Source organism: Plectrocnemia conspersa, unplaced genomic scaffold (assembly GCF_051122295.1).
Source record: "Plectrocnemia conspersa isolate PC_06_02 unplaced genomic scaffold, ASM5112229v1 ptg000005l, whole genome shotgun sequence".
In the NCBI taxonomy this organism is placed as follows: Eukaryota; Metazoa; Arthropoda; class Insecta; order Trichoptera; family Polycentropodidae; genus Plectrocnemia; species Plectrocnemia conspersa.
In genome coordinates, this window is record NW_028277169.1 from 6,363,379 (window position 1) to 6,623,099 (window position 259,721).

The 259,721-nt window shown below is 31.5% G+C and overlaps 10 protein-coding genes across 39 annotated transcripts; 5 read left to right on the forward strand and 5 right to left on the reverse strand.

The window, feature by feature from the left end:
- Positions 1 to 9,159: 9,159 nt before the first annotated feature.
- LOC148234713 (uncharacterized) lies at positions 9,160 to 11,155 on the reverse strand. The gene has a single exon (XM_088186001.1). It carries the CDS (start codon positions 11,041 to 11,043, stop codon positions 9,349 to 9,351), a length of 1,695 nt encoding a protein of 564 aa, XP_088042127.1. The 5' UTR covers positions 11,044 to 11,155; the 3' UTR covers positions 9,160 to 9,348.
- Positions 11,156 to 13,406: 2,251 nt separating this feature from the next.
- On the reverse strand, positions 13,407 to 15,306 carry LOC148234714 (protein FAM185A). The gene has a single exon (XM_088185915.1). The coding sequence runs from the start codon at positions 15,136 to 15,138 to the stop codon at positions 14,020 to 14,022; it is 1,119 nt and encodes a 372-aa protein (XP_088042041.1). The 5' UTR covers positions 15,139 to 15,306; the 3' UTR covers positions 13,407 to 14,019.
- A 1,694-nt stretch (positions 15,307 to 17,000) lies between these two features.
- On the forward strand, positions 17,001 to 32,893 carry Tti1 (Telo2 interacting protein 1). The gene is made up of 13 exons (XM_088187201.1): positions 17,001 to 17,471; positions 17,534 to 17,673; positions 21,586 to 21,760; positions 21,832 to 22,027; positions 22,093 to 22,451; positions 25,494 to 25,900; positions 25,968 to 26,615; positions 26,684 to 26,826; positions 29,401 to 29,496; positions 29,999 to 30,332; positions 30,393 to 30,711; positions 30,767 to 30,995; positions 32,658 to 32,893. Exons 1-13 carry the CDS (start codon positions 17,275 to 17,277, stop codon positions 32,886 to 32,888), a joined length of 3,474 nt encoding a protein of 1,157 aa, XP_088043327.1. The 5' UTR covers positions 17,001 to 17,274; the 3' UTR covers positions 32,889 to 32,893.
- Positions 32,894 to 32,922: 29 nt separating this feature from the next.
- Positions 32,923 to 41,617, reverse strand: EMC1 (ER membrane protein complex subunit 1). Of its 2 annotated transcripts, XM_088187202.1 has the most exons (13): positions 41,459 to 41,617; positions 41,244 to 41,359; positions 40,845 to 41,181; positions 40,449 to 40,776; positions 40,074 to 40,383; positions 39,963 to 39,980; positions 35,357 to 35,718; positions 35,022 to 35,294; positions 34,753 to 34,957; positions 34,121 to 34,273; positions 33,876 to 34,052; positions 33,575 to 33,811; positions 32,923 to 33,499 (listed from the first exon to the last, which is right to left on the reverse strand). In XM_088187202.1, the coding sequence occupies exons 1-13, from the start codon at positions 41,569 to 41,571 to the stop codon at positions 33,339 to 33,341; spliced, it is 2,790 nt and encodes a 929-aa protein (XP_088043328.1). In that variant the 5' UTR covers positions 41,572 to 41,617; the 3' UTR covers positions 32,923 to 33,338. The 2 variants fall into 2 exon arrangements, with proteins under 2 accessions (XP_088043328.1, XP_088043329.1); XM_088187203.1 differs by lacking the exon at positions 39,963 to 39,980.
- Positions 41,618 to 41,634: 17 nt separating this feature from the next.
- Positions 41,635 to 45,763, forward strand: LOC148234717 (serine hydrolase BPHL). Of its 2 annotated transcripts, none has more exons than XM_088187206.1 (5): positions 41,635 to 43,957; positions 44,027 to 44,284; positions 44,963 to 45,116; positions 45,178 to 45,433; positions 45,501 to 45,763. In XM_088187206.1, exons 2-5 carry the CDS (start codon positions 44,051 to 44,053, stop codon positions 45,601 to 45,603), a joined length of 747 nt encoding a protein of 248 aa, XP_088043332.1. In that variant the 5' UTR covers positions 41,635 to 43,957; positions 44,027 to 44,050; the 3' UTR covers positions 45,604 to 45,763. The 2 variants fall into 2 exon arrangements, with proteins under 2 accessions (XP_088043332.1, XP_088043331.1); XM_088187205.1 differs by having other exon boundaries at positions 43,503 to 43,914.
- Positions 45,731 to 53,302, reverse strand: CCT1 (chaperonin containing TCP1 subunit 1). Its single transcript, XM_088187204.1, has 10 exons — positions 53,111 to 53,302; positions 52,776 to 52,899; positions 48,482 to 48,599; positions 48,197 to 48,378; positions 47,850 to 48,114; positions 47,533 to 47,785; positions 47,362 to 47,452; positions 47,105 to 47,297; positions 46,892 to 47,032; positions 45,731 to 46,195 (listed from the first exon to the last, which is right to left on the reverse strand). Exons 1-10 carry the CDS (start codon positions 53,178 to 53,180, stop codon positions 45,962 to 45,964), a joined length of 1,671 nt encoding a protein of 556 aa, XP_088043330.1. The 5' UTR covers positions 53,181 to 53,302; the 3' UTR covers positions 45,731 to 45,961.
- Positions 53,303 to 62,455: 9,153 nt separating this feature from the next.
- Positions 62,456 to 178,433, forward strand: LOC148234719 (cubilin). 6 transcript variants are annotated; one of them, XM_088187208.1, is made up of 18 exons: positions 62,456 to 62,866; positions 84,951 to 85,010; positions 104,461 to 104,556; positions 164,036 to 164,146; positions 169,989 to 170,163; positions 173,828 to 173,854; positions 173,927 to 174,138; positions 174,414 to 174,621; positions 174,705 to 174,913; positions 176,049 to 176,184; positions 176,262 to 176,357; positions 176,429 to 176,634; positions 176,700 to 176,928; positions 176,998 to 177,193; positions 177,271 to 177,475; positions 177,550 to 177,679; positions 177,746 to 177,936; positions 178,059 to 178,433. In XM_088187208.1, exons 3-18 carry the CDS (start codon positions 104,469 to 104,471, stop codon positions 178,361 to 178,363), a joined length of 2,724 nt encoding a protein of 907 aa, XP_088043334.1. In that variant the 5' UTR covers positions 62,456 to 62,866; positions 84,951 to 85,010; positions 104,461 to 104,468; the 3' UTR covers positions 178,364 to 178,433. The 6 variants fall into 6 exon arrangements, with proteins under 6 accessions (XP_088043334.1, XP_088043333.1, XP_088043337.1 ...); XM_088187207.1 differs by having other exon boundaries at positions 62,456 to 62,610; XM_088187209.1 differs by lacking the exon at positions 62,456 to 62,866 and adding an exon at positions 80,220 to 80,310.
- LOC148234720 (uncharacterized) lies at positions 153,384 to 170,130 on the forward strand. The gene is made up of 2 exons (XM_088187237.1): positions 153,384 to 153,519; positions 169,989 to 170,130. Exon 1 carries the CDS (start codon positions 153,403 to 153,405, stop codon positions 153,505 to 153,507), a length of 105 nt encoding a protein of 34 aa, XP_088043363.1. The 5' UTR covers positions 153,384 to 153,402; the 3' UTR covers positions 153,508 to 153,519; positions 169,989 to 170,130.
- LOC148234721 (heterogeneous nuclear ribonucleoprotein Q-like) lies at positions 178,416 to 216,776 on the reverse strand. 23 transcript variants are annotated; one of them, XM_088187217.1, is made up of 15 exons: positions 199,999 to 201,225; positions 186,746 to 186,858; positions 186,459 to 186,652; positions 186,279 to 186,394; positions 184,996 to 185,237; positions 183,432 to 183,567; positions 182,469 to 182,602; positions 182,317 to 182,388; positions 182,104 to 182,253; positions 181,888 to 182,033; positions 181,738 to 181,817; positions 180,809 to 180,951; positions 179,967 to 180,132; positions 179,819 to 179,888; positions 179,481 to 179,723 (listed from the first exon to the last, which is right to left on the reverse strand). In XM_088187217.1, exons 1-14 carry the CDS (start codon positions 200,231 to 200,233, stop codon positions 179,866 to 179,868), a joined length of 1,950 nt encoding a protein of 649 aa, XP_088043343.1. In that variant the 5' UTR covers positions 200,234 to 201,225; the 3' UTR covers positions 179,481 to 179,723; positions 179,819 to 179,865. The 23 variants fall into 23 exon arrangements, 22 of the variants coding, with proteins under 22 accessions (XP_088043349.1, XP_088043346.1, XP_088043342.1 ...); XM_088187223.1 differs by lacking the exons at positions 179,819 to 179,888; positions 183,432 to 183,567; positions 199,999 to 201,225 and adding exons at positions 182,841 to 182,976; positions 216,700 to 216,776 and having other exon boundaries at positions 178,416 to 179,723; XM_088187220.1 differs by lacking the exons at positions 179,819 to 179,888; positions 199,999 to 201,225 and adding an exon at positions 216,700 to 216,776 and having other exon boundaries at positions 178,416 to 179,723.
- A 6,095-nt stretch (positions 216,777 to 222,871) lies between these two features.
- Positions 222,872 to 229,653, forward strand: LOC148234722 (uncharacterized). The gene is made up of 7 exons (XM_088187238.1): positions 222,872 to 223,882; positions 223,945 to 224,074; positions 225,787 to 225,952; positions 226,018 to 226,198; positions 226,264 to 226,911; positions 228,448 to 228,565; positions 228,631 to 229,653. Exons 1-7 carry the CDS (start codon positions 222,984 to 222,986, stop codon positions 228,892 to 228,894), a joined length of 2,406 nt encoding a protein of 801 aa, XP_088043364.1. The 5' UTR covers positions 222,872 to 222,983; the 3' UTR covers positions 228,895 to 229,653.
- Positions 229,654 to 259,721: the final 30,068 nt, after the last annotated feature.

Genomic DNA, 259,721 nt, shown 5'->3' on the forward strand with positions numbered 1-259,721 from the left:
CTTCAGATAAATTATTTATCAAATATAATGGTTAATTTTTTTTAATTATTGAGCTGTTTTTTAAATATGTTTCGGTGATAGAAAAATTCGTAAAACGGGCAATAAAAATCCATACCAAAAAATACCTAGCAAGAATTTATATATATACATAATATATAATTGATTACCAAAGAGATCAAAGACAAAATTTTGGACATAGTGTAAGAGCATTTTTCATTCAATGTCATTCTTTAAATCTTCATTATTGATGCTGTAAATAAAACAATTGAAATTTTTTTTTTAAAACATTCAAATTATTTAAAAAAAATTGGATCGGCAAAGCGTTGGCAAATTTTTCAGTCCATGAGTTGTAAATTAACAGTGAAATCATTGAGGGACTAGATTTTAAGGCATTTATCCTGCTTTAAAAAACACTTTTATAAGACAAAAGCACCTGCTATAGATGCAGATCGCCATATAAGAAGATTGAACTTCTTTGCCAAAAAACCTTCTGATACAAAAATAAAATTTAAAACATATTTTTTAATGTGTTCTCAATAGTAATTGTTTCGATTAAAAAGCGTGTCGAATTATTTAAAAATACTCTGGAATCTTTGATTTTTTGTTTAAAATCAAGCAATATGCTAAAGTGGAAGAAGAGTAATACAAAGAAAAATGTAAATCATTAGAAAAAGTATCGATTTTTAAAGAAAAACAAAAGAGGAAATTAAAACGGAATTTAAATTTTTATCTCATAAAATTAATAATTAATTAAAGAAATCAATTCTAAAATGGATTAGCGACTCTAATTATTTCCAAATGTATTAATCGCTAATTAGTTTGTGAAAAGTACTGTGTGGGGCCTCACTTTATCCAAATGGTCGTTAGAATAACCTCTAAATCATAACAAATTACGCAGGTAATTGAAACACATCTTAATAAACAATACTATATTTTAACGGTCTATTTAAATATAAACAAAAACCTGTTATTTAGTATTAACTCACGTTTTATCGTTTTTTTTCACGTTTTTTCCTTATGCCATACGAGTGATAAATTTCTTAAAAAAATCTCACGCAATACTTTTCGAACATTGTGTTACCAAAGTACAAAAATGGTGTAAAGTTCCATAGTTTTTCGGCGCAAATCGAGCGAACTTTGAGTCATCTTAAACTCGATCAGATTTAAATTAGTATAATATTTATTTTCGAGTACATTACAACCAGTTATAACTACCGCGTGTTTACACTGTGACCATAGTGATAACGCTTTTGTTTATTTACCAGATACACCTACCGTTCGACCCGGATATAAAGGTTTGTTTTAAAAGCCACAGTTAGGACTAATTCCGTTAGAACACGCACCGAAAACTATATAGGACACAATTAATCCAAAAAGCCACGTAGCAACTTTGATGACATATAATTTCGAATACAATATTATAGCTTTCAAATTTTGATGGAAAATCGTCAGGCCTTTCCTGTTTAGAAAATATCTTCATATTGTATAATTTATGACGTCATTGCCCGTAAATTGATGGCATTTTGTGCATATTTCACTGATTACTTGGAAAGTTATGGTTGTATTAATATTATATCGAAGATTAAAGACGTTTCAAGGTCGAAATAATATTCGGCTCGCTACTCGTTGACCGATAATAGTGTTTATCCTTGAAATTTAGCGCCTAATCACTTGCAAGAAGGCAACTGTAATATTCATATTTTATTTTAAATTATTATTCGTATTTCTTCATCTAATTTACACTGATCTTTGTTCTGTAATAATATCGGGAAAAGCGATCACAATCTTTTTTATCCCTTAAATCATCACATTGGCTTGAACGTTAAGAGTAGAAAAAACAAAAGCACCTTATCTATTTAAAAATTATACATTATATTTCACCAAAAACACACTCGCATCATGCTGAGCTACGGCGAACATCAACCGAGATTAAGATGACCGAAGAAGCAGCCGCTTTCCTCTTCACATCCAGTCACAGTCTAAAATTCAAAGCTCAACCCGCTTTCAAAGACAATTAGATTATCAAAGACGCAAATAACAAGAATTTATAGTATGTATTACACAAATTGTTGCAAATTTAGTAATAATAATTTATGGTTAAATAACCATGTGCGGTCGAACGCGATTATGAACGCAAAGTTCTGGTTTGAATATCAGGGACGTTATTCACTGAGAGGGGGGGGGGCAAAAGTTGGCAAGTCGGTGATAGTTTTTTTTTTTAATATTTCCATTTTATTAAAATTCATAGTATTTTATTGAATGATATGCATTTTTCTGGTCGAATTCAAATGTCAAAGTCAAAAGCAATAAAATCGTGCCGTCACATTAAAATCGCTTGGTTATCTAACGTACATTATAAAACGTGAAACATGTGTATGCCAATTTCCCCGCGGACGTGTAAATCCGCGCGTTATGGTATTATGGTCATTTTAGCTTTTTCCTATTTTAATGTTTCGATTTTATTAAGATTGTTGGTATTTCATTAAATGATATGCATTTTTCTGGTTAAATTCAATGTTAAAGAATCCACGTCAAAAGCAATAAAATCGCGCCGTCGCAGTAGAAAATAAGTGAGAATTAAATGAAGCATATATTAACTAAATTAAAAAAAAAACAATTATCACCTCTCAGAAGTTAAAAATCCACGTCAAAAGCAATTCAATCGTATCTTCGCCGTCTTCTGGCATTCATACTACGACTTTTAAAATACTATTAAAAATTAAATTAGGAAAGAGAGCGCAAAAAACAATTATCCCTTCTTAGAAGTCAAAAATCCACGTCAAAAGTAATAAAATCTCGTCCCCATTGCGATGGCACTAACTTTGAATATACTTTGACCAATATTCTATCAAAAGTACGTAGTAATATTCAAGTGCAGACTAACTATAGAGCAATATACGAGATGCGACGATTGTCTTTACTTCTTATTCCGCTTATTTTCCCTTGAGAGATGGCTTGGCTTAGATTTTTCTAAAAATATAATTAATTTTAGAAAATTTATAAAGCAGCGTCTTAGCACCTATCAATTAAGAAATATGTTTCTACTGGTGAAAATATAAATATTATACTTTACTAGTAACAATATAATTTCACAGAAAAATACACATTCACTGTAACATGCATATATCGCATGTGATTAAATAATGATAAAAAATATGAAATCATATAATTTTACTTCACCTGCCAGATATATTTTTACTGGTAAAAATGTATATCTACCCGTAAAAATATATTCAGATATGATTTCACTGAAATTACATATTTAAAAAATAGTTTTTGAATAGATTTTTGACTGTTTTTTTTAGATTTTCATTGAGGATCAAAGAATCTGGTTTAGAACTAGGGATTTTAAAAATCAAGGGGGGGAGCAAATACCAACACTTGCCCCCCCCCCGCTTCTAAATGATGTCCCTGTTGTACATAATTAAGGATCGTTTCAAGTGTAGTCCTCAATCCTTTGATCTAAGCACTAGATTTAGAGCAGAACCAGAGAATGTTTTTGTATATGTACAGATCTTATCAGATAATTTGGCCTATGTAAAGCCTCTGGAATCGGTATGTACCTTCTAAGTCTGAAAATTCGGGACTGACAACTTTTTGTTAAAATACGGTACAACGATTTTAGTGCAAATTGCTTTAGACGTTAATGAACAGTAAATGTTTCTTTTTGTTAAATACAAAATACTTAAATTAATGATTATGATTGATCCTGATATTTAAAATCTAGAAATTTATAAATTTAAAAAATCAAAAATACATTAATTATGAAAAAGGGTCTATTTATAAATATTTTTTTCATCCTAATATTTAAACTATTTTAAGTATTTATTTAATTTAAATATGGAATTTTAACAACAAATAATGATATCTTTATTAGGCTAACATTATACTTATCTTTGAAATTTAAATAACATAAAACGTATCTAAAATTGTATCCATAAATTAACATATGCATCATTAAAAAAGATATTGCACTTGATCGAAGGCCTTTTCAAAATCAAACTCAAAATTTTATAAAACTTCTTTACCATTATAAGATATTCATTAAAACAATTGGAAGCAAAATGTAATGCTTAAATTTGTTTTCGTATCATGGCCTAATCTAATTTAATTAAACACCTAACAAAACCTTGACCCAATTGATGATAATTTATAAATTACGGTAAATAATTAAAATAAATATTAGAATGTGACGTTTTTATATAAAATATCCTTATCGCTATTTTTTATTTATTTAATAAATAACCCCAATATCGAATTCACCTACCATTATAAAATTTCACGTCAAAACATATTTATTATGTAAGTATTTTTTGCTTAATTAATTTTGACCTATGATTTGTATCTAACACTATACAAAGAATGTTTATTTTAAAAAATGTCAACTGTTTTAAAAGATAAGATTTTAGATGTGCCTACCAAAATAATAAAATTCTAAAATGTACGAAACACGAGACTCGACATTGATTCTTGTTTTATCATTATTTTTAACTTATTTTTTAAAATGTCATATTTGATAGCAATAAATAGTTACACTAATAAACACATTATGGGGGCAATTTAGTGCGAATTTATGAGCGCGTAATGTGAAATTAATTTTTATGATGCAATAAAATAAAATTGTAATTAGCTTCTGATTCTCATTATATGTAAGGTTTTATGTATTACATTTAAAATGATCCATTAATTCTGTTAATATGTAACGTAAACATGAAAAACTTGAATATATCAGAAGGCAATTCTTCAGAAAGAGAACACAAATATAATAACTGTGTTTGATGTACTTTAGAATTTTTAAAATCGATTGCAATTGATTTAATACACTTTAAGCAGGGTCCTAAAGTGTAACCATGTAACGATATAATTATATATGGCAATGGGTTGATACACATACTTCATACTGATTAATGTAGTGATTAAAATAAACTTTATCATTTAAGTATATAATAAACAGGCAATACTCTAAGCAGGATCTTGTTAGTTGCTAATTTAAGATGTTTTGAACAAATCTTTTGGGTCAACGAGTTGAGAAACGATGTCAAAAGTGTGCTGATAAGCGAAGGTGAGAGTAAAGACGATTCGAAGCTTCAGCCTTGATCTTTGTAGTTCACACGAGTTTTGTATTTATACCGATTTACGGATATGGATAAGACAAGATTATTCTTCTCGTGTTTGTCGGTTTAAGAAAATATCTTCTTATAATGAGAACTTTTTAAAGGTTCATTGCATCATTTGCGATTTTGCCATGTTTGGTAAACATTGAAGATAAAAATATATTTAAAAATATTTTTGTTTTGAATTTTTTTATTATTTATATACAATTAAATCTATTTTTTTCAATTGTGTAATAAAATAAAAATGCTTTACAATATTTTTCGCTGATTTTTTTAACAATAATTTTGTAATTGAAAACGACGACCGTGTAACCGTTGCATTGACGTCACAATCACAGTGTCAATAAACTCGGTCATCGTGTGAAAGTCAAAGTGTATTGTCATCTACTTTTTTCCTTTTATTTCCAAGTGTATTGTCACAGAAAAATAAAACAATTAAAATTTTCTCAAGCTGCAATAGCGACGTAAAATATCCTGCATTATTTTTACCCTATAATATATGGAAAATAATCATACTATTAAATTTCCATTAAAATCAGATATCTTTGATTCATAAAAAAATTCAAGAACCCAAATATTCTTAATTTATTTTAAAATATATATATTGATAGATAAAATTTCTTTCTACGCGGCTTATGATTTTAAAGAATTGCTCTTTTTAGTAACGAAAAGACAATATGTGCATACAATTGGATATATTATAATATCATGGTTTTTAGTTATTTGCGGAAGAGCGCGGTCGTACGTGTTGTTCCAGAAGTGTTGTCAGACGAAATAATCAAATGAGTTGCAACACTAAAAAACGTCACGTTCGTTGTTGCTGCAATTGTGGCTTATACAATTCAGCCTGTAGCGGTCTTAAAGGTGTCTTGATGTGCTTGAGAGGAGGTACATCTTATTTATTTATTTATTTAGCTGTTTATACACTAAGCAAATAAATTCAGAACATATATGTATATGAAACCTAATATAAAAATTTATTTATTAATCCACAATTAATGCACGAAGAAGTTGCTTTATTGCAATTTTTCTTTTGCCGATTGTCGTAGGATTATACAAACTCACACCACCATACAATATTCCCCTGGCCGCACTCGTTTTCTAGTACCTATCTATCATTAAATGTTCTCTATTTATGCTATTAAATATATGGACATCTTTATTTATTATTTAATACTTATCAAAATATTCTGGTAAACTAATATTTTACAATTTATATATAAGTACTTATAAATAAAATATTCATCATTTCAATCTCGTAATTTTTGCAACATCATTTTATCTTATCTATTAAGCATATATAATATTTGCACAATAATTGAATTTGGGCAATATAATACTATCGTAGATTATTTTTTTGTATTTATACTTAACATATTTCTCACCTTAGATAATATTATATCTATTTTTCTGTTCCTGAAAATCTTACTCTTAAATATTTTATAATATCACCAATTTATATAATATAAATATTTTTATACAGTACTACCTCTACTTACGAGTGACTTGAGTAACGAGTAATTAGCATTTTTTTATAAATTCGACTCGACATACGAGCAATGTCTCGAAATACGAGTAAAAAAATGTATTGCGTAACTTAAAAATAAATTTGATAATTTATTATAGTATCTAATGTGCTTTGCAGTTCCTAGACCATAGTCTTTTACCTGCTTAACTATTTTTGGTGTATGTTTGTATTGACAAAAATCACCTTTGAGTGTATTTTTTCTCTTCCTTCTTTTACAATTTTTAAAAAAATATTTATACATACATATACATACACACAAATATGTACATATACATAGTAACCAGAATTTATTTTAGTATGTTTTTTATTATTTTTACGGGATATATTGTAAAATTAAAAAAAAATATTCATTCAATGCACCAGAAAATCCTTGCGTGCTATTTTTGGGAAACCTTTGTTTTCTAGTCGTAACGAGGGCTTTGTGTGGTCTCATCCCTATACTTATTAATAAATGATCATTTTTGGTCACAGTCATTAATGCGAGTTTTAAGAATGAGATCATGTACATTTTTTTATTACGTAACTGTGTTCAGTTAGTATATTCATTTTTAAAATAAAAAAATGGGGGACTCCAGCAGATAAGGATCTGGAAGTTGACAAATAATTTTCAATTTTAATTTGAAAGACTCGAGAAAAAACGAGTTAATTAATTTAACTAAAGCTACTGGATTTTTTTATATAGTTAGTTTATATGTAACACCTAAATGCTAAACGCGATCGAAAGCTTTATCAATATTCAAAAACACTGCTCATGTAGTCATTTTTCTGGCAAAGACGTTTTAAATATATCTCACAACCAAATTGCTCATCACGCAAGATATTATTATTATTATTATTAACATATTCTAAAACTAAATTATGAATTATCTTTTGCTCGCGAAAGGCAGCAACTTTATATGGTCCGTACCCAGTTTTCGAATAACTTATCATTGTTATAAGTAGTAAGTATTTTCGAATAAATTGTCATAGATTAATGACAATCAAATTCATTTCAGATTTGACATACGAGTAATTTGAATCACGAGCGAATTTAACTCGTAAATAAAGGCATTATATTACATAGCTTCTTAATTAATAAACATACATTTACTTCAAGTTCAATATTTATAAACCATATTTATATTATACTTAATTCGTTATTTAAGTTATCACAACTTCTTTAACATATGCAGTAAATTAAAGTGTCGTCTGCAAACAGATGTATTTTATATTTTTGTATATATAAATCTTGGGACCGCTCCGAGCGGCACAAGCTCTAGCTACGCCACCGCTTAAATTAATCAGTGATGCTGGAGACCATCAATATTTTTGTGTCGGGTTTTACACACCTCTCGAAGACCAGGGAGGTGGTGTTGTGACAAGGATGATACGCAATGCAGGCCAACCAACGAGAGCACGTTTCCCCGTGCGCTCGGGAGAAATACTATTGAAACTCCAATAAAATATATTATACTACAAGGGTGGGTCTCGCTCATCCGGCCGTCACAAGCTGGGTGTCCGCCCATAAGGGTTGGCTTCGTAAGGCCTTAGTACTGGTAGCGGCAGTGGTGCACGCAATGGAAAGAGTAGTTAAACTTCTGTTAAGGAATCTTATAATTTATGAAACCACTGAATGAACTTTTCAAAGACAAATATGTTTTCAGCCAAAGCTACGAGGAGCTGGAATAATTTATTTTAAATAGTACACGTCTCTTTTTAGTGTGTATGAAATGTTTGAATATTTTTATTAAGATCATTATGGCGCATTGGAACACCCTGTTAATGGTTTTTAATAAATAAATATTTATATATTTATTTACTTTATCGTTCAACAGTATTCTAACTATAGATATTATTAATTACGCCTATAACAGTCGTCATTTCTGGATTATACCAGATTTATTTAATATTATTTACTGAGTTATTTTTGTATTATAAAATCATTTCGTATTAAATTAAAATTAATAAACACGTGTCGATTTAACTATGAGCGATCTATACTTTAAAGTAAAACAAATATTTTATTTTTTTAAATATTGCAATGAACTTTGAACCCAGTTTATCGTGCGAACGTATAAATATGAAATAAAAATCGGAACTCGCATTGAGAAGCGCTGCTATCTCTCCATCTCAATTATCTACAATGCTTTTGTTTTGATATAGCAAGCGGAGCGAGAAAAATAAAACGGCGTCTCGTCTGGTGGACTCTGGATTTTGAACGAAGATCTCGCAACATTTGCGAGAGCAGCTCTTCCATTGACGCGCACGCAGTTCACCTCCGTCTTTATCTACCCGATCGATCACGACCCTCTGACCTCCTCCATTGTTTTCAGATTTTATTACTTTATTTTCGGGGATTATCTCGAGAAAATATTTATTAAAAAAAAAACAGCGATAGCCTTTCGGAGGTCAATCTCTATATATATGTATCGAAAATTTGTATAGTCGATATGCTAAGGTCTTCTAACAAAAATTACAGTTACGCAACACGCGATTTTGGCGATGTCTCTGGCTTATGTCTCGTTTAATTAAACCACCTTTTCCTTATCATTTTCACTTTTATTATATCATAATAATACGCATAGTCTTAAAAATACGTTTGTACTGTACAATCTTATGACTAGTTACATTAATAAGTAGTTATAAATAAAGATTCGGTGAGGTTTTAAATGCTGGCAGAGCTGCTCAAAGTCTGGACTCTCTCTCCTTGATGGTCTACGGTCAAGATCAAGAGCAAGCGGTCACCATCTTGGCCGTCGGAGAGCATTTTTGAATGTAGTCAGTGTTGGAACATCCGGAACTGCCGCTCAATCTCCTCTCTCTAGTCTGAATGTACTCTAACAGACTGGAAAAAGGAAGCTGCATCTGATAGTAGACGCAGTAAGGCAAAGGATCCCAATACGCGAAGAGAGCCTCTCTTTTATCCAGCACGTTACCGATGATCTTAGACACTACTTCTATTCCGGGATGCTGCAAAATAGCCTCCTTCATCCACATGTTTTCAGATTTTTTATAATGAGGGCAAGGCCTCCACAGTAATTTTGAATGAGCACTAGTGTAGCATATGTAAGGCAGAGACACTCCAATCTTAGCGCCCAGAGGTAAGATCAAACCGGTCACTTCGTCTCTTACGAATCTGAAAGTCACGTGTCCCGTGACCGGAGTCTGCACGCAGAGCTCTGCGAAGAACTGCTTCAGCCAAATGTCTATCTCTTTATTGTGCTCGTGAGTCAGCCCTCTGTTCTTGGGGTCGATCTTACAGGTCACGTTAGCCAACACTTTGGATTCTTTGACCGTCGTGCACGTTAAAAAATGATCGCCTCTCATGTCTTGCACTACTACCCACGGCTTAGTGTCGCTGATCTCTCTGGTCAGATGAAACTTGTTCTTATCCGACGGCATGATGAACTTGATCCTCTCCTTTATGCCCATGAGACCGGCGCTCGCCATGAAGTGCTTCTTTCCTTTAGGCATCTCTACGTCGTACCAAGCGTCGATTTCTTCTTTCGAAGTGACCGTAGTGTACAGAGGAGTAGGTTTGGTCATAGCCTGGCATCGATGCATCACTTCAGCAATATCATCCAAGAGCGTGACTTCCTTCAGATTAGGCACGAAACACGAACATCCCATCATCTCTAGATGAGGTTTAGCTATTGCGTCGAAGTACGCCGAAGAAGTGGCGCACACTGGTATATAATAATTGACCTTCTCCAGCTTGACTATCTCGCATAGAGATTTAACATATTTATGAGGATTGTCAGGATTCGGTTTCGCTATGGTGTAGTATTTGTCCACCGACGATGAGAATTTCGACAGATTGAAGCATCCTTGAAGCTCTACGACGACTACGCGAGCACCGGAGCTGTAGAAGTTTCTCGCTAGATGCAAGGCTTGGATCGTAGATCCGCCGCTGATCAAGACTGTGCGCTGCTTCTTGCGTTTTTCGCCAATGGGCAAGGTGATGAGCTCGATGATCCACTTTAAAACGTTCAAGGGGATTTGGATGAACTTCCAGAAGATCCAGAGCCAAGCCGCAATCCAGAGCGTGGGCACTACGACTAGCATCTGTCCCCAGGCCGGTTGGAATATGGCGTTGATCGTCGAGCGCATCGCGTTGAGCAGCAAGAAGGGGAACCAGGTGAAGAGTTTGTACAGAGTAGATCTGCTCTTCTCGCGTTCTATGGATTCTAACTCTTCTTCCGGTATGAGCGAGAAAGTGCTGGATAGACTCCTGCGCAGCGTGGACATCGGAGGCGAAGATCTCGGCGATAGGTTCATAGGAGACGAAGGCGATTGGGGAGTGGAGCCGTGAGAGACGCTGCAGCATCTGCTCCTGGCGTCCATCTTAAAGTCCATGTTACCGCATAGGTCCGTGTTGGAGCGGATGAACTGGGAGAAGTTGTCTGTGGCTGAAGCCGGCATGTTGATTGTGCTTTTCGCAATGTCAAACTCGCACTGGCAATTGTGGCCGATCGGACATGTTACGTCCACTGAGATATCTTGCGAATGAGAGGTCGCCGCCGCGACCGCCGCTTATGTACCGACTATCGTCGGGTGTACTATGACCCCGGCCTAATCTCGACCGGCGTGGGCTTAGAATATATTTTTTTATAGTAAGTAAAATGCAGAAATGGCTTCAGTCGTAATATTAATGATGTAAAATAAATATGCAATAAAATATATTTGATAAAAAGTCTGAAATCAACTATATTTGTTATTGATTCACCGGTGATATTTATCAAACCATATAGTATTGTAAAAAAGGTAATCAATTATCTTTGATGAAAATACTTTTATTTCATTATTGTCATCAATGAGCTAGCTAATTTTGAGTAAATGGCCAAAATAGGTGAAATTTTATAATGAAGTTTAGTCACTAAATTTCAACTCAATATTTTTTTAACTGTGTATCACATGTATTATTAAATATTTTTTTAGCGTAATGATAATACATTTTATAATAATTGGAATAGATTAAAGTATGAGGAAAAAGTTTTTTTGCTAATTTGATTTATTAATATATTTATTATACAATAAATTGTCATTTTTTTAATACGTTTATTTCACTAATATAAATAGTTCTATAGACATACTAATTATTTATATAATATACAGGTTACTGGCTTATAACCATTTTCATGTTTACATGTTAGTTCTTAGCTACATTTAATAAAAAATAAGAACATAAAACAATTTAAGCAAAAATATAGCAATAAATTAAGTGATAAGTTGAGTACATTTCATTAGACAACTGGAATTATTGATATGTCTTTAGCATCTAAAGCAATATGTGTTTTGTCATTTTGTGCTTATATTTAATTTAAGGTTGTTTTTATCGTAGTTACCGAAACACGAGATTAGTGGGTTAGTGCGGTTTCGCAAGATATTTTTATAATGTTTTCTGTTATAAAAATGACAGTGTTCCTTAATTGTTTTATTTTAAATTAGTATAAAAAGGTGTACTATATATTATTTTTACAGCTTTGTTTTGAATGACTTATAATTTATAAAAAATATTACTTAACGCTTGTTTTCCATTTTTTGTCATTGCCCTAGTCATTTAAGAGAGGTGGCGCCAAAGTTTGTCTATGCTTTGTAAAAATATTTGCTTCCGTTTTTATTCGGTAGATTTTAATTTTCTACCTCTCAAAATATTTACTTAAGAGTCCAAAAGATTTTTGTTATTTAGCGATTGGTTTAAGACCGTAAGAACTAAACGCGTATTTATTTATTATTGAGTTATCGTTCGTATCGAGATAAAGAGGAACGGCCTAAGAAAACTTCCTTGAGTAGCTCCAGCTGAAATTTTACGCGGGATTAACAACATAGCTTCTAATTTTTAGGTTCATGCCTAAAAATGAGGTAAATCCTATTAATCCGTATCTTTTTCTTTTGTAGCATTCGTAACCGAAATAACTGTATCTTTCATTTTTTTAATTGAGTCCAAATGAGTCGCCCCTTATCTCGCATTACTTAAAATTTTAGTTTTGCCGTAGCACATACCAATAATTTAAAAATCACACAAAAATTTATCTGATTATGGCCAAAATTTTGGCTATAGTAAAATTTGACAGTTGATCATGACATAAAAAAAAGATATATGTATGTAGGTATATATTTATGAAAATCTAGTTGAAAAAAGCAAAAAATCATGATTAAAAGTTTCTCCCAAGCTAATATGACAAATAATAATTACATACATAGATTTTCTTCAAAATATCTACATACATATGTATATTATCATTGTGTATTTAATTTGTTGATAGTTGTATTGAAAATATTACGTAGGGGTTAAAGTTTTTTGAAAGCAATCTGAATTTATGAATATTAATATATACATAATAGAATACTGCGTAAAGTAATAATTGCTTAAATTTAAATGTGGGTTCTAAAATTGGAGCTTAAAATGGTCGTCCAAAGAAAATTTTGATAGAAATTCAGATTGTGTAATTATTGTTCATAATTTTATATGTTTTTAATACATATTCTAACAGTTTATGCAAAATATCCTATAAACTTATTCCAATCTAATCATTTATTAATTTTGAAGTCAAACTGGTATTGTTTTTAAAAATTATTATGGCCTAAATATTGACCATAAACAAAAGGAGAGATTTATTAAAGTATGGGAGTCAGAAAAAAATGTAAATTTTACTTTTTTATGTTAATTTAAATTATTTATTTTAAATATGTATATTTATTTTTAAATTGTATTTATTACTTTATTGTGTGAGGAATACAAAGTAACGTAAGAGTCTGAATGTCTTATAAAGTAAAAAGTCAAATTGAAAATAGTTAAAACGTTTAATCACAACTGACTGTCTACATTTATCCAATACATAACACATATTTTTAGACATAACATCTTCGTAACAATTCAATACAATATGTCAGTGATGTAATATATTATTCCTTGTAAGAAAAATGCTTCGGAGCAATATAAAACAATAACAAAAACATTTTGCACGATCATGATAACGCATTTATTTCTTAGATATAATAACAAATAATATATAATACAACAAATGAAATGTTTTCTTCTGTACAACGCCTACAATGTTAATTTAACATTTGCTACAAAAATATGTACAAATTAAATCTTACTGTCTTACTGTTTTATTTTAAAACGTAGCTTATGTTCGACTACGATCTATGAGAAAAAAATAATAAATATACATTTTAACCGAATCGAATCTTATGTACAATACTAGTAAAGAGTAATATTGGCTTTGTAAAAATTACAAACATTGAATTTATTGTCAACGAACACTATGCCTTATAAATTAGATATCTCCCGCGAGAGACACATTGACGATACTTATCGAATAAGCAAAAAAAGTGTTATTAAGAAGCGACCTACAGTTGCTACGAGAAAACCGCAAAAAAGCAAAAACCCGTTTAAGACTTGTCTAATTCTATTCCTTTTCTAATCAACATCTCCTTCCAAGACGACAGTTTCAGTTCGATGTTTCCGTTCCGACACTCCACGTACAATTCGTGCTCGTCTGGGCGTTCGGTTTCGTCTTCGAATCGAAACTTCTGATGTTGCGGATCTTCGATTATCTTACCCAGCTTTAAAATCTCCTCGTCTACCGTCAATTTCTTAGCTATCAATTCGATCAGAGTCATATCGTCTTTCACGTTGGATAGATTGACTTCCACCAGGCCGGATTCGTGGACGAATATGCTGTTTTTGTCCGCCAATTTAGACGCTTGTATGTAAACGTTTCCTCGCTTCAGAATAGCTTTGATAGTTCCGTCGAAGCCGGTGACGCTTAAATCGCCCCTTTCTAATATTTCTATAACGCAATTCCTATGAAGGTTGCCTAATTTGAGACTTCCGACTACGGTAGTGAAGTGCGATTCGTCCGAGTAGCACGAATCTGTAGATATATCGCCTCCGTTGGTCGAAACCTTCAAGTTCGACGATCTGATATGTTGAAATGCGACGTCTCCGTGCGAATCCGTCCGAATGTCGACTTTCTCGGCAAAGATGGTTCCTTCGCATACGACGGGGCCTTCGTTGCTGACGACTTTGATACTTTTTCCTTTCATGTCTTTGAGTTTCACCATTCCGGATGTGGTTTTCAAGTTACACTCTTCGGAGTGCATCTTGTCGATCAAAATGCTAGAATTGCCGCTAGCCTGAATGTCAAAACTGGCGTTAACGGGAGCTTGAATGATACACACGGCGTCCGAGTCGGGCTGGGCGTTGTTGCCGACCACGTCCACTCTCTTGGCCGTCTGTTTGATGGTGAAAGCTGATGACGTTTCTTTGACGTGACTGTACAGATTGAGAATCAAGCGGTCGCCTTCGGGGTGCTTTTCGTAGTCTATCGGCTCGATCTTGACGTTCATTGGCGTCTCTAGGTATATCTTGGAAGACGGGTCGACGGTCTTGTCGAAAGTTTTGATTATCTGCATGTTTTGGAGGTTGAAGGGGTCGGAAAAATTGTGACTTAACCTCACAAAACGGAGGACCTTTTTGACGGCGAATCGGCTCCTTCCGATTAACATTTTCGAAGCGGGCGACGTACCGTTATATATACATTGAAGGCGGATCGGTTCGAAGCGCGAGAGCGATCGACAATATTTTACATTTAATTGAATTAAAGTGACAGTTCGCGTTTAGGAGACATTTAAAAGTAGCGCCAAAACGCTCGTTTCGCGGCCATGAACTATTATAAAATATATTTAACATAAATAATAATATTATAGTTTAACATGAGCTTAAAAATATTTAATTCAGAGCTACAGAAAACGTCAGTAGCAACAAAATGCTCAAGTTTTATTTTCAGTGCAACGTGTAAATTTGGAATGTATTACACTTCTACTTTGTATTAAATTATTTTGCTAATGTTACAATGTAAGACAAGGCTCCGTTAGCCATATACACAGAATAATATTAGAAATTAATCACAAAAACACTGTCTGCTTCACTGGTACTTCAGTTTAAGTTTCAATACCACGCAAAAATCCTCTATGAGGAGCAATACTAACAAACAATATAGAAAAATAATTGTACAAAGCGGCTGTGGAAAAGAACTTAAGGTGATAACCGACACACTGACCAACTGATCAAAAATAACTACCTGACCAGATTGATATTTGCATTGTCAAAGGAATATATGTAAAACGAATTCTAGGTAGATGATTCTGCTTGGCTTAAATTTAGCAAATAATATAAATCACAATTAAATCAAAATATTAAATAATGACCACTGACTAGAACATTTTTGCCACAAGCCCGTTGCTTCGTTCATAAATTAAACAAATTATCTACAGAATGTATACATTACGCCAATGAGATAGTTGCGATTCGGTAATGTTTCTTGGAACTAAATGCCATTTTTTACTAATTTCTAAATGCGAAATGTCATATTCTAATTTTCTAGGGTCTAATTTTTTCTCTTGTAAAGTGTATGAATAGCATTGCCGTTAAAAATAGTGGTCCATGTATTTGTATTTTATTTGGTTGTGTAACTGATGCCGGAGGATTAGCGGATATATTGTAATTTAATGAAATTTTAGCGAACGAGTGGTGATGGGTGGCAATTAGACACAGATTTCGCCACTGCATTACTATTTATTTAGAAGTATTTAGTTTACATGTTAAAATGCTGGTGGAAATGATTGACGGACGAGGCACCGCCGGCCATTGATCTTCCGTCAACTTCTCCAATAATATGCTGCCCTCTGCCGCCTACACATCAGTGTTATTAGAGTGCCGTCAACATTTGTCATAATAAAATAAATATTATACATGAATAGGCCCTCACAAAATAAAATAAATGTTAACTATTCTAACAGTAGCGTAACGGACACTCTTCTTGTGGCAGCCCTGGAACGTTCGCACGATGGTGCGTGCCTCGTACACCGTCCGCTCACACTTGTAAATAAACATGTAACTATTGTACTAACCGTCAATAAAATACTACTGCAGCGGCTCAATCTGTGTCTAAGTGCCACCCGTCACCTCCCGTCACCAAACTATAACAAGTTTTTCATATAACCAAGTCAGAAAATGAATAAATCTCTGCAACGAAGCATAGGGTGTTTACTATTCTGTCCAACAGCTACAACACTATAAGAGATCAAGAATTGACCATATACCTGCTATATAAGTCGTGAAATTGTTGTAGACTTTTTGGGCGTTCTACAACTACATGAATATAAAAATGATTTATTTTTATATAATGAAATGACATTTAGGCGACTTCTTTGTTTCACAGTGTGACTATTGCCTACTTTGCTAAATAATTAAGCAGGTTTTTTCATAAATGACGAATGAAGTTAATGTTTTTTTAATAGCGTTCGGTATGACCCCACGTGCGAAAACGCAGTCGGTAAAAAATATTTTGTAACCGATTAAATTTGGCATTACAAGAGCGCGTCCCTAAGGTGAGGTGGTGCGCGGCGAGTGGTCATTTAAAAAATGACAGATAAACATGCAAGGTGCGACAGTGCGGCGGTCGTTTCGCGGTTTTCGCGGCGCCGAGCTCTCGTGAGCGCCCGTTGAGGGAAGAGCCGCGGAGGAACCGCCGCCGCCGTCGCCGTCGCCGTCGTCGTTTGACGGCCGGGAATAAGTGTGGTTATACACCGCCCCGAATCGCGTACATAACGACTTTGAACAGTAGACTTTGTGTGCGAGAGATGGATCCGTCTCAAGTGAAAGCCGCGTTCATTCGGCTCAAGCCGCTGTGCGACGCCTTCCTCAACTCGCCCTCCAAGACTAGTCTCATGAACCTGGCCAAGGAATACAAGGGGCTGAAGCCGTGCATCCTCCAAGAGGTGTACGCGTTCATTCTCTTCCCGTTCACGGTGCACCTGAGAAAACACCACCTCATCAAGTAACTATACTGCAAAATATTATACATACAAACAGTCTTTATTACGTTCCGCTTCTCCTCAGATCCATGGAGCTCCGCATGGCCATGGTGTGCGTGGTCAACGATATTTTCTCCAGGACGCACGTCGATAGTGTAGAAATGTATTTTAAGTATTTTTATTTAATGATCTTTCAAATCTTCGATAAAGATTCGTTAGAAACGAGTGAGTACCGACCAGATTCTGGATTCATATGTCAAATTACACAGCGATATTTCTCGACAAAATTGTCTTTATATTTATATTTACAACCACCTCGCGTTTCAAAACAATAAATGCAAAAAATTCACAATAATGTACTTCTAAAACTGTAACGGACCATTCCGTTCGTTTGTTTCACTTTGTAAAACAAACGAATGTTTTTTTGTACCGGCATAGTCTGCTAATTATTTTTACATATGTATTTAGTCGAATTATAATTATTTAATGTCACCCTAGAAAAAGCTAGCAAAACATAATTTGTCATCATTGTTAACCCTTACGTCACGGTGCCTCGAAATGAAAAACGACATCCGATGGGGTCGCTCAACTCCCCCAAACATTTCAAGTCAAAATATTGATGAATTCTTCATCAAATATATTTAAAAATGGATAATTCTAAGTATAAAATTTGTTATTCATGATAAGCTTCATCATCTGGTCAATATTTAGGATTTTTAAATTAATCATTACAACGCAAAAAGTGACGACGTAAACGCCGAGATTTCGCTGCAGACTAGCTTTGCAGGTATACGAGTGACTGCCGCGCGCTCGGTACATAAAACTACGGAGTAACCCAAAAAAAGAAACAAGTATTTTATTTATTTATTATTTCAATTTTTGAAATAAAAAATTGTTGCAACATTTATGTTGTTATTATACAAAAAAAGTCAATATATAAATACTATTTTGAAATTAAAATAAAAATTTGAAAAAATAAAACAAATTTATTTTATAAACACAAAAAAATTCAAGTGTAACACTAAAAAATATGTTTATTTTATACATATATATTAACATTTTATATTAATTTCAAATTTATAAAAACTTTTTTCAAGCACACCTTTCTTTCGAATTGTGATATTTTGTGCAAATGATTATCTACAAAAGTGAGAAATGACATTTTTGCTAATATGAGTTTATTGATATATAATTCAATTGCAATCAAATATTCACTCACCGTTGTAATTTTCTCCACAGTAATGGGAAATCTTCCAGGCAAACTGAATTCATATCCATAAGATTTTATGTGTATCGTGCTAATAATTTTAAAATAATAACTCGAAAAAATTCCCATTTTCTAAAAAAATGTGTCATTTCTGAGATTCGGTACTTCCAGTGAGCCAGTAATATCTGACGGGAGATAATATTTACTCAAAAAAAATATGTTATGATTTCCTTATAACAGGATAGAAAAAAATACAATATAATCTTACTAATCTGACAATCTTTAAATTCTCAGTAATCACATATTATCTAATGGTTAATGGTAAGATACATTTTTAGTGTCTTGTACTTTTTATTTATGTACATCGTATTTTTATTTTCTGTAATTTGACTTCATTTCTAAATAAACCCTTTTACATTGGCATGCGTGTCCTTGCCAACAGTTAGAGGGCGAAATATTTCCCTGATTGCGGCTATAAAAATTGAAGGAATTGGCTAGCGAATCATTCAAATCGATTAAATTTGGTGGACGTTATGCATGTATATGTAAACGAGTATGTAGCCACAGTTACTTCGGCAAATTGTAATAAATATTATATGAATACATATAATAAATAACCTGCAGCTGCTCGGAAAAATAAACTATAAATTGTGATTATGTACACGTGAGTACAATAAAATGCATTTATTAAAAAATATCTTCTCTGGTCAAACGATCATCAAATCTGAGCACCGAAAATCTATCTCTAGATATGGCTGCTGAATAAAAATATTGTTTGAACAGTTCGTTTGTTGTCCATAATTCTTTGAACTGTATTTTACCCCCATTTAATCCTCCAAAAGATAATAGGATGCCTATAAACGCTTCAACTTCGATACGATTTACGGGAGAAATGTCTTTTTTGAAATGTATTATCAATATCGATATCGCTATCGTATTCGCTACCACTCTCGTCAGAATCTTGCAAAATTCTTAGCAACTCTTCGGCAGTTACAAGCCGATCAGCCATTTTTCAATTTTAAAAGTAACGTGAGAAATAAATTAACAATAACTATCGAATTTGGCGGTTCAATTCGTACTGTATGTTTTTTTGGGTAACGGTGTAGTTTGCGATAAAGCGTTGAAGAAACCGCGTGGAGGGGGCGCCGCGCGAAATTCTTAGTAGGCGAATTTCTCTAAAAACTGACTCAGGTATACAAATCACACGGCGACAGTAGCGATTAGAGTTGATTTTATTTTTTTCTCGCGATTGGAAATAATAAAGTACAATGATTATTTTTAATATTTATTCTTTAAACTATTTTTGACAAATACAAAAAGTTTGGGACAAATAGGATTTATATTAAATAAGTTATTTGAGAAAAACCAAAAACTTGGGGGAGTCAATAGACCCCACAGGCACGGATGGGTTAAGAGTAAGATTTAAAATATTTCTCATTTCTGAGACACGATTGATATTAAACAACCAGAAAACAGGATACTAGTTATGATAGACATACCTGTGTCGCAGCTCAACCAAACGCTTTTTTATTGAAAATCTTAAACGATAAACTTATTCTGTAGGCGTTTTTGCAATTTAATTCGCTGAGGAATACGCATTTTCTAAGCAAAACGTTTGAATAAAATTTCACAGAAAACAAGCGTGCATACGTTTATTTATTTATTTATATAAATAATTTTTTTAATGATGTTTTTATTAAGCACTTCATTAACTTTTTCACCACGGATGGCTCTTATAAAAGTCATCAAGAAAATCGCCAATACTCATTGTACCATAAACCTTTGAACCTAATAATATGCTTATTTAGTATAATTTAAGGCTGTAAATCGCTCAAACTTATTGAACCATAATATTTAAAAAATATATAGCATGAATATGTGTCCCCCACAAATTTAAAAATGGCACTCAAAAATATCAGCCACGGTGAAAGGATTAAAGTGTCCAAATCGTATTGAAGATCGAGTTGAACTTTTAATTTTCAAATCGAAAACGAAGCTGTAGTTCTGAATAGTACAGCAGTGTTCTGCTTTATACACTGCTATGAATAAGTCTTCCAACGGTCTATTCTTCTTTGAATAAATGCTGGTAATTAATCAATGAAAAATGATTTAAAAAATAAAAAAGGCATTATTTGGTCACATTTACGTTTAATACAAATCAATTTTCTAATAAACAACTACATTAACACGTTGACTGCCAACTACGAGTTATCTCGTCCCTCCATTACTTTCCATATTTGTACAGCTACCAGGAAACTCTTAGCATAACAGTGTAAATATGAATAGACGGCTTCAGGAAAGAAAATAAAATATCAGGTTTGGCTTAAATTAACAGAAAATACAATTATTCAAAGTTTATACAAGAATATTATATTATTAAAGTTTTTATTATTATTTTTTTATTTTATTTCAATACATAATAATATATGTATATTTTTAAATAGCCATAAGATATTCTCTATGAGCTGAAAATAGATCATTATACAATGAATTTTCAATACCAGATGTGTACGGCTCAATTTTAATTAATCATCACGATATTTTCAAAACAAGTGTAGACTAACTATGGAGCAATATGCGAGATGCGACATCTGTCCGTACTTCTTCCGCTTATTTTCCCCTGAGAGAAATATTTTGGAACTTTTTCGTGGTTACAAAAAAATGGATTCAAATGAATGAAATATCTGCATCATTTCTAAAAGAAGTTGATAACATACTACTTCTACTGTACTAGGCATCCTAATCAATCATAAAACTGTAATTAAAAATGATTTTATTTTATTAGTATATTTTGTCAAAGCAAAAGTGTTTAAAAAACATGCATTTTATGGGAAAGATATCCAAGTTTTTTTATATATGAATCTAGTGACGAATATCTTATTATTCAATCTAATATTCGCTTATTTATTAATGTAATTTTACAATTTTAGCTGCGATAGATGAAGACTTTACGTTGAACGTAGTCAGAACTATCACTACTCTTACAGTCCGAATTCCAAACGAGCTACGTTTTAAGTTATACACCAGATCGAACGCCACCAAGTTGGGTCAAGGTATATTCGTTTGCGTACAGTTGGCGAGAAAAGTCCAATATAGAGCATTAAGGTACAGTATAGATTCGACAACGAGGCGATTATCGCATCTATACAATTACAAAATATTTTTACGACTTGCAGATTAGCGTCCATTCATTGCATTTTGGCGATTTGTACGTTACACGATGATCTCATAGACGAGTTGCATACGCCGTTCTTCAATAAGCAATTGGCGGAATGCGTCGGCGACGTGCTCATGTTCTTCCTGCCGGGTCTGTTGGGAGCGATGCAAGACATCGCTCACGGGGAGCAAAAACAAGGCCACGCCATAACTTGCGTAAGTGAAAGAAATATACGATGCGGTGTGAATTCTGCTATTTTTATATACGTATATAATTTCAGTTGGCGATCAGAACCATCAGTCGAGTGTTGTGCTTGACGATGATGGACCAGAACGACGGAATCAGCAAACCGGTGAAGGCTGACGACTTTTTGAAGCTCATCGAGTATCACAAGATGAAAAAATCAAAGCCTCCGGTGGAGAAACCCGATCCATTCGGAATCAAATTGCGAGCCAAAGGAGTCGAAGGTATGAAGAAGCATCTGGAGAAGGCTCAGAGGAACAGAGACTGGTACGATACCGCCGGCGAGAAGCTGACGTTGCTAATGAAGAGGCTGCTTCCGGTTCAGTATCACCCGCACGAGAAAGTGCGCAGAGAGGCAGCTTTGATGTGCTCGGAGATAGTCAATTATTGTCCAAGGTATTTTATATTGTGATCAGATTTTTACACTAGAATAGAATATTCCTGGCAAAAATTTTTTATTTTTAATTATAAATAAAAAATGTTCATCGTGCAATTATAATAAAATGAACTTTCAATTTTAAAATTTGAACATCTGAATTTTCAATGTGCGAAAATTCATTCTATCAATTAATTTGAATTAATAATTAAAAGAAATGAATCGTTTTTATTAATTTTTTAAAAAAACGCAAAAACTGTTTGTTGGAGTTTTGATATGAACACTACTAACGGGTCGAGTAATTTCTTCCCGCTTAGTCCGCTGCTGGTAATCCACGGGACGGGTTGTGACTATTAGGGCCGCCGAGCAATGGCGTAGCCAGGATTTTGTCAAGGGGGGGGTTTTGTCAAGAAAAAAGGCAAGATAATTTTTGTAATTTATATTTAATTAACATAAAATCACCGGCTGATCTCCGCAAGGAGGGGTCCAGACCCCCCGGACACCTCTTCGCTACTCCACTGCGCATGTATTTTATGAGAGCAAATCCTGACCCTGGGAAAATAATGATTCCGGGCTTAATTACAAAAATGGGATTTAATATATTTTTTAGTATTGCAATATAATTTATTGAATAAATAATAACGGGTACGAATTAACCCTTTCTATGCTACATATAAATATAAAAATTAGCCACCGTTGCGACATATTTTATGCGAAATATTTTAATTAGGCATTAAAAATTATTAAAAATATTTACTAATATTACAATATTACGAGTGAGAATCGAATAAAGCATATCTAAACCGAATTTTGCCCAATAGGAGAGCGCAAAAAACAATTATCCCTTCTCAGAAGTAAAAAAATCACGTCAAAAGCAATAAAATCGTTCCGCCGCCATCGCAGTGGGAACGCTCGTTACCGAGCGTTCCCACTGCAATGGCGCCGACACGATTTTATTGCTTTTGACGTGAATTTTTGACTTCTGAGAAGTGATAATTGTTTTTGCACTCTTCTATTGACCAAAATTTGGTTTGAATTTACTTTGATCAGCCCTCTTATATTAGAAGTGAATTGTAATATCGGTAAGGATAGCTATCATATTCTTAAAACATAGTATAATATCGTAATGCAGACAAACTATGGAGCAATATGTGAGATGCGATGTCTTTCCGTTCTTATTCCCCTGAGAGATGAGTTGGCTTCGTATGTATTTTGGACTTAATGAAAGTTCTAAAACTATAATTATTTTTAGAATCTTCATTATGTTAGGTTTGGGTTTGAACAGAAAATGTGCGTTTCGTAACTGTCAAATTGAGCTTCATAGACATTTTAGAGCAGTATATTAGCGCCTATCAGTTAAATTATATTTTCGCTAGTAGAAATATATATCTACTGGTGAAAATATATTTGGACTTGACTAGTGAAAATATAACTTTACCAAAAAATACACATTCACTGTAACATTTATACATTAGATGTAAATAAATAATGATAAGTATGTTAATATATATATTACTACATATACAAAAGTTGAAATCATATGATGTTACTAGCACCCGCCTGATAATTTATATTTTCACTGGTAAAAATGTATTCCGATATGATTTTAAATGACATATTTAAAAAAATATTTTCGGGATAGATTTGAGACTGTTTTTTCTAAATTTTCTTTTAGGAATAATCACATGAGACTGAATATTTTATTTATTTATTTTGCTGCATTAAATCTAATTGTCAAATTGCCAATAATACAATCAAGTTTTATGTTCAGCTGGTGCTGTTGTTGATTTTTCGTTATTTCTTTGCTTCTTCCTTAGTTATTCGATCTGAATTTTCAGACAGAATACCTAAATTTACTGCTACTAATTTACATTCGTAGAATATTTCCTCTCATGTCTAATATTTTTTAAACGTTCAAAAAGCAAGATTGTCAACAATAATTTGCAAACAAATTTTAACACAAACGGAGCCACGTAAAAAAACTACAATCTGTCCCTTTGAATAATAATGTTTATTGTGAAAGTACTACTTAGAAAAAGTGTGCTTTTGAAGGCAATGTTCCGCTCCTTTTATTTCTTGTATAATATGTATAAAAAAGGGCTAAAGGAACTTATACCTGAAATACATCAGTATGTAGGTACATCTCATACAACTGTAGTTTCCTCTCCCCCAATCTTAGCAGACCTGATGACTACATTTTACAAATTCTGATGTTGAACGATGGGCTCGGTAGTATCTATCCACAAAAACTAAAGCGTTTTGTGCTGCCGTATATGAATTAATGTTTATACTTTAAGAAAAAAAATATTTCAAGGCATAATTCTTTTTAGCCATATATTTACCATCAAAGAGCTCTTTGTTTAAACAGAAGATGATAGTATAATTTGATCGTGAATTATTTCTAAAGAAAGTTTAAAAGAAACATTATTATTTATTATTTATAATCTTCACAATTTTTAATTTTAACCCCTTTGAGTGGTGTCACCGTACGTGTACGGTTGTCGATCCTTCACTGTTTTAAGATACACAGATAATAATATATTTACATATACGTATAACTAAAACAATAATAAATAAAAAACATTATATTTATGTAATATTTTTTTAAATTTGATTTAATATAAATGATTTTTATAGAAAATAATACCAATAAATTATAGAGTACGAAATGAATAAAAAATATTGAGAGCCTCTGAATTTCTATTGAAAAGTCCACAAAAACCGAATAATATGTAAAATAAATGATTAAAGCATGCTAATACAAAAAGTAGTAAAATCTAAGTAATAAATGAGGGAGGAGTTGTAACTAGATAATATTTTTTTAAATTAAAAATGTGTGAAAATATTGTTTTTTTTTTATTAAAGGTGTTTAGAAACTACAAAAATATGAAAAATAATATTTGGTTCAATTATTTTGTCACACCCCTGTATATATAAAACAAATTCATAAGTTTTAACATTTTTAACAACCTTCCTTTTACTTGTAAAAATAATCAAAGTCGAAATGTAATAATTAATATAATTTTGTATATAATATATATATATTTTTTTATTCAATCCAGAAACATGAATCCATCTATGAAGTACTTACTGGAGATGCTCGTAGCCCTGTCCGAAGACGACGCCATTGAGATATCGTCCGTGAGCAAAGGCGGCCTGCTGCACTTCAGCGACAACAATTACAAGACGAGCCGGAAACCCCTTCTCGACGTCCTAGAGGAAAACTTTAACACGGTGCTGACCAAGTTGCCGCGTTACCTCAACAAACTGGACGCTGACCTCCAACTGTGCGGCCTCCATCTGCTCAAGGGATACTTGAGACTTATGACGGACTCGCGCACCTCCCCGCAGAGACTGACGCAGCTGCTCACGTGCAGGCACATCATGAACCGATTCGCTATCATCCTCGTGGAGATATTCAAATTGGAGTGCAGCAACATCAAGCTATTGGAGAAGTGCACATTACGAGGTATGATTCGTAGTCAAATTGAACTATCTTCTGACACATATTCCTGCATTTATTTATTTTTATATAGACGTAGAAACGCTAGCGTCCGATGCTTACTTTTACAACATCCACTATACATATCTACAAAACGAAGCATGCATAAACAACGCCTTGGACATCTGCAAGATCTTAGGCGTGTGCGAGTGTGTCGAGCTCATCATAGACTACCTTCTGGACCAATACAGACTGGACAACGAGTACAGGAAGGAGATCATCTTCATCCTGAACGAGATACTAACGGCTCCAAATGCCAGCAGTCTTAAGATGGAGCATCTTATCAAAAACATCATCAACACGTATATAGACCACGAGAACTGGTACTTGCCGACGACGGTCAACAAGAAAGAGAAGTCTCCCAGCAAATCGGAGACGTACGACGTCTCCGTTTACAATCCTCACGAGTGGATCAAGACGAGGACTTATGATCTGTACGAAGGAGCTACCGAGGTCAGATACACCGATATCAGCTACAGACAGCCGACGGGCAAAGATAACGACGATGACGACTCCGAATCGGAAGACGATAAAGATAATTGTCAGACGTTGTCGCAAGCTCAGAATAACGTCATACAGATATGTCTCATGACGGAGGGCATCGGTAAAATTGCCATTTGCATGAAAGATAACTTTCAACCGTATCTACTGAAGACTCTGTACTTAATTTTGGAGCGAGCCGGTTCGTAGACATTTTTTTTATCATAAATAGACCATTTTAGCTATTGCTTAAATTTGTTCAAATCGTAGGTAGTAGTATTGAAATGATACACTACGCCGGAATGAGAGCTTTGGGTGATATTACGGAGGCTTTCAAGTTAAAGAATATCACTGAACTGATTAAATCTAACGCTGATTATTTCACTCATCACGTCAATATGAAGTTAAAGAAGGTGAGATGATCATTTTTTTCATATGCATTTTATTGGTTTAACTACTTATTTTTCAAACGATATTATTTTCTTCTCGTTTTTTTAGGTAAATAATAAATATATTTTAGAGAACAGGGGGGGGGGTATTTGCCACCTCTTGAATTTGGCCAGAAAAATGTATGTCATTTAATGAAATCGAAATATTAAAAATACAACCACCGATTGGCCAACTTTTGCCCCTCCCCTCTTGAAAAAGCCAAAATTTCGTCCCTGATTATTAACCAGAAATTTTCAAGTTATCCCTTATAACGAATCTATCCTGAAAAATATTTTTTAAAAATGTCATTTCAGTGAAATCATATTGGAATACATTTTCACCGGTAGATATATAATTTTACCAGTGAAAATATAATTTATCTTGCAGGTGCTGGTAAAATTATGTTATTTCAACTTTTCCGTACATAGTAATATATACATTTATGTACTTAACGTTATTTATTCACATGCGATGTATAAATGTTGCAGTGAATGTGTATTTTTCAGTGAAGTTACATTTTCACTAGTGAAGTGCAAATACATTTTCACCAGTGAATATACATATTATATTTCTACTGCCGAAAATATAGTTTAACTGATGGACGCTAGTGAAATTATATGCTGCTCTATAATGTCTATGAAATTCAATTTGACAGTTTGCTGTTCAAACCCAAACCTAATGAAAGTTCTAAAACTAATTATAGCTTTAGAGCTTTCATTTGGCCAGAAAAATGCATGTCACTTAATGAAACACCATGTAACTTAATGAAATTGAAATATTAAAAATCGACCACTTACTGGGAAACTTTTGGTCCCCCCCCCCCCCTTGAAAATAGCTGAAATCACTCCCTGCATAAAACGAATTGTTTGTGTATTACTATTGGACAGATTAGGTGCGAGCGAACATTATTCAAAACAGTGAACACCCCATGACTAACTCTGCAACGAATCCTATTCCAAAGAAATAATCCGGAATTTTACCTTGCATAAATGCACAAAGAATGTATTTAAACATCTCTTAAAATAATTCCCTGTTAAACTTCACACCCGTTTTTTATAATATAATAACCAATAAAATTGAACAATAAAAACAGGGACATCATTTAATTTCTTTAATATTTTGATTTCATTAAATTAATTTTTCAGGCTAAATTCATAGGTGGGGGGGGGGGGCAATTTCTACTATCTGCCCCCCCCTTTCAAATTACGTCAAGCAATAAAATTGTACCATCGCAGTAAACACACTTTATTATCTAGACTTTTATAACAATATTACGATTTACACAAGTGAGAATCGTATGAAGCATATCTAAACCGAATTTTGACCAATAGGAGGGCGCAAAAAACAATTATCACTTCTCAGAAGTCAAAAATCCACGTCAAAAGCAATAAAATCATGTCGACACCGTCGCAGTGTGAACGCTCGTCACCGAGCGTTCCTACTGCGACGTCATCGACACGATTTTATTGCTTTTGACGTGAATTTTTGACTTCTGAGAAGTGATAATTGTTTTTGCACCCTCTTATTGACCAAAATTTGGTTTGAATATACTTTAACCGATACTCTCACATCAGAAGTGCTTAGTAATATCAATAAGGATATCTATTATATTGTCAAAACAAGTGCAGATTAACTATGGAGAAATATGTGAGATGTGTCTGTCTGTGTTATGCACTCGACCTAATGAAAGTTGGGTATGGTTAATTTGTTTCGCAACTGTCAAATTGACTTTCATTGACATTTTAAAGCAGCATATAATTTCACTAGTGCATAACAGTTAAATTATATTTTCACTAGTAAAAATATGTGTCTATTGGTAAAAATGTATTTGGACTTCACTAGGGAAAATTTTACTTTACTGAAAAATTCACATTTATATAAAGCATGTAAATAAATAACGGTGAGTATATAAATGTAGATAAAGATGAAATCATATAATTTTGCTAGCATCTGCCAGATAAATTATATTTTCACTGGTAAAAATATATATCTACCAGTGAAAATGTATTCCTGATGAAATGACACGTTTAAAAATATATTTTTAGAATAGATTTGAGACTGTTTTCTTTACATTTTATTTGAGGGATAACCAGAGAATTTCTGTTTTAGAATCAAGGACGCCAATTTAGCTTTTTCCAGGTGGAATGGGGGGGGGGGCAAAGATTGCCCAGTCAGTTTTTTTTCAATATTTCGATTTCATTTATATTCATATTTTTTTATTAAACAGCATTAATTTTTTTGGCCAAATTCAAGGGGGGAGGCAAATGCCCTTACTTGCCCCTCTCAAATGACATCCTTGAATGAAAATAATGATTCATAATACATAATACCATCTTTGCTGGATTGTTTTGAATTCTGAGAAATTAAACAAAATACGCATTGGAGAAATATAGTTTTACTAGAATAAATTACTAAACGTAAAGAAAATAAAACACCTAATGGTCATATGAAAGATTTGCACCTATGTGACTCCTTGGTGTAACGCCAAGCGAAATCCCGCATATGTGCGGGACCTATCCTTAAGCTGTTAATATTAATATTTTCATAAATGGTTGCAGATCACTGATAATGCTGGAGTTTTGGATGTTTTGTTGGTAGTGATGCGTTACAGTGAAGCCGAAGTTCTGCCATGCCTGTACAACATTGTCGGAAATGTATGTATTATATTTTATTTGCAAGTTTAACTGTTCTTATAATAATTCGGATTCGGCGTAGCTTCACTTGGTGTAAGTTCGAATAAAGTTTTATAAATTCCAAGTTGGAAGTTTGGAAGTCGAGTTCCGGATGAAAGTGAAAAAGTATGGCTGCGTTCTGACTCGTATATCATCGGGGAAAGGGAGGAGTCCAATGTCCCCAATATATCTAGATCCTTTGAACAACCCAGATGATGTAAAGCGGAACTAGAATCTTTGTTTTAGTCTAATACATATCTTGGCAGCGATAATTGAACTCTATCTACTCGTGACAATGTCCGGAGCAACCTTTCTTTATTCATGTAGGATCCAACAATTTTGATGCAAGCGCTTCAGTCACTATTAATGGACATCTGCACGGTTACGCATGCTTGTTACGCCGACACAAACTTCTCATACGCTACTTGCAATTTATAATTTTAAGATATATATTATTTATTTTTAATATCTTTTGTGTTTATAGGTCTTGGATCAACGCCGCAAATCATACTCGCATACAAATGTGGTATTGTTTCTAAAACTCTTTTACGCGTTCATCATATACATAAGTTCGAAGTTTCCCGTCAAAGAAGATCCTTCGCCGAAAGAAGACGAGGAGCCGGCGGTCAAAGTGGTCGAGAGAGTTGAAACCCCCGCTTCCGACGACTCTTCCGTGGATGTGAAATTCGACAACGTCTTGTACAACTTGAAAGAATACGAGAAACTGCTCAACATCGTCGACACCATGGACGATTCGACGACACACGTGAATAAGAGCACTCAATGTGAATGCAAATGCCAACCCGAAGAATACGAAGGTATTTATAATTGTGCATAATTTATATTGTGAACGAGCCCAATGTAATATTGTTTCATAGACGAAGAAGAATCGAGCAACGATGGAAAACCACCTCCGTCTCACGTTACTATGGTTGTGTCCGTGCTGAAGCGGACCCTAAATTTTCTACCGTCAAACGACCGCGACCAAAAGCTCTTAGCCATTGACATAATCAACGAGGGAATATTCTTCATAAGAGAGTATGAAGATGAAGTTTTACCGTTGGTTCATCAGATCTGGGGACCTTTGGTTAATAGATTCAAAGAGACGTCTCAACCGTTGATAATCAACCGAGCTTTCAAACTCTTGGTGACGTTCGCTTACGTCACTAAAGATTTTATTCGCAAGAGAACTTTCGAGTATGTTGCATTTATATTGTTTTTTGATTATATATTAATTCGACGATAATTTCAGTGAAGTGATACCGTCGCTCTGCGATTTCCTGGTAAAATCGGCGAAAGACAGCAGCATGAAAGACGTCGGAGCAGCTTACCGTTTCACTCAAGCGTATAAATTACAGTTAACGATCCTGGAGTACATCGGAGACGTTAGCGTGCTGCTCAATCTTCAAGAACGAGGAATATACGATCTGATGAATGCAGCTCACCGGTATTTGAGCGCTAAGCAACCGAAGCCACTGCAAGTAAGTTGAAATTGACATTCGATAATCTCAATCTTAAAGCTCCTCGATTATTATCGTCTATCTCTTTTATGGAAAAAATGAAATTATTGATACATTCCGGATCTTAGTATTTGTGGTGTGCCAAAGAAGACACAATTATAGTTTTTGTATCAATATATTTATTTATTATTATTAATGCAGCCACTATCTGTCTGTCCTCAGCTACGATAATGATTCGAATTCGTCATGGATGTCATCGAACAGATGAGACGGAGTCTCAGAACCCAAACTTAAGAGTTTAGATGACTTCTTGAAATTTCCATCAATGAGTCACCCCTTATCTCGCATTGCCTAAAATTTATATTTACCTATCTCTGTATTTTCGATTGGTTTGGTATCCAGATACAACCAAAAATCCTCCAGATATATTTTTTAAGTAATCGATAGTCTGATTAAACCGAGAGTTTCATTTCAGTAAAATTACTGGAATACACCTTGGCACGTGGTTTAGTAACCATAAATCACCTGCTAGCATAAATACTCCATCATACTAAACATATGTCCATTACCTGGGTTCAAATCTTATATATAGACCCTAGTGTTATTCAATTTCTATCGTGTCTGGGAGATCTGATTTAATGATTAATATATAATTATAATTCCATTCGATAATCATAGTTTCAAGTTTTCCTAGATTTTCTTAATCTCTCACAGATGAATATTGTGATAATTAAGATAAAATAAGCTGGGTCGTGCATAGTGACATTGATTGTAAGCTGTAATAATAGTTTATAATTAATAAAAAAGTCACGGTTGCTGATTGTGTTTACCTTGTTGTAACGTATGCCATGTTGCGATGGAAGATTTCAATAAATAAATAAAATATGCATTTTCAATGTTCTGCTTGTGACACCGAGACATCAAATTGATCACGAGAAAAGCATTCATTTCTCAAGTCGGTTCGTTATATTGAGCACATGTTTTTGTTACTTATTTATTGTCGCGGCAAATGAGAATTTAAGATACACAAATCTATATAAAATAGGGTTAAACTTTTTTAAAATGACTCAAAAACGTCTGGCACGGACCCACCCTTTCCTATGCAGCTGTTGTAAAACATTTAAAAATATTCGTTTTATTTTTTTCAACAAATTTCCGAGTATTTTAATTTTCAACAAATATCCGAGTAAACTCGGGCATACCGGGAAGGAGTTAAATGTGTCAGTCAATATTGTTCATATCTTCAATGCATTCACACGACCCACACATTTCATTGTAGCTTTGGTGAATCTAAATCACACAGCAGAATAATACACCTACCAACTTTGAGGTGTTGTTCTATGGTAATTTACTCAATTAGTAACATTTTTTAATTAATATTTTTTAACAATGAAAGATAATTTTTATTGACAATTAAAAAGAGCAATATATAAGATAATTATTTCATAAAACGAATTGTTTGTGTATTACTGTTGGACAGATTAAGTGCGAGCGAGCATTAGAACAGTGAACACCTTATGAAGGACTCTAACGAACCCTTTTTCGAAAAAAAATCAAAATATTTACCTTACAAACAATTTGTTTTATGGAACAAAGCATATATTTTAATGCACATATCTCTCAAATTAATTCCGTTAAATAGCACACATTTTTATTGACTAAATGTTTTTAATTAATTTTTAGATGGCTTGCGTGGAAATGTTCAAAAGTCTAAGTTCGCACAACATTGGCATGGTTTGGATTCACCTGAATGGATTGTGGAACAACAATCAGATAAACTCGACAATCAAGAGTCTCAAGTCGTTCAATCTGAAAGAATTCAAGTGTCCCGCGGTCGATCAGTCGGAGACCATGGACTATAGATATAATGTATGTGCTTTACTAGACTATTTTAAAAATAAAAATAACGAATAAATTAACATCAGTCTTTCCATTAAAACGCTGTGCGTTGAAATAAATATTTTATTCCAAAAATACATAAATTACGGACACTCCTGATACACATATCTATTTCTCGACACTCGAATACGTCCGCATGCATATATACAAGAGATGTGCTTGCATATATATGTTAAACGGAATATAGACGTAACCGCGAAGTGTATATAATACGCTAACAACTGTGGTAATCTTATAAAAAACACCAAAACGTTCGTTAGAGTTGAACTCTGTTTTAAAATAATTATACAAAAAAATCATAGTCTTTTGCACAGTTTTATAATAATACGAGATAGCAATAAATAATAGTGATTTATAAAGTGATAACAAAGTCAAAAGAAAAAACTCTCAACAAAACAATTCGCTATGAATACTTAAAAGTATCGTGTATCGCACTGGAAATTTGCACTACGTAAATGTCTCGATTTATTTCCACGCTTGTCTCAACACTTTGCGGGATGCGAACCTCTTGGCCGCATACGTCGACACAATCAATGCGATCAGCACGAGAATGATCAAGTTGTAGTCGAAGTCTTCTTTCAACAGATCGAAAGTCTTCGCTGGAGCGACACGTGTGTAAAATATATCTGAAAAAGTATTAGATTCACAAAATATTTTAAGCATAAGAGATCGATCGAAGAAGTATAAATGATAATACTAACCGAGTCCATAAACGAACACCAAACACGTCGACTCAAGGCCACTCGGAGATGTATGCATATTCTTAACGTTTATAACCGTCTGATTATAATTTATGGCCGCTTCCGAAGGCAGCGGAAGCTCCGGCGTGTATTGTAATAATCCTTCTTCTCTCATATCGTTTGTCATAGGCACTGTGGGCCTCCTTGGATCCAGCAAGACCCACGGAAGTTCTACGATGGATCCAGTGCTCAAAGAAACTGTTTACAAAAAAAGAAAAGTTAGAACCGTAGTTACGAATAAATATAAAAGTTACGATCGTACTCAAAATGTCTTTGGGAGTTATCCCTCTATCGGTGATCGTGGCGGCTAGACCCAGAGGCGGAGCCGGCGACGGCAGAACGTAAGCTTGACGGGCTATTTCCGGCGGCCATCTGCCGGTCTGTAAAGAGCTGAATGCTCCACCGGATCTCTTCGGTCCTTCGTACAACTCAATTGCAGCTGAAAATGATTGATTAATATATTAACGATACGGTACGCATCGATGACGTTGTTTAAAATATTCTTACCCATTTCTGGTCTCCTACTTTTCTCACTATAATAGCTGTATACAACCCAATTTTCAGCATGGACGATTCTAACGGGTCCTCTGGCTCTACGGTGACTCTGCACCATGACTATTGCGCCAGATACTGCGTCCACGAGGTATAAGCTTAATATATCTGCAATGGATTGGAAATAATGTTAATCACTTGCGAATGTTTTGAAATGCAAAACACGTGTTCTACTTCCCCACGAACGTATATATCTGTTTTATTTATAAAAAATATATTAAATAAAAAATGGGAAAAAAGTTTGAAAGATTTGCTGATTTCGTTAAATTCACAAAATTCAGTTGAAAGAACCTAACCTTAAATTTTGTATGGCCTAGTCCCCCCTATAATGTAGTATTCCTATAACGAAGTACCAATCTCTACGCTATACGGGGTCGACTGAATTTATTTAATGATATTAGCTATTTTTAAGAAAGTTGAAATAGCTATTTATATTCAACACTATCGTTTTTGCCGATTGTAAAAAATTACTTTTTAATTTTTGAATGAATTGATTATAATAATGATAGGGACGTCGAGGAATCCGCCCTCAGGCGCAGAATGCAATATAATTAGCCTGAATTAAAAATAAAATAATAAATGCATACCTTTATGTACAGGATCTGGTCCCTCAGTGGTGAAGGCGACTAAATTAGGATTTATATATTTGTACAACACACTCCTATCTCCCATGACTTTTCCTTGCGAGTGCACCCTCTCGATCGGATTCTTCATGGCCACGTTTGTGATTCGATGACCGCTCGAAGCGGAACCACCTAATCTGATCGACCAGGTCTTTGCGGCGACGACGTTCTACAACCATAATCGTAAATAGATTTATATAGTTTCATAAATCAATCAAGAGTGTCATACTTACACCGTTATTGTTTTTCAAAACGTATCCTTGAACTACGGCCGTCGCCGGATCGGCCACGAAGATGAACGTAGTGCCTATGTATTGAGTGCACGACTGAGGATAGACGTGGACGACGTCGTGCTCGTCCATTATTACAATTCCTTTCAAGAATTCGCCGTTCACTTGATGTAGGAGACTGGCTTGTTTGATTCTATAGCCCAGATTTGCAATGCCGAGGTCGACTCCGGCTCCAGTTATGGGATTGAACATGAAGACCAAACCTTCGCCAGTGAACTATGACACAAAATTGTACCATTAAGATTTGTTTTAACAATAACAAAAAAATCTTAACATACCTTATGTCTGGCTATGATGGCACATTGAGCGTCATACGGAAGATGTCTAGTAGTTCTTTGAGTGTACAGCAGAACGTGTCCGTCACCGTCTACTGCATTAAAAGGTGCCATAAATGGAATATAACGCTTCCATATAATGCCTCCTGAGAGATTGTCGATGGCAAAGACTTTTCCAGACTCGGTGACGACTATGATAATCTTGTGAAGACCGAACTCGTCTCTGACCAACAGGTTCTCTTCTACTCCGTCGTCGCTGTGGTGGCCCAAATGTGGCACCAACGTGTGCAATATGGTGTTGGATAGTGACTTCAACTGGGCAAATTGGCTTTTTAATCTTCTGAAGAGCATTCCCAGGAGGTCGCCTAGAATTTTAATATTTTTTTTAGATGAATTGTTATATTATAAAAATAGTTTCTTATAAAGGATATGATTTTTGACTGAAAACTATTGAGAGGATTTCTATATATTATTAAACACATAGTTAAAAACCATTGTTTTAATTTTAAATAATAATATTGTGCAGCCTGATAACTACGCTCGATCTCGGGAGCCAAAACCACATATGAAGACACATTTCTTTTGTTATTAGTATACCCAAAAAATATTTAAGGGGTTCCGTAAAGTTATAGAACATATAAAAAGGTTACCTGACTAAATGATCTTATTAAAAAATTCTATCCAATAATTTGTGGGTGTTCAAAAACGATAATAAACAAAATATAGCTCATTTACGAAATACACCCAGATAGCCGATGATAGTGTTTTTTTTTGTGTTAGGTTTTAGGGAAAATTCACTAGAAATACTACCATTTTAAAGGTGCATTAGAAAGAGATTTTTTAAATCCTGTGAAAATTCTACAATTCTTGCAAGATATGCAAGATGAAGACTAGTGTCAATTTTAATGAATAATATCATATTACAGTAAAGCAAATATTACTTGTGAATATTATAGATTTGTACTCACATTTTAAAAATACAGGGGAGCAGGTAAAAACATTTGCCCCCCCCCCCCTTGAATTTTGACAGAAAAATGCACGTCATTTGTTGAAAAAATATAATAAAAAAATTCTCCTCCCTCACTGAAAAAAAGCTAAAATGACGCCCCTGATTCTAAACTAGAAATTCTCAGATTATCCCTCAAAGAAAATTAAAAAAAAAATAGTCTCGAATCTATTCCGAAAATATTTTTAAAAATATGTTATTTCAGTGAAATCATATCGAAATACAGTTCAACCAGTAGACATATATTTTTGCTAGTGAAAATATAATTTATCTGGCAGGTGCAAGTCAAATTATATGATCTCAATTTTTCCATACATATATACATACTGATTATTATTTATTACATGTGATGTAGAAATGTTACAGTGAATGTGTATTTTCACTAGTGAAGTCCAAATACATTTTTACTAGTAGATATATATTTCTACTAGCAAAAATATAATTTAACTGATAGGCGCTAATATGCTGCTCTAAAATGGCTATGAAACTCAATTTGACAGTTGCAAAACATACATTTACTGTTCAAACCCAAACCTAACCTACACAAATTAACCAAACCCAACTTTCATTACGTCAAATGCAAAATACAAACTTAGACAACTCATCTCTCAGGGGAAAATAAGCAGAAGTACAGACACGTTGCATCTCGCATATTGCTCCATAGTTAGTCTGCACTTGTTTTAAAGATATAATAGATATCATTACCAATATTACTATGGAATTTTAATATGAAAGTATTGGTCAAAATGTATTCAAACAGAATTTTGGTCAATAGGAGAGTGCAAAACAATTATCACTTCTCAGAAGTAAAAAATCACATCAAAAGCAATAAAATCGCAACGTCGCTGACACGATTTTATTGCTTTTGACATGAATTTTTACTTCTAAAAAGGGATAATTGTTTTTTGTGTTCTTCTATTGGTCAAAAATCGGTTAAGTGTGCATCAGTCGCAATATTGTTATAGTCTCAATATGAATGCTAGATAACTGAGCGTTTCCACTGCGACGGTACCATTTTATTCCTTAACATCATTTGAAAGTGGGAGGGGGAGCAGGTAGTAAAAGTTGCTCTCCCACCCCCCTATGAATTTAGCCGGAAAATTTTTGTTTTATTTCTGCGAATTTAAAACAATCTAGCAAAGATTGAATTATGTATTATGAATCATTATTTCTATTCAGGGACGTTAAGGGCATTTGCCTGCCCTTGATTTTGGTCAGAAAAATGCATGTCATTGAATGAAATACAATGAATCTAAATGAAATCAAAATATCAATAAAAACGAAATGACATCCGTTTCTATTGTTCAATTTTATTATTATTATTATTTAACAGGAAATTATTTTAGAGTGTGTATTTAAATAATATATACTTTGTTCCATAAAATGAATTCTTTGTGAATTTATGTAAGGTAAATCTTCAGAAAACGATTCGTTGGAGAGTTATTTATGGGGTGTTCACTATTCTGACTAATGCTCGCTTGCACCTATGTGCAAACAATTTGTTTTATATAGGGACATGATTTCAGTTTTTTAAGGGGGTTGGGGAGCAAAAGTTGGCCAATCAGTGGTTTTTAATATTTCATAGCAAAACTCATATTTTATGAGTCAGTTGAAGTCAAAAAATACAGTCCATTTTCCATTATTATATAAATTCAATAGGGACAAGAAACATTTTTCTAAATAGCGCAAGAAATAACTAATTTATTACGAGAAGTTCAGGATTGTTTTATGTTTAAAGAATTACGAGAATATGTTCAATATATGTTTTGTCCATTTGACATTGTTGTGGAATCAGATGGAGTTATCAGACCTCTAGTCATCCTCTGAATTGAAATATATGTTTGAGGCTAAACATCAGCATAAAACAAACGATGAAGAAACTCCGATCTATATGTACATCAAATTCGTTCCAAAAATTATATACAACAGATAGTAAGTTATTGAACATAAATTCGAATAAAATTATGTATTTAAATTAATTTTGTTTCTCACAAACTTTAATTGAAAAATAAATGTGTTTTTTTCACATTGTTAAAGGAAAACGCGGAGAATTAAAATGTTCGTTTTGCTGAGATTCAATATGACTGTTGAATTAGCCATTAGTGAAAGTGCACTTTTGGTAAAACATACGATAGGTATGGTTTATTCTTTATCATTATGGATCTTAAATTTTGTTACTGTTTAATAAATTAAGTACATGATGAATCTTCACATTTATTAATTTTGTGACACAGGGACATCATTTGGAGAAGGGGTGCATTTGCTTATCCTAAATGTTGCCATAAGCATGTGTCATTTGTTAAAATAATGAAACATATCCTAAAAATTCTGTATTTGAGTTATAATAAAATTTATTTGAAAAATTTGAATCATAGAAGTATCTGTCAAAAACCTAACATTTAATTAAAATATATTTGATATTACTGAATTTTTTTTGTCTGCAGTGCAGTTTTTTTTAAATGTAGCAACATTGAGGATATAGAACCAAAGCAATAAAGAAACATGGACGATTTTCAAAATGGTTGTAATTTAATATATAAATTCACAAGCCGGCTAACTTGTTCCACCCTGGAAAAAACTGAAATGACGTCCCTGATCAAAAATTATTTAAAATAATAAATCGAGTATTTTCCTTTTGACCCCCCACAGCATTGTGTCATGCATATTTTATAAAATTCAAAATTTAAAAATTAAGAAGGTAATTAATGATTCATTTAAGTAAATATTATTAATCAATAATTATTTTTTAATTAAATATTATTTCACAGGCACTTAATTGATTTTTTGCACTAATTGATTAAATAAATTAATATCGCTAAAAAGTGATAAAAACATTAAAAATACTTTATAATTTTGTATTCAATATTCGAACACAGTAGATGCCCCCTCCCCCCCCCCAATAACACGGTAAATTGGAGACGTGCTATTTGTGTGCAGTTACTTTAAATGGAGGATATCTCACCACACGCGCCTGATTCGTACGTACGTATTGCAAAAATTGTACGAGTATTTTTTAGTCCTGTGTTATTAGGGGGGTCTACTGTAGTTGAAAACTACGAATAATTAAGAACCTAGTCGAAATAGATTGTACAACGTCGAAAATACCTGTAAATATTAAAATTAAAGTGAGAAAATAGGAAAACAAACTCACATTAAAATATTACTATATTATAAATATTATCTTTTGACCAGAAAATGCAAGTCATTTAATGAAATACTATGAATCTAATAATATAAATCGAAATATAAAAATGACTCCCCTAGTAACATCTTATTTTCATAAATATGTGTCACAAATGCTTCTTTAAAATTAAGGAAAACACATAAAAACTGGATTATTCCTGGGTCAAATGTATACAGAACTGATCAGATTTTATTTACTATAAGACCACGATCTATTTAAAAATCAAAACCGTTAAATTTTATATAGATGCTTATTTTAGTGACAAACAAAACAGTCAAGTATTATAAAAGGTTTTTAAATTAGTTCTGCACATAGAAATTTGACATTCTAATCTGATAAACGATACAGTTAGTAGAAAATCACATTTTCGATTAAAGATAACGAAACACAAAAAAACCTAAGCTACCACACAATTTTACCTGATTCGCCAATGTCTGCTATAATGAAAGAATAAGTTTTTAATAAACATTTCCTTAAAAAAAATAGTAATCGATAAGTAGGTATATCTCGAAACGGTTAAAAACATTTACCTTCTTTATTATCAAACTCGGTCTCGATCACAGCTTCTAATTCCGACACGGGCAAATCCATCATTTCGACTCCGACTATCCTAGCTAGCGCTTCTTCTCTGGTCCATATGGTCTTTCCCGGATTTTGGAGAAGATACAGAGAGCTATCCTCTCCTATGACTAGAAGTCTACAAGCTAATGTATTTTTTGGTGTTTTGGCACACATAGAAGACTCGATCTTGGGATAATTGGCTCCAGGTAACGGAATAGAGTTGGTGTACTCGAGCATCGGTGCTCCGTCTTCGATATCGTTAGCGGTAACTTGCAAACTCTAAAAATTTTCAAGTACACATATCAAAGTTTAGAATAGTTAAAATCGATATAAAATAATCTCACCTCTCCGGCGTAGTGGGATTGCAAAAATGTCAATCTATCGTTGATTTTAACTATAAAAGTACTAGTAGTTTCATCCTTCAACTGCACGTTAGTCAGATGAAAACCGTCGGATTTTAGTAACAAAACTTGATTGTTGACTGCGACGCCCGGAAGCTTTCCGGGTAGACTTTTTAATTCTAAATGACTAGCGTCGTTCAAATTCGGAATGATGCTCGATATCGGCTTTGTGAATACTTTGACGGCATTGGACGTAACGTCCAACGTGATCAATTGATTGTTGGTGTTTACGTTAGATATGCACGTATAGAAAGGTGCAGAAAGGACACATCTGAAAATTGAAAAGCAAGCAAGCAGCATTAAAATACGCATTGCAGTTGTATACTTATAATTTGTTACTTATGATTGATCCATTGAGCTGGCATTTTGCTGGTAGCGCCTCTGTTGTGTCCTGATTTATAATTATAAGACGTCAACTCGAGATGAACGCCAGAAACGGGCAACAGATGATGCAGAAAGCTGTTTTCTATCCACCAATGACTATTAGCGATGGAATGTTGATTGGCGCCGGGCAGCCACAAGGACCACTCCCATAAATTATAACCGTTGTTCAAATCCCATCCTCGTATCACAGTGGGATTGCTTCCGGACACCGTGACTACTTCGTCGGCCACGTCTAACATTTGAACGGTGCCTTGGGAACCGGTTTCTAGCACTTGTCGCCATAATATTTGACCTAAATATCAATTAGCCGCGATTATTTCAATTAAAGTCGAGCATAAACGATAAAACACGAACCAGTTTTGATATTGAGGGCTGCCACTACATTCTCTTCCGTCGCTACTATGACTTTCTTAACCGAAGATAAAGAGTCAAAATGAGCATATTTGATTTTGCCTACATAAGTTTGCCTCCTGTAACAAAGTGAAATCGTTTAATCGTTTAAAGGTCGGTAGAAGTGAATAATTGTCAGGTGAAATAAAGGTGGTTTTTTATTAATAAAAAAGACTCACCAGTCGAACTTGCCGACTTGGTCCTCGTAAATGGCGTGCACCGAAGCCAAGAACAGGAATAGTGCGACCAGACGAAGTGGCTGAAGGAGCTGAAGAAGCCCTTTGGGATTCATCGCGCTCCTCAACACGCTCGCACGACCCGGCTCATTTGGTCTTAACGATAAAGATGGTGACTATGTTTTTGACGTTTCGCTTATTTTTTTCTTACATTTTAACTAAAATGTAAATAATTATTTATACAAATTTAATGAAATATATTTATTTTAAATATCAAGTGGCAGAATAGATAAAATTGTGTGAATATGACAAAATATCCCAATTTAACGAATTTGCAATGTGCTGTAAATTTTCATTTATTCCATTAAAAATTGTTGAATTAATCTCTTATGATCTAATTCCGTATGGGATCTTGCATTATCACGTTGGAAACTATTCTATTTTATAAAATAGCCCTTTTTGTTTTTAATGCAACACTTGAACTCTCGAGCTGATTAAAATAAACCTCAGCCGTTATTGTACGACCATATTCAAGTATCTTATAATTTATGATTCCATTACAATCTCTTCTCAGTTAGTTTTTGTTTAGCAGTTGGCTTTGCTACTTACCCTTTTGAAAGCTAATATTTTTGCGGCTATAGTTATAGTACATCACTCACTTCTCGTCCCCAGCTACAAGATTTTGAATAAACGGCAACCTTTATTCTAATTCAGGAAAGTTCTGCCATGTTTAACAATTTTGCGATTTTTTAATGTTATTGCACGCTTGACCATAAGTATCAGCAACCTGTTGGATAAATTTGATTGAATTTGCCACGATTTCACCACGTAAAATGTCATATTGCAAAATGCAATTTTCAGTAAATAAACTAAAGAAGAAAAAAATATATATTATTATTTAAATACCGTTATAAAAATGTGTGCTAACCGATAAAATACAAAGTACATGTTTACAACTAGACAGCCGAAGCACAACTAGTGATAAAAAACTATGAAAAACAGTGTATTTATGATAATAGTGTAATATGAACAAGTGGGCCACATGTATAAATTATAGATTTTGTTTAAGACTACTGAGATTTGGTTTTACAGCGGTTTTTAGCAATCACAAAAATTAACTAAGCCGCCTTGAACAATGTTTCACGTAAATTAAATAGCTCAACATTGCGTAAATCAGATGTGTTAAACTTATGTATAAGCAATTACGTTTCATAATACTAATTACTCGGAAGCGTAACCAGGTGATATATTTTATTTATTGTTAATCTTCCGTTGCAGCAGGACAGGCGTTAATTCAATGCGCTACAACTATATAAACTTAATCAACAACTACTAGTTAAGGCTTGTAGGTGGGGGAACTGCGCCCTCATTGAATTTGCTAAGAAAAATGCATGTCTTTTAATGAAATACACAATGATACTTAATGAAATCTAAATATTAAAAAACGACTACTTACTTGCTAACTTTTGCCCCCCCCCCCCCCCATAGAAAATACTAAAATGACGTCCCTGTTACTCATCTGATTAATATGAACTGGAAAAAACAATCTTAAGCGATGACATACGTGGTCAATTTACTGTGCTGACGTAAATGGTTTACGGAGTCATTTTCGGCCAAAGCGATACATTTTTCAGATTAATTACAGTATAAAAATTCTACGATCACTAGATTTTGAAAATGTCAAAGAAAGGCACTAAAAATAGAAAGACCATTTCAGTTTTTTTTTGTTTAAAGTGGACGAAGAATAACAATAAACGCCTGGTCATCTTACAAAAATTGTAGATCTGAAATTAACTTATTGGTCTTAGCCAACGAAGTATCGGCTATGATCCACAAATATTTATCCGTCTTTTACATATTTTTTCTTTTAAATTATTATACTATATGAATAAATAAATATGTTTAAGTTTGACGCGAATATGAATCGGAAAAAAATTAATTGAAGATTGAATTAGTTCTGATTGAATTATTTTGATCACTTTCGGACGTTCTATGACCTTGAATGTGTTGACAAGTGCAAAGATTAAAAAATGCAGCGTGAGCCCATACACATTCATGATTTTACATAAAACTACTGACGAAACTTTTAGTGTTGCTTAAATAAATAGTTTTTCAATATATTCGTATCAATTTTAGTTTAAATATCGTTAGTGTCAATACTTTTTATGTTTTTTTTGTATCAATTATGTAGTTTAAATGTATTTTTCGCGTTAAACAAATATTGCGCAATACGATAAAATTTTCAGCATCGAACGTGTATACATGATAAAAATACGAAAGTTGGGTAAGTATTGCGCCGGCAGTGTACGGCCGATAACCTTATTGTGAATTACTATAAAATATAACATAGACACAATATGAATCACCTCAAGAGATGCTTTTCGGTCAGCATCGTCAACATGAAGCTCTCGTTTCCACTGTCTGGGAGGAATTATTGCGTCAAAAGTGAAGAATACAAAGTGAAGTTACCTATTTTGCATATTCGCATATATCAAATTTACTGTTAATGCACTTTCATATCGTTAGATACTCACCTTTTTGTCTCACTGACATTTTAAAAACGCGTTTCAGGAGAACAAGATCAAAGTGGACGACATGGAAATAAACTATTTGAAAGTCGGAACCGGTCCGTGTAATATCTTATTGATGCCCGGTGCTTTGGGTTCTATATGGACCGATTTTGAGCCCCAAATCAAGGGCTTGAGCAAAGCACTGTTTACAATAGTGGCTTGGGATCCGCCCGGTTACGGAAAGAGCATTCCTCCGATCAGAGACTATCCCGTAAACTTCTTTGAGAGAGACGCAGACCACGCTATACGTCTAATGAGAGTATGTGTGTATATATATATTTGTTTAAAAACTCCATGTTATCCATAGCCCTTAGATTATTTAATTTTTTTACAGCATAATTTTACTATAATAAGTGTTCCAAACCTTCCAAAATTTTCGGAAAGTTTGTATATACAGAATTAGTACCCGAGAGCAAGTTTATCATTTTTACAAAAATTATCAATAAATTTGGTTATTACTTTTTAAGCCAATTTGATTTAAATGAACTTTTTCTATAATGCTTGAGAACGGAAAGTACATTATGAATGTTCTACCCAATCCATTGAATGTCATATATATTATTTAGGGGTGGGAATAATGTACATGTTATTAAATTATTTAACTTCTCAAAAATATCGACTTACTTAATTTTTAATTTATTTGTGTCGAAAAAGATAACATTTTTTATATCTAACATTGATTACTGTAGTTTTCGTTGGTAACAATTATTAAAGATTGGTTAATTTCTTCTTATCTTATTTTTTATCGCAAAGTTTATCAGTATTCTAATATCATTTATACTTGAAAAATATGATAACTATAATAATAAATTAATGCATGTTTGTGTAATATACACTCAAAAAATTTGGAAGGCTTGGAAGACTCAAAGCTAGTTGATTAATTACACTAATATCTGATATTTCAAATTGCTTTTAATGATTAATTGTGATCTGATAGGCGTTGGATTTACCTAAATTTTCACTGCTCGGTTGGAGCGACGGTGGAATATCTTCGCTCATCTTGGCCGCTAAGCATCCGATTAATATTGAAAAGCTGGTCATCTGGGGCGCCAATTCGCATATAAAACCTACCGAATTGAAGATTTACGAGGGTATCAATTTTCAAGTATCGCACTTGAGCTTTATTTAACATTTTAAATAATGTTATTTTAGATATGAGAGATTTGAGTAAATGGTCCAAGAGGATGAAGCTGCCTTTCATCGGATTGTATGGTGAGAAATATTTCGAAGAGACTTGGAACAAATGGTGCGACGGCATGAAGAATATATACGAAGAGAACCGCGGGGATATTTGCATGAGATGTTTAGAGAAGATCGAATGTCCAACGTTCGTAATCCACGGAGAGAAAGATCCGATGATACACAAAGAACACTTTCCAATTCTTCATAGCAATATACCCAATACGACGTAAAGAAAATAAATATTAAATATGAACGGACGATTTAAAAAATAATTTTATATGATTTTTTTTTAGAAAACATGTATATGTTGATGGAAAACACAATATTCATTTGAAGTACGCCGAAGACTTCAATAGAAGAGTGACGGAATTCTTGATGCTGCAGCGATCTAATTAAAATGATTATAATACGAATCAGTATCGTTTATATTGCTAGGGGAAGCGTCCGGTTGATTATTAAGGGCAGGTCTTTTGTATATTTTTTTTATTAAGCCACCGATTATAACCAAATGAAACCATTAATATGATGTTATTATAAAATTTTATTGTATATTAAATTAAACATTTTTTATTGTTGAATATTCGTATTATGTTGTGAAAGAAACAAAGCGAAATGTGACCGACTTATTAAAATACAGTATTAAATACATATTTCATATAATAAAGCATCATCGGAATCGTTAAGTAAATAAAATATCAAAAAATGATATTTGCATAAGTTTGTTAAAAAGTTTGCAAGTAATACAAAATGGTGTTTAATCGTCTAGTTCTCCTGCGTGACACGCGTCCGCGTAGCTCTTGCCGCCTGCTTTTTCAGCGTCCAGCCTGATCATGTCGTCGATGCGAAGAATCGTAATAGCGGCTTCTGTTGCGAACTTGAGTGCCTTTATTTTGGACATCTCAGGTTCGAGAACCCCGGCTTGCTTGTTATCGATTACTGTGCCTTGGTAAAGATCCAGACCGACCCACTTTTGGTTCACTTGTTCCACCTGAAACAAAAGGAATTCCCGAAGTCAGCGTATGATATAACATGTCTCCATTACTGTCACTTTAGACCATTGCCTAATCTAAAAGCTGTTAACGATGTTGATAAGGGAGAAAGGTCAAAACCAAAAGGAGCGCCTCCTTGTAGATTGTGTGCATTAACTACTGAATTGATCTTCAATATGCGAGTTCATGTTTGAAGATTAAGAAATATGAGGCATACCGTTGCTATACTTTCTTGCAGTTTATAAGAAGCTTTAGCTTCGACGATCGCAGTCTTGAACTCATTCTTGATTTTCAAATACTGGGGGAGAGTTATGTTAAGCCGTCTTTCAGGACAAGAGTTTTGGAGCTTCCGTTTGGCTTTTACAACACTTCTCTTGAGTAGAGCAAGTTCGTTATTCCACCACAGACTAGATTTTTTAGCATCTTTCTGGTTGTCGATGACGGGTATTGGCAGGATAACTAATTCTGTCGACGAGTCTGTGACGTCATTTTCAGTAGCCTTCGTCTCCGTGTATTGCTTAAGATTAGATACAATAAGCAGATTGATAATGTCTATATTTTAAATTATACGAGTGCTCAAAATTTAATTTAAATTCTTTGGTTTTCTAAATATTTGTCTAGTTTGGTTTTGGATATGTTAAAGAGAGATTGAATCTATCAGAAATGAACAAGACAAAATAAGCTAAAGCAATTACCTTAGTTTGGCTGGCATTATGATAAGCCCTCAACTTTGCCACAAGATCCGTAGCATCCAGAGCAGCGTTCACGGCCAACGTTTTCGGTATAACCAACAATGAGTGCGCAAACTGAGCGACGGCCAACAATTCACGAGATACCTATAAAACAAATTAACGTAAATATAATATAGGAAGCAGCGAATCTAGATTTGTTAATTGCACTACACTTACTAATGTGTGAGCAAAGTTTTCCAAGTAAATCGAGAGGGCAGCTTCGACGCATCCGCCTCCGGGTACAACTCGTTTTCCTTCGCAGACTCGCTTCACGACGCAGAGCGAATCATGGATGGATCTTTCCATTTCGTCGCAGTAAATATCGGAAGGACCTCTCAGAATAATAGACGCTGCTGTCTGAGCTTTGGGTCTGTTAATAGAACGGAGCGTAAATTTATATTGATTAAGAAAGGGATTGTATTTTTGTTACATACCCTTTGACAAGGATCAGTTCTTCGTCGCAGATCATTTCTTGGATTACTTCAGCTGCTTCTCCGATCATCTTGACATCGAAAGATTCTTCGCCTATTAAAATACAATGTAGAATTTAATCCAAGCTCTGGTGCAAAGAACAATTCAAAACCATAAATATAAATATACAATACCTTCCAAGTTTGACAATGAAGTTAGATATTTAGCTCCGGTGGCTCTGGCGATTCTCTTTAAATCGGCAGACTTGCATCTCCTCACAGCCATAGCGCCGGCTTCGATGAAGTACTTCAAACACAAATCGTCAATGCCTCCAGTGCACAATACGACGTTAACTCCCGTAGACAAAATCTTCTCGATCCTCTCTTTAGTGATATCCAACTCTCTGGTTCTGATAGCTTCTAATTTTTCTGGATCGGTGATCAAAACCTACACAACAACATTATAAAAATATGATCTACAAATTCTATATAATAAATATTAAAATAAATACCTGAACGCCCATCTTCATCTTAGCCTTCTGCAGTGAAAAGTCTAAGCATGCAATCTTGGCGTCTACGATTTTCTTGACCATGGCTTGCGAAGCTACAGTGCAGTTCAGGGCGTATCCGTTAACTAAGATGCTGTCGCGGACGCTCTTTCCGTGCGCTTTCAAGATGTTGACGGCTTTGATCGGATACATGACGTTTCCTTTCGAATCTGTCGTTTTAATGGCGTTCGCCGCATCTACTACCATATCTGAGAAAAAGTCTTTATCTCTGTTTTATTATTTAGTTAAAGGAAATATTCATCCAAAACTAGAAAAGATCATCGTATAAAATATTTTTACAAAAAGGATACGCTCCGATGATTTTTGAAGACATGGAAGTTTTCGCACAATTGATCAAACATTCTCTTCCGAGTTGTTCGGTCGGAATGGATAGATTGTCTGTGATGTATTTACACGCTTCTTTGCAAGCTAATCGGTAACCTGTGATAATACTGGTGGGGTGAATCTTTTGTCTGACCATTTCATCAGCGTTCTGCAATAAAATTAACGATTTAATAACATTATAATAAAATTTCCCAAAAGGTTTAATACTTCAAAATAAATATTGTAAATGTAAGTGAGATGATTAAAATCACCTTCAAAAGCTCGGCGGCCAAAATCACAACTGAGGTAGTACCATCTCCAACTTCTTCGTCTTGGAGCTGAGCCAACTCGACTAAAACCTTCGCAGCCGGATGTTCGACTTCCAAAAGCCTGAAAAAACAAACAAAATCAGTTTAAATTTAAAGCAGTAATTTATTATAATAAACAAGATTTACAGGTGTAGCACTTGAAGTTAGCTGCGAGTACAATATTAACACGTAAGATCAAACTTGGCATTATTATGCGCGGAATTATTTAATCGCATAGTATGACGATATTATGGATAAAAATCTTGAAATATAATTGTGAATCACTGTGTTGTAAAATTTTGTCATCGATTAAAGATGTAATGGATACTGTAAATTATATTTTAAAGTTGCAAGATAAGAAAAATTAATGAAGGAAAAACAGCCACAAGTCACATTAGAGAAAGAAACATTAACTTTTTGAACGTGTTTTAAAAAATTCGACATAGGAGTTTAAAGGGTTCATTGTCGATTGTTTTAAAAAAAAATTTGCAATATACACATTAGTCATCATAATTAATACCCCCTTTCATATACAAATCACAACCTGTGTCTTTTCCAACATAATAATTGACAAAATCACTGACAAGTTGCTGAAAAACTTGTGAATAAGCTTTGGAGTGTAAAGGGTTAAACAATACTTCATTTAGTTTTTACTTCTGTGAACATAATTTTTAAATTTATTTCATTCGATCTCGCACTTGTCTAAATATTTTAAAATATATATATTATTATATTGAATTATTTTTTACACTTTCTACATCACGAGTTCCAAACCAGTGGGTTTTTCGCAAAGGGTTTTCTGTGGGGTAACCGGATTAAAAGTAAACTAGAAAAATATATATTAGCTATTAGGGAAAATTTTTAACTTCACAGATAATTTTCTTGTGCAAAATTAATGGTCAGTGAGGATTTTTTTTACTTCGCAGCTAATTTTATTGAGCAAAATCAGAGGTTTCTAAAGGAAAAATCCTAAAAAATGTCACTTTACACATTCGCGTCGGGTTACTCATGGGTGCGTCTTTGAGTTCCCATCCGTGGTCACGGGATACGCTCCTGTGCGTCTTTTGCCATGTGACACTTAGGCACTAAAAAACCAGGTCAACCGCGATAAATATTTCAACTTCACCCAACAGATGTCATAACAAGCCTTGAGTAGATTACTAAAATACTAAATTATAGTTTTTAAAAAAAAAGCGATTTTCATAGGATTTTTTTTCGACTTTTCTATTGAACATATAAGTGTAACTATTTTGTTTTTAGCCTTGCTCAGTTATTAAACAATATATACTAACATAAAATATGAAAAGGTTTGCTTCTTCGACAAATTTCGTGGAATGTTTCTTATTGCGAACATCTGGTTGAAATTTCTAGAAATATGATACATCCTTCTTTCTTTTCGAACTTTAGTATTTTACTGCGTTTTGCCGTGTTCGTTAGTGTTTTTAGCCATCAAGTTCTTTGTGATCAGTGATAATTGATGTTCCATAAATTGAGCGATTTTCAAACCCTTCAAAACGGAAGACGAGTCATTTTTGCTGAAATATGTGAAGACACTTTATCTGATACAGCAAGTGATCATGAAGAAGACAGTGAAGAAAGTTCGTCTGATATTGTAGGACAGAGTCGAGTATGTGTAATGCATGTACCTACATCATCTTCATCCAGCAACACAGAACAAGAAGATTTAAATATTGATTGGACAGATTTTGATCCAGCGAGAAATAATGAAAATTTCGAAGGTGTTGCTAGAGTCAAAATTTTTCCAAATGATCCTGAAAGCCTTAGCGAAATAACAGCGTTATTTATCGGCGATCACTTATTTGAAAAAATAGTTCGTGAAACGAATTCTTATCAACAAAGAAATAGCCATAGATACAAAACCCCAGCTCATGGTCTAAAGTGGTCGGATGTTACATTACCGGAAATAAAAAAATGTTTGGACTAATTATAATTATGGGTTTGGTGAGGAAAAACTCGATTTGTTAAAATGATGAGCAGAGATCGATTTAGGCAAATTATGTCTTTTTGGCATTTCTCTGACAATGCAAATATACCTCCAGATGCCAACAAACTGATAAAAGTGCAAGATTTTATTGATTATTTTTTAAGTAAGTTCAAAACGGCGTATGAGCCAGAACAAAATTTATCCTTCGACGAAGGTATAATACCATTTCGAGGAAGGCTTGGCTTTCGGGTTTGCAACCCAAGTAAAATAATTAAATACGGAATTCTAAATAGAATAGTATGCGAAGCAAAAACTGGCTGTATTTGCAATTTTGTTATATATTCTGGAAAAGGCATGACTTTAGAAAATACCATTACGAAAATAATGGATCCATTTTTAAATAAATGGCATCACCTCTACGCTGATAACTTTTACAATAGTGTAAAACTAGCGTCTACTCTACTAACGAAAAAAACTAGTTTGTGGTACAATTAGATCGAACTGTGGATTGCCAATTTCCCTAAAAAATGACAGACTACAGCGTTCAGAAGCCAGGTATAAGAGAAAAGAAATGGACGAAGAAAGTCTTTTTTTATCTTTTACATTGTGCTTTATTCAATTCGTTTCGTATGTTCCAAAAATTGAATACAACTTCAAAGATGAAATTTAACAACTTCATGTTGAATACGGCAAAAGCTTGGTTGGACACTCCTCATACAATGACTGAAAGTGAAGAAATACCCACGACAAGCCAACCTTCAACTCCCCGAGAAGGTTTTCTGGAGAATTTAAACAACACCAACCAGTAAAAATTATTCGTGACAATAAAAGCATTAGAAGAAAATGTCGAATGTGTTCCTTACATAAAATACGTCGAGAAACATTTTTTATGTGCAAAGAGTGCAACGTTCCTCTACACGTTGGCGAATGTTTCCATGCGTACCACTCAAAAAATAAATATTGACAAATATACAATTGTGTTAGTTTTTACACAAGTTTTAATAATAATAATTATGAACATTTTTAGAATGGAAAACATTATAAAGTGCCTATTTGAGAAGATGAAGAAATTTCGAATTGTAAGTGAAAAATTGACTTATTTTTGTTTTTGGATATAGTTTAGTATGATTCGTTTTATTGACTTGTATTCCGCAAATTTCACCCTTCATATGGTCACATTGTGCAACTAGTCGAGTAAACTTGGGGTTACTTGGTTTCAGAAATGACGCGTATAAAATACAGCTCAACATTTGCAAATATAATCCGCGTAAAAAATGAAAACTGTGCGTAAAATTGCGTAGAAGTGAATATTCACATAAAAATTTGCATAAAATGAGGACATGTTTTGAATTACGTATGTATGGTTAAATATCACAAAAATTCGATAATGCTATAAATTGAGTTAAAATACTTAAATTTTTTAAATACAAAAATGTTTAAGAACCACTGATTCTCGCATGTAAAAAAATTAATTATTGTAGAGCTAGAGAGTATTCTATCACCTAACTTAAATTTATTATAAAATATAACTATTAGTTGAAAAGTTTCATCATTTTTTCTGAAACATATTTTTTTGCAACACAATAGAGATGGACATGAAAACGACTCGATACGAATAAAAAAGGATTGAGAACCACTTATGAATTTTGTTTAATTTTTTGGAATGTATGTATACTTTCAAGTATGTATGTCCACATATAAGCCAAATTAAAGTTTAATTATAAAATTATTTGCTATGCAAATGACTTGGTTTAAATAAAAATATATAAAATTGAGAGCCACTGGTAATTTTTTTATGAATTAAAAATTAATAAAAAATAATAACTAAAAGTCCAAAGAAATACAATAAAAAAAAAGAAGTTTTTTACCGTTTTTGGCAAAAATATCGCGTGTGAAGTGGTAATTGGTTTTAATACTGGATTAATTTATTAAATAATTATTTAAAAAAATCTAATAGGATAATAACAATATTTTATTGTTTCATAAAATATAGAATTAGCATTTATGTATAGCTCGACGTAGTGTTCTCCATTTCATTGATTAAAACATCTTACAATCACAGTCTCGAACGGTAGGTATTTCTTAATATCGTTTGATGGTACAGAAGACAATAAATCATAGGAATTAGTAATCATAATAGTCAAATTTAATACTTTCATAGTCTATTTATATTAATCATACAACATAAAATGGTAATTATATTTTTGATTTTATAAAGGAAACGATACTATACTATAATTTATTATATAGTTATTGTGTAAATTGACCACTCACAGGTTAGGAGTCATTATAGTGTTGCGCAAAATGACTTACTTTAAAATGGTAGCACCATCGTTAGTGACGGTGACATCGCCGATATCGTCGATCAGCATCTTGTCCAATCCGACTGGTCCGAGCGAACTTTTCACGATATTGGCTATCGCGCAAGCCGCCATTACTGAAACATAACAAATGAAACTTTGACATAACCTCAAAAAGTCATATGTGATTATGGCCGACTATTACTCTAGTTGAGCATGCATGACCTAAACGAGAGTCACAAAACTTATGAACTATGAATGAAAATGATAATTTAGTGACGAAAGGGTGGTGGTTTTGGACGAAATGAGGTACTTTGGGCGTGGGTGTATCCAGGTGTGGCGGCTTACCGTTTTGGGTCCTAACGGGGTTGCCCGACGTGCGGGTCCCGGCTAGGCATAGGGGTCCAGCCACCGACATTTTGCGACGATCTCGGTCGGAGCAGGCGTCGTATGTCGCAAGATAGGTTCTAGGAGCTGAACACTTCTAGAAGTGCGACCGGATAGACGTGAAGTTGGCCGTCGGACGCACGAGGTTTAAGTAACCTTAACAACATCATTTACGGCTATATACTAAAATTATTTATTAATAATTTTATTTATATTATATTAACAAAACAAATAGAAAATAAATGTTTCATTTTAAATACAATTTTAATGCATGTATTTTGTTTTAAAAAATACACGCATTAAAATAAATACTCTGTTTTACAATCAATATTTAGCATTAAAAATAATTATTTTTATTAATTTTTAGGTTAGATTTAACAGGGAATTATTTTAAGAGATATGTGCATTTAAATTAAAACTTCGTTCAATAAAACGAATTGTTTGTGCATTTATGTAAGGTAATTATTCGAAGTTTTTCTTTGGAAAAGAACTCGTTGCAGAGTTATTTATAAGGTGTTCCTTGTTCTGAGATTTTATTAAACTTAATTCATTTAATGGAACAAATATTTTATATGTTGCTCTTTTAAATTATCCTCTTATCTGTATACATTGACTTATTTGTGATGATATGATTACAATATGGCAATTTTCCAATACACAATTTTTTATTTAAATCTAATATTATTTATCATTTCTCTTTATTTTTTATTGAAAATAATATATTGTCCTCTTTATTATTTATCAAAAATAAAACTGACTAGATAAATCCTTGCAAAAAAATAGATTATAGGTCTTATAAACACAATTTGATTTTAATTATTGCGCATTTTATTTGTCGCATTGCAAGATCACAAACATAATCAATACTCGAATTAGTAGATAAGTCAAGTATTTATTCTAATAAATAAGTTGCTGTAAAAACAAGTGATCTTATGTTGCAAGTTCAAAACCAAGCGTTCCAATTACTACCGCGCAATTTTACGACTTCCAAGAAGTAAGAAAAATGAAAACAAAATTTTTGATTTCTTAGAAGTGCAAAATTCACGTCAAAAGTTACAGATTGTGACATGGCTGTTGTAACGTGAACGACAGGGTTTTTTAAAACCAAAATTGCTTCACAATCCTACAAAAATGATTTTTTTTTTATAATTATTTATGATATTGTTTTAATAAAAAAAAATACTAATTCATTATAGCATTTGCATATATTTCAGATGAAAGATATCAACCTTTTAACATATATAATATTCTAACATATTAGTAAAAGGCTAGGTAGTTATCTATATAATTCGAAAAATTATATTTATATTGGCGTTCTTTCTTTTAAGTGATAGAATAAACTGCTGCAGAAATTTATCATCTTATGGAAATGACACTATGAGCGAAAAACATTGTTGAACAATTGCTCTGTTCATAATTAAAAAGGAAATGAAGCGCCGTTCGTTGCTACTGATGAACTCATATTTGAACTTAAGTTTGGTTTAAATTAGACTTGCAGGTTGAATTGATTGTGAAGTGAGATATTTTTATATTTTTTTTATAAATGAAAAAAATATATGGCGTTGTCATGATAATAATTATAATTTTCTGGCCCTGTTTCCTAAAATACTAGATTTTTTTAATAGATAGTGTTTCAAGTGTACTGTTGATATATGTAAGTTTCATTCGCTGTTAGCCAAGGGAATGCCAGAATATTTTTCGCATATGTTGTGTGTTTCTAGTTGCTTAGTGTGTGTAAGTGCGCGCAGCCGCTGCACACTGTATATCGTAATAATTAATGTAAGCAACTAATTAAATAGTCAGAATTTTAATCAACTTTGGATCAGAATAAAAATCAAATCTCACTCAGAATTTTATTAACAGCCTGGTCATAATTATATTATTCAGAGCTAGAATAAATATCAAATGGCTCAAATAAAAATAGCATATGGTCAGAATAAAAATACAAGATGATCAGAATTAATATAAAGGATGATCATGTGAATTGAAACAAAAAAAATATTATAATATTTATAAATATAAATGGTCAATAAATTATTTATTTTAGAAGTATATTATAAAATATCCCGCTTGCAGCTAAATTGTTGGATATGTAAGGTGCGAGCTAGCGTTGCTGAAAACATTGAACACCCCATGAATAACTCTCAATGAATCTATTTAATTGTAGGTAGGACGCGAATGTATTCATAGTAAAAAACGAAACGGGAATAACGACAAAGCGGCGGTGCAGAGCACACATGGTTTGTTGTGTTGACATCTGACAATGCTGCTAGCCCAACCAAGTATGTTGGCTCTAAAACACCTTCATAATGATCATGCATTATTTATGAGGTTTAAATATATATTATATAATATAAATACTGACTATTCCTTATAAAACCTGATTAATGAACATATAAATTCTGACCATCTAATATTAATTCTGGCTGCTTATATTCTGACTTTTTAATATAAATTCTGACCCCAAAAATACGAACCAATAATGTATTGTGCTAGAATACAAACGATCCTAAATTTTCATATATTTTATGAAAAACTACTAATATGTACTGAATACATTGGATTGTTTCTAAACGTTTTAAAACGAGTTACGACATTTCACAAATCAAGAATAGGTAACACTTAATTGAAAAACTAAAAAGTTAGTCAAAAAATGATTACGTGCGTTTTAGTGTCGAATTAAGTTAAATTATACTATTTTTAGACTAACTCTTAATAACAAATTTTTTGCGCATTTGAAAAAATATATTACATAAAATTTTTTCTAAAATATATGTATAGTAAGTATACATATACCGACTAAAACCAATTGAATATTGTCTACGAGCATGAAAATTTTACTGAACCCTGTTCCAAATAATTAGCAACCATATTTCGTCTTTATTATTTGATTGATTTAATTTAAAATTATTTCACTCATTTACCTATATTTATTATTAGTTTAATATTTTTTAAATCAGCGAATCTGTTAATTGGCGGAGTCAATTGAACTTTGGCGCACTTTGACCTCGGACCGCATTCGCTCCTAATTTCGTCCCTTTCCCGCATCAAAACAAACCGCTAGACTTTAACCCTCGGAAAACTCATGGGGTTTTCCGACAGCAGCCGGGAAACAGATATTATTCACCGACTGACTTTCACGTATTACAAATCGCTATATTATATAAAATGCGGTTAGAGGATTTAATTTATAAATGTATGTAATTATATTTGACATTAAATGGTACTTATTTTGAATGTTTATTACTTAAGAATCTGAAATAAATTAAAATAAATCGGATAGTTTAGTTTTGAACTATAGCTGGAATTAACGCCATAAATGAGCTTATATATTTTTTTGAGTCAGGGTACCCTTCATACTCTCGAACGTCTGGCCAATGCATAGTTCGGGGAGGAAACAGACTGATTGTTATTGACTACTAAATATCTAGTTAAAAGTAAGGCTGTTATTTTTTCAAATATTAGTGAACCATTTGTTGACTTACTAGACACTAGACGATGCACTTAAAAAAAAATTTATAATGTGAAAATATTTTTTTACTTTATAAGCATACGTCGAATACGTTAAATATGTTGATATATCTGAAGAAAATGATAAATTACAAATCAAATCTGGGCTTAATATTTAAGCGTTAAAAATATGTATTTTAACTCGCTATTTTCTGAATTTTGTATATTCATTTTTCTTTATAATTTTTGTCTGTAACAGAGATAATATAACTCATTTAAAATTTTAGCTGTGTCATTAGTTTTATTCTTAAAGTTTTTATCATATTTGTCAATTTTGCTATTTAAAACATAACATTTTTTAACATATTCGTTTTGACAATATATTTAAAAAATAATTTAAATTTCATTGCAATTATTAATTTTCATGAAAATTTTGTTCACTTTAATGTAATTATAAATTTTATATTTATTTGTATTACGTATTGGGCTCAATGCTATGATTTGTTTTTGCAAAGTTTAGTTTTTTCGTTATCGTAAACAGAAAAGCAGAGATTGAAGCCGAGTACGAATATAATAAAAAAATCAGCTTTTCGTTATTATAGAGCGCGAAACCTAACTTTTAATTAATACTTTATAAGCCGTTCACGCCATAATGAGTCACATAGCGTCAAGTAGCGTATAGTTATCAGCCACTAACGCCATTTGGCAGAAATAGTAATAATAAAAATACTATTAAAAATATTTTTTTATATTTTTTGAAAGTATATTTGTTGAAAAACAATGGATAGTGTGAAAATTTTCAAAAAACTACTATTTTAAAAATTAAATTAAATTTTTTTTTTCAAAATGGTGGTTTTAAAAAAAATTGTAGTTGAGTTAAACAAATCATTGAGAAAGGGTAATATGGTTAAAACAATATTATAAATAAAAAAATATTAAAAAAAATATTTATGGGATATGTAGATTATATAGACCGGACATGGTAACTGCCGAAATTTTATTCGCTATTAAGATTTTCTTTCAAATATACCTTGTAAACATCTTGGGTAAGTTCGTAAACCAGCCAAATCCTCCATCTTGTTTCAGAATGGCGCCATCTTGTTTGATAATCCGTTAAAAAATCCCATACAAAATACTAAGTAGAAAAGCAAAAAAAATTGAATTTAAAATAAATTTATTTTTAATAAGTGTACTTTTAATTATATTATTATTATTATTTTAAAAATAGTCTTTGCAAACATCTTGCTGAAGTTTTTTAAGAAGTCAAATCATTCACATTATTTTAAAATTATTTTTTGGGGTTTTCACCATGGAAAATCGCAATTTTTCCTTAAAGTTCGAAAGCCCATTGAATCACTATTGTACTATTATAGATAGCCAACGCACTTCACAACAGTATAGAAGTAAGGTGTATTTACCTTTATATTATATCTTTGCACAAGTTTTTAAGCGACCTAATTTTAATGGACTGGTTATGATGAAATTATAACTTTTGTAAAAAAAAATTGTTAAAAAGTTCATTGAATTTTTTTACAATTAAATAAAAATAATCAATGGATATGGGTTTTCCAGAAATTGTGTTGCAAAATGATATACATATTTTATCTTCATGTATATTATTTAATGTAACACATTGAACATATGCAATCAAATAAGAATTTCTAGCTTCATATGTTGCCATATATAATTGTATAGCAAATTTCAAAATGACCAGTTGAGAAACTAACTGATCACAAAGTGTATTTCATAAATTCTTTTTCAGCAAGCAGTATCTGTCGCAAATGTTTTGTACATGATTCGAAAAACATTATTTCAACAAAACCCATAGCTACTAGCAAAACAAGCTTTTCTTCTATTGTATGTGTTTTTTTATATTTTGAGACTCTCTAGGAACTTTGATACGATGCTAGCAATGTTTTTGCTAGGATAGAAACTATTTTTATGCACCTTTGCTTTTGATCATTAAACTCATCTAATTTTCTTTAAAAAAATCTATTGATTTACCAATGTACAATATTTAGAATGCATTCTTGCAATGTGTCGTTTTAATTTACATGGTTTCATAATATCTTAAGCAAAAACTACAAACCAATGTGTTTGATTTGCTCGAAAGCCATTTATCGTATTATTTGTGAATCCCATTGATTAATAATGTCGTTAGCCATAATGCGACAAGTTAATTCCTTGTCCATCGAAAAAAAAACCAGATTACAAAACAAAAAAAAGAGGCGAAGACTCATCTTGGAACGTAGAGCCTAAAAAATGATTAATAGGATATATCGTATTTTCTTTTTCTATTCCCACTATCCTGTAGCAGAATCTGTATCATCATTATTTGTGGATTTCCAATTGTAAATATATCCGACAAAAATTGTCTTCATGTATCAAAAAAGACGAAAGAAAAAAGCAATAGATTTTCTTGGGAGCTCCTTTCTTATCCACCGCATTCTTCAGACATTGCTCAAAATTACTATCATCTATTTAGATATTTGTAACAGTTTTTCGGTGGAATTTAATTTACAAAAACAGATGTAAAAACCTACATTTAAGAATTTATTGTTTCTAAAAATATATTATCTTTCAAATCAGGTATAAATAAATTGATTAACACGTGGATAATTAATGCCAAAAATCGCAAAAAAAAGTTTAAAAAGAAATAAAATCAATAATATTAACACAAATCCAAAAAAACCTCGGGATTTGACTTAAAATCAAGAAAATTACTTAAAGAATTATTGGAAAAAGAAATGAAAATTATCAAAATAATATTCATCACCATATTAAGGCTGGAATTCTTTTCCTCTTCCTAGAAAGTAACATATGTAATAATGATATTAAAACCAGGAAAACCATTTGAAGAAACAAAGTAGTATAGACCGATAAACCTGTTACATATGTAACAGGTTTATCGGTCCAGATCACCAATTTGGATTTAGAAATCGCCACTGGACTGGAGAAAGTCCATAGGATTATATAAAAAATCAGTAACGATTTTGAGGGCAAAAGGTACTGCACCGCTGCGTTCATAGGTATTAGTCAGGTTTTTGACAAAGTTTGGTACGATTAACTGCTCTATAAGATAAAAGTATACCTGCCGAAAAAATATATAAAATATTAGAATCATAGATACTTTCACGTAAAGGTCAACGCGGAGTGCAAGGAGCTGAATAAATTAAATCCGGAGCTCCACAGGAAAGTGTATCAGGACTGGTACTTTACCTAATTTATACAGCTGATCTCCCAAAGATATGTTCAAAAGCAATAACGACATTTGCGGAAGATACAGATGTGATCTCCTCTCATCATGATCCATTAAAAGCGTCAGAAAACTTCCAGAGAAACCTTCACGGAATCGAACAATGAAAGAAAATTTGGAGAATAGAATCAAATACGACAAAATCAACCCATGTAAGTTTTAGTAAAATAATTTAGATTCGGTAATAATAAATACGGAAAGGCATCCAATGGGATGTTGTCTTTACATGCCATTAGATGCCTTACAAAATATGGAGAATATGTAATATAGAACTTGTAAAACTTAATTTACTTACGAAAGTCAGAATAAAAATAGTTTTGACTTTGTGCATTTTTATTTGAAGCAGACATATTTTTTTAGAATTCGGTTGCTATAAAAATATGTAGTAATACTGATTTTTAAAGGTTTGAAGTAAGGGTTCATTTATAAAATACAAAAAAAACAGAAATTCAGAAAACTAGAACTGCACGAAAGGCCCCAATCAAAATTATTTTATGCACTTCAGTTCTCTTATTTTATATTTGTCACTTAATATTATTATTATTTAATAATCTCCTGATGTTTTTTTCCCAAGTACTTTAATTGTCCTTTCTTTCTTTTATTTTTCATGGACGCAAAGTTTTTTGTTACAGGGGCGACATTAGAATTTTAGAGACGCTATGGTTGGACAGACATGGCAAAAAATACCATTTGACATAACTGACAGACATGACAAATAATAAATGTAAATTAGTATAAACAAATAATTAGTATCCAATAAAATATATTAGTTTTTGTATTAATAAATATGGAGAGGCATTAGTGTTTCATCTCGAGAAAAATGGCAGCCTTATATAGAGTAGTGTAAGATAACCAACATCTTACGGATTAATGGAGAAAGAACTCAAAATATTTGAATCGACGGGTAAGAGAACAAATAACTTACAGTGCCTATTTGAAGTCTTGTTGTCGTTTAAATCAACGTCAACACAAAACAAGAGGAATTTTTTTAACAAAAACAAAAACGAAGATGTTTGATTCTACTTTAGATGGCATGTGTTTTTTAAAGGGTTTTTGTAAAAATAATATGTAAAAATGTATCTGCAATACTTTACTGTAATACATACATTTTTTCATTCATCAAAATTCTCATTTCTCGAGAAATGAAAATCATTGAGAAATCAGAATGCCTAAGAGGCATCCAATGGGACGTTTCTTTACATACTAATATCATATTAAAAAAATAATACTCACTGTTCATGTATACATGCCTGCCGAGAGAGAGGAGAGGGGAAAAGCACAAATACCCGAAGTCCGGAGGGGCCCGATTCTGGAAAAAAATATAATAAGAATAATTTATAAAAAAATAAAAATTTTCCTCAAACAATGAATCTGAACTTAGCTACAGCTGTTTGAGATGTATGATGTATAATATTTCAGATATAATTTCCTTCAGCTCTTTTTATACATACAATAAATAAAAAAGCCGAACATTGCCTTCAAAAGCACCAACTTTCTTGGTATTATTTTCACAATAAACATTATTATTCAAAGGGACAGATTGTATAATTTTAACGCAGCTTCGTTTGTGTTAAAATTTGTATTCAATCTGAATTTTCAGATCAAATACCTAAGGAAGAAGCTCAGAAATTACGAAAAATCAACAATAGCACCAGCTGAATTATATAAAGTTAATGTTTTTATAGATTGATTTATCGGTAATTTGACAACTGAATTTATGCAGTAAAATAAATAATTTAGTTTCATATGTCCAAAATACAAACTAAGCCAACTGGTCACTTAGGGGAAAATAAGCAAAAGAACAAGTATAAACAGATTGTAAAAAAAAGGTGGAAAATATGTAATTTTGTAAAAGTATTACACGTTTTAATTTTTAACTCATTTAATCCGCACCTTAAAAAGCTTATGAAACAACCTGATATATATTTTAATATGTATTAAGCCATATTAATTAATTAATAATAGGGGCATGTTAATAAATAAAAGACCTGTTCATCCATATCCGACTAAAAACTCAATAGTGTAATCAACTTCAAAACTATTATTTGGGCATTAGGTAGTTAACAATTTGATATCCTAAATATTAGTAGAGCAGATTCTCTTTTGAAAGACATAGCGCACTACTGCTCGTGATTTCTGAATCAAGACACGAAAATATATTGTTTGACTTTTGTACATTGTACACTCTCGAAACTATTAAAAGTATAATTTTGGTGATATTTAATGAACATTCGTGACATTACGTAACCGGAAAACGCCACCGCAAGTAATGCGGCTCAATGCAGTGGAGCGAAGGTCGCTATTTTCCGACCGTCGCTTTGAGGGTTGAAAAGGAAAATGACGCAACGTCGGCCGCGGGCGCCCAGCGCGCAGACGCCGCCCGCGCGACCGCTCCCACAAAACGGAATTGCCATGTCTGAAAAGAAAATTTTCTCGCGATATTTGAAAATATGCTGAAAATTCGATTCGTATCGGACTTCGATCGCGTACAAAATCGCGGAGCGGGGGTCGATCGCGTTTGCGAGTCGTCGGTTTTGTTTTTTTTTCAGGATATTTTCAAAGCGCGAAGTGGCAACACTGCGGGGGTGGAAAAGTGTGGCACACGCGTGCCGCCAGCGGCTGAGGTCGGGCGCGTCGGGGGTGGTCGCCGGCGCCGGTGTTCGCTCTCGCTGCCGCAGCATCAGCCCGCGGGCCCCCCGGGGCGCAGCGCTCAGCGGGGCTCGGCCCTCGTCCGCGCCATGGCCGCCGGCTCGGGGTAAGGTTCTCTTGCGCGCACCCCCACCCTCGCGGTTACATCACCGAAGTGGGCGTCCCGGCTCGCGGCGACGTTGCCGATCGGCCGAGGGGCGTGGTGCGCCGCTCCGTAAATACGCGGACGCCGCTCCGTAAATACGAACCGCTCGATAACGCGCGCCGTTTCCTTAAAAAATAATAATATCACCTTATTTATACTGTTACTGTACTCTCAAAAAGGGGCGTTGTTATTATACTCGTTTGACACGTGATACTCGGTGAGTATGGTGGCATTGTGTCGTGCAGCAAAAAGTGCAACCTTTTCGATTGATCGGTTGTAGTGTCCGATCTTTGAGCTGTCCATTTTATATCGCACGATCGTTTATGTTATTTAAAAAAACGCAAAACAAAATATTTTTCTTTTTCATTCAATTGTTATTTTATTATATTTTATTTTTCAAGTGTTTTGAATTTAAAAACCCATCCAACATTCATTTGATATTTCCAATCGAGACTCTGTTTATAAATTCTGCTTTTATTACTTTGACAAAATACACAACAACATTTTTATGATTCATTATATTGATTTGTAGTATAATAATAATTAAGATATTTTAAATAATAATAAGTTTAATTGCAATGCTAAAATTATTTGTTGTTCATAGTATAGATTATACTTATGTTTCTTCTCAATAATATAATATTTTTATTTATAAACATAAGGTTGCTAGGATAATAGTTAAATTTTTCGGTTATATCATTGTATATATTTTTTGCTTCAAATTGGGTTATTGACTATTTTGTGTTTGTGTTTGAAAACTGTGTTTTTGTTGTGCTTACTAAGAAACGTACGGTGTAAAAATGGCTGCAAAAATTTCGTGCTGAACTATGAGTAGTCTTCTTAGTTAAATCAGAACCACATAGTACATCAATACAAAAGTTTGCACAAACGAATTTGACCAGAAAAATGAATGTCGTTCAATTAAATACTATGAATCTTAATGAAATAAAAATTCTAAATTATGATTTTAAACCAGAAATACTCGTGTTATCTCTTGAAGAAAAATTTATAAAAAAACAGTTTTGAAGATATCCCGAAAATATGTCATTTCAGTGAATTTATATACATTTTCACCAATAGATATATATTTTTACCAGTAAAAATAAAATTTATTTGTCTGGTGACATGAAAGAGTTTTGTACTGTTTGATGAAAATTACTGAATGTGTTCATTATACAAAATAATAACTTTAGTAGATAGCCCCCACTTCCTAAAACGGGCCACACGCCCCTTTTTCAGGAACGAAATTTAAAAAAGGGATGGCAAGGCATTTCTTAATGTAATCAAAATTAAAAAAAAACGACTACTGACTGACCAAATTTTGCTACCTTCCCCCCCCCTTTCATGAAAAAGCTAAAATGACATCCCTGATTCTAAATCAGAAATTCTAAAGTTATCCCTTAAATAAAATGTAAAAAAAACAGTCTCGAATTTATCTATAACATATTTTTTTAAATATGTCATTTCAGTGAAATCATATCGGAATACATTTTCACCGGTAGATATATATATATTTTTAGCAATGAAATTATAATCTATTTTGCAGGTACTAGTAAAATTATATGATTTCAACTTTCCATATTGAGTAATAACATACATATGTATACTTATCATTATTTACTTACATGCGATGTAAAAATGTTACAGTGAATCTGTATTTTTCAGTGAATATATATTCACTTGTGAAGTCCAAATATATTTTCAACAAATATATTTTTACTAGAAAAAATATAATTTAACTGGTATGCACTAGTGAAATTATATGCTGCTCTAAGGTGTGTATGAAGCTCAATTTGCCGGTAAACCCAAATCTACGCGAATTAACCTAACCCAACTTTGTATTTTTCAATGAATTTATATTTTCGCCAGTAGTAATATATATCTACTGGTAAAAATGTATTTGAACTTTATTAGCGAAAATGTAAATTCACCGATAGTCACCAGTGAAATTAATTCTTAAATGTCTATGAAACTCAATTTTCTGGTTGCGAAACGTACATTTACTGTTCAAACCCAAACCTGACCAAAACTGTTTTAGAACTTTCGTTAAGTCAATTATAAAATACAAACTAAGCCAATTTATATTTTAGGGGAAAAAATAGAATAAGAAGTACAGACAAATGTCGCGTCTCGCATATTCCTCCCTAGTTAGTCTGCACTTCGATATTAAATTATGTTTTAGCTTTTTTTTTTACCAATATTACTACGAATTTCTGATATAAGAGTGTTGGTCAAAGTGTATTGAAACCGAATTTTGATCAATAGGAGGGCGCAAAAACAATTATCACTTCTCAGAAGTCAAAAATTAATGTCAAAAGCAATAAATTTATTTATTGCTTTTGCCGTGGATTTTTGACTTATAAGAAGGATATTGATCAAAATTTGGTTTAATGCATTTTTCGATTCTCACTTATTGTTAAGTAGTAATATTCATATAAAAGGTCTAAATATGAACGCTTTATAACCGAGCTTTTCTACTACGATTTTATTGCTTTTGACGTGGATTCTAAACTGGGACCCTTTTGAATTTGAATGAGATACTATGAATTTGAATGAAATAAAAATATTAAGAAAATGACCACTGACGTTCCCACTGCGACGGCACTAGCACGATTTTATTGCTTTTGACGTGGATTTTTAACTTCTGAGAAGGGACACATACTTGTTTTTTGCGCTCTCCATTTGGTCATTTAAATATAATTCATCCGATTTTCACTTCTTGTAAATCGAAATATCACTATAAAAAGTCTTAATATAAATTCTCGAAAATAGACGGCGACGGCACGATTTTATTGCTTTTGACGTGGATTTTAAACGGTCATTTAATGAAATACTATGAATCTTTATAAAATTAAAATATTTAAAACGACAACTGACCGGCGAACTTTTGATTCCTTCGGGAAAAATATAAAATAACGTCCTTTACAATTTTTTATTTTTATTATGTCAGTCATCGCCGGACAATACATAGACGAGGTTGTCGAAAAAAAAATTTTGACTATGACATATTATTTATTTTCACATTTATATTTATGAATATATTAACACTAGAATACTATGTGTACATTTACTTATGCTTATCAAGAAGAAAACATATTTTAAGGATGGTGTGTGGTAAAGTTGATCGCATAAAATGTGAACAACTTGAGTTTTAAGTGACTCACTAGGGGATTTATAATATGAAAAGTATATAAAGCATAAATCGAGTTTAGCGTGTATTCAAAATTGTTATCATTTTTCAAATGTGCTGATCCAGTCAACAGCAAACTTTTAATTGCTGCCAAAGAAGATACTTTTGCGTTTCAAAATGTCAGTCACAATATAAACTTTACGTCTGATTGCACTTCTAAGATAGTATCAAAGTTTTTCTAACAAGCTTAGCCACGCTAAAACGAAGGGCTAGATATCAATGGCAATATTTACCTACAAAGTTGTATACAAAAAATATAATCTACAAAATCAGATTGTTAAATAGCTTTGCATTTTTTATATATACATATGTAGACAAAATTATTTGATATTGAATAGATTTTTTTTGTTTTACATGAAACAGAATTTATTGAATCACTATATTCGTATTTTACAATTTTACAGAATTATTATTATTTAGCTACTTCAAAAAGTACTGTTTAATATTTATTTTACTGTTTAGTAAATTCATTTACATAAAATAATCCTAAATATATTTCTAAAAACAATATAACAAAATGGGATTTTTTTGTTAGTATATATTTTTTTACACAATTTTTGAATCTTTTATAAATTACCTTAAAACATTGTAGAACTTCTTTAGTAGTTGATAAATTATGTTTTATTCTCAAATCCTTCATATTTATTTTAACAGGTTTATTTGCTCTCTTTAAATTGATCTTTACATTTGTCATCAATCTGTATTTTACAATCTAATTTTATACCACAAGTCAATAACTTGCATCATAATGCAAATTTTATTTGAAGTTTAGTGTTATAGATTTGAATCGGGTCTGAAAGTTTGCAATTAATAAATACTATATAATTACAGAATTTAACACGTATGGTTTCCCTAGATTTTCCTGATCCTACGGATGAATATTGTAATAAATATTCAAAATCGAACTACGTCTTGCATATATAATGTAAAAATTTATCAATTCATAAAAACGTCACATATGTATTCTAAAAATAGTGTATAACAACCTTTTAATATTTATAATATATAAATTAAAACTATATTCTGAGTACATGTTATTCAAACTTTTTAATTCATTGATTTTATAAAGGATATAATTAAATATAAAATATGCTTAATTATAAAATTTATAGAATATTTAAAACTGATTTATTTATTTAATTAGAATAATATTTATTATTATAGCGCTAATTGTTTATACAATAAACATCTTTAATCAAAACATACATATAAAAAAATAGTATAAACATAAACAGAATATTTTTTTATATATATTAAAATTTATTTCTTAATTCATGAGGTTGCTCCTTTATTATTTTTATTTTTACGTGTTGTCCTAAGAATATTATACAAATTCACACCTCCATACAATATTCCCCTGGCCGTACTCATTTTCTTTTACATTACTATCCTTAAATTGTCTCTATTTTTAGTATTAAATCTATGTATTTCTTACTAAATATTTATTGTAATACTCTGGTAACCTATTATTTTCTAACTTAAATATTAATAATAAAGCATTAATCTTCAATAGTTCTTAAATATTTTAATCATTCCAGTCTATAAATCATACTACAACCAATAAATATATTCTTATTTTTAACTACTCTCATTGTCCTATTTTGTAATTTTTGTAACATCGTTTTATCTAATTAAAATATATAAAATTCTTGCACAATAATTGAAATGGGGAAATATAATACAAGTGAAGTTTATTTTTTTTGTATTTATACTTAACATATTTCTCCTACTAGATACTATACCTATTTTTCTACTATTATTTTAAATATGTAATTACAATGCCTTTAAAATTTAATTTTTTATCTACAATTACTCCTAAATAATTAATAATATCAACTATTGTATTATTGATTATAAACAAAAATGGTCCCAATTTAGATCTTTGTGGTACACTGTGTGATATTTATTTTCTCCCTGCAATAAGCATAAGATATTTTAACTTTTTGCTTTCTCTTTTTTAAATAATTATTAAAATACAATTAATTTATTTCAAGGACTATATACGTTATAGAAAACTAAAAAATCATATTAAAAATTAAATGGGCGTAAGATGAGATCATTGCGGTACACCACTTATAGCATAATTCTTACTTTAATGACATCCTTTATTGGATGTTGGCAATACTTCTAGCTACATATATATTTTTTATTACTGTCCTAAATAATAAGGTTGTGCTCTATCCGAGTCCACTTATTCTTTGAATCTTTTCTTGAAAGATAATATGTAACAGTTCATATTTTTTTTAAATAAGAGAGTCTTAAAAGCGAGTTTAAAGAATCTTTTCAAACAGAATAACGTTGTCCTGGCTTTCTAAATTTGCGATTTTATATTTAGTCTTCGCCTATCTCAAGTTTATCTCAAATAAATGTACGTTTATGCATTATTTATTGAAACTCCGTTTATCAAGCAAATAGAGTCATTAATTGTGTATTATTCAGCCCAGCCACCGTACTGTTAAACCTTCTATAATGAAGCAGATATAGTCTACCGGGTTAGCCCTCATAAATTAAACCATTGTGGTCGCTTCCCGATGGCTATAAAATATTTGTCGCGTAAGACGATGCGTATTATTTTCTAGGCGACTAGCAAATATCATATTTATGTTGTTTTAATTATATGTTCGGAATATTACGATTTCTCTAATTTTTTTGTTTGGTTAAACACCTTTGTTCAATTGTTACTTTCTACTGATTATGTAAGATTTCTTACATGCGTATTACATTTTTTATATTTTTTGGCAAAAGTCACGTGATATTATTCATTCTAATAATTAATAATAAAATAAATATATTGGCCAATTATGATATTATTGTATCAAAATAGTGACATATTGCACAATATACTCTTTCTTAATGATGACTAGTTTAGAAGCATTGCTTATACTTTATACATTGACTTATTTGTGATGATTATGGCATTTTTTGAATTCGTAATTTTTTTACTGAAATCTGATGTTATTTATCTGTTATATTGACTGTCACTCAATTTGTATTCAAAGTAATTTACTTACTCTGTTATTTTGAATCGAAGGGCGGAGTATAGTTGCGTTATTTTAGTATGCCAAAAACGTTCAAACTTATCCCTAGTATCGAAAAAATATATGTCATTTTGGCATCGCGACACGCCCATTACTTCCCCAACATCTTCGCGTGCTATGTGTATTTCACATAACGACGTAAAGCCTTCGAATGTGTTCGAGATCACGTAGTTTTACAAAAGGGTTATACTTGTTTGTCTTGTTTTGTCTTGTAAACATTTAGTTAATTTTAATAATCTATTCGACATTATTTATAAATATTTTTCAGTACTACTTTTTTAATTTCATATGTAATTAATTCAGAAATTAAACTTTGTATTTCTCGTGCTATTAAATAAGCAGTATTGTTGTTTATTACAAACATAGCACGACCCGATTTATATCTGAAATTATTTTAATTCTAATAATTTTCACGCCATAAACTTGTCCACACACTATTATAAAAAAGGTTACATTTATTAAAATTGAAATAATGTAAGATTTTCGACAACCTCATTTATGTACCTACTGCTTAGCGATGACTCACATAACAATAAAAAAATGCAAGACATGACTAATGTCACTGGAATTATATACACGTCGTGATGCCGTCTCTCCATTAAGTAAACGATTTACATAAGTACTATAAATCACAAGCCAAACATCGTCAAACCGGGAAGCATGGTAAACCTTGTTATAGCTGTATGTTTTTAGATAGATAATTTATTATGATATTCATCTGCTAGATTAGGAGAATCTAGGTTAAACTAATCTGTGATGATCGATTAGCATTCTAATTATATAATAATCACTAATTTCGATCTTACAAGTACTATATGTATATGTATATATCGAAAAACACTCAAGGGATTCAAACCCAGGTATTTCATATATTAGTCACTAATATATCATGTTGGTGATATAATATAGCATTACATTATATTTGTAAAGACAAAGATCTATTTGAAAAATGTATTTACATCATGCGTCCAAATGTCGACGTGACGAATACACTTGTTCTGCTAATCGCAAATTTAATTATCACGTTTTTTTTCACGGTTTCATTTTTAATTTATTGATAAGTAAGGTTATGATTAAAAATGGGTTAGAACAATTTCATCAACCCTTTTTATATATTTTTAAAATCCATAAATATTTCTATAAATTAAATATTTTCCAGAAACACATTCTAATTATAAATATAATATCGGAAACTATTTGTAAAAAGTTGCGGGTTCGAACCCCGGCAGCGGCAACGATTTTTTTTTTTTTTTTTGAAAAAGCACTATTATTAAAAACAACGATTATAAATTGTATAGAACATAATAATTTATAATTAATAATATAGATGCCACCGATTCCCAGACTTTCAGTCTGGTGGTTAATACTTACTTGTAAGTATTCATTATGTCTGATTGACTTATTCAGTTGGTGTAGATTTGCCCGTTGTAACGCATTCGGCTTACGCCTGTTAGATTACAACGGAAGATTTAATAAAAATAAATAAATAAATTTTAGGTGATCTTATATCTAGAGTAAGATACGTATTCTTCTTGCAATCTCTCAGTAGTCTCCGCAGATCACGTTGCACTCCTTCTTAGTTAGCAAAATCGGTCTTGATTTCGGTACTCGGCGTAGCTCCACTTGATGCTGGTTTGGCAAAACTTTGTTTATTCCAAGTCAAAAGCGAAATGGTTGAAAAGTTCTGATTTGTGAAAAATTTTGGAAGGATTTTAATATTTGCACGTATTATAAGTATATGTCAGGTTTATAGCCACAATCTAAACTTCACTGAATATTAAAAGTTGAAATAGCGTTCTACGTAAGGTATAGATTAGTAATCCAGAGGCCACGGGTTCGAGCCACGGCAGCTGACTCGAATTTTTATTTATGAAAATGCACTATAATTAAAAACCAGCTGTAGCTACAAAGTCACAAAGGTGTTTATTGATTCAATTTATAATACATATAATAAAATTAGTTAATACTTGACAGATTGATTTGTCTAGTTTTATCAATACATATTTACCCCGTTGTAACGCATTGGACTTAAAAATAAAAATATATTAAAAAGTTACTGATTAATTATAAGCATTAACTTATCATAAAGTATTATTATTAATAACCGTTTTATTTATAAAAAAATGCCCATTATAATTATTCTCTTTTAATTTTTTTGTAATGATTTATATTTTATTTTCAGTCTTCAACTTAGTTTTTATTGTAGTAAGAAATAAGTCATACGAGAATTATTTACAATGATTGTGATATCAAAATTATCATTGAATATCATATTGTTATTAAACGTAAATTTGTTTATTCTAATCTACTACTTTCTTTGCATGTTTTAGATTTATATATTAGCACTGTGTCATCAGCATACAGCTGAATCCTTTCTTCACATATATTTTATTATATTAACAATTTTCACAGCTTACGATTAAAAGATACATGACATAGCTTAATTTTAATTTAAGAATTTATTATTATATTTGGCAAAGCAAATAAGAATTTATAAGAAAAACTCAAAAACATCCTATACATTTTTATAGTATAACTTAATTTAAGTCTTTCTTCTTACTTGAAAATTCTTATAATTACAAATTGTACCATTAATATATTTATATTAGGCATTTTTCTGTAAAACTGGACGTACAAGAAACTATTAATCTTATGTGTAATATTTCAAGTGAGACTATCCCTAGATACGATTATCTTATGGTCAACTGCAGTTACAATATAATTATGCTTAGAGCGTAATCAAGACGACGGTCAGTTAACTTTAATTGCTAGTCGGAGCAGTCGGGTTTCACCACAATTAACCTAATCTTATCCTTCTAGATTTTAAACTAATTTTCTCTCATTTGTCTTGGCAACTTTTCAGACCTCCGCGGTTTTAACGCATTTCAAAACATTCTCAAATTTAGATATCTGCAGCCGCGTTAAAGTTTTTGCCGATGCAAAATCGAAAAGTTGGCAAATTGGCGCAAAGCCTTCCGCCCCGCACCCTACCAGTGCATTTCAACTTTTAACGATCGGACTTTTGCCTCAGATTTGGACGTATTCACTCGCCGCAGCCTTCGTCCCTTTTTGATAACTTGGAACCCTAACTTCTCGTTTTAAAAACACATTCCATCACCCGCATTAAAACATTTATTTTTATTTCGTATTCTTTCATTTTTTCTTCAGTACTTTTATTAAAAAAAAGTTACTCGTAAACTGGGTACTGACCCTACGCTTCATTTTAATTATGTCAGTGGCAAGTCAAAAACTACTTAAACTTTTGCAGATGAACAATTGGGTCTGAAGAATCTTATTCTGCTACAACTTATAGAAACCAGTATTCTATCAACTTGTATATATTATTAACACTAATGACTCCTATTTAGAACACTGTGGTACACCGTGAGATGCTCTTATTTTTAAATTAACTTTTGCGTAATATTTATTAAATAATTATCAAACCAAAATAAAATTATTTCATTTATACTCATTTCCAGTAATTCAGATCTGTCTATGGTTTTAAATAATTATTAAAATTCAGTCGGTTTACTGACTATAAGAGGGGGCGGAGCAAGTTCTAGGGTCCATTGATAACTTAACGCAAATCCAAAAGACTTGTCGCTAATGACAAACGCCAACCCTTTCCGAGCCGTTCTTTTGTCAGAGTCCAAAGTTGCATGTTGTGTGCAAATTCGACCCTAAATTATTCACGGACCGCCATTGAAAAGAGGGCCTTTGCGGCCCGAGGGTCCGATTTACTCCTCCTGGCGTCTTTCAGTCTTATCGACGAGCGTGGCGTAATTGTTACCAAGTTTTTATCTCGACGCAGCTCCGCTCTGTTCGCTTCTCCCCTTCTCGCGATATGAAATTTAATATTAAGGGAGGAAATCGATCTTTTGGACTGTTGTTTCAGCTCGTTTCATGTGACAGTGAATGGTTGAGTAGATTCCAGACAATTTTTTCCGTATATAAATTAAATTTGTAAATGTATGTACATTTACTCTTTGTAATAAAATAAGTCTCCTAAAGTAGGAAAACAAGTTGAACAGTATACTTGATTATTTAACTATGTGTTCTAGCTTACAATGCTTTAACGTATTTTTTAAATGAATTTTCGAGTTATAAGCAGACATTTTTCCGAACGCTCCATTAATATTTATGCCTGCTACCCAACTTAAATTCACCTAAAAAGTAGTGCTTGTTACAGTAACTTATCAATTTAACATCTGGTAAATTATTGTACAGAATCATTCTCTAACCAGGGGACAGGAAGGAGGAATTTGCATCCCTTGAATTTGGCCTGAAAAATGTATGTCATTTAATGAAATACTATGAATCTTAATGAAGCCGAAATTTAAAAAAACGGCCACTGAATTTTGCCCCCTTCCCTGGAAAAAGCTGAAATGTCGTCTTAGATTTTAAACCAGAAATTCTCAGGTTATCCCACAAAGAAAATTTAAAAAAAGCAGTCTCAAATCTATTCTGAAAATATTTTTTAAAATGTGTCAATACAGTGAAATTATATCGAAATACATTTTCACTGGTAGATATATATTTTAACCAGGGAAAATATAATTTATCTGGTAGGTTCTTGTAAAATTATATGATTTTAACTTTTCTTTACGTTGTAATGTCTACATTTAAATACTTAAATACTAAGTTATATTTTTACGTGTCAAGTACAAATACATTTTCACGGGTAGATATATATTTCTACTAGCAAAAATTTAATTTAATTAATATGCGCTAGTAAAACTATATGCTGCTTTAAAATATCTATGAAACTCAATTTAGTAGTTGCGAAACGTACATTTGCTGTTCAAACCTAAACCTAATTTAATGCAAGTTCTAAAACTATAATTAATTTTAGAACTCTTTAGAACTTAGAAGTCCAAAATACAAATCAAGTCCAAAATACAAATTAAGCCAACTCAAATCTCAAGGTAAAAAAGTACAGAGACGTCACATATTGCATATTGCATCATAGTTAGTCTGCACTTGTTTTAAAAATATAATAGTTGTCCTCACCGGTATTAATACCGACTTATGATATGAGAACATTGGTTAAAGCATATTTAAATCGAATTTTGGTCAATAGGAGGACGCAAAAATAATTATCACTTCCCAGAAGTCAAAAATTCACGTCAAAAGCAATAAATTTTATTGCTTTTGACGTGGAATAAAAGGAATAATTGTTTTTTGCGCTATCCTATTGGTCAAAATTCGGTATAGATGAATTTAATTTGGGTTCTGACTTATTGTAAGTCGTAATATTGTTATGAAAAGTCTTAATATAAATGCTAGAAAACCGAACGTTTGTACTGCAACAGCGACGGCACGATTTTATTGCTTTTGACGTGGTTTTTTGACTTCTCAGAAATGTTTTTCGCTCAAGGCTTAGATTTGCTTCATTTGATTCTCACTTATTGTAAGTCGTAATATTGTTATAAAAATTCGGGCCCCTTGAATTTATCTCATTTATTAAAATACTATGAATCTTAATGAAGAAGAAATATTTAAAAAAATACAACCACTGATTGTCCAACTTTTCCTCTCCTTGGAAAAAGCTGAAATGACTAGGGATATTATAAAGTTTTTGATCTGTTTATATTAAGTCCTTAATAAATTGCCATCAATTTCCATAAATTTTAGGTACTTTAATTATTTATTCTTAGGTTTTCGTAAACAATTTTTTCTTTGGCATACCTTAATACTTTTTTCTCACAGTTCTCTATGGCTTTTTTCGTGATATGGACAATAAGAATCGTTGTCGTTTGCCTAATATTATGTTTTAAATTAACTGATACCAATCTTAGACATATACTTTATGAAAGATTTGAAAAGTTAGTCTCATATTGCTCACTAGCTATATTTAACCTATTTAGTATAACTTACCCACATAAATATGTTATTAAATAGTTAATGAATATTCGTATAATGCAATATATTTGACTATTTAACCTACCTGGAATGCCTTTATATAATATTCCAAGAGCGGAGGGTGCGAATTTCAATTAGCGGATGTTCTAATCGCAAAATATCATTTGCCAGCTCTGTCGTAGTTACGAGGTCTGTCAACTGATCCGGGGCGTGTAAACACGTCGACTTCGAGCGGGGGTGGGGGTGGATTTTTGCGAAGCTCTCTGAAAGTTTTCGGGTTTAGCTGTGTTTATGCGGTTTAAAGAGTCCCCGGGATCGGACCGGTTCAATTACTTTATGCAAATTGGCCGCGGTCGTGCATCAGAAATTCACGCTTAAGCATGGAGATATTTACCATCGATGCGATGCGACGTCGCTCTGAATAAACAATAATTTGCCGCTTATTTATATCGGCGCCAGTGTTGCCAGCGCTGAAAATAATTTCTGAGCAAACACGCCGCGAGCGCTTAATAGTCCGAGTCAACAGTGGCCCGGCACACTTCGTTAACCAATCGGGACGGATTGTGCCCCTCTTGATATTTTTTTAAGATTATCCACCCCTCGTCATTTTTATGTTTTATATTTTAAATATAAATGAATAATTGTTTAAGGTGAAGGTATAAGTAGACACTTATTTATATTGTTTACACGAAATGCTATTTATAAAATAGGGCATCAATATATTTATTTTTTTATTACATATATATAGATATTTACATAAAAAAATATTATAAAAACATAATCATTCGACCACTTTTAGACTTACCAATTCCCCAAAGTTTTGCAACACTTTCAAGCAATTCATGTTCTTTCTTTTTATATAAAAAACCTTGTTTCTATTCAGATTTGAGAGGAACTCACTTTCGTCTAGTTTAAAAATTCTCGCGGGATATTTCAGGATTAAGGTTTTTTGACATTTTAACTTTTACAAAAGTCACTAATAAAAAACCTATGCAGATTTCTTTAATTATAATTTTAATAAAAATATATTAACATGTAACGATTAACTGAACTGAAAAGTGTGAGAATAGTTTTATTTTTCATCTTCGAAATCAAAATATATTATATTTTTATTAATTTTTTTTTATTTTTAATAAAAATATAACATATAAAAAAAAATATAACATATAAAGTTGTGTAATAGATTTTTATCTTAACAGCTTAACGACCGGTATTTATTTGCCGAACTTTGCTTGGTGGCCGGGCGATCTCACGGAAAAATGGCAAACAATTATGTTTTTCAGTAAATTCCCTATAACTTGTAAACTAATTAAGATATTGTATTCAAATTTAATATGTAGCTTCCTTATGATTTTTCGCATAAATACCTGTCAAGTACGTTATTTAACCAGTGTTTCTAAACCTGTGAGTCCGATTTGTTTGAAATAATAGTTTCAAAAACAAATTTATTTCATTGGCAAACATCTTACAAATACAAAGTAAGTGAGACTCTTCAATAGATTAGTATTAATTACCTGATTTTTTATCACTTTTTAAATTTAAAAATAAAAATTTTGATTTGTTATTTCTGGGCCACCATGTCTGACCATTTGTATGCCCATACTCACGAAATGAATTTACGGTACACTTCACTAAAAATATATTGCTTATTGCACTTAAATAAATTAAAAGTAACATGTATGCTTTCAATATATTTTATATTCATCATTTTCATTCTTTCCATAACATTAATTTGGTATTATATAGGTGATATAAACAAAAAACCAAACATAAATTCTCAGAACAGTTTCTTTCTAATTATATTGTATGCCCCGCAATTTCTTTGAGCGAAGGCAAACACCCATTTCTAAAGGATTCATTGTTGACAATTTACTACCTGCACTTGCGATAGATAGATTGGCTCTAATCTTAGGAAAGATATTTTCTACTTAAATTTGTATTGGTTATTTACATGAAACACAAGTTAGATCAGCCCACAATATTCGCATACACTACAAGGTGTTTAGCAATTCACAAAAATATTATGATAATATTTTATTTAAGAAATTATTATTAAAAAAAATAGTTTACGATTTTATCTAATGTTATTGTTAATTTATTATTCTTAATCTTATAACACATCTAAGCACTATATTTTTTACCAGCTTAACGCCCGGTGTTTTTTGCCGAGCTTTCCTTGATGGCCGGGAGATTTCGCGGAATAATAGCAAAAATTCACCTTTTTTAGTAAATTCCCTATAACTTGTAAACCAAATAATATATTTTATTGAAATTTAATTTGTAGCTTCCTTATGATTTTTTGCATAAATATATTGTAATTACGTCATTTACCCAGTGTTTCTAAATCTATGGGCCGCATAATTAAGTGATTGAAAAACTTGCTTACAAATATAATATTAAATATTTGCTATAAATTACAATCAATGTTATTCTAAAAGGGTAAATCGCCACTACCTGTCCCGTCTTATCAGCTTACCTTGTGCATACCTTTTAAGAATTCATCTATTAGGGTATATGACACTTTTTTTATTGTGGAATTCCCAAATTCGGGAGCTCCACACAGATAAAAAAAATGCATTTTATAATCGAAGTAATGCAGTATATTTAGTCTCCTCTAAACTATCGGTCGAAACGTATCGCGAAAATAGCTCTTCTCTCTGTGATCTTTTGTGATTGTGATTTTGATTTAAAAATTTTATTTTCAATCACGGCAAAATGGACAAAAGAAATTAAACCTTTTTGGAAAATTTTAAAGACGCGTTGTCCAACGCCCCCCAGTCATTGTGAACATAGTGATGTGTGCGAAAGTAATTCTTATTCATGTGTACGTGAACATAGACCGCGTGTGACAAATTTGCACTCATTCAGTTCATTTTCTTCATAATGACAAATGTTTTTACACGTATCACTCAGTGTAATTATGAAAATAAATGTGTTCGAAACAGTTGTACGCAGAAAATGGACGCCAAAAAATTTAGTGAGTGCAAATTATTATTTATTATAAATGGATATTTTTTATAAATCGTTTATACAAAAAATTTTAGAAGCATTTAAACATACATGTTATTAATTTAATTATCACATTTTTAAGCTAATGTGGTGTTCAAAAAAATCGTGCACTAATCAACGTTGTCAAATTTCAAAAATTTCCTTAATGATTATTTAACTATTTTTGTAAATACGCCATTTACTGTTTTTATTATTATTAATTAACTTTTACTATAAATTATCACTTATTAATAACAGCAACAATAAATAAAAATATAATATTCCATAATGCAAAAAATATGGTCACTGTAAGTGGGAGCGGCTTGGAGAACCGTTACCAAACAACACACTAGCCCAAAAATATTAGAATATAACAAACTAAAATAGGCGACGACTCGTTGCATTGCGACGCAGTGGGATAAAACGACTCTTTTTACGAAAAATTAAAGTAAAATATAATTTATTTTATATTTTATATTAGGTAGATATAGTATACTACCATCTCGCATTATAATATAGGGGTAAACTGTATTGTATCATAGTGTATTTTTAATAAAAGAAGACGCGTGACGCAGGACGCATGGGCGAGTCCTCGGCCGCTGCAAAAGGTTCTCTCAGGACTCGTGGGTGAGTCCTCGGTCGTTAAGCTGTTAATTATAGCTCATAGATTTTGTATTGGAACGATAGTCTATAATTTTTTCACATATTTTTCTTGTTTATTAAAATATTTTATGAAGGTAATAATTTTATTTATTCTCATTTTTAATGATTTGGGCAAATTGATAATAAAAAATATTGATTATATTCATCCGATAAAAAAACATCTATTAAGTTTCAGTTCAAACTATTTATTTCATCGTGGGGATGAAAAAACGTATAAACCACTGCCTTCACTGTTTTCTCAATAATGTGGATACCTTACATTTCGAAATATAAGAAGCACCCCTAGATACATGTTTCGTCGTATCTTTCGAACATAGTGCTTCCCATCTTATTCGTATATATTAATTTTATCATCATCAGAGAGCATGACTCTTCTCCTGTCTCATTTCATGCATTTTTGACGCATCGATTTTGTCAATAATGTTTTTAGTAGTGCCTTCAGTAGTGGTGGACCTAAAGGGCAGGTCGTGGAAATCGGATAGTTTCCCTGGAGTATCAAGTTGTATTATTGTCGGCTGTGATTTCATGGAGCAACTACTTTTCGTTTCTTTGTGACAAAGTATCAGATATTTTATAATGTTGGTACTGACAGATAAATCATTGTTGCTGATAATGTTTGCAGAGCAACTGCATCGCTTTTTGAACACACATGAAATGTGTTCACGCCTTAATAAATAAGCAATTCAGATGAGCCCTCTGGCGATCGTTAACTGAGGGTAAAATAACAATAGTATAATGCGCAGGGTAGAATGTATTGTCTAGCTAGCATTCTTTTTCAGCGGTACTTTTGGGTGATCGCGGTACATGTACGGTTTTTTAGTACCCCAGATAGTTAAATATTTACATTATATAGCTATAGAAATAATAAATTAACAACATTTTATTTATAAATTATTTTTTAATTTGATTTAATGTAAACAATTTTTATAAAAAATACTAATAAGTTAGAAAGGACGATATAAATAAAAATATGAAAAAATATTTTATAATAATGTCATAAAACAGAGCCTCTGAATTTATATAAAAAATACCAAAATAGCCAAATAATTTTTAAAACATACTTATACGTTGAACATCACTGATTTTTTATAATTTAATAAAAATCAATAAAAAATAATATTAAATTTATAGCATCATAAATAGATATGGAAAAATGCGTAAAAAATTGACCCCCGCGTGTATGTATATTAACAAATTAACAAATATATATAGATTAATTTACTGCTCGAACGTTTTGGGACGATTGTGCTATGTTTCATATTATTAATGCAATTGTTTGGTCACGAGATCTCTCTTCCATTGTCACCAAAAATACTTTGTGTATCAAAACATTTTTTCGTTTGTTAGAAATGCTCGTTAGAATGACCTCTAAATTTTAACAAATTATGCATGTGGTTGAAACCCCCACACCAGGAACAACGCGATCATATTATACTAACAGTAATCTAAAATAAAAAGATTTTATTCAAATTTTACAGAACTGAATTATTAATAAGATATCAAGTAACATACATTTCTCTTTCATCAGATTAGTTGCTAAATTTTTATGACGCCACAATTCATCGCCCCAACAAAATTTTGATTTAAATTGATACGGAAATTAAGTATATATCATATTTTTATTGACTGCTTAAATATAATAATGTTGAAAATATTGAAGGTATCCTTGTAATTCTGACACAGATTGAATTGGTCGCGTAGTGTGCATCGATTTGGGATATCATCAATGAGTGTGATGAGTGCAATTGAGATATGTGAGAATGGAAGGGTTATGGCATGGCTATTACGACCGATCATGGGTATGTAATAGTCGTAAAGTGCAATCAGTCATCGCAGATCTGCGGATCAAAGTGGTCGACTGCTGCCGCGTTAGTTCCGTTCGCGTTTGTGATTTATCATTTCCGCGAGGCAATGAAACAGGTACGGATCTCAAATGGTATTAATAACTATGATCTCTATATGTATCAGAGGAAGTTAGGTTTCTCTTCTATCTGTGAGTCTGTGATTATATGATTATACTTAATATTATATGTACAACCGAGCTCGATTTTAATTAATCAGTGAGCTTAAGAAAATCTAGGAAAACCTAATCTGTGATAATCGATCTAAATTTTAATTATATAATAAATAATAATTCCGATCTCCCAGACACGATTTCTTATGTTGATTATTTATCTACTGTACTCACTATATTTTTAGTTAAAAATACGATCCCGATCAATTTTTCTAATTCACAATTGATTTAAAAGTAACTATTTTCGTAAAAAAAACATTTCTGTGTCATAGTCAGATCTTGAAAAAATATGTAGATTAATAAAACGTTTTACCTTAATTAGTTAAATATATTCTTTTACATACTATTATATTTATATTAGCAATTAAAGTGCAAAACAATAGATGACGCAAATGAGTGTTTCCCGGCTCTAAATATAATATATAAAAAAATTGTTTAATGAAAACTTTACTTATGCAGCATTCTTGTGCATTATACATTTTTTTAAATTAAAATATCTCTTAAATAAATTTTTTTAAATATGATAGTGGACGATACATGCCTTAATATTTGTATAAATATGGAGTTTTTATATGCGTTTAAAAAAATACAAATCCAGTTTGTGCAATAATGAGTGTCTGTTTTTTCGGACATTAGAGGGTCGTCTCGGTCGATTCGGCGGTGCTCTGATTGATGCGAATTAATCTGAACTCTCATTATTCTAAGTTAAAAATAAAAGTAGAGCTCGGCAGTGTTTGGGTCCTTAATAATTAGGATGGGAATAAAATTCTGCTTCCCTTCCAAGTAGCAATCCTCTTAGAAATGCGGGTAATTCGGGGCGGAAACAGACTCATTGCTTTCGTATAATACAGATCTCAAGCTCCTGATAAAAATAATTAAATACGATTATGTCTTATCTACTCTTGAAAAATTAAGATATCTTCAACGTCTCTCTTAATCCTTAATCCATTAACTAAAACTTATAATTGGGTAGAACCAGACTCTTTGTTTTTTTTCTAATACATATTTTATTATACTCTGGTGTATGTAACAGTAACAAAATCAGAAAATGTTCTATTGTAGCTATTTCTGGAATGTACTTTTCGGGTATGCAATATTGAGACTCTTCTTGGTAAAGTTAGATCCAACGGTTGTGACACAATATTGGCATTAAAAATAGGAACTTTTAATGGATATCCGCAAGGAAGTGCATATTTGTTTACGCTGATTAAAACTCTGATTTTTGATAAAAATATATTAATTCTATGACTTTTTTAACAATTATTTATGATTATTAGTATATATAAAATATATTATTATGCATTTGTATATATTAAATATAATAATTATAAATATACTCGATATATTAAATATAATTTTAAGTACGGTTTTAAGTTTTTGATGATGATAAGCACTACAATAAATATTTGTTTTAAAATATAATACGCGGAGAAAATATTTGGAATCGATTATAGTATAAGAAAACCAAAATGCGTACATATAAAGTATCAAAACAAGAATATTAATAATTGGTAAATAATGTTTTTTAACCAATATAAAAAAGTGCTTAAAAAATTGATAAGGAAAAATAATGTCAGACTATTGTAATATATTTGAATTATTTTGTTGCTTTTAATTTTAAAGTAGAATTTTTAGAGAGTTCTGCTGAATTTTTGTTATTCCAAGTCGAAAGCGAAGTGCGAATGAGAATATTTTAAATTTGTATATCTGGTAACGTTACCTGCTTATTTTCGGAATTTTTATTATTAAAGTAGGGTCCAACGGTTTATTTGTTACGCCGTTAATGCTGATGTCATAATTCTATGGACTGTGTAATCGAGACTGACCACTTATTATGTTAGTTTGTTTATGTTTATGAATTTTATTTTTTATTATTAATCACGATTATTATCCGTTTGATTAAAAAAATCTATGAAAACCTAATCTGTGATAATTGCTTAAAAATATAATTATATAAACATCTCTAATTCTGAATTCCTAGACGGAATATTTGGGTTTATTTAATTTGAAATATAGTTTGAATATCAGAACAAATCAAAAATAATATTTTATCCAAAAAAAATTGAGCGCCCGGTATTGGCACATTCGATAGCTGTGGTACCTCACGATAGTTAAAGACTGACGGATATTACAGTTATAGATAAATTGCTTTTTTTTCCTTCTATTTAATAATTAGGGCATTTTTATGTGAATTTAATTTAAAAATCAGATGGTATAAGCAATAAAAGATGAACCAATCAAAATTTTGAAAGTTAGTCTGCTTCCTTGGCAAAAATTTGTGCTGACCAGTTTGGGTACCCTTCACCCACGTTGCACGTGTAGGGCCAATGAGCAGAGTCGGTCAATCGTTGCGATGACGCGCTGTTTGCCAATTTAGAGGTGAGGCTCAGCATCCATCGGTTTTCCCCTCACGTTCCACCAATTGTAGCGCCCAGATGATGGATGGCGTTTCATCCTCTGTGATCCTCCGGCGGATTTCAGGAATAGGCGCACGCCGTTCATGGCTGGGCTATAAATCGGCAAACTTAATTAGCTGGGACCTACCTGCCCTTCGATTCCACTTTAGAACATCGCCACCAATACCAAATGATAGGTCTATACTATAAATTTTTTGCTACACTAAAAAAACACGATTTGTATGTAAAAAATTAGGCTGACAACAGCTGTATCAATAATTTATCACCAATAAGAGACCTTTTAGCTATCGTTTTTAACACTGATTTTGCCAAAATATTATTATAATTTATAGGCACAGTATATTTTGAGCTCAGTAGAAGTTAAGTTTCGTGGTTGAATATTTTTTTAAAGTTATTTTTGATATTGTATCTCTCTGATGATAGTTCGGGTATAATTCTTTTTTAATTTATACGCATGTTATACTTTATGAGCTACATTTAACTATCTCTAAAAATATAATCTGTATTAATCGATTGCTAACTCAGATATTTTAGGTGTTGTTCATCGACTGATTTATAGAGCTTTTCCTAGTTTTAGTTAGTTTATAAGTTTAAAAATAAACTTTTTATCAAAAAATGTAATGTTGCTTTTAAACCTAACATTTGTCACAGTGGCTCATTCTTCTTTAATTATTTAAATTAAAAACATTTTTAATTGCTAGGGGGGGAGTTTCAGGAGCATTTTCTATTAATCTCAGCTGATGTATTCAAACTTAAAAGCTCAACAAGAAAACGTAAATTATGATAAAATCCATTAAATCAGAAGTTTTTTTAGCATATAACCAATATTTTTTTACATAAAGAACATATTTTTTTCGATTCAAGTAAAAAAAATGATTTTCATTTATATCATAAAACTAAACATTAAATAAATGCAATGTTTAATATGCATTATTAAATTTCAAATAAAATAAAATTTTAGCTGTTTTTTTGATATACATGATTTGAAAAAAAAACTTTCACATTTTTGCAAATATATTTTTTCAATTAACTTACACTTAAAATAACAGTTATAAGAAAGAGAGTTTTGAAAAATATTTTCGGTACGCGTTAATTAACCCGGCGCTACGCTCAAAAAACACCAGTTGTTTTCCCCCGCTGCGTTTTCCATACTGTTCAAACCCATATTTAAACTATAAGTAACAATTATGCAGTGATTATATTCATTTAGTTTTTGTTTGGGTTTGAACAGAAAATATACGTTTCGCTACTGTCACATTTAAGTGTGGCGCAGTGCTAACTAACAAGTACCCTATTTTCTAATACATGTGTATCGGATTATTAAGATGTGAAATTCTTTCAAATTATTACTTAAATTTAATAAGAATATTAAAAACAACCATATCACAAAAACTATACTTGTGCTGTATATTTTAATTAAAGCTATATATTATTAACACTATCTCGATTAAAAAAAATATTTTTTAGTTTATAAAAAAAGTAATTATCATCTAGATACCAAAACTTAGTTTTTAATGTTATTTTGTATTTTTTTTTAAAATTAAATTAACAATATATCTTTACGAAAAAAAGAAAATATTTTGCAAATTATTTTTTTTAAGCAGAAACTTTTTATAGTTTGAACTAAACATTTGACGATATCATAGTATTTTAAATTGCTAGAGAGAAAATTTTAGGCACTGTATGTACTACATAATATGTATCAGATATTTTTTTTAAGAAAATCAACTATTACAATAACTTGTTCCTACTAACAAATAACTAAAAATAGCAATATATTATTTACATTTTATCAATAGAAAATTTTTTAATTTAACCTTAAATTACATGTGAATTATTTTATATATTTTATAATTAACTACAGTTTTTTTATTATTTTTATTAAAATAAGCGGCATGAAAAGCGATGATTTTTTTATATATAAATCGAGATCATCATTATTTTTATAAGTAGTATTTATAGTGACTTTGTTAAATCAAAAAACTTAAAGCAAACATTCGACATTGTCGCTCTTATTTTATATTGCTAGGGGGAGAGTTTTTAAGCCCATTTATTACTATTTGCACAACTGAAAACAAGTAATCATTTTTTTATTTTTATACTTAAATATGTTATTCTTTTTATTGCAGTTGATCCGCTCGGCGGGAAAAGTTCTTTTTACATAAAACGGCTCCGACACTGACGATATGGTGAGTACCCTATTTTATATATGTTGTCAATATTATCCAGTTTCCAATTTTTATAATAAATAAATAAGGAAAGCTGCATTTTAAGGCGGTCACCCACAAGGTTTTATCTTAGGTCCTCCATCCATTCTCCGCGAATTAAGCTTTCGCTTTGCGCTGCGAAAAACGCACGCACGCCTACTACTATCGACCCCTTCCACACGCGTGCTAAAGTTAATTAACGCCCTCGAGTGTAAATTTGATCATTCGGTGAAAAAAGTGCAAATTGCGCGTCGTAAAATTGTAAATGGGCCTTTTGGTTTTTTGCAAGCGCGACGTTTTGATTATGTGTAACGCTTCCCCTCTGATGCGTGGAAACTCAATATACGAGCGAAGCTCGTATATGGAGACACACACTAAAAAACTTTTACAATGTTTGTGTTCTATCTGTATATCCAAGATTTTTCCGTTGTTTGTATATTTATCTGAGGTTTATAAATAAACTTCGCATTTCTGCAGTTAGTTTTTAAACTCGCTGAAGAAATTCTACATATATGTATATATGTATGTATATCTTAAAAAGGCAGTCAAGTTTATTTTCTATTTTTAAATTTGTCAGATTTTTACGTGGCTTACTCTGTTTTATTTTAGTTACACATAAAACAAATATACATATAAAAAATATTACAAAATTAAATCTGTATGTCTACGATTTTTTTTTAAGAACAATAGTTTTATTTTCATACGGCGTTCTGAATTATTTTGTGTATTTCTTAGTAGGGTTGTAGCATTGATTTGTTGATTTGTATACTAATAAGAGCAAGTAATGTACTATCTTTAATTATCACAAAAGGTAGTTGAATTTATTTTATGCAATTTTAATCGGATTGTAGGTGTACATAATACATAAAAATTCAAGAATATTTAACGTCTGTATGTCCATGCATTACAGAAAAATCTGTCTTATGTATCTTTAGTTACATTAGCAAACCATGTATTTACCATGATTTCTTAAGAACGTATTTCTTGGATTTTACGCTACATTCTCCATAGCTTTGAACATCTCTTCGATAAGGTTTATAGCTGCTAATGATAATCCAGGAACACTATTTTTGAATTTGAATGGTATTTAATGTTTAACTATAAATTTTATGGAAAAAAAAAATATTAAAAAAAACAACCACTAAATGGCCAACTTTTACCCCCCTCCCCTTGAAAAAATCTATAATGATTTTTATCACATATATTTCTAAACTATTAAAATAATTTCAGTGAAATCGTATCGAAATACATTTTCCCTGTTAAATATATTTTTTCATCAGTGAAAATATAATTTATCTGGCTGGTGCTAGTAAAATTATATGATTTCATACCTAGTGAAGTGCAAAAACATTTTTACCAGTGGATATATATTTCTACTAGTGAAAATATAATTTATCTGGCAGGTGCTAGTAAAATTATATGTTTTTAAATTTTCCATATTTAGTAATATATGTATAATATATACATATATTTACACACTTTTCATTATTTAATAAATGTGTATTTTTCAGTGAAATTATATTTTCACTAATGAAATCCAAATACACTTTCACTAGTAGATATATATTTTACTGGCAAAAATATAATCTAATGGATTAATATTTTAAGCGCAATTTGACAGTTGCGAAACGTCTATTTGCCGTTCTTACCCAAACCTAATGAAAATTCTAAAGCAAATTATGGGTTTAAACTTTTATTAGGTCAAGTCTAAAATACGAACTAAACCAACTCATTTCTTAGAAATACAGACACACATCGCAGCCCGCATATTTCTCCATAGTTTGGCTGCACTTGACTATTACATTATGTTTTAAAAATATTATAGCTATCCTTACCAATATTATTATCGACTTCTGATTTGAGAGCATTGATAAAAATGTATTTTAACTGAATTTTGGTCAATAAGAGGGCGCAAAAACAATTATCACTTCTCAGAAGTCAAAAATTCACGTCAAAAGCAATAAAATTGTGACGGTGCCGTCGCAGTGGGAACGCTCGGTAACGAGCGTTCCCACTGCGCCGGCACCGACACGATTTTATTGCTTTTGACGTGAATTTTTGACTTCTGAGAAGGGATAATTGTTTTTTGCGCTCTCTTATTGGTCAAAATTCGGTTTTATGCTTCTTTCAATTATCACTTATTGTAAGTCCTAAGTATTTTTTATGTGTTCTTTTAAATCCAAGTAATTTTGAATGAATATAATTAATTATTATATAAATAAAAAAATGTTATATCTATCTATATTATATGAAAATAAATTATATTATGATAGAACTAACTTTCTAAGTTAAATTATTTATTATATAAAAAATATAATTAATTTTTTTAAATTAAATTTATTAATTTATATATTTATTTTGCAAAAATTTTAATATTTAAAAAATTTAATTTTTTTAATTGGATGGAAATAAATTGTAACTAACATTAATTTTATTAGATTATAAAAGTTTATTATTTACATGAATTATTTTACTGACTTATTCTTTTATTATTTTATAGATAGATATTTACATAATTAATTAAATGTTTAAAATACGTTTTAATACTTATTTTATGTATATTAAATAAAATATACAATTTTAAATAACCTTAGAAAAAATGTAGGAGCTGCCAGTAAAAAGCAGAGGTCCAATGCTGTGGACAAAAAATACTCCAAAGGGTTATTGAAATCAAAATATTAAAAAAAAGCTTTTGCCCTATCCCCTTGAAAAATGCTGAAATGACGTCCTTGTGTCAATCATTCTCCATCTTGCTTTGATATAAAATCTTTTACTTATTTAGATCTTTGCAGCATTATCTTGATTGATTTTTTGAATAGTTTTAGTAAAATAAAAATGGTTCTTACAGAGTATTTTACGTACATTTTTTTTACAACAGATGACGGAGGAAAGTCTCATCTGTAATATGTGTAAAGAATACATTATAGAATAATATTATGAAGGAAAATCAACCGATAGACATGAAGCTTATTAATATAATGTGAAACACCACCATGGGTTAGAAGCTAAAAGGGTGATTTATAATTGATTCGCTATGAAGTATTCAAATTAATAATTTACGAAGTATTCAAATCAACTTATTTTCAAAGCTTCTACGCCTTAGTAGGTACAATACATGTTTGCGTACATGTGCGTGTATGATTGTGTACAGAATTAGGTTGAATATCTCGGAGGAATGCGATGTCCCCACATCCACCCCCTCTAACCGACATGGCAAATATTGCATCTTTGATATTTACCCCCTAACCGACGAGCACCCTATCCTTATTTTACGGCATCTACGTTTTAATACTCTACCCCTAAGCCACCATTCTCTGAATTTTACCCACACACACACGCGCGCACATACAGGAGGGAGCAATTCATTTTTTATCAACGGTATAGCGTAATACGTGAGGCATCTGTTTTAAAATTGAAGGTATCCGTGTTGCCAAAGACATATGTCGATTTAAGTTATATATTGTTGTCTCTCATTAAATATTTAAAAATAAATAATTGCAATTTTCCAACTGCAATAAATTAATTGTTAATGCATTGTCTAATTCATATATGCATTATGATATTAATATGTAGGGGTTTCAATTATCTGCACAATTTAAAAATCATTTAAAACGTACAAAAATATGTTTTGAAAGCCACATACAGTATTTTACATAACGAAAGAGAGATCTCGTGACTAAACAATTGCGTTAATAATTTTAAATATTGCACGGAACTCCTCATAAAACATCCCGAGATGTTAATCAGCCATAAATAACGGTGAAAAAATACTCTTTGTTTGAAAAGGATGCGCGCTACAAAATGCGATGTACCATGCGCATTATAATATTGTACGCCGGAGTGTCCATCTGGACCGTTTCTATTTTAAGGCGTAAACATATTTCATGGGTGTGTCTAAATAGCGATGCAATTGACCAGCAAACATCCTCATCTGCGATTCGCCTGAGCTGTTTGAACCTGTATTAAAAAATAAAGTCACAATAGAAGCGTTTTTAAAAAAGTAATATATAAAGGATTTTTTTAATAATGTGTCATTAAATAAAAAATATTAAAATATTAATTCATTAAAAAAGTAAAACAATCTTTTGTGTCAACCTATATATTTTTATTATCAAACTAAACAGTGATGATAGTATTGCCCTGGGCGTCCATTTAAAGGGGTGCTAGGAAAATAAATCCAATCTAGTTTATCACAACGAGATATTTGATTGAGCGGAATGCGATTTAGAAAATTCGAAATTGAGTTTTAGAGTTTGATCCGCGAATCTTAAAAAAATAAATTCTTATATTAAATTCCACGTCAGATTAACGTGACAAACGAAGGTGGCGATTGAAGTTGATTAAAATCACATTATAGAATTTACGGGAACGATCTGGATTTACGATGGGAAGTTGGCGGCGCTGATAGTGACGCCCGGAAGTCACGTGATTTGCCCCCACCCTCTCACCCACCTACCCCTACTCCTATCGCCCCCGGCTCTAACGAGCTGTTATCGGATCTCTTTAGATTTACGTCGTTTTCACGGGGTGTAAATATATAACTGCACATTTCGACGTTTTCAGCTTTTCAGCCCTTCTCTTCACCCTTGTTATGTTTCAAAATTAATTAGAAAAACTGATAAATTGTTATCCCTGTGATACGATAGACAAATGGCATAAGTTGGTGGCTAATACATGAAAGACCTGGTTTCGAATAAAATTCCCATATGCACCCCAATATTTTTAATTTTTTTCCTTTCTAGGAAATGCTATTGAAATAATTATATTTATGATCGATCATCAATTGGAGCAAATTAATGCGTAAATTAAAATTATTAAAAAGCTTTCTTGCTTTGTCACTGACACATTTTTCTTAAAATCCATATTAGTATATTTTTATCGTATATGGCGTTAGCTTTTAGCGTTTTTATGTTACTTTGTATTGGTTATAAAATGTGTAAATGTTGCGGGATTTGTTTTTGATATGTATTAAATTATACTTTTTGCATGCATGCAATTGCAAAGCTATGCATGTTAGCCAACGAGAGCACTAAAAGTCGACCGCAACGCTCGAGAGAAATACTAATGAAACTCAAATAAAATATGTAGTACTACGGGGTCCCGCTCAACTGGCCGTCAAAAGCTGGGTGCCCGCCCATAGGGTTGGACTCGTAGGGCCCAAGTACTGGCAACGGCAGTGACGCACGCAACGGATGCTAAAGTAGTTATACCCCTATACTTTTTGAAAAACTGCAATCTTTACCTTCGAGTCTGTTTTTGTGATATTGTATTACATATTTTAGGTTTAAATTTAAATTTGGGTGGCTTTGTATTAGTAATTGTGTTATTGATATTAAAAATAAAAAGGTATATTTTAAGTAATAGAAAATTTGATAGCTGTAGAAAAAGTAATGAAGAAATTTATAATCAAGTTTTTTTAAATAATGGTAAAATAAAAACCAAAAAGCTAAATTTTAATTGAAACGATAAAATAATATTAAAGTATTTTAGTTTAAATTACTTGTTTAGCTCATGCTTTATTTTATTTTTTTTTAAATATAATGTCATATTGTAGTTTTTGGCAGAAATAATATTTTTCTAAGAAAGTATTAAGACACACTTAATTTTTTTATTCAAAGTAGACTTCTTCGCTTACATTTTATTATTGAAAAGTCAAGTCGTAGGACCATAATTCTGATTCAGAAGCCTAGATGAATTGTAATTAAACCTAAGTCAAGTTCACCCATAATATTCTTAAGCCTTTATATAGCTAATAGAGAAATTTTCAATTTAAAAATCTATAAATATTTGGAAAAACAGAAAAAATATGCAATAGAAAAGATTGGATATGTTATGTTTGATTATGAAAAATCAAGAAATTATATAAAATAAAATTTTAAAAATAAAATTATATTTAAAATAATGAAATTTAAGCAACAAAAAACTCAAAAAGTAACATAGATTTAATATTTCTAATGTAGCGCCGTATCTGACGAATTAATATTATAGAATAGTGAGGAGAGTAAAGATGCTCCGTGAATAATACGACTGTATGATCCTGTAGGTCCATTGACTGTTTTTTTTATTTAATTAATTATTCCATATTTATAGTTAAAATTTAATAACATGAATAATGCGTTACACGTGTACATAATGTGCTACACGTGTATATAATGATAATTACATAAAATTCGATTTATGCATTACACGTGTATATAATGATAATTTGATTAATGTATTACACGTGTACGTAATATGTTATGGTGACAACATATAATAATTTTCGTGTCAACAATTTAATCAGGTCAGTTGATGAACTACAGTCAATATATAAATTAGAAACTCAATGTTTAAATATTCTTTTTTGACTTATTTATTTTATTTCAATCATACTTCTACAACTAGTAAATCTATTTTTACTTGAAAGCACTCTCATTGCTCTATTTTGTAATTTTTGCAACATCATCTTATCTAATTTATTTGGCATATATAATATTGTTGCACAATAATTAAAATGGGGCAATATAATGGGGCACCAAAATTCTCTGAAAACATCATAAATATTTAGCGGCAAGCAAAGCGTAACCTGTAACTTTTTACAGGCAGAAGTGTTTATAGTCAAGAATATTAAAAAATACATAATTCAATAATTAAAGTTAATTTTTTAACATAAAAAAGTTGTAGATTTTCTGAATTTTCAGTCCTATCTGCGGCTGGTCAGCCCAAATGAGCTCGCGGGCCGGAGATTCCCTACCCCTGTTTTAGGTCTTAAATGCGTAAATTTATTGAATAATTATTTTACTACAAATAATCACTATGTAGTTAATTTGAATTAATATAAATGCTTATTAATAGCTAATTATAATTTATTATTGTATATTTGCTCACGTTTTGTATGTAATGGTTTGATCATTTTTCGAGCATTGTGACGCATTGGTGTAATCTGTTTGGTACGATGGTCTTAATTTAATTCAAATAAATAAATAATATATACATGGTGGGGGGCGCAACATATTTTTTTCTTGGGCGGCCCCGGCTATGTTGAAAACTAGTGGGTACAAAATGCGCAAAAGGCAAAGTGGCAAAAAGCTTGCAGTGACTCGTTTCGTCCCACTATAATCGGATAATACAAGTAAATGTTTGGGATGTTGAGAGTTGAGTTGCAGCTTCACTGAATCGTAGAACCACTGGAGAGCTTTGACAAGACAGATTTGGCCACGCGCCAATAGCGCTAAGACAAAAACTTCCCTTAATTAAAAATAATGAATACACAATAGAATAATGCGATTTTCTTCATGTGTATAATCCAAAATGTATCGACGAATACATAGGTACATATTAATTTATTGTTTGTTTTGCCGGGTGAGACCCAATCCGAATCCGAGAGTTGGGACCCTCGACTGTTCATCGGAGCGCACGGAATGGGACCTCTACAGTTTGAGATTTAGGGAGCTTCGCCGCCAAACTTTACACACAACTCATCACGATGGCATCGATAGTGTAATTAACAATGCTAAATTCTGAGAATCGCTCCAGAATCCACACACGCGAGTGGTATCTGCCGCCGGCAAGCTTCGCTGCTTGCGCTCAAAAATCTTATATTATCACTATAGTTTTTTAAGATAACTTAAATCAATCTCATTGCGAATGTTTTCCACAAAATCATATAAAAAAAAATATATTTTGATATGATTTTCGCAGTACCCATTAAAAATATACCTGTGCGTACACAAATAGCAGTAAAGGGTTGCACGCACACATCCATTATTTACGCTCACACTGCCAGGGGTAATAAAATTAAGACGACAATCGTCCGTCCCGGGGGTGAATTCCCGCTTTGTGGGGTCAAAAATTTTTGCCGAGAGAAAAACCAAGATCTGGCTGGTGAGGGTCGAGGGTCGAGTCCTCGCATACTGCAGGAGAGCAAAACAACCCGCATCACGCCCAACATGAAATATGCAGCGCAAAAGGAAGCAGCCGAGGGGATAGGGACAGGGGGATTACCGACTGAGGAGGCTCACCCTCCGATACGCGTATCTCTCTCTATGCTAGCGTGTTTTCCAGCTTCAGTTTTCAAAAGTGTGGCATTACGTTCGAAAGAAACATGTGCTCCTTTGAGAGAGCGGTCTTATCGAATGCACGCGTCGAAAGGGTTGTCTTTAATCGCCAAAAGGAATAGGAATATTAGAAAAATGTTTCGTATTAATATTTTTTTTATTTGCATATCAAACAAACAATCTTACGCGGTTTCATTTAGCAAATTTTTATTCATTTTTAAGAATAAAATATAGTAAACAAAGCTATATATTCCTGCAGTTTTACTTTTTTAAAGATCGTTAGTTTAAGTTCGATGAAAAACCAACGTGTGAAAACCAAAGGAAAAGGGCAGAGATTCTATATTTTATTCTACAAACAACAAACGCATATTTCTTATTTTTGCAGCTGTTTATACTTTTTAAGGTCTTACCAATTTATTTTAAATATTTTCCATAACCGTATTTCAAATAGTTTCATTGAACCAACAGTATAAAACAATGGTGTAAGGCAGGGATTAACACCTAAGAGACCTTGGTTCGAGTCTCATATGGAATCTAGTGTTCGTCAATTTTCATTGTATATGGGAGATCGAAATTAGTATGTAATTATAATTCTGATCGATCATCACAAATTTTTTTTTAATCTAACGACTCAATATCATGATTAATAATTACAAAAAATGCATGTTCTAGCTAGATTATATTTGTATTCATTAGCAATTTAAGGAACTCGCTTACTTAAAAAGTGCCACAAAAAATAAGCAATATATTTTATTGAATTTTTGAATATATAAAGATGATAATTTTATATTTATTAAAAAAAATTGCACTGAAATTTAAATGTATATTTGAAATGTTAGTTATACTTCGATTATATTATTGCCTCTTGGTATCCATATATTTTACTCTCTGCATCTCGTCGCTCTATCACGCAGACTTAATATACCGTTATATTCTTTGTTCTGTGGTTACCATACAGTTGTTCTTGTCGTTGTTTTCATGCGTTGATCTGGCATTGATCTTCTAGGTTAGGGGCGGGGAACCTTTTTAGTGCCAAAGGCTATTTGGATACACACAAACATTTTGGATATTTTACAAAGTTAATATTTGTTTGTCATGCATGAACACCAAAATTCTCTGAAAATATAATACATCTTAATAGGTTTTCCTAGATTTTTTTTAACTAAAGAATCAATATCATAGAAAATAATATATGTCTTTACGCATGACCTAGCTAAATTATATTCATATCCATTAGCGATTTAACCTTTTTATACGCCAGCGACTTTTTTGTGAGTCACCTGTTATTCCTCTTCAAGCGACAATCTCTTTCTTAAAATAAATATGAAATAATTGCTTTACTGATAAATTAAGCTAGTACAATAATCTTTAATAATTAAAAAAAATGTGAAAAGTTCATCAACTTGTTTTAAAAAAATTGCTTAAAAATGACTCATTGGTGAGTCGCTGGTATTTAAGTGGTTAAGGAAAATATAGGAAAACTTAGCTATAAAGATCGATCGGAAACATAATTCTAATTATTAATCACGATATGTATCCGTGAAATCAGAAAAATCTAGTAGAACCTGAGTTGTAATGATTTTTTAAAATTAAAACTAACTTTTATTTTTTGTAAAAAAATATTTTTGTTAAATTATTTTATCAAGTACATAACCCTTATCGGACATTTTTATTTAATCAAAAAATTAAGCTTGTTACCTATTATTTTGCATAATTTATTTAGGGTATATTCTGTACATGTTACAGATGTTGGGTCCACTACCTGATGAAAAAACCACACAAGAATTGTATTATAAATTTATTTCCCTTTTTGACGTGAGAATCTCGGCTTATTTAGAGACTTTAATTGTTAATCGCACAAAATTTTGCAGGTGCGCGCGTAGACGAAGGGCCAATTTGATACGGAAGAATATCTTCTTCGCTTATTTTGAATTAATATATGAGGATATTTGAAAATAGTTTTTGGCAATTGTTGATCTCCAAAATACTAATGGGTTAGTATTTTATTAGGTAATAGTCTAGAATAGTTTACTTTTGTATTGACACCAGTGTTTCGTCAAGGTTTAAATATTAGCTTAGTTTATTGTTTATAAGGTCTAATAAAATACTAATGGGTTGGTATTTTATTAGCTAATAGACTAGAATAGCTTAGTTCATTGTTTATAAGGTCTCATTGTAATTTTTTTTATAAAATAGAAGTTCAGTATAATATAACCCTCTAAAAACGTAACATAAATAAAATATACATCGTTTTTGCTTTTTATTTTAATGTAACTGTATGTTTAATCCAGCAGTCTGAAAAATATAGCAATCCCCTGTGTGTAAGTGTGCCAAATTTTACAAAAGCATCAGGGGAAAATTCAGCGTCAATCTTTCAGAAAAGAATCTTTAAAACTCAAGTGGTTTAAGATCCATCGGTGCCCAAGAGACCTCGATTGGTATTGAACCACTGTTACACTCGTGTCTAACCATATTTTTTATATTTTTATGACCGATTTTTAAATGTTTTAATTAGCCTAGTCGAAAGTATTAGTTTAAAGTACCTTTTAAGGTTTAAGACAAATCTTACTCCGCCTTGTCACATCTTTAATTAGCTCATATTGTTCAATATCATATTATATCTCTTATTTTATTTTATATATTGTTAAATACAACATATGTATATTGGTAAATACAACATTTTATATTCAACTTCACTCCCTCGAAGACAATTCAATGCTATACTTATGTGTGTGTGACTTTGAATCTAACGGGAAGGCCGTTTTATCGGGCATCGAAAGACCAGCGAAACACTCTTTTATTCCGTCTTTTCTACATGCTCTCCTCGCCTCTGATTTTCAAAGACGCCAATGGTATAAGAACGAGCGGAAAACTCGCGATTGGACTGGTCCTAGCATCTTGGCCATAATACAAATTATGCTAAGCATATCGCAAATAAATTTAAAATATATATTTATTATTCATATACATGGACTAACCAGTGTTTTTGATCTCAATTCGTATTTCTATTATATAATAAGAGCCACATTTTTCATGTGCAATTGCCAAATTACGCCAGATAGAAAGTTATCGTTATAAAGTTGGATATGGAATAAAATGGTAGCGTTGCTAATTCTGTTGATATGTCACCTCCACTGTCTGGCGTTATCGAACCGCCAACTACCGTCCGACTATTTTCGGAAACGTGTTAATATCGAAAACGAGACCACGGGGAAGCATTGACCTCCTTCCGGCTTTTAATCTTTAATCTAGTCTTCTAGTATCCTCCATTGCTCGTCGACGTTCTGCTTAATGTATAACGAGAATCACTCCTCCCCTAATCCCCGATGCATTACATGCGATTATGTTAAATTTCAAATACCATGCGACGCTTAAAATTATCTCAAAAGATACATAGTTTGATTGTTAAATAAATTAGCTCTCGAAAAATCTTTGTCAAAAACCTTGTCAATATCAGTCTATATCGATTTTTTAAGTGAATTTACTGCTATTGATACATATCGTTATTTGAATAATACATTATGGGTATAAGCATATTCTAGTTAATAAATAAAACCACAACGAATGCCGTAAGTTCGCTGTATAGTCGCTTTTATCGTTTATTTGAAGAAAATTAGGCAAGTCAAACAGGACACCCGGTCCTTGCTGGCACTGCGTTGTTTGGAACTTGACTCTTGTTAATTAATACTGACAAATATTTGCAGAACGAAGCTTGGACCTCAACGAGAATGATTAATTGACTACATCCATAATGAGAAAAAAGTAGCTATTATAATAAACCTACGGACAATGATGTACTTTTGATGTGCAAAAATAACAATTCATTGTCTATACACAAATTAATGACTTGATTCATTGACATTGTAAAATTTAATTATTTGCTTACTAAAAAAATATTACGCAATCAATTCACATGTATGCTCAATACTGAAATGATTCGAATTAAACAAAGCGAGTCACGCTTTGAATAAAAAAGCGAAGCTTATAAATATTTTTAAAATATGTATATTATGGTCATAAGTTGTCCCCGGGCGAACCTCGTCTAAGTGACACGAATAATATATAAAATATGAAAAATACATACATAAATGCGTCCAAGAAGACCTTGGATGCATTCCAAATTTGGTTGAAGTTGATACTTGTAAATCGGATATGTTTCGAAATACTTGTATTATTTTCATGCACCACTATTGATAAAGCTGCGCTGCGCGTTCAGATTAATTTGAGAGATATTCATATTTTAATTAATTTTTTTATGTATGTATAGTGTGAACGCTTCGAATAAAAAACTTTTATTTTATCACAAGTATAATTTATTTAATATTTACATAAAAAAACATTGTGTGTAACTAATCACAGAACACGTAATGTCATATTTGTAAAAAAAAGTAATAAAACAAACCGTTTAAGGCTTAGGAATGCAGCTCTTATTTATTCATCCAACATATAAAACGGAGGGCAAGATAAAGTGGGAGCCTAGGCGAATAAACGACAATAAAGCGATAAAAAATGCGTTCTCCAAGACTACACGAAACCAATTTGAAGAAAAAGTGTTTGCGTAGATAAATGCGGCCCGACCAATTAATTCACCCGTCAGACCTTCGAAGGGTGTTTCGTTTCGGATTTGCAAAACCGAGATATCTGGCAAAAAAGGCAATTAACGACGGTGACGCTTAGCCAACTAAACAGATTAACAAAATATCTGCTCATTTGAATTCAATAAAATTAAATGCTACCTACGATTAGATATTGAAAAGGCATTCGACACATTGCGACGTGGAAAATAAACGAGTCGGTCGTAAAGTGCTCTGCGTCATATTTAGGAGAGAGCATTGCGATCGTTAAGTCGAATCTGTCGTTTGAACGGTCTGAACATGAGCTCCTGAGGGTTGGGGAGGTCCTTTGCAGGGGTTATCAACCGTCTAGCGATGCACAAAGGTCACAGACACGCCGACAAACAGAAATTCCATAGAAGACACTGCTCTCGCTATTTCCACAAATAGAACCAAAAAAGTAAAGTTGTTTGCTCTCTCTCTCTCATTGGAAAAAAATGTTTTATAGCACCTTTTCCAATTCTCACTTCTTAAAATATGTAGAACTGTGCCGTCAGTCGATTAAACCAGGACTGCATCGGCATAATTTTATTATTTTTCACGCGAATCTATGACTTATGAATTTATTAAAAAATAAGAATTTATTTGTGCTCTCTCATGGGACAAAATTTAGCTTTTATTTGTTTTGTCTAATCTTTTTCTGATTCATTTTTTTTTGTTTTTTTGTTAAAGTAAAGTCCAACGGTTTTTAAACAATTGTTCGTAAATTTGAATGGATACCGTTATACGCATAATTGACGCAACGATTACGTATGGTAACGACTTTTATTATTATTTAGATGTCTTCTAAAAAGGCAAAAATGTATGATTTTCTAAGCAAAATTGCATTTAAAAGAAATAGTAGAATTTGCTTTTTATTGCTTTTAATATGCTTTAAAACAAGAGAGAAACATTTTTTTATTGTAAATTATCTATACGTATTAAAAAGTCACTTAAATGTATGTTTTAATTTATTTCTATTTTTTTTTTGGAATAATGTCTTTAAAAATTGCAGGTTGTGCAATAAACATTGATATGATCAAGGCGTTTATTAAATGAATTCAGTTAATACCTGTCATGTCGTGCCTTTTAAATTTAAAATATTTAAATTTATAGTTATACTTGCTTTTGCATTGAGCATAAAAATCTTCTGAGGTAAACCTGAAATCATATTGTTTTTTTGATGTATATATAATAGTAATGATTATTTATTTATATAAAAAAAAATGTTTATTACTCATTTTAAAATATTATTATTATGCCTTCTTGCGAGCGAGTAGCGCAGTATTCGATATTCCATTCGTTCAAACCCAAAAGTCTGTTATAAATTCGCTCGAATCTGACGGTCCGCGAATCCCTCGCCTAATATCACATTCTCAGTTTGTCCCCTATTTATGTGTTTCACGATCGTTACACAATCTGAGATGAACCCGAAATTGACAATTTATGTCCATAAAACGCTAAACCGTGAACAGAAAGGGTCACTGTGTGTACGCATTTTTTCTGAGCCTTCGTCTTGCATCTGGGAAACTGCGGATTCGGAAGGCAGGATTATTTACGAGGCCGGATAGCGTAATCCGCCTTTACTCCGGAGAAATTTAAATTCGCCGAGACGAGGTAGCCCAACTCGCGGCCAACAATTTCTATTAAAATTCTCGTCTCAGAGAAGACTTGGCTGAAAACTTCTCGGTACTCGGCCCTTTAGAAGAGCGGCCGATATAATTAATGCGCGATGACAATTTTCGCGACGTGAGAGCGTGAAAATGACACGTGATAATTTAATCAGGCGTGGATGTTACGTAATTGCGAGACGCGACCAACATCCGGCGTAAAATCGGTTATGGAGTTTTTGAAAATGTATTGCCATCTAGCGGTGAAACACAAAAGCTTTTGAAATATTAATATTATTATTTAGCAAAGCCTTAAACCATTTCATTTTTGAATAATATTTTAATACCTATTATAAATAATTATTTTTAAGCTTTTAAATTAAATTTATAATTTTATATTTTTATTGAAATAATATATAAATTCAAATTATGCAATAGTAAAATATTTATTCAAATTAATTTGTATTTTCACCGCTAGATGGCAATCAAGAAAATTTTTTTATATTTTCCCAAAACACATTATAGAGGATTGTTTTATATAATGTTTATATTAGCAATATATTTTTATTATTAGATTTATAAATACTACATCTTTGTGATGCAGTTGAGTCCTTTGTTAACACGAAATCGGTACCAGTAACATATATATTTATAAAATTATTTATATTATTAAAATAAACGTACTCAATTTTTTCTGAATAATATTTTAAAATATTCTTGATTTTATTTTTGAAAAACATTCTTACAATTTATTTAAATTAATAAACTTTAAATTTATTATAAATATGGACGTCAAAGTAGAAAACGTGAATTTTATTTTATGCTTCAGTAATATTTTAGTAAAACGTTTAATATAAATATTAAATGGTTAGCATTAGAATTTATTGATAAGTCAACTAGCATTAGTTTGGAAAACAGTACTTTATATGGATACTAAATTTGTTTTTATTTATTTGCATAACTTTAGCAAAAACGTTTTTAATTACATGCATAAGTTTTTCGTTAATTATTAGGAATTAATAAATTAATATGTCTTATATTTATATTAGTATTTTATAGAACATATATTTTTTTGCTGTAGTCGATTTATTGACGTTTTAAATCACTAGTTTTTTTTATATAAAGTAACGATCAGTATACATAATACACGTGAAATTGAGCTTTTCCTCTCGATGTTTCGACAAAAATGTCTTTCAGCATCTGTAAGAGATAAACTTGTATGCACATTTATCATCGTACAAATGAATATAATAAAAAAATACGATTTAAATGTTTAAAAAAAGTGATTCAGTACATTAGTGTTACTAAAACTATATAATTGCGTATACTATATAACTATACATTTTTTCTGATTTCGAACCTAGCGCAGGTTCGAAATCAGAAAAAATGTTGTTAAAGCTATGTTGGTATAAAATATAACGTGTTTTAAAAGAACATCATCAGAATCATAGAGTTAGTAAATAAGATTAAGATAAATGAAATTGTTTATTAAATTTAATGTGATATATTTTTCTATACAGATAATAACTTTAAAAAGTGAAGTAGTAATTAAGTTTTATATATAAAAATATTTTTTATTATTAATTCATATTGTAATAGAGTGACATTTTTCTACGTTAAACTAATAATTTTGCAACTAAATTAATCCTTTGTTTTTAAACAACTTGTTAAATGTTCTAAACTTATGCGAATGCAAATTAAAAAATGTATAAATTATCTTTGTGCCATATTCCTATAATATAAATTTGCAGTAAATGATATTTAGATTTACGACATCGTACAAACCGTAGTTCTGCCTAGAAACTTAGGTTAACTCTTGACGATTGAAAATGACGGCCCGATTGAACCAAATATGGTAGTCTAAGTGGAATAGATACCTTTAAACCGAGATTCCATGGTGTTGGCTTAAAGATTTTAGCTACAACTAAGTTTCTTGTGTTGATTTGGCATGAGCTCCACTAGTAACAAGCTAAGACTAAGACTCTCATGTATTTATAAGTGAAAAGTAAAGAGAGACTTTGAATTAAATTCTTTATGCAATATATTCTGTTCTTCCTATTCTTGTTTTTTCTTGCATTAAATTAGTTGTTATTTTTACAAAAAGCTGTGTCCGCAAATAGTATCATTAGTTCTTAACATGGGTAACATTCACTTCTTTTAGAGGTCCGTAGAAAAAATTCAGGTGGTCCGTGGTCAGTGATTCCAAAACAAATATCTTTATTTCAACTAAAACATGTTATAGAAGATGCTATCTGTTTATAGAAGAAGCAATATGTTTTAAAGGCGTTAATTGCGCCGAAAGGTAATTTTAGCGTCATACCACTAAGTCATTGGACTGAAAACTATTTCTAGCGGTATGCTAAATAGCCGTTGTATATGCACGTACGTAAAAATTTAGTTAAATCAATAATGTTTATGGCTTTAATTACAGTGGTCCCAATTACAAATATATTTTCTTTTTCTCAGGATAAAAAAAGATTATTAAACATTAATGAAAATTATATTTGTAAAATCATATTAATATATATGTGATATATTATTTACTTAAATATATATGTTTTTAGTAAAGCTAACAAAATAAATATTGACAAAAATATTTAATTTTATAAATTCAATTTTATACCTTGCATAAATATCATAGATGGACAGGTTTGATACTTTATAAGGAAAAGGCTCAAAAATTCAATATCCGCCAATCCTTCTATCATATCTGAATGTAATTAAATAAATATAAAAGTAGCAAAGAAAATCAATATTTTCTTACATATATTATTCGTAATTTATATTTCTCCCCATAAGAATTAACATTTTTAGAATTTTATATTTAGGTGAAAATTTATTAAATTTTTAGTTTTTTTGTTGAACTGTTCTTTTGTATAAATTAGCAACTTGAACAGCGTAAAGGAATGAAAATAAAAGAGCGTGTGAATTAATTGCAATTTGGTTTAAATTGTTTCTACATTTGTTGACGTCCATTTTCTGTTCAAACCAAAACCTAACTGAAACGAATTAACCAAATATAAAAAAATATAGCTCACGCTGCACGTGCTGTCTATTTTTATAATGCAAAGTATTACATTTATAGTGAAATGTATTCAAGTGCAAAGTATCACATTTATAGTGAAAACTATTAAATTTATAGTGCAAAGTATTCAATTTATAGTGGAAAATATTTAAACCAAATTGCAGATAATTCACTCTTTTTTTCCTTTACACTGTTAAAGTTGCTATAATATTTTTTGTAATATATTAATATACGTTTTAAGTAATACAAACTTGTACCGAATTAATCTACATGGCAAAATCATATGCACAATGAATTTAAAATTTTACAAATGTTTTTATTTATGTTGTTTAGAAAGTCATAAAAATTTTAAATATTAAAACTAAAGTACAATTATTGGTTTTCCAATAAAAAATATGATATAAATAGTTAATGACATAAACCATTGAACATATAATACTACAATTTATTTTTTTCAAGAGTCAGTGCATAAAAACAAATATACATAAAATTTACGTGATCACTGAGAACAGGACTAAATAAAAAAATATTAATAAATAATAGTAAGTGTATTAAATAATAAATAGAACATACATACCTATAAGAATAGCTGAATAGGTGTCAGAAACAAAAAAATTAATATGGCTGTGTGTACTTACACATGCCAGTACCGCTCCTCAAGGTGACCGACCAATAACAGTGCAAAAATTTTCTGTGGAAAAAAATATTTTTATAAGGCGAGATTTTTTTAGTAATCTGTCGGATAGTGTCGATCTGTTCTAATCCTAATGTTGTTAAGAATTAAATAAATAAATTATGCGTGTTCCTTAGCTTTATACGGATAATCGAGAGTAGATTGTACATACATACATACATATATATAATCATAATATAATATGCATGGCGTGGGATAAGTTGTCGAGTTTACGCATTGTTTTCTCGTCGAGTTAAGTTTTCCGCACATATTGCCGCTCGGAGATAAGGGAAACGCCCTTATCTCCCGGCTCTTGACACACTACCCTCGTCTGCTAAGGGGGCGCTTATAAATCTTTCCAGTCTGCCCCTGGAGAGACGGCTCTATTTTTTATTGCCGCCTCTCGGCGCCGAGCCGAATGACAAATACCGACACAGTTCCTACGCGATTAACCTATCGGAAGAAAATAACCTGCTTTGAATATTTTAATCACATCTACGTGTATAAAATGAAGTACGTGAGTATAGTGTTAACTCCTCTTTATATAAATAGTTCAATACAAATATAAATGCCAACACAGAAATCATCTGAATTAAGTCTAAGTGACTTAATTGGTTATTGACACTTCGATCAATACATTTGAACGAATAATGATTATTTTAAGTAATCAAACAGTGAAGTATGATGCCCCGTGGTTAGCTCTAGCTGCTGTCGATATAGAAAGATTGAGAAACATTGTTCGGACAAGTGTAAAATATGAATAAAATGGGTTCCGCAAAGGCAATAAAAACTCTGTTAAATATTGTAGAATGAATTTTCTATGATAACCAGAATATATTAGAAAAATTGTTAAATAGCAATTAGGCTTTGAATAATCGATCGCATCTTATTGATATTACTATTATTTTTAATACTGAGTCGTTATGTGGAACGTGTTCATATATAGAGAGAAGTAATATCTATAATTTTCAACAGTCGACGCATTCGAAAATTTTGTCGAGGCGGATATTTCCATATATAAAGCGTTTAGGGTGGATTTGCAATAAAAGAGTTTTCTGGTGTGGGGTGACCATAATGTATGCAAACCGGATGGCACCTACATTTGTGCGGTCCATTGTTCGCGTCGTCGGAAGTGCTGTTCGCGCTTCCTCTTCAATGCGGTTAAGCCCGGTGCACACACGTCGATCCTTTTGTGAGACACTTTTATATTTCGCTTAGCATTGTTTCGTCCCAAATTTATATAATTTTAATATCTACCCTTCGATAACGAATTGATCAGAAAAGAAACGTAAGAAGTATATATTTTGTATCGTTGTATAAAACTTTTTTTTTCTTCACAATCTGAAATTATTTGTTGTGAATTTGGAAACTTCGCCAGGCCCGTATTGGTTTAATTGGCACGTGACCAAGCAAAGTTTCTTATACACAACTTAAAAATTAGTTTTCTCGTGTCGATTTCCTGTATTCAAACATTTACCTTTGTAATTGATTTTCAGGACACAGTATGGCCCCAGAATATCGGCTCAACTCACACAGAAGCCTGTCTCTGTCTTTGCTGTGCTTGTTCGCTGCCTCTCTTCAAGTCACAAGCGGTAAGTTTATTTATTTATTTTTTGTGAAAAAAAAATGTAAAATAAAACACATGAGGTGAGTAGCGCGTTGTCACACTGCAAACAATTTTTGTGCATTTTTGTATTTTTATAATATACTCTTATATATTAATAATACTTTTCGAAAATGTGTCCGTCAGCAAATATTTTTTGTGTAGGGCTGGATCATAAATATTTTAAGTTCAGTGGGCCAAAATTAAAGTGAGCTTTAAAAAAAAATTTAAACGTAGTGTAAGTTTCACATATGAGCACTGTTTCGTTATAGTTCAGGATATTCGGCTTCTATTTCTGATAAGAAATAATCACAAAACTGACGACGGTAAAGTTCATGAAAGCGGATAAAGTTTACTGCTGACACAACTGGTTCAATAACACATGCTAGATTGAGATCTTTCCCATTAAATGCCTGTTTATAAATAATAAAATAAGAGGTTTTAAGCACCTTGCATTTTTGGAAGCTTTATATTTTTTTTACAACTGTTCCGCATATATTTTTACTTTTATTTTAATTTAATCGATTTTATAATATTTTATTTTAATCGATTTTACTTCAGAATGTATTTACTATTTTTGTATGTAGTTTTGTATTGACTTCTCAAATGAACAATATAGTGTATACCAGTAATTAACTTATGCTAAAAATGGTTACTTATTGGTACTATTTTTACAAAACCCATATTCGCTATTTCGTAAAAATAACTTGTTAACCTGGACAAAAGTCAAAAAAATTTGATAACCACTAGGTGAGGCTCAAAAATTTACTTAAAATCATTTGCTTTGCAATTTAATTGGCTGTTGTAAATATATTGCAATTTTTCGCAAAAATATACTTTTTGAAAATTAATCTATTATGCCTGCACTACACTTTCTGGAAGTTGGCCAATGTTGGCCAAGGACGGAGAATATAGTGGGTTACTTCGCTCGAGTACGGTTCTGCCTGCTCTAAAATTTCTCGGAAGTTGTCCGAGGTTACCGAGAACGGGACGTAAAGTGGGAGTAATTCAGTCGACTTGGCCAGCTTTGAGCGCTTCCGAACATTGTCGGCATATTTTCCGAGTCAAAGGGACCGAAGTCAGAGCTGCTCTTTCGAGCGCGAGCGGTGAGATACTTCTCCTTTCGCTCTCTCGCTTGTTAAGTGACGAGAGTGAGAGAGATAATGATATGGTGTTTCGCAAAATGAGATAGAATGAGTAACTCGCTTCAATTTCAGTATGCGCGTAGGCATCTTATGGTCAACACGCATGACGAGCGCTGCATCGTGGTCACGTGGTTAAGTTATAATACCACATGCTACAGTAACATGCATGTTAACATGCTTTTATGAAACTCGATCTTCAACAGACTCTTACTGACATCTTTGAATATTTTAGGGCACCAAAAGGGATTAATTATATTTTTGATAGTATATTCTTCTAACAGATATCGTTATTATATATTTTTTTCATATAAAATTGAATAATTAAAAAATAATTAGTGGTACTTGATTTTGTTAAAAAAATCGTTTCGAATAGATCGGTTTATATAAATGTCACACCATAACGAATTCTTATTTAGAATCGATGGCGACAATCTCTAGGATAGTCACACATGTGATGTTTGTATTCTAAACTATTATTTTTATGCCTTATGGCATTTTGCAAAAGCCGACAAAAATTTTGCGTAAATTGAATATTTACGAGCGAAAAGTTTTTATTGATATTGCATTGGTGAGTGCTCACATAAATTTTTATAATTATCAGTAGCGTAATTTTAATAATATGACAATTTAAAAATTGCGATTATTTGGCACTTTCTTCGATCGCGCTGGCTGTACGTGACAGCAGCCGCCGTCCGAACGTCATTCACGCGAAGCGCGCGGGTATATGAGATCCGCGACAGTGTGGTGCTTACTCGAAGTCGTAGATCTCGGCCGACTTCAGTGTAGCTTCGGTTCGGACAACTTCCAGAAAGTTGTGGAGGCATTAGAGTATATGACGCACCTCGAATTCGGGAATTCCACACAGATAAAAAAAATATCTTATAATAAAAGGAATGCAGTACTCTTCTCAATTATCGACCGAAACTAATCGCGAAAATTGCTCTTCTCTCAGTGATTTTTAGTGATTGTGATTTTAATTTAAAAAAATATTTTCAATCACCGCAAAATAGACGAAGAATATGAAACTTTTTTGTAAAAAAAGTAAGACAGAATGTCAAAAATATAAAATTAAGGCTCCCACAGATAAAACATGGCAGAAAAGGTAAGCCTTATCCAAATTTGGAAAACAAATAAGAAAAGAAGTTTCAAAATTATAACTACTTTTCATAACAGCCAGATGAGACACGGGAAAAAACCAGAACGACCGGATTACAATATATAACTGTAATAAATATATGAAATGTTGATCATGCCGATCAATACATAGTTACCTAATATTTAAAAAAAAACAACGGAATAAACAAACGAATGTTATTTTTTATTTATTTCAATGCGCATTGTTTTATTCGTTCAGTGTCTATCGAAATTTGAATCGTAACACCAAAATTAAATTCAAACATTTTCTTCTGAGTAAGGCCAAGGGATGGATGCAGAATTCAGTGGAATCTAAAGATTCTGAAGACATTTCACAAGTTTCTACCACATCTTACCGTGCTTGTGCTGTCGATCCATCAGAAAAGCTTTCGGATGAACTGAAAAACCATCAGCCAATAAAAATATGTGAGAAGAAAATGTCGTGTTTGTTCTGCACATGGAATAAGGAAAGATACACGTGCAGAAGTTGTGAAATTTCTCTACATATTGACAAATATTTTTATACGTTTAAAAAATATCGATATAGATAAAAAAAAGTGTAAATAATAAAAATAAATAGTGATATAGTGTGGTTTATAAGTATAATGGTGAAAATAAATGTGTCTGTGACAGTTGTAAGCCGAAAAAGGACGTCGAAATATTTGGTGAGTGCATATTACTATATTATATTATAAACGGATATTTTTCATAAACCGTTTATACAAAAAAATAGAGAAACATATAAACATACATATTATTAAATAATAAATAACTAATTCGTAAATATTGCAACCATTTTCAATTTACAAAAAAAAATATTAGGAATGAAAAATACATATTTATTCGTTCATGATTTTATTCCTCAGAAATTCTTTTAAGTCCAACAATATTTTTTTCTCAATTATTTTACAATAAGCTAATACGGCGATAATCTATCTAAATTGTAGCTTTTTTTCTCCTGATTTATTGCGGTTTTTCAAATGGTGAGGAAATTTCAAAATAACGAACACAGGGAAAAATGTTTGTTAGTTAATAAATTATATTTTTTGTACGTAATAATTAATAAATAATAATGTTTTATGGCACATAAAATACTAATTTTACCGGCTATATTACTTTTTTTCTTTGTAAACTTCTCACAATTTACTTATATTTTGTATACCAAATTATATTAGTTTTTTGCGGTCTTATGACGCGCTCTCTTTTTACAATCGCTCTTATGACTGTCAGCGCATTTGACGTACGCTATTTTGTTACACGCTCTTATGACGCAGCGCTCATATGACGGTACTCATTTGACCGGCCGCCGTACAACAATTTTGCAACAAAGAATAAATAACTTTAATTATATATGAAATTACAAATTAATTTTATTTGCATCATAAAAACTCGTAATTAAATAAAATCATTTACTTTAAATCTTTCTAAACTATTCAAAATTCAGCATTGACAAAAATGTAAAATTTTATAAAAGTCGCTAAAAAAAATTTTTTTTTTACAATTTTTTTTTTCGTATTATATTAATTGTATACTATATGTATACATATATTTAATTATATTTGAGTCAAATAGCTTAAGGAATTACTGAGGTTTTTTATAAATATTATACATTTGTTGTCACAAAGATTAAATTATTTGATTTATATTGAATATATTATTTTTAAACTTAAAAGTTTTTATATAAATATTTTTTTGATAAAACAAGTATATTTTGTGTAATATAGCTACTTATGCATTTTATTCTTATCTTAGAACTGCATCACATAATATGCAAGTTGTATCGAATACCGCGTTGAACTCTTGTCAGACGGTCGTTTTTTGGTCTTTAAATGTTGTTTCAGTGTAGCTCCAATTAGGAAAAAAATTCTGATTTTTACATACTTATATAATGTATAATAAACACACATATATAAATTTGATATATCAAATTTTAATAATGATGAAGGAAAGGAAGGAAACTATTATTGCATAAATTTATAAAGAAATATTAGTTATTTGCTCAATTATCGTTTTAAATACTAAATTATATCATTACTTAATTAAATGTTGATATTTTGTCAGAAATATAAAATTAAATTGAATACAAATTATTAAAAAATAATAGGGTCGTTATACCGGTAACTTTCGACACCATTGTTGCAAAAACGTTGCCGACCACTGACTCGTCAACTTTTAAATCAGCGCTGTTTGTGAAACTTTTTTTTAATAATCAAACACGGCGCCACTGCATCCGAGATAAAATGTTAAAAGCTCTCTCGCTCGCTTTTTTTAATTTTCCCCTTTAATGTGGTGTTTTCGCGAGCAAACAAAAAGCAAAGCCGGGAAAATGCTAAACAATGGCAACTGGAGTAAGCGGGGCAGGGAGAGACAAACACCCAACCCCCACCACATTCATTTACCTGACTAAAAGTTACCGTTGAAATAATCAAAGCTTAACAAAAAAAAACGCGATGAAATAAAAAGTAGACGATATCAATTTTTCGTTTATTATTATATAATATTTATAGACATTCATTACAACTATTTTATTTGACTAAATAGATTATTAATTGTAATTTAGTTGTATTGCCAGTTTAAAATACGAATTTCGACGAATGGTGAATGGGTTTATCTTGACCAATTAGGACTATTTTGGTACGCTTATTGCTAGTAAAAAACTTACTATAGAAAACTATTTTATCTACTGATTCCATATTAATAAAGATAATGATCTTGACTATAGCTATTATTTTTTATTTTAATGATTTGAGTGTAGCACTATAAATCGGTCACATATGTTTAGTTGGCGCAGAAAGGAAAAGTATGGGTGGAAAAGGGAGAAGGTGGTTCGATAAGATGGAAAGTTTTGCTGTGTGAGAAAAATACGAAACTTACTTTGTTGCTCCTAATATCTCACAGTATCGATTATAGCAATAAAACTATTAGTATATCGAAAAAATAAATGCTATGAATTATTCTGTAACAATATATGCACAGATACAAATTTTCTTCTGGTAATACATATAACAAATACTGTAGATTGAATGAGTAAACATAATTAGGCAGTTTAGGGTACTTGCAGTTTGTTTTGTTTTGCCATTTTGCCATAAAATTAGTTAATATATATGATGACAATGTATATAAATGTAATATCATATACTAATAAAAAATACCAATTTTTTTTGAAAATTGTTTGATGCGCTAGCTTTGACGCAATCTGTTTTAAGGCTCTCTGGTCTAGTATATCATAGTATGTATTTAAAATAAATATTGTGTATAAAAAAATAACATTTGGTCACGAGATCTATCTTACATTGTGTGACACGACTTTTGAATCTTTTAATTTGTCTTCTCGTTTGTTATAAATGGTCGTTAAAATGTTCGCCAAATTATAGCAAATTGAAACCCATACATTGCAAATAATAAATCAAAAGTGGAGTTAGTCAACTTTGCTGTGACGCCATCGATTTGTATATCACACACAATACATATCGTTTGTACAACTCAAATTCACGTTTGAGTGAAATATATAGTGTTTTTTGATACACGTTTGAAAGTGAAATAAAATAAATTTTGCTACGTGAGGCTACAACTAAACCGGCGATAAACATGTCAAATGCAAAGTATGTGTCGGTGAAGTTAGGGTTAAAATTGAGTTAGGGTACAAATTCGGGTCTTGTCCTCCTTATGTATGTTTAGTATGTTTTCGGACAGCTTGCGGTCGAAATTTTGAAGCAACTTTTGATTTGGTAATCCCGTCAGCTCGCAAAGTGTCAAAACCGTTCCTCCGTCCGACCCATGTCGAACTGGAAAATTCGATTTTCTGCAAAAGATACACTCCGGAAGGGTTGCTACTTCGTTACGAATACTAATTGGAGCAAAAGGCACTCTTTGGACTTTTATTTATACGTTTTTTTCTTCACCGACAGACTTTCTCGACGAATTCCCAAAAACTTTTTGTTTCGCCGGTTGGAAACTTTTTGATTGTAGCGTGTAAAATATTGTAATTTTTAAAGTTACTAATTGTATGTATTATATAATACAATGTAATCAATTAGAAGATCTCTTTTACAAAAGTCTTCAATTTAAATTTAATTGACATCTATAATTCATTATTATTGTGTCTTTAAAACCCGTTTTAATAGTCTAAGAAAGACTACATTGATTTTTTTTAAGTTGCGACATACTCATTGTTGGCAGGTTTTAGTTGATTAAAAATATAAAAATAGCTTTTAACACAAATAAATCAATTTCTTGTCAACAGTGTTGATGTGATAAAATATATTTAGATAATAAATATTTATTAAAATCCTCATCTCCCGCTTTTAACCAATAAGCGTCTACAGCGTACGAAATGTTAAACGGTTAAAAAGTACAAAAAATAAATTTATTATTTCATTAAAATATTATTACAACCACAAAGAGGATTCATTTCTAATCGAGCGTATAAATTTAACCTCTGTCACATTCTTTGCTAAAATAATGGTCGAAAAAATGACTAAACTACCTGATGAATTAAATTGGCTTGGTTAATAGTCCGGAAACGGTTCCGATTCCCCCGTATATAATAAAATTCTTTTTTTTTCTTAGGAAATGTCTTTTTGTTCGCGTCAGGAAAACTCCTTTTCCGTCAACCTGACTTTTTATCTTTCGCATTTGACAGATAATTAAAATTCAAACGGATTTGATTGCAAAATTTTTTTTTGTGCGCAGCAATAACGTCATAACTCACACATTTCTCCGCAATAGAAGTGATATAGTAGTGTGTGTCAAGTCTAAATCTCGTGGCGCTTTTTCATCTCGCAAAGTGCCAAGTGCGATTCGCTTAGGAAAGACGAATGTCGTCTATTTTTAGATTTATTGTATTAAACGTAAGAAGGCACTGGTGTGGTTCGTATAATTGACATGTTAACATCATATTTGGTATGTGATATTCAATTAAATTTTCATGAAAAATTATATCCAGTGTGGAACAGTGACATTGCGAATATGATAAGGGTGACTTTGATGAATGATATAAAAAATGATTATTCATTCAATGTAATGTTGTATTAAGTTACAAAAATATTATATGCACTGTAATAAAATAACATAACAATCACATTTTTGCCACGATGATAAGATATCTCGATTCATTAGTAAACTGACACTTTAGTTTTTTTTCTCAGATCGATTCATTCAAGTTACACTATATAATTTTTTCTCTCAAATTTATTTTATTAAACACAAGATTTTGTTAGATTAAGTTGTTTTACATTATGTTGTAAAATCACACTTTACAATATGTTTAAAAATAGTAACAGAAGATAAAAATTTTGATTTTAAAATTGTTTCACACACTTTTACAACACTGATAGATTATTTTTTTATTATAGTTGATATTAAATTATAATACAGAGCTTGTATTTCAATAATTTAATAAAGCTAAGTTTTTTTTTTTTTTTTGATATATTATCAATTTTAAAAGTGAATAAAATAAATAAATTGTAGTACTAAACTATAAATTTTTTCAACAGTATTATTTTATAACAATTATCATAATATTAGTATAAAAAATCTATGGCTTTTAATTAGGTTTTTTTTCTTAGAGACGATTTTATCGGAAAAATCAGGAGCTTTGTGAATACTTTATGAATATTTTGCCACAAAGATCTTGAGTATATCATTGTAGATATTAATTATATGCAATGTTATATTTTATATCTTATCAAAATTTAGTAGTTTTTCAATTTTATTGCCTGAGTAAAATACTCAAACTACATTTTTAAGTGCTTTTTTATTATTATTACATAAATATATTACATATTAAATTATTTTAAATTAGAGTAAAATGTACTACAAATTTTGAAATGCTTTGAAAAATAGTTATATTTTTGCTACCGTATGTAGCTTTTTTGTTATATTGTAGTTATTTTTTTAAAATTTTCTGTAATTACACTTTTCAGTGAATTTTGTACATATTAAATTAACTAAAAACAAAGCTTTAGGTTCTAAATTTTAATTATCAATTTTTAAAATAATAATAAACATTTTTCATACAATAATTTTTACATTTTATTTATATTAGTTAAAATGATGATAAATTATATGATACGTATATATTTATTTTTTATACGTTTAGTATTTTTTATTGTCTTGTAATGGCTAAATAAATTATTTTGCTTAGTTTGTATATGAAAACATTTTTTTAAATAATAATTCAATAACTGATTTGTTTGTTTTAGTCAATTATTTAATTTCTAATTTTGCTAAAATATAAAAATAAGTGTTTGAAAATATTTTTTAAATAAATACATAGTTTTACATATATTTAATAGATTATTAATTGTAAAGAATCATTAGAAAGTATAGCAAAAATTTAATAGTAATATTCTAAAATGTACGAAACACAATGCCCGATATTTTTTTAGTGTTTCTTATTTTATTACAATGTTTATTTGCCGAATATTTCCAATTTCTTAGAGCGCTTAAAATTCATTAAAAATATAGTAATAAAATATACCTGGATCACCCGTAATCGTTGTGCAAAATTAGTCGCAAGGACTTATGCAAATAAAATTTTACAATATCTTGATTTATCAGTGGCAATTTGTCTTAAAATATTTCTCTGAATCTTAAGAGTTCAACCCGGTCTTCGAGAAATATTTATAACATTTATTTGTCACTAAAATTTCATTTATTCTTCTTTAAAAATTCATTAATATTTACACTAAAAACTTAATTTAATGTGTACCATAAAATATGATTTTTAAGTATTGAAAGAAAATACATTTTACAGAATGTTTTTAGAAATGAAATCGTGATATAAAATTAAATTATAGTATCATTTAATACAATGATTTCTACTTTAATGAAACGTTTGCTTTCAAACATTCTTAACCAAAAAATATTTAATGTTACTTATATAAGTAACTGAGAATAGAGATGAATCATATCTCTAATAATTTTTCTCAACGAAGCATGCTTTTAAAATATAAATATAAATTATGATACACGCTTTTTATTATAAAAACAGTAAAATAATGGCCGCCAGAGGGTTAATTCAGCTCTGGATTAACGTCATCGCTGTTTATACACCCCAGGGCGTTAAAGGTGAAATATACCCCGTCATAATTCGCCGCCGCTTCAACAGGAAATTCAGTATGTCGCAGTGAAATATCGGTATAGGGAAACGTGTCCTGATTATAATGACACGAAAAAATATTACGTGATATCAAACTTCGTCACAGGCGGCAACTTTTAATATCTACTTCGACACTGGCAACAATCACATTGAAGACAGACGGCACTGCGTTTGATAAAAGACGTCAAACGTCGGCCATTTTAATTATCTTTCGCATCTGCGGAAGACTAGGGGCGTTTGTAATTAAACCCTTTCTACCATCGCCGAATTTAGAGGTGGCTGAGGGGGAGTCAATAATGTTTCATTGAAACTCGGAAATAATTTATGACGGGTTGTGATTGTTTCATAGACGTTCGCGTTTTAAATTTATATGGACCACTTAAATTAATATGTTTTTCATTAAACTTTATATCACTTTTAACAGATACATTTGTGAAAAAAAAGATTTTTTAACCATCCGACGCAATATGTTAATTTAACTTTTGAGAAACAATACATATTTTTTTCTTGGTTAATAACAAAGAAATTTCCCTGTTTTCTCGGATCAAGTTATTTTTTTTAAATAAAGTACAAATTAATTTAAAATACCATGATTTTTTAGTTAATTCTAAATAACCTTTATTACTTTTTTATATGATCAGTAGCAACTATATTTAAATTTCAAAGGGAAAAATATGCTATAGAAAAATGGCAATTTTTTTATTTATTTTAAATTTAACATTACGTTAAAATATTTAAAACTAAATTTTATTATAGAAATATACTTATGATTGAAAACAGTTTATTTTTAATAATATATAAAAAAGTTATTGCTCTTAATTTATTGCTTTTTTTAATGCAATGGTCAGGTTTTTTTAATAAATGTTAATTTTTTAAATAAATAAAACTTTTAGCAATATTAATATTATATAGCAAATTAAATTTATACATGGTTAGTAAATAGTTAAGTTAGCTTTTTAATAGATGGTCAGTAAAACTCTGATTACTGCTATTAAGCAGCTAATTTATTTTTTCACTACATTTATACTTTAAGTAATATTATTATTTGCATGATAATGGTATTTCATATTTTTACTACTTTATAGTAGAGTTTTACGAATTAATTTCACATTAACATTGTGTTATAATTTAATTACCATTTAATTTATAAACATAACATTTATTAATAATATTGACCATTTATTAAAACTGCTGAACGTTGATTTACATATTTGACTAAAAGCAAAAAATTGTAAGCAAATAAAAACAGGCCAATTTTTTTTATATATTATTGACTTGAAAAAGGTGATAGTGTAGGGACCACCCATGATCGTTGCAGCGAGATTTAGCTTAAACACTAATAATCTATTTAGATTTTCGCAAAACCAAGTTTTTTTGCATTGTAATAAAAATTAATTATTAAATCGTCTAAAAGCATCAAAAAAAGCTGAAGGGTCAGTGCAAAATACAAAGGAATGCGTTGCTTATCTTTTTCTATTGAACCCACATTGCGAATAATTTATTCATTGCCATTCTTACCGATTTTTAAGCTGCCGTTTCGTTTTTATAGAAACAAGATTCTCATAAGACAATATAAAATAGTTGGGTTCTGCTTAGACAGTCGATTTTAGATATGTCATTGTTATAACGGAATATTTCACAAGGGCTTGATTGAAATTAATAAAACCAATTTCTTCATTTAAATCTGAGCGGACATTAAACGCTATAAAAACAATCGAATAAAACCGAATGGTCGATGCCAAATACAAATAAATCCGTTGCATATTTTCTTTACATTCCGATGTTGCTGATTTTCGAACCAACAATAACACGTAATTTGTTTCAGCACCAAATCATTATTTTAAGAGAATTAAAAAAATACCTGAACAAAGCACAATGGTCGGTGCCAAATACTTAACTTATTTCGAACAATATTTTCATCAGAAAATAACAAATAATTTGTTTCCGTCCTGAACCATCTACTATCGAAAATTGGCTAATTATTTCCATAACTTCTAAAAATGCATATTTATTCCTATATCAGGAATAAACTTACAGTCATAATCACTTTTAGAAGAAGCATATATAAGCTTATAATCGAACTAAATTTACTTCCACTATAATAAATATGCTTCCTTAAATCGCTTTTGATTAGAACTTGTACTTTAATCACTTCGCTTCCGACTTGGAATAAATGCGAGCTCAGTCAAACTTGGATCGAGCTCAGCTAAGCAGAGTATCGACCGAGAATATTCTTAAAAGGCCGAGAAAACCCGCCGCTTTCCACTTTGATTAGGTCCAGCCATGTAGTCATTTAATTTCTCCAATAGTTCGTTACCGATCTTTTAGGTAAAATACGTGAATAATGGATAAACGCGTGCATCACTAAAATAATACATTATTATATTAAAAAAACTTTTTTTAGTTTAAAAATTTATAATAATGAAGAACTAAAAACCAGTTTAAATAAGTTAAAAATATTTTACGTACAATTGTTAAATGTAAAAAAAAATATTTTTGATTATTTTGTAAAATAAAACGAGTGTTAAAAAATGAAATCGAAGATATCTAAATTACAATACTTCATTGTACTTTATATATATAAATTGACGGTATATTATCTTTGATATATATATATATATTGTAATTGGGACATTGGTTATATTTATCTTTATAAGAAACAGAGCATCCTTATAAAATGTAAAATAAAAGCACAATATACGTATTGTTCTGTCAATCACGAGTCTGATTTTCTCCATATTATTGTTTGTGCGATAAAAGCTGTTGAAAAGTAGAAAATTGGAAACATTAGATAGAAATTCAGATTTTTCTTCCAACGCCTGAAAAATAAAATTAATTTACTCTCACCTTAAATTATAAAAAAATCAACTAATTATTCACATAGAATAATTTTATTTCGATATTTTATAAAAAATAAATTTGAAGAATAATAAATACAAATTTAATTTGAGTCTGCTGCTGTGGCTCGAACCCTCGGCCTTTGAATTACTAGTCTAAACCTTATTTAGAACTAAATATTATGTGTATTTTTTATATCGTCAAACCAATATACTTTTTGATACAGAAAGTTAATATATATGATTCTTAATCATTGTGTTCTCTTTAACTGATTTATTTACTCATATTGACTGGTTAGGAAAATATTCTAGGAAATCATAATGTATATAATCTTCTGGGATCAAAACATTCTTAAAAAATAATATCACGTAATAAATAAATTACCTGCAAGATCAAATTTCCCTCACTCGACCGAGTTAATTGGTTCCTTGGAGGAAATAGCGGCGATCCTTCGCCCCGAGGGATCGTTATTCCGTTAAAATTATCCCTAACGACCAGATTATACAGAGGGTCAGACGAATGTGCACATACACACACACACCTAAATTAATTTCTAACTCAATAAACATTTACAGCCGCGCGTAAAGCCCCCGGGTGTGTTATAGGGAACCGTAAAATATGACCCAGATTCAAAACTATTTTTCAGAGTGCACCCTTGAAATTCAAAAGCGCAGACCCTCGACGTCTGCACAATGCTTTTCCATCAACTCTACATGTGAAATGTGCTTTTTTTCATTCAATATAAAAAAACGGCAGTGGTGACACTTTTGCTTCTGCGCTTTTTTTACGAAAACCTAAGGTGTATTATAGTATAGTTATATTTTTTATGGATAGATTTTATTGTAAATAATCTAGAGGGCGCCTTTCAACAGTAAAGTGCACCATAAAATGGGTCATTCGGAGCTTTGGTGTAGTGTAAGCCGAGAATAATAGGAGAGTCCAATGTATTTTTTTAATTGTTGAAAGGTCTTAAAGTGAGGTGTTTTTGTTTAAATAGGTTTTACTGGACTTTTTTGTTACCATTATACTTACCCAATGAAATGTTTCTAATTTCAGTGTGAAAAAGTGAAAAGCACTACAATTTTGCGAGAACGTCATAATAGTCTTACTAAAAAAATAATTTTAAAATTGTATTTTCTTGAATTCCGTTAAATATTTCTATTTATTTACAACAACAAATAATGTATTTATAGAGAATTCTTAAGAAAACAATTGTTAATCCTATAATATATATATTCTCATTTAACTTAGAGATATTCATAATATGAAAATTAAATTAATACAAAAATTAAATCTATGAAGTACTTAAAGCACTCTATGTTATTTTAATTTAGTTTATCTAAAAAAAAAATATATTTTTCTATATGGGATCTACTTCAAAAGAATTAGATTTTTTTTATTGCTTTTAAAAAGTCTGTACAACATTTCTATTGCTACTTTGCAAATTCATTTTTGCGATCAAATGTAAATCTTGTCTTGTCAAAAATAAAAAACATATTTGATTTATATTACTTATAAGTTTTGATTCGCTCTAGATTGCTTCGTTAGTTTCATATTGCTCTATAGTTAGTTTGCGCTTCGATATTACACTCTAAAATGTCTATGGAACTCAATTTGACAGTTACGAAACGTCCATTTCCTGTTAAGGTCCAAACCTAACCTAATAAAAGTTCTAATACTAATTGCAGTTAGGTTAAGCCCAAATACAAACTTTGTCAACTCATCCCTCAGAGGAAAATAAACGAAAGAAGAAGTACAGATAGACGTCGCATCTAGCATATTGCTATATAGTTAGTCTGCACTTGGATATTACATTATGTTTTAAAAATATGATATTTTTATCGATATTACTATGAACTATTGATATGAAAGTATTGATCAAAGTGTATTCAAACCAAATTTTGGTCAATATGAGGGCGCAAAAACAATTATCACTTCTCAGAAGTCAAAAATTCACGTCAAAAGCAATAAAATCACGTCGGCGCCGTTGCAGTGGGAACGCTTGGTAACGAGCGTTCCCACTGCGACAACGACGGCACGATTTTATTGCTTTTGACGTGGATTTTTGACTTCTGAGAAGGGATAATTGTTTTTTGCGCTCCCTTATTGGTCAAAATTCGGTTTTATGCTTCTTTCAATTATCACTTATTGTAAGTCCTAAGTATTTTTTATAAGTGTTTTTCCAAATCCAAGTAATTTTGAATGAATATAATTAATTATTATATACATAAAAAAATGTTATATCTATCTTTATTATATGAAAAAAAATTATATTATGATAAAACTAACTTTCTAAGTTAAATTATATATTTATAATAATAATATTAATATATTAATTTAAAAAATATAAAATATTTTATAAAGTCAAAATTCAAAATAAAGTAAAAAATTCACGTCAAAAGCAATAAAATCGTGCTGGCACCGTTACAGATACGAGTGTTCCCACTGCGCACAAAAACAGGTATTTTATGATGCCGGTGATAATTTGTCCGCGTACCACAATTTTTTTGTATATTTCATACTAAACATATTTAAAATATATATATTTTCTTATTTAATACTTACAAATAGCCACACGCTACTTCAATATTTTATTATAATATAACACAATAAATAATATCATATAGTCTGTTTTAAAAAATAAAACAATACAATAACAACTCAACAAAAAACAGGTTGAGATTAATACCATCGGTTAATTTATAATACTTTTATGTACTCTCAGTTGATTTTTCAAAGGATACGATACAAGTATCTGCAATATATTATATATAATACACAGAATTGTAAAACTAGACTACATAAATAACAAAGAAAAAACATATTTTTCATCGATATTTATCACCGTGTTTTTCCGAAAAGGCATGTGTCACTTTCCAATTTCCCCCGTGAAAACGTTCGGTATTGCCCCACAATGCGTCATATTTCATTTTTAAATCTATATCTGTATTATTATTATTTTTTTAAATAATAAAAAATATATTTAATTAAAGCTTTGAAATTTATCTTGAAAAGTATTGCCAGTTGTCGCGCATAGGTAAGAGTTAGTCGCTTATGGGGAAAAAATAAAACAAAGCCCGACGCCCGAGCGATGGCTTCAAAATGGCGCTTTTACGTCCATTTCGCTTTGATGAAAACTTTTAAAAATAACATTCGCGTTGGCCGCTTATCGTCGCGTTATGTCCACGTTGCGAGAGGAATTTTAAATGTTGCCAGAGCACAGAGATATTTAAATAGTGTATAAAGTTTTTACAGCTCGAGCGAGCTATACGCGTTCGTTAAACCCGCAATTTTAATTAAGGGTCGTGAAGTTCAACAATACCTTTGGGTTACTTTTAAATGCAACGCACGTGTGCGATTTCATCTACAGACGTTTGAAACGATGTTGATAAAATCTATTAATTTTATTTATTTAATACCCACGAAAAATACAATTAATTACTTAAAATGGCGTTGGCCTTATGGGAGACAAGTCACTGTGGCGTAGCTTTAGGGCTACAGATTGCGCCCTCAGTGATGCGATATAACGGCCAAGGGCGAAGCCCTGGTGATAGGCCTCATAGGCGTAGGGCTTCTCAAGCTTTTAAATAGCGCTCTAAAATATTTTTGGGAGTCATATCGGCCAAGGGTAAACGAATCGACGGTGAGCCCGACCTATTCGTTTAGAGGCAATCATATACATTAAAATTCTGTTTTTCTTTTATTTGTGACAAGCATTAGCTGCGACATATTTTATATAATCGGACAGTATTTTATATATGGTTATATGTAATAAATATTAATACTTTCCGATTATATAAAATATGTGATTTCAGAATTTTAAGCGGAAGAAGAAGTACAGACAGACGTCGTATCTCGCATATTTCTTTAGTTAGTCTGCACTTGGATATTACATATTTAAAAAAAATATGATAGCTATTACTAAGTACTTATAATATAAGAGGGTCGATCAACGTATATTCAAACCGAATTTTAGTCAATAGGAGGGCGCAAAAGCTATTATCACTTCTCAGAAGTCAAAAATTCACGTCAAAGGCAATAAAATCGTGTTGGCGCCGTATGTATGATATTGTTTCAAAAGTCGCTGCGCCGCTTTCTTTTGCATTTTTGTCATCGGCATTTTTTTCCACTTTTGAATCAAGCATTAGTCCCAGTAATATATATATATTTTAAAAGCTGTTTGTCAGCCTATTTTTCTGATTTGTCAACATTTTGCTGTGATGCAGGCGTTAATTGTGTTAAATAATAGTATTTCAGGCACATAATCAATGAAACATCTATTTTTATTAAATAAAAAAATAATTTAAAAATATAATTTGAATTTATATAGACGTCTACAGGCGGCCCTCGACTTTCGCACATAATTGCTTCCTGAAAATGTGTGCGAATGTTGAATGTACGAAAGTTGAGGGAAGTAAAAAAATTGAAATTGTCTGTATTTTAAAATATTTATTTATCAAGTAAATATAAGATTTTTAAGAGGCGTTTAAGAGACATGTTTAAGTGTTGCGGGTGTTTCCTTCGAAAAGTTATCAAGAGTTAACTGTTTTCCACTATTCTTTTTCTCTTCTTCATATAGTATTTTATAACATGCTATGTCTTTATTGATCGCCCTACGCACTTGAGATAAGCGTTCTCCATTGGGATCACAATCTTCAATAATATTTAAAAATTTGTCAAGATGTGTTAATGCTTTATTCATATTTTTCATTGTTAAAGAGTTTTTCAAAATAAACCTATCTCATCTACATTAAATATTTGGCTAGAGGAATATTCTCCATCTTCATATTAGGAATATTTTCCATCTTTATATTCAAAAAGATAGTGAATATGTTTTAAGCATGGTCCTAAATCTAAAGGGTAACTATGCACAATTTTACTCACAGCTGTGAAAGTATGTAGGACTGTATAAATATTATGCTTTTGATGCATATAAATAGTATATATTTATATAAAAATACCAAATGAAAATAAATAGCAAATAATGATTAGCTATTTTTATTCTCATTAAGCTATTAACTTAATGTTACTACAATAAAAATGTTTTTATATCAATCGTTATTATAATACATACCTACGCGATACATTTATTAATTAGTGTGATTCTGTAAATGTTTCAACGAAAGCCTTTTAGGGCTGTAATGATAATCAATTTGCGTTTGTTTAATCCAGTGACAAACTTTAATTCGAATTTACAAAGCAAATTGAAACAGTCTCGAGCGATACCATAAATATTAATTTATCGTTCGATTCAATTGCTTTAGTTGAAACAGTTCCAGTGACTGCCTTTGCAAGATCATAACTTTAGGTAGGCCAATGTGACAGGTTTATAAAATGGGAATTGTGTAATGAATCGAGTGTGACTGTCTTTAAGTATTTCAAGAAACCGCAGGGAGTTAAGTGGCTTTGTCGAGTTAACTTTATACGAAAACTCTTCGAGTAAAATGCCGAAATTCGAGTTGGCCGTTATTGCTTGAGCAAAACACAAAAGACCGAGGACAAAAGGCGAAGAATGCTCTTAATATTAAAACTAATTTTGATAATAATTCCGCGAAAGACGGTAACTTTGCACAACTATGTGTCGAATTCAATTTTCGCTACTGATAAAGTTTATTGCAACTAATTAATTGCGGCATGAAGCTATACAAGTTATAATCTAATCGTTTTTATTTATTTAAAAGTAGTCCTTAAGGAATCTCAAGTATATAATGTTTATCGATGCATTAGTTTGCATTAGAATTCTAGATCAAATGTTGCCAAACAATTTACATAGTATACTATTAAGTATAGTGAGGACTTCTATTCATTTACTATCTGCCAGACGATGTTCAATTTCACAAGAAACTGAATGTTTTATTTATTAATTTTGCTGCATTAAATCCAGTTGGCAAATTACCAAAAATACAATTTATAAAAATATTAAATTTATATAATTCAGCCGGTCTTGTTGTTGATTTTTCGTTATTTCTTTGCTTCTTCTTTAGGAATTCGATTTGAAAATTCAGATCAAATACCTAAGTTTATTGCTACTAATTTACATGATAGAGAAAGTCTATATATTCAGCTTATATTTTTAATAAAAAGACAGTAAAGTTTACCGCTGACAAAACTGGCTCAACAACACATGCTAAATTGAGATATTTCCCACAAAGTGTCTCAGTAATACATTTCATATTTTTTAATTAAAATAAAAAAATACTAAAAGTGAATAACGCCTTTGACACGCTTAACGGAAAACTATGAAAGTTTTAACAGCCGGTAGGGTGGTATTTGGGCTGAATATCACACTGCCTGTAATACTGCATCACACGCGGGATAGAGGTAATAAAATTGCCGAATCGGAGGTATGTAGCATGTGTATGTCAGGTTTTTTCGATCCGGTGGCGCGAATCTGATTAGACCCGCGCGCGTTATTGGACCGGGGTGGGTGATTCACGGTCGGATTCGGATGTAGGATTGGTGAAATTGGTGGCGGGGGGTAGGTACTGACGCCCGCAGACGCCGACGCTCTCCGCGCCGGTCGGACGCGTCCTAAAGCACTTTGCACTCGCTTTCGAACGCCCTTTCGCTCGCGCCGGAAATGCTGCACGACGCCACATAGATCAAACGGTGATCATCACTTAAAATCAGTTTTTTTTTTAAATTAAAAGTGATATTTTTTTAAAAACAGTGATAAGTGTAAATAAATTTGCAGTGATCATATAGAAATACAACATTAAAAAAGAGCATGAAACAAATTAATATTAAATATATAAGCAGGGAATATATTATGTTTATTAAATAGTGGAAGGAGTAATTAAATAACAATTTAAAAAAAATCATCTATATATTTATCAGTTAAAATTATATTTTTTTATTTTCTGTAATTAAAAATATTATATATATTAACTATTTAATTAAAAAGTGCCGTTCAGTGGAAATATGTGTCAATTAAGAGTTGGTGAAAAAATTGTGTTTATAATAAGAATTCAGTGGATTTATTAAACTGTGTTTAAATCTGTTTTTAAAATAATAAAGTGTTATTTTAAATGTCGTTCTAAAAATCAATTGAAAATTCGATTATAAATCAGTGAATTATTAAGAGCAGTTAATTTATTATTATTTACAAATAAAATACATATATGAAAATTTAATCACCTACTTAATTAAACCTTTTTCTGGAACGATAAAATATGTTTCATGCTAATTAACAAGCTTTTACTGCTAATATATATTTATTTTACATTGCACATAAACTTCATTTCAATTGATTCTATAAGAAATCGATTAATATAGTTTATGGCCGTAAAAACCTATAAAATAAATAGCTATAATCGTAATTTTTCTCAAGATTAAATATTTAATGTTCTAATGTTCTCATTTAAAACATAATTAATATAAATTAAATAAGTTTTATTTAATCTCTCGGCTATATATATATATCAAATAAAATTCGCACTAGAGAGTTGTATATTATATAAGTATAAATTAGTGCAGTGTACAATTAAAATGCTAAAATATATATAACTTATTCAAAGGGTTTGTAATATTCCTTAACTTTCTGAAAATGTCAATTATTCTGTATATTATCATTTTCATGTTTATATTTGTTAAAGGTTTTTACACACATTTTCGTCTGAGATGTGTCGGATAATTTTGGAATGGGTGATCTTTATGTTTTAAAGGTTCAAAAGTTTATATATTTAAAAAAAGTATATCTTTGCAATTGTCACTTTATGTTTGATATTTCGGCAGTGATAGACCTACCATTGTCACAAATTAATAATTCATTGCGGTTTGTACTATCGAGTCTAGACTATGTGTCGAAATTTTATAAGAAAAAGAATAACAAACTATATTTTTTCCCTGTATGTATATATTTTTTAAAGGTTTTATATTCACACAAATTTTCGTCCGAGATGTAGTGGATATCTTCGGGTACTGATTTGTTATTTGAAGAAAAAGTTTTCCTTGCAAATGATTAACTAGTCATCAATTTGTGATCATGATCATAAATTGATTCATACTTTATATTGCTTAGCGTCTGTAATATGTCGCAATTTTCTGGAAAGTTTTAATGCAACAATAATACATTGGTTTCTTGATATTTTCTATTACTCTAGAAATGAAAATTCTTATATCAATTTTTCGATTTTCTGGAACATACTCGAGAAATTTTAATAAATATATGTAATATATAGTATTTAATTGTAATATATCTGTATATTTGTAAAATATTTTCATTGTCTTTATTTTTGAAATATTATTTAGACAATATTTAAACATGTAAATTTAATTATTTATATTAATTAAAATATAAAAGAACTTTAAAAATATAAAAACATTTATGAAAATATATTAGTAAATACATTGTAACACAATATTATTAAAATAACTTAAAAGCACATATTATTGGATGGAATCAGCCATCCCTATTCCTTATTTTATTAGCAAATTTTCAGTAGAAAAAAAGTCTGCGAAAAAATCCCACCCCCCATACATTTTTGCAATCTGCCGATAGCGACGAGGAGCGGTCTCTTCTTATCTAATTATTACTGTAGTTCTAGAGAAAATCGTAAACATTTGTTTGCTATTAAAATAATAACTTCCATTAAAAACTTCCTAGAAAGAATGTATATTTTTAAGCATCTAGCACGGACCTACCCTTTCTTATGCAATAGTATAAAGAAATGCAAAATGTCTTAATTGATAATAAATCTGGCTTTTAAATAAATAATAAAGATAAAAATATCATAAATATATTTTTATTTTTATCTTGAACCTACGTTAAATTTATAAAAAAAAACATATTTTTATATTACTATATAAAGTTTTTAACGGTTTTTTGTATATATCTATATTATAATTTAAATTGTGGTTTTCTATATGATGATCACTAACTTTTTAACGTTTCGAAAGTTATATATTAGCCATGGTCACAGAATATTCCTGCCAAAACTTTGTTAAGTTTTAAAATGACAGTTGCTCAAATTAAAAATCATGACTTCTGTAATAGTAATCCTATAAATACAGATGTCATTCCACATGTATATAAAACATACTATTTTTTACTAAAATCTGCCCGATTCTTACCACAGTTTTTTTTTAATATAGTGTTTGTAAAAATATTTTATGAATATTGCTGATATATTATATTTTAAAAGTTTTGTAAAACTTAAATTATTTTTGAGATAATAATTAATGTCGGGTTCGTGTTTCGTACATTTTAGAATTATATTGGAATTTATTATATTAATATTTTTAAATTAAAATATTTTTTACGAAACAGCATCCCTCACGAGCGTAAAGGGTTAACAACGCCTTAACGCACGGCGACACCTCTCGCCCGTGACACGTTCGCAAATTGTATTATGTTAATATGCAGAGCGTGTACGGACCTCTCGAGTTATGCAAATGTAGATAATAACGCGATTTACACCGGCTGTGGATCGCGTTAAAAGTTCAATGGCGCCGTGCCAAAATTGAAAATTAAATCGTATCGAATATTTTTTGTATGATTGTATGTCGGTTCCTTTATGTGTTTTCGAGCCGCTTGTTTTCCCAGGACAAACACGCGCGTGTGAGAACAGACAAACAAGCGATAGATTGCGATAGCGATACATCGGTAGGATCCCCTATCCTTTTTCTGTTTGTCGGCTGACCTATTTTCTTCCATTCCCTCGACTAGTCGTGACCTATAAATCACTAGAGTCGCATACCTGCACTCGATCGCTAAGGAATAAGTACACGACCGACATTGTTTTACTGCTGGTAATTAACGCTGGTAACGATTGGGCATGAAAAAATAAAGTACAATTGTAAAAATGTAGTTCATTATATTCTTTGTTAAAATGTTACATAACAGCCAATTAAATTAATTATTAGAAAAAGTTCCAAAGATTCCAAAGCAAGAACAAATTAACATTTTTGTTAAGAATAATCATGTCTAAAAAATATTGAACTAGCAGTTTAAAAATAAATCAGTCGCACCTTTTATTTGAAGCCATTATGGTTATATCTTAAAACATTTTTACTGATAATGGAGAACTTATATTATTTAACTTATTCATTAAAAAGTTGATAATTACTTTGGCAGACAACATCGTAGTATGTCTACGACTTGTTCAAAATAAATTTCCACTGGAGTGAGAACTTCTTAAATATTTATTTAAATATCAATATAAACTTCCGTTTATTAGTTATCCATATTTTATTTAAATATAAATTTACCATCAAATTTAGAATTTCTAGGGATTTTTCAAAAAAAAAAAAAATTAGGATATATTATGATATAAAATTAATCCTTACATATATAAAAAAATTCGCGTCACACATTTTTATAAATAAATTCTGTCTGTATGTCAGCGATTATTTTGAGAATAATTACAACAAATAAAATATGCCATCCATGTATTATTTATCTCTGAATAATAAAAATAAATTAAATTTGTATTTTGTCTGAAATATTTTGCTAAATTTTATATAAAAAAAAAACAAAAAATATGTGTTCCTATATTAAAAATAATTATAGGTCTACAATATAATTTAATATACATATATTTAATAAGCTAAAGAAGACACCATAATATATTATAGTAAAAAGGAGCAGGTGCAGTAGACGACCGTTTTCTCCTAAAGCCATTATTAATTGTACAAGCACTATAACGAAACAATTTATAGCCTGTTTTTATAAAATACAACAACAAGCGTTTTCAAACAATTTATGTAATATTGAAATTATATATTATTTAAAATAAATTTCAAACAATATATAATATTAATTAGTATCAATATATCTTTTATAAATAATATTTAATATTATTTTTCAATTCAAAGCAATACATTGAATAGTTTGGCCCTAGTTCGATGAATATGTGGTGTGAAATTGGATAGAATTTATCGGAATTGAGGCTTTACAAGACTAGTTTTCGAATTCCCACTATTATTCTCCCCAAAGACATGAGCTACGTGCGTAATTTTCTTTTTAACACCCCCCCCCCTCCCCCCATTTCCATCCTTTTCTCACATAGAAGTGAAAAATCTATATTCGCGTTGTGGCATGTTGGAGATCTGAACATAAATCTGTTTGAGCGTGGAAATTTAACGACAGGTAAGATAGGCTCCATTAAAGATAATGATTATAATATATATGCTGATTTTTCTAATACTAATATATATAAAAACCTAGTGTGTGTAATATAAATAATATTACTGATTGCATATTATAATTTTATGTATGTTTTTCATTGATGAACTTGTTCACTTTGTGATAAACGCGGTAATGTCATATGCATGATCTTGAAAGGGTTCACTGACTTACCATTAACCCAAAATTACCCTATTAAAGGGCTCTGAAAGCCAACCTTAGTACAGCTTTGAATAATTTATGAGAATCTTGTCTCCTCATACTTTCTTCGTATTCTTTTACATATATATTATTCTATCCTAAATTAAATTATGAGTCATTATTTCAATGTATTTTAAATGAATATATTCACATACATAATGTATGTATAAAATTTCATGCATAACCAAAATTTTTTTTTTCTTTTTAAAACAGATTATATTTTATCACATGTGTAGAATAGAACCAAATTCTGTAAATTTAAGTTAAATACAACGGTTAGTTTTGAAAGTGCGTTGGAATTGTAAATAGATAGTTAATGAACGTCCACTTGAATATTAAAAAATAGTTAAATTTTTATTTAAGTTATATTTAATAGTTTTAATGCAATTATTAATAAATATCGTTAATGGACATCCGTGCGGATACGAATAATGTTTTTATCTGTTTATGTCAACGAATTCTATAAGTAATCTATTATTTTTGTAGTTTTTTAATTAAGCGGTTAGTAATGTTATTAATATATGGTGTGATAATATTATTAATAATTAAGAATAATATTATTGATAATTGTAAATGTCACATTATTTTAATGGTTATATGTGATTGATTATAGAATACAAATATTCTATAGTGGTTTTTAAAAAACCGCATATAATCAATTATTATTTAATTAAAAAAATATATTTACAATAATACAAAAAAGATAAATATTAAACAAAATAATTGGCCCAATAAAATACTGAAAATATTCATTTTTTTATTTTTAATATTATTTTTTATTAGTATATTTAGAACAATAAATAGTTAAAATTAAAACAGCAAAATAAGTAAACAGCTACGTGAAACTTTCAGAGGATTATGATTTTACTGAGTCCTAAATAATTGACAAAAAAAGTCATTATAATTACAAACCAAGCACATTTGTAATATGTTTTATCAAAATTTATACGATTTTTTAATTTTCTTACGTATATCAAAAAATATTTTTTTGTCTTTCCCAATATTTATTTTATGCTAGTACACAGTTGGCAATACTGTCGTTTTTTAAAATGAACCTATATTATATTGTTTCTGAGCTGTAATAATAGTTTATAATGTCACTGAATTAATGTTTTCTTCAGTGAGGTATCTCACTACTTATTTAGTAGTTGATAATTGTTTTTAACCCGTTTTAACGTATTGAGCTAGCACCGGTCATTTTTCAACTCCAGATTTATAATAAATAAATAAAAAACTAACAAATATACAATTTAGGTTATATAAGAGGTACTTTGCTCTTTCCCAATTTCGACCGTCTGGCCGATGAAATACTTTGGGGTGGAAACAGACTATATTATTTTTTGTTAAATTTCATGAAGTACTATTTTGCGTAGCTATTTTTTATTTACACTAGAAAACTATGTATAAGCTTAGAAAATATGGACAAGGTGTACATTTTATTTTTGTAAAAGTCAGAATATTTACTGACGTACTCATATTTATAAAATTAGTATCTGAGGAACTTGACGGATATGTGTTTTTTTATGAATAAATAATAATAAATTATTTTAATATCAGTACAATTTTAGCAATAATGGGCTTCTAAGTGTCGTTTTAGTCGATTCAGCGTAACTTTGTTTGGTGTATGTTTGACTAAACTATCATTTTAAGTCAGAACTGCAATGTTCCGATCTGATTTTTTCCTAAACTCTCATAATTTCAATGTTCCTTATAGTCCTAGATGCTTTTGGATTTAAGTCAGAACCAGAATCTTTGTTTTTGTATGATACATATCTTGTTATTTTTGGGATGTGCAATTTAAATGTTGTGTTTTATACCTGCTTGATAGCAGAATTCGGTACAGACTTATTTTTTGTCAAAGTATGGTCCAACGGTTTTTTACTGCAAATTGTTTCAGAGGTATCAATCGATAGCGTTAAAAGATATTCGCAAGAATAAATATAAATACATGCTTTTTTTATTTGATACGCCGACAATACATCAATTCTTAGTAAATTCAAATTAATCATTTTAATCTAATAACCACTAAGAAAATTAGAAAATTACAAGCCATGCTTTGCAAACTTTAATCAAAATTTATACGATTTTTTTATTTTCTAACGCATATAAAAAAAGTATTTCTTTATATTTTCACATTTTAATGTGATTAGCATTTAATTTATTAAAATAATATTTAATTTAACACAGACCCTTAATACAAAGTGATCAAAAGCAAGCAAAATTATTGCGCTAATAAAAACAGGGCGTTAGTATAAATTATGTTTTCCATTAGTAAATAAAAAATGCATTATATTATGACATAAACATTAATGACGCATTTTATCAAAGAATAAAATAGTCTCAATGGCGTAGCTAGGGTATGTGCCGCCCAGGGCGAATCTTAAAATTGCCGCCGCCCCCCCATACATTTTTGCAGGGTCATAAAATCAGCATTTCTTAAAATAATAAATTGGTTATTATAAGCTCTTATTATTCGTGGATTTATATATGTTTTAGTGCATTCAGGGTTAGGAATCACACTAGACGATCACATCGCGAATATGCCACCCCCAAGCAAGTTCCGCCCGGGGCGGCCCCCCCTCCGCCCCCCCCATTGCTACGCCACTGGATAGACTTATTTATTTTTATCTAAAAAGCAACAATTTTGCCCTCTTTACTTTTTTAATAATTATTTAAATTATTTTTATTTATTTAAATTTAGCTTTTTATTGATTTTAACTAATTTTAAACTAGGTTTATTTTTATTATTTTTATAGCCGCCATTTTGGTGAATGGCGACTGAATTAGCTCGAATAACATATTTAAACCGAGATAGAATATTTATAAAAGCTATGTCAATATGACAAAATACTGATGCAGCCATCTTTTTTAAAATGGCGGTAGCCGATGATTACACTGCTTTATTTGGATAATATTAAGACAGATATATTAGCAGAAAATATAAAAGCAACATTTAATAAAATATAGTTTTATTTTACTTTTTTTAAGATTTTATTTAACAAAGTCAATATATTTTAATTTTTTAATAGTTTTGAAACAATAAGGCAGCTAAAATAACACTCCATTGAATTCTTATTCATATTAAATTAAAGTCACATTTTTTACAATAGGTATATTTTTTAATAAATCTACTGAAAAATACTGGTAATAAATACAATTTTTTTTTTAAATATTTTAATGTACTTGCTGATTTTTCTTATCGTGATTTTTATTAAAAATTATTATTAATTTAAAGAATGAGTTTAGAATAATATTTACATGTATTATAAATAGTTATATAAGTTAATTATAAATATATGTATACATCATAATCGTATGTAATTTTGTTGGAAATGCATTCACAAAAGCCTAAGCCGCCTAGCGAAAATCCTTTGATATTTTAATTTCCCCCGCGTTCTTTCGCACTATAATTATTAGGTTAAGCCCCAAATCCTCAAAAAGCGATATATTTACATAATTAATCCGCTCACTCCAGTGGTGCTCAAACAATGGCCATCGAGAGGCGCGCGTTCCAATTAGCCGACGGCCGTTTCCATAACCAGAGCCATGTTCCTTTTGTTCGCCGACATCGAGAGAAGTCTTTTGAAATATTGCCGCTGTAAAAAAATACGAAATGTACGAATAAGAAGAATAATAATGTCCCGGAGGCGGCGGCAAATTTTTTTTAATATCGAAAATAGAACGGAACGTGTGCGGCCTGCGTTGCGTTTAGACACTTTTCAATTTCACTTAAGCACACATACACATACATGCTGAATAAATCATAACCTTATTCCGGTACGTGGATGTTATTATTATTATTATTATTATTATTTTCAACATACAGGTACTCTGTCTTATTTTTTTGTAAGATGCTAAGAAATAATATCATCGTTACCAGCACCTTGGTGCGTTGCGGTAAAAATATTTTCTATTCAATAAAATATGGGCAAAAAATATATATTAAGTTAAGCGCAACTTGCTAAATCATACTCCATTCAGAAATCACAGTTAATAGGCAATATTTAACAAAAGTTTTTAATGGATTTTTTTATACTTTAATTTTTAACTGATACACATATTGTATAAATGTAATTATAAAGCGGAGAAAGCCTATAGAAGTCATCCAGAAAATCGCCAGTATGCATTGGGCACCTTTGAAACTTGTTATATGTTTTTTTTTTGTGTAATTTAAGGTAAAAAAACACTTTAATTAATTTAAATTTTTTTTAAATAACTTGTGACATAAATAGGTACTCCTCCGCATATTATCAAATTTCGAAATGACGCGCAAAAATATCAGCCGCGGTGAAAAGGTTAAATGTGCATTTGTATAAACAGTATGAATCTAATTTTATCATGAATGCTCAACTTTCTTGGCGCCGATTTTATTACTCTTTATAATACACAATGCATAAAATATGTGTATTTTGTGTAAACAAACAGATTATCACTATAACATCCGCCACTTTGATCTAAATCGATGTTTACACTACTCTTTATAAGCGTAGGCTGATTTCCAAATCGTACGCTATTGAAATTCTTAACACATCGCAATAATTGATATGAGTTGTATTGAACACATGTTCTATAAAGTATAATAATACACGTAATCTCAAATCATAAGTTAACAGTAAACTTGCCAAATTATTGAAGTTACAATAATATATCTGTCCGAATGTAAAAAGATTGATTAGGCGTGATCCATCACTATTTCTCGAAATGGAAGACGAATTATATATATATGTATCTAATATAAAGTAAATTTATTTTACAAAATACCTTCGGATAATGTATAAAAAAATGCTTTTACTAAAGCATGAAATAGAAATATAAAAACATACATTTAATCAAGACAGACATCAAAGTGCTTTAAGATAGCATTCGTGATTTTTCAGCGTTCATTTTTAAAAGAAATAATCAAAAGACCCTTGAAAGGCAATTTTATTTAAATGTGACTAGAAATGAACATTGTAAACATAAATGATAAATACGCGCTTATAATTTTGCGCATTTCGCTCATAAAGAGGCAACAATAATTTTAATTGAATTGCAATATTTAAAATTTTAATTAATAAAACACATGTCACTCAATTAATGATTTTTTTCAGTCAGTTTAGTAATTGATAATTGCGTTTAATCCATTGTAACGTATTGGGTTAACGCCAGTCACTTTTCAACTCACGATTTATAATATTCTTTTGTGGCTAACCGTATGAAAACAATTAAAATACATTTATTTTATTTTTTAAGTTCAAGTTTATGCATTTTCCTGTTTCCTATATATGAATAACATATTCACAAAATAAATACAATTATTTTAAAAGCTTTTGCCTGTTACTATCACCAATTATGCGAACCTCTTCGATGCATTATTACATTTCAGTCCCCTTGACAGTATAAGCTTCCCTATTAATATGATTACAGCATCTATTTTGCGTTTAGCTCAAGAGAAAGCAAAGCTATTAAGTTCATTAGGAAAACGCTTCTCAAACTTTTTGGTTCGCAACCCACTTTTAAAAATTATATTTTTTCTTAAGCTCACCTAATTTTTATTGATCCTGCTTCTGCCAAAATATTTATAGAATCTTATACATAATAGATTTTATAAATCATTAGGTAGTTGCTGGAAAAAATCTCTCCCGATTTATTCCCCTCAACCTTTGGCCTATTTCGGCCTTCGCCTTTGGATAAAGATTTGTTTCCGGCCCGAACCGGAACCATCAATCGCACCGTGCTCATGCACAGGGTGTTTCATAAATATTATGCCAAACTTTCGCCGGGTGCGATTTAATATTATATATATATATCTAGGAAAAACATAATATATTATTTATTCAGCTAGCTCGACTTTGGCCTGCTATTCGTAATGCAATGTAACGAATTGAATCCATAACCCGTTGGGAAGGTTCAAATTCATAAATCCACATAGTTTATATAAATATTATATTATATAATCAACTAAAACTGATATTAATCAAAATAAGGACGTGTTAATTTAAAAAAATACCAACTCAAAAATGAATTTTTTTTTATAAATATTCACCGCAATATAAATCTTGATGATCTTTCATCGTTTGTACAATTTAATCCGCTGAAGAATGCATACTTGTTAAGCCGAACACTTTTCTATCCGCTTTGCTTGTGACGTAGTTCTGTTTAATGTCATAATAACACCCACTTTAAAAAACCTAAATATAAATATCCCTACAAATCGTATCATTCTTGGGAAAGAATCAAATAATAATCTATGTTGGACATCGTCTTTCGTACACATCAAAATATTATTATTATATAGTAATTTTATTTTTAGTATCAAATCCAAAATCACATCCCAGCTATTATTTTTGTGCTCAGTGCAGAGTATAGGTATGCACACACATATAGAGAGTGGGATACATGGTACATTTTCCTTAATTAGACCTGAATATTTTTAGCATTTTCGATCTGCGCACTTACCCGTTTGTATATGAGGCCGAGCGTAAGCCGAAAAGCTAAGTAGAATTTAGCCAAAAACAACAAATTTAAACAACTGAGCGAAACCATATCTTTATTTCTGTTTTCCGCGCGTGCCATTAGTACGCTCGAATAAATTGAATGAGATAAGCAGACTCCTTCGGGATTATCAAATTACGGCACCCCGCTTTCCTGCCCGTCCGGTTTCGAAATCGATGGACCAATAATCATCCAAAAGCGGTTTTTATGTGACGCTAAATTAATAAATGAAATTGTTCACTGTTCGGCTAAATTAGTTTGACATACTTTCATACATAATATTTTTTGTTTTATATAAAATGTAAATAATATTTTAAAATATGTATTGTAGCGCTTCATATTTAAAAAAAAAAACATATTTTCATTACCAGTATTTTAAATATTAATCATTAGAAATCGGTGCTCATTTTTAAATTTCAACTCCTGTCGACTGAAAGTGACAAGTTGGCTGGATTAAATCTGACGATCGAAGTAGATAGACTACTTTTCTATGGTGTCGTCTGTGTCACTTTGGCTTTGGTTAGAAAGCACGTTCTATGTCGAACTATAGTGTATTTTGCATTTTCAATTAGAAAGTGATGTTAAAATATTTTTTTATTGTGTTTTTGTCAAACCTTTGATTATCTCAAAAATACGCAATTCTTTGATGTTTCAACATTCGGTAGCGCCGGATTTATTTTTGCGTCATATCGCTATTTCATTATAATGAAAAATTATTTCTTGCGGCACGTTTAATTGACGTAGTTTTCTCAGTACATGCAAAAAAATCAATTGTGTCGATTAGATAATTAAAATGGGCTATGGTGACTTTTTTAACTGTGTTTCTGCAAAAATCTGTATTCTTTTAAATAGAAGCATATTTTTGTTATTGGAACACGTGCCAGATTAAAAATAAATATCCGTTTTAAAAGAGTAGATTGTGTCAAAGAGGAAATTTTAGCGTCATATCGCAAATCTATTATACCCAAAATTCACTTCGCCGTTGTTTTCATCAGCATTTAAAAAACTGTATCATTGATAATTTTGTGGTGTTACTGCAAAGATGTCTGTTATTTCAAAAGATCGAATTTCTTTGTTATTCAATCACGTGCCAGAACAAAATCTGTTTTAAAAGCATTGATTGCGCTGTAAATGAAGTTTTAATGTCATATCTCTAGTATTTTTAGTGAAAAAATTATGAAATATTATTAATTTTATTAAAAATCTGTTTTAATGGAAATATATATTTCCTGATTTTCATGTGAATTAATCTTCAAATAACTAAATCACATAATATTTATTTAGTGCTGGCAAATATTCTGTAAATACTTTACTAAACACATCATTTAAGATTTAATTATTATTTTTAAAGAAATAAATAATGTTTTTATGAGTTGATTTTTCAACGAGTACATATCTTACGTTACAGTAAATGTGATTACCAGTGAATTTATAGCTTAATTAGTATAAATATAATTTTACTAACTTACAATATAATTACTCGGTATAAGTAAAACTGTATTTGATCATAAACGAATTAATTCACTTAAAGTACAAAAACTATAGTTAGGTTTAAAACTTTTTTCAGGTCATATTGTGTTTCGTTAATTTATTAAAACTAGGTTTAGGCTTAAACAGCAAACATACGTTTCGCAACTGTTTTTTTTTAATACGTGTATGATATTTTCTATGAGCTGAAAATTATTAAAAATAAAATATATCTAATATGTGCAACCTAGCACTAAAATTATTAAAAAAATATTTTTTTAATTTCTTACAATTTTTCTTAGTTGAATTTGGTAAATCATTCAAGATTTTAAATGCAATATATCATATTTTAAAAAATTGTGCAAAATTTCACAGGAAATGCTTGAGGGATGTGTAAATCATTGGCAGATCTAATTTCATATTTCACTAGCACCTATCAGATAAAATATATTTTTTCTAGTAGAAATATATGTTTAATATTTGGATATGATTCAAATTTACAAAAAAAACTTATTTTTAGTAAATTCGTACGCTTTTCAAACTATACGTGTTATTTTTTTTTACTAAGTTACACATACTAAATAAGCTAAATATATAGAAATATATTTAATATTCCGAACACAATATACAAAAACGTAAAGTTGGGGGGGGGTTAAAATGTGTCAAAAATCTAATTATAAAAAAAAGTGTTCCGGGTATTTTTCTCACAATTTTTTTTCATCGTCCAAATGAAATTTATTTTCTCCATTAAGGCCACTCAGCCATCATTTACTGGTGTACGTACCTGTGACACGTGTCAGCTTTTACAAAAATAAAAATATGTGCCTGTTTATGTTTTTACATTTTTCAACCATGAAATGCCAGTTTCAAAAATGTTTTTAATTAAAGTAGTAGTAGTGCCAGAAGGCTCGGTGTTAATTATTAATATCTAATTTAGTATAATAAATAAAAACTTGTGAGTCTACTTAGCAAGAAACAGATAGATAGAGAGCGCACATCCCTGAAAATCTCCATTAACTATGATTAATGACCTAGATAAGGGATGCTGCGTGATCTCGCTGGCAGACATGTCACTTTTAATACACGACCGCCTCCTACTTTTTCTCCTTCATGCCTCATATATCGAATGAGTCTCGCGAACGATAACAAGATAACGAAATTCGCATTTCGCCCCCGCCACTTACGCCCTTGAGTTGTTGAATAAATAATTAATTATCGCCCCGTGCAGATGGCTTCGAGGGCACTCTCGACAGTGGCGGGGGTGGTAAAAAAAAACAAGGGTCTAAGCGCCGTAAATCTCTCGCAGCATTATCGCGCGTGAGAGATATAATTTTGCGGCCGCGCAATAAAACGGTTGGCGACGCCTGCCTTTATGGTCCTTCATAACGCGCGGCCGTTATTAAAGCCCAAATTGTGTTATTGTATTATTACGTCGCGTTTAATTGAATCCGTCATTGGGCGTTACGCTTTTATTTTGAATCCGTTTTTATTGCCTTCAGGATTTAAGTGGGTGTTATTATTAATGGTTCCAGAATGTAAAATGTTAAAAATAGGAATTCAGAATTAAAAAAATACAACAACGCTTTAAATTAGCAATATGTAGTTCTGCGTAATATAATCTCCAAGTCGTATTGAGGATCGGGTTAAACTCTTAGCATAACTTGGACCAGATCGGACCTTCGAAGATTATTTTTCTTGATTTTCTAAGATATCACTATTATTAATCAATGTTTAGAATTATATTAAAAAGCTGCAGAATATTGCGATTTTGTATATATATTCTATATGAATTTATTTATTACATTATTTGACTTTTTTATTCAGTCCCGATTTTGACACACATTCTGGATTTAACAAAATATTGTTATTTGGACTTGTGTATTCATATTTGTCACATCTATATATTATTTGTCACAAATTTTTTTAGCACAATGTTTGTAATTTGTCAAAATCATTTATGAAATACAAACAAACTCGTGAATTCCTTATTGTAAACTCATATATAAATCAATAAGAAAACTTTATCTATAAATTTTGAGATTTCATTATACATTTATATACAGATTTTGCAATTTATACGCAAAGATTGATTCATCAATCTTATTTGAGCAGTTTAATTATGACTCAAATATATATTTTTTACCTGTATATGGTTTATATTTTATTACATCTAATATTATTTTTTACAAATTGTTTTATTAATTTGAACGGCAATAAATATTTATGCAAATATGTTATTAAAATTACACAATATAATTAGTAATTATGTTTAAAAATGTACGAAACACTAAATATTATGATTGAAATTATATTAGGGCCGCACATAATGTGAAGAATGATCGAGATAAACGATTTTATTTACGTTGCTTTTGCCCACTAGTCAATGGAAATAATAAAAGTAATGGTGGTATATCATGTTGCTGTTTAAGCGAATCTTAGCCCGTGCTATTGGATTCAATGCATCACCGGCGCACATAGCGGGGGTGCGTGTCTGGTTTTGTATTTTATTGCGTGTTGTCACCAATTGTATTTATTAAGTCTAACTAATAAATAGTGTAAGGTCATTATTTAATAAAATTGACTATTTTGTCAAAAAAAAATATAATTAAGGAAATCTTGTATTGTTCATATTTTATCAAATCTTTTAATATTAAGTCAAAAATTAACATATTTATATTTTGTCAAATACGAACATACAAAATTTAACTTTTTATTATAAAAAAATAAACTATATTTGTAATACTATTTTCGTAAACTTACGCAGTACAGTAGACTCCCCAATAACACAGTAAATTATGGACGTGCTATTCGGATGCGTGTAGTTGGGAGAATATAAAATACATACGAATAAGACGCGTTTGATGAGATATCCTCCCTTTGGCTAGCTAACACAAAGTGTTGTTGGAGGGGTCTACTGTATATATGTTTTACTTATAGAAATATTTTTTTATAATTTATAGATATTTTTTGCAAAAATTATTGTATTTTTGACAAAAATTATATTTTTTAAAACATATTTTTTTTGACAACTACCCATTTTTTATTAAAAACTCTGAATTTTTAACACAAATTTAATATATTTGTTACAAATACTAATTTTTGTGACAAATTTTCATATGCATTTTGTGAACGCAAACGTACGCATGATTTTGTTATTAATTTTTCCACACTTTCTCATAATTTCTCGACAATGTGAAAAACTTGCACAAGCTTGAAATTCGATTAAAATTTTCATAATTAAACTAAGTTTGTAACAAGAATTTGTAGAAACTTTCAAATGAAATTCTCGATTTAATTATTAATATGAGTGCATATATTTTGATATATAAATAAATATTTAATCAAAATTCTGGATTTAAAAATATGGCACATTTCATAAATTGCACTGTTATATAATTCTACTTTTGTGTGACCTTAATCTTCGTGGAAAGGCCATAATACCGGAGCTCAAAGGAGCAAAAATACACTTAAGATGGTTTTACGTAACAATATACGTAGGCTTACCACCGCGTCTGTACCGTACGGAAGTCAGTTGTACAAAAAAGATCGGGCGCGAGTTTCTCGACACGTTTGGGCCAAGGTTCTTTAATTAGAAAATCTCTAACAATTTAGAACAGTTGCGATTATAAAATATAATATGTACATTTGTTACGCCTTTATATACGTCAATGAATAATCTTTGTTATAGTAAAAAATTAAAAGTCTAGTCTCAACCCAAATAAACAGCATTGATCAAAATATCGAGGACTGGAAGGAACGTAGGACTTACTTTCAATTAGCATGGGCCAGAAAACTACCGTATTTTAAATCTTCCACTTCGCTTCCGACTTGGAACTTCTGCTAAGCTCGCACAAAGCGAAGAGTACAATTCAATATTCGATACGACTTGCACTGTTTAACTGTTCACATTAATTGAAAATGACTGTATGTGATTTATATTAAAAAAATTATAGGTTTATAACAAAAAAACACTTATCACAAGCGAATAGTAGCTAATACTGTTTTAATACCTAAAATTAATTAGAATAATTACACGACTCAGAATCCAGGGACTAATAAGTAACATTTTTTATAACTCACGAGACATTTTATTACGTTGATTTAGTACCCCACTGCGTTCCAAATAAAATTATTAAGCACCGGTATTAAAGGGGTTAAAATTGAATTTATTTCCAGACTACGATTTTTTTCGTTACATGAATTTAAATGAAATTCCCAAGTTTTGTCACTTTTGACTCACGTGAATAATTTCCCGCTCGTCTCTTCCGGAAAATCGTATATTTTAAACGATGAAGCCTTTCAGATTTGATTAATAAAATAAATCTATTCAAGTCTTAATTTTCCCACGCGCCTAAGTACATAAATACATACGTATCTATATCAAGTTTTTACCACCACAAAAGTTTAGCTGAAATAAATTATTACGATGCCGATCTGGAGCAGCATCCGGTATAAGATTTCGGCGACAAAGATAAGCTTTCGGGCTATCATACGCATATTTAATATACTCGAGCTGCTCAATAACAAACGTATCCTAAAGCAGCGGTCACCAATCATATAGAATCTCGCAAAACATGCTTTTTTTATATAAAAGTAACATTTTAAATATATAATTATACTTATTTTGCCGTAAGGGACACTTAGTGCTCGCCTACCTATTCCTGTCGGAACTGGGGATGTAATTGGATAATCCTGTTTTTTTACTGGATTTTTAAATTTATCTTAATATGAATGCTAGATAACCGAGCGATCCCACTGCGATGGCGACGATAATTGATATTTGTTTTATGCGCCCTCCTATTGGGAAAAATTCAGTTTAGATATGCTTCATTTGATTTTCAATTATTGTAAGTTATTATATTAGTATAAAAAGTCTTAATATGAATCATAGATAACCGGGCGTTTCCACTGCAACAACGACGGCACGATTTTATTGCTTTTGACGTGAATTATAAATAGAGGTTCCCATGAATTTGGCCATAAAAATGCATGTGATTCAATGAAATACAATAAAATAATATATATTAAAACCATAATGCGCGGATATACACGTCCAGGCGGAAATTGGTGTACGTGTGTTTTCAATTTTAAAATTATCTGCGAGGAGTAAGTGGTTAATGAATAGATGAAAGACGTCTTAACATGTCGCCGATTTCATTGCTATTGACGTCGATATTTTGCTTCTGAGAAGTGATAATTGTTTTTTGCGTCGTCTTTATTTTTTAATTTAATATTGTAATAAAAGTTTTAACGATAGATAACCAAGCGTTTCCACTGCTTTTTAATATCAATAAAATCTGACATACCTGACTGACATGATAAATATTAAATGTAAAATAGTAAATTAGTATGAACAAATAAATTATTATTATATAAAAAAAATAGATTTTATAATGATAAATACAATAATAAAACAATAAATAAATAAATAAAAAATGTATTAAATTCGTTATATTCCATATAATTTTATCATAAACGTTACGTCTAACAAAATTTTTCTCAGACAATAACAATTATATTGAATTGACCAGTGTTTCTTAAGCTTTTATTCCCAAAGAACCGGCTATTTTTATACTTTTTTGTGACCTACTAATTGTTACATATTTTGCTCTCTAAAAATAAAATTAAACAGACTCGAATGTTCATATTAAGCATTTACTTTTACAAAAAAAAATATTTTTCGTTTTCTTTTTTAGAGTTCACAATACAGTCTTTACATTTTTTATTGCAAAGTGCGATACTGTTTCATGGCAACTTACAACATCAGGTTTGAAGAAAAATAAATAAAGGAAATGTTTAAATACGTAATTCCGACAATTGACAACAATCAATTCCGTGCGAATAAAAATATGTTGAGAAGCATTTGTTGTGTGAATTACATTAACTAAATACTATTTACAAGGATAGAGCGAAACATTCTTTCTTTTGTCATTGCATTCTTTGGTGGTTTATTTTTTAGGTAGTGGTCCCAACATCTGGAACGGGTACAGAGTATACCCGAAATAAATTATATAAAATAATTGATAAGCTTTATTTTTGTGATTTAATAAATATTATATAAATTGCATCTCTTATACTAAATATTTGTATTAAATTAAAAATAGCATAAAATTAAATCAAAATTTAATGAAACATTTTATTAAGTATGTTTAAATTACATTTCTCACACAGACCACCTGTGGTTCGTAGATCACCGGTTGGCTAACACTGTTCTAGAGGGTTCGCGTATTTTTCTAAGGGCATAATCGATCGATCCCAGAAGAATTGCGGAAAATTACGCGCAAGGAATCCGGTAACAATGGCCATGTTTATCGAGAAACGAGATTATCCGAGGGAAAAAGATTCCCTGGACCGATAGATAAGCCTAATAGCATTTTCGACGAACAAACACACACACGAGTATCGAAAATTATATTTTTCCTAATACGAAAACATCTCTGAGAGATACTCCAACCATAAAATCACCTATTTTTATTTATGCTCGTACTATTTGCTCTTAAGGAGGCAATTGCAATAATCATATTTTTTGAACCTACATGCGAATTGATGGCATAATATTTTTAAGTCAAACTGTACCTATTAATTTTATCTGAGAAATAAATTTAAATTATACTCTTATTTCCATACAGTAGAGATTATCATGGTTTATAAAATCTGGGTAGATACAGGTGACATTGTTTTGACAAATTTCTGCTTAAATTCTTCTGGGGATGCTGCATTTTCGCAGTTCCATTGCGAGTTTTAAAGCTATTTCAAAATCAACTCTGCTAAATCAATATATCACGAGCGCTTAATTAACTGCGTTGCGTTGCTATCCATTTAGTTTTTTAATCCCTATTTCCTCTCTCCACCCACCTGGGGGTGTCAGTTGTCACGTGACAATGGAGCGCTTCTGCTTTATCACCTGAGCCTTTGTCGAGCATCGTTCCAAAGCATTTCCGCGGAGCCGAACAGCACACAATGGTAATTGTCTCGACATCAATCTCCCGGATAATTAACGAAACAGTCCAAGCATCGGACCCGTTCCCTATTATGCCCACTGTGTATCTTGATACGTATAAAAACATTTTTTGGAATTCCACAGCTACTGCACATGTATGCTGTATTTTGCAGAACAAACACGACATTTCTCCCCGCTTTTTATTTGTATTGGCTAATGATTTTTCAGCTTATTCGAAAGCCTTTCTAAAGGTGGATCGACATCACGGCAAGATGTAGTATAAGCTAGTGAAATGTCTTCAGAATCGATATACTTCACTGAATTCTGCATCAATCCTTTAACCTTACTCAAAATAAAATCTTCGAATTTAATTCTGCTGTTACGATTCAAATTATGATTAAACAATGCGCATTTAAATAAATAATAAGCAACATTGTTTATTTATTCCTTTGTTTTGCAAAATAATATGTAACTATGTATGTATTATAAATATATAAAAGGTGTTGATCGGCGCGATCAACACCTTTTATATATTTATAGTATTACAGTCCGTTATATATTAAGGCCGGTCGTTCTGATTTTTTTCCCATGTCTATCATCTGGCTGTCATGAAAGGTATATATCAACCTGAAATCGCTTTTCTTATTTGTTTTCCAAATTTAGATAAGCGTTTTACCTTCATTGTTATGTTTCATGTATAGGTGGATTAATTTTATAATTTTGAATACCTGGATTTTTCCGGATTGTTCCACAAAATTCTGTTTTCTGTGAAAATATTTCTCTTGCGAATAAAACACTTGTCAACATAAGATTTGAGTTTATTACATTTATTACCGCATTACTAATCTTTCTGCATTTAATCAAAAATAATATTTCACGGTGTATCACAGGGGCAAAATTAGGACCATTGCTGTTTATATTATATTTTAATGATGTAATTAATAATATAAAAAAATATGCATTTGTTTGCGGACAACACTTTATTGCATATATGATAATGTTAAAAAAGTTGTAGATAATTTAAATAATGAATTCAGTATAATAAAAATATGGTAAAAAAAGAATGTACTCAAATTAAATGAATGTTTATTGATTATAAAGATATGTTAGATAATACAAAATTTTTAGTTTAATTGTAGATAAAAAATTAAAATTTAAGGAGCATTGCAATTAGTAGAAAAATAGCTATATTATATAGGATAATAATTTTTTTTTTGTTAAAGTAAGGTCCATCATTTTTTTATTCAATTGTTTAACAGACGTTCGTCATAATTTTTTAAATGTAATAAATCACATGTCCGTGCCTGATCGTATCCATTATTATTACAGTTAAATTGGCAACGTTGTCATTTTATAAAATGCGCAATCCTTAGCGTATATAATTGTGCAACGGTAGATTTAACAGTAACTTATTTTGAGACATTTGTACTGATTCTTTTTTTTTGGTTAAAGTAAGGTCCAACGGTTTTATTAAATTTGTTTATGGAAACTAATGTATAATATAATATAATTAATTTTATGACCTGAAAATGTGGTCCTGAATTTTTTTGCGGCAAAACTGCATTAAAAATAATATTGTAAGTCATTGTGGATATATAAACATATAAAAAAAACAGCTACAGGAAATTTAATTTTACTGTTTGCCTTTTGATAAGGTTTATCGGTTTACATTAAGAGCCATAAAATTGGTTCACGTTATACGATAATGCAGCTTTGATTTCGCCATAAATAATAAAATATATATGAAACATTTATTTTTAGATTCGTGCTCGCGAACAATGCGATGCTCTCCGTCATAATTTAAGCTCGCGTTACATTATATATCATGAGTATTTAATAAAAAAATCACACAAACCTTTGAGCGTATATGGGTCGAAGTGGCCATAAAATAGATTCATTGCGAAACTTTAGAGAAGAGATGCAAATTATCTAATAGGCCAAAGATGCGAGTGTATGTATAATATATAATACAATTTTAACATATTGCGATCGTAAATAAATTCACAATCTTGCGCGGGTTAATGGGAATGAGTTATTTTTAGACATTTTAGACGAAGTAAGTGTTTCCCGCATCGCATAATTTCGCAACCGATAATGGAGTATTAAATGGTTTACGATGAAAGTTTTCGTAAATATATATATAGCGGAGTTTTATGTATGTTCTTAAGTGAACTTCTATTGTTGATATAAAAATACCAGAATTTCCATAATGGGTGTGAATCATAAAAAAAATATTTGCGTGCAGATTCTTTTTAAATTAATAATGACGCGTGAGAATAGCATTGTTGTATTTTATAAAATCAGATAGTGTTTTTATATAGAGTTTTAATTAATTAAATAACGAACACATATATTGATATAGATATATTTTTTAATTATTCTGTATTCATGCACGTCAAGTACTGCGGGTGGCGAACACTCATACCCTCTCGATACTCTCGCAAAGGCCGACTCACACTCATCGATACCGAATCTCGAAACGTCAGAAGGTCGCAAAGCCGCAACACTTCAAAGAGCCACCCTCTCTCAATACGCCTACGACCCCACAAATAAAAATAGATTTATTACAATGCACCGTCCGAGCTACTAATTCGCAAATTTCACCTAATTTATCGCCTGCAACTTCTACACACAACTAATTCCCTCTGGCCCGCGAAAGTTTAATAAGGCCACTCTCAACGAGTGTGTGATTATCTGGTTTTAGATTGCTAGGGGAATACGTTTCAGAGACCCGTTATCTACTCATATGCTTGAAATGTGTTCAGCAATTTGTATTCGTGTGCTTTCTAAATTATAATTTCCTTAATCACATTTCTGGCAACTGCTTAATGGCATTTTCATAAAAATTTAGAGACCTACTATAACTAATTCGTATCCTATTTTTTTAATTTCTTTGTTCAAGTGGTTTAGTTATTGCAATCAATACTGTAATGTTTTTTAGCTCAGGTAATCATTTCAGATGGTTGAAATAAAGCGACTGTTTTTTTCGGTTTTAAAAAAATCGTTTTTTACAAGTTGGAAGTGAAATAAAAGTTCTGTATGAAGTGTCAAAAATATGTCACTAAATCCAAGCCCCTTCCAGATCTCGATTTTCTGACCAATATTGTTGATTTGAGGCGGAACCAGACTGTTGATTTCTAATACAGGTATAAAATCAGTAATATTGCCAACCCTCTCATTCTATAGGATGCGTAATCCGGTTCACATCTCATTCATTCTCTATTGGAATCCTTTGCCTTTGTTAAAACTGTTTGAATGCCATAAAGACGCTGGTGTCGGCATACGAACGACGACATGAATGCCGCAAGAACGCGGGTGTCCACTCCTAATTTTGTCGCAAACCAATAATATAATAAATTAAATATAGAGACATCTCATGAGCATTACGAAATAAATATTGTGGTTCAAAATCACATTAAATATTTAATGTATATAGGTTTGTTCACATATCGAAAAAATTCGAAATGGAAACTTGTGTAATATTATGCGAATTAAATATAATTATATGCATGAATTCAATATTTATCAATTTTTTCTATTGAAAAATATGCGACATGTATTATTAACTACATAAAAATACTGCGGCATGAAAGTGCTTTGGAACTGGTAGTGGACGTCCGCTCGGATACGCATAATTCTCTGTCATTTAAGCCAATGAAAAAAAAAGTTTTAGGGACACAAATTAATTCGTTTTATTGCCCTTTTAGTGAAGCAACGATTACATATGGTCGCGACAGTATTTCATTTTAAAATATATATTAAAAAGTCATGTTTTTCTTAAATGATGCACGTTTTTTACTCATTATATAAATTACCTATTTCTGTTATATATTATTATTTTTTTAATGTTTTCCGAAATACGCATAATCATTTTACCCTTTTCACTCAGAACAAATTCCTAGTTTTTTTTTAAAAATAAAATATATTTTTTTGCATAAAAACGACATTATTTTCTATTACTCCTAATATTTCGTTATTATAACCGTATGTTTAATACATATATTTGATATATATTTAATCTTTACTGAAACATTGTAAATAGCTCTAGTAATTATATTTTAAATTTTTCATTCAAAAGCTTTCTAAAAACATTAAATATAATAGTTCAAAAATCTTTTAATGAAATTTCTCCATAACAGCCATTTTACCTAGGTGTAAAGTAATAATAATATATGGTCACTATGTGTTACATTTTAATAAAAATCAGTCACTGGGAGGCGCAGGCTCTCTGTTGTGACATTTTATAAGAAAAGTCTTGCATATCCGTTGGTCTCAGCGCGCCTTGTCTGGGGCTAAAAGTTTTCTCCCATTTGCAACCTGGGGTCCCGTGGGACGTACGGGCTTATACAAGAATATAGATACGACTCTCTAAGGCCGAACGTCACCGAGTATCGACGGGTTGTTGATTCCGTGAATATAAAACAAATTTCAGATAACTAGTTAACGGTTTACTGATTATTATGCAAATAAAAATTGCAAATTTAAAGCAACAAAGGTTATTTTAATTTAAAATTATCATATTTTACATATATATTAGTAATTTATAAATTATATTATACATATTAATTTATAATTATTAATGTAGATGTCAGTCTGGTGATTAATACTTACTTGTAGGCATTCATTATATCTGATTGACTTTCTCAGTTTTTTTATATTAGCGGGTTTTTTATAAATAAAAATTCAACTGCCGCTGCCGGGGTTCGACCCCGCAACCTCAAAATTACTAGTCTGAGACGTTGTGGACTACGCTATTCCGTCCTTAATTTTATATGGTATCAAAAATAAAGTCGTTCAGTTACAATAATAAGCTACTTCAGCTCATATAAAATATAATACATATGTATAAGAAAAAGGTTTAAATGGCTTTTGAAAGTCTGCGTGTCTATTGTGTAATTCTGGGCGTTTTGAAATTCCGATATCTAACGTTTTGTTACACCAACCTATTGTCGTGACAGATTTTAAATGTCATTGTTGAAAACCTTATTATATAGAGAGATAGAACATAGATTATTAAATTAAAATATGAATTGTACCCAAAAGTAAAATGGACGTTGAATGTTTTCAAATAATCATAAACCTACAGACAGAATATATTATTTATTTACTTATGATTTGCAAAATTTATATATATTTTTAATAGAATAAAAATTCTCGAAATAATCGCTGACATACAGACGTTCCTTTTATATATATTGATTTATTAACTATACGGTGTTAATAACACTTGTATTTACCATGTTCATCTCTTACTATTATCTTCAATCTAGCATCCGTTAATTACGGTCGAACTATTGTTGTCTTGCACAGGATTAATGGCGTTTTTTGCTCATTTTGAACATTACATAATTCAAGCTTCCGCCGCCTTTGTCGAAAACAACACGAATTCGCCACATTAACTACGTCCTCGCTATATGTATTACATATGTATAACGCTGAAAGTCACATCTTGCGAAAAGCGAGAGGTAAATCCCTCCGGTGTAGATAAATCCTGGCATTATATTGAATTGTAATAAGGGAAGATTAGACGAATCCTCCGCAGCCTCCGGGTGCATAATATCGAGTGTTCATTGTGTCGTGGGCGGAGGGGAGTGGAGGCAGTATCCCTGTCCCTACCTACCCGAGCCACCCTCTTCCTTTTCCTTCGCCTGATCCGATCGTATTGACGCCGAGATGAAGATCGTCCTCTGTATGGAAATGTAAACAAGTTCCTAAAAATCCATACAGCGAGTATACGATACGGATCAAAAGTGCGTGTTTGCAAAATTAAAGTGAAAAGTTTAGAAAAAAATTCACGGGTGGTCAAACTTGATACACCGTGTGCGAAAGAAGAAACTCATAATACACATAATAAAGTTGTTGTTTGCTTGTGTTTTTATAGAAACTTTGAGTGCCTTTATTAAAAATTAAATATTAAAGTGTGTTGTTTAAATCTTGTTGGTGGAAAGTTTGGTTCGCGTGTGTTTGAGGTTATACTTGTGGATATACGAGCATTAGTATGGCAACAACACATTACTAACATTATTGTGAGTGGAAAGATTAGATAAAAAATATATAAAAAACTTTTAGGTGAATAAACAATAATATTCCGTAACTGCATATTATTAAATTATTTTTTATTCATTTAAATTAATATAAGTTGCCCCGAAGTCTAAAGTATTGTTACACCACGCTGTTTTTACGCATCGCAACTCCTGTCATGTAAATATATAGGTATATAAATATACAAAATAACATCAAACGCCAGTGCCACGTGACATAAGAGACGTGCGAAAAGCTGGATATTGCGAATCGATATACGGTCCCCAGTTTCGGGGCCGATTGGGGAGCATTTCAAACATACGTACATAGGCCCGGGGAATTTTGACGTCGGCCCTAATTTATCAACAGTGTTGTGTTTGGGGAAAACGTCTGAATGGAATGCCTTTTTTTCACAGCGCTCGCAACGAGCTATCCTCGGGGGTAATTTGTAAAAAATCAACTAATGGCGGATAGACGTTCCCTGCTGCTTTTTCTTCTACTAAGACCCGTGTGCCGTCATTATGTCGGACGTGCTATACATTTTTTAACTTTAAACGAAACGAATCTGTAAACATTTCCATCTAATTATTATTATTATTTAAAAGGCGTTAGCCCGAATAATTCCTTCATGTTTAAATTATAATATTTTCATAATAATTCAATTTAAATAGTCAATTTATTTATATTATACTGATTACATAATCACCACAATCACTGAGTTAATTAATGTAACGATATTATCCGCCTAACAGCGAGATCTAAGCGCTGTATATCTGCTTTTATACACATGGTTCATTTGAATGTGTATTTAGATTTGTAGATTTTATCCGGTTTCTTTCAGAAATTTTCGTAATCGTTACAATTTAAACAATTTATAAAAGCACTTGTTATATATACTGGTTCTTAACGACCGTATGATGAATTTAAATATGCTTATTCTAAATAATATAGCATAATAGTAAATATCGACATACATATATTTTTTTATTATTATTTTCCCTATATTAAATATTTTTTCTATTTTCTTATTATTGTACTATTACTCTAAGACTTTTTAAACTGCATTAAAAATATAGATTTTAAAATAGATAATATTAATAAAAAAAATACTATTTTTACATGTTTGGATACAATGAAATTCGTGCATTTATTTATTAAAATTTTAAATTTTACGAAAAGTCAAATATAAATAAAATGTACTTTTTTTAGGAAATAGTTTATTATTTAAAAATGTTTTATTTTTTAAATGAAACCTAGAAAAATTAAGTAAAAACTATAAATATTTTGATAAAAATTAAATTTAGAAAAAATCATAAAAGTATAAAATATTTTCATTAACAGTAGTTGTTTTTACACTTTCCTATAAAACTGATCTTGTCAATATCTTAATCAGTACAATACTAAATTAATGCTGAACATAACATAACACGGTAAATTGGGGACGTGCTATTTGGGCGCGTGTAGTTGGGGACTGGAAAATACTCATACAATTTTTTGCAATACGTACGTACAAATCAGGCACCTCTCGCTGTGGGAGGTCTATTATACTCAATTAAATATCTGAATTGTTTTTGCCTTACTTTTTTCATAATTAAATTATAATTGTGAACGCAATTTATAAGTTCCGTATATTTTTTGATTAAGTTATGAATTCTATATTTTACTTAGAAATTATAAATATTTAACTTTTAAACTAAAGATTTTATCGCCAATACTCTCGATACAATTCTTTAGCTGCTTAGTTAACTATAGCTTTAGAATAAATTTTATTTAATATGAAGAGTGAACTTTTATTATGCTAATAAACTTTTAGTGACATGAGTATTTCTATAATTATAAAATTCACTGCTCAAACTCTAGATACAAAACCATTCAAGTTTACGACCATTGAAACTGCGCTATCTGTATATGCACTTAGACAATTTTCTAAAATTATGCAATATGATTTAAAGCATACATTGACTATTCCTTACCAGTGGCGTAGCTATGGGGGGGCGGGCCGCCCCGGGCGGCACTTGCTTGGGGGCGGCATAGTCGCGATGGGATCGTCTAGTGAAGTTCTTAACCCTGAATGTACTAAAACATATATAAATCTATGAATAACAAGATCTTAATAATAACCAATTTATTATTTTAAGAAATGCTGATTTTATGACCCTGCAAAAAATGTATGGGGGGCTGGCAATTTTAAGGATCGCCCTGGGCGGCACATATCCTAGCTACGCCACTGTTCCTTACAATGCCCAATTATTAAAATATAATAAAAATATAAAAAAAATATAATAAAAATATAAAAAAAAATATAATAAAAAAATTATATTAAAATTAAATTATATAAAAAAATTTTCATATAATTTTATTGAAAATAAAGTATGATTCATATACGAATCATTGCGCATTCATTGTGCATAATAAAAAAAATATTAAATTAAATTTTTAGAAGCAGTTTTTGTCCATATTGATACTAATGCTGTATTGCATTTTTACATACTACGTATGTTTGGGCTTTGCAATTAGGAAATTTGCATCTCAATCGAGTTTTATGTTATTCAGTTTTATCTCAATTGGTAAATGCAACAAATTCTTAACAAAAACAATTATGATGACCCAAATGTATTTTATTCACCACTTATCTCGATCATGATGAACTAAAAATATTTGATTTACCCAAACAAATAGTGTATGCTTCAATGATAGTCATCACTTGTTGTATTGTGTGTGTTCATTATACCTATACTCAACAGAAAGTTTATGTTTCAATGTTTGTTATTATATTTTAAATTAAATTCAAATACTTTTACTTGTAAAATAAGTGAAATGTAAGGGATGCAAATCTCTCTATATCTTCACTCAAATATCTCGCATATGGAATTCATTCATATCCATCCATTTCACACCATATCTATCAAACCAACGTACCAGAACATCGGTCAGATAATAGTATGCAATCATCAGATTTAATCGAGCGCAAATCCGTTCTAGATAACTACGCTTCTTTATTAGCATTATTGAGGAAACGTGACGTTCAAAATTGAAACGTCCTTGCTTATAACCGAATGATTCGGATTTACTTTAAGGAGGGGGTGTAAAGGAGGACTCGCAACGAGAAAATTTGTAAAGTAACCGAGCGAGCACGCGTCTCCTAATGTGATTAAGGGTGCTATCGCTCGTTTTCTTTGGATTCGTTCGTTCGCGGTCCAGAGGACCCCGCCAGCGGGACCGAAGGGTGGGTGTCCCGTGACGTCACGCTTCTACAAATCAATATGTCCATCCGTCGAAAATCATTTGCATGAGTTAACCCGCTCTGTTCGAATTCCGCGACCATTATGATTTTGATTAGAGTGCGAGGAATTCCGCAATCAAATGTGAGAGACAGGCGCGCTTTGATGTGCTCGTCTACAGACTTGAAGCACCCTTCAAACTCTGATTCAGCTGATTTTATACCAAATAGGATTTTGTCACAAATATAAGATAACTCGATTTATATGTAAAATTACACGCTGATTTCAGCGTATCATTAGTTTTTTTTAAATAAAATCTTTAAACGAATAGTCGTAAATGTACATTGTATATTTTTAGTAAAAATATTTTTTTTGCTGCCATATGTTTCTCTTAAAATATTTACCAAACCTATTTTTCAGTAAAAAAATACACCTTTATCGCAAAAAGTCTGGCAGGTAATGGGTTAATTTATTTTCAATAAATATTTTTTTTAAATATTTACCATTATTGAAATATTATATATCTACAGATGTTACTCATAGCATTTTTATTGTCATTCCCACTAATTGCAAGCAGTAGAACCTTACAATAAACTAGAAGCAAATCTCTTCGTTTTTGAATGAGCTTTTGAGTCGTTCCACTATCAAAAGCACATATTCTAAGAAGATCCCGAGTGTGTCACAATCTTAATGGACAGAGTCGTTAGCTCGGCTCCATTGTGGATAACCGATCGTAAATTGTTTGACTGCTTACAATTCCAAAATAACTCGGTTGTTACGATATTGTATAAAACATGCTCTTAACTTGATATAATCCTTTGAAGCTCCAATGCGTCTATAAATAAAGTGTTAACATCTGTTCAATAACTTTCATTATTTTTATCTAGCTGCTGAAATCTGTTTACATTAAATATAATGTTAATATTGAGTGATATAAGTGCCAAATAATATTTTTATAAGTATATTGATTAAATATATATATATATTAAATTGTATAGTGTGTTACACGTATCCTTGAGCGATAGCTGTTGTGAGATAAAGTGTCCTTTAGTCGGTGCGTGTAAAGTGTTGGCTCCGTTCGGCGCCGTGCCCGTCTCCTTGCGGGAGAGGGTCCACAGAGGTTTTTCCCGTCAGTCGGCGAAGGCAGCGGTGGGCGCCCATACGGACATGGTCGCCGTGGCCATCTGCTGCATCTTGGTGCTGCTGGCCGTCTTCATCGTGCTCATCATCGTCGTGGGGCAGTCCATGGGCGAACCCAAACCGTCCACCTAGTTGTACGCCCCTGTAAGTAAAGCCCCAAAAACAATTAACACACCCTTATAATGTGTTAATATAGCACGTAAAGAACGCTATAATCAATAAACAATCTAAAAAAAGTGTTTTTATTTATTAAAGACAAACGGCATATGGACTGTGTAAATATCGAACTGCCGAATATGATGTTATCTTTTAGCGATTTCAGATTGTCATTGACGCTTTATATTATTTTGTAAATTGCATATTTATTTTGATAATAACCGTTACGGGACATCAGTATGAGACATAGTTTTTTTTATTTTTAGGGGACTATCTAGGTAAAATACTTATTTTAAGTAATGCTTTTATTTACGGTTTTTTTTATTGCTTTTGACGGTGTGATTTATTTTTAGGTACGTTATTGCTTTACTATGAATGCCACAATTTAATAAGGATTTGATTTACCAAAAAAATATTTTAAGAGATATGTGCATTTACATAAATATTTTGTTCCATAAACCGAATTGTTTGTGCATTTTTGATTTTTTTGTTTGGAATAGGATTAGTTATAGAAAGAGATTCATTAAGTTAGCACCTAATATGTCTAAAGTAATGCACAAACAATTCGTTTTATGTAACAATTATTTTATATATTGCCCATTTAAATTGTTCTCGTTTATTATCTTGTCTCCCGCATTTGTTGAGCTCGCCTTTAATATTCTTAACGGTTCAATTATATTGTTAATGTTTTAGTGATAGCATAAAGTTGTTATTAGCTAATTTTAATTTTGGCTGATAGTTCTGATACATGTGTACTATCCATCCAAGATGTTAGCGCTCATCATCGTTGTGTTGGAAATAAGGGTGCGTGTACGCATGCATGCATACATACACAGTTTTCCGCGAATTTTTTTACACCGATAGGAGAACATTGGAAATTTAATTAAAAATTATAATGTGTTATATTTTTATTATAAATTATTGTCATGTTGTGGTATTTTGTAATCAATAAAACAATTCCTGTAATATTCTATTGGTATTTTTAAAAATATTATATTGAACAGATATTAAACCTAGAGAGTAAAACCAAAACTGCTCTCACGTTTTTGAGTTAAATATGTATATAAATAAATAAAATAATTAAGAAAGTGATATTTTACACTTTCCTCAACAAATTAAATTAAAAAAGTAAAAATTAATTGCACTTGTAATTTCGCATGGACACCCTATTATATTTTCTCACCAATACTGTGACGATGAGCGTTCATATCTTGGACGGACTGTACACCCCTTTTTACATCCTTTTAATACAGAAATCTATCTAATTCTTGTTGCCTTTATCAAAAGTTAATTTAAAAAAATGTACTTATTTCAAGCAATGGTTATTTTTTATCTATTTATAATATTTAAAAAAGGCGAAGAGCAATAACGTATTTAAAAGAAATTAAATTTAGAAAAAAATCTGACATAAGAGTATAATATTTGTTTTATCACAAATCTGACTATCATCACTTGACCGGTTTCTCCAATGCGTCATGATGACCATTATACAAACAATAATTATATAATTAAATATTAAAAAAAAAAAAACAGTTATGGTGCACACCTAAAATAGGTAAGCACCAACTCATATATTTTTTTCCAGCTCCCCATAGCTATCGCCAAAAACATTCCTGTGTTTGCCAAGCTTGATAAGAAGCTGAATAGCTCGTGCAAGAAGAGCGTTTTAAAGCGCCGACGTCTTGGCTGCAATCGTCAAGAATAAGGGACGTGATCGCGACTCTCTATGTCAGTGTTGTGCAAACTATTTTCAACCTTTCATTTAGTTTAAAATTTTAAATGCGTTTTTTAAACCATCAATGTAGTTTTTCTATTTTGGCGAATAGTTCATTACATGTATTGAGATTTAATAAAACAAACTTTATTAATGTGAATGGATGCGTTAATTCCTATCAATTGTTTCTATTTATGAGTTTTTTTTAATATTTATCAATAAATTCAATATAGACTATGTAAGTCATCTGAATATACTGTCAAATCAGGAATTCTACAAGGATTAAGTCTTAGACCTTTTTAATTTAGCATAAAAATCATTTCAGTAATTTTGATGTGCGCCAGGGCTTCCAGCTAAAAGTTTTATCTGCGATTAAAGACTGTACTATAACAAAGATTATCTGTTTTATTAGTTTCACAGTTGGTTATTGTTATATAGGAGTTTCATGAAACTGTATTACCTTAAAGTTTTAGAGGTGTAACTTTGTTTGGAAATTTTATTATAGTTTAGCACTTGGAAGGCTGTATGTACAGTCAGTAGAATATATTTTAAAAAAACATCAAGGCTAAAATTATTGCATATCCTAAAAGGATATAAATTTAGATCAATAGACCCTTTGTGGACATAAAAATAAATATAGAAAGGGATGCGGATAATAACGGTGTGATTGAAACGTTTTCGCTTCACACCCTTTCGTGTCAAAAATAGTTTTGTGATTCATATTCTCAATTCATTGCCGTTTAAAATAAGTTTTTTTAGTACTCTCGAGTGAAGGTCATATCTTCTCGGATTTCTCGAGGGTTTTCATAGTCCAGTCCAGTTCGTTTATTATTCAAGAGATCGGATTCCAAACACAGCCGGATTGTTTCGTCGGCATGTAAAGATCGGTACAGCCCAGATATGGCCGCGCCTGAATAAATAAAAGCACTCCAACGCAAACAGGCACCTTGCCAATTATCGGCAAAGCGGATTTTCTCCCTGTTTGTTGAGGATCGCGGTTTGCATTTAACGCCTACAAAAAAGAAGTCCTCAATCGACACCTCGTTAAAACCGAGGGAGTCTTGAGGTACGTGAAAATCTCACCCCACTCTTGTGTGTGTATAATTTGCCTCACACCAGCATTTCGAGCGACAAAAATAAGTTTTTGCTTAACGCAACACATTGTTTGTTTACCTATGGAGCACGCTAGCGATCGTGAGTCACGCGTTGAGGGTAAATGGGTTCAATATTAAGGTGTGCGATGTGAAACATTGATAAAACTTGTATATTTATAGCGATTCTATTATCATATACTATCAAAACTAATAGAATTAATGATCAGTTATTAAATGACATCAGTAGTTTTTGAAAACAATAATAAATTTTTGACTTATTAAGCATTTAATTTAATAAACTTTAGAGTCTTGTATTTTTATTTTAAATATATTTGCAGAAGTTTTAGCTATGGATTAACATTACAATGTTCAATACATTATTGACACAATAATAAAATAATATCATTTACATACAAAAACTATACGCAATATCACTTTTTTCAAAAAAATTATCATATTTGAGCACTTTGCTTTATAATAAAATATAAAAAAATATTTTTTTGCATTTTCCTAAATATTATTAACTACTATCATGCGTTATATATCTTAACTCATCAAAAGCAAAGTAAAATTATTAATATTTTTTAATTAATCATACAATGAAATTTAATTGATTTATTTTGTTTGTTTGTAATAAGACATTGTTAATGTATCTTTTTTATAACTTTTAGTATGTATCATAATGATTTTTTTGCTAGCAACGTTAGGATACAATTCATTGCATTCTCGGCGTAGTGTCTTCTCAATTAGACACTTTTTAATGGTGCTAAGGGTGGTGTCGGCAATCCGTCAATGCTCAGAGACTTTTGTTTGCAAGCTTTAAATTGCCTTAGAAAGTCACGATCGCGTCCCTTTTTCTTATCCATCGCGCTGACGTCATTTCCATGACGTCAGCGCTTGAGAACGCTCTTCTTGCACGAATCATCCAGCTTATCAAACACAAGCTGAAAAAAATATGTGAATGATGTTTATCTATTTTAAATATGCACCATAACTGTTTTTTAAGTGAGAATTAAATAAAGCATTTAAATCAAATTTTGATCAATAGGAGATCGCAAAAAATAATTATCACTTCTCAGAAGTAAAAAATTCACGTCAAAAGAAATAAAATCGTACCGGCTCGTTAGCGAGCGTTTCCACTGCGACAGCGCTGTAGTAATATAGGTATATTATAACATATTTTTAAAAATAGTGCAGACTATAGAGCAATATGCGAGAGGTGACGTCTTTGTACTTTTTCGTCCGCTTATTTTATACCCTGAGATTTGGGCTGGCTTTTTTAATTTAAATTTCGATCACTATAGCATTTGTCAAATTGTGGAGAGTCAAAACGAAACATAGAGCAATTAATTCAGCTAGACACATATATTTGTGTTTCCGCAATAACACATTCTTTGGTTATTTATACCGTATCAATCAACAACGAAAGTGTTAATTGAGCCGGAAAGGAAATTTTAGCGTCAAAACTCTGGTACATTGTCTTTAATATTTTTAGATGATCCGTTTTAATATACATCGTGCTTATGAAGAAACAATTCATTGTTGAATATAATTAATTAATATATAAATTTATTATTTTCAATTAACATGTATTCCAAAACATACTTTTTAATTATTGTTTTCTAATGTGGCCTAACCCAAATTCGCATGTTACGCGATACGAATTGCCTTTTTGCCCCCTCACCTGGGCTAGGGGCGTAGTCACATGTTCGCCTCGTGTGAAATTACTTATCCCTTATTATATGGCCGTGCAGTGGGCGGTCGGTGTGACGGTTCAATCCCAGTCAGTAAAAGGTTTCCAAACAAGCCCCCTAACTACCTAATTACTCGAAAACTGTTGATTGGCCCCGCAATGCACACAGGATATTGGACTTCGATCCCGAGGCTGCCCCTTGCCACAATGCTCCACAATCACGTGTGGCGAGACTCGGAATTTACCACCGCGCATTCTCAAAGTTGCCATGGTGATGCCCAGCCACCCATTAAATCACCCAAACGGTAGTAATAATGCACGTTTTGCAATTAATTTTAATTGACGCGAATATCCGCCGACGAATTAATACGCAATGGTTATTAAATACAACTTTAATTAAGGCCGAGTGCGGAGGAAGATGGGGTGGGATAACATATTGAACATTTGGAAGCGTAATATTGACTTTCATTGAAAATTGCGTTCATATTTATGGCATTTTAATGTAATTCGAGTACCAACTTCCGGCCAAGTCATATGCTAAAATGTAGATATTTGGAATATCAAAAACACGTATGAATTAGGGCTCATAACTAGAGACTTTAATCCAAATAAATTCGTCCATTTTACATAGCTCAATAAAGCAGGTAGTAAACTTTCCTCTGCGATGGAGTATCAATATATTTAAGACAGCTATGGCCAAGATAAAGGCTGATAAACAAGCAGCTTACAATAATATTAAAAAACACATTTTAATTTAATTAAGGAAATGTATGAACGTGTATATTAATACACGTAAACAAAGGAAATATATTCAAATTTGAATTTGCTCCGATTGATTTTCAAGCCGCCGGTAATGCATTCTGTTGTTTCGACCAATGAAAAATAAGTATTCAAATATAAAACAAAATGGCCGACAGTACCGTGACAACAGTTTTAAATAATTGTTATTTAATAATAAAATTTTGCTACGCGATAATAATTTTCATTAATTCGTCATTTGACTGAATATAAATAATCGGATTGCAAATTAACTAGGTGTGTTATAACTATGAAAATTAAATATATACATAATGTGTTGAGGATAAGAAGAATACACTGATTAAATTAGATAAACAATCATAAAACAATCTTCGTAGTGAAATCTTCAAATTTTGAATTTCTGGCGACTCCGAGGCCGAAAAGTGAGTTTTGCTTTTTATATTATGCAAACATTATCATTGCTTCCGATTTAATGCACATATACGTTTGATTTTACTAAACGTTTAAAACGTGAATATGAATATACTTAGTACGTATGAAGATTGAGGTTAATGTCGATCAAACCGTATAAATGCTAATAAACGGTATCTATTGATATTTGGGGATACTATCTTTTACGACGATCGCGTTACAATGATTGTGATGCAGTCGTAAGATACTTGGTTACACCAAAATAAATTAAAACCATTATTGCAGCAAAAAAATTCAGTTCCGAGTGACGACTCGCAATACACATATGTGTAGTTTCATGGATGTTATCTAATAGACGACATTTTACTTTGATTATAAATATGTGATTGCATACCTGGAATAATCGATAGCCAAAATATCTAAGAGTCGCTTATTTTTAATTCCGATGTGGCAAAATATGTATACGTCATGGTTTTTATTCAATTTTTGTGCTGTTTCATCATTCCTTTTTAGGAATAGCCAAATTCAAGCTATTCAGTTACATCAAACTTATGCAGTATGTTCTTTATAAAAAGATAATACTTGCTTACAGTGAGAAGATTCACTCTTTGTTTATATATACCAATTGTAGCCATATAGGTCATCAAATGGTTCCATCATTGCTTCTAAAAAATAATTAAAAACAATAAGACCTTATTCAGAGTAAACATTGAACACATTATTACTACTAATATAATCCATTAATTAAATTTAAACGTCAACCAACAAACAAAATTGACGAAAGTTACTATAGAGGATTAAACACGTAGATTGGCACCTCTTCTTCAAAATTGTCGCAATATGTCATATATTAATTCTTTGCCATACGTAAATATTATTAGATCTATCATTGCTTTTGAAAATTAACTGTAAGCGATACTATATAGTGGGTAAAAAAATGTAACTTTTTGTTTACACTAATACGAGATTTTTCATTATTACTACCATTTTAATATGTTTAATTAACTTTGATATATATACCTTTAATTGACAAATCACTGCTTTGTCTTTTAATATTAGATCCTGGAAAGTCAATAGTAATTTTGTTAAGAATAACCGTGATATATTATTCATATAACCAAACACTTACTGGCACACTCATAATTTATAGTTTTGAATATATTGTCTATAATTTGAATCATCACTTTGAATAATCTTCAATTGACACTTTGTATGAAAAACGCTGTGATTATAACATATTTTACTGTTTATTTAATTGCACAGAAAAGGCGCAGCGAGCGCTTGCCAGATGACAGAAGAACTGTCACATGTAAGCAAATTTGAAAGGCAAATCCCTGTTTTGGGCGCGTTTGAGAACGAACTACGAAATTGATTTTAATGATTTAAATTGTAAAGCACTTATGTATAAAAATCATAAAATTGTAAAAAAATATTTTTTTAAATATGTTTAATTTATACGGGATTTAAAGTATAATATAAATAACGTGGATATGTATTAGCTTCTCAATACAGAAAAAATATGTACTTTAATTTTGGCGAACGTTAGCAATTTAAAATTATAGTTTTAGAGAATTTTAAAATTTCGCTTGAAAAAACACTTTCAACAAAAAGGGGCAAAGTTTCAAAATAAGTACTATTCATTACCAACCAACTACTAAATACATAGTGTTGCAAAAATTATTTTTACTGAGGCCTTTGAAAGGAAACTACACAAAATTCTATAACACTAATTTAAATTATAAAGTTTAAGAATACAATTTCAAGATTTATTCAAAATATTTTTTTCAACCTTAAAAATATTTTTTATTTTATTATGCATTTTAAATATTCTTAATTTATTATAAATTTTAAATACGTTTAGTTTAGTATTAATTTTAAATAAAGTAAAAACTTTTACACTTTTTTTAATAACTAAGAAACAAAATCATTTTGCAGTATTTTTTTTTTTAAAGATACAACCTTTATTTTATTATTTAGACAGGGTTTCGTACTCTAGTTTATAAATAATTATATGCTTTGACGCAAAATACCATGTTAAGACATTTCGATCCGTTCACGCGCTTTCGCGTGATAGCGAAATATCGCGGTCAATTCATTAACGCGTTTTTGTCGGTTAGAAATTATATAACTTAAGCTTATAAAAATACCGTGCGAACGTAATAAAGATTATAACTTTTATCAAATGATGACAATATATAAATTTACATATAATTATTAACGGCAGCGTGAAAAATAATCACGATTTAAATAAACATATTTATATTTAAAATTGCACGAAAATAGCAGATCATATTTTATTTTAATAAAACTATTAAAAAAACAGATAATAATAGATATTTTCGTTTTTAATGATTGCTGCAATCAATCTAACTGTTCTCAGTATTTTTCTATTACCTGTTTTTTTTAGTTATTCCACGAATACCCCACAAAACAGACGATATTTGTAAGTAATCATGTGTTTTGTAGCTGTTTTTATATACTATCTTTTAATAGCCATTGCATTTCATTTTTTTTGTATCAGTATCTATTTTTGTCTTTAATTACCGAATGATGCAAAAAGGCAAATTTATTTTCTGTGCAATTCAAGTGTCGCACGTTCATACACGCATCGCTTCCAAACCTTCCAATTTTTTTAATACTTCTTTGGACACTCGACAGTGAAAATCCAGTCTTGGTGACTATATTTTATATTAAAATCTCTGGTTAGGCTTCAATTTTTGCGGTTATTTAAACTTCTCTTGTTCATGATAAGTATCACATAATAGTGTTAAATCAAGTGTTATTTAATTAAATTGAATAGATCATTACGTGGTGGAAAAAGTGTAAGGTTTCAAAGGTCAGAAAGTGTCGTGTTTCACTCTATCACGGCCGGTTCGACTTTTAACAAGGGGGGCAAAAGACGTGTCCCGTTTGGCAAACGCTGCATTCGGCGTAAAAGCCTTTTCGCGTAAGGAACACGAAATAAAAAAGAAAAGGGAAATAACGAGGCTACGGCCATTACTCGAGCAGAGCGCTCGAGGGCTCGACTCGACTTCATTCTAATTAATTTTCATAACTTGATATCGTTTTTCAATAATTGAAATTTTGGATTCTACGAGTTTCGTAATGGTCTTTCTGTGCTTCAAGACTTTCATAATGGATGTAAGATGTATGCATATAGACAGATATGAACATTTGTCAGCGTATTTCTAATTCTAATGAAACCCATACTTGGGATGAATATTTCATTTCGATTGTGCTGATTCTTAAGGAATACGATATGTAAAAAATAAGAAAAGTGTTTGTGAAACTGGCTCATGCTAAAATGTTATTTTTGTATTTTAATATGTTATTTATTTATTTAAGACGAGCTATGTGAGTCTAGCGTAAAATATTAGGTTTGTGTGAAACCTGACAATAATAATAAAGATTTTATACGTCTCTTTTTTCACCGCAGTATTGCGTGGTAGTTTCAAGTCTTCTCGAAGATCGAGTTGATCGCTTGGTGTAAGTTCAGCTAAGCTCTCGTTATTATTGAAAGCGAAGTGGTAATGCTTCAGTTCAGCAATGTTCTACCTCACACCTTTAAAAACTGTTGGAAATTCCAACGCCCTTTCCAGTTATTGATCTTTTGTAAAATTTTAATTAATCAGGGTAGAACCAGACTCTTTGTTCATTATTTTTTTATTTATATTTATATAAAAATATATTCATAACTTACATACATTATAAGTAGAAAATTGACATGTATTCATTAAGCATCTTAATGAGTTTTAAAATATAAATATTTAATAATCCTTTTTTGTAACCGTGTTAATAAAAAAATAATTGGACCGTGCAAAAAGAGATGTCTTTTAAGATACTCGGTTTTGATATATGTAACGCGTTTTACTTTGATGATCAATTAATGATTTGCGTCCTTTATAAATCTAAAGTCTGTAGCAATCTTAAGATTGCTTTATACTGGTTCGGTGATTATTGCGCACAGAGAATATTTCAAATAGCAAAAAATCATATTATATATTATCAATATATACATATGTTTATATTTAAGAGGACGTTAATATAAACATAAAAATGTTATATCAGATGTTTAAGCAAAGAGCTCATTGATGGTCCCTCACACAGCCGTTTTAATGGTGCATTTGAGGATGCTAATCCCTCGGAATCTATATGAGTCACGTACATAAACATACAAGTTTTGTTTATTGCGCTTTTAACACGTTTTTTTACCAGATCGGGTGCGTCTTACATTTTTACATCTGTAAGTTATTATTTTAATTATTTTTAAAGTGTCAATGCTTCAGAAGAAATCTCAAAAGTGCAACTTTTTATTCAGCTGTTTTAGCCACCCAATATTAATTTAGAATCCAACAAGTTCTAATGTGGAATATTTACCAGTGGTACTTAAATTTTATCGCATCCATAAACAAGGTCCATACTCAATTATGTTATTGTAAATTATACCGACTTCGGCAAGAACAAACCCAATTACGAACAAGATACAATCGCCGAGTTTAAATTAGTTTCGTCAACACGAAACCATTACCGTCGCCATGTCCATGTTTTTAATTATTATATAAATTTATACTGTAATATGCTATGTACTTCTAATCATGTTTTTCGTTTCACAACACCTCATCACAACACAGTGCATAATCATCGAATTTTACACAGAATCAAGCGCTACTCTACCTAGCCAGTTCATTACTATCTCATTACTAACTCATTACTGAACTAGGCGTTCGATGAGCAGGTATTGTACGACACACGTTCACATGTCATAGATTGCAGTGACACACACATTGTGAGTTGTAGAGATGTAATAGTTAATTTCCGTGGTGTGATATACAGGGTGGCCCGGCGAGCCCCAGGACGGGGGCTCCATCGGCGTAACGCAGCCCCCGCCCCCGCACCCGCCCCCGCCCTCGCCCTCGCCCTCGCTCACTCCTACCAAGCCTCCAAGTACGTGCCACTATCTATCATACTATGTTCTATATCTATAATATCTGTAGTGAGTTTGCAGTGTCGCCCTCGTTATTTATAATTATTATTATTATTACTACTATTTTATATATATAAGTAGAAAAGTATGGTTGATGTATCGTATGCCTTAGTAAACAGTAGACATGTCTAAGCGATGCTGCATGCAATTAGTATATCCAAAAATGTAGATTCGGATGTATAAACTATGCTAAGGGTATTCGAAATAAATCAATCTATGCGGAGCGAGCTACAGCGAGTCACTGAATATTCTATTTATGAATTATTCAGAATAATGATATCCCATTCTACATTGTTTGTAAATATACGCTTTACTGCTTTACTATAACGTTTAGAAGTAAACGTAGTTGCAAATAGCTACAGAAATTATTGGAATAGCTTTCATAAACCAGCTATCGTATTTATATATTTTATGATTTGTTTGCTTTTGAGGTTTGGAAATGAACAAATCAGCTTATCCTGCAAAAATAGTCCAACTTACCCGCGGCCTGGAACGGAGTGTTTTGGCTTAAGCAATTTTTTTAAGCATTTATTATGTAAATAGACATTTTCAGTGAATTCTGTTGTCATAAAGTCTCTAAATTTTTATTTTAAAAACCCCCACGCAATTTTTTTTTTTTTAATAACCAAACATTAAAAAATAATTAAATAGCTTTTTCGTACATTTCGGGCAGTGTCTTTACTATAACTTGGCGAATATTGGTTTTTATGTGCTCAAATGCTTCGGGTTCGTCGGCGTAGACATGACTTTACCGTAATACAACAAAAAAAATCCAATGGCGTAAAATCACATGATCTTGGCAATCAGTTGACGTGCCAAAACGTGAAATAATGCCACCTGATAAGTTTTTACTTTCTGATGTATTTTATTAATTATAAAAAGAATTAAATTACATTTTGTATTTTGGTTTTTAGCAACTTAAACGTTTCGGGTTTATCGGCGTAGACATGACAGCGCTAAATCGCATGATTTTGGTGGCCAGTTAACGTCACTAAAACATGAAATAATGCGACCTGTAAACTTTTTAAGCAAAATATTCAACGTTGCACCCGATGTGTGGCAAGTTACGCCTTCTTCGTGGAACTACATGTCTTCCACATCAATATCTTCGGTGTCGTGCCAAAAATTATCAGTAAGCATGCGATTTTATCATCGTTTTAAAAAAAAAGTAAGGCCCAATGACGCCGCCCGACTACAATGCGCACCAAATAGCCACTTTTGGGCATGTAATGGTCGTTTCTGAATCACTTGAAGATTTTCCTCGCTTCGTATGCGGCATTTTGGAAATGTGCATCATCAGAAAAGAAGATTTTCTTTGAAAAATTCAGCATGAACATCCAACCTGTTCATACATTCTTCGCTACCCATAGAGTCTCGGCTTTAGCTTTTGTGTTATCTACATTTTATACTTGTGTAGGTAAAAGTTTAGATTCAAAATGTGCCAAAGGGAGCCATAAAAAAAGTCCAAAAGTAGAACGACGAAATTGAGTTATTTATTATTTCTGTTGAATAATTGAGCGAAGGTTAAGCGATCCATTTCGTATATATATATTGTTGCAAACTAACATTTGACACTTTGAACACGCGTTATTATTGACAGCTGTCTGATTTACACTACTGCTAACATAGGATCATTTTGTATATAACAATAATTTTACTGTTATATTTTGTTCGTGCTTTTAAATTTATAGTATATCTATATTTATTTATTTATTTATAGTGAAAATTCAGCTGTAATATGACAGGCCTAGTGTGTTACAATGGGATAACAACAATATATTTTAATAATTAGTAAATATTATAACAGCTTATAATTAATTGCTGTCATGATAGTTATCCGCGAGATTAGGAAAATCAAGTAAAACCCAATCTGTTATGATTGATCTAAATTATATAATACATATATAATAATCACTAATTTTGATCTCCCGGATACTTGAGAAATTTTTAAACACAGGGATTTTTGGCGAACGAATGGTAACGGAATGCATTTTAGCATATGTAGATTGGGCCGTTATTTATTGAAGTTAAGTTATGAGAGTTTAATTTTTTTAGAGTGTTATGAACGAGATCGGTGGACGAGGCCCCGCCGGCCGTCATACGTCCGTCATGATCCATCAGAAAATAGTGTTGCGTTGCCACTGTCCATACATGTCCATATGGAATTCGAACCTAGTGACTCGTCAACCATACGATGCGGTCCACAACAAACACAATTTACAATATTGCATCCCAACTTAAATATCCAGATAATCTAAAAATCATTCTGCATCACTGCCCACCGATTTATTTATACTCATTACTTGAATACCAATGCAAATAATTAAAAATAAAAGTGGATGGTTGAAACTTTTAATGCATGGCTAGTGATACATTCTTAGAACAACTAGAGTTTATCTATGTAAATATATATTATGCTTATGTTTCATAGCATCCATGGCATGCGCACGTATAGACGAATGGCTATCCTTAACTAGTCACGTTTTACCACACATTATGTACCCGAGACAACAGGAATTCGGGGCCAAACCGCAAAATGTTCTATGCGGTACGAGGGGTCGGCTCGTTTGATTTTTCATGTGACTAGGTCCGTATGCCGAGCGTGTGGCGGATTCCTTACATAAGTGGCCTCTTATAGGGCTCAACGGCTCGTGATGCTCGCCAGAATCGGCGTGTAAAGACTCCTAAATAACCCTTGTAATGAGCTGATACCGAACCGGTTGCTATTGTTAACCACTTTTTTGCTTTCTTCACTCTATCCGTATCGAACGTGTAGGATAGAATTAGAAGTGGCATCAGCATTTATCGATATACGCTACCTCACCATGTCCTCGACGTTCTTAGTATACAAATAATTTGTCCTTGTGATATAAAATATAATGGACACAGTAAATTAATTATATTGTTATGGTACTATAACAAATATTACTCATTATTTATTTACAAAATAAGTAATACATTGGAATAAAATCATAAACATACATACATATACTATACGTCAGTGTAAACATGCACACATATACATATTATATAACACTGCTATTTAAATATTTTTAAAATGATAGTATCATACACCCAAAAGAGATGTGCACTATCCCACATAAATTGCCCCAGCTCCTCTGAAAATAAGAGGTGAATTCTCGAGCGTTGACGGTTAGAATAAGGGCCGTAATCACGACTCTTTAGAGCACTGACGAATTGTTGCCACCACTCTTCAGCAACTTCAAAACTTCGAGAATGCAATGAACTTTATCCCTGCGTTTTTAGTAAAAAGGCATAGGATACAAACACAGATACGATTTGTACTGTAGATGTATCTGAGGAATTTTCTCGGAATTCTCTTTTACAACAGTAAGTTCTTCGCTTCACTGTGATTACAGACAATAGAGCCATTCTAGAGAACGCGCAAATTTTGGCGACGTACATACTAGTTCTCCATTCCTTAGAACAATACTCATTAAGTCTATATTTTCTTAATAAAGAAGCCTTTAAAACTGTATGAACATTTATAAGGTTTTATTATCAAACATATTTTTTCTGCAAATTTTGCTTTTAATAATATAATAAAAAAAAATCCTATTGTAATTTCACTAAATTATTTAGATATCGCAGTGATGTATATAATCTATAATTTTTTGCTATTATATTTCCTAAGTCCATAGCTAGAATTTATTAATAATTATTTTTGTAGCGAATCTACTTATACAATAAAGAATCATAAATATTTATTACCACTACGATATACCAGTGGTGCTAATCTATTATTTATTTATTGCTATTTTATAAGAAAAATTTAGGCGTTTTACGAATTATAAAAACAGATAAGAACAATAATTAAATAATTAAAACAATAAACGTGTAGGAAAAACGATGCCCGACATTGATTCTTACGTCAAAATAATATTTATCTGATTCTTAAAACGTTAAAAGTGCACAAATAAGATAAAAATAGTTAAGGTAAAAGATGATTTATGCTTCTACCCTAAAAAAAAGTCTGCAAGTAGTTATATTTTGACCAAATCTTGCTCTTTTGATCTTTTCTCCGGTGATGTACACACAATGTACACACATGTATTGGTAAATTAATAGCGAATTATTTACCAGAATATTTTTTTGTCACGTTTGATATTTAATTTTTATTTTATTTCCATTTTTTATTACAAATCTGACCATCATAATTTTCCAGATTAACCCAATGCGTCATTATGGCCATTATATAAACTCATAAACAGTGCTTTATGCGTCTAAACATAATAAATTAAATTTATTTTATGCAGAAATATTTTTTATGAACATTCGCTTCACATTTGGCTAGCAACATCGGCACTGCATTAGCTTATTTCTTTGAAGGCGTACTAATGTTATCAAGAAAAAAAACCGCTACGTATTATGTGTTACTGTAGAATTTCGCCTAAACACAGCAGGCAAATCTTCGCGTTCTTCTACTGATTTCTCAGATTACTCTTGCGATCTAAATACAATGTAAGGCATCGTGTTTCGGACATTTTATTAGATATTATCTAAAATAATTAAAATGCTATTTTAAATATATACTTCCATCGTCTTATATCTCGCTGATAATAAGCTCGCTCTCTGCAATTTGATACCATAATTATCCGTCATTCGAACTGAGGACTTGTTTACGCCACTTTTGCGCCGTTCGTTCTTGAAATAGGCACGCTTCGGTCTATGTAGATGTGTATCTCTAGGTATATATTTCACAAAAGGAGTCATTGTTTCCGTACGATATAGGAAAGTTAGCGCAAACGTCCCAAAAGGGCGGCGGAACTCCTTTATTCGTCCAGCTGCCTCCCCTGTCCGCTCGAGTGGGCTCGCACAATAACGGTACAGGGTAATCGGGCGACTTTTAACCTTGAAATTTACCAAACTCCAGGTATTTATATTATCTAGGGCGGGTGTCTTCCCTGGCCGGAAGAGGTGAACCTTGGAAAATGACAAGGGCTCGCCGAAAACATACAAAAACCAGTAGCGGAACTACATGTCGTAAAACCCCGCAACGTATAATTTATATACATTTTTTTTCAGTTTTTAAACAAACATTTTCTACACTATTCTACTAAGCATAAAATTAAGTAATTAGTGTTAACCAGGATGGCTTCCGAAGAAAACTAAATCAAAGGCAAAGTAAAGTATTTTAATGGGTGATCATATGTCAATTCTGCCGCACGCTAGTTCTTTGCAGTCTTGGCCTTAAACGTCTTGGTCTTAACTATACTAAATAAAATTTATACAAACAAATGCTATTGCTCTTCTGCATACTTTTGTATAATCATGTAAGTAAAAAGTTTCCAGGTAGTATTATTTAACGTTTTGGTCTGGTCACCAAGATTTTGGATTGAATTTTTTTTTTCTATTACGTTAAAAGTCATGTCTACGCCGACAAACCCTAAACATTGAAGCACCTAAAAACCAATATCCGGAAAATGATGGTGGTTTGCGCTCGTTACCGAGATATTCCAGCAATTTACTACAAGGTACAATAATCAAAGATCAAGCTGCTGCAGAAAATAAATTTTCTGCTGAAAATTAAAAATATAATAATCTAGCAAACATTCCTTTAAACGCTGACATTCCGTAAAATAGCCAAAAAATTCGCGTGTGATCCATTATTTTGTAATCTAGTAATGCTTATATGTATATACTTACCTACAGTATTGTAGACATTTATTTAAGCACACTGTTTGTTTGCATGATTTTTTCTTATATACATACATATTTATTTAGTTGATCACTATGAAAATTATAAACAGTTGTGTGATGATGTGTTCTTGTTTTTTCCAGAGTGCGACCAAACGTTCGTGAGCAGCGGCGAAGAGGAAGGTGGCACATTCTCGGCGCCGGAATTGGTCAACCCCAACAACCATTCCCGCCAGTGTCTGTACACCTTCCTGGCCGCTCCTGGCCAACGTGTGGAGCTAGTATTCACGGTCTTCAACCTTCGAGGCAAGCCACAAGAGTGAGTATCTTTCATTATTCCACTAAATCATTCCGTGTCGAAATTGTCGAGACCACCCATACTTGTTGCGTCGAAATAAGTTACGAAGAATTTACTAAAAGAGTCAGGAATATTCATATTTTTATTGAAAAAATGATTACGGGTAGCATTTAGACATCGTCGTCATACGTTTGTCGTGGTCGCAAAATTGTTTGCTCTCACCGCCACTACTACAGTGTTGCCGGTGTGCTAGCCAGCTTTTGGCCAAAATAGATAAATCGCCCCCAACATTTTTTTTAATTATGCGTAACCGTCTGACTATGTTAGAATATTTCGTATTTCGAACAACATTTTTCATCGACCGCTTCTGGATGCGCCCTAATATTTTATACCAGGGGCTAGAGCAATTAATTTCAATAAAATATATTCCTATATTACTCATCATTTTTCATCAGAAACGATTATCTGAAAGAAGTGCGTAGAAAATTGTTTTAAAAGAAATCTGTTTGGTTTAAATTCGATAATTTAAAAAAAAAAACATATTTATATAATTGATGATTGTGATATTTTTGTGATTTATTTATAATATCTTATTTTCATTATTTCACATTTAATATTAGTTTTAAAATATCGCAATAATATTTATTTTCGAAAGACTTATCTCTCGTATACTTATTTATTCTACTCATGTTAAAAGTAACATAAATTAACTTTGCATTACAAATGCTTATGTAAATATTATAAAATATAAAATACGTAAATACTGCATAACTCTTTTAGTCACAGGCAATTTGCCTAATATATGCGAATTTTTATTTTTTATTTTGAAATAAATTATCTTGAACATATGAGTGTTAAATATTTGAAAGCAATAATATTTAATTGTTACAACAATATTAAATATTTTTCATATTTTTTTACTTTAAAAAATTTGACTAAAAAAATACCTGTAAAATATTAATTTTATCGTCCACTACAACCTGTCTTTAGTTGGTAACAGAAAAAAATACCATTGCATTACTTTCTAACGAAAAAGTTTTTTTTTATAAAAAAAACATACAATTCGTGCAATTTTTTTAAATACGTTTTTTATTTAAATATCTTTATCTAAACACTTATTGTTTGTATTTAACATTAATTTTTAGGGAAGCATATTCCGTGGACTATTCAGGTAAAAATATGTCTGAATAGAGATTAAAATGTGCAAATAGTATAATTTTGTGAATGCAATATTTGCTTTTGTTTTCACTTCGCCAGCCATCCCTATCAAAAGAGCGCAGTCATTCCTCTGTTACATAACAGATTACTGCGAACTGTTAGATACCATTGGATTTGGCTGAGATAAAGCAAATGTATTGCTTTTATGTTGGCACGTCGCACATATACACAAATACAAAAAATCAAACATGTTAAATTAAATTTTTAAAATTTACGCCGGATGCGATTTTTTGCATCTGTACGGTATGCCGATATTTCGGCTCTCTTGATATTTTTCTACTTTAATATCCTAACCCGATAAAACTATTAAGCTTTTAAGCAATATGGACATCGTCGTTTTCGTAGTTCTAAGCTATTTTTCAACAAATAATATCTACTAATCTCAAAAATAAAAATAAAAAAATATTTTACGTACTAACGGTATTTCATTTTATAATAACAGTAGTACCGTAGAACAATTTTTGCCTCAATACCGGTATTACTTATTGAAGATTAATTATTGTTTTGTTCTCCTCTCGAGTTGCAATCTCGTGGAATTGACATCTACAATATAGTTAATCATTTTTTTAATAACGTTCACAACTATCGTTTTCACATTTTTCAATATAGAAAAAATAAACCATTTCCTAATGTGAAAGTCTTATTTAACGAACGTTCTTTTCATATTTCTGCTAGCTCTATATGAAAATATATAAAGCTAGCAGAAATGCGTTACGTCATATTTTAATACGGATTAAATTTTAAACCTTTTCCAAGAATTTATTTGTAGTTCGGACAATTACACTCGAGATTATCATGTATAAAATACGCTTACTATAGTAAATATATGGGCATATTGTACATATGTATGTAAGTACATATATACATATAAAAAATAAGCCTATGGATATATGTATGTATGTATGTATACATTTTTTTTGTATATGTAAACATCATATCATAAATTATTCAGCGTTAGGAATCCATGGTATTTATATATTTGAGCCGTTTTTTTAAGTGGTATAAGTCAATTTTTGGTAAAAAATGAGTTAATGGTAATTTTAGTCAGATAATAATATCCTCTTTTTATATTTATAATAATACAGTCAAAGTTGCACAATATCCTTATAAATTAGTCAAAAGAAGTTGAACTGTAAATGTGAAATAAGTCCATTCGTAATAATCATAATTGATGACTTTACTACCTTATAATGAGTTTACTTCCTAATACCTCCTATTCACCATAATTTCTTTACTATGCTAAATGTAAATGATAATTAATATTATTATTATTATCAGTTACCTTAAGCAATTTACTTTTCATTATTTTTAATTTATAAATTACTTTTAATATAACCGCAATTATTTATAAACTAGCTATCAGTACCTCACTGTCGTGAGGTGCCGTAGCTAGCGAGTGTGTGAATACCGAATCCTCAACTTTTTGGGTTTTTAATATTATTTTTGATTCGTTCTGATTTTTTTAAATTTAATGCTTGAAATTATACATTAAAACTATTATGTAGAAAAATACATTTTCACTAGTATATACATGTTTACCAGTGAATACTTAATTTATCTGGAAGGGTAAAATAATATGATTTATTTTCAATATGCAGTAATATATACATTTACATACGATGTATAAATGTTACCGAGAATATGTAATTTTCTGTTTAAAATTTTATTTAATAATTTTAAAAAAAAATTAAAACTTATTTAATTTAATTTAATAAATTTAAAAAATATAATTCAAAATTTTAATTTAAAAAACCTGTTTTCATTTTTTTTAATGATCGAAAAACCGGTTAATGGGTTTGGTTTTAACAAGTTTGGAGCCCCTAGATCTAAACCATATAAACAGCTAAGGGAATAAAAAAAAAGTTTGACAAATGGGTGCCGCACGAATTTCGTTACAAAGTTTTATTCTTCGCTCAATTTACATTACAGAAACGATCCAATTCTCGTATTATAACATGCGATAAAAAGAATAACGCTTGCGGCAACAGAAAGCGACCTACACAATGTTTGGACAAAACAAAATATAGTAGTCTGTGCTCGGTACAATCCACTACAATTTTTTAATCCTGGCGAAACGAATACAACATAATTATTGTCCAAAAATAAAATAATGCAAAATAAGCCGCCATATCCAGTGCCAAAAAGTTAATTTCTCTTACACGACAATGCGCGATCACACATCGCACTTAATTCTCCAAAAGTTAAATGAGTTGATATTACCTAAACCTTTGTAATCCCTAGATTAATATACAGATTATCACTAATTCAAGATTTTCGACAACTTCTTAATAGAGTATGGTAAAATAAATAAATAAAAAAATAGCTTAACAATCCAGCATAAATGAAATATTTTATGCAAACCTGAAAAAAAATCTTCAGCAAGTAATTGGCGCTGTTCACATGTTCTGGTTATTCGTCGTGAAATTCCATAAAAGCAGCATATTAACATCCTTCTTTATATTTTCAGTGGAGCAGCGGTGGGTGAGCTTCCAGGGTGAGTTATTTTTCCTTATATCCTTTATTTGTATCTGAAATCTATCTAATGTGTTTAACACTTATACTTCAGATGCGTGCACGAGTACATGGATGTGTACTCGGAGGCGGTGAGCGGCGAGGCGGGCGAGCTGGTGACGAGTCCTTTCGGGGGCCGCTACTGCGGACCCATCCCTCCGAGAAGACGAGTCTCCCTGCATCGCGCCGTCGCCCTTTCCTTCTTCACCGACAAACCGTACACACCGCCAGCACTATTCTATGGCAACTATCGCTTCATCAACGACTGTGAGTATAACCAGAATACCAGAAACCTCTATATTTCTCGACGTTCCAACTGCTTCAAAGTAATACATACATATATATACCTCGGTCTACCTCTTTAAGTAGAAAACATATCCTAGTTCAATTTCGCAAGACATAATAAAATTGCTAGGGGTGGATACCGTGGGGACCACTATACCGCGCCGAATTCGCATATTCTAACAACCTTTCGTATGTAAATCTAACCAACTGTTTTTTTTTTTCATAACTATCCACTAATCTAAATCGTCACATTTCAGCCGAATATGCGGTGGGCACGGCCGTGGAGCAGGCGCCGTGCTCGTTCACGATACACGAGTCGCGGCGTCGGAAGGGCGTGCTACTCTCGCCAACATACCCAGGTGCCTATCCCAAGGGACTGTACTGCGCTTATCAGTTCCTCGGCAAGCCCGGTCAGCGTATTCGCATCGAGTTCCGCGACTTCGACCTCTTCTACGGCGGACCTCAGTGAGTATACACACAGGACAAGCACCGCTTCGTGCACCTTTTGCAGTGAATCTAACAATAAGTATATACATTGCGAATTCCAGTTGCCCTTTCGATTACGTGCGCGTATACGACGGACCGGACAACTCCTCGGCGCAAGTGGGCACTTACTGCGGTCAACAGCGCAACCTGGTGTTGTACTCCAGCGACGAGCGCCTCTTGATCGTTTTTTATACCTTACCGCGAACAGCCAACACGCAAAATCGGGGATTCAAGGGCATGTTCGAATTCTCAGAGAGCTTCGTTAAACTCGGTGAGTTAGAAAAATCATCCTAGACCGCAATGTAGGTATAAAATACCTACAGTGCAGTCACGCTAGATAACCGAGCGTTTCTACTGCGACGGCACGATTTTATTGCTTTTGACGTGGACTAAAACTTAAATTTGGCCGGAAAAATTGATGTCACTTAATGAAATACTACGAATCTTAATGAAATGGAAATATTAAAAAGCGACCACTGAATGCCCAAGTTTTGCTCCCCTTTGGAAAAAGATGAATTGACGTCTCTATGTAAATGTGCCTTATCAAACATTTTTTTTAAATCAGCATCAACTTCCTGCTGCTGTAACACTCAATCTGTATAAATTCTTCACTGTCCGTGGTCTCAGGGTTTCAGTTATTGTGTTAAGTTGCAAATGTTCATCATATACAAAATCCACCAAAGGGAGCCATAAGAAAAGTTCAAAAACTGCGAACGCCGACGAATCGACAATTCGGCCACACTTTCACTTACAGCAGCAATATTCTTTTCAAAACGTTGCGAATTGTTTGCTCGGTAGAACGATGAAATTGACCACAATCTTCCCGTAAATTTCGATACATAATTCATACACAATTGTTACGTCTGTAGCACAATTGATCGGTAGTCAAGTGATCCATTTCGCAAATGTGTTGTTGCAAACTAAGATTTCACATTTTGAACACGCGTGATTATTGACAGCTGTCTGATTTACAGCTGCCAGCATAGGAAGCTCGAATTGTATCACCCTGATTTTATATTTATATTACACTTATACTTCTGTCAAATATCCAGTTAAATTACCGATTTGCTAATATAACTCTTTTTATGTTAAAACCAGTTTGATTTCTTTTTTTATAATAATACAATTAATAATGCATAATTAAACTTGTGGATGTTACGTTTACACATATTCCTGTGTCAAAACTTCAATAAGGTGTGAGATAGGGTGCCTATGTTTTCTTAAGGTCTTATAGTTCAAATGAGCAAAATTTGTGTGATTATATAACAGTAGCTGATTGTCAATTAATAGCCAGTATTTAATAAAACTTACTTATCTCCATCACTTGAAGCTTTCAAAATATGTAATTTGTCTACAATTTTGATATAAAAAATTTGTTTGCAAAACTAAGGATTTCTTTGTTTCAGATTTTATAAGTAAAAACGACGCCGAGCACATACGCGGATCAGAGTGCGATCAAAAAATTTTAAGTAAGAAAGAATCGACGGGATTCGTTTTTAGTCCTAATTATCCATTTCCATATATACCGAAAATAGTTTGTAGGTGAGTGAAAAACATACTTTTGTAAGACTCGACTAGTTTTTATTTTGATCGTAACTACATCTTTGTTCGTCTTGCAGATATTTTATTTACGGCATGCAGGACTCTCAGCACCTCGAAAGAGTACGTTTGGAATTCATTAAATTTGAGATACCGAAAGGAGAAAAGGCGGGAGAGTGAGTACCTTTCGGCTCCGAATAGTCTTTCTTGAAGCGTTTTTAACAAATTATCATCTGCGTCGTTTCAGATCGGGGGCCGCGTGTACGGACGGTTACTTGAAGGTATATTTGAAAGGGCAGGAGGCGTCCGACTCGTACGACAAGTTCGACATGGATCTCTGCGGGGAGGTGTCTCCCTCCATAGCCGTGTCGGACGGGCCGCGGCTAGTCTTGGTCTTCAGCTCGGGAGATCTGTGGGGTCGAGGGTTCAAGGCGAAGTACTCTTTCGAAACTGGTGAGCCGTCGACTTCTCTCTCATAGTCTCTCGGAACGTTCGTTCAAATCCTATTCGCATTTCAGAGTACCGCATACCCGGCACGGCGGCTCCGGACGGCACTTGCTCGTTCACGTACAGAAGTTCGTCCAGAAAGAAAGGAGAGTTCAACTCGCCGCGTTATCCTTCCAACTACCCCTCCGAAACAAACTGCACGTACATGTTCCTGGCGACGCCCAACGAGCAGGTCACCATCGTGTTCGACCACTTCAAAGTCAAGGCGGATTCTGTGAATACCACTAAAGGAGCGTATGGGTGAGTTTAGTCGAATCTAAGCGTGGTTAATTTTGAATCGTATCGTTGACTTCTAGGATTCGTTCGCAGGTCTTCCATATGCTACGAGGATTGGGTCGAAGTGTGGGGCGTCGGACGAGCCGGATGGTCTCCGCTCGGTCGGTACTGTGGTCTGACGGCTCCGGGTCCTCTGGTGTCGCCGAGGGGCGCTCTGGGCTTGGCCGTGCTGCTCCACACGGACTCCGAGGGGGTGGCCAGCGGCTTCAAAGCCAGATACACGTTCGAGGCGAGTACCGGTCGCCGCGACTCGGATCTCTCCCCCAATCTCGACGCGTCGTTTAAAGACGGACTATGCCGTTTCAGATCGCCAAGTCGATATTCGGGGACTGCGGAGGAAACATGTCCAACATGGAGTACGGCGTCATCACCAGCCCCAACTTCCCGGCTAACTACGACGGTCCGGGGCGCGGGCTCGCTTCCAAGACCTGCAACTGGTTCGTGTCTGCGAAGCCTCGCCACAAGATCTTGCTCAACTTCGAGTTCTTCGCGGTCGAGGGCGATCCGCTAGGTGAGCGTCTTTCTATCTCTCTCTCGTTCCGTAGAGCGAAATAGCCGAAGCTGACGCGACCGTTTCGCTTTCAGGTCGCGGTTGCTCGGCGGCCGTTCTCAGACTGTGGTACGAAAACTCCGGTCCTCCCGTGGAGCTGTGCGGCGAGAAGCCGCTGGCGGAGAAGTGGCAGTACCTCACCGAAGCGAACAACCTCCGCATCACGTGAGCGCTCGTTTCCGGTCGTAGACCCGTCCCGGCGTAGCTCGAGATAAACTATGCGCGTTTCAGGTTCATCTCGGCCGACAAGTCCGTCGGGGCGCAGGGCTGGCGAGCGGTGTGGACGGAGGTGAAGGAGATCGGCCCGAACGAGCCGTGCGACCAATTCTCATGCCAGAAGTCGTCGCTGTGCATATCGAACAAGCTCGCGTGCAACAGGGTGGAGAACTGCGGCGCGGACGACAACAGCGACGAGACGCACTGTGAGTAGCGGGAGGTATAATTTAGAAGAGAGAGTGTGCCGGTGGAGTAGCGTAGTCTCGTGTAGTTCGCTCGATGAGCGGCGGTGGCGATTCGATCGATCGGCGGTGTGCCCTGTGTGCAGGTCCCGCGCTGGGGACGGCCGAAGCCGGAGGAGCCGAGGAGCGCTGGTGGTCCTGGGGTCGCCGAGGCTGGTCCGGCTGGTGGGGCTGGTGGAGCTGGGCGTTGCTGGGGGCGACGGCGGTCGCGCTGGGTGCGGGGGTCTGGTACGCGCAGACGAGGAGGAGACGCCGCCGACGGAGAGCCCCGCTGCTGGCGCCTCCGCCGCCGCCGCGGCCCCCGCCCCCTCCGATGTCGGCGCGATCGCCGCCCCCGCCGCCGCACTGCGACCCTTGCGGCGAGCGACTCGCCAACGCCGACACCGTCTGATGTCGCGCGCGCCAATCGAATATGTCGATCATGATAAAAATAAAACGATCAATTGTAGTCCACATAAAAACTGTTTTATTCAAATATAAGAAAATCATCGCGCGACTATAACAAAATAGCCGACATAACTTCGACATAACGCGACTTCGACAAACATAACGTACATAGATAGATATGTATATATAATAATAATAATAATAACATAATTAGTAAGTGTGTGTGTTCGTGTGTGTGGGTGTTTGTGTGTGTCCGTGTGTGAGTGTGTGTTGTCTGTGTGTTTATCGTCATACCGAGTAAGCGATGTACGATTTTACTAAACGAGAAAATAGTCAAACGATTAAAAAATTAAAAAAAAACGCGATCGGGCGAATAAACCGTGAACCAAAGTTTACTTAGTTAAATTAGACAGTAGATACGAATAATTGCGGGTGGCGTGCCCCCTGCATAGTGTAATGCGTCTCCAGAACGAGGGGGTGAACCATCAGCGCGGCGATCACTTCCGAAGTGGAAATTTGCAAAGAAACTGGCGAACGACTCGACGCCGAACGTATATAATAACAGCCGATAAATACTTAAACAAAAGAAAAAAAATATTGCAACGCGATTTCGATAAAGAACAAATTTAACTCTCGATCGTAACGCAAAGCGCGCCGTGCGTCTCGCCTTCTTCGCGCGGTACCGTTAAAAATACTTTTACCTACTTAAAATCGTCTTCGACCTAATGGACGCATTACAGTCGTTTAAAGCTATCACAGTGGCCGCTAGCGACCGTAACACTTACACTGACTAATAGGACCGCTCTCCGCGCGCCCCGGTCCCCGAGCGGGTCGGCCGGGGCCGTCGCCCGTCGACGACGCTCGCTCCTCGCGCCGTTAAAAAATCTGACTCCGTTCTAACCGAGATCCCTAACGCGCACACCTATGCGCTTATAATAATATAATAATAATAATATTATATATATATATATATATATATAAAACAAAATCATTTAGTGAATATCTAAGGCTGTGTTAGACACAACGCGACGCGCGCGCACAAATATACATAACATACGTAGTATACGATCACATTATTAATATTTTTAATTGAGCTTCTTGCAAACCGACAGTGAGTAATCTAAGTATATAAATTTGGAAGAGTCGCAGAAGAGACGGAGACGAGGACGCGAGCCCCTAACTCCAGTTTTGGTAGGTATCCGGGTTCCACATCATCGGCGGCGGGCCTTCCATGCCGTTGGTCATGCTTCCTTCCGAGTATTGCATCGGGGGTCCGCGATCGGCCCAGCCTCCCCATCCGCCTCCCATGCGACGCTTCGTGTCCCCCCCTTGGTTCTGGTGACTCCCTTCGAATTTTCGTTTACCTGAAAAGTCAAAAAGGCGCAGTTAAAATCGGGCCGATTGAGCGAGCGGTTCAAACGGGACGATCTCGAAGAGAGGAAAAAGGACGGACGGATACCTAGGTTACTTTTGGATTCGGATCGCGTCGACGGGTACTTTTAAGGATTACGTGCATTTTTGCATAAAAACTGTAACAGAAATAGTTATAAAAAAAAACATAGGAACGGAATTAATACTTCAGAGAGCAATCGACGAGAGTAGCTCACCTGGCAAATTTCCCTTGACGCGGGGGTTGCCACGATGATTGAGGCGAAGGGCGGACGGAGGAGGGCCACGATCGACGCGGCTGTTGACCGATCCAAGACTGTTGGCCCGTCGGCCCGCCCCACCTGCCCCAGGGCCCCGGGCCGCTCCACGCCCACGAAGGCCATCCTGCGCGAACAGATTCGTTTAGTCGACGCGACAAGCCGCAGATTTACGCGTCGACGTAATATTACAACATTTCATTAGTAAAAATATGACAATACTCACGGTTTCGGAAAGCAAAGTAAAATTAATGCGACACGTAGATAAACACAAAATCATGTTAAAAACTCTTTAAAACTGTGTTAATGCGTATTAGTACGTTAGAATACTCGAAATACTCTTTTATGCCAGTAAATCTAAGTAGTCGGTCAAGCGAAAAGCACAAACGAAATAAAATAATATAAAAGCAAAATAAGCAGTTAAAAAGCTCTAATAAAACGTATCTATATCCCTTGAAATGTTTCGTTCGACAGAAAAAGTTTAGTTAGTCGCGTCCGACTATGCGCGCTTCGAGTTAGAACAAATTCGACCGATCGTTCCGAGTTAACGCGCGAAAACGAGCCGCACGTCGCTCGTTCGAGGGCGACTGCTCTCGATCGATCGACGAGCGGCCGACGGTTAAAATATTTAATCATACTAAAAAATAAAATAACAAGTCTGTGAGAAATTGCAAATTATTCAAAATAATAAGTATATATATATATATATATAAAAAAATAAATAAAAAAATAATAAATAAATAATAAAAAAATAAAAATAAATGTGAAATAAAAGTATATAGATATGATTTGGGAAGACCCACCGGTGGAGCTCTGTTGCGGCCCTGATGGACCTGATTCGAAGGTTGTACGGGTGTGGCATAATCGTTATACTCATCGTAGTTTAAATAAGGCTCATTGTAGCCACCTCGGTAATCACCGTACCCGTAATACTCGAAATCATTATCTATAAACACACATAATAAATACAGAGCCCTTTAAAACACGCAAAAGCCAAAACAACTATCACTATGCTTAATTTATATAAGTTTTCAATAAATCTTATCTATGTATGTAAATAATATAATATATATTATATATATATAAATAATTATGATATGTAAAAGTATGATATACGTTACTCGCGATTCGTCGGCGCATGCACTGGACGACGTTTTCTCCTCTTCGGACGATAGCGTTTGAAATATATATTTAGAGTATACCGACTCGCGACGATAAAAATCGGCACAGTTGTAAAAATGTGTATATTAATTGTAAACGTTATTTTGTACAAACATGTAACAACTGACGAATTCGACGCTATGATTTGTCAACATGATTTTTAAAAAATATAAACATTGTTGTCTAATTTGTTAATCATTTACGCCGTCTAATCCCGTTACCGTGAAATCCCAGTCTGTCGACGGACAGAGACGAGCGCGCTTGCGCTATTGTGTTATTTCTGTGAGGCTATATTTACGGAAACGTTGCGAAATGCGGTTAAGACACACGTAAAACGAGTATATTACAGCGGGAGGAAAACGACTACGATCGCGACCGGACTGGAAGGCGATCTCCGACACCGATAGGGGAATATGCAGCATTACATTAGTCGACGACAGTCACATAGCAAACGTACAGAGCGTTTATGGGGTTAAAACTTCACGCAAAATCCACTCACACACGTATAAATGTAGCGATACGATTAGTATTGTTAATGAAGCATTTACTACTAGACGAGCGGGACGCTTACCGTAATTATCTCTATCCATCGTGCCCCGGTATTGACCGAACCGCCCTCGCCCGACGGCGCCCATCTGCGACGGAGAGCATCTGCAAAGAGACACGGAGCTGTTGAATCGACGGAGGCCGCGTAGAGCGCCGCATATCGTCAAAGACATACCCTCCCCTGCCGTGCATCATTTGCAGTAGCCTCCTCTCTCTGGCTCGCAACACTTCCTCCTTCTTCTTCTTGTCCGAGGGAGGTTTAGCTAGAGATACTTCGATATGAGATCCGTTGGCGTCCTTGCCGTCGAGGTCGTTCATCGCCTGAAACCGAACGGTCGCAGTCAACGCCGGTACGTTTAGATACGCGAATCGTAAAACTGTATCGACTCACTTTAACGGCGTTGTCCCTGTCGGCGAAGTGTATAAATGCATAGTCTTTAATTTTTTTAACGCGTTCTACTTTTCCATAATTTTCGAACATGTCTTTTAACGTCTCTTCCGATATTTCGTGGGTTAAGTTTCTAACGTATAAGACTTTGACCTGAAAAGGAAGCAATTAGCGCATTAACGAGAGATAAAAGATAAAAATAACAAACGAGCGTACTTTGCTCATCGTCTGCTCGTCCGGCTCCTCCTGAGGATCCGCCCAGTCGACGATTATATCGCACCCCCACACCTGGAACGAGATGGAACGTTTAAACAAAAAGGCTCAGTAGGTAGGCACCTTCTCTGAAGAGACGATAGGCGAAAACGTACTTTTATTCGTCCGGTGCCCAGTCTTCGCTTCGCGAGCGACGCGGCTTTATGAGAGTCGTATTCTAGGAAACAAAATCCGCGATTTTTTTTCTTGTCGTCCGGAGAACTGTATATGATAACTTCCATCAGTCCAGCTGTAACACAAAATCGAATTCGCTTCATGAAACTCGTCGACGGCGATATATCAGAATAAGTAAATCGACAGATCGTGCGCTCGCTTTCCCTCTCGCGGTTTTATAGTAAGCGTAAATTTCGCGAATAAGAAAAAACGCAGAAAAAAGTAGCCGTCGTCGAAAAGGACGAAAACGGAAAGAGGGAACAAACGTAAAAATGCGTACTAGAGTATTTCTTATGAAGTACTTAAAAACTTACGTGCGTGGCTAGAAAACTCTTCGAATAGATCGTCTCTATCTCGATTCTTAGGAATACTTCCCACAAATAAACGGCGGTTGTTAAAGGAAATTGTCACGCCGACGATTTTGCCCTTTCGAATTTCGTAATCGTTCAGCTGTAAGAACAATTTAGAAGGAAAAGAGCCAATTCGGACCGCCGGGTGACCGACGCAGCCTCATTGACCGTCGTCATGATCTCGAGGGAAAGAGGACGGAGAGAGCGGATCGAGCGAAAAACAGGAGGGCGAGTGCGTGTTAATATAGGACGGTGCCGAGATCCCTGCGATCGCATGCGGTGCGAAACGACGTTTCGCAAACGAAGTAGGTTCGCGCGGAGCATGCGCGCTATACTACGCGGCGCGAACGAGACCATAAAGATAGAAAGAAAAACATCAAACAGGCGAGTGCGACGAGAGGCGAAGCCTCCCTCGGGGAGTTAAGAAAGCGAACGGACGGTTACCGCGAGGACGGGAGGGTGAAACGGCTCGAGGACCGGCCCGAACCGGCGGGATCCCAAAACGTGCCACGCGCGACAGCCGAGTGACACTGATAAATTTTGATTCAACGTTACCTGTCAATTTACCAAACTCCTCCAGTATCTCCTCTTTGCCTTTAGACTTGGGAATGTTGCCCACAAAAAGTCGCAGATTCGGAACGCTAATGTTAACTTTCATATTCTTGCCCGGCTTTATTTCATGATTATCGAGCTGTGGGAAAACATAACGCCAAAAACGTTCTTTTTAGTTAATCGTGTTCAAAAAAATCATTTGCCAAAAATTAAGAAATACAAAAACATTACGCTATGCACATTTTTCAATTTTGAGAAAAATTTTGGTGGTTAATTTAGAAAAATCTTGTATGAGTTCTATTCGACGGCGGTGAACGTACGAACGAATGCGTAAAACGAAAACATATTCAGTGTGGTATATTAAAAAAACGGAACAAAAAATAAAACGTGTCGCGCGGAGCCGAGGCGACGATTTCGAATCGAATCGCCGCGACTCCGCGCACGCGCGAATAAAAAGCTGTTCAATTTAGACTACGGGCCGCTACTGAAAATATTAAAGCGTCTTCCTCTGACGAAAGATTCGGAACGCGAGTTCGACGGGAACTCGGGGGAGTCCGTATCGTCGGTCGCGGCCTATTCGAGCAATTCTACGTCGTCCGATCGGCCCGGAAAGATAATATACGTCTCTCGCTCCACGGTCGTCGAACGAAAAACGTACATAGCGGTGTGATAAAATAACAATAAAAATAAACAAACGTGTTCGTATGTATGTAATATATATATAGTGCTAATATTGTTTCGTTCGGCGCGCGAGACGACCGAAGTTAATAATGTGAAATGTGTTAACACGGAGCCCCGCACGGGGCCGCACGAGCAAAGAGGAGACTCTGAAAAACGATCGAATCATGCCGACGATCACTCCGTCGCCCCGGAACCGAGCGCCGGCTCGGAAGTGAAGTTAAAAAATAAATCTACTAAGTTATACATACATTCCAAACGCACGCATTCGTACGCGAGTTAAGATACGGCACGGTTATCGGTCGTCAGTCGGATTCGGCGATTCGACGACGAAAGGAAGACGGTCGGGAAGGCAAGCTAGGCTCTATATATATGTATATATCGTACGGTATCATAACATAGCAGTTTATGCGAATCTAATTACAACATAGCAAACTGTCAAGCTTTTCGTTACCATCGCAAAGCGTGTTATGAGAATTCGTATTAGTCGATGGGAATTTATCAAACGAGGATATCTAAAGCTAATCGTTTATAATCCATAGCGACAGATCGCAAATTACGCACGCGAGGCATTCGGGCCGTCCGCCGACGACGGTTCCGAACGCTTCGCGTGGAATCGAACGAAAATGAAAACAGAACGACGAGAGTCCGATTGGTCGTAATTTACGATCTGATTTCGATTTCACCCTACGCAACGAACTGATTTTATATTCTCGCAAACGTTACGTGCATTCTTATATATATATTTTTTTAAATTCTCATACAAAACTTTATATAACGAGCTACGGCGTACGCGTTCGGACGTACGCCTCGTCGAAAAGAAAAAAAGCAGTTCTACTGTGTACAATGAAACGACGTAAGCGACGAAGAGCGTTCGGTGACGCGTTACCTCTTTGACGGCCACGGAGGCGGCCTCCCTCGTCGTGAACGTGACGAAAGCGTACCCACGGTTCGTACCCGTCATCGGGTCCATCATTAGACGGAGGTCCCATATCGTTCCGCACTTTTCGAACAGCGGAATCAGTTCGTCCTCGTACATGTCCTTGGGTATCTTACCGCAGAAGACCTCACAGCCGGCGCCCGGCGTGGGGCCCTCCCAGCCGGGCGGCGGGCCGCCGTACTTTCTCTGACCTGCGAAACGATTTCGTTTAGATAAATGTTCATGCGGTATGGGGGAATTTTGAATTTTCGGATGATAAAAATATTTTCATATTTTACTACAATGCATTTGTACCGTTATTTCCGCTCATGTGCATCTAAATAAATACTTTGTTCCCTAAAACAAATTGTTTGTGCATTTATCTGAGGTAAATTTTCAGATTTTTTCTTATGAAAAAGGATTTGTTGCAGAGTTATTCATGGGGTGTTCACTGTTTATCTTTAATTTTTTAATTAAATCGTCCATTATGACCTGTCAGGCGTAAGCCCAATGCGTTACAACGGGATAAATCTGTACCAACTGAGTCAGTCAGTCAGATATAATGAATATATGTATACAAGTATTGACCACCAGACTGAAAATCTGGGAATCGGTGACATTATATTTTAATCATTTTAAATTATTACGTGTAACACAATTTACAACCAATAGAAGTCACTGCAGCTATATTTTTTATTATAAATAAAAATCCTAGTGTCAATGCTGGGGATCGAAATTGCAACTTCAGTTACTAGTCTGAGACGTTACGGACTATGCTATTCGATCAATTCGTAACAGTAATGCAACACTTATTTTATACATTGATCATTTAAATTGAGAGATATTTATGGGGTGTTCACTGTTTTGACCGATGCCCAACAGTAATGCACAAATAATTTATTTATGGAAAATTTTTTTTTATATATTGCTCATTTCAATTGTAAAAAATTTGAACCCTTTTCCACTTTGCAGTGGACACCTATCCATGCCATAAATCGTTAAAATATTTTAGTTGAATATCAAACACAAATTTGTACACAACTAAAATAGTAGATCTTTCAGATGTAAATTTTACATATGCATAAATTCTAGTAAGAATAATTTATATTTTCAGATTTGTTTGATATCAAATGAACTGTTGTTTGTATAGCTTCGATGATTATGTGTCACACTTTATATGAAAGGGTTGTGTTGTCTAGTTAGATTCTTATTAGATATTTGAGAACTCTCGTTGGGTCGGATCGTCGGTTTACCGGTGGTGACGTCGAGGGTGTAGCCGGTGCGTTTGAGGATCAGCCTTATTTTGTCTTCGTCGGGTCCTTTGACGGCGGCGGCCGGAGGCGTCTGCTGGCCAGTGCGGGTCTTCTGTCTGAAACGAGAGACGAGCGGTGAGCGGCGGTGGACGACGGAGGGCGAGAAGGGAGGACTCTCACCTGTACGTCTTCATGACTCCGCAGAGGTAGGCGCTCTTGTTGGAGACGTGCTCGAGGTTGGAGTCGACGAACTGCTCGAGCACTACGAGGGCGCCCTCCAAGGGGAACTCCTTGAGGGCGTCGAGAGCCCTCTCGTCCAGCTCGGCGTGAGACAGCTTGCCGGTCTTGTAGATCTCGTCCAATTTGCCGGCGACCTGAGCGCAAATAAAAAAGAACGAAAACAAAGGAATAGAAAAATGAAAATGAAAATAAAATTGAAGATTAGAATGAAAAATGAAAAAAAGTACCTTAGCGTCGAGGCCATAGTCGAGCAGCTTGCGGAAGTCGCCGTCGGCGGAGTCGCGGCCGGCGCCGGCGACCCTGTCAGCGGCCACCTCGCCGTTTCCCTCTGCCATCGCGACTGTGCACCACCGAGAAACAACAAATAGTCGTCGCTGTAGACGAAAATAGTCGGCGGCATTCGAAAAAGCGCACGGATGCGTGCGCGTATTTTTAAACGCGCCGACGCGAACGGAGCTCGCCGCGGCGGCGGAGCGGGCGAATTCGAAAAAGGGAAAAACCGGTCGGCGGCGCGGAGCGTCGGGTCCTCGACCCGGAGGCGGCGTCGGGGGCCCGGGCGCTCCGCTGCGGCGCTCGCGTACCTGCGCGACCGCTCGGCTCGACGCGCGCCCGCAGACGCAGGTCCTCCCCTCCCGTCGCGCGATATTCAAATTTCGGGGCGGAGCCGCTCGCCGCTCGCCGCTCGCCGGTCGCCGCTCGAGTTGCACAAGTGCAATGTCTGCAGCGCGACCGGTGACGTAGCTGCGGCGCGGCGCTCGCTCGCACACATTCGCACGTACACACGTACACATGCACGCACACATTCGCGCACGCGGCGAGAGCGTTGACTCCCCGGAATCGCGCGGACGCCACTGCGCCGCGCGGTGCATCCGATGCAGTTCGGCGTTGCGTAATCGCCGCTTCGCCGCCTCGCCGCTTCGCCGCCACGCCGTCGCTAAGATGGCGGCGCGGCGCAGGTCGAGGGCCTGCCCTCCGGTGCAGCGCGTAGGGCTAGCCGTAGCCACGCCCCCCGCACCGCATCTAGCCTAGAAAAAGTGCAGCGGCAGTTCGCCCCTCGCCCTCGGCTATTGTTATCGACCAATCGGAACTCGACGGAACTCGACGGAACTCGACCGGGCCGCAATTAGAACTGCAGTTTCACGCGCCGCGCGTTGCGTGCCAAAAAATAACGCAGCTTCACGGTCGACGCTGATTTTCAGACAAAAATGTCTAAAAAATATACAATCAAACCTGGGATTATCAAAATTGGCTGTTATTCATCGGTGGTTTTTAGACACAATTTTTCAAAACTTTTCTTTTTAAATTTTGAGAGCATTCAATTCCTAATCGCGAGGTTGATGTAAACAAATCGTAAACGTAGCGAGGATTAATTACGCTCAATGTTTTATTTTAATTCGAGAGTAGTCCTTCAGTTGTGCGATACATTGTGCATGCTGAAGGATATATATTTTATTTTTTAATTCATTTATTTAGCTTTATAGCAAATTTTTACATCAACAAATTTTAACTAAACATATATGATATATAACATAAACAGAAAATATAAAAATCATACATAAAAATGACCCAACTTAAGTTTCCGAATTTTTTTTTTTTAATTTAAATTTAACGATATTTTAGGATTAATAATATCAATTAAATGGCCGTCTCTATATTTTTCAGTGAAACTAGATTTTCACTCATGAAATCCAAATAAATTTTTACCAGTAGATGTATATTTCTAGTAACTGATAGCCGCTAGTGAAATTATACGCTGCTTTAAAATGTTTATAAAACTCTATTTGACAGCTGCGAAACGTCCATTTTCTGTTCAAACCCAAACATTAGTCCAAAATACAAACTAGGACAATAGGTACATATCTGAGGGAAAAAATAAGCGTAAGAAGAAGTACAGACAGACGTCGCATCTCTTAGTATTAAACCATAGCTATCCTTACCGATATTACTACGACTTCTGATATAAGAATATTAATCAAAATATATTCAAACCGAATTTTGGTCAATAGAAGGGCGCTAAAACAATTATCACTTTTCAGAAGTCAAAAATTCACGTCAAAAGCAATTGATTTTATTGTTTTTGACGTGAATTTTTAAATTCTGAGAAGCGATAATTGTTTTAGCGCCCTCCTGTTGACCAAAATTAGATTTGAATACACTTTGACCAATACTCATTATCTAACCATATTCACTTATACACATACTCTCTAATTTCTTTAACATTGTACATTTCGAAAGCTCTCTTGAAAGATATGCCTATGCGAATCGATCATCCCACTCTTAATTTATTATGCTTATAAGAAAAAATATGCAAAAACACTTCAAATTCTTCAAAATATCTGGATTAGAGTTCTCAATCCAAATATTTTGTAAAGTTAAATTTTTTTTCAAAAAAATAAAAAAAAATATTAAAATAGTTGTTAAAATAAAATACAATTTCAACGTAAAAATTTTAATGTGCGGTTTTTTGTCATTTCATCCATTGTATTGAATCGGAGAATGAACAATCCAAATATAAATGTTTTTATGTTCGGAATAATCATGTCCGGTATATTCCATGTCCAGAAATGTTCTGTCCGGGATAATCACTGAACCAAATACTCAATTAACTGATCTCAAATAAATTTTAAAAATATTAGAATGAAACAATTTCTATACTTTAACCGTTTTGTGATAGTGCCGCTCTAAAGTCCATGGTCAATTATGTGCCTTTATTTTGCTTCGAAAAAATTACCTTTTTATCTATATTTATTATCCATTTGCTAATAGTTGACCGACAAACAGTCGCAAATCGTATACTTAGAAAGCAATAAAAGCGGCATTCTTTATATTTGCCGAAAGTCACTCCTATATCCGCTGTAAATTTGCTTTTGATATTCTCGCGTAACGGAAAAAGCCATAGAACGGTTTTCGAAATAGTACATCATAAACAGTTCACAGTATTTGAGGTGTTATGATCTCTAAGTATATTATAAACGCGATGAATTTTCGTATTTATTTATTTTGAGACGCAGGGACAGGGACTAGCATAAAGATGAGTGTCATTTGTTAAAATACGAGATAATGAAACACTCGTATTTGGGTTAAAATCAAATTCACTGCGTCTCATTATTTTATGTAAAATACATTCACTGAAAATACAAAAATTTTCTTTGAAAAATTATCTGGCAAAATCTAACGCTCAATTAAAACATATTTGATTTTACTGTAAGAAAATCGTTTGCGGTGATTTTTTTGTAAATGTAGAAACGCTAAGAATATAGAACATAAGTAATAAAAAACATGAACAATTTTTAATTTTATATTAAAATTTACAAACTGACAAAGTTTTGCTCCACCCTGGAAAAAACTGACGTCCCAGAAATAATAAATTAGGCATTTTAACGCCTTTACTGATCAGTAATTTTCGCAGCATTGTATTATTCATATTTTATATAATTAAAAAAGTTTTGACGATTATGAAAGTATAATAATTAATGATTAATCAAAATAATTATTATTAACCAATAATTATTTTTTTAATTAAATAATATTTGACAGTTGAATAATTGTTTTTTTACATAAATATTAATAAAAATCGAAAAACATATGAATACATTTTAATACTGCATTCAATTTTAATTCAATATTCGATTAGTTTTTAATATTAACCCTTTTAAAATCATATGCGAAAAATCCACTACACATTTTTTCGAAACAATTGTTTTTATTTTATTATTTATCCCAACACTTAATTTATAATATTACTATATGTGGTGTCATCTCTATAATATGTAGAACAATCTAATATTTATAAATAGGTTATAATTAGGTACACTTATTTTTAGCAATTGGCGATGTATGCTAAAATCATAAAATATGCAAATAAATAAATACCCAAACTTTAAATATAAAAAAATCGTTTTTTAAAAAATAAAACATTTAAAATGAATGGTAGTTTTTTAAGCTCATTTTAATTTTGCACACACAAAGTATGCAAGAATTTTTTTTAAAATGCTAAAATATTTTCAAAAATTGGAAAATATAGATCTACGTATATAAAACGGATATCAAACGCTAGTAAAATTGGTTTGTAGTAAGTAACAAATTTAATCAAAAAAAGTTATTTTATTATATTTATTACATATAAATTGGAGCTAAATATAAATATTGATTATGTAATATAATTATAGAATACCTACTTATAAACTGACATATAGTCACCTCCAGTAATTCAATATACCATAAATACATTCTTTTAAATTTTATCATATTTCTCCACTAATAAAAAAAATATTTATAGCGTAAAAATCACTTCGAAAAGCAGGGGCCGATAATTCGGCCCGGTGAATTAAAACAGGTTGAAATCAGTAGCGTCTATAAAATTTAAATATTTAGAGATAAAGAAAAGAATACATTTAAATAGTTCCAGATCTTAAGCTAAATATATTTATCTAAATTAGCACCTATATCCTCTTTTCTTACTTTGCTAAAGTTGTAAATACCCTGATTTTATACAATATTAATATTGTTCATTATATTTTATTAAAAAACATGAACATGTTCACAATTGTTTGTTCAAATGTCGAAAAGTATGTTTGTAAATGTAATCATCGTATTGAAATAAATAAAAAAGTAGCATTGCCAATCGGGTAAATGGATCAAGTAAATATAATATCAGTAAAAACAGCAACTCCGATAAACAGGCAGTAAAAATAATAATAGCGTTAGAGGTTCGTCAAAACAATGTAACGATAGCTAAAAAATACGGGCGGTTTGAGTTCGGGAATTTCAGTAAAAATCGACCCATTTTTTGTATAGCATATTTTTCTTTAAATTAATATAAAAATCGAGTAAAATGAGTCTCGATATGGCATTTAATTATAATAGCTGTTGATTAGCGCAATATCTCAAAAGATTGCTATTTGACGTGTACATAAACACGCAATGCTCATAAGCATATATTTTAATATCAGAAAAATATATGGATGTACAGATCTAAAATAGACAGACTGTTTATGTTGGCGATTTAGCTAAATAAAAATCTGCAACATAAAAAAGTGACGATTGAAATTCGGTCCATAACGGTATATGACCTAGGTTTTTCGGGGTTAGCCCGATTGAATCTGATCTGCACCGGCATCCGAATGCACAGCGAATTAATCTATTATTAGTATAACGAAGCGTAGATGTGCTAAAAGGTTGATAAAAAAATATCTGAGTTGTGAATAAATAATACACAATGCTGTGAAATGAAAATTATTTTTGGCCGCCCGCGTGCCTTGCACGCGCTGCACGCTGACTAGGCATGACCCTGAACACGCTATGAAACATTGCATACATGAGAAATGTGTCTATTGTAGAATACTTATATTTAAATGAAATTTTAAATTCAGATTTCTTTAACAAAATTAACCTGCAACCTATAAGTTGAAAAAACTGTGTTATAAGTCGACGACTAACACCGGAAAGACCTAGGTTCAAATTCAGGTACATTATTTGAGAGGGCGGGGGACAAGTAAAAGCATTTGTCCCTCCCTTGAATTTAGCTAGAAAATATGTTATTTAATTGTAAACTACGAATCTTAATAAAATTGAAATATCAAAAAAAAACGACCACTAACTGGCCAATTTTTGCCCCTCTCCCTTCATGAAAAAAGTTGAAATTACGTCCCTGATTCTAAACCAAAAAATCTCAGGCAATCCATTAAAAATCAAAAGAAAATAGTCTCGAATCTATTCAGAAAATATTTAAAAAAAATGTTATTTCAGTAAAATCACATCTGAATACATTTTCACTAGTAGATTTATATGTTTATTAGGTGTGCTAGTTTTTCCTAATCTCGCTGATGAATTATTATTACTAATAATTATTGCGGATTTAATTAATGTTTATTAGTGACTATGAATAATTGTAATAATAATTTAAGCACAAGATTTAAGTCTTTAACGATACACTTAGAAGGAAGATTTGAGAGTCCACATGAAGATACATTATAACACCGAAGTGCGCTGGTCATTCTGCTATTTTTAGATTTATTGGACGATGTATTTAGAAATAGAATGATAAATTGTGGCTTATGTACAATATACGAAATAATGTCGAGATGACACCAAAAATTATTTCGCAATACTTAGATAACCTTTTATGTGCCTTACGCGCGTTAGCCCATTGTATGTTTCCATACCAGATGAGCGTGAATAGGCGCTTTACTTTAAACTCAAATATTTTATTAGCCAGTGTTATAATAAAAGTAGTTTTGAGTTATTTAGTGTAGTTTCTCTAACCAGAACATTCCCACTGAGTCAACATGTGAACATTTTCCAATACTAAAAGGCAGACGGTTGACGAAAACTCATATCCATAGAGAATCTATATGCACCTAAACAATTTTAAATAACACTGGTATTTGTAACTGCTGTGTTTATAAAAGCAAAGGACCCAAGTTGGATCCTTGAGGAACTTAAAACGGTACAATTTTTTTTCGACATTTTACGAATATTATTACATACATAGAATAAGTTTCAAGCAAGTTTATTATCTAGTTTTGAGACCTTGTATATAAAATAAATAAACATTATGAACTAAATAAGTGTACAATTTACTTAGAAATGCTATAAAAAGAGACATACGCGGCATTTTATAACCGTCGTGATTAATTTGACCGCAAAGTACGGAAATATTTTTAAATACTTCATACAAAAACTGGTATTATATCACGTATTTCGAGATACGAGTAGCTCGTGATCGTTCGTTTGACAACCACTGGCTCAGGGAATTGAATTTAATAAAATATCAAGTCATTTATTCCGTGAAAGTCTTATGTTTAATAAATGATGAAAAAAATAGTTGCGTGGAAACTCAAATTTGAAATTACTATCAAACGCGATAGTCCATATGTGTTTTGAACCCATGTCTTTCAGGTATTAGTCACTGACTTATAACACAGGTTTATCTTGCTAGTAATCTTGTAATTCATGGTATTGATACACTGCTTATCGATTGATAAATAACTGAATATTTCACTAGTTAAAATAATTTGTTTCATATGTATGAACATAAAGCGTGTAGTATTTTTTTACTTGGCAATCAATGGAGCGACATTATAAATACATACATAAAATAGCATTATGTTAGTAACTTAAATTCATATATTTTACAAAAATAAATATAATTTATTTTTAGAAACCTGAAACATTATATTTTACAGAATAGTAATTAATTGACAGAACGACTGTTGACTGCATGAAGATGCAAATGTAAAGGCTATTTTCTAGCTGTTTGGGTTTTTAATGACTGCTATTAATAAAATCGTCCCAAATTCCTTGCTGACGTTGCTAGCTCGATGTACAGTAGCATTGCGTTAGTAAGTGTTCGGCAAACTATTTCGAGTGCCATAATAATAATATTAATTTTAATATTTTTTTTTATGTGTCGAAAAGCGACGATGTATCAATAAATATTGTTTGACTAATTGCCTAAAACGAAGATTAAAAATGGGTACTAAGACAAATACCTATTTATTATTTTTATTATTTAGGCAATTTTTTGTGTGATATCGTTTTAGTATTTGTCCAATTCAAAACGTCCGTTTGCTGTTGAAACTCAAACCTAGTTAAGTTTGGGTTTGAACAGAATGGAAAAGACAGTGGAGAGTAACAACTGGTAGTTTTTGAGCGTGACGCCGTGCTACATTGAACGAAAATTGTTATTAAGCGATCGAATAGTATGCACGTGTATTTTTAGTATTTCTTTAACTTATAAAATAAACGAAAAAATGCACTGTAAAAAGCAACAACTCAGGACACACTGCATGTGCAGTAGAAGAGATTACATATGTAGGTCAAGTGCAAGAAATGATAGTAAGCTATTTCATTTGTACATCGCCACACTAAACGTGTGAAACCAAATATGTATGATTTAGAGTATTTAAAAAAATGTTTTTTCTTAACCGCGTAAAAGTGAAACCATAAACAAAATATAAGTGTATATATATCATTCTATTGTATATAATAAATAATTTATATCATTCTTTAATACTAAATGTAACACATATTTAGCTACCGAATGAATCCATTAACTATAAACTGTCATTATTTATTCTATATTAAGTCAAACGAAATATTTTATTAGAAATCATTTCAATGCTTCATGATTTGTCCACTTTTTGTTTGTCCAAGTATTGATCGAAATATATTCAAACCGAATTTGCTCAATAGAAGAGCGCGACAACAATTATCACTTCTCAGAAGTCAAAAATTCACGTCAAAAGCAATAAATCGTGTCGGCGCCGTCGCAGTGGGAACGCTCGGTAACGAGTTGATATTTTTAAAATATCAAATGAGGACACTAATACTAATTAAAGACCATCTCGGAAATTTTTTTTCGGAAGCGGGAGGTCATTTTGGATTTTTTTGTTAAAAGAAGACAAAGGTATTATTTACTTAATTTGAATTTCTGGATTTTCTTATTTTATTACTGAGATGATTTTGACTAGATTTTGAAAATATCATAGGACACTAAACATAAAAACGTCATATCGAAAATTTTGTTCTAGATCATTTCGGAAATTGTAATTTTTTGTTGAAAGACTATCTCTGAAATTCTTTTGAGTAAGAAAAATTGCTATGGGAGCTCAAAAAAAGTATTTTTGGTAATTTTAAGAAGACAAATATCTTAATTATTTATTTTTATTCTGTATTTAAATAGCCCAATTTAAAGTATAAATTATTAATTAATAATAAGAAAGGTGATTAGATTTTAAAAATATCAAGGAAGGATTTTTTTGTTTGAAGAGGATTTTTTTGTAATTTTTTTAAAATTATTATTCAAAATCTATCTTTAAAATTGTTTTGAGAAGAAATGTCTGTAATTCAATAGCTCAATTTAAAGCAAAATTAAGTAACCTTATATATTTATTATTTCTGGGTAAGGTACTGGGATGAACTTAATTAAAGATATAGACTTGAATTTTTAATACGAAATAGAGCTTTCGAATATACTTACAATACCGTTTAAAAAAATTGAAAATTAAAAAAAATAAGTTTTTTTTTTCCAAAACACGTTTAGTGTTATGAGTCGATCGACCCACCATACATACGCTCATAAGATTTGCAATATAGTTAAGGTCAGTGTGAGCTTATTTATATATATTTAAATTTACATTTTTGTGACAGTATAGAATTCTTAAGCACCCTGTGTATGTTTGTTAGCAAAATCCATTTTGTCAATTTTTTGCAAAATGGCGACAAGTATAAAAATTCAATCACTTATAACTCAGTAGTGTTGAATGTTATCAAAAAGTTCTCTATACATGAAACGTTTAGAAGCCTAAAATACATCAAAATATAATATAAAAAATATAGATTTTTGCTTCAAAACAAGCGATGTATCAGTTCGATCGTACCCCCATACTAGCCATTTTGAGACTTTCAGAAGAGTTAACGCTCTTAACTGCTTGGTTTAAATGATTAAAAATTAAATTTTTAGTATCGTATAGAACTACCAAGCACCCCCTATACGCTTTGTATGAAAAAAATATAATTTTTTTTTACAAAATGGCGGCTAATGTAAAAATACAAAGTATCATAACTTTTCAAAATCAAATCTTACTGAAAAATGTCGTATGCAAAAAGTGTTTAGAAGCTTAATTTTCATTTAAAAACAATTTTCAATTATTTTTTTTAATAAAAAACGAGTATTACGGTATATTAACCGGCCATTCTTTTTAAGGTGACCAGATTTTTTAAATATCAAAGAACACTAAAAATAAAAATTTTAATTTTTGTTCAAAGGGCATTTCCGAATTTTTTTTAATGAGAAGAAAGTGCTACGGGAGCTCAAAAAAACAAAAATAATTAACATATTTTTTGTTCAAGGAGGACAAACATTTTGAGGAGAACAATTCTTATCATAGGATGACGTCTGATTACCTTAATTATCTCCATGTGTGTACCTATTGGTTTTTAAGAGTCATACAAATTACCTACACTTACCGTGATATCCGGTACTTTAGCGTGTATGTACCTACATACATATGTACATCCTATTAGTTGTACAAAGTGCTTGATGAATTATTATACCCCATTTTGCAGACAAGGCCAGACTATGTACATAAGAATGCACGCAAAATATCTCGAAGAGCTCATAATGGGAACAACGTTCGTTTTAAAATCGTAGCTAATAACAACAAATAAACAAGTTATATAAGTTTTATCGGTTTCCAATTACACAAAATTATCAACATAGATTATTAAATTATCAATCAACTAGTCGTGAATCGAGCAATACATTATCGATAGAATGACGCAAGTTTATTTTTATATAAACACATTAATTATCATCGGCTGTTAAAGAAACTAATTATAATTACATTATCAATCATACAGTACTAACGATAAGCTCAAATTGCACATATTATTAAAGCAAAATCATTTACATATAAAAAAGCGCTTGACTTTGACCTTTATATGTAGCTCACCTTAGTTATAAAAAAACTGATAACTAATGCAAATTTTTGGTTATATAAAGTCATTTTATAAAATACGCTAGCTGAATTCTAATGAATTGTACATAGACATGAAAACTATCATGTACATATATATAGAAATACCGAAATATTTGTGTCATCGGCATAAATTAATTGAATAATCAACTAGGTCAAATCTTAGATGATTCATCTACGAATCATACATCTTAACCTTTACCAGACAAAAACGTTTTTCTTATTGAATCCACTGAGGGCCAATTTATTTAATCACAAAAATTAGGTTTCTGACCTATTATTTAAAAATCATTTATTTAGGGTATACTCTGTACTTCCATGCAAATACTATAATGTTCGTTCATTTCTCGTTAAATATTATTTTTGGAAAAATTATCTGGCCATTATACAGAGTAATCCAATTTGAGTTTCCTATGTTTTCAGCACTGTAAATCAGACACCTGTCAATATTCACACGTGTTCAAAGTGTCAAATGCAAGGGCATCGTTTCAACTTTTTCCAGTGGAAGGGCAAAATTTGGTTAAGCAGTGATCGTTTTTTTAATATTTCGATTTCATTTAAATTCATAGTAGTTCATCAAATGACTTATTTTTCTAGCCAAATTTAAGGAGGCGTACCTGTTTAGAATTCACGTTAATATCAATAAAATCGCGTAAAATAATATGTGTAAAATAGTAAAGAAATATTCTACTGATATTAAATACTATCCCTTGTTCTTATTACCTAAAAGTTCTTATTTTATATATTACAACAATATTTTCGATCTTCTTTTTGTAAGTTTACCATTAAATACCATTGATTATTTTTTTCTTTATCTTGTCATTGGGAGTCTAGTTTTAGCAGAAATAGCGCTAAAATGTCACAGTCTATAAGTGCGATGTATTATAGTTTTATTAACTGACTTTCCTTAAAAATATTGTATATTTATAGAAGCCGACTAAAGTATGAACCGTATCTAAAAATAAAATAATCATATTATTTTTCAAACCTGATGTAAGTTGTTATGAAATAGTATCGCACTTTGCAATAAAAAATGGAATTACTGTATTATGAACTCTTACAACGAAAACGAAAAATATTTTATTTGTAAAAGTAAATGTTTATAATGAACATTCAAGTTTGTTTAATTTTATTTATAGAGAATAAACTGTGTAACAATTTTAATAGGTCACGAAAAGAGTATAAAAATAATCAATTCTCTGGGAATAAAAGCTTAAGAAACGCTGGTCAATTAAATATAATTGTTATTGTCTAGAAAAAAAATCGTGTACACTAATTTCCCCGCGGACGTATATATCCGCGCGTTATGTTTTTATTATATATTATTTTATTGTATTTCATTAAATGAGATGCATTTTACTGGACAAATTTATAGGAGCATCTATTTAGAATTCACGTCAAAAGCAATAAGATCGTGCCGTCGTTGTTGCAGTGGAAACGCTCGGTTATCTAGCGTTCATATTACGACTTTTATAGCAATATTACGACAATACGAGAGCGCAAAAAAAACAATTATCTCTTCTCAGAAGTCAAACATTCTTGTAAAAAGCAATAAAATTGTGTCGTCATAGTTGCAGTGGAAATGCTTATACTACAAATATTACGACTTACAATAAGTGAGAATCTAATGAATTTTGAAAATTTTAGGTTTGGGTTTGAACAGCAAATGGACGTATCGCAACTATCAAATTGAGCTTCATATACATTTTAAAACAGTATCAGTTAAATTATATTTTCGCTACTAGAAATATATATCTACTGGTGAAAATGTATTTGTACATATTCACTGCAACATTCATACATCGCATGTGAATAAATAATGATAAGTACTTAAATGTATGTATTACTACGTATGGAATTGGGTAATCCAATTTTTTTTGTTTAGAAGCAGGGATGTAATTTCAACGTTTTTAAGGGCGGGGGGGGGAGCAAAAACTTGCCAGTCAGTGGTCGTTTTTTTATTATTTCGATTTCTATAAGATTCATAATATTTTATTAAATGACATGCATTTTTCTGACCAAATTCAAGGGAATATAATGCGATTTAACGCCGTTGGAGCACCTAAAACCCAGCATCCACCAAGTTATAGCCGAGATACTGCTCGAAATATACGAAAAAAAAAACAATTAATTAATATTATTTTTATAATGTATCGCAAAAATGTAACGTACAACGTGAAGGACTATTTTTAATTAAACTAATACATTCAGTGTAATATCTCCTTGCAACCTATAATATGGCACAACATAATAAATATATGACAATTGATTCGTCAACATCAACTTCATGATTCAGAATTTAATGCTCTCAAAATATATTGTCTAAATATTAAGTTGAATTAAAAACAGTAATTTAATTTATTTAAGGAACATACGTACATACATATAAAAACATATTTTTTTAGACTGAATACCGTGAATAACAATTTATATATCTAGGTTTTGAGCGGCTGTTATAGACTGGTCAAAAAATTGTTTCCAAAATCCATCGATAAATTATTAGATATACGACGATTTTATTAATTTAAAAATTCAAGGTAAAATGATTAGGAATTACTAAATATTTTTACCGTAATATATTCATAGAAAACTATTGAAATAAAATATAAAGTCATTTAAAATGGTTTCAAAAAAAAAAAAAAAATATTGGGACTGTAACGGTAAAACTATTTTGTGCATGACTTACATGCCTTTGGACTTTTAAAGGTTAAATGTTCACCTCATATAATGTTCAAGAACAATGACGCAAATTCGACAAAAGACGCTAAAATATTTATTGGTTAGTGATAAAGCAGTGACCCAAAGTGTATCGAAGCGTTATCAAAGTATTCTCGATTCTGTATCGAATTCCTTCGACGAGCGACGAAGCGAACGCCGTGCGAGATTCGACGGAAGGTATCGCAAAAATGTTTTCGGTTGCAGAGGTCGAACTCGGATCGGCCATAGACTGCAGACGAAAGATAAGCCTGTGCGCCGGACATAATTATATCCTGACTCACCGTCGGCGATAGAACAGCAGCAGCAGAAGTAGAGGAGAAGAAGAAGCGGCGCATTGACACGAGTCACCGAGTCGGGGACACGCAGACAGGCGCGTGCATATTCGCGGTCGATGACGACGTGGTGACGAGATACGTCATCTCTGGTTTTTTTTCCGACGTGCGGCTCACGAGAACGGAGGAACCGCCGACATGGCTCGGTCAAACGCGAAACACAATAGATGACTCGCACGCCCATGCCGGATGATCTAATCGGGGCCCCCACCCCCGTCAGGAGCCAGTCGTCCAGGATTCGATTATTGGGCCGGTGAGAAACAAGTTCAGAAAGGACAGAACAGCAGCGGCTCTCTCTCCTTACAATGCCTACCGAACGGAAAAAAAGAAGAAAGAAACGACTCGGCTCTTTTCTTTCAATTGTAATTTTATACGTCTAGACGGGACAGACTGACGAAAAAAATGATGCATCGTCATTTCATATAAATTCTATACTACATGATTATTTCCCTCATAAAACCATCACCATATTTACTAGATTCATATCTGAAACTTAGCAAAGTTGATGCTATTAGACCTAAATACAAATACATTATAAAAATAACCTCATATATACATTTTTTGATTAAGTTATATTTTCACTAGTTAAATCCAAATACATTTTCACCAGTAAATATATATTTCTATTAGCGAAAATATCATTAATCTAGTAGGCGCTAATATGCTGCTCTAAAATGTCAATAAAACTCGATTTGACAGTTGCGAAACGTCCATTTGCTATTCAAACCCAAACCTAACCTAACGAAAGTTCTAAAACTAATTATAGTTATAGAACTCTCATTAGGTCAAGTCCAAAATATTATACAAACTAAACCGACTCATCTCTCAGGTGAAAATAAGTGAAAGAATAAGTACAGACTCGTGTTTTTTTACTTATACAGTAGACCCTCAATAACACGGCAATTTTACTGATCCCTGCCTTAGAGAGTCGCGATCGCGTCCCTAATTATTGCCCATCGCGGCCAAGACGTCAGCACTTGTGAACGCTCCTCTTGCTCTAAATGAGCTTGCCAAACACAATGATGTTTTCAGCGATAAATATAAGTTGGGAAAGCTTATGTGGGTCGTTTATTTTAAGTGTGCTTCATAATTCTTACATATTTATTAATATTTAATGGTATAATTGATGTTTGTATAACGTCTATGCTCAGATTTGTAATAAAAAATAAAAATAAAATAAAATATATAAAGAATTTCCAATAAGCTTGATGTACTTTGAAGTACTTGATTAAATTTGCATAAAAAAGGGGTGTGGATTAAGAAGAACCGTTTTGTGAACATTGATTACTAAATTTAATTTTAAATCTTACTATGTGTGACGTAGTGGTTTTTAAATTACCTTCTATGAATTCATATCCACGTATATATGCAATTAACATGTGTTTTTATCAGAAGACAGACACGTCTTTGCGTAAATTTAAAATTGATTTACGCTAAGACGTTTTGCTCCCATATTTCATTTAAATACTATGATTTTAAGTATTTTTAAACTGTTCTTTCTCAGAAAAGCGCATAATGAAGAGTAATAATACGAACTGTATTATAATAAGAAAATAACTTTCTGATAAACAGTTAGTTAAGCTTTGATTGCGGTTATTAATCCGTCATATCTATATTTTTATGACATACATACAATATTTACAATACTTTTAATATTATATATTTTATTTATATTTATTGCTATATAATTTCATATCTATCAACTTTTATTATCTGTTCCTAAATTAAATACAAAAATTCAGGCAACATATAAATAACAATTTAATATTTTTTTTTAAATTTAATATGAAAAAGCAAATTAAAAAAACTACTGATCGTTTACTTAAATTACTGACTAAAACTATTTTATTACAGTTCTTAATTTTATTTTTTGGCGTATACAATTATCTGTATTATCAATTTTATTAATTAATAAAAATAATACGACTCTTGTAAGTAACCAGAAAAAAAACAAATTTATTTATTTATTTACGCTTTTTGATTGTTCTTGTATCATTTAATGCCATCAAAAAATGGACACTATTAAGTCTCAAATATTGAAAAATTATTCTTGGGTATCTTCAGATCTGATACTATATATTTATGTTCCTCAATGAATATGTTAATTGATTTTGTATGGCAACTCTTAACACATTACTTTTTTATATTCAATTGTTGTAAATCTTCTGTTGCGATATAATATACGTTATCCCAATAGTAACAACGAAGTCACAATCAACAACCACTAAATAAATAGTTAAAAACCAGACTGAAATCAAAGACTGTAATTAAAAAATAGTTAATAAAATTAACAAATAATAACATAAGCTGTTTCTATTGCCGGACGGTATTTTAAAATATATTTTTAATTTACTTATTGTAATTCTTGCCTTGCAAAATGACACGTTAGCCCAATACGTTAAAACGGACTAAACATTATTATGTTTTATTTTATTAATTAGAGCATACTATGCATGACCTAGTTCGCTTTCATTTTCATTATTAAAATCTAGGAAAACCTAATCTGTGATAATCGAATTAAACACTAATTATATAATATTTACAAATTCAGATATTCCAGACACGATTAAAGTCCATATGGGATTCGAACTTAGTATAGTAATAGGCTTAATTGAGATCAAATATATTTTTACATTATTAGTGTGGAAGACTGTAAATAATATATGATCAAGCATTTTCTTAGGTATCACAATACTTATATTTTTTATGAAGATAGATATTATTATTATAACTTAACCTATAGTCAAATTGCGTCGCATTCGAAAGCAAAACTTGCGATAAAATCGCATCGATCGAGACGCGTTTCATCTGTACGATTTTGGCACGCAGCGAAATGTTAAATCTTGACATAGAACCGGTTTATCTTTGTCGGTGGTTCTTAAGAGAGGTGCATGTGCACCCTTGCAACTGCCTCCCCTGTTTTGCAAATGACCGTTTCGTCTGCTGCTTAGGTGAGGTCAAACACGCGTTCAAAACAAACGAGATATATCATGCATTTATCGTTTTCGCACGCGTGAAACAATTCTGTATCTATTCCTCTAGTCGTATATGTATGTACATACATTAAGAAGCACCTCTGAATGGAGATCAAACGACGCCTTTGGCCCAAATTTCACATTTTTTTGGAAACTCATATTCAAAACAAAGCCCAATCTAAAGACGACACCAGGATCCTGAGCACGTACTGAGATTAATGAGGTTTGGCAGAGTCCGAGAGTGCGTGTCCCCCACGAGGGACCTGTTTCTGAATTTAAATAAATAAATAATGCTCAGACCCTCTCGGCGGCGCGGATTCGTTCCGTGTAAATGCGCGTTGAAAGTTGTTTTTTTCTACTCCTTTCCTCCTTCTCATCCGAACCGAAATCCCACAGGAACGCAACGAGCCGAGCGCTGCTTGAATGAGGACCCTCGCGATTTTATACAAAAAAGAAATTCTTTTTTTTCGCTCGATTGATACCGCTCTCCGTCCAGCGCTTTGTCGCGTTCAAGTTTTCCTGTGTTCTAGAGATGATAAATAAACGGGATCTCGGAACGGCTGCTGTCTATGAAGATGAAAGGGTGGAGGCGCGGCTTTTTGCGCGCGAAAAAGTCACTGGACACCGGACTTGAAAAAACGACCTACCGCAATAAAAAAAACAGCTTTGCGCCTAATAGAGGGACATAAAGCATGTGATCCAAAATTTTAGATCAAACCGGTTAACATGGTTTATAATTCCTGGAAGAGAAGTCTCAAAGATTGAGGGCAAATAAAATAAATTAAGTAAACGGATCTATACGGATCATTCTTTCTACATTTACTACTCCACTTTTTTTATTGAAAGGGAGTATTCAAATTATAAATATTATAATCAAAAATTCTACTATAGAGGTACCTACTATTTTTTTCGATTTAATGGAAGTATCTGGTAATTCGGACAGGGAAGACTTTTCAGCTATTTGAGGGAGGGGGGGGGGGAAGTTGGCCAGTAAGTGGTCGTTTTTAGATTCATAGTATTTCATTAAATGACATGCATTTTTCTGGCCAAATTCAAAGCAGTTTCTGATTAAAATTCACGTCAAAAGCAATAAAACCGTGCCGTCGCGGTGGAAACGCTCCGTTATCTAGTGTCATACAAAGACTTTATTATTTATCTGGCAGGTGCTAGTAAAATTATGTGATTTAAACTTTTCCATACAAATTATTATATAAACAAAAACAATTATCATTTCTCAGAAGTCAAAAATTTACGTAAAAAGCAATTTTTTTTTTTATTTTGACGTATATTTTTGACTTCTGAGATGGGATAATTGTATTTTTGCACTCCTATATTTTCACTAGTGAGTCCAAGTACAATTTCACTAGTAGATATATATTTCTACTAGCGAAAATATAATTTAACGCTAGTAAAATTATACGTTTCGCAACTCAATTTGCTGTTTAAACTTAACCTAACCAAAGATAATAAAAGTTCTAGGATTAATTATAATTTTAGATCTTTCATTAGCTCAATTCCAAAGTACAAACCAAACCAACTCCATAGTTTGTCTGTAATAGGAGATTACACTATATTTTTAAAATATTATCGTTATCCTAACCGATATTACTACGAACTTCTAATATGAGTGTATATTATATATTCAAACTTTGGTCAATAGAAGGATTCATTCAATTCATGTCCCTCATTTAATTTATAATAATATTATAAAACTCATAATAAAAATGCTAGATTGCCGAGCGTTCCCACTGCGACGACGACGGCACGATTTTATTGCTTTTGACGTAATTTTTTTACTTCTGAGAGGTGATAATTGTCTTTTGCGCTCTACTATTGATCGAAATTCGGTTTGAATATTCTTTGACCATTTACATTTAGATGTGCTATTAAATTAAAGATTCTCATAATATTGTTATAAAAAGTCCTAATATGAATGTTAGATATCCGAGTGTTTCCACTGCGACGCACGATTTTATTGCTTTTGGCGTGAATTTTTAACTTTTGAGAAAGGAAAATTGTTTTTCATATGATTCTCAGTAGTTTTAAGTGATAAAATGTCTTAATATAAACGCTATGTGACGGCGACGGCACGATTTTATTGCTTTTGCCGTGGATTCTGATCAGAGCCTCCTTGCATTTAATGAAATATTATGAATCTTAATAAAATGGAAATATTAAAAAACGACTACTGACTGGCCAGTTTTTGCCTCTTCCAGGAAAAAATGAAAGCTAAATTGATTTATTCTACACACACAGTTAACTGCAGAGCAGATAATCTTGAATATCTGTAGATTCGTCAAGACACAAACTGATTGCGACACAAAACACTGCATTATTTTGCCAATAAATTGGTCGGCGATAGCTGAGCTTACTGATTGTGATATCTGAACAGAGTATGAATATCAATTAAAAATGTATAAAATAAGTACTCGCGTACTTATAATCAAAACAAATTTATAAGTGAAACAATAAAAAATGCACTACGCGGCCAGATTCACCTTTGTAATTTAAAACAAAAAAATATAATCTAATCAAAACTATTTAAGCCTTGCTATTTTTTTAAAATGTATATGATGTAATAAATAAAGTTTATCGTATTTTAACATTTTTATATATTAAAAAAAAGGAAACGGCAATAAAACACTTCATTATTAGGTTAAAAGAATCGGTATTCTCAAATATGTTTTTATATAGTCGAATGTGGACCAATAAAATGTTGCTTACTGACTGCGATTTCTGAACATATCAAATAAAAATGTATGCATCAATTTCTTTCGTGTATAAATCAAAACAGTCTAGAGAGGATAAATTCATAACTAAAATGGACAAAAATTTGCACTACGCGGCTCAATGCATCTTTGTTATTTCTAAAAAAAATATTTTATAAATCTTTCAAATTATTTTATTATAATTTATATAATTTAATAAATGAAGTTCATTGCATTATAAGTTTTTATATAAAAAAACAGGACACAGCATTATTTGATTAAAGTAATCGGTATTCTCAAATATATACCTTTTTATATAGTCGAAAGTGGAACAATGTAATCCTGCTTACTGACTGTGATTTCTAAACAGAGTATAATTATCATTTAAAAATGAAACTTTCACGTAATTTGAATTAAAATAGTCCGTAGAAGACAAACGCATAACTGAAATCAGAAAAAAAATGCACTACGTGGGCAAATGCACCTTTGTAAAAAAATATATATTATAAATCTTTTTATAATATATCTTTTTTTAACCTCGTTTTTTTTAAATTTAATAAATCAATTTTTTATATAATAAAAAAAAACAGGATACAGAAATAAAATACATTTTAAAACACTTCATTATTGGGTCAAAAAAATCGGTATTCTCAAACATCCACTTTTTTTATATAGTGATAGCGAATCAATGTAATACTGCTCACTGACTTTGATTTCTGAACAGAATATAAATATATTTAAAAATGAATGAATCGAATTTAAATGTTATTTTCTTTATTCACGCATAATTACAATTAAAGCAATCCATAACTAAAATCATAAATTGCAGTAATAAAATATAAATTTTCATACTGCGTTTGTAATTTAAATCTATTTTATTTGCGGAAAATGCTTAGTAAATGTATCTTGCTTTTTGTAGTGGATCATTGGCATACTTAAATAATTTAACTCAATTAGTAATAAAGCATAGGATTAGTAGTTGTTAACGTATAGTTTACTGGATTTTTGTATACAGAATATTCCAGAAAAACAACGTTTCATAGAGAGGCAGATTAGCTTATTTAATTATACATATATAGAGCAACCTTGTCTCGCATAAAATTTGTACTGCAGTGTACAAAGATCTTTGCCCTTGAGCTTCAATGATCCAAATTGAACAAAAACACAATAGTTAACAATGATCCACTGTAAAGTAAACATGATTTAAATAGTAATAATATATTATATTGATCATCAAATCCAATATGCTAATTATAGATTTATATTAAATATTTGAAGAGGTTGTATATTGAATTAACTAAACAGTGTATTTTTAAACACGTGGAAAAATAAAAGTATGTTAGTAGATAAGACGGTGATTACAAGAGTAACGAAGGTATGCCAACGATGCGGCGCAGAGCTAATTTAGACTATCACGTCCAAAAGAAAATTTCTGTATTACTTTCAAGGATCTGGGTGTCCAGAAACGGGATACATATAGCACTAAATTGTTTCATGAGCATTTAAAAAAATATAGGCGATAATGCAATGTGTGAAAAGCGCGTTTTTCAGCGATTCCAACGCCATTAAATCAACAGAAGATAAAGAGAATATGTGGCATAAACCGTTGGGCGTCCAATGTCAGTTATGGTTATGGGGCGTGTTTTCTGTCCATGGTCCAGAACGTTTGTACATTGTAAATGATACAAAGAGACAGGATCAGAACATAAAAGTACTTGAAACACGTATCCGGATTAAGATGTCATTTTAATGCACTTCAAAGGCAAAAAAAGTATCAATGAAAAGCAGATTCTAGTGGTGTATAATACATACTTTGAATGCAACTTATGGGGCGACATTACTTGAAGTTTTATTCTAATAACCTATTTTGCTTTTAGCTTGAAATTTATGCATTCATTTAAGCGCGTCCGGAACTTAAAATCGATATGTACAGTCTGCAATTTCATGAATATGGACGGAAGCTTTCCATTAAAAACTCAAAAACGCACTCGCTCGAGAATGCACAAACTCTATAATCTACAATTCTAGACTTTCTCCCCCTTCTTCCCCCAATAACAATGCATAATTCCGATCGTTCACCCTACGAGCGAAAAACCCCAGGTGATTTTTGCATAAAGCCAAAGACCTATTCGATCGAGGCCCTTGTTCATTGACCAGTGCTCTCGCACGCACACGTATGTACCCATGCACTATTATGTATAATACGTAGGTACCACCACCATCACCACCCTTTAGCAATGCGAAAAACGTTGCCAAACCTACTATCCACAGCCTATCGTCATTCGCGAATCAATGCGCTAGTAAAACGACACGAATAGAACGCGTTCTATTTCCGATCGGCGATTAGAATGGAAAGACACGAGAGAAGATCCCATTCGAAGCTCTCGTTACCAGATCACCCTCCCGCTGAGTGTAGACTTCTTGCAGATTTTTTTATAGAAATTCTCGAGGCGATGCATTCTTTGTACAAGAAAAAATTAAACTGAGCATACGTGAGCGCATGTTCGATTCTGTCTACGATTTTGTATAAAACGTCAAAGTCGAATACTATCTATATTCTATTCCATTACAGAATAAAATATACAGTTACAAAAAAATAAGAAATAACCAACCAAACCGTGTTGGTTTAAAAATAAATAATGATAAGACAAAACTCAACTAACCGATAATATAGTAATTAAAAGTAATGGGTATGTCACATACACCAGTCAGGTGGCATTTGCTCACATTGAATTTGTCCTGAAAAATGCATGTCATTCTATGAAATCAAAATAATCACTGACTTTTGACACAACTTTTGCCCTCATCCTAGAAAAAGCTTAATTATGTTCAAAAATTCTCCGGTTGACCCTCAAATAAAATTAAAAAAAAACAGTCTCGAATCAATCCCGAAAATATTTCATTTCAGTGAAATCATATCGGAATACATTTTCACCAGTAAAAATATAATTTATCTGGCAGGTACAAATAAATTATAAAATTTCAACTTTTTCATACGTACTAATATATACATTTTATACTTATTATTATTTATTTACATATGTGTGTTTTTCAGTGAAGTTATATTTTCACTAGTGAAATCCAAATACATTTTCACCAATAGATACATATTTCTACTAGCGAAAATGCTGCTCTAAAATGCTTATGAAACTTAATTTGTCAGTTGCGAAACGTCCATTTGTTATTCAAACCGAAACCTTATAATTCTAATATTAGTTTTAGTTCAATATTTGAATTAAGCCAACTTATCTCCAGGTGAGAAAAGGCGAAAAAAGTACAGAAAGACATCACATCTCGCATATTGCTCCAAAATTTGACTGCACTTAGAACTATCCTTACCGATATTAATAGACTTCTGATATGAGAGCATTAGTCAAAGTATATTTAAATCAAATTTTGGTCAATAGGAGGGCGCAAAACAATTATCACTTCGCAGAAGTCAAAAATTGACGTCAAAAGCAATAAAATCGTATTTATAAAAGTCGTAGAGTGGATACTAGATTTTTGAGCATTCCCAATGCGATGGCGACGGCACGATTTTCTTCCTTTTGATGTGGATTTTTAACTTCTGATAAAGGATAATTGTTTTTTGCGTTCCCCTGTTAGTCAAAATTTAATTTATTTAAAAAAAAAATCATATTTTGCATCAAAAAAGTAAAGGTTAACCCAAAAAAATTAAAACAAAAAATGATTTACTTAAAAATTTTAATATTTTTGAGACAAATGTTCTAAATATAAAATAAAAAAATAATTTTCTAGAAAACTTACAATTTTAGCATATGTATATTTGCATATTTTATAATTTCAGCATCTATCACAAATTACTCTAAATACGTATATCTAATCATTATTATACTATTTTCTATAAAAAAAATACTGTATTTATTGGAACTATAAAACTATAAAATGTTTAATACTAAATCATAGTTTATAAAAAGTAAAGTATACTGATTCATAGTTTGTAAAAAAAAAGACATGCCAGAAAGAAATCTAAGGACTTTAACAAAAGGACGACTATGGCAAAATATACCATGGCATAAAAATATAGCTTTATTTATTATTTATTAGTATGCTTAGTTATAATTTGACTAAATGTTGATATTTCAACATGCGCTGTTAGACTTTATGCATTATAAAAAAATGCTCCGTAAAATAGATTACATAATATTTATATATTAAAATCACAATTAAGGATAAATGTAATGGAAAAATTAGTTTTGATGTTGTTGCTATTACTGATTATTTATCAAAAATATATCAACCATTTTTAAAAACACAATTATAATTTTTATACAGAATTTTTTAATCTAGTCAAATTTATCAACGCAAAAGTGTTAATTTTAATAAATTGTAAAAAAATCAATGATGTCAAAAAAAACTAGGGTTTTTCGGTTATTAAAAACCGTTTTTACAGATAAATTGAAAAACATAAAAAACAGTTTTAAAATTCAATGCGAAAATTCGAAGATATAGATAGTTTGAGTAGGATTTAATTCCTTTTCTGCAGCCAGGACATCATCGCCTATACTAATCTTTCACAATCAAGATTATTTTCAATGCTTACGGATATTTAATAAATCATCTGTCACTTCACAAATGTTTTAAGTAGTCATAGTTGCAATTTTCTATCATAAAATTCATATAACATGCAATTTTGTATAAATTTTTACATTGTTCACTTGGTAAAAAATATGCTTTTATGTAAATTTTATGTCCAATTTTTTTTTTTTAAATATTAGAATATGGAGTCTAGATGTGCACCAACGCATATAACAATGCACGACTGACTGTTTCAACTTAAATTTTAAAAAGCAACATTTATTTTGGGATTACCTGATCTAATACAATGAAAGCACAAATACGTACATAGGACAAATACGTAAATCTTTTCGCTATATTTCCAAAATCCATTAAAAAAACAGCAGCAAATTATTTTGTATTATTGATAAAAATCAGATTTTTCAGACAGATTCTTTATCTGTTATTAAATTTACAGAATATTTGGGTGTGATAATTTTTTTTAATAATAAGTACCTAACCTAAGTTATCACGTTAATCTACTACATAGTTTCTTAAAATTATTATATTAGTATAGATTATTAAGCTAATTATTTATAGAAGAAACGTTGACAAGAACATATTTTTTAATCCTTAAGGTATTTATAATAAAATCACTGATTGGGTTCATCATCGATCGATCATCACTGATTAGGTTTACCTATATTTTCCTAATATCACGGATGAATAAAGTGATGATTAATTAAAATCGAATTAAGTATTGAAATTTTTTTAATAATAAACTACTTCAGCGGATATAAAATATCTTATATAATATCAACAAAAAAGTTTTGCTGATGTATTGTAATTTTTACTGCGGATTTACAAAACATGTAATATTAAATATAATAAAAATATTCGTCGTCGATGAACAACGACAAGAGACGGTACACAAGAAAAATAAAATTAAAATAAAAAGTAACAAAAAAAATTACTCGGATTCATAAGAAGATTTTCAAGTTTGGATTCTAGTGGCGAATAAACGCCGGTCACAATCGGCGCGTCACTTTCGCGAAAGCCACTCTCGTAAACCGAAAGATGTGCGAGTATGTAGGTATGTAGTACTCGCTGTATAACCGACACGTTTGCGTCGATACTCCTGACCGTACGAAACGAGGACAGGTAACTCAATTGGTACAGTATCACCTGGCAAAGTGAAATTGCACAACCGCAACGCGTATTAAATGTACGCTGCATATACTTTTATGCGATAGGTGTACGCGTTCGATTGTAGCGGTAGGTGTACTAGCAAAAAATGGTCAACGAATTAAAATACAATCGAAGGACGGCGATGTCGCCCGTCGCTTGGATACAAATGAGTTAATCGCCATTGTCTCGAATGCCATTCAGGTCTTGGGTGAGTTGCATATGAGTAATAATTTGCAACACTTCCAAGAAACTGCTTTGGATACCCAAGACGTAAGGTGATCTCATAAAGGTTTTAATTAAGATTTTTACTTAACTGTTGGTTAATTATTACTGACATTTAACACCTGTCTTATGACAGTACTATGTGTGAATTTCATCATTCAAGCTCTTCAAATTGAGTCTTGCTACATAAAATTTATACTTTTACTACAATTATAAGTGACGTTAATGTACATATTCTTTATTTACATAGATATTAAAATCATGTTATAAATGATAAGAAAATATAAAGATCAGATAAGATTACGTTTTATAGCTATAGATACACTATTATATAGATATTTAATACTACCGAGGGTCAAAATAAATTTTCTAGCGTAATTTAGTTCAACAGAAATATCAAATGATTTAATTTATGAGTAAAATGTTCAAAAAATTTGCACTACGCTGCTAAATTGATAAAGATAAAATAGCAGTAATTGTTAAATAAACTACAAAATATGCTTAGCGTATAAATAAGCACTTATGGGAAAATATTAATAATAAAATATAAAAATATAAAGTACTGATAAAAATCGCGTTCATCGTTTTACCTCAATAAAACAGTATGTTAAAAAAAATATGAATCGATATTCTGTCTTCTGCGTTATGTCATTTATAATATTTAGGTATATTAATTAAAAAAACACTGATTAAACTCAAATTGGGTCTGTATTTTTTGGGTCAGTAATTTAATTGAACAAATGTTTTTATATAATATATCTAAATTTTGACCCTAACTTTTTTAAAATAGTCAGTAGATTTTGTCAACAGTTATTTTATTGACCATTAATTAAAAAAATACTGATCATCAAATATGTTGCGTTTGAATTTTTAAATGACTTTTGAATAATAAAAAGAAGAGCCACTAACCGTACAATGTAAATTTTATTTATTTTTTAACTGTTCGAAAAATACTGCTTAGCTTTAATTTAACTAGATATGTCAGTTTTTGCAGAATCAAAAGCACAACATCTTTTGATTGCTTATAAAAACAATTAATACATGACACCTGAATGGTTTTTACCGACATTTTCTGGTGCCACTTTTTAGACGTTAAAATTTCTTTGCAATGTTTTTAAATACTACATATGCTAAAAGAAAAAAACACCAGATCTATTTGTGTTTTTAACTATAAAATAAAAAATTGAGACACCAATTTTAATAGAATAAAATGTAAGAATTAAGGAAAATACAAGACATCTATCTAAAAAGTTAAGAAACTACTCATTTAAAAGAACTCGAAAAAATAATATGTTCTTTAAAAAAAATCAAAGAATCATATAAAAATAGTTTTTGACTATAGATTTGTATGTCTTATCAAAAATAAAATCCTATTTATGTAAATGTTGAATATAATTTCAATCAATTGTTAATATTACGCCATTTTTATCATGAAAAATTAGCACATATTTTATTTTAATTTTTGAGCGATAAAATAAAACATAAATTGTAGATAACGATAACCGCAAAAGTATCTACCATTTTAAATAAATACAATATATGTAATATATTACTAAAAAATACTTTTCTTATAAAACTAAATTATATACTGACATCTCATTTCCTCAACTATTTTGAATAATTAAACGTTACAATAATATGTTTTAAGCAAAATAAAATAAGTATACCAAAATGTTTACAAAGCAAAAAGTATTAGATTTTTTTAATATTGAAAAAATATTTATTTTTTATTAAATCAACCTTAAAATATTTTATTTTATGTGATTACTTATATCATAATATATTTATTCATAATAGAAATGTACTTACAGTTTCTATTTTTATTGTAAAATCTGACTTTTTAATTATATTTAACTACAAATTATACAAATAAAATAACAGCTATAGTCTATAACAGTTATTTTATTTGTTAAAATGTTAGAAAATATATAATTATTGCTTGTATAATGCCCATCATGACGCATTGGGTAAACCTGGCAAGTCATGGTTGTCAGATGTATAATAAAAAATATGTAATTTAAAACTTTTCCTTCGCAATATTGCAAGTTAATTTTTGCAAAATCGTGAACAAAATTTGTTAAAAGTATTACTGAAATAAAATTCAAAGCAAGCCATTAGTTCAGAGAAATATGTATTATATACATATAATATATTATTATTACTACATTCAAAGTAAATGCTATGAAATGTTATAGATCGAAAACAATTACATATCTTCACATAACCCTCAGTACTTTGACAATATCTCTTTTTTGTATGTAAAACTATAAAATAATTAATATATCTTTTAATAATCATTTAATTACTGAGTCTGTATAGATTAATGTACTGCGAATTTATCATTAAACACTTTCTCCTCGCAGTTTTAAAACGTAAAACTTTTTTGCGCCAATTTCCCCGCGGACGTATATATCCACCTGCTATGATTTAACATCGAAATAATAGCATAATATTTGACGATGCGATGTACACTTGAAAAATAAAATCCGTATTTAATTAGTTAGTAAATAGTACCCTAACCATTGTTTTTATATTTAGTTCTACGAATTTTGTGATACGCCTTCTACAATTTTTAAATAAGAGCTCAAAATTTTATGAGCAGGTAATTAATTCAGTATTGGTATATAATTATTTATTTTTAAATCTTTAATTTTAACCTGATAGGTGTAGGCCCAATGCGTTACAACGGGATAAATCTGTACCAACTAGGTTAGTCAATCAGATATAATGAAAACCTGCAAATAAGTCTGGGAATCACTGACATATATGTATATTAAATTATAAATTATGTTGTGTAATATAATTTATAATCAATAGATATCCCTGCAGCTGGGGCCGTTTTTTTTTTAATAATAGCGCATTTTTTTATAAATAAAAATTTAAGTGTCGCTGCCTTAGAGCTAGGTACTAGTTTGAGACGTTACGAGCGGCGCTATTCTTATATGATCCTTTTAATTAGGTTTACAACTGCTACATCAATAATTGTAGGCATCTACTATTTATTCTGCGAGCCTTTCACTCGTCAAAACCACCCTTCATACACTATTGATTGCTTAAAACCCAACCTTATTCAAAGAATTTTAATTACAGGATAGTTGAGTTACATAAGTTAAAAGAAAATGTTATGGAAAAGAGGCATTGAGCAATTTTTTAAACAAACTATGATTTATTACACCGGTCGCCAAATAATCAAACGAATTGAACTTCAACATTTACTTTAATTGTTTTTCATTTTCTTATGATGAAGGCAGTTTATTAATCAGTATATTAAAATCTGTTGCTTGCTTGAATGACCAACGACAGTTGATTTTGCATCCTCAATTCATTAAATTTGTACAAATTCAAAAATTTTGTGCTGCGCGGAATAGTAGTAGAAACGAAATATATACAAAATACATAGCAATTTATAAAAAATATGTTATAATTATACCCAAAATAAAAATTTGCGTTGCGCAGTCTAATACCCTTTTACTTTCATAATAAATTAGCATGAAAATAATAATAAAATAACCTTAAATGTCTGCTTTGTTCAAAAAATTACAGTTTAAAATAAAATACAGAAAAAAAAACACTACGTGGCAAAACATCACTGAGATAAATTTAAATTTTAGAAGCTTTATACATATTTCGGAAAAAAAGAATTAAAAATTATTAAGAAAATATCTATATAATATATAAAAATCTTGTGCCGTGTCGGCCAAATGCACCTTAACGTTTTGACAGTTAATTTATTGAAAACCATACCCTTGAATAAGTTACATAAGTGAGAATCTGTTGAATAGATTATTTGTAAATATAGCGGAAAATAATGTTTTAAAGACCAACCTGTTCAATGGTCGCACATTATCGTGCAAGAGAATTGGACCTTTTCGGTTGACCAATGCTGAAAACAAATGTCACAGTTTTTTTATTTATTAACAATTACTCTCATCCCTAATGGTTTCATCGCCCGATAAGCGAAACGATTGATTTTCATTCAGTTCGTGGGGCACCCATTTCAAGTGGTCCAGAACTGGCGGATTACTAACGCATTTAGTCTGTTGTTATCAACTGAAAAAGCATTTTTGGAACTAATATTGCTCCGCATATTCCTTAATATCACAATAAGCAGTGTATAGCTGACGAGCAGTTTTTATTTTCCATCTGTAATTCAATAGCCAAATTTGAAATAAAAATAATAATAATAAACCTTACATATTTTTTTCTTATTTTCTGGATTTTCTTAAGATGAACTAAAGGTATACCGGCTAGTCTTAATCCGGACTTAGTGGTGGGGGGGGGGTCGCAGACTACTCGATCGTTAGGAAAAAGGGTCGCGAAAAAGGTTGGGAAGAACTGATTTAGACAATGGTCGGACTTCCCTTTAATATATGTATATATTTTTATGTGAAATTTTTTTGACTACTGGCAACCCTATTCGTAGGAAAATGTCATTGCGATAGTTTTGATAATGAATTTCGCGCGCGCCACCGTTGAAGCACCTTCGCCCGTGTCATTGGATACCCGGCGAACGACGAACGGCGATAGAGAGCGATAGTGCAGCGGCGTTTCCCACGTTCGATAACCGTGCACCATTACGCAACTGCATTCGCCATTTTGCGCGGCGAGGGGGTGTCTTTATGCACCGGGGCGCGGGAGGGGAGAGCGCACGCACGTGCTTTTCGGCGGGAAACGCCGCCGCCATCTGTCGCGCCACCTGTCCGACCGGCCGTTTGAGCCATTTAGTCGGCTTCTCCGTCGCGTTGGGCCAAATTAAAAAAGACGCGTCGGAAAAACGCATCTCGTGCATGTGCAACGCGTTTTCCGCGCGCGCATGCGCCGAGACGCCGGTCTGGCACAGGTGTATGCAGTTGCGCGTCCGTCTCTTTCCAACGCGTATGCCGAATCTTCCGTCTCGCTCTCGTGCGGACGTACGCGCGGTTGCAACGGCCGGCGAGCCGACGAGGTCATGCACACTCGTGACATCATCGCCGCGGTCTAAACCGCGCTAATCGCGGCCAAAACATTCGCCGATCGAACAAAGCAATTAAAACACTCACTTTCCAAGTCTCGTTTCCCCGCGCGATCTCACGACGGTCTGCCGGAGAGCAACCTGTCCCGCAGCTCGGATCGGGGATGACTGAAAAAGTACAAACCGTAAATGAAAGTCGTGAAAGAAATGGAAGGGGTTGTTCAATGCGCGTCTGGTTTTAAACATGCATTCGCGTTTATTGTTCGATGTTGCAAATAGCTGAAGTTGCAATCCCGCGCTTTTATACGAATCGGTGGGGTGTCAAAGGTTCAGCGAACCTGTTATTGTCACAATTTCGTAGAGCAAATCTACAAAGATATCAATATCAACTAAAATATATGTATTCAATACATTTCAATAAAACACCACAATCGGCTTAGTCACGCAGCGAAAATTTTGCATACTATGAATTAGGATTTTTACTGAGATATTCCAATAATTTATGTATAAAATCTGATAGATAAGATCTATTAGAAAAATAACTAGAAAACTAACTAGAATCTAGTTAGCAATCTATTTATATTACTATTGGAATTTGCTATTTTTTTATTATAAATAAGTTTCTCATTATTAAGTTGATTAAGAAATATCAGCAATACCGTTGGCATAACCGATCAAAATGATTGTTCGGTATTACCCCAAATTATTGTTTATAATTTAAATTTCATACTTATAGGTCGACTTTAGCACAAGGACATCATTTGAGGAGAGACGTCATCCCTTGAGTTTGGCCATAAAAATTCATGTCATTTAATTAAACACTATGAATCTTAATAAAATAGAAATATTATAAAAGGCTAAAATACATCCCTGATTCTAAACCAGAAATTCCCGGGTTACACCTCAAAGAAAATTAAAAAAAACTGTCTCGAATCTATCCTAAAAATATTTTTTTAATATGTCATTTCAATGAAATCATATCGGACAACATTTTCACCGCTGGATATATATTTGAACCAATTAAAATATAAGTTATCTGGAGGTGCCAATGAAATTACAGTGGAACCTCGCTTAACGAGCACCTCTCTTAACAAGAAATTTGCATAACGAGCAAAATAAATCGTAAAAAATCGAAATTAGGAGAATACCGAAAAGTCTGGTTAATGTCCAAATTGTTCTTTAATGAGGTCTATGAGTGGAGATGTGCCAGCGGAAAACCCCGCTTTATTCCTTGGAAAACCGTGTTTTTTTGCTAGGAATAAACGGCGATGGGAAAATTTTGAGAGTTAAAAAAGCTTAAAAAACATAATGACACATTTTTAGATACAAACATTGCAACACTTGATTAAATGTGAACTGTTTCGCGTTCTGTCAACATTGTTGTGATGGGCTTTGGATTAATTTGGGTGATGACAAAGTTTAGACGGAATACGCCATTGGCAGCCACAACAGTCTCGGATCTATTGCGCTATTAATATTATTATACAAAGTATTATAATTTTATTAATTTATCATAACATTGTTATAAAAAGTATTAATATAAAAATGTTATTTTATATAAAAGCATTAATATGAAAATGTTATATTATCTAATATAAAACTATCTATTAGTATACATTATGAATTTCAGCATGTATCCTAAATTGTTCAAAAAACGTGTATCTAGTCTAATCATATGTGTAACTGTTTTTTTTTTGTAAATAATTATTTGGATTTATTAATAGCGCAAAGCTAATTTTCCATTTTTTGAAATTTTTTTGATGTATTTAAAAATAATTTTTAAAAACTGGTTTTTGAATTTCAATAAAATATTTTAATATTTTGAACTTTTTGCCACGATACTTTATTTTAGTTGTATGCTAAACTTTTGTCTAGTTTTATAAATATCACTTTTTATTTTTTAAGTTTTTGTTAAGACTAATCGTTTTCAAAAACTGATTTTTTAACGCTTGATTATAAATAACTTTTATACATATTATGTTCATCAGCTATTTCAGTTGAGTTTTTTCAATAATTTTGATTTTATATATTGCCGATTTTGTTTTTGCTAAATATTGCGCTCTATGGAATTTTTAAGAATGAATATCAAGAATTTTGTCAAAAAAAGTGTTGAGTTTAAAAACTTTTTAAGAAATAAAGTTATTGTAAATAAAAAACGAAATTATTGAAAAATTTTAACAAAAAGAATCCCACCAAAAAAAAACTAACATAATTGATGTAAGCCGCCTAAATAACAATATGTAAAAAAATGTATTCAAGATTCTCATAAATATTTTAATATATTGATATTTAAAGAATAATAAAACTAGCAGTTTATTGTCAAAATAACTGCTAATCAAGCATAAATAACTGTTTTCAACGTTTTTAAATAAAATCACAAACAGGACAATAGATTTGTAGATTTATGACATTTTTGGCGTAGTCAGAATCGACAAAAGTAGACCGAATGCGACTCCTTTTTTGTTATTTTAAATTTGTACCATATTTTACCAAACGACATGGTTCAGCAGTTTTAAATCATTTTTTTTTTAATTTCGTGTTTTTAAAAATTGTACTTTTAATTGCGACTGTATAAATGATATAAAATTGTTACAATTGGAGTTGGAGTCGAAGTTGGTATCGAAGTATAAGATAAAGTTACAATCAAGAATTTTTTTCAACACGTAGCAAAATTACAGATCAAATTAATAGTTATAAAAAAAGGTTTGTTTTAAAGAATAATATAGTCAGTAATCTTGAAATTTAACATTCAATAATTTTATAAATATGCCAGTTAATAACTTTTAGTTTAATGGTCAGAAAAACTTAGGTGGCCAATTGAATTTCGATTTTATAACTTATAATATTTAGCAGCGCATATTATTGTTTTCTATTAAAATAACTATTTTCAATTAAAACTTTACTAGCATTTAATAAAAAAAAAACCCGGAAAATCTACTATAAAAAAAATCTAGACCGCTTAGTTAAATTAATCACCAAAATCAAGCAAGGTTATATCAATTATTAAAACAGTTTTATATATGTTATATTTTATGCAGTTATTTCTTGTTAATTTTTAATTTGTTTTTGTATTTTTCTAAAACTCCTATTTAATATTTTTTTTCCAAATTAGCGGCTTCCATAAATGATGTCACAAGTTTTTGTGAATTTTTACCCCCGCCCCCCTAAACATGTGTTATCATTTATGGGAGTCGCTTTACTAATAACATATAATATATTATCATTACATATTCAAATATCAACATTGGGTCAAATTTTAATATCATTACTGACCATTTATTAATACTACTGATCATTTAATTAAATCATTGACCAAAAGCAAACAAAATTACTTACTCAATAAATACAGGTCTAATTGTATTTATCTTATAATTGCATTACACGTTTTTAAAAATACATATTCATTATTCGACAAATGCTTAAGAGAAAAGTTCAATTATATTTATAAATGAGTATAAACGTTGTGCATCAGTCTTCTTGAGAACGCTTTCGGGTGATACGTTTTCCGTGGAAAAAAATAAAGCGACGTGCTGTTACTTACATAATTATTTGGTTAAAACCCAACCACGGCTTTATTTGGCATCGAATTGGAAAATCGCAAAACAAGATGGAAATTAATTACTTGATTTGAAGCCCATTAGCACTCGAAATTCACCAAACGATACAAAAATGATAAGAGAAAAATTTTGTCACTATTTCAATAACGAAGGTATATTGGATATTCGCAAGAATTAATAATAAATATTTGACTGTATTCATTTATTACGTTATGTTGTATTTGTTTTAATAAATGAATTAAATATTTTAAGCGTTTTTATTTGAATATAACATACTCGGTTTCGCTCGAATTTGTCCAAAAAACGAAGATATTGAAAGTTCCTACTTTACGGAGTATAAAAATCATCTGCCCCGGCCCCTGATCTTCGAGACGTTATTATTTTTTTAATTCTCGGCGGTAATCTGATCTTAATGTGTTTATGTTTTTTAATATCGTCGATGGTGGCCAGTAATTGGTGGCCAGTAATATTATATTTTTTTTATAAATTATTAACAACCTTTCCAAAGCTTCATTTCTCTTATACTTATTTACATAATTCTTATGGGTTTTATCCTAGAGAATAGGCAATAATTCTAATGTAAATAAAAAATCTTTCTCTGCCTTAAACGGCTGCGTAGTTAGTGTTCTTGGCGCATACCTCTATCGCTGTCCGAGCGGTGACTGATAGATCAGACTGATGGAATGCATTACACGATCAGTCTGTTGTCAGTCCGCAGATTGACGAAAATTATCAAAATATTTAAATATCTGTCAGTCCGGTTCATCAGTCCGTCATTCAACGCGTTACACGTTCATGGCAACACTGGTAACGGAATTATTAACTTAATTTTATCGATAAAATGCTTATCAAAGACGAAATAAATTGAATTATTATGTTATTAAATACATGTCAATAATGAGTGACAATTTAGCGCCCTATGCTCTAAAAAATTATCACGAAAATTTTATTTAAGGAAAATTTTTTGCTGGAGCTAAAAAAGGACACTTTGAAAATTTTTTTCGAGGACCATCTCTGAATTTTTTTTTTGAGAAGAAATTGTTACGGGATTTTGGAATTTTTCGGTCAAGAATGGTAAAGAAAGACAAAAGAAGAAACAAAAAAGACGAAAAAAATTGAGGACAATTCTTCTCTAAAAAGGTCGTCTGGTAACTTTACCATAGGTATAACATTAGTACGTGGCGCTGTTTTTATTGAATTAAAAAATGAGTTTCTTATACATAAACGTATTCTGCTAAATATTAAAATGTAATGAATAAGTCAATTTACATCTAAAGATTTTTTCTTAAAAGTAATAATATGTGTCGAACATACGGTGTAAATTGTAAAAAACATTCTGCGATACAAAAGACGGGAATTTGCTCGCGTGCTCTTTACAGTTATGATAAATTAATGGTAGGGCTAGTATTGGAAGCACCAACAATGTTTTGAAAAATATTGAATTTTTATATATCTACAAATGCTTTTATTTTTAAAGAAGTTTTTTTTAGCTACCGTAGCGATTTCACATCAAAAAAATTTAAGATGGCCTTTGGATAAAATTTTTGAAATTACCTTTTGATCAATTATACTATACTTTTGTAAGTAGACATATATAATATATCTACTGGTGAAGATGTATTTGAACTTCACTAGTAAAAATATAACTTCACTGAAAAATACACATTCACTATAACATCGCGTGTAAATAGATAATGATAAGTATGTAAATGTATGTACTATTAAGTACATATAGAAAATGTAAAATCATATAAATATATTAAAATATATTAAATATATATCTACCGCTGAAAATGTATTCCGATATGGTTTCACTGAAATGACATATTTTCTGGATAGCTCGAGAAGTTATGGTTTAGAATCAGGGACGTAATTTTAGTTTTTTTAGTGTTAGGGCAAAAGTAGGAAGTCAGTAGTCGTTTTTTTAATATTTCGATTTTTTTGAGATTCATAATATTTCATTAAATGACATGCATTTTTCTTGCCAAATTCAAAGGGAGGCAAATTATTCAACCATCCCCCTTAAATAACGTATCTGTTATATGTTACATACCCATTACTTATATGGAATTGTATTTAACGCGGCCAAAAAATTTAGAGCATCAATTACAGAGACGTCATTTCAGCTTTTTTACAAGGGTAGGAAGGGAGGGGGAGGGGCAAAAATTGGTTAATTGGTGTTTTATTTTTCATAGTATTTCCTTAAATAACATGTCTTTTTGACCAAATTTAAGGGGGGGAAATGCTTTTACCTGTCCCCCCAAAATTACGTCTTTGATAAATTAGGGATACTTAAATTGAGTGAAGAAAGAGAGAGAGAGAAGTAAAAAAAACTTTACTTTTTTAAAAAGATTACGGATTCATGATTTTTATAGGAAAACAATTGAAATTTGACGTTTTAGTAGAGTTATTTTTCAAGCCAATCGTCGTAGACGAGAAACTGAACAACGAACACAAAACCGATTCGCTGCAAATTATAATTTTAACTGTTTATTTTATGTAAGAAATATCACTAAATAAGATATATAAAAAATCAGGATACTAATTGAAAATTATTTATTTATATGATTTATAATAAATTTATTATTTTAATGCATTTTTCTCATAAATTTTTTTTTATTTATATTTATATATTGAAGCTATGTAATGAAAATAAATAAATTCGCGCATGGTCGAATACTATCGCGTTACTGCCAAAACGACGAGTCAACAACTGCTGGGCGTGCCGGGCGCTGTCATTATTGGGCGTAACCGCATCGACGATTTTCGAGTGAAATGAAGATTTGAGTTGACCGTTTGATTCATCGGCGAAGCAATGGAGGCCCACAAGGCTCTGTTCCCCTTGTGCTTCATGTTTGTGGTTATTTACGCTCAGTACGAATGGCAAACGCGCGACGCCTTCGACGAAGTCCAAGTCAGGATGAATCGAGTCACAGCCGACAACTGCCCCATAATGCACCTCGGCGACTTGTATCTGCCATTAGATACGGTATCGCACGTTCCGGACATTAAGGACGTCAACATCAATCCTGTGTTTCCCAACAGGACGGCTCTTTTGTATCTACACAACTTAGCGCTGAGTCGCTCTTTCTATTGGAGCTACATATTACAATCGAGATTCATCAGACCGGCCATCAACGACACCTACGATCCCGGAATGATGTATTATTTCTTATCTTCGGTAGCTGACGTCTCTTCCAACCCTCAAGTCAACGCTTCGGCTATATATTTCGCTCCGAATATGTCTTACACTTCGTCGTACAGAGGTTTTTTCAATAAGACTATGCCTAGATTCGCACCCAGGGCTTACAGAGTCGACGATTTTAACGATCCCATCCATTTGACTAAAATATCCACTTTGAATCTGTTCGAAGTTCACGATTTGGGAGCGTTTCCGGCTCAGCGGCTGTCCGAGGATTATACTTCCGATTATTACAAGATTAACGAATGGTACAAGCAATGGTTGCCCGATAACGTCGAAAGAAGACACGATACTAAGACAACGTATCAAGTTGAAATTAGATATGCGAATAATACCAACGAGACGTTTACGTTTCACGGTCCTCCCGGGGCTGATGAATTCCCCGGTCCTGTGAAATGGACGAGGCCGTATTTCGATTGCGGACGGTCTAATAAATGGCTGGTGAGCGCCGTCGTGCCGATCGCTGATATATTTCCGAGACACACTCAGTTTAGACATATAGAATATCCGACGTGAGTATTTTTATTACGATTGATAACATTTTTATATTGTATTAATCATGTTCTATTTCTAGATATACTGCTATTGCTGTCCTTGAACTGGATTTAGAGAGGATTGATATAAATCAGTGTCCGGAAGGGGAGGGGAATAACGGGCCCAATCGCTTTGTGGACACTGCGCGATGTAAAAAAGAGACTACTGAGGTAAGATAGATTCTTCTTGTTCCTTTGATCCTCGCAACAAATTACAGTTACAAAAACATACAACTATTAACCCTTTGAGCGGTATCGATCTTTCACTGTTTTTTGGTAACCCAGATAGTTATGTATTTACATATAAATTTGATTTAATTTAAATGATTTCTATAGAAAATAATAGCAATAAATTAAAGAGTACGAATTAAATAAACATAACAAAAATATTTTATATTAATTTTATAAATAATATTGAGAGCCTCTGAATTGATATAAAAAAATCCACAAAAGTCAAATAATATATAAAAAAAATGTAAAATAAGTTATTGAAATTTAATAATAGAAAAGTGTTAAAATACTAATACAAAAAAGTAGTAAAATAAATCAATGCAATAAAACGTTGAGAATCACTGCTATTTTTATAATTTACTAACATATAACGTACACATTCTCTTGGCGTACTTTGGCGGGCTTGCAACGCCGGTGCGACCTCGTGCACAGTCCACTCATTTTTATATATAATATAGAATAAATAGTTTTTTTTTATTATATTTAATGATCATTAAATTATTTAATTAAATATATTTGTTCAAAATGGCTTGAACTTAATGCAAAATTTATTAAAAAAACTTTGGACTACAAAGGCTTAAGGACATACATAATTATGTCATTAAATACACAACCAGTTTTATATTTTTCATCGACTTATCTGTTAATTGTTCCAAGTCTTTTGCTTGAATAATTTTCATTTTTATTTCTGATTAGATACTTATATTTAACACAGTTTTTTTACAAGTTCTGTATATAAATTGTTTTTCATGACATGAAGATCTAAACATTTCAATCTGCTATGTCTTCTGGAATCCTTTCAATTTATTGATAGCATAGCAATTTATTAAATTCAAGAATTCCGGAAGTGTATATTATTATTGGAATTAAAAATATCCTGAACCTTTTCACCCCAGGAAACTATGCCATCTAAATATTACACCATTGCTAATTGATACGTTTCAATAATTACCGGACTTAAGTAATAAAAAGATTGCTTAATTTAAATAAGAAATTATTTTCTGGGAAATGTAAAAATTTCATATATAATTAAATATAAATTATAGCTAGTTAATTTGTTTAAAGTTTCATAGTTTTAAATAAAAAAACACACATTTTAAAAATATTTACAATAAATTGAATTTCACTAAAATGTCTAAAATAATTTTAATTATGTTTCATAACCATTCAAACGAGGCACTAAAAAAATGTTAAACACATATATAAAGTATAAATACATTCAAATTTTACACTCAAATAATCTTAGAAAAACAATGAAAACAAGCACAATCATCATAATGATTTGAAATTGGAATAAATATATTAAAAGTCCATTAAATTTAATATTATTAGTCAATTAAAAATGTATCTGATTCTCTCTTCAGATCTAGCGCTTCTCAAATAGTAGCAAAAGTCCAAATATTGGATTTTGGCAACCAAAGGGTTAAAAAATCATGCGTAGAATTGAGTTGTATCATAGCGACAAAAAAAATTACCATAAAAGAAGCTGTTAGCTTTCTGATCAATGAACGATTAAAAGTAGTAGGTAGCAAACCGCAAATATTTATGAATAAACATTGCCACAATCACTTTTTTAACGCATTCATATCTATAAAGTTGGACATAGTGAACTTCCTTGTAGAACTGTGTTTAATTTTATATTTAATTTTCAGTGTGAACCGTTACACGGATGGGGATTCAGAAGAGGCGGATACCAATGTCGATGTAAACCTGGGTGGCGACTTCCGAATGTAGTTAGAAGACCTTATCTCGGAGAGATAGTCGAGAGAGCCACTGACGAGCAATACTACAACAATTTCGATTGCCTGAAGATCGGATGTGAGCTTTACCGCCAAAAAAAAGTACATTTGAGTCGCAATAATAATTCAATAAATTAATTCTAGGGGTTCAAAAAGTGCCGGTGCAATGGGAGAAGGCCCACCCGTTCATAAGAGCCTTATACTTGGAACAGTTTTACGAATACAAAAACGTATCGTCCGGACCCGGTTCTTTGCACACTGACAGAATGAATGTTGACGAAGTGATGCGTTTCATTCACGGAGTGCAATCTTTCAACTGCACTAAGTACGTATAATCCTAAAAAAAGCGGTTTGAGTCACAGTATTTTAATGTCATAATTTATTTTTTAGATACAATCCTCAAGATTTAATTCTGCATGGTGATATAAGTTTCGGTGCCGAAGATCAGTTTGGAAATCAAGCTAAGATGGCCGTTCGATTGGCGAACTTTATCAGCGCCTTCTTGCAAGTGTCTGATCCTCAAGAAGTATATTCCGGAAAGAGAGTGGCAGATAAGCCGCTGACTGAAGATCAGATGATGGGTGAGACTTTGGCTTTGATCCTCGGCGACACTAGAATCTGGTCGGCTGGAATGTATTGGGACAGAAACAAGTTCACGAACAGATCGTTCTTCGCGCCGTACGCTTATAAAACGCAATTGAACACGAGGAAGTTTAAGCTGGAAGACGTAGCCAGGTTGAATTCGACCGAAGAACTGTACACGAATAAGCCTTGGTTCCAGTTCTTGAAGCAGAGATGGTCAACCAACTTCGATGCTTTGGAAAAGTTCAATATGAAGATCAAGATCAGGCATAACGAAACTGGGGAATTTTCGAAGAAATACGAACATTATCCTAACTATTATCAAGCGGCCAATTTGGAACACGGACATTGGACTTCACCCTACTTTGACTGCGAAGGAAAGGTCAAGAGATGGGTCATTACATATGCTGTACCGTTCTTCGGTTGGGATAGTATCAAGGCAAAGTTGGAGTTCAAGTTAGTATAATTTTGTTTATATTATAACACTCTCTTCACCTTTTACTTTAACAGGAATACTCTGCTTTTGGAGTAGATATTGTTGATTTTATTCGTTCTCCAATACTTGCTTTGATAACATACTGATTTATTATAACGCACAGTAGATTTAAAGCTGAGTTTTGTGCTCTATAGTATTAATGTGAATTTTTAGAGTAGAAAAAAATAATTTTAGAGTAGTTGAACCATAAGCTAATGAGATGCCAGAAGTACGGTTTTATATATATTTTTATTGTACAAGTTATTATTTATATCACTATTCAAGTGTCAGTATCGGGCGGCGGTGTCGAATGCGAAAAAGTCTTAAGTTGCTCTAAAAATATGTAGCAGACTGACGTTTCCAAGTGGTAGAGTAGTAGTTGTAGATTGAAGAGCTGATATTGTGCGAATCCCTGCTTTCTGTTTTACACTTCCTTGAGTGAGCAAATGTCACCTCTTTCATACGTTCTCTTACAGAAGCTTGGACAAATGCTTATTTATACCAATTGGGCCGTATTGTTAAACTCTGCCTCTAATTAAGCACAAGTATGCCTCCCGGGTGCCCTCTTTAAACAAAACCATTGTGGTCGCTTTTTAATGGCCATCAATAATCCTAATAAAGATATTTTTGGGATAACACAATATATATTATTTAAGTAAAATATTTAGTTTTTAGTGGTAACAAAGGGTTATAGAAGTTTCAGTTATAGTGATTAATGTCTATTGATTTTTAGGGTGTAATTGGAATTTTCTATGATCACATTAATAGTGAGGTTTTTGATAATATTAGCATCTTTTTTTTTTTGTCATTTTATCATTTTTATAGTCAAGTATGACAAAGCTATGAACAAATTTTTTAATAGTAATAAATAATTGAATGATCATTACATATAATAAAAAGTAAAAACTATTTCTTCTTTATTATATATTTCTAGGTTATTTATATAAAATAGATTTATTTTGGCAGAATTAACTGTAGTAGTTAAATTATATATTTCTAATATAAATAATATTATATTAATTTAAAAATTATAAAATATATTTTTTTAATTATAATAATTTATTTATTTTTTACTAGACTACTAATTTTTTTTTATTGAAATTTAATTTGTATAATTGAATGGAATTTAATTGATAATTCAAGAAACCTAGAAATAATAATCTTTTTAGATTATAAAAGTTAATATTTTTTTCTTTTATTATATTATATAGAGATATTTACATAATAAATTAAATATTTAAAAAATGTTTTATTTATAATATTATTAATTTTAAGATATAATTTTAAATCACTTGAAAAAAAAATGTCCAGTTGCTATAGACATAGGAGCTGTCACTAAATAACAATGTCCAATATTAAATATTTATGTTATTATATGTTAACCCTATGGAGTCCATTGTCTACATGGACAAAGGACTCCATAGGGTTAACATATAAATCGATTTATTTTGTTCTTGTAGCAAATATTGTACAAGTAAAAAAAACTTTTATTTAATTAATTTTAATATTTTTTGTAGGGGTGTTATTGCTGTGACTATGGATTTACTTCAATTGGATATCAATCAATGTCCCGATAAATATTATATACCAAACGCTTTCAAAGGCACTCATAAATGCGATAAGAGAACTTCATATGTAAGTTTAATCATTTATTTAAATTCTTATTATGCATAATATAATATATTGTAATTTATTTTTAGTGTGTTCCAATTCTGGGAAGAGGTTTCGAAACGGGTGGTTATAAATGTGAATGCTTACAAGGCTACGAATATCCATTCGAAGATCTTATTACGTATTACGACGGACAGCTGGTCGAAGCCGAGTTTACGAATATCGTTCAAGACAAAGAGACGCGCTACGACATGTTTACATGTCGATACGCAGGAGCTCACACAGTTCAAGGAAGTTTAATTACAATTATCTTCTTAATGTCCGTCATAATCGCTTATAAACATTTCAGATAAAAGTTGTTTACGTGAATGCAATTTTAGAACAATCGAGGTTTATCTTCGGGTCTTGCACTTTTACAGTCAATAACATGTATGAAATCATTCCATATGTATTTATAGATTGTTTTTAAACGATAAAAATACTGTTGCCGTAACTCAAATTTTTAAGATTACTTTTTTGCAGACTCATAAATCATTCCGTCCTTGTTATAGTATCAATTTATTGTACAAATTAATCATTAAGTCAATGCACAATTTTATGATATAGTGATTGTGTTGCCTTTGTGTATAATGTGCCTTTTAATATACGATATATGTATTTAGTATTAGTTTAGCCGTAATTACCCTCTGATATAATCGAATATCATCGAGTATAGATTGACTCTGAGTATTATCACCTGATATTTGTTTGTTTATATTTATAAAAATATAATGTTCTGTTTTTTAATATTATAAAAAATTAATATTCCATCCATGTTTATTTTAATGAATGCTTTATTTGAAGCAATTGTATAAAATATTAACTATTTAGACTCTGGATATTGTGAACTGATATTATTTGTTTTTAAAGTTATTAATATTTATATTATCCAAATATAATATTCTGTTCATTTTTGTGAATATACATTTTATATTTTATAAATTGAATCTCATCTTTTATATCAAATATTATAGTTTGTAGTTGTTTATATCTTTTTAATTTTATAAAAATGTAATATCCCGTCCATTTTTGTGAATATACATTTTATTTTTAATAATAAATTTTATAATTTGTATAACGCCTTTTTATTCTACCGACATGGAAATTGTGTATTTTATGAAAATAAGTAGTTTTGGGTATCTATTTTTTTAATTTTCGATTTCAGAAAAACTATTTAGTATATACTACTTTTTACATGCAACATTGAAGTAAGCTTAAAAAAATAATTTCTTCCAGTCATTAAGACAAATTCTATAATAGCTAAAAAATATTCCTTCTATTTTTTTGTATATTTTTGAGAGAAAATGCAAAAAGATTTTCTCTAAAATTTATAAGTATAGTATGTATTTACATATTTTATGATTTTTAGTTTATATTGGTATTTATTGTGAATTTTACATTTATCGCAAATTGCTTAAATAATAAATCGATTAATAGAAAATAAAGCCGATACATGTATATGTTAAATTATATAGTGCATTCTCAAACCATTTAAAATATATATTTTTTAGTATTAGAGACATCTGTTGATTGATATTAAAAAATATGTAATTATGCACATTAAAATTTCTAATAAAAAGTATAAATTAACTTGAAATTATTTAGCCAATTGTATTAATTTTTTAATATTTATACAACATATTCACATTTTTTTATTTCATCCTTCTTTTAATTATGTTCTGATATTTTTGTAATCATTTTGAATGAAAGTACATCAATTTCTTTTTTTCGAGTTTTAGCATATCATCATTAATATTAAATTTTATAAACATTTTAACCAGAGAGCAATTATTTGTGTTGGTGAAGCTCCTAAAACCACAATTGCAATTTTGTATAAATAAGGATTTGTATGTAGTTTTATTTTCCTTCCAAAATTCAATTCCAATGTTCACATCTGTAGAAAAAAGGAATCTTATATCTTGGAAATTCTTTACTTCTTAAATGATACTCTAAATTGTCTACCTTTTCATTGAATGTTTCACTAAGTGATTGTACTTGTTCATTTGAAATTGAAATTAATTTCTCTAAAAATTGTAATTTGTTCAGTTCTGGTTCGAAATCCTGGTCTCAAGTAGTATATAAAAAAATGCTAAAACATTGGACTCAAATTTAACAAAAATGGGTCGGTGCTAAATATTTCGCCGAACAGGTAGAAGCATCCCCGAATTGCACATCTCTAAAAACGATGACGTCGCCCAAGGTACGGATTTATATCTATAAATGCATTCGATCTGTTGTGGACTCCTTCTCTCTACAAAGTGATTTAGACTCTGTGGAGATGGGCTTTAGTGTCGGAAAGTGCCATACTGTGTCATTTTCTCGATCCCGTTCGCCATCAGCTTATTTCTACCATCTCGGTGGTAACATTTTGACTAGAGAAACTTCCACTAAAGATCTCGGAATCACTTTCGAGAGCAAATGGAGGTTCTCTCTACACATACACGACGTCTGTGATAAATCTTTCAAGATGCTCGGCTTTGTTATGAGGAATGCCTTTCATTTTGACGATCCGTCAGTTATTCGCATCCTCTATGACACCTTAGTTCGTAGCATTCTTGAATCGGGATCTATAATGTGGAATCCCCGAGTAGCCAAATATTCCCTTTTAGTAGAAAAAAATTCAAAAAAGGTATTTAAGATACCTTTACAAAAGGACATTTGGTTATTATCCGTACTTATATCCCAGCGCCTTTCTTTTAGGAGCGTTGGGATGTGATTCGCTGAGTTCTCGCAGAAAGCTGTATGTCGCTAAGAATTTTTTCAAATTACTAAAAGGTGCTGTCGACAATCCAGCTATTCTCGAGGAATTCCAGTTTATCGGTTCCGGAAAATTTTCGAGTATCACGATCGCGACCTCTTTTGATGGCCATTAGGGCTAGGACATCTGCACTTGCCGACTCGCCTATAGCTGTGGCCATCCGGCTCCTTAATACGCTGGCATTACATATTGACTTATTTAATGTTAGCTACGAGGATCTGATCCAGTTTGTATCATTTAATTTTAATATTTTATAATTTTTTGTTATGTTTAAGTATTGTTATACTTATGTATATATACGTTTTTTATATTTTATAAATTTAAAATTTGTTTTCGACCATCGTGGCGCATTGGGGTAACCTGTTAGGCCACGATGGTCTTAATTTAATCTAAAAAAAATAAAAATTAGCAGCATTAATCAGAGGATCGAAGATTAGAAGAGACTTTGGATTTGGATTCATAAATGGCAATCGAAATTCCAGGGAGGGAAATGCCCCATATACCCCCCCCCCCCCCCAAATGACGATCCTGACAATAATTATTTATAACGAATTAACTTTGTCTTGTAATAAATAAACACTTGAAAAATAATGCATTCGAATTTTTGAAAGTATATATTTATTTTTTAATATTTAACGGTTACTTTTAGTGTTGGAAATAAATTTAAATTAGTATCATTGTTTATCAACAGATGTCAATAAAAACGTTTTAATTTTTTTACTATTTGACAACAGATGTCCATTTAATAAACTGATAAGAAAAATATTAATATTTATTACTTTTCAATACTTTTTTTTCTTATAATGTACATTTCAGTATAGTTTTTATAAAACGTGTTAAACCTCATTAATAAAAATAGCTTAACATATAAAATACCAATAACGGTCGATTGTATTTGAATGGCATGATATTTAAAAGTCAAATTCAGATTTACCACAAAATGTCATAAAATTCATTAAAGGTTAACCATTTTTTTTATTGTGTTTTTGTGTATTATTAATAGTAAATATGTATGGTTCATTTTTAAACATCCCATTGAACAATCCGTATGAATTAATTTTTCAAAAATATGTTTTTAACTTAAGATTATATATGTATGTAAATAACAATAATAATTAGTAATTCAAGTGCTTATCGACTCGTGTTATACAGCGTGTTCAACAGCGGCGTTACGCCAATTTATCAAAACCGATGACAATCTTTAACGTTTTGCGATCTTATCTTAGACATCATTATATCTACACATGTATCGAATGACATGAAGGCGGTGACTGTATGTGTTTATATATATAGTAAATAATATTAAGAAAACACAGTTTGAAAAGCTCTGGTGCGTTTTATAATATACGTTTCGTTCTGAAAAGGTGTTTCGGCTGTCATTCAAATCATTGTCAAAATTTTCGACGGACGTTTCTTGCTCGCATCCATTCGGGCGGTGTCAAAAACAAAAATAATAAGAAGAAAAAATGGAAGAGGAGGAGAAGAAGATGAAGAAGTGGAGAAGAAGAGCTAGCGGAATTAACTGAATGGATGATTAATGCTAATTGAGATGCAAAAGACGGTGTGCGATTGTTCCTTCGAAGAATTGTAAGTTTGCGACACGATGTCCGCTGAGGAAATTTAGCTTACAAATCGTTTTCTAAAACAAAACAAATCATCGGAGAAAAACGTTCAACCATTTTCTATTTTTGCGCTTTGTTTTATGATTAAGAGCATGAGCAAACAAAGGAAAACATTTATTTAAAACATAGCAAATGGCACTAAGTAGATATTTTTGAGGTAATTTCAGATGCGGTAAAAAATAACACACTTCTAAATACTTTACATATTTTAAATCGTTAATCTAAATTCTTTAGATATTTTAAAATTAGATAGAGATAATAATATTTCACATTTACACTCAATTGGTAAATACTGAAGATTTAGACAGAAATAAATAGATATTTTAAATGGTATTTATAAAGAAAGACCTCTAAAATTTTTTTAATATACTACAATGAAATTAATGCAAAATTAGAAACACTAAATCAACAATAGTTAAATATATATTATAATATTTTCTTATACGCATTTTTTAAACTACGATTATATTAAAAACTTGCCTCAAATCTAAAATTAAAAATAAAATACAATTAAACTTATCAATAAAAATTAATGTATATCTCATTTATTTATGTTTTTTTTATATTTTAATTTAATAATAAATAATGCTACTATTATGATTTAAGAAAAAGTATATCAGTCTATTTGCTATCTATAAATAATTACTATAGTTTATAACAAATCATTATCATGTCTACTAGCTATTTTATTTATTTCTCTTTAATAAAAGTACAGTATATTAAATAAATCTGATACTGATTTTTTTCGAAGGATATTTATTATGGTATAAATGTCAAAGGATCAGTATACACACATATGTAGACAAAGTATAAAGTTGTCGAAACAAAGGAAGAAGAAACTAAGGGCTGTGCCCCCCCCAAAAAAAGGAGTCGGTCTTCATTGGAGGAGCAGATTTCTTTGAGCGGCGGATTTCCCAAACTGTCGGCCGCTCGTTCTTTTCTTTCGCTTCGCCATTTTATGTTTAGTCTATCCCTGGGAAATGTTACTGCTGACTGTTTGGGGCCGATGGAAGCGCAGAGGCGGTTCGTGGGGATAAATTAAATTAAAAAAAAATAATAAAATGCCATATGTATACTTTTTAATTTTAATATTGACAAAATGCATCAATAACTGCGACATATAGTTCCTGTACTAGTCAATGAAAAAGGCGCAATTCTCTTGCACGATAACAACAATAGTGAAATATTCATAGCACAGACCACCAAATAAATACTATACTTCCATGTGATTTTAGTTTTGCGAAAATGTGCTTTCTTTTTTCTTTAATTATTGTACAGACCACTTTTTGCTATCATAAAATATTAAATTTCCATCACAAATTACAGTATGATTAAAACTTGTTTTTTCTGTAGCATAAAAGTACATAACCATGAAATGCAATTCATGCGGCACCCAATGGGGTCAAGGACTCTTGGATCACTAGTAGAACGTGACGTTTTTGCAAGCTTTTCACCAGTTGTATGTGGTTTTGATGCAATTAACGTCCATTTTCAGTTGCTTCTTATCAACTGAAAATAGACGTTCAAGATTAGGTACTTTATTCCAAGGGGGGGGGGGGCAAAATTTGGCCAGTTAGTGATGTTTTTTTTCATTAATTCCATTTCATTTAAATTCATAGTATTTCATTAAATGACAAATTCAAGGGAATCTCTGTTTAAAATCTACGTCAAAAGCAATAAAATCGTGCCGTGGCCGTCGCATTGGAAATGCTCGGATATGTAGCGTTCATATTAAAACTATTTATAACAATAAATGATTATCTAATGAAGAACATATAAACTAAATTTCGCTCAATAGCGCAAAAAAACAATTATCCCTTCTCAGTTATCTAGCATTTATATTAAGACTTTTTATAGCAATATTACAACTTAAAAATTAAATAAATCACATTTAAACCTAATTTTGACCAATAGGAGAGCGCAAAAAACAATTATCTCTTCTCAGAAGTCAAAAATCCACGTCAAAAGCAATAAAATCGTGCCGTCACCGTCGCAGTGGGAACGCTCGTTACCGAGCGTTCCCACTGCGACGGCGTCGACACGATTTTATTGCTTTTGCCGTGAATTTTTGCCTTCTGAGAAGTGATAATTGTTTTTGCGCTCTCCTATTGACCAAAATTCGGTTTAAAAAAATTCTTTGATCAGCCATCTTATATTAGAAGTCCATAGTAATATCGGTAAGGATAGCTATCATATTTTTAAAACATTGTGTAATATCCAAGTGTACTGTTTTTCTTCTTCCGCTTATTTCCCCCTAAAAGTTGAGTTGCCTTAGTTTGTATATAGGACTTAACACAATGAAATTACTAAAACTTTAATTAGTTTTTGAACTTTTACTGTTTTGGTTTTAACAGCAAATGTACGTTTCGCAACTGTCAAATTTGCAGAATAGTGTCATAGACTTTTTTGGGCAGCATATATTCATAAGCACCTTACAATTAAATTATATTTTCGCTAGTAAAAATATATATCTACTAGTATCTTCAGCAATAGTATCGATTAGTTAATTAGAAATTTCTGTTGCTTTTACTTCTTATCTTTACCTCTTTTCTATATTTAATTTAATAGTCTAATTTAAAAATGAAATTAGATATGCTATAAAAATGTACAATAAAATAACAATATTTTTATAACAGTCGAATAAATTTTCTAAACGTGGAAATTCAGCGAAGTTTTGAACCGCTCTCTAAGAAAATTTTCTAAAAATTTTCGACAATTATTTTTTAATTATTAGAAATAATGTTAAAAAAAATATTAAAATTATTATAGTCAGTGTTACTGTACATTATAACGATGCAAGCTGTTTTAACTTTAAGATTTTATATAAAAGTGCTTTTTAGCGAGGATTTCCTTCCACAATGTCCTCTAAACTTTGTTCTTCTTAGCTTTGGTCGGCATAATATCCAAGCACTATCGTCGGCGGCTTTATCACAGGCGTCCGATCGATTATTTTTCACATAATGAGAGCCGGGCGTGGCTCGCGCGCCACTGGTGGCCGGCTGCTGAGCGCCGCTTGATACACCATTAATCATGACCGAGTTTTACTCGGACCGAGAGATGCACACGATCCCGTCCTATTCCTGTCCCTCTCCCGACACAAAGGCATTCCCGTCGCCATTATATTCAATTACAATAATATCCATAGCGTGAAAATAACGCAAAAATGCTCCCCGGATTAATTAAAAAATATATTACTGCGAAAGAACGGCATTGAACAGACTAAAACAGATACATATCTGCAATTATGCCTTAAAGGTGAGGTTGAATGTAATTATTAAATGACCTTGAAATGTGGCAGTGACATGGTTTTTATATAATTGTGCATAGTGCATTTGTTTCTTATTAATTAATAATAAAATATGTGAACAAAAGAATTTTTCTAGTAGTCTTTTTGATGAAAGTAAATGTTGGTGGTCTTTATTATTATTATGTTTAAACGTCAAGTTATTATATTACTAAATTGTTATTGTTGTTTTTGGATTGATTGATTGTTTCTTGTGCCGGAAAAATTAATAATTTGTCATTGGATGTCGTTAATTAATAGGTGAGCTTGTTTGTTTATGTCGCTCTTAAAATGTTAATGCCGTTTTACAATATTTATTTTATATTATTTTTATTACAAATCTGACCGGCACGACTTGACAGATTCCCTTAATGCATCATTATGGTCATTCAATTAAAAATTTAAAATACAATTTTGGTGCACACCTCAAAATATATAAGCACTACATATTTTTTTCAACTACTTATAACTATGTTTGCCAAGCTTGTTGAGAATCTGGATGGTTCGTGAAAGAGAAGCGTTCTCAAGCGATGATGTCTTAGCCGCGACGGGTACGAATAATGGACGCGATCGCGGCTCTATTTGTTTTTTTATATGTTTCATTAATCTATTTAGCTGATTTAGCTAATTTTTTATTTACTAAGCAAATTTAATTAAAACATACATATAAAATAGAAACATACATTTTTATTTTTTCGGATTGTGTTAGAAGTATTATTATACAAATTAACACCTCCGTACAATATTCCCCTAGCCGTACTCATTTTTTTTTTAGATAATTTATCTGTCGTTAAATTATCTCTATTTCTAATATTAAATCTATGTACATTTTCATTTCTTATTATTATATATTATTTTCTAACTTTAATATAAATACTAAAATGTTCATCGTCAATATTTCTTAAATATCGAAACAATCACACTTCTACAACTAGTAAATCTATTTTTATTTAAAATTACTCTCATTGCATTATTTTGTAATTTTTGCAACATCTAATTTACTAAGCATATATAATATTGTTGCAAAATAATTGAAGTGAGGCAATATAATATTGTTGTAGATTTGTTTGTGTTTATACTTAAAATTGCTCTTCTTAAATAATATATCAATTTTTCTATTATTTTTTTAATATTTAATTACCATGTTCCATAAAATTTATAATAAATATTTTATATAATCAAATATTTCTATAAAAGAGTTATATTATGATCTAACACAGGGTTTCCCAACCTTTTTTTGCTCGCGTACCAATTTGTTATTCTATTTGCATTATAAATTTTATAGGGTGACTATATTTCCCAGAACTCAATTTATTTAAGTTTTTTTCTGATAAAAGTGAGATATTTGAACTTTACGTATCACAATGTTTTTTTTTTAAATAAAAGGTGCCGTAGCTCATTTCTTGTCGAAATTCAAAACCAGGACATTTAAAGAAGTATTTCTTGACAACTATTTTTTATTAAATAAAATTACATAGAATTAAATTAAATTATTTGTATAAAAAAAATGAAATGCGCCGCAGGCAATTTTTTCCAAAAATTACCGTATGTATATAAAATTAATTAAACATGGTAAATGTAAAAATTTTTCTGATGAAAACGAGACAATTTACACTTTCATTTTTACAAATTTACAGTAGCGCCACAGGTGATTTTTTTTTTAAATATAATAATATGAATGAAATTGTATTTAAAAATATTTTTATTACCGAAATTTTTAATTTATTAACGAAAATAATAGTTACGAAAGTGTTGCTTAAGATTATAATACATTGTTATCAAGTTATAAGTTTAATTTTTAAACAAATTTTACGAAAATATAAGCACAATAATATAAGCAAAATAAATTTAATGAGATCCTTGTGCTTGTTTCGAAAAACATAATTTTTTGAAATTTGCTTCAAAAGATGTGAGATATATCCTTAAATTTCTTTTTACTAATTCCGTACTAGTGAACGATAATAAGAATTTGAGAGCTTTTTCAGAAAGTTCTTCATATTCTTTATCAGTGTTTAACCAAAAATTAATTAGATTGTTTCGTTCGAATTTAACTTGTATAGTTTTGTCACTTAATAAGACTATTCAATTTTCTTTATCTTTTATTGATAATGATGAATCTTTTTCTAAATTTTCTGTATAGAAGGGGCTTGAAATCTAATTATTATCTTTGTTTTCAGGTTTTAGAAAATACTCCACGAAAGACGTTTTTAATCCTGTTAAATAAACTACTATATGTTCTCGTAAATCTTGATACAAGCTAACCTTATTTTCAACCAAAAAAGTATGTAGAGTTTCGAATACTTCCGGTTGATTGTTTTCGATACACTGTTTCCAAAAATCTAATTTCTTAATCATACTTTCAATTTTATTATTAACATTAAAGATCGTCATCGAGCTTTTCTGAAAAATTACATTTAGGAAAAATAAAATAATTTAAATGATATTTTTATGACTGATTTTTTTACTTTTTATGTCCGCCATTACTGATTATTTTTCGCGTACCACAGGTTGGGAACCGCTGATCTAACATATCCTCATAATTTTAATTAACATAAATTTAGTTTAAGTATATTATTTTTTAAGCATATTTCAATTAAACTTAATTTATTATTTAAGTTATCAAAACATTATTATTTAAGCAATAAATTAAAGTGTCGTTTGCAAGCAGATGTATTTTACATTTTTCTAAATTAATTATTATATAAACAATTATAGTCCTAATTTGGACACCGTGAGATATTTTTTCTCATTTAAATAATCACCTTTTTCTTTTTTTAAACCATCTTATAACTATTTCACTTATGTCTAATATCTATAATTTATTTAACATTACATTTATGTCTATTATTACAAAAGCTTTCTTGAAATATAATAAAATTGCTACAATGATTTTTTACGTATCCTTCAATGTTACTCTAAAGCTCGTCGAGCATTGACGGATTGTTGACACCGCCACTTAGGCATTGGAAAAACGTTCTAAGCCGGATAACAGAATACAAACAGGCATACGACATGTACTCTATTTTATTTCAATTTTCTCCAATAACAAGGAGTATACTTTGTTATTACCGGTAGTGACACTGTTATTATTTTTATTAATTGGTAATAAGAAAATCCATTCATTAAAAATGCCCAACTGCAGTGACATCTATTTTACAGATAATAATTTATAATTATTAATATAGCTGACTTTCAGTCTGGTGGTTAATACTTACTTGTAGGTATTAATTATATCTGATTGACTTACTCAGTTGTAACGCATTGGGCCTACGCATGCCAGGTTATAATTAAAGATTTAATAAAAAAATGTAAATATTATAGAATACATAAATACGTTAAAACATAAATGCATAATAAATTGATATCCTATGCTGTTGTACTTCGCATTATTTTTTTCTCTGTTCTGCTTTTAAGCAATATGGAAATCGCCATGGATATATCGTTTTTAGTAAATTAAATGAAGGGGTTTGAGAAAAAAAATCTTTTTGGTACTACCAGTATTTAATTTAGGGATTGCAATGACAAGGTATACAATTTTCCGATACTAAAAGGTAAACTTGAATTTTTAACTGCCGTATTTATGCCATTAATAAATAATGTGAAAAGCAGAAGGCTCAGGTTGGACACTTGAAGAACCCCCGAATTTTTATTATATATACTGACTGATTATATAACATACAACAAAATTATTTTTACGCTTCATTCAGATTTAAATTGTATTATTCAATATAAATACATATTTTTTTATGGTTAATAAATATATTTGATAATTTATAGTGCTGAAAATGTTTATAGCTTTGATATGATTTATTTTGAGTCTACAATATATAATTTTGAGGAATAGAAAGAATTTTGTGTCATTTTTTTATAATTTCACACGAATTATAAAATTTGATATTTTAAGCTTAACTACTTATTATCATTATTAGATAATTTATGGCTTTTTATAGTTGTTTTAATTGAAATTTTGCTCTTTTATCGGTATTAAACTAATGCATGTTACCGAAAACAGCGCGTGTGGTAAAATCTCATGGTCAACTATCGCCTCTCAAACATCTTACTGTTAAAAAATGATTAATAATGCAGCCACAGTATCTGATAGGTAAATCCCATATACAATAATAAATAGTCCCGTTTGGCGTAAATGAGTCTGATATTTTATTCTTAACGAGTTCGTGATGGGCGATCGTGATGGCCGTCACTCGAACTGGTTATCACTTGCAGCTAATCTATTCGGTAGCGCATAACTTTACACGACTCTGACTGCCCATATTGATTAACCGCACTTGAGAACCGCTGATGAGCTTTTCCAAAACGCTTACGAGATTTTCTCAACGTTCGTGGGTTTGGCACTTGGGAAATAAGTGAAAGGTTTCATTGTATTTTTCGAGTGGATTTGTGGTGTTAAAGAAGATAGATCATCTTTTTTGAAATATAGACGTTCGTTTCGGCCATTGCGCAACGAGAGCGTTGAAACAAAGCAACAAATTGAAACGTCTTAAAGTTTCGGGGCTTTTGATATTTTATTTTATTTTTTGCGAAGCTGTGTCGAACGCCTTGTCACCGTAATACTGTCTCGTAGAGATTGGGGTTGGGGTCGCGTCTCGCCCCCGCACACATAATGCAATTTTCTTGTGAATCCCCTTCGTATCTTTCACTAATGTGTCATATCCTTAGCACCGACGTGTGGATAAAACAACGCACACGCTATCCATCATGTGACCCGTCCTAGTTTCACTATGAGATAAGCTGAGATAATGTTTGAAACAATTCATAACCACCAGACTTAATTACCAATTTATTCTGAAATTAACATTTTCAGATTATTTTACTTATTATAAAGCCATGATTATCAAATTGATTGAAAAAAATATAAAAAAATTCAGATTGTACAGTAAAAAAACATATTATCTCAAAGCATATTTTTGTATTATTATTATCTCTACCAGCGAACACAATGGTCAAAATTTTTGCAAATTCGCATAATGCCCAAAGGGTTGTTTGCACGCGGCGCGGGTCATAAATTTATCTCATTTTTCGCTTTTTCACGATGACTATACTATATGCCACTCTCATTGTCCTCATTGTTGTCCGGCTACCGGCTTTCTGGAGGCTTTTTCCTCGCAAGGTCCTTCGTAGGACCCCCGCCGGGCTCTACACTCGGTCAAGGATCCAAAGGACCGTTGTTGCACTCTTGCAAATTCCAATATGCAAATTATACAAAAGAACAGACCTCACGTTAACTCATTGTCTGCCGGTCTATTTAAAATGCACGACGAAAACAGTTAAAGTACAATAGAAGCTACTACTGTTAACCCTTCGGCAGTTAGGATTCACGGGGGCTACTTTTAAACGCCCCACTGTTATTATCATTAATCACTTTAATTGTGCTAAACCAGATCTGAATTTTTTATAATGAATATTAGGAGTAATATATAATTTTTTTAAATAAATTACAGTACACCATAATATTTTGCCACAAATATAAGATAACTGATAATTCAAATGTAATCATAAGATTTTGTCAGTTAAATTATATTTTTTAACACAAAATATTTTGACTGAATAGTCAAAAATGACAATTTTATAATTGATTCTAATTTTTGATTAAATTTTTGGTACAAAAATCTTTTCTTTAAATTATAAATGTGTGTTCATCTATTTTTTTTCAAATAATATATTTAAACATTCATAACAATATTTTTCCATAAAGATAAGATTACTGACAATTCAAATTACATACATTTTGATTCAAAATGTTTTGATAAAATAAGCAAAAATCATTCTTAAATGAATTTTTTTATTGCTTAAAATAATTGAATGTAAAAGTTTAATTCATTTAAAACTGAGTTTAATTCATTTAAAATAATTTTTCTGTATATTTTTTAATTAAAAATATTTTTATAAAAAAGGGCACTGCAGTATTTAGCCGTAAAAATAAGATAATTTATTATTTAAGCTAAAGCATTATATTTTGCAATATGGTAATTATGTTTCAATTTTTTATGGTATTTTGTAAAAATAATATTTTTCAATACAAATTGTTTGACAAAATAATTAAAAATAATTTTAATATGAATTTTAATGACAGAATTATAATACAGGTTAAATTTATTTAAAATTGAGTTTTTGAAGCAAAGTCAAATTTTTTAGTCAGATTTAAAAAAAAAATCAAATAAATTAAAATACACATCAATATTTTATTATAAAGATAAAATAACTTTGAATTTATTTTTCAACAAAATGTTTGACAAAATAAGCAAAAATCATTTGAAAATGAATTTTTATGATTACAGAAAATTAAATTATGAAATATTGATTTAATTTATTTTAAATTAAGTTTTAGGCTCTATAATATAATCGTTAAATAGTTAAAGCGAGCAAAATTAAATTTTTTAAAGAAAAATTACTACAAAAATCTTTTTTTGAATTATGTAATTTTGAAAAATAATTTTTGAATTATGTAATTTTGAAAAATAATTTTTGAATTATGTAATTTTGAAAAATAATTTTTGAATTATGTAATTTTTTTAAATATCAGTGGCGTAACTAGGGTATGTGCCGCCCAGGGCGATCCTCAAAATTGCCGCCCCCCCCATACATTTTTTGAAAGGTCATAAAATTAGCATTTCTTAAAATAATAAATTGGTTATTATTAAGCTCTTGTTATTCGTGGATTTATATGAGTTTTAGTGAATTCAGGGTTAAGAACCACACTAGACGATCCCATCGCGAATATGCCGCCCCCAAGTAAGTGCCGCCCGGGGCGGCCCGCCTCCTCCGCTCCCCCATAGCTACGCCACTGTGAATTATGTAAAATAAATGATATTATACAGCAATATTTTCTCATAAAAATTAGATAATAAATAATTTAAGTTAAATTATTATATTTTGAAATAATGTAATAAGATCTGGATTTTAATTTATTTTTTTAATTTTGTCAAAATATTATTTTTCAACGCAAAATGCTAGCCAAATTAATTTTTAAATACATTTTTATTACAGATTAAAATAAATTATAAACATAGGTACAGTTTAAGTTTATTTAAAGCTGAGTTATAGGTTTTATATTATTGTCTTAAATTTTTAAAATAGAAAAGTGAATTTTTAATTTTTGAATGATGAATTTCTGCATTAAAAAAAGTTAAAAATAATTTAAAATACACCACAATACTTTACCATAAAGATAAAATATGTAATAAATAAATTTATATAATATTTTAATCAAAATCATTATATTTTGCAATAATGTAAAAACGTCTCGATTTTTAAAATATTTATAGTGTTTCTAAAAAACGAGAAATTATAATAAAAATATTACATATTAATTCACCTATTTTGTCTTTGTGGTAAAAAATTGCAATTATTGAATGTCATAATTTATGCAAATTCATGTGCGTGATTTACAAAATACAATATCATTTTTTATATTATTTAAATTTTTAATGAAATTAGAGTAAAAGCTGATAATGTGCCATTTAAATAATAAAAATATGTTCCTGCAGATCAAATTGATTAGTAATTTTAAAATAAATTATAGTATGTCGAGATATATTTTAAGAACTATAAAAAAGCTGTGTCGAAGAAATATGAATTTTTCATCTCAGTGTTTCCATTTTTGTTGAGTGTAAAAGGTTATACATGTCTTAGCTGTAAAAAACCAAGATGTATTATAAATCTTTTCTTCTTTACGAAATCGTCTGGAACCATTAATTTCATATTACATGTTTCATTGAAAAACACAATTTTGGCATTTGTAGAAGAAGGAAAAAAATAGAAATCTCTTTCGGTATATAATATATAAACCGTACCGTTGAGTGAGACGCCTCTTCAATACCCGATTCTTTTGACAGAAATATGGATGTCATATATTAACGTATTTTTTTGTTCTCTTTGTTTTTATTGTGAATCAGTCATGACGCTAAAGTCACTTTGTCACACTAATCCTTTTGTGTACACATTTGCACGGCCAAAATGTATCCGTTGCGAAACGTAAGCTTTCGTTTTGTATACTATAATTCAAATATATACTTTATTAGTATATAAAGGATGATTTAGTTTGACCATATGAATTGACAGTGGGTCACAGTCAATGAAATTTATGATGTGATACACTTACGTCTTCAAACCCCATAAAAAACCGTCGAACACATGGCATATATGCACTAGGAAAAATCCCAATTAACTGTAAGCTTTGATTTATGATGTTTAAGGTACGTTTACAAAAATAAATTTCTTCAAACTACTGTAATTGATTGAAACGTTCCCTCGATAGTGAAAGTGTATAAAAAATACTCAACATGTGTGTGTATTTTTGAGCACACATGTGACGCAATTTCCAATTTGGCAGAAGGGAATGGGTTCGATTTCACCCTGCCATGGGAAATGAATTTCGTGAAAGGGGATTTTCCTCGATAAGACACAAAAGCTCACGTGTTGATTGGGGGGATTTTCTGTGGATTAGGATGGAGCAATATTCGAGACTGACCAACCCCTTTTTGCCACCATTCACTGTTGGCGATTTAGAGAATTTAGGGGTTGATGCATATTTTTATTTAATTTTTTAATAAAATTAAATCATTAAATTTAATAAAAGAAGAATGAAAGTAGTATTTTAATAAATAATTAGCAGTAAATTTTAAATAAATGGTCAGTAAATATGCTCTATATGCTACTATCAATGGGGTGCCCGACTCTGGAAAAAATCATGTATAAAAAAAGTAAAAACCGACTTTAAACTACAGTTGTTTGAGATGTATTTACTGATGTATTTTAGGTATAAGTTCCTTCAGCCCTTTTTATATACACAGTAAATAAAAGGAGCGGAACATTGCCTTTAAAAACACCCACTTTCTTAGTATTACTTTCACAATAAATATTATTACTCAAAGGGACAGATTGTAGTTTTTTGACGCGGTTCCGTTTGTGTTAAAATTTATTTGCAAATTATTTTTGACTTTATTGATTTTTGAAAAATTTTAGACATGAGAGGAAGTGTTCAACGAATGAAAATTAGAAGCAGTAAATTTAGGTATTCTGAATTTTCATATCGAAGAAGCATAGAAATAATGAAAAATGTTTTTATGGATGCAGCAAAATAAATAAATAATAATTAAGTTTCATGTGCTTATTCATAAAAGAAAATCTAGAAAAAACCGTCTCGAATTTATCCCTGAAATATTTTTTAAAATATACCCTTTCAGTAAAATCAAATTGAAAGCTTAGATTGCCATTATTAATTCTTAATTGCGACAATACCAAAACAACTATTTTTTATTATTATTTTAATAAATTATATTCTACGTCATTTCATTTAATGTCTAGATGTGATCTCTGTTAAAATACTAAGCATAATTAAAATTTATTTTAAATACAACATTTTACATAAGTACATAAATATTATTTTATAGTAATTCATTTGCCATTTTTATTTTGTATTAAGCGTAAAAATTTGGGTAAAGAATTGTTTCTCGACCTTAATTAAAAAAATACTTAATGTAAAGTTTTTTAAAAGACATATTGTTTTTTAACGAACGAAAATTGGGCACACAAAAATGCTATTTTAATAATAAATTTCAATATTATTATTTAAATGTGCACAATTTTTCTTTACCCAATAATCACCGAATTGTTGTAATATATATTATTTTTATAGACATATATGAAATGTAATTTGCGTCATAAAGAAAAGGAAATCAATAATTAATGTATATTTTATGCGCAATATAAATTTAATTTTAATTTAAAACTATATGAAAGAATCATTAAATATGATTATATATATGTATGTATATAAAATTTATTGCCCACAATTTACCGCTAGCAATTAATCGGTAGCAGTTTACCGCTGCGTCAAATAATCGCATGCAATTTTTCTCGCTTATTTATTAGTTGACTGACGGTGTGGCTAGTCTAAAAAAAATATTTTTTTAAATCAAGACGATTAAATTATATGCTGCTCTAAAATTCCTATGAAACTTAATTAGACTGTTGCAAAACCATTTTTTTCCTAATCAATACGTATTTTTAGAAATGCAACTTTGATTAGGTTAGCTTTGGATTTATATTTTCAATAGTATGAATATAATTTTGCTAACTAGATCAGTTAAAATGTAACAAATAGTTGATTTTAAATTTCACTGCGCGGATGGTAAAAATAACACCTCATTTTAAATTTATAGTGAATAAATTTAATTAAATTATATGTATTGCTTGGCAATTATATATGCAATCATTTTTAGGTTATTAATTATTTATGCAATCAATTGACACGGCAGTAAACTGCTAGTGATTAATTGCTGGCGGTGAATTGCGAGTGATACATTTTCTGGACCTTATATAAAATACCACTTAAATAATTTTTAAACGTAAAATATGAAAATACTAAAATATGATCTCAACTCAAAAATAATGCAGGCTCAAATTTTTTTCATTAACTTTAATTCCATGATGCTCTAATTCTGTAGTTCATAGTTCATAAAAAACCGATCAAAAATATAAAATCTTGTCATTTTGTTCTTTGCAGTTTTAATAAAATATACTTATTTTAATAAAAATACAAAGGACAATTGTTATTATTTTTAGACAAAAAACTTTTCGAAACAAAAATAGAACATATTTTTTTATAGTTTAATTTATTTTTTTCTATATTGTTCAGTAAAAAATAATTGATAATAATATTTTTTAATGATTTTTATGGCTTAAAAGACATTTTAATACCTAATTGAAATAATTGCATAGGAGCCGCCTTTCATCCACTGGCATACAAACGTTTATTATATATACATTTTTTGTATCGTTACGCTCCTTTTGTGCGTTTTTCTAGGCAGGCGACAGTCGCGGCATTATAAATGTTTTTCTATTCACCCATCCATTCAAATTTCTCCTTTTGGATATAGTATTTCCATCCTTGCTAGGTAAGTTGGTATAATTAATGATTCTTTTCGCCGGAGAGAAGAAAAAATATATCGTGAAGAGAGAAAGAGAGGTATAGAGGAGGAATATTTTCATGAGGCACACATGTCTTTCTTGCGATTTTAAAGCTCCGCGGGACAGGCCAGAACAATTAATCACGCCGAGATAAGATTGTACCTTTTCAAAATTAGACCATGTCACATCTGGGATGCAAGTCTGAAAGGGCGCGGGAATCCTTTTCATTCCCTTTCCGGCCCACAAAGAACCTGGACGGTTTCTTCGCCGGGAACTACTACTCTCTGCGATTGTGTTTACGTGAAACTAGAATCCTGACTTTTATTCCAAAGTCAACTACCACCTCAAAAAATTTTATTACAGATTTTTAAAAAATATTTGACACATCGAACATAGACACAAATTATTATTTTAATTCGCTCATAAAAGTATATATTTAAAAATAAAAAAATGGTTAGATCGCTTAGTCGTTCAATTTTCGACTCCATTTTATGTAACCATTTTTTGCACGCGCTCAGAAAAACGTGCAAATTACGAATAAAAAAATATCCAAGAATCCCTCGAGAATTGGTATCTGAGTACATAAAAACCGCGCACAAAACGAACAGCGGGGGTCTAAATTGGAAAACAATCCCTCGGACCTTCTCGGACAATAGACCTTCAATTTTTCGATTTCAGATTTTACGCTCCATACACACACTCACATACGTGCGTGTATTTTCATATAAATTAACTCGAAACCGATCGCTATAAAACGAGCGCATAGAACGTATGTATAATGATTAATTGTCTATATGAAATAAACGTAATTTATAGCCAGTGGTTTGTGTACAAGTTTGTTTTGCGCTATTATCGATCTGTTTGTATTGTTGCTTGTGTAATGTGTCAGATATATTATAATAAATTTTCATATGTGTAATGTGTAACATGCATGGGCATTTCGATTAAATTTTCATATCGAATTCGTATTCGCCCACTGTAAAATATTTTTTTTAGAAATTATATTAAAAGTGTGCTGTAGGTATGGTTATAAATAAAAGTGTTACTTGTAGAAATTAATCAAGGCACGCAATGAAACACAAGAGTCCGACAGTATCGCTGTACGAGCACAATGTTACATGAAAACCTTTTTTTTTTGGTCGATCGTGTATGTTGTATAAAAATTGTGGGAATTTGTTTGGAAAGTTTTATAGGCTGTTTGAGAAGAATTTATTACTAAAATAATAATAATTTTATAAACATCAATTAGCATTATTAAAAAAATAATATTATATGTTTACAATTCTCTGCTATTTATTTTAAGATTCAATATTCGGCTTTATTAATAATCATGAAATAAAATAAGAAAATACATTAGTAATAAAATAAATATTTTAGAAAATTAAAACATACACAAAAGTAAACTTAGTTTGTTTTAGTAAAAAACGTTTATAAAAATATTGCATTTTAAAACATTATTTAAAATTATTTTATAGCGATTTAAAAAATATTTTTTATAAAATGTCAATCATCATATTAAATATAATATTAAAATATAAAAATATTTAAATAAACAATAACAAAAAAGTAGAGTGAAATCATATTTTTTTAGATATGTTTGTGATACTTTTTATTTAAATATATGTACTTATTAAATGTATATATTCAATTTAAAGTATTAGAATATTGATTAGTAAGTGATAAACTATTACAGGCGGCCCTAGACTTTCGCACAATTCGCTATTTTGCATATTTAGAAAAAAAAACATTTTTTTTTTAAAAAGTTCTGATAGCGGTGAATCTTTTGCTTCAATCGGACGTTCGTATGATACAAACAGGTCTACAATATCTTCAATTTTGAAAAAAAAAAAAAATATAATTAAAGAATACGTTCAAAATTGTGGAAAATAAAGATATATTTCCAAAATCTTTAATGATGTTTCCAAAATAACACAGCAAAAAAAAAACATGAATGAAATGGAAAATCTTTGTCATCGTAGATCGATGACCAACATTAAAAAGATGTCCCTCTGAGTATTTTAATTATTTAAGCAAAAGCTCTTAGTTTGCCCAAAGATTGGAAGGATAGATTAAAAAAATATTTTAACGCGGTTTTTAAAACAAGTAACGGTTGGTTTTACAATTTTAAAATGAGGTATTCTTTATAATATTAAATTTACTGGAGAATCGGCTGATGCGGATAAAGATGTTGCAAAAGAATTTATTTCCAAATTATCCAAATTATTAAAGATGTAGAATATTCCTCTAGCCAAATATTTAATGTAGACGAGACAGGTTTATTTTGGAAAACTCTTTAACAAAGAAAAATATGAATCAAGCCTTCACGCACCTCGACAAATTTTTAAATATTATGGAAGATTGTGTTCCCAATGGAGAAGAACGCATATCTCAAGTGCGTGGGGCGATCAATAAAAACATAGCATGTTATAAAATACTATATGAAGAAAAGAAAAATAATAGTGGAAAACAGTTAACTCTTGATAACTTTTCAAAGGAAACACCCACAAACCCCACTGAATCGTGTATCTTAAACGCCTCTTAAACATCTTATATTTACTTGATAAATAAATATTTTAAAATACACACAATTTCAATTTTTTTTACTTCCCTCGACTTTCGTACATTCAACATTTGCACACATTTTCAGGAACCAATTATGTGCAAAAGTTGAGGGCCACCTGTATAAATATATAAATAATAATACTGATTCATATACACATGTTTAAAAAATCATTAAAAGGTATCAAAACCCTTTTTTTAATTTAAAAAAATTAAATCATTTAGTGTTTAAGACTTTAAATTAAAAATAAGTTTAATTTAAATTATTTATACTTTAATAAATAACAGACTTGAATTTAAACATTTTTATTTTTGATTTAAAACATAAAAAAAGCAGCATTGAATATTTTTTAAAATTTCGGTTGTCATTTTTTAATTGTTATTGCAATGACTTATAAATTACATAAAGATGAAAAGATAAATTTTCCAAAACAAAAAAAAAGCAAAATTTGGTTGTAGATTTAATATTATTAAATATGCATTGCTAAAATACAAAAAATACATAAGAAACAATACAGAACTGTGATTTAGAAATTGAAAATTCCCAAAAATTTCGGTACAAATATGAAAGAATAGTTGGAAATTTAATTTTTATTATTTTTTAATCGATATATTTGATTAACAAACAGAAAAACAGGCAAATATATTCAGCATTCAAATATTAAGATATCATAATACTAAGCCAATAACAATCACAAATAACAAAACTCCAATAATATTATAAAAAATTAAAATGACACGAATTGAATTATGTGGAATAATTAATTTTTTTCTATTTCATAGTATTATTTTCATTTTTAATATTCAATAATTGTTTTGCAAAACCTCTACTCGTGTAAAATATATATTTATATCAGTGGCGTGCCGTCCATGCATGCGGTAGATTCAAAATCATTCGCTATCAACCGTACATGTAGTTGACGTTTTGAATCTACCGCATGTATGAACGGCACGCCACTGTTTTGTATATATATTACACAGGTTTGACCTGTGTATGATGTCAGTATATCAGTATTTGAGATACATTTAACAACAGCGACATCTAAAACTTAAATTATGAGTTTGACCTAATCTAATATTGAAGAAAAATTTGGCGACCATATGATATATAGAACTTACTAAAACTTATATAATTTAAGGGTTGTACGTGAGTTGTATGCAAGTATTTAATACTAAATTAAGATATATTTAAACAAAGAAAAATACGGCGGCGATCTGACATACTATAAGAATTTGTCCGAGCTCAGACATTTTGAGTCTGTGATTAAGCCCGGACAGATCCGTCAGATGTCCGACGGGCAGATCCGTACGTGTGTCGAGCTCAAACGAGCGCGTTTGAGCTCGACAATACTGTAAAAACAACAGTACTGCCTATCTTATTTCATTCAAACTACTCTCTATACACTCTTAGCACTAATAAAAACAAATTGTGAAATTTTCAGCGAAATTGATTCAATAGTTTTAGAGTCTATATGGAACATACATACGAACATTTTCTTTTATTTATTAAGATTTGTGTCTTTAGATTATTAAAATTAAATTCAAATGCGATACAATAATATAAAATAATGTTTAAAATATATATTTACTAATAATTATGTATAGAAAAATAATGAAAAAAAGAAGAAATTTATTAATTTAAGGCTTAGATTATACATAAATTTATAATTTATTAAATCATTAAATACATCATAAGCATGCAAAGTAATGTTTTACCAACAATATAAGAATAATATATATTGCTTTCAATAACTAACCAAATCAAATGTATAAAAAAAGCAAATTGACACTTTTCAATTTTTATTTAAAAAAAAGTGCAGCGTCGCATTTTTTTAATCAATTTTGGATCACCATAAATTTATTATAATTTATTGTTTGGCTAGCCATATAGAACACAACCGATGTAATTTATTATAAATAAAATGTTTTTTTAGGAACGTAATTTAAATTAAATATAATCTTAACATCTAATGTATCGTCAGAAAACCATTTACAATCAGCTTGTAGCTGCGTGGATTAACCGCAAAGAACACAAAGTGTACCACAGAATCGAGTATCAAGCTGCTTTTGATATATAACATTACGTCAAATGTTATACGTAAACGATGCTTGATAAATTACTTGGAAATTGCATATTTATTGTACATCATATTGAGTTCCATTTCATCATTTTTTCAACACGCACTCATTCGCGTGCCGAATATATAGATAAAAAGGTTTCAATTATCGCCACGATTGTGGTTAAATTCATACCATAGCGAGTATGTAATATATTTATTATTATCGCTTTGCTTTGACCGTGACATGACAAATGTGACTAGGAAGCATTCATTAAAGTAATAAATTTGAACCTTGTTATTGGAGTGGCGTAACCCACGCGGTTGATCCAGAAAGCACCCAAGTTGAGTTCACAGTAATGTTCTATAATGATATGAAAATGGAATTTATTTATATTAAAAAGTTGCCAAAATTAAATTATTAATGATAAAAAATATTGACACTAAACGCGCTGCTCAATCTGATGGTTCACATAATATTTACTGACAATTTCGACATTCTCGATTTATTTATGCAATCGTAGACAGTTTGTCGATATAATACAGGTGATAAAGACAACGAGAAATTTAAAAAATTCTATCGAGAAATAAAAAAATACGATATTATTATGATTATAGGTGATTTCAATGCAAAAGTCGGAAGTAGAGGAACTCCGGAAATAATCGGACGCTTCGGATTTGTCAAGGAAAATTGGCAAATTGTCAAGGAAACAGAGTAACAATAATATTTATTGTCTTATATTTTTTTTTTAAATTGATGAATCAAAACGTTAACGTAGAAAATTTGCAACAAAAAGAAACATTAAATGAAATGAATAAATCATTATTTGAGGACCATAGAGAAGCAATAACGAATACAAACCAACTTGAAACAGGACCGCATATATTAATTAAGTGTAATCTGTTATGTCACGATGGTTTTAAATTAATTTAAATAAATACATTTATGGTAGTTTTTAGAAAACTCCGGTTTTCAACATCATATCAACTTTATAAACTCAATAATTTTATACTATAAATAAATTCATAATTAATTGGCAGACTATGCTGATTTTAATGGTTATACTATATGCATATAAAACTTGGCATTGGTTGTTCTTATATTGAAATTATACAATTAATCCAAGCACTTCGCAACAGCAACGTAATTTCCTTATTCACATATGCAAATTTTTATACCATGCACGAATCGTGTCCGAAACCACAAATTTTAATTTATTTGCTCCCCATTTGCATCGCCGTCTTATCTCGTTTTCAGATTGAAATACATAATAATGTAACAAAAAAAAAAATTGTAACAGCACGTAATAAATTCGGAGCTGACCACGATTAGCTCTCATTTGACCCTACACTACTACTACGAGTACGAATTTCTCAGTTTAAATTAAATCGACTATGCTAATAAATCATTTTTGTCATATCTTGATTATTTCACGTGCTCACGGCCCCTGGCTTTGAATTTGGAATTGAAACGCGAGATGCTAGCCGGCGATTCAATAACATTGTGAATGTGGAGCTCGAGAGCTCACGCGGCGCCCGCACACGAACGCCGGCTGTCAAAGTGTGGGTCGAGATAAGGAAAAGGAAAATTTTGAGCATACAACTCCAATTAGTTACATACATGCTTTTGGGAATTCGCTAAATTATCACATCAAGGCGAGGGATAGCTGCGATGGATTTTGGATCGAGTCCAAGTGGATAATTTTAGAATCGGTTGCAAATATTATATAAATATAATTACTAGGATTACTACAATATATTTTCTGCTTCTACAGAGAGTAAATCATATGTAGGTTTTATTGTGTAAATATTCATTTTATTATTTTTAACACTAAATAATAAAAATAAAATGAAATAACATCTTTCTATTTAGAGATACTTAGAGTATTTTTAAATACTTTCAACATAAAACATTTGATTCAATTACTTGAAAATATTTATACCTCTAAAATTAAGAGTCTAATTTAATAGTAAAAGTATGACTATTTCTATATAAAGCATAACTAAAATCTTACTTTTAAAAGGTATTATGTACTTATTTATTTCCTAATGACTAATAAGTCAATATGGCTGGCTTTAATGAAGCTTTTCATTTAAATATTTCTGAATGCAGCAGTCTCTAGCCCTGCCATATGCTATGGTGCTCCTTTGGGAAGACCCGACAAGCCAAAGGAAAATCCCAAAAACTTTATTGTGCCCTGCCTCAAAATATACTAATATATCACTCCAGACTGCCACTCTGGCGAGTGACTAGAAGCAAAAATATACGGATTTATATAACGCATCAAAATGTACATTGCTAGTCAGTCATTATTTCTTATAAAGCAGTTAAGAGTTAAAAACATATTTGATAAAAATATAATACCATGTCATTAATAAAAAAATCATACTGCAAAAATTGTTGTTTAAGTAATAAATATATTAATACTAGTATTAGTAAAATGATTAAAAAAATAACTCTCTACCTGTTTTGAAAAAATGCGTTTTATATTTAAAATAGCGGTATTTCTAACTGATATAAAAAAATAGTACTGCGAACGCTAAGAATGGAATAAATCATTTTATATGTTTTTGAGTATTTTTCTACATTTTATATTTATATAATAGCTAATATAAATTAATAAGTTTAATCATATGTTTTTTAGGAGACATCTTTATATATAGTTAACGTCTAAGTAAGATGGCTCAGTTGAAAAGAAAAATCTAGTATTATTGCTAGTTGTTTACATTTATACGGTAGTTGTCATAATAATGAATCTTGAACAATGTTTCGCTATTTATTTAATTTAAATATAATCTCTGTTTCTTTGCAGAAACATAAGTATATTGTCTTAACACATTACATAACGATAGTATAACATTGCATACGGAAAACTAGAAACTAAACATATTTTTTAAATCATTATATATTTTTAAGTATATAATGTTTTCAAATCATATTTAAAATACAGTTTCGTAATGATTGTTTTTTAAATTCAGAATGGTAAAATCAGTAAACGTCAAGCTTTGGATCGCGTATTAATTAAATTAAAAAAAAAAATTATGTTTAGAATCATCAAAAAATAAAAACAATTTTGATTATGATAAAATATGAAATGCTTATTCTTAAAATATTAAATATCGATATTTTACGCCGTTGCAGTGGGAACGCTCGTTACCGAGCGTTCCCACTGCAACTGCGTTTATATTAAGACTTTTTATAGCAATATTAAAACTTAATTAATCACATCTAAACCAAATTTTGACCAATAGGAGAGCGCAAAAAAACAATTATCCCTTCTCAGAAGTCAAAAATCCACGTCAAAAGCAATAAAATCGTGCCGTCGCCGTCGCAGTGGGAACGCTCGTTACCGAGCGTTCCCACTGCGACGGCGCCGACACGATTTTATTGCTTTTGCCGTGAATTTTTGCCTTCTGAGAAGAGATAATTGCTTTTTGCGCTCTCCTATTGACCAAAATTCAGTTTGAAAATACTTTGATCCGCGCTCTTATATTAAAATTCTATGGTAATATCGATAAGGATAGCAATCATATTTTTTTAAATATAGTGTAATATTGAAATGCAGACAAACTATGGAGCAATATGTGAGATACGATATCTGTCTGTACTTATTCTTCTGCTTATTTCCTTTCTTAGTTAGTTTTTTTGACTTTATTTAATAAAAGTTTTAAAACTATAATTAGTCTTAAAACTTTCATTAGGATAGATTGGGGTTTGAACAGAAAATACTCAAATTGAGCTTCATATACATCTTAGAACAGAATCAGTTAAAAATATATTTTTGCTAGTAGAAATATATATTTACTGGTGAAAATGTATTTCAATATGATTTTACTGAAATGACATATTTAAAGCTCAGTTATACCGATTGTATGTAACGAAAGTGAATTCTGTCTCTGCATACTTTTACAAGAAAACATTCCACTTTTCTAGCTAAAAAAGATGAGTGTGATACCTGCTGTGCCTATAAAATTATTTATCAAAGATATGTTGCCCTGAAAGAAGCTGCTCGATTAAAAAAGAAAAAACGATAAAGAGGCAGACATGCATTGCATCAAAAAGTAAAAATTACGCAACAGTTTCTAGAAAAGGGCTACGCCCAAATGGAAGCCGATTCAGTTCATTTGGTTGTGGAAATGAAAATATTTCTTCCCTGCCAAAGGAAGCTATATATATATATACCCTTTCCTTATGATATAGTTTTACCAGATTTTAGCTTTTTCAAGGTTTACAGCAATAAAGCTCTCTGGAAGGGGGCGAAGGAGGGGGCGGGCCGCCCCGGGCGGCACTTGCTTGGGGGCGGCATATTCGCGATGGAATCGTCTAGTGTGGTTCTTAACCCTGAATAAACTAAAATTTATGTAAATCTAAATTATTATTTTAAGAAATGCTGATTTTATGACCCTGCAAAAAATGTATGGGGGGGGGGCAATTTTAAGGATTTCCCCGGGCGGCACATACTCTAGCTACGCCACTGCTAATACCCAAGCGCCCTAAATAAATCGAATCTCTTTTGTCAGATGTTCCCCAGCTTCGGGAATTAAACAATGTTAAACAGAAAGATTGTCATGATTTGTATGATAAGCTGAATTACCACGAATGGTTTCTTACCATTCATCATAACAATTATAATCTCTGTATTGTTTTAAAGAGATTGTTGTTAAGTTTAATTTTTTTTAATGCCATAATTAATATTTTAGGCGTAAGCAGAGTGCAGTTTTCGATTGTGATTCTTTTAGATTGATAATAAATATTGCCAATACTGATTTTTTATTACAAAATGAAACTGTCGCCTAAACTTAAATTGTATGGTACTATAAAACAGTAATGTTCGTGTTTGTTATAAATTAATATGTTTTCAATGATTCTATTGTGTCAATGTATTGGATTTTGTAGTTGGATAGAGTTTTAATGATGTAGAGTACGCTCGAGATAAGGATTCTGGTTTGTTATTGTGTGCGTGAACTGTGTGGCTCAAAACAATTTCGCTCAGAATATTTAATTTTTTTATTTTAAAAGAAAATATATGTTTATTTAACATACATACATCTGAGCTAAATTGGAAATTTTAACGGACAATTAAAAATATATATTATATAATCGAAGAAACCAGACATTGATGTCATTAATTAAATATTTGCAAAATTCAAAATCTTTCACTAGTCAAAAAAATAATGAAGTCTTTAGCTATTCTTCAAAAGCAAAAAGATATAAAATGGGGAAATAAATTATTCGCAGATTGTTTAATGGCTCGACGACTCTATAAAATCATTAGAGTCCATTGAATAAATTAAAAAATTATCATTGACGCAACGATAAGAATAATAACTTTTTTAAGCCTTACAGAGAATAGTGTAAAAAAACCAACAACGTACGGATTAATGGAAAAATAATTAAAATATTTTAATCCACGGGTAAGAGAACGAATAACTTACAGTGTATATTTGAAGCCTTGATATTAATTAACCCAGATATGCCCAAGAAATTTTGTTCTTTTAAAATTTCATTTATAAATAAAGAACAATGGCACGAGTTTAGTGACCTACCCATGGGACAGCATATACATGTACACGCACACAATAAACAACCAGCATCCTTATCCCGAGCGTACTCTAGTTATTAAAATTTTTGATTAATAAATGTTTGAAACTAAAAGAAAACATATTTTACTAATTCAATACGACAAGACCGCGTCTGTGATGTAACACTTTTAGATTAACGAATTTTTTTGCACTCGATGATTCAAAAGCATTATATTTATTTTACTAGACATCTACAGCTTTCAAAATGTAATACTTATGATTTTTTTTTTACCTCCTGTTTAGTCATTTGTAATTTAGAGGTTATGCAGTATCAACGACGATATAAGTATATATTTTGTTGCCCTCTCCTTCCCCTCTCTGCAGGCCTGGATATATTCATAGAAAAAATCTGTAGACACTGCCTTGAAACGAATTTTTTTCACCCGAGTTTTGAGCTTCTGGAATTTTATACATAATTCTTTTTCAATTATTTAATTTAATTTAATCTTTGGTTAAAGCACTAAATGAATACGTTACGGTACATACGCAGTTGATATGATGAAACGCACAAATTTGTGCACACGGTATTCAATGTGTTAAATGCTGAATCCATATTTTACATATTATTTTCGTTAAAGATTATCGAATTTTGAAAGCTAACGGTGATACATATCGTCCAGATTTAATTTAATTGTTTTGTTTCTTGTTTTTTCCGTTGCTAAGGTTACTCAAATTTTTAGTGTTATAATCGAGACTTGACAACGCATTGCACAATTTCGATACGCCGTGCATCATTGTGTACTATTTACACAACCCGATGAAAATCGATCCAGAAACACGTCCGACGCGTTTAATCGTAATTAGGCACGGCGAGCGGCGATTATGGTCGTTGAATCGCTCCAAATTGAATAAGTGTAGGAAAAAAAACGCATCGGTCAACAATCCGAGAAAAGCGACGATCACCGTGACTGGCCGTTTTTCGTACTCCGACACAGTCATCTCCGTTATCCCACTGTTGTGCGCGTATTAGATTAGAATTATTAATTAATTAATAATAGTATTGCGCGCTCCCATATTCACTATGGACGTTGCATGCCAGTGTGTGAGTGGTTCCCACCAATGAGTGTGATAGTGAGGCGGTTCCAGCTCTGGGTCACGTGACGGGGTGTGTGCGGTTTCTGCGCAAGCGTGTGAGTATATGTGTGAATGGCGTGACGTGCTTTCGACTTGGAAGCATGTGATGGTGTGCGTGCCGCGGGATACACTGCACGGGCTTTGATTATAAAGCTCGGCTTACACCGATCCGCAAATATTTTTTTTTATTATAATATTAAATAATTGAGCCATTTATTTTGAACGTGGAGCAAGTCCATTTTATGTTATTGTTGGTTCGCGTTTGAACTGATTTAAAAATATTAGTAATCAATAATAGATTTATTTTATATTGTTTATTATTTTCATAAAAATTTAATATGAAATAATTATATACGCGTTATTTAAAAAAAACCATGTTTTTAATAGGGTCCAATGGACTTAACTCACTTTCAAAAGCAATGATTTTATGAAAATGTTGATTTCCTGTTTTGTTTGTTGTGGCGATAAATAGTGAATTACTTTCGATTGATGTTTTATAATTTAATTTATACATAAATCAGAAGATTTTCAGCCAGTTGACAATTTCGCTATCAGTATTTTTGCTGCTTTTCAAAATTGCCTCCTCTAGAGGTTTGCTTGAATAAAAGTCTTCACTTATCATTTCGTGAATTAAAAATGCATTTTGTTAGCGATCAATTTGTATTAATTTGTAATAATCGTCGGAAATGTACAGAAAATTAGTTTTTCGAATAGCCATTTCTACAACACCAAAATCGCAATCATTTGGCAAGAATGAATGTCTAGATAATATGAATTTATGGCCAATAATATCTATATATATTTGTCATCCACATTAAGGCCAACTTTATTTCTATATTGGCCAGTACACATTTCGCTATAAGCAATAATATGTTTTTGAGTTGTCACATTTTGTAGAAGTTTTAAATAACAACAAGCTACTTCTTGTGATCCTCTGGATGCAGTTGGTTCATTCCAAGTATACGTATGAATTTCATCATCATGTGAATTGTGGAAACTTTGATTTAAAATATACATGTTACGTTTATAGTGTGAAATATAAACTGTCAGTTTATTTAGGGTATGGTAGTGATTCTTGAAAATCAAATGTAGAAGCATAATAGTTTCCTGGTTTTTTTTTAGTTAGCGCTTTATCTTCTTGTAAGGCATTTCTAGCTAATACGGCATCTTTTAAAAAAAGTTCTTGCTGTTTTATAAGATTTTTCTTCAATATTGCGTGACATTAAGTAAATCGCACTTTTGGCACGTGTTGTGTTATTTTCCTTACATTGATCAA

Coding starts and splice junctions, on each gene's coding strand:
- LOC148234720 (XM_088187237.1), top strand. CDS start 153,403: ATGGTCGCCGTGGCCATCTGCTGCATCTTGGTGCTGCTGGCCGTCTTC.
- LOC148234721 (XM_088187215.1), bottom strand. CDS start 200,233: ATGGGCGTGCGAGTCATCTATTGTGTTTCGCGTTTGACCGAGCCATGT. Junction 186,859..199,998: donor CTGCTGTTCTATCGCCGACG/GTGAGTCAGGAT, acceptor GGTGGTGCACAG/TCGCGATGGCAGAGGGAAAC. Junction 182,603..182,840: donor AGAGTTTTCTAGCCACGCAC/GTAAGTTTTTAA, acceptor TTTGTGTTACAG/CTGGACTGATGGAAGTTATC.
- LOC148234713 (XM_088186001.1), bottom strand. CDS start 11,043: ATGCCGGCTTCAGCCACAGACAACTTCTCCCAGTTCATCCGCTCCAAC.
- LOC148234717 (XM_088187205.1), top strand. CDS start 43,813: ATGAATCACCTCAAGAGATGCTTTTCGGTCAGCATCGTCAACATGAAG. Junction 43,915..44,026: donor TCAAAAGTGAAGAATACAAA/GTGAAGTTACCT, acceptor AACGCGTTTCAG/GAGAACAAGATCAAAGTGGA. Junction 45,434..45,500: donor AGCAATATACCCAATACGAC/GTAAAGAAAATA, acceptor ATTTTTTTTTAG/AAAACATGTATATGTTGATG.
- LOC148234714 (XM_088185915.1), bottom strand. CDS start 15,138: ATGTTAATCGGAAGGAGCCGATTCGCCGTCAAAAAGGTCCTCCGTTTT.
- LOC148234722 (XM_088187238.1), top strand. CDS start 222,984: ATGGAGGCCCACAAGGCTCTGTTCCCCTTGTGCTTCATGTTTGTGGTT. Junction 226,199..226,263: donor CAATCTTTCAACTGCACTAA/GTACGTATAATC, acceptor TTTATTTTTTAG/ATACAATCCTCAAGATTTAA. Junction 228,566..228,630: donor GCGATAAGAGAACTTCATAT/GTAAGTTTAATC, acceptor ATTTATTTTTAG/TGTGTTCCAATTCTGGGAAG.
- CCT1 (XM_088187204.1), bottom strand. CDS start 53,180: ATGTCGGTGGCTGGACCCCTATGCCTAGCCGGGACCCGCACGTCGGGC. Junction 47,786..47,849: donor AGATGAAGATGGGCGTTCAG/GTATTTATTTTA, acceptor GTTGTTGTGTAG/GTTTTGATCACCGATCCAGA. Junction 47,453..47,532: donor TTCATTGTCAAACTTGGAAG/GTATTGTATATT, acceptor GTATTTTAATAG/GCGAAGAATCTTTCGATGTC.
- LOC148234719 (XM_088187208.1), top strand. CDS start 104,469: ATGGCCCCAGAATATCGGCTCAACTCACACAGAAGCCTGTCTCTGTCT. Junction 164,147..169,988: donor CACTCCTACCAAGCCTCCAA/GTACGTGCCACT, acceptor TGTTTTTTCCAG/AGTGCGACCAAACGTTCGTG. Junction 174,139..174,413: donor CTATCGCTTCATCAACGACT/GTGAGTATAACC, acceptor GTCACATTTCAG/CCGAATATGCGGTGGGCACG.
- EMC1 (XM_088187202.1), bottom strand. CDS start 41,571: ATGAATCCCAAAGGGCTTCTTCAGCTCCTTCAGCCACTTCGTCTGGTC. Junction 35,295..35,356: donor CCATCATAGCCAGACATAAG/GTATGTTAAGAT, acceptor TTTGTGTCATAG/TTCACTGGCGAAGGTTTGGT. Junction 34,274..34,752: donor ACCAGATCCTGTACATAAAG/GTATGCATTTAT, acceptor AATCCATTGCAG/ATATATTAAGCTTATACCTC.
- Tti1 (XM_088187201.1), top strand. CDS start 17,275: ATGGATCCGTCTCAAGTGAAAGCCGCGTTCATTCGGCTCAAGCCGCTG. Junction 22,028..22,092: donor AAGGCCACGCCATAACTTGC/GTAAGTGAAAGA, acceptor ATATAATTTCAG/TTGGCGATCAGAACCATCAG. Junction 26,827..29,400: donor TCAATATGAAGTTAAAGAAG/GTGAGATGATCA, acceptor AAATGGTTGCAG/ATCACTGATAATGCTGGAGT.